Genomic DNA, 255,446 nt, shown 5'->3' with positions numbered 1-255,446 from the left:
AAGCGTGTGCACCACAACTATAAAAAGCCATTATCAATGGAGCACAGATATTATGAGTCACCATGGCAACAGCGCCAGACAAAAAGAGGTTTTCATATTTCTTCACATTTTAATTACTGTTATACAGTGATGGGTGTAATTAATTACCAAGTAATCTAAATACTGTAATTTAATTAAAGGGATTACTCTTAATTCTTCTGTAATTTAAAGTTAAACATACATTTTTAAAAGTTATATTTTTAATTTAACCTTCTCCCTCTGCACACTTTGGTCAATTCAATAATAATTCATGCAATTGCATATTGTTTATTTGAAAGCATTAAAAGTGCTGTTTCTTGTCTCTCCTTGTATTGTTCAAGTGTTTAAGGTTGACGTGGGATTTAGTAATTAGTAATAAGTAGACCAATAATTTCTAAAGATAGTCATTATAACATTAATCTAATTACACTGTTGAAGATGTCATTTGTAGTTAGTAATACAAGTAACTTGCCCAGCTGTTATAATATCAGAGGTGAAACTGGAAGAACAGTATGTTATTCAACCTAATTTTAATTTTCATGTAGGTGCAATCCAGCAGGCATTAAAAGAACATGGCAGCAGCTGAAAATTAAATATAAAAACATAATTCAGTCAAATAAGGCTTGAGCATAGTATGGGTGTAGGCTACCTGACTTTACAAACATGTGACATATTAAATAAAGCATCCAGTGTCTAGCAGTGCAGCAGCATTTTTGGCTGAGGGAATTCCTGGACGGACTTCAGAGCCAGTCCCAAAGATCCAAGGGCCTTCATAAAATGTAAGAGGTTTACATGTGTTATTTTTTATATAGGCTATTTATGATATTTCCAGTTATTTTACTTTGGGTTAGGATTTTTGTTGGTCCCAATAGATTCTGATGGTAATATCTGTCTTTTGGAGCCTCCTGTCCCAACAGAACCCCAGGCAGTTGTAAGTCGCCTACTCAATACACCAGAAATTATGACAAATAGTGTTATAAAGTGTACTCAACCAAATGCTCATCATGGGGATAAAGAGTTTCTGCTGCCACAGAGAGGCCTACAGAGGTAATGTTAACATTATGTGTCTACACATCAAACAATCTACACATTCACATTTTTTCACATTTTTATGTGGAGTAGCCTATAGAATCTAAGTTTAAATCTAAGTATAAACGGGTATTCTTATCTCTACCCCCTGCCCCCAGAGTGTGGAAGAACAGCAGGAGGACGGTCCATCAACTTCTGTTGCACAGATGAACAGTTCAGTGATTTCCAGTAAATGCCACAGTTTAATTCTGTAGAATTTGTTTAGAACTACATTATGTAACTCTAATCTACTACTGTGTTTTCAGTTGCCAGTTAAGGAGTTATATAGACTTCATCTTATTTAAAAAAAAAAAAAAATTTTATTTATTTATTTTATTTATTAATAAAAGATTAATTTTATTAATAAAAATGTACTGAAAGAATGAATGAGGTGTTTAAACACCACTTCCTCTTTAAAAAAGGGGAGGAGACCGAAAGAAACTCTGGGTTAACTGAAGAAAACATGCTCCCAACCAGGTTAGGTTCACAGAGTAAGTTACCATGGTAACTGACTCTGAGTATAAGTTACCTCTCTTTCTGAAACAGGCTTGACTTACTCTGCTTTCTCAGGTTTAACATACCTCCCATTCTGAAACAGAAAACTCAGAGTTTCCCTCATTTCAGGGTTAACATACTCAGAGTTTTCACTTAACCTCCTTTCTGAAACAGGCCCCAGCTTAGACGTCATCCTCCACCGGAGACGGAAGGGCGGGCGAACACAGCGACTTGTGAGTGAAACACCATCCAATCCGTCCGGAGTCGTTCAGTGTCACACACAGATAAGGGTTACAGAAAGTAGCACGAGCCGACAGCGTCTTCAAAGCTTCCACAATCTGCAAAGCCTGCTGCAACACTTCCATGCCTCGTACCACTGCGGTAAATAACTCCAATAATATCTGTCTGCAGAGCCGCAGAGCCACAGTTTTACCCAAGTGGCAACCTCCCCTTCTCTCTTTTGAAACCAACACGGAAGTGAGTTAAACTGCAATTCATTAACTGGCCGCTTGGGCTGGCTGCAGAAGTGAGTCAAATCTGTATCTCCCCCATGTTAAAATTACCAACTTTACAGCAGAAAAAAACATGTTTACAGCCTGGATCTCTATGTGGCTTTGGTCTATACAGCTAATTTTGCCCTTCATAACAACTGTGAGGGGGGTGCATTTTTTTATAACTCATCCGTTTAGTTGATTAATATTTAAATTTCTGCATTTAAGGGTGTGGCCACTTGAGTGACAGGTGGGTTGTCGCTGATGTCAATGTTAGCCGTTTGTCTGCTGTTACTAGCCTTTTGTATTATTGCATTATTGAACGGTAAATATAAAATAAAACACACACCCAAGTACTTTTTCAGCTGTTATTGCATTATTGCATTTTGTTAATGTCAGTTTTGCATTTGGAGATAAGTTTTAGGCTATATTTTTGGAGGGAAAAGCTTAGTGTTCATGTTCGCATGGGTAGTAGCACTGGCTTTAGCGGCTCTAACTTAACTTTTCCATATCATTCATCTGATGATGGACGTCTCATGATATTTATTTTAGCACAACTGGGCTGTATTAGGCTATTGATTCCTGTGATTTTGCTTATAAATTTTTATTCAGTTATTAGCCTACCTTCGTGATCACGCAAAGAGGTCTGCCGTGGCGGTCCGTTCAGAATTCGCTTAACTTAGAAGCTAGCTCACTTCTTCTGATGAAAGTGGCCACCCCCAGGACCACAACGTGAAACATGATCATGTTAAGACTAAGAATATTATTTTAAGATTAAGCCATACACATTATCAAAACTATAACAGATTAAAAACGAATTTACGCTTTTATGTTTGGGTTTATAGGTTAGTGCGTGAAGATTTTTCTCTATGGCTCTGGGTTAGTGCACTAAGCAATTAACTAACAAAACACTTGTAACTTCTGTTACAGCTATTAATTAAGCAATTAAGCATGGCTGATACAAATGAAGGTTTTCAAATAAAATATTTTTTATTAAACAATGACAGACAAAATTAAATTAAATAAAAGTTGCTATGAAGGTGGCAGCGATTCATTACCGAACTCTTACTGTCACAGCTGACGAAATCGCGCTAGCTAACTAGCTAGCAGGCAGTGCTTGAAAATTGGTTGAAACAACCAACATAAAATATAAATAATTACGCTGTGCATGTACAAATGAAGACCAGTATAAGCATCGCAAAGGGCCTCTGATACAATATAGACAGTTGACAATTCAAAAGAGGTCGATATTTCAGCAACTTAACTCTGGAACAACTCGACGCGCAGCAATGTAAGAGAATGGTGTCCAACGCCCAAATGACAGTGTTTGGAACTAATCCGATCTTCAAATCCCGGAAGTAGGCGGTTAAAAGCGCCGCCATTTTTTACAACGGAGGTCTATGGGAGTGTCGCAACTCTTTCTCTCTATGGCTCTGGTTTAACCCATTTGAGAGGCGGCCAAAATCAGAATTTAAAATGGACTGAATAAGCTCTCTACGAACTTTACGAGCTATGCCGCGCTGACGGACCATAGACTATAAAAAAGAGTGACTGACACTATGCACATAAATCACTGTCACACACACTCTCAGAGTAATATTAAGTTACTGCATAATACATTTTCAACTAGCAGAATAGTACAGAATCACGATACACAGTCTCACTTGTAGCCATGTCTTTTAACTATTATAATATTTTGAAGGGCAAAAACAGGAACTTTTAATTGGCTTTACATCATCAAGTGTCACTTCACAGCAGACTTGGTACTGTCAATAGCATTACCCAGAGCCGTTAACAGCCTGAGCTAACTCGATCACGTCGAGCTATTTGGGCGTTTTTTCTCAGCCTCTATGCCCATTTTCTGTTATCCGGGAGTGACGCAAGGCCAAGATGGCGACGGCCGGCTCCGCCCACTTTAGGCTTCAAAAATGCTCTTCAGAAACCTACGGGTGACGTCATGGACACTACGTCCATATTTTTTTACAGTCTATAGGTGTGTTCGACATCGGCTGCGGCTGGATGCACCCGATCGGCGAGAGTAGCCGCGTGCAGGCGGGGAGGAGCTGCAAACGGAGACGTGAAGTCGGACACTTTCTGGTTCCCGTAGTGACCGCTCACGTGGTGTTTGCATACTTTACCACAGCTGCAGTGAAATAAATGCAATATTTGCCAAATAATGCACAGATGTTTCAGAGACATTTTAATTCAATACTTTATGTAGCCTACTGCTTCATCCAGCGTCTGTTTGAACAAGAATAAAGTTCAACATAAGCTACTATCAATGAAGTGGAGTCTACGTTTTTTAAGCAGTTTTAATTTGATAAACATGACACAATATAACATGACAACAACATGAAAAGAGTGTTCACTGTTATAATAAACTGATTTGAGAGCTTTAGAGGAACTAAAGGTTTTCGAATAAACACGAAACACACGTGATCGTTGTCATGCAGTGAATCCGGCCAATGGTGGAACAGCTGTGTCGTCATCAGCCCTCCTGCAGCCCAGTGCAGCCGCTCTTGAGAAGCTGCGCTGGCTGAGTTCTCCGGCTACTCTCGAATCGCTCTCGCGGTACTTTGATGGCATACGTCACAGTCACGTGGCGTCGGCGCTGTATCAAGTCGGACAAAATTTCTAACCGGCATGCACTGCTTTAAGTCAGCCGCCGATCGGTCTGCGCAGAGCTGCATGAAGTCGAACAAGCCTATTGGTTTTACCCCAGCAGTTTTACCCCGCGCATGCGCAGTTTCATCACAACAGTTTTACCCGCAGAGTCCGTTTACCGTTACATTAACCCATACAAATTTGTATTATGCATTTCCTTAACATGTACTTGCTAATCAAACACTTTATATGAACAAACTACTAATCTATAAAACACAATCAGTCTTCCGACCTTTTACTATTGTGTTGATATGCGCGAGGGAGAGAGAGCGCAGCGTGTTGTTTGAAGGCGGTGAGAGAGTGCGCGCTCGCGCGGCCAGGGCACTCTCTCTCACTCACTCTCTCTCTCTCTCTCTCTCTCTCTCTCTCTCTCTCTCTCTCTCTCTCTCTCTCTCTCTCTCTCTCTCTCTCTCTCTCTGTTTGTTCTTATGCGCCCTGTCCACTGATCTAAATAATTCATTATATGAATATATATATATATGAATATTCAATATATATATATATATATATAACTATTCTAAATAGTTGTTACGACGACTTATTTGTTCCCTCGTTTTAATAAATCGTGGACACGTTGAACTAATTCCCTCCCTCATTTTGATTTAACGAATTAGGCTACAACGTGGCCAAAAACAGTTTGATACTATTAATTAGTGCATGCTAAAGACCTATTTTTGTGAATTGGTGAATATTCAGGTGAATTATTTCGTGGCCACGAATTAATAATAATTATTAAACTGTTTTTCTTACCTGTGAAGATAGCTCTTCAGTGAAGGCCGACTATTCTCGTACAGCTTTTTATTCCTTTTTTTTTTTTTTTTTTTTGTGTGAATTGGTTAATATTCAGGTGAATTGTTTCGTGGCCACGAATTAATAATACCTCAACAAATTAGTATAACCTGCTGAGGTATTATTAATTCGTGGCCACGAAACAATATTCACCGGAATATTCACCAATTCACAAAAATATAGGTCTTTTTACATATTAATATAAACCAAAACTGCGCATGCGCGGGGTGAAACTGTGGCTCTGCAGTCAGACCCTTCTCAATAGGCCGGTGACACACTGGCTGCCTGGCGTGAGCGTGGCGTTTCTGTTGCGTGTCAGCTGCGTGGCATTTTCCATAGGCTTGTTTGAGATGAGCAAAATCTGCGCAGAATCGATCACCGGTGATCAGCGCGAGATGCATGCCGGTTAGAAATGTGTCCGAGTGCGGTCCGCCTTGCTCTGATGTCATGCTGACGTATGTCAAAAATCTCTCGCGATCGCAAGGCGGATGTGTGGATTCTGCAGGCGAGCGCAGTTGCTCTCCACTGACTGCGCTGATCAAAAGCATGATGGGAAACGACTTGCTGACGACACAGCTTAATGCTCATTGGTTTAAACAACTGTGATGTATTGTTCTCTTTTAAAATGTTTGATTTTAAAACTCTAATATCATGTTTTATGTGTATATTTTATGTGTGAATATTCCCAAACTATCTGACAGTGCGATCTCTTTGGGTTATGCAATTTAATTTTTATAAAAAAATAAAAAAAATAAAAACACATATATCTGTATTAAAGAAAAAAATATTGTTAAACATGTATTTGGAATGGAATTAAATAACAAGTAGGCCTACTTTGGGTGTCTTGTTCATTTTATTTATTTTAATATAAAAGCAACAGAACTTAAATTACATCCAGTTTATTAGCAACACCGTGCACGAGCGTGAATATCGTGAATCCCGCAATATCCATCTTTGATCTCACAGGTGTCAGATCCATTGCGAGAAGAGAGAACTGTCCGTCTTGCCTGCGCTTTTTTCACTCCTCCCCTCACTGCAGCCGCCTACTCTCGCACACATTTCAGGCGAGGCTAGGCGCATCTCAAACAAGCCTAATGAGAGAAAAGGTATGACGTCACACGTGCGCCTTTTGGGTTTGTAGTCTCTGTAATTACGTATTTTCACAGTCTTATACCTCAACAGTTTTACATCAAACTGCGACTTTCTTGACTTTAAAATGTATCTTTTAAATTGACAAACATCATATGTGTAATTCAGGGCACAATTCAAATGAGATCAAAATATTTGTTGTCTCGCGCCATTGACTAGGCTACCATACAATATTTTTCCGAAGTAAGGTCCCATGGTGGTCAACCGGAAGGGGAGGGACTTAGGCTCTCTATAGCACGCTTGCCTAGATGTCTGTCGCATCTCTTTTTATACTCGCGGAACACCATATTTGGGAATTAACCCTATGATGGCTGATTACATCACCACATTTGTATCAAGTGATTCAAACTTCTCCTGTAAACAGGATATTTCACAATTTGGACATTTAAACTGATTCTCTAACATAACTCCCCTTACCTTACAATACTAAGTAATTTTTTATGCAATCTTTCCATTTGCCTGAGAATCCTCATCATTTGTCGGCTTTGATAAGTGAGCTCGTTCCATGGGTGTTGGGTCCTTCTTCTTCCTCTTCTCCGTTTTCTTAGCTTTATGAAGTTCTCTGGCGTGGTATTTCTGGAGTCGTGCAACTAAAAGATCGTCCATAGATATTTCAATTTTGTCAGTTACCTTTGAGACATTGTCAGTCCCCTTTGAAACATATAAATCATTTAGGAGAGGTTCCAATTTAGCACCTTACATTTTCAGAGAGCTGAAGCAGTCAGCTGCAAAGGTCCAATTATATATATATACTTAAATACTTAAACTGTAAATCTATCAATTATTTATACTTTGCTGATATATATTGTCATATTAGTAAGGTCACACATATCCCGGACAGTCACACCACATGATAATTTTGATGTTTAGATAAAAATTTGAAGTAGAGGTCTTTATACACCAACTACAGCTATGGTATGCTGTAATAATATCTTGTCAGAGGAACAACATGAAGATATATATTTTTAACAAATACCCATTTTTATTAGGTTATGACATCATGGACGGGTAGAATTGCATGTCATGTCTCCCACTCATATATAAAAAAAACTGCAAATAGTTTAAGTTGTATTATAAACAAAACACTCCTAGATCTACCCAGGAATAAACTACACAGTGAAATTAAATCTTCAGACCCTCACAGAGTTACAGTTACAGACCAGATGAGCCTCTGTTTATCATGTCACAGCATATGTTAAGTTAGTCTGCTAACACCTTTCCAGAGTCAATGTTTTGGTCGTACTAAATTTATTTCAAAACATAATCTTAAAAACGTTTATATTATATCTTATTAAAATTAATTAATTAAATCTTTAAAGTTTTATAAAAACCCTGGTAGAAATGATTTTGCTTAAATTTAACCTAAAATATAATTTTTATTATACAGCGTCTATTCAAAAATTTTAGATTGTTTAAAATTTTAAAGCAAAAACTGTGCTTAGTTGTATTAGATTTATACGAAAAGATTAAATCAGCATTTTTGTCCATCCACATTCACAACATTTTTTCAACGTTGCGTATTTTCACAACATTGCAGAAAAGGTTTTTTTACGTTATAAATGTGTATTTTCACAACGTTGCAGAAACTTCTTTCGTCTTTGACGTTGCCAATACGTTCTTACCATGTTTTTAGCACGTTCTTTCACCCGAAACTCAAAAAATGCACGAAAATAACATGTTAATCATTAAAACCTGATTTAGCCCCTAGTACCAAGTTTCAAGAGTCTGTCGACCTCTCCCGAGTCCCCAGTGTCTACCATCGGTTCAAGGCAGTGTTCAGCAAGACCCGAGTTACTTCCTTACCGCCTCACCGCACTTATGACTGTGCCATTGATCTACTTCCTGGTTTCTGCCCTCCTAGGGGTCGGATCTTCTCCTTATCCTCCCCCGAGCACTCAGCTATGGATACCTACATTAAGGAGTCCTTGGCAGCCGGCATCATCCGTGCCTCTACTTCCCCGGCTGGGACGGGCTTCTTTTTTGTAGAAAAGAAAGACGGGGGTCTTAGGCCTTGTATTGATTACCGTGGCCTCAACAAGATCACGGTTCGGAATCGATACCCCCTTCCTCTCATGGCCACTGCTTTTGAGCTGCTTCAAGGGGCTTCCATTTTTACTAAACTGGATCTCCGCAATGCTTACCATCTCGTGCGGATCCGGCAAGGAGACGAATGGAAGACGGCCTTCAACACCCCCACAGGTCACTATGAATATCTGGTGATGCCGTTCGGACTCACCAATGCCCCCGCAGTATTCCAAGCCCTGATTAATGATGTTCTCCGGGACATGCTTAATCTTTTTGTCTTCGTATACCTGGACGATATCCTCATCTTCTCAAGGTCACTGAAGGAGCATGAGGGCCATGTTAGCAGGGTTCTCCAGAGACTCCTTGACAATCATCTCTACATAAAACCTGAGAAGTATGAATTTCATGTTTCCCAGACTCAGTTTCTCGGGTTTATCGTCACTCCTGGCCACCTGGAGATGGACCCCAAGAAGGCCAAAGCGGTCCACAACTGGCCCACACCTGCCACAGTCAAGGAGGTTCAACGTTTCATTGGCTTTTCTAACTTCTATAGGAAGTTTATTAAGAATTTCAGCTCTGTGGTAGCCCCCTTGACGGCGCTTACCAAGGGAGGAGGGACCAAGATTCACTGGGGTCCGGAGGCAGCAGGGGCCTTTGAGGATCTCAAGCATCACTTCACTTCCGCTCCGATTCTGGTGATCCCTGACCCAGTAAGACCTTTCGTGGTGGAGGTGGACGCCTCAGAGGTGGGGGTGGGAGCCGTCCTGTCACAGAGGGGTGAGGATGGAAAATTACACCCTTGTGCCTTCATGTCTCGCCGTCTGTCTGAGGCCGAGCGCAACTACCACGTGGGGGATTGAGAGTTGCTTGCAGTAAAACTGGCCTTGGAAGAGTGGCGCCAGTGGCTTGAGGGGGCTCAGCATCCTTTACAGGTTCCCAAAGACCACAAGAACCTGGAATATCTCCAGCAGGCAAAGCGGTTGAACCCTCGGCAAGCGTGATAGTCCCTATCAAGCGTGATAGTTTTTAATCGATTCCAGTTTCTCCTGTCTTACAGACCTGGCACCAAGAATGTCAAGCTGGATGCCCTGTCCCGAGCCTACTCTCCCGAAATACAAGAGAAGCCCTTGGCACCGATTATTCCGAGGTCTAGGATCGTCACACCTCTTCAGTGGGAACTAGAAAAAGGGGTACGAGAGGCCCTTGTCCATGAGCCCGATCCAGGCAGTGGTCCCGCCAGACGCCTGTACATTCCTCTCTCTGTTGGGCCCGGGTCTTGCAGTGGGGTCATGAGTCGCCCTTGACATGCCATCCAGGAAGTGCTCGCACACTGGACTTCCTCCAGCTGCGGTTTTGTTGGCCGTCCATCAAGAAGGACGTTCATGTCTATGTTGAGGCCTGCCCTGTGTGCAATCAGGGAAAGTCTACACGTCAGCGACCCCAGGGACTGTTCCATCCCTTACCTGTTCCTCGCAGGCCATGGTCACAACACTAATAGAGAGATACAACCACGATCGGATGATAAGAGCAAATCATTTGTGACTCTAATGAGAGCAGTCTCGGTACTATGGTACAGTCTAAATCCGGACTGGAAATCCTTGCAGATATCATTTCTTTCAAGAAAGGAACACAGTTGTGAAGATACTGCTTTTTCTAATATCTTTGACAGAAAAGGTAGATTCGAGATCGGCCTGTAATTGACTAATTCTGTAGGATCAAGTTGCGTTTTTTTAACAAGCGGTTTAATCATAGCCAGCTTAAAGTTTTTTGGTACGTATCCTAGAGACAAAGACGAATTAACGATATTAAGAAGAGGATCTATGACCTCTGGAAGCATCTCTTTCAGTAGCTTAGTCGGTATAGGGTCTAACATACATGTTGTAAATTTAGATGATTTAACAAGTTTAGTAAATTCTTCCTCTCCTATAGCAACGAATGAATAAAATTTTTCCTCAGGGAGACTACAATGCACTGTCTGATGCGATACTGTAGTAGACGGTTGCATAGTTATAATTTTGTCCCTGATATTATCAATCTTATAAGTGAAGAAGTTCATAAAGTCATTACTGCTGTGCTGCTTGGAAACTTTGGTGCTTGAAGCTTTCTTTTTCGTTAGTTTAGCCACCTTTTCAAATAAATACCTAGGATTTTGTTTATTTTCTTCTAATAGCGTTGAAAAATAAGCAGATCTAGCAGCTTTTAAAGCCTCTCTGGCTGCTCTCTTAAGGGCCCGAGTGTGCTTGTTGTACCACGGCGTTGGACTATTTTCTTTAATCTTCTTTAAGCGCAACAGAGCAACTGTGTCTAAAGTGCTGGAAAAGAGAGAGTTAAAAGTTTCTGTTGCAATATCAAGTTCTTCTAAGCTATCCGGGATGCTGAGATGATGAAACTGATCAGGAAGATTATTAATAAAGCAATCTTTAGTGGCAGAAGTGATAGGTCTAACATATTTGAAACACATATTTGCAGCCTTGGCTAAATGAAATTTACACAAGACTAGATAATGATCTGAGATGTCATCGCTCTGCTGCAGAATTTCAACGGCATCAACATCTATTCCGTGTGATAATATTAGATCTAGAGTATGATTACGACGATGAGTAGGTCCTGACACGTGTTGTCTAACTTCAATTGAGTTTACAATGTCTTTAAATGCCAAACCCAATGCATCTTTTTCATTATCGATGTGTATATTAAAATCACCAACAATTAGTACTTTATCTGCAGTCAATATTAATTCTGATAGAAAGTCCGCAAATTCTTTGATAAAATCCTTATGGTGCCCTGGTGGCCTGTATACAGTAGCCAGCACAAATCTCAAACGTGATTTATCACTTATACTATATATTTTTACATTAAGCACTAACACTTCAAAATAATTATATTTATTAGTGGTTTTGAAAATATTACTATAAATTACAGCAACACCTCCCCCTTTGCGTTTCAGACGAGGCTCATGTTTATAACAGTAATCTTGCGGGGTGGACTCATTTAAAGTAATGTAATCGTTTGGTTTTAGCCAGGTTTCTGTCAAACACAGCACATCTAGGTTATTATCTGAAATAATATCATTAACAATGAGTGCTTTTGAAGTAAGCGATCGAATATTCAGCAACCCAAGCTTTAGCATTTGCTCATCTGTATTATAGCTGGTTTTTATTTGTTGAACATCAATTAAATTTTTACCTTAGATGGGTTTAAACGTTTTTTGGATTTCCAAATTCGGGGAACAGACTCAGTCTCTATCTGATGATAGCTAGGTGAAAGAGGCTCTATGTGATGGGATTTATCTGACCTTGGTGACGTGAGGCCGCTAGCAGACGGTCGGTTTAGCCAGTCTGTCTGCTTCCTGACCTGAGCCCCAGATTGTCATGTTTGAGCTCTAAGACTATGTGCCATATTACTAGAGAGAAGAGCAGCACCATCCCAGGAGGGATGAATACCATCTCTTTTCAACAGGTCAGGTTTGCCCCAAAAACTTTTCCAATTGTCTATTATTAAGCGGACACCACTTAGACAGCCAGCGATTCAGTGAACACAATCTACTAACTATCTCATCACTCCTGCGAACAGGAAGGGGGCCAGAGCAAATTACAGTGCTTGACATTGTACTTGCGAGTTCACACACCTCTTTAATATTAATTTTGGTGATCTCCGACTAGCGGAGTCGAACATCATTAGTGCCGACGTGAATAATGATCTTAGAGAATTTACGATTAGCATTAGCCAGCACTTTTAAATTTGCTTTGATGTCAGGCGCTCTGGCTCCCGGCAAACATGTGACTATGGTGGCTGGTGTCTCTATTTTCACGTTCCGTGTGATCGAATCACCAATAACTAGGGCACAATCAACAGAATTCTCAGTGGGTGTTTCACTGAGCGGGCCACATCGATTTGTTATGGTAATCGGAACAGAAGAGTGGTTTTTTGATCCGCGACTAGAGCGATCCCTCACTGTCACCCATTTGCCTTGCTGCACAGGCACTAATTCAGCTGGAACCGAATCATGTAAAGAGTTCACTATGCTAGGTGCATCCAAAATAGTATCTAAAGCTCTAGCACTCTTACTATCCTCAATTAAAGTTTGGATGCGTGTCTCTAGTTCTGAAATCTTCTCCGTCAGCCTGACTGACTCCTTGCATTTATCACATATAAATCCTATATTGCCAACAGAGAAGGCTATGCTAAACATGTGACATGAAGTGCAGGTGACAATAACAGGACAAGACATTACTCACCGTGTTTGTTGACTGATTCTTACTCACCTGAGCTTTTTATGAACTCAAAGGCGCGGGCGCGCGTGAGAAAAATAAATAAAAAATAGCTGAGCGCACGGGTGGCGCGTTTACAGGCTAGCGAATTACTAGCTTGTTGTGCTAGTAGTAACGGAAGCTAGCGATGTCAGGTTAATCTGAGATGTTGGGTAAGCTGTATTTAGTAGTAGTATAAACAACTAGAAATTGTAGTAAATGATGGTTCAAAACAAAGAAATACGAGGCTAAGACGGAGCTTACAGCACCGAATCAAACACACTCACAGCAGGCAGCGAGGCAGACAGGAGCAGAGCTCTCCTGTTATTGTTTGCCTCCTGTTGTCTCTCCTGTTGTCTCCTGTTATTGTTTGCATTATCTCTGTTAGTAATTCCTCTTCCTGAGAAGAACTTTTGTTGGATTTTTTTGACTTGCAAAGTACCTTTTTTAATTTATTTTTTAAATCTACTTTGCCTGGAGTATTGGCTTGAGTGTTTCATTTGGGTCCAACATTACCTCCTCTGTGGCAAAGTGGTAGAACACTCAACTCTCCACACCTGAGACCCGAGTTTGAGCCCAGCTTGTGACAGTTGACAACTTAGTGTTAACTAATAATTGTTGCAAACAGGTACTACCAACAAAATATTAGTGCATTCCTGGAACTGGGCGTTGTTACGCTATATTCTTATGCATCGCTTTCTGCCAGGACTTTTACGTGCTTTTCCCAAACCACTGAAGTGACGTCGACGTCCGGGTTAGCGGTAGCATAAGCCATCAGGCAAGTGTTATTTAAATAAACTCCTGATGTACTTACAAACTTTCCAATGCCTCGTTTTATGAGTACATAACCTATTTGTACTACTGTATAAGTTTGATACCATTCTGGGCATTAGTGGGGTAATTTACAAGATACATCATAGAATCCATTAGCACCTGCACTAAGCCATCCGGCTGATTTCTCTAAATAAGCTCTAACTTTAATAATGTTCAACCAAGGGAAAAAGGCTTCTGGGGGGTGTCTGTGTCACGGTTGGGTTATGCACTGTTTCCTCTGTGTCTCGTGTCACTGTTTGTTTTCATGTCTGTGAGTGTGCGTGAGTGGGCGTTGTCCCGCTCACGTGGTTGTTCAGTGCTCCAGCTGATATCAATCACACTCACTCCCCGCTCCAGCAATCAATTCTCGCTCTCCATAAATACTCACTCATCTCTCCATTCCAGTGTCCATCCGTTGTTTGCAGTCCCGCTGAGTGTGTCGTGCCGAGTCTTCCGGATCTTGTCTTGTCTGTGGATTTGTCTTCTCCGTTTCACTGCATCGAGCACCACGCACGGGATATCACCACTGGTTCACCTCATCTGAGCACCACTTCACCTGACCATCGAAGTCCCTGCGAGAGAGCCTGATCGCCGCTCCCCCTGAGAGATTGACATCTTTGACTTTTGAGTGATATTACCATTGAGTTTGCTGTTCTAAATAAACACTGTTTTCACCCGCAATTGCTTCCAGTATCTATCATGACAGAACGGATGGACCAATCCATGGGAGCAGCGGGTGATTCTTCGGCCTCGTTAGAGGATTTCATTCGAGTGTGCATCGGCCGGATGGATGCACAGGAACGCAGCCAGGGGGAGACTGGACGAGCGATTCAGGCTCTTGTCTCGCAGGTGTCCGAGCTCACCCAGCGATTCCATCAACTTCAACCTCCCACTGCGCCAGCACCCCCAGATCCACCGGCCGTTCCCCCCACACCAGCTGTGCCGCTCTCCCAATCGGAACCCAGACTTCCTACCCCCGAGTCATACTCTGGTGAGCCCAACTACTGCCGCCCGTTTCTAACACGTTGCAGCATGCATTTCTCCCTACAGCCTAAGACCTTCGAGAGGGAGGAATCGAAAGTGGCATTCGTGTTAACGCTACTAACGGGGAGAGCGGCGCTTTGGGGAACGGCGGTCTGGGAGAATCAAAACCAGTGCTGCTCCTCGTTCCAGGCGCTCTCGGCGAAGATGCGGAGGGTCTTTGATCGTGCCGTCGCGGGAAGAGAGGCTGCCAGGGTTCTGGCAGATCTGCGCCAGGGAGATCACTCCGTCTCGGACTATTCCATTGAGTTCAAGACCCTGGCGGCCGAATGTCGCTGGAACGAGGAGGCGCAGTGGGATCTATTCCTGCATGGGCTGGCCGAACGCGTCCAAAGAGAGATCTACGCCCTGGACCTACCCCCGTCTCTTAACGCACTCATGGATCTGGCCCTGAGGGTGGACGCTCGTTTGTCTCGGATCGGCCAACGTACGTCACCCAACAGAATCCGCAGCAGCGTGGAACACCAGCGGTCCAGCGGCATGGACGCGTTCGGTTCCCACGATCCCGAGCCCATGCAGATAGGGCGAGCTCGGCTTTCCCGGGAGGAGAAAGAAAGGCGGAGATCCCAGGGCCTTTGCTTATACTGTGGTGGTGCCGGACATTTCGCTCATAGCTGTCCAGTAAAAGGCCCAGCCCGATAGTAAGTATGAGGCTACTATCGGGTGGGATCTCCGCAGAAAAGACCTCATCCACTTCCACCATCCTCCCGGTAAGACTGAGATGGTCAACTCACGATCACCACTGCAAGGCACTTATAGACTCTGGAGCCGAAGGTAACTTTATGGATCACCGTTTTGCATTACAGTTTCAAATTCCTCTCCAAACTCTCCCTCAGAAAATCACCGTCAATGCATTAAACGGACAATCACTACCAGCCATCTCCCAAGTTACCGAGAGTCTCACACTCATCACATCTGGTAATCACGCAGAAACCATTTCATTTTACATCATGGACTCCCATCTCACCCCCATTGTTTTAGGACACCCCTGGCTAAGCTTACACAATCCCCGCATTGACTGGAAACTAAGAACTATTTCGGCTTGGAGCACTGAGTGTCATAATTCGTGTCTAGTGTCTGCTTGTTCTGTTGTTTCTGTCCCTGTGTTGCAGGAGGAAGCAGTGGATTTGTCAAACGTGCCCGTAGAGTACCGTGACCTGAGTGAAGTGTTCAGTAAGTCAAGGGCTGCTTCTCTTCCTCCGCATCGTCCCTATGACTGTGCAATAGATTTACTGCCAGGTAAGTCTCCGCCTAAAGGCAAGATTTATTCACTCTCGGTTCCTGAGAGAGAGGCTATGGAGAAATATATTTCTGATTCTCTAGCAACCGGGTTCATCCGACCTTCCTCTTCTCCTGCGGGGGCGGGGTTCTTTTTTGTGGGGAAGAAGGACGGTTCTCTGCGACCTTGCATTGATTACCGAGGGCTGAATAACATCACGGTGAAGAACACTTATCCTTTGCCGTTGATGTCTTCAGCCTTCGAGAGGTTGCAGGGAGCATCGCTCTTCACAAAATTGGACTTACGTAACGCTTATCATTTGGTCCGCATCAGGAAGGGGGATGAATGGAAGACTGCTTTTAACACCTCTAGGGGGCACTTTGAATATTTGGTTATGCCGTTTGGCCTGTCCAATAGTCCCGCAGTCTTCCAGGCACTCGTCAATGATGTGTTGCGAGACATGATCGATCAATTCATATATGTTTACCTGGATGACATATTGATTTTTTCTTCGTCTCTCCAGGAGCATGTGCAACATGTCCGACGAGTGCTTCAAAGATTGCTAGAGAATGGGCTTTTTGTCAAGGCGGAGAAATGCGTTTTCCATGCACAGTCGGTTCCTTTTCTGGGACACATCGTGTCGGCTGAAGGTATGCGTATGGATCCTGACAAAGTTAAGGCTGTGGTAGAGTGGCCAATCCCAGATTCCCGCAAGGCCCTGCAGCGGTTTTTGGGATTCGCCAACTTCTATCGGCGATTTATTCGCAACTTCGGCCAACTAGCCGCACCTCTGACCGCCTTGACCTCACCCAAAACTACGTTCAGGTGGTCAGACGCAGCTGAGGCTGCGTTTGCCAAACTCAAGAGCTGCTTTGTTTCAGCTCCCATCTTAATTGCCCCTGATTCGTCACGTCAGTTTGTGGTGGAGGTCAATGCGTCAGAGGTGGGGGTAGGCGCAGTTCTTTCACAACGCTCTCCTTCAGACGACAAGATGCATCCCTGCGCGTTTTTGTCACATCGTCTATCTCCTGCCGAACGAAATTATGACATTGGTAACCGAGAGTTGTTGGCAGTCAAGTTAGCGTTGGAGGAATGGCGTCACTGGTTGGAGGGATCAGGGGTACCCTTTATCGTCTGGACAGACCACAAGAATCTGGAGTATATTAGAACCGCCAAAAGATTGAACTCCAGGCAGGCTCGGTGGGCACTTTTTTTCGGTCGTTTCGATTTTACTCTTTCATATCGTCCAGGGTCCAAAAACATCAAACCCGATTCTTTGTCGCGTATTTTTGATCGTCCCGAACACGAACCTACTCCCGAGCGCATTTTTCCAGAGACCCTAATTATCTCTTCGCTCACATGGGAGGTCGAATCGAGGGTCAAGAAGGCCTTGGAAGGGGTAACGCCTCCGATCCGGTGCCCACCTAACCGCTTATTTGTGCCGGAGGGATTACGATCAGACGTTATCCAGTGGGGTCATTGCTCTAATCTAGCCTGTCATCCAGGGGTGAGTCGTACTATTTATTTAGTTAAACAGCGATTCTGGTGGCCACTTATGGATCGTGATGTTCACAATTTTGTCTTGGCTTGCTCAAGTTGTGCCACTGGTAAGTCGTCCAATCGACCCCCAGATGGGTTACTTCAACCGCTGTCGGTGCCTTCGAGACCCTGGTCCCACATCGCTCTAGATTTTATAACCGCCCTCCCACCCTCCCAGGGTAACACGGTAGTTTTGACCGTGGTGGACCGGTTCTCGAAGGCGGCCCACTTTATTCCCTTGCCCAAATTGCCTTCAGCCAAGGAGACAGCGGTGGCAGTCGTAAACCACGTCTTTCGGTTACATGGCCTCCCGACAGACGTGGTTTCCGACAGGGGACCCCAATTTGTGTCCAAATTCTGGCGAGAGTTTTGTAGATTGCTGGGGGCAACGGTCAGTCTGTCCTCTGGGTTCCATCCCCAGAGCAATGGTCAAACTGAGAGAGCCAACCAAGATTTGGAAAGAACACTACGATGTTTGGTCTCCAGGAATCCTTCCTCCTGGAGTCAACAACTTTCTATGGTGGAGTACGCCCACAATACGTTGCCAGTGTCATCCACGGGCCTGTCTCCGTTCCAGTGTAGTGTAGGGTACCAACCACCTGTTTTTCCTAGTACGGAATCCGAAGTCGCGGTCTCCTCCGCCCACGCCTTCATCCAGAGGTGTCACCGTACTTGGACGAGAGCCCGGGAGACACTCCTCCAAGTGCGGGAGCGCACCAAGGCCAAAGCCGATCGCCACCGGTCTAGGCCTCCCGTATACGTCGTCGGTTCCAAAGTGTGGCTTTCTACCAAGAACATTCCTCTCCGCTCCGTATCGAATAAATTAGCTCCTAAATTCATTGGCCCGTTTTCTGTCACCAAGATCGTTAGTCCGGTGGCAGTCCGCCTCAACCTTCCTCCGGCGTACAGGAGAATTCATCCGGTTTTCCACGTTTCAAAGATAAAGCCCGTGTTTTTTGCACGTATTAATCCGCCAGTCCCGGTTCCCCCACCGCCGCGACTCGTAGACGGGGAACCATCTTATTCGGTTCGTCGCATCCTGGATTCTAGGCGGAGGGGACGCGGATTTCAGTACTTGGTGGATTGGGAAGGTTACGGTCCGGAGGAGAGAAGTTGGGTTCCTGCTCGTGACATCCTGGATCACTCCCTTATCGATGATTACAATCGACAGGTAAGGAGGCCTGGGAATGCCGTGAGGCATTCCTAGGAGAGGGGGTACTGTCACGGTTGGGTTATGCACTGTTTCCTCTGTGTCTCGTGTCACTGTTTGTTTTCATGTCTGTGAGTGTGCGTGAGTGGGCGTTGTCCCGCTCGCGTGGTTGTTCAGTGCTCCAGCTGATATCAATCACACTCACTCCCCACTCCAGCTGCTATCAATTCTCGCTCTCCATAAATACTCACTCATCTCTCCATTCCAGTGTCCATCCGTTGTTTGCAGTCCCGCTGAGTGTGTCGTGCCGAGTCTTCCGGATCTTGTCTTGTCTGTGGATTTGTCTTCTCCGTTTCACTGCATCGAGCACCACGCACGGGATATCACCACTGGTTCACCTCATCTGAGCACCACTTCACCTGACCATCGAAGTCCCTGCGAGAGAGCCTGATCGCCGCTCCCCCTGAGAGATTGACATCTTTGACTTTTGAGTGATATTACCATTGAGTTTGCTGTTCTAAATAAACACTGTTTTCACCCGCAATTGCTTCCAGTATCTATCATGACAGTCTGGCTTGAGGTCATGGTGCAAAGGACCCATAGGTTGATTTTACTCCGAACCATCCCTTTAAATATACTTTTTTTACATAATTTTTAATATTCAGTCTTATGAAACTTACATTGTTTGAAAATATTGATTAGAATATTGATATAAACAGATATGTTTCTAATTCTGCGTATCTGAATTTTTGTGTAGGCTAGTCCACTGGTGGTATAGGAATTTACTATTTTCCCCACCATTGACTGAATTTTCCAGCTATCCATGTTTTCACTGTTATACGGTAGGGGGCGCTATGACATCTTCTAGTACAGAATCTCTGGATCAAAACACAGGAGAAGAAGAAGCCAAAACAAGTGATAGAAGATTGCTCCCTCAAATGTAAAATAACGTGATCATCAAACATTAAACAGCGTGTAAATAAAAACTGCTTAATATTACCAAATGAAATGAAGCATAACCCATGAAAGGAAAACGACTGTGAAGCTTTGGGGTTGTTGGACTCGATCTACTCCATCTTTGTTTTGATCATCGTTCTGAATCTGATCAAGGTGTAGTCTTTGACAAAAATACGATTTTCTCAACTTTTTTGTTTCACGAGTTCACACTTACATACAATTAGAGGGGGTAAAGTTTAAAGCGTATTTGGCGTGCTGTCCGGGGGGAGGGCTCCGAGCTCGGAGTTCTGCCCGAACCCAGAGTACTCCCCCCGTATGTAAGTGGTTTGGACTAGAAGTGTGGAGGAGGGGTGGTGGACGGATGCTGCTAAATTGTCAAGGGATTGAGGTGAGATTGCTGAAACTATATATACCTCTTATCATTGATTGCTGAGTGCTCTCCACTCGTGTTAATTATCCGAAAGTGCTCCTCCCGAACTTTGTTAATAAAACATCATTTATTATACTTATAGTTTACTATTCATGTTATTTTTGCACTTGCGGTATACTACTATATGTTCAAATGTAGATATTATTACTATATGTTCAAATGTAGATATTATTTTTTATACTTGAAATACCTTTAACTGTACTTCTGCATCCTTTTTTAATCAACACTTGAATGTCGGTAAATTTCATAAAGAAAGGCTTCATTTAAAATGTTGCCTTTCTTTATGAAATTTACCGACATTCAAGTGTTGATTAAAAAGGATGCATGAAGCTAATAAAATGTTTTTCAAATTAAAGTACAGTTAAAGGTATTTCAAGTATAAAAAATATCTACATTTGAACATTTAGTAGTATACCGCAAGTGCAAAAATAACATATGAATAGTAAACTATAAGTATAATATTATGTTCACTTAAAGAAAACTTACAAGTATACTTGCAATAAAACTACTAAACTAGTAGTTTACTGAGAGTACACTTCAGTGTGTACTTTCATAAACTAAAAAATGTACTACTTGTATTAAAATAAGTAGTTTACTACTCTTACACTTATAGTACACTTAAACGTATACTTTTATATACTAAAAGTGGGCCAATTTAGTCCCAAGCAGTATTAAAATAGTACACTTACAAGTTTACTACAAGTACACATTGATATTAGTATACTTACTACATAAAGTATACTTAAAAATATACTTGAACATTACTTAAGTATACTTCATAAAATTAACTTGAAGTACAGTAGGCTACACTTCTTTTTCGTAAGGGTAAGTAGGTGTAGTCTGAAATCACTATCTAGCATTATGCCTGTTTTACGGTATTCATGATAGCGAATTATATATATAGTTATATAAAACATCCCAAAAAGTTGAGGTTTGGTCTGGTTTCTCCTTCCACCTCCTCATCACCCTCCTTGGCTCCCACCTGTTTGTCATTCCCTATCACTCACACCTGCACCTCATCACCCTCATCACCCTCATCACTGCCACTATAAATGCACTCACCTCACCCCAGCTCATTGTCTGATCTTGTTCATACGAAGTGGACTTCTCACAACCTGTCTCCAGTGTCTTCCATTTCTCTGTGTCTCCCATTTCTCTGTGTCTCCCTCAAGATCATCCTTTGGACTCTCACTTAGGCTACCTGCTCACTGCCCCATTGCTGTCAATAAACCTCACTGTTTACCCTCCATCTTCCTTTCCAGTGTCTACTTCCGTAACTGTTTGTTGCAATGTTTTTAAGAAATAGGGATTACATACTCCAAAAAGTTCCTGTCACAATGAAACCATTAAAGAAGGCCAACGGTTCAGGTCAATGGGTGAAAACACTACATAAGTTAGTTTCCAACTTTTACCCCAAAATCAAATACACTTTTTCAAAGGATAATCATGCTTTGAAATTTGCATAAAAAGTTAAAATCAAACGTATCTTCATACCAGTTGTCTTTTTGTTTTAAAAATGTACTTTTCTTATTTCTACAAAGGTTCACTCTACTTTCAGGTATTCCCTAACGCTGTGTGGACAAAATGTGGCCAAAAGGTTAGTAATACCAACATTTTTTGCCCTGAGCAAAACCGCTTATACATTATATTAAAAGATTTTTTATTTATTTTTTATGTAAAAATGCAGAACGTTTTCTGTGAGGGTTGTGTTTAGGTGTACAGGATAGAATATACAGTTACAGTACAAAAATCATTAAAGCTATGGAAAACCCCCCATAAAACATAGAAAACGTGTGTGTGTGGTGATTTTCTTAAAGATACAACTTAAACTAAACAAGAGCATTGTTGAGCCCTCATTTGAGGTGACATGAGAGTTGCATCTCTGCTGCGTCAAACACACAGACGCCTTCACATTTGGAATCTTTAAAAAAAAAATCTAGTTGTATTTAAAAAAACAAAAGAAAAACAGATTTCTTTAAAAAGAATCAATGTGACAAACTTTACTTCACAAAAATGCGGATTGAATCTTTCCGTATGACTGAGATCTAAGTTTTTGCTTTAAAATTTTCAACAATCTAAAGTTTTTGAATAGATGCTGTTTAATAAAAATTATACTTTAGGTTAACTTTAAGCAAAATCATTGGGCATCAGATGGATACAGTAATTTTCTAGGAAGATAAATAGAAGATACTATTTTATTAAAATTTAATTTAAGGATTTAAATTAAACAATCTTTTCACTTTAAGAGATCATATTTAAACTGACTATTATGCTTAATAAATTTAGTATGAACAAAACATTTGCTCTGGAAAGGCGTTTACATAATACATTACATAATAATAATTAATAATAATAATAATAATTTGTTACATTTATATAGTGTAACATTACATTTATATTTATATTTACATTTTATATTTATACCTTTTCTGGGTACTCAAAGCGCTTTACATGGAAGGGGGAATCTCCTCAACCACCACCAATGTGCAGCATCCACGTGGATGATGCGACGGCAGCCATACTGCGCCAGAACGCCCACCACACACCAGCTTATTGGTAGAGAGGAGACAGAGTGATGAAGCCAATCAGTATATGGGGATGATTAGGAGGCCATGATGGATAGAGGCCAATGGGTAAATTTGGGGCATCAGACAATAGCTTGAGGCATCAGAGGTTCTAAATGTTTTCATTGTTGCTCTCTCTCTCTCTGAAGATATGTGGTGATTTTTTTACAGATGCCTCGGCTTAAGATCTTTGAACCGCACTCTGAAGAGACGGCTGTTCAGGATGTTACCTTTGAAATAAATCCTCTTGCAGATCTGCCATGGGGATTGTTTTTTATCCGTTTTTTATCCGTGGATCTGAAGGATGCATACTTTCATATCCAGATAGCTCCCCATCACAGACCATTCTTGAGATTCATGTTCGAGGGGTTGGCTTATCAATATACAGTCCTACCATTCGGACTGTATCTGGCTCAACACGTCTTAACGAAATTAGCCCATTCGAACTGTGCGCACAGGTCTCTGCTCCTCAGCCATCTAGAAAGCTTGGGGTTCAAATTAACTTGAGCAGTCGTGTTCCTGGTGGCAGTACTCGACTCATCCGAAATGCAGGCTTGGATTTAGCCGGATCGCTCCCTGAAAATTCAACAGCTAGCAACAGCATTTAGATTGGGGAGCAACCTCCCCTTGAAAACATTTCAGAAGCTACTGGGCCTTATTGCAGCAGCCACCTTAGTAGTTCCCTTGGGCCTGTTACACATGCTGCCTCTGCAACACAGCTTGAAGGCTTGTGTTCCACCTCGAGCGTGGCGCGAAGGCCGTATTATTCTCAGGGTGAGCCATGGCTGTACGAGACCCCTGGACCCCTGGAAATCGCCCCATCTGTATCAGAGGTGCGTGGAACTTGGCTCAGTTTCCAGAAGGAAGTTAGTCATGACAGATGCCTCCAAGACGGGTTGGGGCACACTGTGTGATGGCAGGCCAGCCTTTGGCTCTGGGACAAGCCCAATTTTGAGCTGGCACATCAAATGCCTGGAAATGATGGCAGTGCTGCGACCTTCAGGGAATTTCAGCAGGAGCTCGGGGGGCACCATGTCCTGGTCCGGTCTGACAACATGACAGGGTGGTCTCAGGTCCCGTCTACTAAACAGACTGGCACGCTGCCTCTGCAGCACCTTAGCCAATCCCTCTGAGGAGGGTCCTCCTTTCCCAAGCGAAAGGATCAATCTGGCATCCCCAACCCGAGTTGTGGAGCCTCCACCTATGGCCTCCGGTTACTAGCGTAACCTCGGTTCCCTGAGAAAACAGAAATGAGCATTGCGTATCCTGCCGTGATACTGCACATATGCGCGACTTAAATAGGCATTCAGCCCCACCCTTTCTGGCGGGCTAAAAAGCCATATGTCTGTGCAAGTGCACAGACGTGAGCCAATCAGGCTTCAGCATTCAAAGAAAACAGAGTTTCCCCATATGCGTCAGAGACTGACTCATTTGTCCCTGTTTAGTTATTCATTAATGACAGAAAAGTATTCTACAGTGTTACCAAAATTCTATATCTGCCACACTGAAATTAAAAGCATGCCTGTGGCGAGCAGGACGAGGCAGAGGCCCGTGAGAGAATGCCGCGAGATTGATAATGAGCGACACCTACGCGACGCACTGGTCTCGTATCTCTCACGGAGAAGCGGAAGCATAAAAGGAGGAGCAATGACAGTGAAGCTCGAAAGAGGAACAGGCCTGGACTTATGTTGTGTTTTGTTTTATTATACGTGACAGCAGTCGTCCGTGAGGGGCTGCTGTCTTTACTTTCGTTTTGTTGTTTGGTTATTGTACATCATTAAAGTTGCTGAACATTCGCCGGTTCCCGCCTCCTTCTTCCCATAACAAAAAAAAACCGTCATTACTCATTACAATGCCAATGTTGTTTCTCCATTTTAATCTTATGTTTACTTCACAGCAGCAGCTTGTGTGTATTTGGTTGCTTGGTAACAGACCTGACAGTTGGTTGACAGATCTTAATAACTACTATTAATTTTGTAATTAATTTTTACTATTACAATTATATAAGTGATATAGAATTGTTAAGGAAACTGGAAGTGAAAATGCCTTCAGGTGTGCAGGTTTTCTTTTACAGTTAAAATGGGCCAAAAAAGCACAGGAACCTTTAGTCTCCAGTGCTACCATTTTCCAGAACTTCAACCTACCTGGAGTCTCCAGGGTAGGGTTGCACCAGCCGTTCATAAGTTCTTTCTTAAATTGTAAGTTAAGTCCACACTAGAGACTTAGTAACTCCTAGCTAGTTTGTAACTAACTCTGTACTTTATTCCGTTGCACCATTTGTTCGTAAGGCAGAACGTAGCTAGTAGGTCGTAAGCTCTCCGTAAAGTAATGCGTAGTCGCATAATATGACGTTTAGCCTCGATGATCCAATAGCAGCCTTCAAATACGTGAGCAGATGTTGTGTTGAAATGGTGTGAATTTCAGTTTATCCTTCATTCTTTTGCCTCACGTTACTAATGGTAAAAATACGTTTCCATTAAATACGATACTTGATCATTGTAATGTATTTGAGTTGTTACAATACCTGAGGGCCACTAGAGGGCACCCCCGTACTGTTGGTTGTTGTTGTTGCAGTGTGCCGAATAAACCAGTTGAAACAGTGCAGTCAGATCTCCGGTTTCCCTCGTGTGTATTCTGAAACACAAATAGAATAATATATGTTATTATAGCATATTGATGCATCCATAACATAAATTGGCGACGAGAATAAAGTTCCCACTACAAATATCGAGTCATCGGCCGAGCAAAAAGGATGGCTACTACGATCATCGGACAGATCGAGGCATTCGACGAGGCAAGAGAACAATGGCCTACGTATGTTGAACGTTTTGAACACTTTGTGGAGGCAAATGACATTAGTGAAGAGAAAAGAGTGTCAGTTTTCCTCAGTGTAATGGGAGCATCGACGTATGGACTGTTGCGTAGTCTAATTGCACCAGTTAAGCCCGGGACGATGGAATATGAGGAGATTGTGAACACACTTCAAGCACATTTTACCCCCAGGCCCATTGTGATTGCAGAGAGGTTCAAATTTCACAAACGAAATCAAGCAGAAGGGGAAAGTGTCGCACAATATGTGGCGGTGTTAAAGAAACTGGCGGAGCACTGTGAGTTTGGCGACAATTTAAATGACGCACTGCGAGACCGATTCGTGTGTGGGCTGAGTAGCGAGTCAATACAAAGGAAGCTATTGACTGAATCGGAGCTCACGTATAAAAAGGCTGTGGATATAGCGATGTCAATGGAGGCTGTATCTAGAGAATCACAGCACTTGAGCAACTCATTGAAGGTAAATGCCATGTCTCTGTCGTCAGAATCGTCAAAGGAAAAATGTTATAGATGTGGGAAGGCCAACCATATCCAAAATGAGTGCTTTTACAAAGATCAAGTGTGTCACAAGTGTGGGAAGAAAGGCCACATTGCACGAATGTGTAAAGGTAATAAGACAGAGGAGAAAACATTTAAAACTACAGTAAAGGGGAAAAGTGCAAAATGGAAGGGACAGACAAAGAAAAGACCAATTCACAGAGTGGATGCTAATATGGAAAAGAGTGAGGAAGAGCCAAATTCGGACACGGATACCGAACTGACTTTACACAAAGTAACAGCAACATCGCACAATTCTCCACAGGTGAACAAAATGAAAAGTGAAACTGATTTAGTGTCATCTGTAATAAAAGTGCAACCAAAAATTGAAGGATTGCCAGTCGATATGGAAGTGGATACTGGAGCGGCGGTCTCTATTATCTCAAGTGAACTGTACAGAGATAAACTGAGTCATGTTCGATTACGCCAGACAAACGTTGTTCTCAAGACGTATACAGGCGAGGTCATCCCACCAGAAGGCGTCATCAAAGTGCGTGTCAAGCTAAACAGACAAGACGTACGTTTACCTTTGTATGTTGTTTCAGGAAACGCAGCTCCTCTGTTGGGATGAGAATGGCTTCGCAGAATTCGTCTAGATTAGCGTGAGGTAAAAACTGTAAGAGCAGTGCATCAAGTTAATGAAGGAATGAGTCTCCTAAAAAGGTATGCCAAAGTATTCAAAGAAGATTTAGGGACATTCAATGAGTATACAGCGACCTTGAGTCTGAAACCGGGAACCCAACCAAGATTCTTCCAAGCTCGGGTGGTACCGTACGCCATCAGACCCAAGGTGGAAGAAGAAATTGATCGCTTACTGAAGGAAGGAATCATTTCACCTGTGCGATTCAGTGAATGGGCAACCCCGATCGCACCTGTAATAAAAAAAGGCGGCAATGTTAGGATCTGTGGTGATTTCAAGATAATCGTGAATCCAGCTCTGTGTGCAGAACATTATCCATTACCCCGGATTGAAGATCTGTTCGCGTCACTGGCTGGAGGACAAAGATTTAGCAAACTAGACCTTTCACATGCCTACCTACAGATTCCTGTGCATGAAGATTCACGTAAATATCTGACCATCACGACCCACAAGGGGATGTTTGGGTATAACAGATTACCCTTCGGTATCACTTCAGCTCCATCGATATTTCAACGAGTCATGGAACAAGTGCTTCAAGGAGTACCGGGTGTACATTGTTTTTTGGATGATATCCTGATCACAGGAAGAGATAATGCTCATCACTTAGCTAACCTGGAAGCTGTGTTAAGTCGGCTGGAGAAATGCGGACTTCGTGTGAAAAGAGAGAAGAGTGAGTTTTTCAAAACTTCATTGGAGTATTTGGGGCATGTGATAGATGCATCAGGACTTCACAAGTCTCCAGACAAACTGCGCGCCATTGCCGAAGCACCAGCTCCTGTTAATGTTAACCAACTACGATCTTTTTTGGGACTGGTTAATTATTATGCAAGATTTGTGCCAAATATGGCCACAGTTCTTCACCCCCTGAATGCAATGCTACACAAGGAAGTAAAATGGATGTGGTCGCCAGAGTGTGAGAAAGCGTTCCAAGATGCTAAAACTCAGCTGTTAACACCCAGTGTACTCACACATTATGATCCAAGACTCCCAGTTCGTTTGGCCTGTGATGCTTCACCATACGGGGTGGGAGCCGTACTTTCCCACATGATGCCGGATGGGCGGGAAAGGCCCATAGCCTTCGCGTCCCGAACTCTGAGTAAACCTGAGCAAAACTATGCACAACTAGAACGTGAAGCGCTAGGAATCATTTTTGGAGTAAGGAAGTTTCATACTTACCTATATGGACATCATTTCACATTATTAACAGACCATCGTCCGCTTACTACCATACTTCATCCGAGCAAAGCAACTCCATCCATGGCTGCTGCAAGACTTCAGAGGTGGGCTCTTCTGCTAGCTGCACACAACTACACAATTCAATATAGAAGTGCTAATGACCATGGGAATGCTGATGGGTTATCGAGATTGCCACTGCCGGTACAACACAGAGACAAGAAAGATGCAGTGGACACTTACCTCATAAATAAAATGGATGCACTTCCAGTGTGTAGCAGCGACATCAGTAAAGGAACCAGAGCAGATCCGATCCTCTGTCGGGTGAAAGAGATGGTATCCACTGGATCATTTCCATCTACAAAAGATTCAGAAAATGCACTGAGGCCATACCTCACAAGAAAGGAGGAACTCTCACTGATGCAGGACTGCCTGATGTGGGGACAGCGAGTTATCGTTCCATCAAATCTGAGACAACGAGTGTTGGAGGATTTACACACAGGACATCCAGGTGTAGTAAAAATGAAAGCTCTAGCACATAGCTACATCTGGTGGCCAAATATTGACTTGCAGATTGAAGAGAAATCAAAGACATGCATGTCCTGTCAACAAAATCAAAAATCTCCGTGTCTCTCACCTCTACATCCCTGGGCATGGCCAGAAGCTCCTTGGCAGCGAATTCACATCGACTTTGCTGGTCCATTCGAAGGACGAATGTTTCTGGTAGTTGTTGACGCACACTCAAAATGGCCAGAGGTCCATGTGATGGATTCGACAACTTCCTCCAAGACAATCCAAGTGCTGCGTGGTCTATTCAGTCGCTACGGTATACCTGAAACACTAGTTAGCGACAATGGCCCACAATTTACTTCAGAGGAGTTTGGATGTTTTCTGAAATCAAATGGTGTTAAACACGTATGCTCTGCACCATTCCACCCAGCCACCAACGGGCTAGCTGAGCGTTTCGTGCAGACTTTTAAACACTCACTTAAAGCATCTAAAGAACCAGTATCATTACAGCAGAGATTAGACTCTTTCTTGTTACAGTACAGGAATACACCACATAGCACAACAAAAGAAGCACCTGCTATGTTATTCTTGCATCGCAGATTGAGGACACGGCTGGATCTACTGAAACCAAGAGTGAAAATGACTGTGGAGCAAGCACAAAAAGTACAATGTTCTCACCGTGCCCTCCATGCCAAACACAGAGACTTCAATGTGGGTGACTCAGTGCTGGTCAGAGATTATCGACGGGGAGAGGAGAAGTGGAAAACCGGTACTGTTTCTTCTCAGTCAGGACCAGTGTCGTACACAGTTCAGGTGGACAGTTCACAAAGCTGGAAAAGACATGCAGATCAAATGTTAGACTGTCATTCAGAAATCACAAAAAGCACGGAACAATTGTCAGCCGAAAATAGTACATCACCAACACTGGATGTTAAGATGTTAATATTTGGGTCGGTTCCAAAGAACTCTTTTGATTATTCATTTATTCTAAGAAAAGTGTATCTTTCATGGTCACTGAAAAATAATTATTCCTTAGCATGTACAGCACTTAAAGCATGTAACAAGATCAAGATCGTAAAAGGGACTTTGTATGCAAGCAGAGACACTTAGAAATCAAATCCATATTGTGCACAAGTTTTATTAACTAACTCACAAACATAACTAACACTAAACAAACATACATACATTCATACTTGCATACATAGCCTACATGCATAGGTAAAGGGGGTGAGTGATGTGGAACCGGAAGCAGGAAATAGAACCATGGAAAATATCTATTTAACATTGAAAAGAACCATAAGCTTATCATTTTCAGAGCACCTCATTAAATTGATACTTGCATGGTCAATTCTTGAAGTGGTTGAAGATTGAATTCGTTGATGGGTCCGTGAGTGTCAAATGTCACTGTATAAGTTGCAATCGTTTCTTCTCCGCTGGATGGAGAAGATATGCTGGACTTTCGTGGTTAGTTCGACACTTTTCTCATGACTGAAGTGCAGATTGTGGCCTGCCAGCCCTGGGCCGGAGAGGACACGCAGAGCAAATGGTGGGAGTTGTGAAGATGTTGAACTCCTGAGGTTGTCCTTGATGCTGTTGTGGTGGAGAGAGAGTCCTCTCTCTCCGGATGAGCACATGGCTGTTGTGAGTCGAGAAGGCCAAGAGTTGATCGTTTTCCGTTCAGTGATGCTAAGGTTACAATTTTCTGGATTGAAGGCACAGCCTTCTTAGTACGAAAGCATGGCAGGCAGTACTCCGGCCTGCTGGGCCCAGGGCCCAGGGCCCTAAATGTCTTTACTGTCACTTTTGATTAATTTAAAGGGATGGTTTGGAGTAAAATCAACCTAGGGCCCGGATGGCTTAGTGCAGGCACTATATGGATAGTATAGTGGATAGTGGATAGCAGGCACTATATGGATAGTATAGTGATCAGAGCCGGACAGTAACGGAGTACATTTACTTGAGTACAGTACTTAAGTACAATTTTGAGGGATCTGTACTTTACTCGAGTATCATTTTTGGGGAGTACTCATGACTTTACTCAAGTACATTTGAGAGGCAAATATTGTACTCTTTACTCCACTACATTTCTATCCATAACTGTGAGTACCCGTTACTTCTTCTAAAAAATAAAAAATAAAAAATAAAAAAAGGAAAAAAGAAACATCTCGGAAACCCTCTCAAATGTGATTGGATTGTGCAGGCGCCACTGATTGGGACAGCCTATCAGCAATCACCTTCAGCTTTCCGCCAAAGTCAACTCCATGGTCAGATTTAGATAAGAGACGAAACCATGGACAAAACAATGGATGAAGACGCAGCAGGTCCATCCCGGGAGCAATATTTTTTTTCCCAGGATGGTAGAGGAAGACTCATGAATATTCATTAGGGAAGTCATCCCTGATTGGTCTTAACCCCAGTGACGGGTAGGTTTAGGGGCGGGGTTATGGAGGTCATAAGACCCCCAGTGATGGGTAGGTTTAGGGGTGGGGTTAGGGGTAGGTCATCAGACCAATCAGGGATGACTTCCCTAATGAATATTCATGAGTCTTCCCCTACCATCCTGGGAAAAAAAAATATTGCATCCCGGGAATGTGCCAAGCCGTGGCCCCACCTCGCCAGACTATTTCAATTTTCTGAACAAGTTAATGATAGTTTTCGCTTCAAGTGTTTGCTGTGTTTACCAATGTAAGCACTGTGGTAGTAGTAATGCAATATTTAGAAAATGTACTCTTGTACTCTTGATACTCAAGTACTTTTAAAAACAAGTACTTTAGTACTTTTACTTAAGTAGACATCTGACTGTAGTACTTTTACTTGTACTTGAGTAAAATTTAACAAGGGGTATCTGTACTTTTACTCAAGAATTGTAGCTGTGTACTCTGTCCGCCTCTGATAGTGATGTACTTACATCGCTTTCTGTCAGGACTTTTACGTGCCTTTCCCAAACCACTGAAGTGGCGTCGGCGTCCGGGTTAGCAGTAGCATGAGCCGTCAGGCAAGTGTTATTTAAATATACTCCTGATGTACTTACAAACTTTCCAATGCCTTGTTTTATGAGTACAGAACCTATTTGAACTACTGTAGAAGTTTGGTACCATTCTGGGCATTATTAGTGGGGTAAATTACGAGACAGATCCTTGGATCCATTAGCGCCTGCACTAAGCCATCCGGCTGATTTCTCTAAATAAGCTCTAACTTTAATAATGTTCAACAAAGGGAAAAAAGGCCTCTGGGGGGTGTTTGGCTCGAGGTCATGGTGCAAAAAAACAGGTTGATTTTACTCCGAACCATCCCTTTAATGCATCCTTGCTGAATAAAAGTAGGCTAGGCTATTACTTTAATTTCTTTCCAAAAAAAAAAAAAAAAAATCTTACTGACTCCAAACGTTTCAACTTTAATGTTACAAAAGCTTTCTATTTCAGATAAATGCTGTTATTATGAATGATGATTTGTGTGTAATGTGACTTTTTTTTTTTTTTTTGTATGACATTAAAATTATTTTTAAAATTAAATTTTAAATAATGGGTTAAGCAAAATTGTGTTTATGTCTGAGAACCTTTTATACACATAACTGCAGACACTGAAATGACATACACTGTATGATACAGTACAAATACTTTGAATGTCCCTTATTTTCCTAAAGAACCACGATCGTCCCTTATTTTCCTTTTCTGTTGGCAACCCTACTCTCAACCTATCTGTCTATTAAGCCTTTAAAAAAACAGTCTTCATGTATTTCACAACACTTTAGCTTGTGATTCTTATTAAGTGTAGGTCATATTTGCAGGACTCTTTACCTTAGAAAACTTGATACCTGAGACTCCAGGTAGACTGCAGTTCTAGAAAATGATGGAGACTAAAGGGTTCCTGACTTCCTCACCTTAATTCCTCTCTCTCTCTCTCTTTTTTTTTGCATGTCTTTTCTTCTTTGCCTGTTTTTGTATGACCCTGCTGAACCAATAATCGTTTTGCTGTCCATAATGGCCATACGTTAATTTAGCAATTTCTAGTATAGCATCCTTCTCATGAGCATGTAATCATTTTTGACTTTTCAGTGTGTGAAATTAGTTTTTTGGCCCATTTTACCTGTAAAAGAAAACCTGCTTATGCACACCTGAATATAAAGCATTTTTCACATCCAGCCTTCCTTAATTATATACCACTTATAAATGATTAAATACAAAATAATTAGCAGTTATTAAGAGTTATGTTGTTTGGAATTGGAAAAAAAATGTGCTTGAAAAAAAATTATTATCAGAATATCAACTTGCATAATAATGATGCACTGACATGTCTTTCTGACATGCAAAATTGTAATACAACCGACCAACTCTTAAGTAGAACTTTTCCAGGTGCATTTGAGAGCAGCACAAGGACAAACATTCCCAATACTAGAGTAATAACAATAATATGGAGGATTTCCAGTCAAATGTTCATATCTAGTGTAAACCTAAAACATTCATTGAGTGCATGAACATGCAACAGCTATACACAAAAAATGAAATCTGCATAATGTTAAAATCCACCAATGTAAAAAAAAAAAAAAAAAAATGCTTTTACACAAGATAAAAAACTGATTTGAAATTAGATTGATTTGAAATCAAAGCATAAAGAGACATGCACACATGCCAGAAAAGGAGTTAACAGAGTAAAATCAGGGTAAAGGGCTTAAATCCATAAGCAGATCACCCCCTTATGCCACTCCCTTCTGCTCCGCTGCTTTGCGCATGCGTAGAAGTATGAGAAAATAAATAATTAATACGAGAAAGTTTCTCATTCTCATTATTACAAGAAAGTTATATTATAATAATGAGAAACTTTCTCGTAATTATGACTTAGAATGTCATAATAATGAAGTCATTATTATGAGAAACTTTCTCAATATAACGAGATACTAAGTCATAATAATGAGAACATTTCTCATTATGACTTAAAGAATTATATTTTTTTACTCAACTGTGGCGGAAACAGGCTTCCATAGTGTATGATTGTGCATGTCAACAACTAATTTTATGGAACTTCTTGTCTTTTTTGTAGCTTAAACATTCCTATCATCACCTAGTTTTACTATAATGAAAAAAGAGAAGTTAGGAAACTCAGCTAATGTGTGAGGAGTGTCATGAGCAAGTACATACATCTGGATTTGAAACTATACTTTTATATACATATATACATTATGAATGCATTAAAACTGAATACAAAAGATGACAATTTAAAATTTGAGATTGATTGCATTAAATACAAAAAAAAACAAAACAATGCTTGTTTATTCATGTTTTCTAATCTAATTATGTAATTATAATTTGTTGACAATTTTTTTTTTCATAAAGTGTCATCCAGTTCCTGTTTATTGTCAAGACAACCGTTTTGTCCTCTGTAAACATTTCTACTCTTTTTCCATTTCTAGAGTTCCATGTAGGCTGAATAAAATTTGTTACTGCCAAAGCTACAGTTTGTTCAACAGATCAAGTTTCAGTTACAGCAGAAAAGTAAAAAGACCACTGAATTTCACTGAAAAATAAAAATGTTTGTGTTACGAAATTCCGCACAAGAGCCATGGTAGTTCAGAAGTCAAAGTTAAATGAAGAACGGTAGTTTCTCTCCCATCTCTTTTCTCTCTCTTCTTTCCTCTCAAGTTGTTTGGCACTGAGGGTTGTTTCTCTCTCCTGTCTCAGTCTTTTTTCTTTATGTTTGTGTTGCACTGCCTGAGGATCTTTGGCCTTGAAGTGAGTGACTTTAGGCTGTGGGGTCACACCATATCCCAGTCCCGCCTGATCTCTCTTTAGTATTGTGCTTACTGGATTTTTGCGGCCAGAGTGGACAGGTCCAAGACCAGAGGAGGGGTCCCACCCCAAGCGAAGCATCATTTTATAGCTAGTGCTGGAAGAGGGCAGACAGTATTGAGGGGTAGCTGGGGGGCGGAGCTCACTGAACTGATGCATTGTGGACCTGTTGTGTGCTTCAGTGTTGTCTGTGTAATCAACAGCACACACATTGCACCACTGAGAATGAACACTGTGGAAACAGACACACACACATAAGTATAAATAGGTATATAAAAAAAACTTAGACTTATTAAATGTCACAGCATTTTAGTGAAAACTTTTAATAAACATAATGGAACATCATGTCAAATACCTGTGTTATACATGGGAAATACAAAAGAAAAGAAAAAAGCACAGCATTGAGCATGTTTACTGTACAATCACATTGATATGCTGATAGCTCCTAAAAATCTTTTTTTTTTTTTTTTTTAATTAAACCATTGTCCTGGTTTACATGCAAACCAATAAACGCCAATGCAAGTAAACTGTGTTTACAAGACTTATTCCCTGGAAGTGACTGAGTGTTCCAATTGTTATGTACGGTTTTATGTTAAATAAATAAGCAGTATTTTGTATTATTACAACGAGGAGAATATATATTTTTTATTATTATTAATTATTTCACTCTAATGTTAAAACTTTGTAAGTCAATTACTTTATAAATTAATAAAATTTAAAATATCGTCAATGTTGGGCAGAAAACCATATTTCAGCTTTTTTTTTTTTTTCATATATGTATTACTATTGGTCACCCTTTACATCTATCTATGGGGTTTGCACATTTTTAACAAATGAAAAGTATTAAAAAGAGCTTGTGACTAAACCTTGTAACTCCATTGGCTTTTCAAACTTACGGTACACCCCTCCTCTATCATCAAAGAAGTGCTGCATGCAGTTTGCGCCGTCTTTGATTCTTTCCAGTGCATATATATTCCAGTGCTATATATATATATATATATATATATATATATACATATATAAGGCTAATGTTTTATGTATTTGAGGAGCAAAGAAGAGTGTCATAGTCTAGCATTTGCAGTAGAGTCATAGCCAATACTGTTTTAAATAGCCTGTGCATTGCACTTCATCTTTTATAACATGAGATTTTGGCCAAATGACTCTGCGCACACATAGCAACAGTAAACTTTATAACCTGCAACTTGAAAACACAATGCGATGCACTTATTGCCTCAGATGCGGCCGTTCTAATGACGGACAAAAACATGACATTCGCTGGTCAAAAACTTTGTAACTTAATTTGAGCTTGATTTTGGTCAAATGCAAGTATATAATCATATAAAAAGCCACAATATCAGCTTTGACAACACAGTGTTTAATTATTTAAAGAATAGTGTTTTTCAATTTCCTGAAAAGTAGTAGTTTTGGTCATACAAGGTTTCTGACCGACATCTGGGCAAAGTTTACCAATAGTTCACAATATGACCACATGCATTGTCGGCTTATACACTATTTAAATTTTGACAAACAAAGAACATTGTTTTGGTTGTGCTTCGGCTGTTCTTGATTGTGCGGATGAATATGGTTATCCTACTGCTCTTAAAACATTCACTACTAGGCTTAAGAGATAAAAACCAGCTTAGATGGAAAGGATCTCAAGCTGACTAGCTGAAGACTTTACAGTGGCTATATACTCATTAATAGATAAAAGCCAAGCCAATGTTGATTCTCTTATTACGAGCTCAGTTGCATTCTCTTTTTGCCAGCAGACTCTCCTCTGTTCGTTTTCTTTTTTTTAAAACGGGTGATTCCCCAGAGGTTCGAGATTTAGCGTGCTCCATCAAACTAGCAAACTTGTCGCTCATTGTGACAAGTAACCTATGCCATTCCCACACCATACACGCATGTCAAAGTAGCCAGAGCAGCTTTTTACTATTTACAGATATGAAGAGACACATACGGGCGAGTGATGCATGTACGCAAATACCCACTAGGTCTAAAATATAAACACTTATAATAGGCTTACCATAGTGAATCAGGGTAAGACAAAAACATTTTATGGAAGAAGGAATGATGATGTATTGACTCATTTTAATTTTGTTAATTAAAAAAAAAAAAAGTGTACCTTTACGCAAAATCAGGTTAAGAACATGCATGTAAATGATAATGTTAACTGCTATATTTAAGTGTGAATTTCTGTTGTGTTTGGACATCTGGACACTAAGTTATAACTGTAAACCATCTAACCTGTCTGCATTGTTTGTAGTAGGTGTGTTTGTAGTCTCTGGCACGCTAAACTGCTCCAGGTCTCTCACTACATCCTGATGACCTGCCTGCAGGGCCAGATCCCGAGCATCTCTGCCCTGAGAGAGAAAGAAAAAAGGAAGGAGATAAAACTAGAAGGAATGAGACAAAACAAGACATAAACAGAGATAATGTTTAGGAAATGATTTGCAAAATATTACATCAATAGTGTTTCAGGATTTTGTGTTTGAAGTAGCAGGACTACTTCCATTAGGGATCATAATAGGTTAACTTAATTAGTTTAGCTTACAGACATATAACTATTTTTAAAGTAATTTTATGAATAACAATGTATTGTGTAAATGTTTCACTGCCCTTGTGTTAAATGTTCACATTTTCTCTTTTTGACGTATTCAGTGTCAATATCGTTAAATAAAACTAAAACTATTTAAAATATTTAAACTGAAATAAAGATGAAATAAAATAAAATATAAATACTAGATGAAAAACAAACTAAAATAAGCACTAAAATTACTAATTGTAAATAAATAATAATAATAATAATAATGACAAAAGCTCATACAATTACTAAAAAGTGAACTAAAATTAAATCTTAAAATATAAAAACAACAGGTAATTGAAAATAATAATAAAAATTACATTAGTATATAAATGATAGTAAAGGTTATGTCATCTGCTGCTTTAAATGCTCAAGCTCTTTAATGATTCTGATTAGCTGTCAATGCTTTTACAGTTCATTAGATAAAAAAAAGTTCTGAAAAGTTCTTTTGTCATAGAATTTGAACAGTTACCGCAATTATACTTAGTTATCTGTATTAATTGTCCTTGAATGGGCCTTAAAAGTACTGGTAGTGTTATAAAAGTCTGTGATACGCTAATTTGATTAGTTTTTTCCTTTAATGAAGTCACATTTTAGTTTTTTTTAAACATCTAAACCATCCATTTAACTACAGCTAATTAAACACCTCCCAAAGAGAACATCTTATTATTAATAATAATATTAGTATTACTATACTTATTAGTAATAATGCACACAAGTCTAGTTCCAGGGGTGTTATTGTGTGACTGATATTTCAAGTGCATAATAATTACAATCAGATCAAATAATCATCAAAGTACTTTAGTAGTTAGAGTGGCCAACAGTACAATCTGATCTATTTATCATCACTCCACTATCAATCAACTGACCATATTGACAAATTGTTAACAAATAAGTAGAAGCCGATGGGAAAAAAGTAAATCATCTTTATCTCCACCACTTTTATTTTTCAAAAAGTTAGAGGCAGAGAGATTTTTTCATAATTGAATGTTATGCACCTGTTTGTCCACTACTCCCACCCAAGCAGCGCCGTGTTGAAGAAGCAACCGAACAGCCTCTGTTTTTCCTGCCTTACTTGCACACATCACACCCGTCCAGTAAAAATCATCACGGAAGTTGACATCACAGCCACACCGCAAGAGGTCTTTCAAGGCCCGAATGTTGCCCTCCTGGGCATATCGGAGAAGTTTGTGTCCATCACGCTCTGAGGTCCTGACCGGTTGGACATAAGAAGCTTCTTGTCTTTGTGCTTCTGTTCTTCTTCGACTGGGTCCTCATGTCAAAAGATAATGGGTTATCATGATAAAACTATAGAATAATGTGTCTACAACTATTGTAAATTAAAGGGGATGTCTAATGCTATTTCATGCATACTGACTTATTTACAAATCAATCAAATCAAATCAAGTATATTTGTATAGCGCTTTTCACAATACAGATTGTATCAAAGCAGCTTCACAGTATTAAGTTAAAATAAAATAATACAACAAGGTTTGTTTCTAGTGGAATTTATTGATTGATCAAATAAAATTAAATATCCCCAAAATATCCCCAACTGAGCAAGCCAAAGGCAAGAGTGGCAAGGAACCGAAAAAAACTCCATCAAGTGACCTAATGGTGTCCTAAAACTCCATCAGGTGACCTAATGGAGAAAAAAAAAAAAAAAACTTGGGAGAACCCAGGCTCAGTCGGGGCCAGTTCTCCTCTGGCATTTATGAACTAGAGGCCGGATTGTAGTTTGAACTGTAAGATTAAAAATATTATATGAATGCCTGGCTGAAGAGATGCGTCTTTAATCTAGTTTTAAACTGGGAGAGCGAGTCCGAGCAACGAACAGTATCAGGAAGACTATTCCAGAGTTTCGGAGCCAAATGTGAAAATGCTCTCCCTCCTTTCGTTGATCTGGATATCCTAGGTATGACCAAGAGCCTCGAATTTATTGATCTTAAAGAGCACGATGGATTATAGGGCGATAGAAGATCCGTTAAATAGACTGGAGCTAAGCCGTTTAGGGCTTTATAAGTCAGTAGCAATATCTTGTAATTAATACGGAACTTTATAGGTAACCAATGCAGTGATGATAAAATCGGTGTTATATGATCATATTTTCTTGATCTAGTAAGAACTCTAGCGGCTGCATTTTGGACTAACTGTAGCTTGTTTATTGAGGATGCAGGACAACCGGCTAATAAAGCATTACAGTAATCTAGTCTCGAGGTCATGAATGCATGAACTAACTTTTCTGCATCAGAAACTGATAGCATATTACGTAGCTTAGCAATGTTTCTAAGGTGGAAAAAGGCTGTTTTTGTAACATATGAAATATGATTTTCAAAAGACCCCCAGGGGTCTTTTACTGTAGAGGATAAAGTAACAGGACATCCTACGATGTCAAAGTTGTATTGTGAGAGGTTCTGTGGGCGTTTTTTTGAACCGATAAGTATTACCTCTGTCTTGTCTGGATTTAATAAAAGAAAATTACGCGTCATCCAATCTTTTATATCTTTAACACACTCTGTCAATTTGGATAATTTAGCGTTTTCATCCGGCCGTGATGAAATATATATTTGAGTGTCATTACACTGTTAAAGAGTTGGATTCTCCTGCTAAACATGGCCAAAATTTTAAAATACGAGTTGAACATTATTCTGTGCCAAAATACACTCCATCAGGGTTCGTATAAGTTTCGGAAAGTTTTTTTCCCAAGTATAGGCCTGTATGAAGGGCGGAATTCCTGGAAAAGCGCAGACTACTCCTGGAAATTCATGGAAATGAAGACTACTCATACTGTATAGGATTTTGAAGGGCACAATTACTGTATAGCCTAGACTTTATGCGCCAGAGAAACAAGGCCACAGCCATCTTTCAAATTTTGTGTTTGAACTTCCAGTTTTGCGGTAGCTCTTTATATTACTATGGCATTGCTCTGGACCGCCAGAGACGATCAGTACATGGAGGAAGATGAATACAGCCAAGTCACGAGGATAAAATAACTTAAACGTTATCTGGCAACACAGGGGAGACAATCAAAGGCATAGGAGCCACATTAAGCATATAAAACCTTGTGAATGTGCAAGATGATTCCTATGTGGCTATCACACATATCTCTGAGAGGGGCACGCCACGTAATGCTGCCCAAGAAGTAGCCACAGCCTTGTCCTCCTTTCTAAACGCCTCCAGTTGAATAGGCTGATTTGTGAACTGAGATAACAATACCTTGGGCAGGAAAGCTGGGTTTGGCCAAAGTGTAACTTGATTGCTCTCTGGCCCCCACCTGAGACACTGCGGACTCTCCAACTGTCCTGCAATCCCTTGCAAATCCCACTGGGAACACACTAAGCTTAAGCCGCATAGCTCATTTAAGAAAAGCCACCACTAGCCTATTTGCACTGATTGACACCTGCCCCGTAGGATCTCGATGGACAGACAGGGCTGCCACAAACACCTTAAGAGTGGCTGGGGAGCATCAAATAAGTACTGCAGAAAGTCCAAGACTACACTGATAGGGCAATCAATTGAAAACCATAACAGGCAATGTGTCGTTGCCTTGCTGGCAAGAGGTCCACAGCTGCTGTTCCATAAATTATCCAGATTGACCGGACAACCTCCTTGTGCAGACACTACTCCCCTGGTTTCGGCCTTGAACGTGAAAGTAAGTCTGCCACACTGTTGCAGCAACCGGAATGTGTGCTGCTCTGACTGACAGGAAGTGTTTGTTTGCCCACAATGGAAGCACTCTTGTCAACTGGAGACAGGGTAGGGACCTCATGCCTCCCTGGTGGTTGTTTAAAAATACCACTGTGGTATTGTCCGTCCTTACCAGAATGTGTCTCCCTGAGAGTTCCTGCCTGAAATGTCTCAGAGTAAAGAGTACTGCCACAGCTCCAGGAGTTTGATGTGAGGTGCCCCCAACTGCCCTGTATACCTCGGTGTTGCCAAAGTCCTTCCCAGGCATCTACAATCTCTAACATGCAGAAAGGAAGACGGTCGAGGCTCTTGAGGTCCAGGGGATGGGCATGAAGTTCCCATCTTTCTTAAGGACAAGAAAATATTTTGAGTGGAATCCCCATAGACAGTAAAAAAAATGGACACAGCAACCCCATTGGATTCAACGGAGAAAAGTGAAGTCAATTAGAAGCACTCACTTCCTGATGGCCGAGCGTACTGCGCAGACTCAAACTGAGCTTGATGACGTAGATGTGACGTGAGCAACCTGTCTGTTTTCTAGTTGCTGTGCCAAGAGAAATCTGAATCATTCCCTTCCGAAACTTGCAGAGACGGAGAGCGTGAGTAGAGCTGTCCATGAGCTAGGAGCAGGAGAAACTTTTGCTAAGTATTCTGATTCATTATTTTGTAATTTTTCCTCCACGTTCCCCCGATTGCCCGCAAGCTTCTCCTCCTGTCCATATGGTAATTTATCTACTGTGCGACAGAGAGTCGCGTGGTTATGACGCAATCGTTAGCCTATTTTTACAAAAATGGCTTCTACGGGGCCATAACGTAAGATACAAGGTAATTTTATACATTTTTGTGTTTCTTTAGAAATAAATAATGGACAAATGGGAGTCTTTAAACGCCTCAGATGTAAAGTTATTCGCTGTCAAAGTGACGCCAAAATTAATGGGAGTCAATGGAATGCTAACAGCAGGTGGGGGTCTGCTAATCAATGGCGGCGCCCGGGGAAGCTTCAGTGTTTAATGAAACATTGGCCCCCTGGGAATCCCCCAGGGTGGATGTGGAGGTCTACTGGCTCTATCGGATCCTTCAAAATGCATTGGACCTCCATCGGGCAAGGGCACTGACAAGGGACCTGGACCACTGTAGAATGGACCTGGGTGCTCACTAGGGGTCTGTGACGGAACTAAAGACAATAGCCCAGTCCAGTCCAGTCAGTGCAGGATGGTTCACACTGCGCCCAATATGCTGAGATCGGGATTCTGCTGCTAGAGCTAACTGATGAAGGTTGTTACGGCATGCCGGTGAAAGCTTGGACTGAGCAAAGCACACTTGCCACCTGGCCTGCGTAATAAGCCCAAGAGACTTTCCACTGGAGAAGGCAATCGATCCAAAGGCCTGCTGAGAAGCGTCACCAGCAACAGATGAGCCATTGAATTCCCCATACGACTCAACCCTGAGACAGTGTTATAAATATGCACTAATAAGTCATCAGTACACCTGCACGGTTTGGGGGAGCGGATTTCCTGTTTCAGAGCTTCATCTGGAGATACCAATGGAAGATTAAAGATTTCAAGGAAGAAATACATGGCTCTAAAGGAGGCATACTATCAAGCCCTTTCTCCTAGGCTTCGGCCATTGCTGCTAGAGTGTGCGCTACTCAATCCGGCCTGGATGACGGAGCTGAGCGAAAAGCAGAGAAGACCACTTAAGTAAAGTCAGGACAGCAAGGTATCTGGAAGTCCTCCGGCCATGCAACTGGAAAACGCAAGAGGTTTGAAGGACCCAACATAGGAAGAGGTGGGTCCAAGTTCAGCCTAGCAACGGCCATCTTGATTGTGTCCTGCAGCGAGAACACTACTGAAGAATCAGCACCTTGAAGACCTGAGCCCTCATCACTATGAGAGTGTTGAGACTGAGAATGTAAAGATGAAGCCTCCTCTAAAGGTGCAAAACACTCCTGCTCATGAGCAATTAATGAATCTGATGCTGCTAAAGACAAGGTGTCCAACTCCTCCCTGGAACATTCAGCTGCTGGTTTGAACCTGGGCAATGAGGAGGTAGATACGGATCCCCCCCATTTCCTCATTTACGTTCAGAGTGGCAGAAGAAAATTACATTGCCAATAGAGCTTGAATGCCCTGCACAGCATTATAGTTCAGCCACCTGGTGGGATAGTGTCGTAGATGTGGTCTGTTTCTTCCTTGGAGGCCCTTAAGTTTTGCTAGCTGAACGCTTACTACCAGTCTGAACCTTGGCTCTGGCTGGTGCTGATTAATTTTGAACTTCAGGCCAGTCTGTTGCCTAACCTCAAAAGGCATCAAATTACATTCTGGGAAAGGATCAACAAAGGCCTCCCTGAGATGATTGATGCCTAGACAGACAGGACATTGTATATGGGCATCCATAAGATCCATAGGGCCTGAACATGTGGTACATGAGGCAGCTATATTACCTACACGTTGAGAAAATAAACCCTGGTAAACCAATGGGTTAATTAACAGAGCTGAATATGGTACTGCAATGATAGGTGCAATAATTGGTTGTCATGGTAACCACACACAATGACTGACACCCTGGTTTACCAGTGAGTGCATCTACGGCCAATGAATATGGTACTGCAATGATAGGTGCAATAATTGGTTGTCACGGTAACCACACACAATGACTGACGCCCTGGTTTACCAGTGAGTGCATCTACGGCCAATGAGTTCTAATACAAACACTCACCTCAATTTCTCTGACAGGAACACACGTTAAGTGAAGACCCTGGATAACTAATGGGTCCAAAACAATTTAAAATCCAATATAAATCCAATAACGAAACCAACGACGAATCCAGTGTTGTTTTGCTTTCTCGAGACACAGCTATAACAGGGAACAAATGCCAACCAAAGAGCTGTGTACACTCGCAAGATCTCTTTGCGAGAATGACAAAGAGACAGACCGTGACATAGTCAGAACTGAAATAGCTTCCATTAAGTCAAAGTCACGTGTAACTGAATTAATACGAGATTCTTGATGTGATGCATGAGACGCGACTCCTTCCACCATGTACTGACCGTCTCTGGTGGTCTGGAACAGTGAAATAGAAGAGTAATTAGCAGGTAAAGTGTGTTTACTTATTATAGAGTTTACAAAAGTTATCATGAGCATTATAACGTTTGAAGCAGATGTCTTAAAAAAATGTCAGTTGACTAGTTAGATTTTAAAACAAACGGTTAATTTATAAGATCTGTAAGATCTTACCTTTATGCTGTGCAAATACAAAACGGAAGACAGAAAACAAAGAGCGCAGTGCTGAAAAGGGGCAGGGCTACATAAGGTCTATAGATTATAGTTTTATGAAAAAGGCAGTTTAGTAGAAGTCACACTGTGCCAATAATTATATAAATATATTTGTGACAAATATCAATGCAACTTAAAAAAAATGTGCAATCTATTTATGGAATCATACTTTAAGACATAATTTAAACATATATGCTTGTAGTCAAAGCTCAAATGGAAAATTTCAGTTTGAATGTTCTAACAGTTATGAAGTAACGAGCAATTACAGCAAAACCATGGTTTAGGCCTATGCAAAGACATTCAGAATAAATTATAGAAACTAGGTCTGTCAAAGTTTAGTTTTTCATGACCATTTCCCGCTTTTTTGGTGCTGTGTCTTTAAAGCGTAACTGGTTGCCGTGGGTGCTAACATATTTAGGGAAAAATATATGGTTAGCTAACTCTTATCAGTTTTTATAAGTAATAAATGTGTAAATATTGGTGGTCATGGTAATGTATTTATCAGCTTTTTTTGCAAAAAAGTGTTACAGAATATTTTCACACCACTATTATTTTTACTTTCAATCATCAGTTGTATCAATGTAGCAATGTGCCAGCTGATAACTAGATTTTTCATTTGACCGCTTTAAATACTTTTAAATCATGCAAAAAAGGATTCCAACTTCAGCTGAGTTATGTGACCAGGAGAACTGGGAAGGAAATAAAATCAAAATGAAACAATATTTTTTTAGATGCTGTGATCATAATTCTCAATTTACGTATTATCTCCATCTCTACCTGCTCTTCTTCTCACTCTCCTTATGGTTGCTGCTTCTCCCTCTTTTGGCCTTTCTCCATCTCTCTCTTGTAGCACGGTTTGGTAGAAGTCTCTGGCCTCCTCCCCAGAAAGTGTTTGCTTGTCTTCTCTCTTTCTTTCTATCCAGAGATTTTCCTCCTCTTTAGCTCTGGTAAAGTAGACTGGTTTGCTCATCTTTCACACAGTATCTGCTAAAGAGGAAATATCTGATGGGGCTGCTGCTCATGTCTTTGAGACTAAACCCAAGAGAAATAATAAAAGCTTTAAAATATTCAATGCCTTCTCATTTCTTAGGTCAGTTAAACGTCTTGCTTTATATGGGCAGCTAAACATTATCTCTGAAATAAATTCATTAACAGCAATGATTAAATCAAAGAAACTTGATCAAGACTAGATCAAATCAGTAATGGACACAGAGTTCTTATTTTCTAAATAAATGGATTTACATCCTTAGATATTGATAGTGTTATTATAGTCACTGTGCCATTTAGCATTCCACAAATCAGAGAGATGTACAATAGTTACACAGCCACAATCTGGATAATTAACTTACATAAAATAAATCAAAGGAAAGAAATAACAATACACTTTTAATTGCGCGTGAATTTGGGACTATAATTCCCACTCTGTGTAAGCACATCCAGAAAAATTAAACAAAATATAAAATAAAAAACCTACACGTACGGTAAACAAACACTGTGCTCCTCTTCTTGTTGTGATGTTTATTGGCGACCAAAGTGCACGATTGCCACCAACTGGTCTGGAGTATTAAGTGTTTAAACTGATGGGAGAATGGAAACAACCATAGCAAAATGATTCACTGTTTTGAAGCTCTCTGAACGCCAAACACGCTGGTGACGCCTGCTGGTCAGAATGGTGTAAATGCATCGAAAACTCAGTGAAAAACATTTTACAAACCAATTGCAAATGTTTTATTGAAAGTGTAATCTATTAAATGCAATTAACAAATAATCTAATACCATTAAATATGAAATGTCGGTATAAATGTGTTCTTTTTATTAAATTGTTGTTACTAAATTGTTCTTGTTTTTTTATGGAGAGCTTGGCTAATCAGGCCAATAAGAGACAACAATTTTTCCTTTGTATTATACAAATATGTCAACAAAAATGTCCACAAAATCGATCAGAGATCAATTTTGTAAAATTGTAAAAATGTAAAAACCATACACTGGTTTGGTTAATCATTGAACCATTGACATTTCTAAACAGTTATGAAGTCATGAAGCCTCGTTTACTGAAATCACGTGACTCTTGCATTTTGATACAGCTCTTTTTTTACAGTCTATGGCTCCGAATCACTGGTTCGAAACAAAATATTCACAAAGGTTCCGAAGCTTCACTAAGCAGTGTTTCGAAAACGCCCATCACTATTTAAATTGTGAATAATAGCCTAGTTATTTTGAGATATGCATAATATGCATGGCATGCAATGATAACATGCTAACAGCCTCTGGGTGTATAAGTCGTTTTAACATTTAATCCTTAAAACCTACTAGCCTACTTATTTTTTAGATACTAGTATCTATTCCATTAAGTACTAGTACTTATTCATTAGATTCTAGTGCCTATTAAATTGGTACTAGTACATATTTATTATATACCACCAGTACTGATTCATTAGTTACTAGTAGGCTACTTATTATTAGATACTAGTACCTATTAAATAGATACTAGCCTACTTATTCATTAGATACTAGTTCTTATTTCAGTAGTGACTAGTAACTATTCATTTGTTACTATAGTAACAAACCATACACTGGTTTGTAACAAATACTTTAGTTTGTTACTATAGTAACAAATTATTATTATTTTGCCATTGGCTTCTATGGGGATCTGTCATTCAAATATCAACTATTATGGCAAGCCGTTTGAATCCTTAAAACATTTAATCCTTAAAACCTACTAGTATCTATTTTCATGCTACTAGTACTTATTTTTTAGATACTAGTATCTATGCCATTGAGTACTAGTATTTATTCATTAGCTACTAGTGCTTATTCATTAGATTCTAGTGCCTATTAAATTGGTACTAGTACTTATTCATTAGATACTAAGTACTTATTCATTAGTTACTAGTATTTATTATTAGATACTACTTATTAATTAGATACTAGTAACTATTAAATAGATACTAGTACTTATTCATTAGATACTAGTACTTATTTCAATAGTGACTAGTAACTATTCTTTTGTTAACAAATTATTTTTTTTGCCATTGACTTCTATGGGCATCTGTCATTCAGATATCAACTATTCAGTTCTGACTAGTATGTATTCCAGTTGTGACTAGTACATATACAGTATATTTGATACTAGTTGTTATTCATTAGGTACTAGTGCTTATTTTTTAGATACCAGTAACTATTACTAGATTCAATAAATACTACTAAGTCATTAGATATTTTAGGTACTAGTGCCCAAGGCCGCATTAATGCACGGGCTTACCAGGGCTGAGGCCTAGGGGCCTCCCAAGTTCAGGGGCCTCTCATGTTCAGGTTCATGATGAGCTGAAAAGGTCATATTGTTATGTAACTTGTCAGGTTTTCTGTCAATCACTCTAATCGCACGTTACATGTCTGCTGATTGAGTGACCCACGTGGAACCATAAGTCCCGTTCACACAGCCAGCGGTTTTGTCGCTGTATGTCGCTAGTCTCTATACTGTGAAGTCGCTTGTGGGCGTTGGTAGTGCTGTCGCTCTAATGTTATTGGTAGACTGCTCATCTGGCCACATCTATACAAAACACCATCACAAGTGATACAACTATATTATTTTAATTTGACTAGGAATTAGGCTCAAAAGAAACAGTATGCTGTTGGGAGAGTGTTTTTATATTACCACACATCAGTGTTCAGTGGATTAAATTTACTAGATTAACGATAAATTAACAAATTAAATGCGATTGCATTCTTACTAGTAACAACTGAATTAGAGAGCTCTCCATTTGGAATTGTTACTAGTAATAACTGAATTGTAGAGCTCTCTATTTAAATTGTTACTAGTAAGAATTGAATTAAAGAGCTCTGCAATTGCATTCTTAGTAACAATTCAATTGTAGAGCTCTCTAATTGTAATTCTTACTAGTAACAATTCAATTGTAGAGCTCCGTAATTAAAAATTAATGGAAGTCAATGGAGACATATGACTAGTAAAAATTAATTTGTAGAGCTCTCTAATTGGAATTGTTACTAGTAAGAACTGAATTGTAGAGCTCTCAAATTTAATTCTTACTAGTAAAAATGAATTACGACGAGTAACGCTGGGTACAATTTAAGATAAAACGGCTTGCCATATATCAGGTAGCTAAGAAATAAGTACTAGTACCTAATGAATAACTACTAGTATCTAATAAATACATACTAGTCACAATTGGAATACAGTCAGAACTAAATAGTTGATATCTGAATGACAGATCCCCATAGAAGTCAATGGCAAAATTTAAAATGTGTCACTAGTAACACAAGAATAGTTACTAGTCACTATTGAAATAAGCATAGTATATAATGAATACGTACTAGTATCTAATAATAAGGACTAGTAACTAATGAATAAGTAGTATCTAATAAATAAGTACTAGTATCTAATAAATAAGTACTAGTACCAATTTAATAGGCACTAGAATCTAATTAATAAGTACTAGTGTCTATTTAATAGGTATAGGCCTACTAGGATCTAATGAATGAATACCAGTCTCTAAAAAACATAATAACTATCTAATGAATAACTACTAGTATCTTTTAAAAAGGTACTAGTATCTAAAGAATAGGCACTAGTACCTAGAGAATAAGCACTAGTACTTAATGAAAATAGATACTAGTAGGTTTTAAGGATTAAATGGTGTGTCCACACTCCACATGTTCATTTTTGTCAATGCCCTGTTTGAATAATGAACGGTTTAAACCACGATGCCGTATGCGTTATTAATAAGAAATGTTTCTTCCAACACATTAGACAGGAGAATGATTCCTGAAGGGTGCTGGTGGGTAGTAATTATCTGAATTATGTAATCAAATTCCTAAAATGAAATAGGTTACAAGTCTAGGTTACTTGTAATTTGATTTTAAAATACTCGTTATAGACTTAAGCCTACAGTTTTTTTTTGTTTTTTTTATTGATTACATGGTCACTATATATTCACAAAATGGCTGTAGATGATTCATAATTTAAAGAATCTTCCTAATTCTCTTATTTTTATCTTTTAAAAATTCCTTTCAAAAAAAAGAAAGAAAAAAAAGAAGCTATATTGCTTAAGCCTATACATTCAGAAAGTCTTCGAGTTTTGTGGAATTACACACACAAGAACGGCTTGAGAGGCCACTCAGCATAAACAAGTAAAATATTTTTTTTTTTTTTTTTTTTTTTAGTGTTTTATTTTTATTTAAAAACAATTCTTTAAATTTAAAATTTTTAAGATTTAATTATTAGCTTTTCATTAATTTACGAACCCCCTAGTTACACAACCCCCAGTTTGAGAAAGCCTGACATATGTTTAATGCACTTCACGTTAACAAAGAGTGGAATACATTTTCTTTCTCTTTGCATTTTTATATCAATATGCTACAAGATTATTCTATACAAATCAATGTGATAAATGAGTTAGGTCAAAAGTCATCAGATTATTTTACCTAAAATGTGTAATGTAATAGATCCCGTTACTAATCATGATTTTCATCATGTAATTTGTATTCAGTAATGGATTAATTTTTAAGTAATCTACTCAGCACTGCTGAAGTACACAACACTGGTGTAATGGCTGCTGAATATTCAGCTTTACATTGGCATTTTACAATGGTCATTTTAAATGGTAGTATTTCACAATATTACTGCTATTACACTATTCTGAATCAAAAAAATGTAGTCTTAGTGAGCATAAGAGACTTCTTTCAATCAAATAACATTTAAAAAAAATTCCAAGTCCTAAAATTTTGAAAGGTAATGTGCAACATTAGCAGATAAGTGATTTTATCACTAGTTTCATGTTATAACATAATTTTAGGTCTTGTAGCCAGTTTCAAATCAGTACTGTATTTTGACATGTCTACATATAAATTGACTGGAAAATCTATGGGGGGGGGAGGGGGGGGGGGGTGTAAAACTATCACAAAGAAACAGGAATATGAGCATTATGAATTTTATTGAAATAATTAGTGTCAAAATGTATTCAATGCTGGAACTCTGGAACTGCTGGTTGACAAAAATAATGTTTTTGCTTTGAAAAAGTGTCCCATGAACAAGCAGACACAAAGACTGATCGCATGACAAAAGTAAAAAAAAAAGAAGAAAAAAAAAAGTTCACCCATCATATTATAACTGAGACTAAGTATTGATTGCTGAAAAGTTTACCACTTCAAAAATGATAGATATTTTAATTAAATGTCTCAGCTGGCTTCTCTTTGTCCAAATAAATACAAGGACTAAATATGAAAATGGATGTTCTGAACTTCATCAAACAGGGGTACAAAACTTTAGGCTGCTATGAAGATGGGAGACAAAAGTCTCACAGGCATCAGCCTGACTGAGAGGTGATGATGCTCTCTCTCTCCTCCATTCCTTGGCAGCTAAAACATCCAAAGATGTCAAAACTAGCCAGAAACATTAGAATTTCTTGACATGCATTTGGCATAAACCATGAATAAGCATTGAGAAAAAAAGAAGAAAAAAAAAAGTCTGTATGCAGCTAACCAAAAATCTACCAGATCCTTGTGAATCTGTAAACGTATGATTTCTTTATGCAATAAGACAAATTTGAAGATAAACATGCAATCAAATGAAAACAATTAGAAGTGACCCCAATCGTTTCATAAAATATTGTATTTTGGCCCAACAGTTAGATTAAGCACTTCCGTTGAATAGCACAAATTCTTTTAATACCTTATTCTAAATACTTCATATTTTATGCATTACATTGCAAAAACTGGGAGATCACTGTGAACACTAACAAGTGAACACTTGTGAACAAAAACAGAAAAACAACTTAAGCTAAAAAAGATAAAGCAAAATTAATCCCTCAACCCAAACTGTATTTCATGGCCATCTGAAACTGCTGATTTCCCCTCACTTCTTTTTTTCACTGCAGCATTTATGCTGCATACAAACGCACATAAATTCACAAACAAATGAAACAAAGCCTGTAATAGAGGAGAGAACAGCATTTCTCAGTTGTCACTCTTCTACATGATATCATTTCTGAGGCTGAATATTTCTGTGTACTCGGAAGATGAGCAAGACAGTGAGGACAGACTCCCATGGAAGTGCAGGAGATCCCAGCCTGCTCAGCATCAGGGTCCTGCGGAGCTCTCCTGATTCTTCTAGCTTTTCACGATCCCTCCGTCGCCCTCACTCACAAAGCGCTTACGCCCCCTGTTGGCCACAGGAATACATTTGTCATAATGCTAGTGTTCACAGGAAGAGAATTACCATCAAATATCAGACAGTAACAAACTAAAAATCCTTATTCTCTAAAGAACATCGATAAACAGGGAAGATGCAAGTCTCTGACCTGGTTGGACAGAAATCCCTCAGCTGCTTAGTGATGACTGACTCCTGGTAACAAAGGTCCACAAAGGTTTCCATAATGGAGTGTGCATGAGGCACATCCAGGTTAATCTCTGGCAGCTCGTCATATACACGCTGGAAGCCCTGTGTATAACACGCAAACCCATTAATTCTCTCACAAACAACTAGATGGAAAATGTTGCCAACCATGTTGGAGCAATTCCATATTTAACCTGGTCAGATCCAAATTATTGAATTATGTGGAATTCAATTATTGACTTGAAAGTCATTGTTATGAGCAGATAAAGCTAAAATATTACAACTGTAACAAGTTTAATGCCAGATTATTACAAATATGGAAAATGAATAAATAAAGACTACTTTGTGACTACTATGTGGGTTTATGTCCCTTGCTCACAAGCACAACAATAATGGCTCTCAGACTTTCCTCTGCATGGTTTGAACCTGCAACCTTCAAATGACCAGGTCAAGTTGGATATCAATACAACAAGCTTCGCTGAGAAACTTCTGCTGACGTTACAAAAGCAAACCATTTTGAATACAACCATGATCCAAAGATTAACAGACCCAAATTTAGTGATGACTGGAAAAAACTTTGAATAAATCACCATCCACTATCGTAGTGAATCGTGGGAAATTTTGGGCACCTCACTATCCGATTATGATTCCAATTCTAGGAATCACAATTCAATTCTAAAACGGTACTTTTTTTCTCCGATCGATAAATTCATTTTTTAAATGCATTTTATTTAAAAAAAAAACATACACATACTCAAATCAAAACAATTGTATGTTAAGTTCATTATTACATATAGCTTTAAAACACAAAGTAAATACAAAGTAATTTGTAACAATTTCAAATGGCATAAATGATGCCTTGTTAGAGAATTTGGAATACCAGCAGGTGAAACCGCATATATCCTGTGCAATGAAGTCCACGATTGCCGTTTAATTTGGTTTGGACCATGAAACCTTATGCAAGTTTATATACTCGTTCAGCGGTTTTGTGCGTGTGTAACTGGCAGCAAGCAGAACACAGCTGTCTCTAGCACATACAAGTGCCATCGCACATATGTGGAAAAAACTAATTTTCAGAATAGATCTAGAATCACCGAAGACGTGTTTCCCTGTGATGTCAATGGTTTTACGCCATTATAAACAGTACCATCTGTTGGTTAATAATTAAAATAACAATAATAGTAAGCAATAATTAGGATCTGAAATTACTAGAAGAATAATGGTAGAATGTTTAGACAGTTTTAGCTAATTGGTAACAGTATATCACCCAGCTGCATAATAGCTTTAAAAAAAAAAAAAAGAAAGTCAAGTTTGTACAAACCCTGTTCATCTGGTCCAGAGTGATTAGGCCGGTTTGCCACAACACCTTCAGGAGTTTGACCATCATCTGTATGGCTGTGTCACCTGTAGACTCTAGTACCATAATCACAGCCTATATCAACCAGACAGAAAAACAGGTGAGAGAAATCAGAATGAAGAGGAATGAGAGGAATCATACAAAATGCATGTTATTTTTTATTTAGTACTGTCCTGAATAAGATATTTTACAGAAGGAAACACAATGCATTTAGAGCCGGGAAATTAAAAAATTTGAACAGGATGAAGATGTCCAAATTTTCTTATTTTGTTTAAATATAAAAATATATATATTTTAGCACTGCCCTTCGAAAGCAGCAGAAGATACTTATATTTTTCACGGACGACAAATGAATTAGTATTTCAATTAATTGTAAATTTGTAACATTTTATTACAATCTACCTTGATCTTCAAATGCAAAAGTTTTCATCCCTGGCCTTTAATGCATCATGTTTCCTTCTGGAGCATCAGTGAATGTTTGAACCTTTTTTAACAGTTGTGTTTGAGTCCCTCAATTGTGCTCAATGTGAAAAGATCTCAAAATCATACAGTCACTGCTGGAAAGTGTTCAAATATGCAAAAGATACTGAAACTGAAGAATTTGCAGGACCTGAGGGATTTTTCTGAAGAACATTGGGCAGTTTAACTCCTCAGGACAAATGTAAAAAAAGTTGTGGATCATCCAGGTAACAACACACAGTATTAAGAATCAAGGGCACGTAAACTTTTGAAAAGGGTTATTTTTATAAATTCAGCTATTTTTTTTGTCTTGTGGACTTTATGTAAACATCTTTTATGTAAAATAACTTATTTAGGACAGTACTATAAACTGTATATAGTCATTTTTATATATTGTCATATATGACAATGATGACAAAGATGACAATTTATGTGCATTCAATATATTGACTATTTTAGTATGTGAAATGTTCATCCATACCTCATAGACCAGTTCATGATGAAAGTGTGGCACTTCTAGATCTCGCAGACAGTGCTCAGCCTCAGAGAGCACACCTGACACCAGGTACTCCTTTAGCAGCAGGTTCATCTGTAAAACAAACAGCAACAGAATATATAAACGGCAAATAAGGTGTAGGATGTTGAACAAAATTTGAGTTTCTTCATTTACATGTTTTGTGCCCAAGAAGTTTGAAGATAATTCAATTCTTCACCTAGCCTTCAAGAGATAGTGTTTTTACCCAAACTTTTTTGTTTTCTTTGTCTCACTATATTCCATGGGTTATGCTGATTCCAACAATATTCTATTTATAATTTTCTGTAATTTTGCTTGTCTGTCATTTTAAAGTTTTGTTGTCAACTCCTACTACAAATCTTGTCCAATTTTGTCCAAAATCGGCTCAGATGATCTTTGGACTGAGCCACACAAAAAGGACCAAATAGATGTTTGATTATTGCTACTGTTACAGTAAAACAACATTCCAAAATTTGTATTTGTTGTCTTATGCTATGTAGTTTACTATGCTAACCATTAGTTATTCTTTCTAATGTGGCTCTTCAGCTATCAAACTAACAGTAAACTTTGTTAATGGTTAATACTCTAGTTTAGCATATTAATCAGTTAGCATTGCTAATGCTTTTGCATGTACATTCTCACCTTGGAAGCTCTCCTTTGCACAGAGACAAATGTGTCCTCAATGTGGCAAACAAGCACAATAAGCAGCAAGCTCCCGAACTGAAGGTTCTGACTCTAGCATGTTACAATGTTCAAATTTATTGTGATATGCTAAGTACATTGTATTCTGTTCTTCTTTTACATGTATTCTTTTGGCTCAGCACTGCATAATTTTTGGCTAAATATTTTTTTGCGCCTGTTCATTCTCATCTTAAATGTCACCTGATACTGGCATTTTGATATCACTTTTTGTTTTTGTTCATTCAAGTGAGATAAGACGCAAAAGACAACTCAAATCAGTACTGGCAGGCTATCTAAGAAGTGTCTTTCTGTGCGCAAATTTCATAGACAGCACGCCAATACTGAATTTAGTTCTCTTTTGCGTCATTAAAAAAGCCTTTATCACAGTCCGCGTGTCGTCACATTCTGCTCCACTTAGTAGCGTAAAGGAATTTCCCCCTGCATTATTGTCAATGGACGGACGGCAGTTTTGAGAAGAAAATTATACTCATTTAGTTTCACTTAACAAAAAAAGTCAATGTTCAAAACTGTTTATTTAGACTTGCATGATACCCCACCATGCATGTCATCTTTCATTCTAATGTGTAACATGATCTGAGAGACGTGACTGTCAGCGCTGCCGATATTAACGAGCAGCGCACAGCTCAAGTTACTGCCAGAGGAATGATTTCATTTTATTTTTAATGTTATTTAGTTTATTTTTGCATTATATTACCACCCATTATTGTCTACAGTATCACTGCACTCAAACACGGATGATACGTTTACGATGATCAAAACAGTTATTTTGGAATAAATGTCTATGGGCTGGAAAATTCAATTTGAAGAAAGCATCATAAAGTAAGTGCATGAAAAAATGTGAACATTATGGTTTAATACAATAAGTTTTCCCCAACCTTTAATTGAATCCCCATAAAACAGACTTCAGTCTTAATTAATATTTTAAGATTTGCCTAATTCTAATGATCTTTAATGTGATACAGTATGTTGTTTGTATTCTATTCTTGTAGTTATGCAATAAAATAAGGTGATCGGATTCTGAAGTATTGCGCTCACACATACAGTATGGCTTGCGTGCTCCCCTTTAAATCACAAAATATGCGTTGGAATATGATGACACATTTTTTCTTTGTTTCACAATACTCAATTAATGATTGTAAACTAAGGCTGGTGTCTTTAGAAGAGGTATTTGTGCTGAATTTTACAAAAACAAAATCAAACCAATCCCATGCTATGGGCACAGCCATTGATACAGGCTGGAGTGGAAGTTTTTTTACGCTCCTATTTGAAGCTTCTGCTTTTCGAACGCGGAAGTGTGATAAAGCCCTATTGCGCTTGAATTGTTTAAAAGTACTTGAATTAATGATTGGATGATCATTGGATAAGCCTACATTAGTACCATCATCGGTAATGCTGGAGGGATTTGAAATCCGGCCTCACTTTACCTCTTTGATGAGATGTTTGACAGGCCTCTGTCCGCCACCAACTCCCCACACATTATCAAGCCGCATGATTTCCCTCTTCATGGAGAGCAGAACTGATGCTCTGTCCAGTGCAGCTCTAACAGTAATAAAAGGCATGAACACACAAACATGGGAACAGCATATCAGTGTGTCAGAAGCAGATAATACAGAACATAGAACAAAAAGAATGATTTCACACATTAGATAAAACTGCATATTCAATCTAAATTACCTTCATTGCCCACAAGCCACAATGACTGGTAAAAGCACAATTTACCACTTTAGTTCTAATAGTAGCCATTTTAACTTTTTAATTCAAATACACGCCATTCATAAATCCCTTTTAGGAATGTGAAAACTGCTTGAGTGACTAGTCGACAAGTAGCCCTAGTCGATTAGGCTGCTTGTGGGTTCAGTCTTATTGGGATGTGCTTCTTTCCATCTGTGCTACAAGATAATAAAATGCTACTTCTACAAACATGCTTCACTGTTACAAAGCAAAAGCATGTTTCATCAAGGGCCAATCAGAGGCAGTCACCACCGTTACGTAGTGACAAGGCAAATCTTTCTGCCACTGTTATCACATTTGGCTGGTGGCAGATGGTAAATTCCCACCCCAAATCCCACACTGACCCAAAATCCCATTATCATCGTGACTGCCTGAATTTAACTAAAAATGGTCGTCAAAACCTTGAAACCTTAAAGCACCTGCATTCAACACTTTTCACGTTAATTACAATTTGGTCTGTGATGCAATGAAGGTTCTGCATAAAATGTAGGTTTATGTACTGAGTAACAGAATACTTATTTATAATCTGGACACAAGACTGCCTGGTGAATATCCAAGCAAATTACCCAAATAACCAAGACTGTCACATCAAGCTCACCTGGCATGGTCACAATCCACCTTGCCTTTGTAACAGTCAAGGAAACTCATGGGTAAAGCGTGGTCAGCAATGGCTCGTGCAATAAATTGACCAAGCATCTGAAGAAAAGAAAGGAACCAGGTATTATAGAGAATGTGCTCATACAGGTTTGGAATGACATGAGGATGAATAAATAAACAAATGAGTGAGTGAAATAAAAAGTGAACTTGATTGAATAATAATATTTTTTAATCTTTTAATAATATTATCCTTTTTATGGAATTTTTCATTGTCATATGACATTTTTCCCTTACCTGTGGGGCCTCCGGTGTGTCCAGGATGAGGTCTGGCAGTTCTTTAAGTATTTTGTCAAACGCACGTGACATGTCCCTTTCAGAGAGCACCTTTCCAGATAAGTCTGAGAGAAGACGTGATGTAAGCTCTCTTTGGCTGGCCTTGCCTTCCAGAGACAGAGAAACAGCCAGAGAGGAGAACTCATATCTGTGATGGCCCAAGTTCAGCTCTTTGAGAAGCATCTACCAGACAAAGAAGGAAGCAGAAATAAAAGTTTAGATCAACAACTTACAAAGACTGTGGAAAATTGCTGGGAGGTGAATTAACCCTCTGGGGTCTAAGGTGTTTTTGGGGTCCTTGAGATGTTTTGACATGCCCTGACATTTGTGCTTTTTTCAGTTGCTTATAAACATATTAATGGCAAAGCTGTCATTACACTCTATTCAGCACAAACAGGGCTACCATAATATGTGAGCAACATGTTTGTACATGTTTGTATTTTTGAGAGAATAATGTTTATGCATGGTTATTGAAAAAAATAAAAATGAAAGTTTCTGAAATAAGGCCACAAAACACATACTAAATATGTGTCCACAAGACTTTTGACTAATGGATGTTGTCACCTAGAGTTTTTGCTTCAAAATGATCTGAAAATCATCCTGCCTAATCATTCACATAAAACAATACATTGATTTAAATTTTGTAAGACACTTTTTGTTTGGAAAGGCAATATGCGTGGGAGCGTGAATGATCATGAAAAATGCTCTGATTCACATCTGAGAAGACAATGACCCGCATAATGAGCCTTTCAGTCAGGTATGTCACTGAGAGGGTACCACAAGAAAGAATGCGAGGACAAAAAAAAATAAATAATAATAATAATAATAAATAAAATTAAAAAAAATAAATAAAAATAATAATAATAATAATAATAATAATAATAATAATAATAATATTATATATATATATATATACAAAAAATCCAAATATAAATGAAAGTCAAAAGCACATTTTCAGTATATAGTCATACCTGGAAACAAATCCTGTTCAAATAGGCTACATGGGCCATTCTACAGAATTGGTTCAAAGTTAGAGTTGGAAACATCTTGAAAATGTTTTGTCTTTTCCACAAATTTTGTATGCATGCAAATTGTATAATATCCAAGGTAAACATTTCTAGTAATTGTGCAGTTAATTTCCATACAGTATTTTCAGAAAGTCTTGGAATATGTATCCTCTCCCCAAATTTGTCACTAATAAAACACAATAATAAATAATTTAATGAGAAGGCTTATATTGACCTATTAAGGTTTTGTTTACATCTACCTTGTAAATATATTGTTTTGCTATTTTATTAAAAAGTTTTCACATGTAAATCATAACAATATTTCAAGTGTAATCTTTCTTTTTAAAAAGTATACATTTTATCATACGTATTTCAAAGTTAAGGATTCATTAGTTTGAATATAGCCTACATTGGAACAAACACTATAATAGCATTTTAGTTGATGACTTTATTTTTGACAAAACATACTATATATTTAACATATGAGCAGAAATTGGCGAACAAAAGCTTATTTGATGTGGCAGTAGTCTATTTTACAGTAAAAACTTTAAATCTATCCAAAACTAGTCAACAAAATGTTGTCTTTCATATTTCGTCTGTAAAATATCGTTTTTATGATATTTTAGAGCATATAAATGGTAATTTGCAGTTTAATACGTTGCTTATACAAAGACATTTTATTTCAACATATTTCAGTCGATTTTTACTCATCTCAGTATAGCAATACAGTTTGGTAAAAGCTAAACTAGTAGATGTGTTTATGTAAAAATAACATGTTTACTAATGTAAGGGCGAGTGTGAATGAACTGCACAGATGCCCGCTGCACTGATGCCCGCTCCTCGAAATGAAACTAAACCAGCACTTCTGAGGTAAATTTTTCCAGGATTATATTACTATAATGCTATTATTATTCCTCACAGCATCGCAAGACGACGTAAAGTACATGATTCTTATTTAAACGATGTGTTTTATCCAGCTGATGTGGGCGTTGATAGGTTTGCATTGATTGCCTCAGATCATTTGCGTTTGAATAGTGCGCGCGCTCTGTGGACGTGTTCACATCAGCAGATAATGAGTTGTAATGATCTGTAATGAGAACGACTGACATCTCTCCCTTTTCATACAGTTTACATAAACAGAGAATATTTGTTTTCGTTTTGAATTAGATCTTTAAAAGTAGACACTTAAATGATTATAAAGACATATAGCTCATGCCTGGGTGAATAGTATTCGCTGAGTTTTAAGTTTAGAGACGTGCTCCAGATAAAAAGTTCACGAAGAGGCAGAAAGCACACCCTGTTTATTTTCTTTACTTTACAAAAGCACAATGTTTTTTCAATTGTAAGTGGACAAAAAAAAAGTAGACATTTTACAGTTTATTTTTTCATATTTCTTAAGTCTGTATGACCATAAATTTGTATTTTAAGTCTATTTTGCTGCTATGTGAAAAGAAATCGAGCAAAATGCGCCAGCGCGTTTGCCGACCCCAGAGGTTTAAAGGAAAGGTTGACCCAAAAATGAAAATTATCCCATAATTTACGCTCTTGTGAATGTGTGTACAGCCGTTGCCGGTTTTATAAAAACCCATCGCTGTTTGGCTGAAAGAAGAATGTCATATACACCTAGGATGGCTTGAGGGGGAGTAAATTATGGGATAATTTTTGGGTGAACTATTCATTTAACTGGTTTAAATTCTGAGGAGCAATTAGAATACTGTATATCAGACCAGTATGATGCTCTAATGTAGTGGTTCTTAACTTTTTTGACTTCAATATTTAAAGGCCCGACAGTCCTAGTTCTGTAAATTAAATTTCAGGATTCCAGACATCCTAAGAGATTAATGTTCTTCAAGGATGCAGCCCAGGTATGTGTGTTGGAGCAGGTTTGGAACTAAACTCTACAGGACTGTGTGGACCTGACTGTGTTTTGCACCCCTGAATTAACAGATAAACAAATTAATTCAGTGTCTAAGCTCAAAAACATATCAAAGTTCAACCAGGAGAGGAGCTTGCACACATTATCGTAGAAAATGTCTTATACAAAAAAAATATTTAGATTCCAAATACAAAGACAATTTTTTTTTTTTTACATCATCAGTGTGAACAGGGGGTGAATTATAAATAAGTCATATTTTGATTTAGATTTTTTTCATCTTTTTTTAAGGCTTGGTTTAATTTCCCCTAGTGGGCCCCAGCTTCCTGGATGAGAAGCATTGCTCTAATGGTATTCAATGAATGGGAATGGAATGTTTAGCTACTAACACTACTGAAACAAAGTTTCTGTTATTTGGCATCTGGCTTTGTGTTAAGCTATAGCTCACCTCCACCTCTTTGGTGTCTCCATGCTCAAAGTACTCCTGCACAATGGGGTTGATGGTCTTCTCGAGTTCTCTCTCGTCCAGCTCCGGTACTACTGTAGCATATACCGTGTCTCCCTGATAAACAAACAAGAGTCTGACACTAGAAAAAACACCTTTAACAAAGGGATAACAAATCAATTAAACAAATACTAAATCATTAAAAAAAAAAAAAAAAAAAAATCATCTTTTATTTTCCCTAGTAGATCTCTCCAGTAAACTGTCATTGCTGCAGCCCATCTGTGTTTGTTAAACACTTGGGTGATACAGTGCACTGATTAGCATAACAGCAGTATTCAAACAGCATGAATATCAGCAGGGCTGCCAGAACCACTTTTAGCTCACATCCCACTCAACTGAACAAGAGAAACACTGACTCTGATTCTTAAAGGACTAGTTCAACAAAAATTTAAATGCTGTCATTATTTACTTGCCCTCATGCCATTCAAAACATCAAACCTCATTGGTGGTCATGTCATGACGCAGGAATGATATTATTGACATCACCATATTTGATTTGGGCTCTATATACATGAGCTGTGTCTGAAATCGCATACTGTATAGCAAGTGCTACATTTGGTTTGAAATGTACTTCATGACCATTAAAGGGGTCCTACTACGCCCTTTTACAAAGTCTTGATTTTGTTTTTGAGGTGTACTAGAATATGTTTTCATGCTTGATTGTTCAAAAAAACAGTATTTTTCACATATTTTACATTATTACAGCACCTCTTTCCCCAGTCTGGCCTGAACACACTGATGTTTCAATGAAGCCCCTCCTTTAAAGGGGTCATATAATGGTACATGCACTTTTACAAGTTGATTGTACTGAAATGTGTGTTGGCAGTGCCTGTACACAACCATCATAAAATGATAGAAATCCATCAAGTGTTTTTTTTTAAATCTTCTTATATGTTTCCCCTCATCTCAAATCAAGCTGTTCGAATTTTTGACGTCACAAAATCGACGCCCCTCCCACGATTGTTGATTGACAGTTAGCGTTTCAACACAGCCCCGCCCTCGCTCGTGAGCTGTCAATCATAGCCCGCACGGACCGGCGCGTCATTGTTGTGATAGCTGGAGCACTGCAGAATGGCGTCTAAGCGATTGTGGTGTTCTGTTCTTGGGTGCAATAAGGAACACAGCAGTCATGTTGATGTTCCTAAAACCGTATAGCTGAAGATGCAGTGGCTGAGTTTGTTTTCGAATGGAATATTCCCCACGATCAACGTCAATGCTTTCATGTGCGTGAATCATTTTACCAGACTCGAGACTGCTTTACAAACGAGGTCAGTATAAAGCTGTTTTTGCTAAGAAGCTGCTCCTGTATTGTCTGTACCAACTATTCGTGTTCCTGCTGAACCTACAGAAGAACTGAAGTGAGTGTAACGTTTTTTTAACCTTTAGGCCTATATTAATCTTTGCAAATCGCTTGCTGGCACGCTTCACGATGAATGCAGCTATTTTTACACTAAAGGTACATTACGGCATGTTTTCTATGTATGACGTTCTCAATATAATTCATAATCCCACGTTTATAATGAACAACGTGTTATGGTTGTTGTGTTACAAACGGTGTACACACAGAACAGAGCGAAGCTCATTATCATTTAAAGACACATGCACTGAAACGGCGTGCTGAAAGCAGAGCTGTTTTTGACCAGGTAAAATTAGTATTTTCTTACAATTCTAATGAGAATTTTTAATTAAAGTATATTACAAACTTTTAATTTAGACCCTAAAGAATCATATTAGCTTGTACAAAAATGGCATTATATGACCCCTTTAAATACGAAATGTGTTGTAATTGGTTGGCTGGCCCAATGTTGTGATTGGCACCGCTAAGCGCATGTTCAGGAAATGCCACGCCCCTTACCATGAGCTGCTCGACTCAGATGTAAATATTAAGGAGTAGATCTAAAAAAGATATACACTTTTCGGCAACACAGCTTCTTCAGGACAGTCCTGAAGAAGGCTGTGTTGCCGAAACGCGTAGATCTACTTTCAACTGGTTTTAATGATTTAGCCCAGTTCATTAAAGGCCATTTACTTTACCATGTGATTGCCTTGGAGTATTTCATCTACATCGTCTACATCATGATACTTGTCAGAAAACTATGGCAATACAAAGAGTAATCGATCACAAAACCATGGTTAATTTTCCTAAGGGGCGGTGAACATCCTTACAAAAGCGAGAGCTTACAAATGCTACAGTAAACAATATATAAACACTCATTTTGGCTAGCAGGCGAGCGGAGCTAAAGAGCTTTGCCCTTTGTTTACATTGTAGCAACAACATAAAACTTATAATTGGAACTGTTGGTAGAAAACGCAACTAGAAATAATAAGACATACTTGCAAGTTGTTATCCAAAAACAACAGATTGTCCCGACAAAGTGAGAACTGCTCCATTTCAGGAGAAGCTTTTGTGCGTAGCCTGCATTGTACTCTCTTAGTTTCTGGAAGCTGTTCTCCATTAAATGTGCAGCACACAGATAAACGTTGGGGTTATAATGTTCAGGAACAGTGTTTAAAATTAATTTTAACAACTCTAAGTTCGTCAGCTTTAGGAAGGTCAAACAAATGAGTTTTGGAAACGGGTGGAAAAAACAGTGTCTCTTTGACATAGCGACAACACTGTCTTCTCTAATGCAGCTCAACCAGGCACCTTTTTTGCACATTCTATGGGAGGAGATTATTTAAATGAGTAACATTATGATTTCACAAGATCCGGAAAAAACGCGTTGTAGTCAAAACGAGCCATTCATTGTAATTCTTGGAAAGTGGATTCTGTTAAATAAAATATCTCCCTTTGGAAGTTAACTCTGAGCTTTGTAACCTTGCAGATCTTTTGTATGCTCAAACAGCAACATTACACACTAACTTAAGTTGAAAAAGCATAATAGGACCCATTCAAAAAAAGTAAAAAAAAGTATAGATAGTAAAGTGTCCAGTGGATACACACTTCAGAACCTTGTCGGAAGTAGTAGATAATCCAAGTACTTTTCGCCTACTGTTATATGGTATTATAAATTTGGACAAACTACTTGCATTTGGCAGACATTTGCTGACAAATAAACAGGGATATCTGGGTGCAGGTGCATGTGTTGACTGGCATGAAAGTGTACTAGTATTCTTCATGTATAGGCTGCAAAGGTAAATAGTAGGTGTACTCTTACCTGTGCAGATTCATCATAGTTGGGGTCCTTTGCGTCAGGTTCCTCCACCTCATATACCATACCTGCTGCTCCCCACACACCTTTACCACCTGCTCCACCTATTCATAGGGGCAATAAGAATAAAACAGCTATAAGATAGCCAAAAACGCAAAAGGTAGGGAGGAAGGAATTTGAAATATAAAACATTTATCCAATAGAAACTAGAACATAAGAGGCGACTTTTATATACTTATAAACTTTTGTATCCATTAAATAAATATATCATGATGATAAATACTGTAACAGTGATGTAAGATTCTGGTCATACCACACAAATAACCAAAGTTACTAAATGGTGGTTTGTAGTTTATATTAACATCTAAATTTGGTATCCATCTATCTTTAATTAACTGATATATTGGAAAAACAAATAATTAGAGAACAATTCATATTTCACAATCTCACCTTTTTTGGGCAGTCCTCGACCTTTACCAGTCCGTGACTTTCGATCATTTACAGCATTTTTACCCTTGGGGCTGTGTGGATCGGTAGAAAGCTCTCCAGAAACCGATTCAGAAAGTGATTCCCGAGTGGAATCCCGGGAGGATGATTTACGCAGGCGCCGTTTAGCCTTAGCTTTCAGTCTGGCCTCATGCAGGGCCTTTTCCTGAGGGGTCCAGTTCCCATTCACCTCCAACTCATTCAGATCCTCACTGCCATACATCCCATCCACCCCATCCTGCTCTTTCTCAAGTGAGAACACACCTGTACCAGACACAGACAGAATCAACACTAATAAGATACTCCTAGCTTGTGCACTAATCTAGCTTATACTTCAAAACTTGGCATTGTGTACTATGAATATTGTTGGTTTTCAATTTTTATAAACTACTTTAAATGTAAATATACAATTAAGGCTCCTGAAAAATACAAGCCCAAAAGAAAATTCACAATTTGTCATTTAAATGCATCAAAAAATATGTTTTAAACATCAATCAGGCATACCACTTTATGGCCTGGTTTTTACAGTCAGGGCTTAAGATATATGTCAGTGCAAGTTGCTTTCAGTTAAAACAGCTCAAACGTGCATCTTAGTCTGGGACTAGGCTTAAGCCTTGTATGTGAAACCGGGGATAAGAGAACTAAACAATAAAAAAAATTAAAAAAAATATTGACATTTTCAAGTGACATACATGTACCACCCCAAGCATTTTAATCATCAATCAGCTTTAATTTCTTTAGCTTTAATTTTATCATGCAGAAATGTTTATCTTTTCTGCACACCTGGTCATGTCTCATATTCACCTCCGATAAACCTTAAAACAAAGTTCTAGTTATCAGCCCTAAAAGCATGCAAGCATCTTAATTCAAGAGGTTTCATTTGCTGAATTTCAGGCTCTGGAACTGTCAGCCAAAATTCTTGCACAATCTTGGCGTTTAAAATAATGTGGGGGGAAAAACTATACACATTATTGTCATTTACTGAGCAGCAGATTTTAAACAATGCACTGCTTCTTGTGTCACCAATATGGAAGGAGAAGGTACCTGACATTCAAGGAATAATTCACTCAAAAATAAATTGCAATTTTTTTACACCAAAAAGGGATATGAAGAATCTTCAACTGGTCATACTTTTAAGGTTCGCTGTACCTATACCGGTACTATAGCAAAAACTATTGTAAATGCTATTGAACTTTGTTTTGTCCCGTTCATTGTTTTGGTTATTACAATCAATCATGACTTTAGGTGCATATAAACTTACTGACATGTTTACACTGAGATAAGGTGGCATGCAACAAAAAGAGCATGTGTTATGAAGGTGCAATTTAATAACATGATATTATATCCCAATACTTGTAGTGAAAACATGCATGAAATGCAGTACTTCTCATAATGTAAAAAATGATTCCAGAACACAATGTAAAAAGTGAGTCCACTTTCAAGTCAATGTCTCAAAGCTAATCTCAGAGCTGCAATAAATATGAGCTGAGGTTCATCCAAAAACAGATGTCTTGACAAACCATATGCTACTCTGTTTTAAAGGGATAGACTCAAAATAAAAATGCATACAGGTTTGAAACAACATTAGAGTGTAAAAGTGTTTTTTCTGCTTTCACTGGACTACACAAAAGGACAAGCAAATGAAGAGATAAAGAGGGCAGCAGCAGCACAAGGAGGCAGAAAAGCTGACTTTGCTTTTTCTGATGCCTCTCTGGTGCTCTTGCCAAGCCTGACTACATATGGCAGTGTACGGTCTACATGGGGGGGGGGTTATGGGGAGGAGTAGGAGTGGCCTTCATGGTAATAAATACTCCCGTCCTAAAATACTAGCTCTGATCAGACGAGAAACCACACTGTAGTTACTACAGTGTTTAAACCTGTTAAAAGTGCCAGGAACAGCAACACAAAATGGGCACAGCAGGGCCAAATCAAAAGTGTTACTTCAAAATGTTGTAGCTATGTTCTGTAAAAGTTTTTGACTAGGCCACCAGAGGTCTAAACTACATCCAAAAAAAAAAAAAAAAACCCCACAAATTGCTCAATATTAACAATGTTGATTCATTTTGGTATTAAGTATTAAGCAATCAGGAGAACAGGAGGTGTGGTGGGTGTGTTTAACCAGCAGTTTAACTGTCATTAAGGAAAATGTGACATGATAAAAGGAAAACGTCTTATCTATTTTGACAACTATGGCTTATTCACCCTTTGACATCTTCTTGGGGTGTACATTAGTCCCACTTTACAACAACAAATACAGTTAGTAGGGCAAATTTGCCTTTCTAGTCTGTGCATTACATATTATGCAGTATGATTGTTAAACAATTATAGGGATCCAAAAATTGGCTGGTATTCATAGAATGGGGTCAAAAATATCTCATTTGTTTGTTGCAAGCTGAACAAAGACACACATTCAACATAATGTTTTTTTTTATATAATACATGTCTTTCCAATAGAGATGCTCTGATGTATCAGACATTTTTTAATCAAATTAAAATTTCATCAGTTAGAAAAAAGTTATAGGTATACTAAAAAAATATATTACTAATTTATCATTGGTTTATGTGCATTTATTGTCTAAGCTATAATCAGCTTGTTTTCCTCCAGAACTGCACATGGTGACACGTGATATACTTTCATAAATGTTTGAGAGGTAAACATTTAACGTTTTACTGTCTGCTGAAAATATGCAAGGAAAAAACAGCTAAATAATAACAGTGTCATAGGGACAAAATATATGTATATTACAAATGTATATTGTGTCATATTAGAATATTTATTATATATTTATACTATAGATAAACTATATATATTTCTGTATTGTAATGTAGGCCTACGCCTGATTTTAAATTAATAGAACCAATCCAGTAATGAAAATGACTGAAGGTGAACACAGCATTAAAAATGTTCTCTTGTATCTCTATGTATTTGTGTAATTGACTTGTGTTTAACTCAATAAAAGACAATTTAAAAGGCATAAAAAGTGATATGACAAGTAGGGATGCACCATAGCACTTTTTCCAGAACGAGTCCGATACCTATACTTTTATTTTAGTACTTGCCAATGCTGAGTACCGACTACCGATACTTGTATTTTCATTGTATTTTTAATAATACATTGAAATTTTTGAAAATATTGGGCAGAGAAACCAAAAGAATATGAATCAAATTAGTTGGCTTAGCAAATAGATATGTCCTTTGGTTATTTTCATGTCTAATTATGCCTGTTAAAATTTGTTGTAAGAGCTAATGTTACATTCACTGTTCATATTATTGTTCTATAATATTTTATATATGTGCGTGCGTGTGTGTGTGTGTGCGTGTGTGTGTGTGTTGGGTCACTGATCTGGACGCTGTTTTTATGAAAATCGCGAAAACAAATCATGAAATATTTATATTCAAACTCATGTGGCAAGAAAAAAAAAACATCCGGGTATCTCAGCAAGGGGGCGTATGTTTTAATATTGTAGCAAATTTCCCCATAACAAAGAAGCTTAATGATTGTATCGCATAGGCTACAAGATCAAACATAAATAGATATAATTAGAAAGGAAACGTATTTAATGACACAATCGGTCATTCCATATTGGTTTGTTCATAAGCCAAATTTGCAGCAATAAACATGACAATGCTAGCTCGTTTTGCGGTTAACTGTTTTGGTACCAAGTTGTAGAGTTTATATTATAAACAATAGTTAATTTGTGTAAAATATGGGGAAATAATGTTGCTTGTATTTGACCACTTTATTTGTATCAGAGAAATTATTAAAAAATAAAATGCTTATCCGCAAAAAGTTTTGCATGAAATAGTTATCTTGCTTATATGCGTTCACAATAACAACCAGTGAAATCATGGTATTAATGCAATAATGCACCGATTATTTTTCTAGAAGTTTGCACCACACATGCGATATACAAGCCTTTCTGCCAGAGCACATGGTGGAACATGAGTGCAACTAAAGCCCATGTCGTCTGCAAAAACGACACCGTAAAAGACCAACTACCATATGCATTGACTAGCCAAATGCAGGCTGAATACATAAATGAGCAGTTGTTAAGGCAATCAGAGGTTTAAATGTTCGTACCATCGTTTTGGGTGGCAGTGGTCCAGGCTTCAATCTCAGTCGCCATTATACGCTTGTTTACCGTCCTCCTAAGCCTGCAGATCACGGAAACAAGTAGTAACCACATCAATATCAAACGTGCAAAATCCCGTGATGACATAAATAACAATAACAAAAAGATATATAGTGTCTGACCATAGCGAATGATCTGACCGGTGTAATTTACGTTTCAGTCGTAACGTTAAATGCATTAAGCTTAACCTCACCTTAAACTGAAGGCTCGCTTATCACTTAAAATCTAGCAGTAAGGTAGCTGGTAGAGTAAACAGTCCTTGAGGAAAATTAGAAGATTCGGCAAAAATATCTTGTTTAATAATAATAAATTCAAGTCAAAAATGTCTACAAAAATATATATATTTGCATTAGAAGTGCACGTTGCAGAGAGGAAGCAATAACATGGACAGTGTTTTCAACTTCAGACAGCTCAGAGCACGTCACATGAGTAGCGTGAGCCTCATGCATATTAATTACGCAACGTGTGTTTCGTCTAGTAGGACTGTTCTAAAGTGGACGAATGAACGTGACTTGTGACTCATGAATATTAAATACGTTACGTGACTGGTCCGAATGGTCCAACGCTCCAGGAAGCCTACTAAGCAACGTCAGCATCACTAAATTTATATTCATGAGAGAAGTAATTTCGCCGTAGTGTTGGATTTGTAATGGGGAGTGAATGGAGGGGCTGGAATTAAACCGTTTTGTCCAATCTCATAGCAATGGCAAACTAGGCGGAGTTTGACGAGTTTGTTTCTTTGGTAAACACAATTCAATGTTTGGAGTTGTGCAGATTTTGATACAGTGTTGTAGCCATAGACTGTAAAAATAAAATAAAAGTGGTAGCCTATACTAAATTACTTACTTAAATCACTTAAAACGTAAAATATTAGGCGATATTGTAATTTAGTTAATCTGTACATTTTAGCCGTAGGCTACTATAAATTGCAGGATTTTATATATCTATGTCGCTTTCTGGACATCAAACATAACTGTGATTGCTATTTCAATCTTTATAGTTTTTCTTTGCACGCATCCACACATTCTGTCTGATGTGATAAGTCACCTCTCTCTCTCTCTCTCTCTCTCTCTCTCTCTCTCTCTCTCTCTCTCTCTCTCTCTCTCTCTCTGTAAGTAGCGATCTATGTGTTTTTCAAGTAAATACTGTTGAATACAAGAATGTATTGAAAAGGAAAACTAAAGATTTAAAGCTGTATTATAATGTGTTTGTAGACTTCCGCCTTCAACGAAATACAAGAGCCTTTAAATTTCCCAGTACGCCACTAGATGTCGCTATCACCACAATAGTGATGTTTCCACTACAACTTTCCCACCTTATTCCAGATGGAAAATTAACATCATGATATACACTGGTGTATGAATTGCTCTTTAATTGTGTTTTTAAAATATTGTGTTAACTGTATTGTTTAAAATTTTGTATTTTGTAACTGTTTTGTATTTTTTTTCTTCACACTTGTATTTTTAATTCATCATCAAAATCAGTTTGACCTTAGATCTCATGTTTGTTTGGTTAATCCTTTTTTTTTCTTTTTTTTACCACATGCACCTATGCACCCCATTATTAGGCTATAAATTATTTATTATAAATTAAAATGTATTATTATTTTACATGAATTAATTTAGGTTATGCGTTTAATAGTGTGTGGAATGCTAATAAAAAAATCATGGTATCAGTGATGTGTTGCATATCAGAAACAGTTTTCTATTCACTTGCACTATTGATATAAATATGTCTGACTATTAATTCAGTAGTTCAGCAAATGAGATGTCTCTCTATTTAAATGACTTAGCAATTGGCCCAATTTGAAGCAGACCTCTTCATTATGTAATTAACCTATTTATTTATTTATTTACTTATTTGAAAATGAAGATTTCTGAAGCATGATAATGAAGCATTATCAAAAGTTTTGGTGTGATTTTCCGCTGCATTCAACTAGAAGTATAAACTTCATAGAATTTAAAAAAATATGGTTGTCTATAAGTTTATGTGCAAATTTATGTGCTGTCTTCTTTTTATTTTTTTGAGTCCATTAAGTTGACTCCACCCCCTATTTGGTGATGTGCACAGCTGCACTTGTGGGCTGTGGAAACACATTCCCAGGCACGCAAAGCCTGTGGGGCTCTAGCTCTCTTTTCATTCTCACTTACAACAAGTCTTCCTATGCTTGGAATTTTGTTAAATTTTTTTTACATTTATTTATTTTTTGCTCTAATTTGTCAGCATTGAGTAAATTAATATTTACAAGCAGTATAGGACCATATTAGACTATGCCATCAGTCCCTTAATTGGCCCAGACGGGTTACACTGTATGGTTATATAATATAATATAATATAATATAATATATATATATATATATATATATATATAATACAAGAGTGTAATTCAACTTTTGAAAAAAAAAAATTTTCTTTTGAAGTTTCACTTTTAAATGGCTTCTCATTTTGCAAATAACAGTTTGAGACCTATTTGTCTAGAGCTTACTGATTACTGGACACCTTGCTCTCATCTATGCCTACAGAGAGCAAAAATAACCCCCTAACATTTCTTTGCATGGTTACAATACAATAACATACTGCAACCCTTTTGATTGACCTGGTTTCTGCAGAAATTAGTCATAAAAATGTCACAGCGACAGACAAAACAGTCTGCTTACATACCATACCACCACACAAACAGTGTGTTTTCATGTTTTATTGAACCCACTGGGTGAACAGTGCACGATGGAAAAAATGATGTGATGTAAAAAAGGCTAATGACTTCTCCAAAAGCTAAATGGAATCAGGACTCATCGTTCAATCAATGAGATTACATATTGAAGGTTTTGGGCAGAGCCTGCACTGTACAACACATATTTTTAGTTTGCTATTTGCGGGAAGCATAGCCTTATGTTAACCATGTGTCAAAAACAAAAGAGTTCTTAGAACACATTCAGGGTTACAGTATCTTTAAAAGCCTCGATGTTCATCAGTCCACAGTAAAACTAATAGTCTATAAATACAGAAAGTTCAGGACTGTTGCTTCTCTCTTTATGAGTGGGCGTCCTGCAAAGATGACTGCAAGAGCACAGTGCAGAATTTATGTGAAGACTTGCTAATATCTATGTTGGTTTACAAAAACCCTAAACTCAGATGTGCTCCTACAGTAGTCACATTCAAATCCAGACTCAAAACACATCTGTTTAGCTGTGCATTTGCTGAATGAGCACTGTGCCACTGTTCGTCCGACTGATTACACTGTATTTTATCTCTGCATTCTCCTTTTGATTCTAAACTACTGTATTCTTCCTTTTGATTCTAAACTGAACTCAAATGGCACTGATGTTTTGTGAAGTGGATTGTAGTGGAGACCCCAATGGTCCTGATGACCAAATTTGTGAGCAAGTGCTCACCTTTCTGTGGTGGAGTTTGAGAGGGATTGACTCATGACGGTCAAGGGAACACTGTGGTGACTAGTACAGATTACTGATCTGGATTGGTACAGATTACTAATCTGGTGGGCTCAGATAATCCACGGTATGAAAATCCACAGAAGAATACTGACCGTCATGGGGAAATCTCAGAGTCAAAATAAGATACACCAGTGTTTTGCCAGATGAGAAGTTTATTTACTATTTTAATTCATTTTACTCTAATTAATTGTATAACTGTATCATTTATCTCTTTTAATTCCTTTTATAACTGTTTTAATTTCCCCTGCTTTTATTTTGTGTCTATTTTCTATGCAAAGCTCTATGAATTGCTATAGTGTGATTATTATAATTCGTTTCTATGTAAAGCTTTTGAATAACTGTTTGAATTTTCCTTGCTTTTATTTTGTGATTATTTTTATTCCTCTCTATGTAAACTAACTAACTAACTAACTAACTAACTAACTAACAAATAAATAAATAAACCTCATCCCAACTGTAAAATATGGTTGGAAGGCCATATAACTGTAATTATTATTATTATTATTATTATTAAGCAGATTAATAATAATAATAATAATAATAATAATAATTAATAATAACATAAGCAGATTGTTGGTCCCTTTTCATCCGCCGACGAGACCAATGACAACGGCGAGCGATTCCGGCTTTTTTGTAGCCTTAATGGCCTCTTCATCAGCAACACCGGCTTCCAACACAAGGCCATTCACAAAAAGACCTGGAGAGCACCTGGGGGTCACTTCTCTAATGAAATCGACTACATCTGCATCAACAGGCGTTGGAGATCGGCGTTGCAAGACGTGCACGTGTACCGAGCAGCAGATGTTGAATCTGATCATTTCCTGCTGCGAGGGACCCTCCAGTTGAAGCTCAAGCCGAAGAAACGTCCGCAGCCCATACGCCCATTTGCAGTGGAGAAGTTCAAGGATCCCCAAGTCGTAGCCGGATTCATCCTACACATTCAAAATCGGTTCCAGCCGTTGCAGGATCTGGACAATATCGAAGAACAATGGGGCAGCTTCAAGCAGGTGGTCACAGAAGCTGCGCAGGCAATTGTTGGCCGAAGGCGTGGGAGGCATAAGGAGCAGTGGATTCAGGACTGGACATGGGCCATCATCGATGAGCGAAAGGAGGCGAAGAAGCGACACGAGCAGGCCCGTACGGAAGATCAGCTGAACATTGAAGCACGGCGATACGCTGAATTGGACCGAGAGGTCAAGAGGAGCTGCAGAGCCGATAAGAAGAAATGGCTGGAGAACAAAGGCATCGAAGCTCAGGAAGCCGCCAATAGGAATGATAGGAAGACCCTGTAGCCTATCGCATCGTGCGTGAGCTGACTGGAGCACGAAGTAGCTCTAGCATCCCGATCAAAGATAAACACGGGAAACTACTTCTAAGCAAAGAAGAGCAGGACGCCCATTGGATTGAGCAGACTGAGTATCATCATTGCCGAACGGAGACTACGATTGGCTGGCCATGTTCGGCGAATGGACCGGCACCGGATTACGAGGCGCACCATGCAGGGCTGCCAACTCTCACGCATTGAGCGTGAGACTCACGCAATTGACACTTTTCACACGCTCTCACGCCACACATCCATTTTCTCACGCACAGAAAAATTGTGGAGCACAGAGGTACTTTTAATATTAAACTAATTCTCAGCTCTTAGATTCCGTCAATTTTATTACGAAATTCAGACAAAAATACCTTTGGCGCTTGTAAATGTGACGTGACAGATCGCTGAGCGCCTCAGTTCAAGTGCACGTGAACCGATCACCTGTTACTTTTTTATTTAAAGATGCAGTACAACTTACCGAAAGTATACATAATATCGACCAATTAGTGTTTTTCAACCACGGAAAGAGGTCAATATAACAGCAGGAGAACAATTATGTCACATAACGTTACATTTACCTCAGGAAAGCCATTTAACGACCATAGCATGTTAATTAAATAGAAAAAATAGCTAGAGAGGAGATTTTGCTGAGCACTATATTACATATTTATTATATTTTTACTTATGTCATTAAGTAATTGTTATTATAACAAAAACTGCATTATATTTAATTTAATATTATTTTTAACCTTTAATAATACCAGCAGATTGGGCCCTCTATGTTTACAGCATTAGGTGAGATTATTTTTTTAAATAAAATTTAAAATAAACATGTATCCAAAATAGTCAATATTGAATCAAAATCGGAATCAAATCACAAGACCATGTACTGCACCATGTACTGGGAACCGCTAGATGCCAAGCTTGGACGTGGACGACCCAAGACCAACTGGAGGTCCACGTTCAAAGACGACTTGAAGCGACTCGGCATCAGCTGGATGGAAGCCGAGGACCGAGCGTCTGATCGTGCGCAGTGGAGAGCTCTTGTTGCCCTATATGCTAGACAGCATGGGCGTGGCCAAGTCATGACCTCAACCTGACTGAGATGCTATGACCTCAACTATCTGAAAGTCAATTTTGAAGTGAGAAAAGTATTTCTTGTTTTGAAGGGATATTTCACCCATAAATGAAAATTCTATAATAATTTGTTGTTACAAACCTCTTTCTACTGTGGAATACAAAAGATATTTAAAAAAAAAAGAAGAAGTATTTTTTTGTCAACACAATAAAATTTGAGATCTGCCAGCAAGCCAGAGATCTGTGTTTTGCTTGACAGAATATTAAAATAAAATAAAATAAAATAAAATGACTAATTGGTCAGTAGATTTATATCAGTATGTGGTAGGCATTCAAAATAATGTCAGGCCACTCAAAGGTAAAAATTAAGTAAAGCTTTATTACAAACAGAGAGCTACCAAAGTGAGCGCTAAAACACATTTTATGAGTCTTTATTCAGTAAAATCATACATATACACACTTATCAATGAAACAAAGACTTTCAAAATTGATTGGATAAACAAATGAACAGATCACCGTAAGGCCTCCTACTTTCTTTTACCATGTATACTTTCAGTTCATCTTCATCCACCTTGGTCTTTCTTATCATCCCATGTTGTGATGCACGTAAATAATTTTTCATTGGAAACGTTTTATGACTCGCTAGGCTCTTACAAAGCATACTGACCTTGAAGTATTTTTAGTTCTTTTTCACAGCATTTGGCTACAGAGTGCAGATTAGACTTGAAACATGCAAGAGGGACAGAAAGAAACATACAATAATTTTCTCAAAATATTGACACACACACACACACACACGTATATATGTAAAAACAAACAATATAAAATCAAAAAGCTAAAACTTAAACATAAAGAACATATACTGTAAATGACACACCCTTCCTCAGTTCACACATCCTTCCTTCAGGAACAACCTGTTCTCAGAACCGAGTGCTCATTCAAAAACAAAAACAAATCTTTAAATTAAAAAGTAACCGCTGTACCTCATGCAAAACTAGATGTACCGCATGGCGGTACAAAATATGACCGCCGCTCAGGCCTGCACTGGCTTTCCACAAAAATAAATGACGTGGAGCAATTTGGCTGTATTGCGTGTTTATGTATATACCTAAAAAAAGTAGTAGTATGTGCATGTCTGTCTGTGTGTGTGTGTATGTGTGTGTGTTTGTGTATGTGCGTGTCTGTGTGTGTGTGTGTCTGTGCGTGTATGTATGCGTGCGTACATGTGTGTGCGCGTGTGTGTTTGTGTGTGTGTGTCTGTGCATGTGGATTTGTATGTGTGTGTATGGGTGTGTGTCTGTGCGTGTGGATGTCAGTGTGTGTGCATGCTTGCGTTTGTTTGTATTCCTGCATGTGTGTGTGTGACAGTATCATCCTAAACCAGCAACCCTTCGCTCAACACCACCATCTACAGGCCGATGAGTGTACAGTCACTAAATGTGCACATAAATGAATTTATTTTATACCCCCCCATGGATGAAATTCTACGAAACTTAGCATTTCCCCAGAGGATGTCAAGTTAATCATACACATGAAATATGGTGCAGTTCTGAACATCTCAACTGAAGATAGGGGTGATTAAAGCAGAATAATATTGCATTTTCATTTTTTATGGGAAGGGGCGCAAATCACAAATGAGTGATTATGGGCTAGGTTGATGTGGGCCCTTAAGACCAACATACCATAAAAATTTCTTCATCCTCGGTGCCACGGTTCAGGTAGTTATTTAGGAAAAACTGAATTTTTTGGGTTTCGGGGGGCCCAGCGCGGGGGGGGAGTGGCCCCCGGGGACCAAACGAAATTTTTCCGTAAAAGTCTAGTGGGGCTACATGCCCACCAAATTTCATGTTCCCCGGTGTTTCGGTGTCCCTGGTATCGTTGACGAAAAATTGACGGGGGGCCCAGCGCGGGGGGGGGGGGGTGGCCCCCGGGGACCAAACGAAATTTTTCCGTAAAAGTCTAGTGGGGCTACATGCCCACCAAATTTCATGTTCCCCGGTGTTTTGGTGACCCTGGTATCGTTGACGAAAAATTCAGTAGATGACGGAAAAAAAAAAAAAAAAACTTTGACAATCCCTATATGACCGCTTTCGCTAGCTATGCTAGCGGCGGTCATAATTAACAACATTAATCATGTATAAGAAGTGGTAGTGATTGAATACACATTTGAAAATAATAATTCCCTTACTGGCTGATTTGATTGCATTTTATTTTGGCATTTCACTGAAATGAAGAATGCTCGGATAACAGATGACAAATGCAGGGCCGGATTAACCATATGGGCGTTTGGACACCATACAGGGCTGTATAAAGGTTTTCAAGCATGGACGAGCTGACCAGTGTGTCCAGGGGAACTGCAATACCTGGAGTGAGACAAATAATTCTCTTATTTTATATTTTCCTGTCACCTCCTATTCAGCTCCTCCACAAATCAATGCTCATGTTTTCAACTTCACCTCTGTGTGTTGTCTTATTTTCCCTCTCTCTCCTTTGCTGAGTTCAGAATCTAAAGCAGAATGTAGGTCAGCAGTCGGTGCCGAGTTACCAATTAGAAACAGCTGTGTTTTTTTGTCCACAGAGTGAGCGGAGGTCAGCGATTTCTGCTTTCGTTCTCATTCTTCTTCTTGTTGCTCTCTGGCTTCTTTCCCCTCTCTCATTTACCAGTCTAAAAAAATAATGTGTTTAACTGTCTCTTTTCACTGGTTTATGATGATGATGATAACACCTCAGCTCAATATTTATACTCTTTCTTCCCTAAAGGAATTATTGTTAAAAGGAATAGGCCAGTTCAGCCAAAACGAATAATCTGTCATTATGTTCAACCTCACGTCATTTCAAAACTGTATGATTTTTTCCCCTTTTTTCCCCTTAACACACACACACACACACACACACACACACACACACACACACACACACACACACAAATAATAAAAAAAAAAAAAATGGAATGAGGCATCTCTTTATTCACTAAACCCCATATAGCTTATCTTGGCAGAAATGACTGACTTATTATTTTGAGTCTGATATTTGTAATGAAGCATTTGATATGGTTCACAAAACCATAACCATGATTCTTTCATAAACAACATGAGTGTGTGAGTAAATAATGACAACATTTTCAGTTTTGGGTGAACTGCTTATTTAAAACAAAACAAAATAATTCAGTTTACTCATATCCTCCTGTTAACAAATTTTAAAAGCCTTGAGTCTTGAGCCTAAAATACATGTGTTTTATGAAAACTGTCTTTGCAAATTCTGCTAAATGTCAACAAGAACACCACGTTGTGATATTGTGTTTCATATCATTATTGATATATATATATATATATATATATATATATATATATATATATATATATATATATATATATATAATGTTATAGCCTGTTTTGAACCTCAGGAAAGTAGCCACTTTGAAAGAAATAGTACACGAATGACCATTTCAGAGTCGACCGCGCCCTTGGCGTCATATCAGTGAGTATCATCCAGCTTTGATGGTTTCATTTAATAAAAAATATAAGCTAATTTAGGCTACATTTTATTTTTACACGTGAATCAGCGAGCTGTACTAATACTTTAATGTGATAGTGCCTCAGTAAACGATCAGAAACTTGATTTCCAAAAACATTTCCTTTCGCTGAGTTCCTTCCAGAGACAACTTTGTCACTGCCAGCATAGTTCAGTAAACGAGGTTATTAGAAAACACGCCCAGTGTTTCATTTAGCCAACCAGCTGCTAGTATAGGGTGCGTCAGTCCAATGAGCGATTTAGGGGTTGAGTCACACGTACTGTTGCTAGGGCATGGCTTCAACCTTGTTACTATCACTGACTAACCAATCAAATGACATTTCTCAATGTGTCAACATCTTTCCCGTGAACTTCACTCTTTGAAGTATTTGATTGGATACAAATGTTTTTAAGTTCCGCCTTTAACACTTTTCTGTTATCTGATTGGGCGAAGAAGCCATCAATCGAGCTCCAGATTTTAGTTTACGTGCAGTCTGCATTAATTTTTGTCGAGAGTCTCTACGACTCGGAATTGAACTGTTCATATCGAGCGTCATCACTTTTTTTTGTTTATTTGTTTTGTTTTTGTTTCTTGCATTTGTTTTAAATTTGTTGTTATACAGTGTTAATGCGTTTTGTTTTTATTTCTGTAAACACACCAGGATGGAACTTAATTCTCTTCTACTTCTTCTTGAGGCAGCAGAGTATTTGGAAAGAAGAGACAGAGGTAACTTATATATGGATGTCTGTGGGGTCAACTAAAACAATCTTAGTATTTGCAATTTTTCGTTTTTGCGGTCTAATGCCACTTATAAACCTGCCAGCTGATCAAGTGTAGTTTAATTCAAGCCCAAAAGGACGATAGCATCTTGTTACTGTGAGTTACTAAAGTCAATAAATAGTCAGTAATCGGGATATAACCATGTCAAAATGTTGATCCGTTTTCATTTTCCGTCCAATGTAACCCGGGGGATGAGGTGCTTTACAGTAAGTTAAGAGAAACACAATTCGTCATTTTAAACGGCTTGACGTGAAAACATATAAAGTGTCTAACTTTCTAACCGTCGAAATTGTTGTTCACTGAATCACACAAATCTGTATTTAATGCTGGTTTTGTTTACTTTCTCACTAGAAGCTGAACACGGTTATGCGTCTGTTTTGCCGTACGACAGCGACTTGTCCAGAAAGAAAACGAAATCTTCTCCCATTTCAAGAAAAAACCACAACAATAGGTAAATGCAATACAATGACATTGCTATATTAATGGATGGATACATTCAAACTATGTTTATTCTATGTGTAATCGCCATTTTTGTTGATGGGCTTGGCTGTGTATAAACATTGCCACGCGTACAGCGTCAACTTTCTGCTGCTGCTGCTGCTTTCCCTTTTCCACTGCTGTCATCTCCCTTCTACTCAATCATTTTCATTTAAAAGCATATATTTAATTAACAAAACCTATTTGTTTAAACACTACTGCCAAAGTCAGTACATTTTTAAGGATTTTTAATATATACGGGAAGTAGCTTAAAACACTAAAGTTTGCATGCTTAAAATTATTTGTCAACCATTTTTTGACCATGCATTCTTGCACACTGAAAACAAACAGTGACTTCAGAAGTAATGTTTTTCTCAGAAGTTGCAATTTTATTGACTTTATTAAATATGAGCATTAATGTGTCATAGACAGTGGGCTTGTAGTAGTGTAGATAAGGTGTGGTTAAACTCTCACTGTTGGGTGTGGTGTGAATAGACTCAAGTCAGCTGCTGGAGAGTTGACCCCTGGATCTGTTTTGCTGCATTAGTCCCCTTTCCTTGCAATGTCAAAGCAAAACAGCAGGAGACTAGTGTGCTGCCCTTCCCCCACATATGCATAGAGAGCACTGAAAAGGGGAAATCTATGGGATATCCAGGAAATTTGTGAATATTTTTTTATTTTTACTTTTTACCAAAATGTACTTTTCTAATTGATTTACAGATTACAAAAACATCTGATGTGTGGACTTTCAGTAGTATATTGTTAAATATTTTTTTCTCCCAACACCATAGCTTATAGCATATTTTGCTATGCAGCCTCATACCTGCCATTTGCATTAATTTCATTATGCATACTCAGGGATACTTCCACATTAAGGGAGAGGTAAAATCATTATTTTTGCAGTCCCACATGATGATGCTAGTCATGCAGAAAGTGCACACTGCAGCTTCGACATACAATAAACAACTGATGCTGTGACCCATATATTTTGTTTCTATCTTGCATTGAGTATAATCTCTCTGTTTTGTTTGTTTGTTTGGAGAACATGTAATTGCCCTATCGTACACCCCAGCATTCATACCCTGGACTAAAATAGCAATGCGTTGTAGCGTGCTGAATTTCCTCTGCGTCATTGAGTGCATGCTGTTGGGTGATATTGGCCTAATAGACACAGTAAGGGAATGCAAAATGATTGTGTTTTGTCTATAATAAAGAATTCAGAGCATAACAGCATGTGGAGTGGGAAGGGGCCAGTGTGCATCAAAAGCATATCATTAATTTATTCATAGATTAATTTAAACTCAAAATGCGTTGCATTACCTTCTTTGGGTGCAATGATAATTTATTGAATATTTATACAACAAGGGCATTTTTGTTCATTTTCTTAATAGACAACATCTTGACCAAGTGCACATGTGTGCTAACAGACAAATGTAGCTCTTTAATGCTCCTTTTGGAGCACATCATTTCATAAAGAACATCACCATTATTTCACACTGCTTTATTTTGCCACAGTAGATTGTAACAGCATCACCTTTATTATAAAAACATCCTATGGCAGTTGTTCAGAGCTACAGAGTTCTCCACTTCTGCCCCTTTTTTATATGCTTTGTTAAAGAGGTTTACATGCTCATCTATGTTTCTATTTATTCCCTGTTCAGGTCATCACACAATGAGCTGGAAAAACACAGGTAAGATCATATCTGATATCCTACAATTCATATGAACTGTTGTTTAAGAAATGCCTTTAAGAGGGCTTTAAGAGTTTTTATAAAAGAGTGTGGGTTATAATTGTGGATAACATAATGGTTTACATATATCTTAGAAGCCAGTGTCTTGTAGTGATGAGCAGGGTTTGAAATGAACATTCGCTAATCTGCCAAATGTTGTTGATAATCATCCATGATCACCTTAAAATCCAATTTGGTAGGTTATGGTTCATAAATGATGTTTGTTTCACTACACAGGAGCCAAAGGGGCCCTTTACTGTTTTGGCATATTGAGATGCTGCTGCTTAACCTGCTGCATTCAGTGTGAAATATTTGCCATCAATATACTGACTCAAAGGGCATGGGAATATCACATGATATATTGGGGCATGATTTTCACTATCAATATCGGACGCCTTGGGAATGAGAACGGGTTGGCTTTTTTGAATGTATGTTATTGGAATAGAGGCTTTAATACTTTTGTGATGAAACAACTGATCACTTTATGAATTGACAGCCTGTCTACTAATCTTCAGGGTGTCTGCCATTAAACATTCATTTTGGAGTGATCTGTACTTGAGTTTAAAACAAAATAAACATGATTTCCTGCATTGCCCTTCAAGGGCACAAAAACACTGTTTGAAATCTCACCCCACAGGTATAAGATTCAGATTTCGATTTTATAATAAATATATTTAAATCTAAGCTGTCACTTTGAAAGGCAATTTTCTTAGTTAATTCTAGTAAGTATTTTTGTTTTAGCTAGTAGAAATTCTGAATGGTTGGTAAAGTTGCCAAATTGGCTTGTGAGTGAAAAAGTTGATTTCAAACCCTGAAGATGAGGTGATAGTAAGAGAGAGATAGTGTTTGCTAAATAAGAGTTAAAATAAACTAATTACAATGTGACAGACAATTTTGTGCTGTTCGTGTTTGTTCCAGAGATCGGGTGTGTTTGTGTGAGAATTGTGTCCCTTGTGCTGATATCTTGGAGTTTGCCAGTCACATGCTTAAGTTTGAGGAATTGATTACTGCTGCTCTGTGAGAAATATGTTCAGTCATGTCCTTCCTCAGAATAGAGCTTCTGAACCATTGACAGCAGCACTAGTACCGGGGGAAAAAACAGGAAAATGTGGACAGGTTTATGACATTTTTAAAGGGACATATAGAAATACAAAAGAGAAAAACATTCCAATGTCATGCAACTTCCTGTATCTCTGTGTAAGGGGATCCAATTTTGAGTTAATGCTCTAAAACAAGGGGACCCCTGGTCTGCAGCGGTACTGCAGGGGGTCCGCCAATTAAAGGGTTAGTTCACCCAAAAATGAAAATTCTGTCAGTAATTACTCACCCTCATGTTGTTCCAACTGCGTAAGACCTTCGTTCATCTTCGGAACACAAATTAAGATATTTTTGATGAAATCTGAGTGCTGGATCACTTCTCCATAGGCTGCTAGGTGGCCGAAACTTGCTGGCCCAGAAAAGTTATTAAAGAGATCGTTAATATAGTCCAGGTGACTACAGTGGCTCAATCTTAAGTATATCAAGCGACGAGAATACTTTTTGTGCGCAAAAACAAACAAAAATAACGACTTTATTCCACTATTCATTTCCTTCTCTCTGGGCCTCTAGTTGGTTCACGTAGTGTTTTTGCGCAGCACGTCTGTTACACGTCACCACGTAGGCTCACTATTGGCCGACGCTGGTCATGTGTGTGATGCGTGATGACGTGTAACACAGACGCGCTGCGCAAAAACACTACGAGGCCCAGAGAGAAGGAAATGAATAGTGGAATAAAGTCGTTATTTTTGTTTGTTTTTGCGCACAAAAAGTATTCTCGTCGCTTGATATACTTAAGATTGAGCCACTGTAGTCACTTGGACTATATTAACGATCTCTTTAATAACTTTTCTGGGCCAGCAAGTTTCGGCCACCTAGCAGCCTATGGAGAAGTGATCAGCTCTCAGATTTCATCAAAAATATCTTAATTTGTGTTCCGAAGATGAACGAAGGTCTTATGCGGTTGGAACAACATGAGGGTGAGTAATTACTGACAGAATTTTCATTTTTGGGTGAACTAACCCTTTAATGTTTGATCACAAAAATATTTTTTTGTTAAACAAATTAAAACATGGGTAAAATATAAATATAATTTAAATATACACACTCTGAAACAAAAGCAACAGGACCCTCAATACTGTAACAATATAATATTATTGGCGAAACACTCATTTTGAGAACGTGAAATGTTCCGATTTACAGTGTGTTTTTGCAGCCAGGAGAAATGTAGCCAATCACACGTTCTCTCTTGAACGCAATGTCCAATCAGTGGTGTTGAAGTTAAAATCCACTCACCGCTCAAAAAACACCAGAGTAAGTAATGTAAGTAACACAATGTAAGTAAGAGATTCATTATGCAGTGTAGACAACTTAATTGATTTTAGTGGAACGTTGTGAGATCGCAAACTGAGTGACAGTTTTTTAATGATTGTAAAGTGAGCACTATTTCACACTTTTGAAGCTACATCTATAATCCATTGAAAAAAGGTATTGTTTTTCATGCTGCAAAGAGGACCGGTGGCCAAATACACGCTGTAAAGTTTTGGAAGTGAGTGACATCTACCTATAAATGCAGGATTCACTCTCGAAATTGCAATTGCCATAGTGATACTAGCGCGTGATAAAAATATGGCATGTCAAAATAGATACGTGCAAAATCCAGTTATGTCATTTTTAAATTCCATTCCATTATTTGTAAAAGTAATGACTTGTAAAAAGTCTTAAATGTCTCACTGTACATTGCTATTCTTTTTATGGTGGAGCCGTTGCTACACATTACATCTGCACTCCTCACTAATCCTGACTAATTTCAGATGCTCAGTGCTTTTGATTCTTAATTGTCCATCACACAGTCGAATTAAAATGTGATATTTAAGTAAACTTTAAGCTAAAGTTCAGGTAAATGCATATTTGTTCATCTGATTAATAAAATAAAAATGTATGACTCTGCAAATCCATTAAAATAATTGACAATAACTGTAAACAACTAATGAATTGTGATTTTTATCGCAACATGTTGTTTATTATGATGCATAAATCTCAATTTTTCGTTCACAACGTACACTTCCAAACTGTGAGACGCGGCCGAACGCATTGCCAGTTTAAAATGGTTTTATGACCTCACACACCTAAAGCGCGTGCACTGAAACCAGCTGTCACAGCACTAAACTGAATCATCTTTATCGCCTTATTGCGTTTAAAATGTCAAAAACACACAACGTTCACATAAACAGTTTATCTTAATGAATGTAAACATCTGAAAAAAAAATAAAAATCGTGTGAAAAAAAACCTTTACCAAAATTTTCAAATTTCATACTAAGTATACTACAAAACTATTAAAGGTCCCGTTCTTCGTGATCCCATGTTTCAAACTTTAGTTAGTGTGTAATGTTGTTGTTAGAGTATAAATAATATCTGTAAAATTATAAAGCTCAAAGTTCAATGCCAAGCGAGATATTTTATTTAACAGAAGTCGCCTACATCGAACGGCCCGTTTGGACTACATCCCTCTACTTCCTTCTTTAATGACGTCAGTAGAACAGTTTTTTGACCAACCTCCGCTCACAGGAATGCTCCCTCAACTCTACCGAAATTCGTTTATGTACTTGCGCACTTCTTATAACTTACTGTGTTTACTCAGCTCTTACGGTGATTTTCTGAAGTAAAACTGATGCTTCATCTTTTGTGTGATGTACAATAAACTTTATTAAACTCATCAGTAGTGGTCGACCGATATTGTTTTTTTGATGGCCGATGCCGATGCCGATATCTTAGAGAGCAGGGTGGCCGATGGCCGATATAAAGCCGATATTTTATATATATTTATTTTAATCAATATTTAATAAATTATAAATAAATTATTAAACAAATTTTTCAAATAAACATGCTTTTATACTTTAGATGGCAACTTCTTAAATTTGCAATCCTATTACAGTATTTTTCAAATTATAAAGATATGAATATGTGAATAAAAAGAAGGTAAACACTGTAACAGGGCACTCAGTAATCTGGTAATTTCGTGCTGGTAATCATATTTTTTCAAATAAAGACAAGGTAACGCTAATTTTACATACAGCACAGTGAAAACGATATGAATATGACAGTTGGCAACTGGATATATCACAGATATGAATATGACACAGTTGGCAACTGGTTATATCAGCATATTTTAAAATGAAGGATTTAAAGTTTTTCGATCGTGTCTCCTGTGAAGCTGATCTTCTGTTCGCATTCACTCACTTCGCACGACCGACCGTCACTCGCTGACAGTAATGCACACTTCATAAGATATCACAGCTGGATTCAATTAATTCTGCAAGGTTTGTGAAATTAAATGGTTATTAGATATTCAGAGATTTGTTTAAATGACGTAGATGCGCATTTGCTGAATGTTGACGGCAAATGAGAAAGTATTTAGCCTGATTGTTTGCCTTTTCTGTTACAAATAATATAAAAGCAAACGCTTTACTTTACTTACTTCGCATAAGTCACCATTTACTTTCTTTGTTTACCAGTTCTGTCTAACAAAGTATTAGATATGACTGACAGAGATCGTAATTAATGAAGACAGAGAATGTGAGTGAGCGCTGTTTGATCTGAGGAGCTGCGTTGCCGTTCTCTTCTGGCTGGTGTTCTCAGCGCCGCCCGTCAAAATAAAAGTCCGGAGCGCCGTCAAAATAAAAGTCCCGCTTCCAACACATCGGCCAATCAGAAAAACTTATCGGCCGATGCCGATATTTCAAAAATGCCAAATATCAGCCGATATATCGGCCTTGGCGATATATCGGTCGACCACTACTCATCAGTATATGTTTGATCATCATTCGGACCTGGTCCGAAACAGCAGACTTGTAGGCTATTAATAAATAATGGAGACAAACAAGCAGATGACAAATACGTTATAATAACTGTAATTAAATTACTAAACTATACCTGTTCCATCTCTATACAGCACTCTGACTCTGTAGGCATTATTGTCCGACTCGAAATGAACACCGTTACTGAGATTTTCTGATATTATCATCATTCCGTGAGATGAAATTGTCCTGAGAGACTGAGCGCGAGCTCATGAAGCTCCGCCCCCTGGGTCGTCCAGCAGCAGCAGCTTATTTGCATTTAAAGGGCACACACTAAAACAGCGCGTTTTTCTGAGCCCCAAAAAATGACAATTTAAACATGCTGTAAAAAATTATCTGTTGGGTATTTTGAGCTGAAACTTCACATACACACTCTGGGGACATCAGAGACTTATTTTACATCTTGGGGCAAAAGGGGCATAATACAGGACCTTTAACATGTTTACTGACATTACACTACACAATAATAATAATAATCCTATGACAGTAATAGCCGTATATTGTAAAACAAATGCACTGAAAAATAAATGAAACTTTCATAATTAGTTGAATTAGTTAAATTGCCTTAATTTCTATACTTGAAAGAGATAAACACGTAAGCTTTTATTTTGACAGAAACTGCAGTCAAGCTTTTATTTTGGCGGAAAACAAGTTTACAAAACTTGTCTCATTACAAATCTAGTGAAATACTGTATGTGAAAATAATGCGTAACTGGTGCAAGTTCCCAAATGCACGCTAAACTCAGCACATGCACAGATGGAATTCACCGCATTCATTCACTGTGAACTGAGCTGTGCACAGCTGATCAAGTGCTGGTCGCATGAGCCAAATGTGCACTTCTCTTTAGGACTAGTTCACACTACAGGATTTAAGCCCGATTTGCAAGTTAACGAGCTTGCTGACAGGTCGGGCTGTAATCGCGTGCAAATCTGCGGGTGATCCGCACTCGCCAATCTTTATGTGTTAAATACTAAACGACGCCAGACAAATATCTAGCATGCTAATTATCTGGAGCTGTCGGCCGACTCGATAGCCTGTGGTGTCACGTGTCGCAACGAGCATCAGCCAATCGGCAGCAGCAGCAAAAAGAAAAGTTTGGACTTTTATTTAACTGTGGCAGGAGCATGAATGTCTGTATTATGTTTCCAACAAGATGTAGTCTACCACAACCGAGCTGGCAGCTGCTTTTTCATTATAAACATGTTTTACTCACCTCCAACTCTCTCTGTAACACAGACATTGGTGGCGCTATAGGAGGGGCTAAGCAGATGTTTCAGCACCCCCAAGAAAGACCAAAGCAGCCCGATAGCACCCCCAAAAATAATTTCTGGAAGCAATTATATTCAGGCTGTATTCTATAAAAAAAAGCCCTGAACCGCATGGTGAAGAAAAAAAAGAAAGAAAACTTATCTTGTTATTTCGAGATATTAAGTCGTTATTTCAACATAATATCTCGTTATTTCGACATTACTTGTTATTTCAACATAATAAGGGGACATTCTAATCTGCATTAAGCCACATTAAGCGTTCTTATAATGGTTTTCTATGGGAGGAAAATGCTTAATGTGTAATTAAACGCGTTGCGTTCATATTCTGGGCTCATCTGATTTATTTGTACATACTATAGCCTACTTTAATATGATTTTAGTATCATAATGATTAATAAATGCACGCACAATTATCTGTGAACTTGATAAATGTTGCAGATATGTTTTACTATGCACAAACAAATGCCTTTCAACTTATGTGCATAATTCAGAATTAAATGAATGTGCAGCAATTTGTACAAATAGAGAGTATGTAGGCTTACTATACATGTTGTAGCCATTAAATAAGTGCATTTAGTTTCATATTTGTTAAAATATTATAATATTATTTTTTTCCATCTATGTTGATTATGAAAAGTGAACAGCACGAGTAAGATAGGGAGACATGGAGTGGGTCAGACATGATTTTGACCACTTCATTAAGTTTTGTTTTGTAGAAAACCTTTCTTTAAAATGAATTTCATTTTGTATAAATTGTATCTTAATTTTAATACATTTTTCATCAACCAATTGCCTGGATTTAATAAATACGAAGCAAATATAGCAGACAATATAATCATGACATGGAGGTGCCGGCGCGGTCACTTGCATTACACGTGAACTGGATCGCATCTCATCCTAAATTAACCGAAACTCAGCGTATGCCTCACAGACATGAGACATATATCTATAGAAAGCTTTAAATGTCTTTAAACAAAACAATTCAAAACGAAAAGAAATAGGCTACTCTCTGATTATGTAATCCATTATGTGCATTTCTCTCTATAGGCGCGTTCACTACAGAGATGGCGATCGTCAACTTCATCTTTGCAGCCGACACTGACACAGAAAACACTAGTTTATTAATAAAAATCAATGCACGCGTGTCACCAGATTTACAAATGCACATCTTATTTGTTGCACGCACACATATTATGTCGAAATAATGAGATATTATGTTGAAATAACATTATTAATAATAATAAATATTTAAGAATATTTGATTGAATGCTGAATGGTGTGCTTGTTCAATTTACAGGGTGTCCGCGGGGTTGTAAAAAGTATTAAAAGGTAGTAAATGAAATTAGCCAAAATTAAGGGCATTCAAAAGTATTAAAAAGTAATAAACGTCATCTGACGAGGTATTAAATTTCCGAACCCCCATCCAACTAGGCCTATGAGTTTCAATTTGTGTTAAGTGCAGGCCTTTCTTCTAAAATTCCAAAAATTCGTGTGGAATTTATTTATATGTTGCGAGTAGGACCTGAGCGATATCATGTGACTTGGTGTTCGTTCGCGCGCTGAAACAAACTGGGTACCCGGCTGGTTTGCTGCTAAACCTGTTTGCGAGTTCGCTTCTATTTCAGTCATTTAAGAGACATCAGGGTTTTTCCTGCATTGAAATGGTTTTTGGCGGCCGCCAAAGCCTTATTTGATCGGTGAGTAGCCTAATGTAGATGACTGCCGCGCTTGTGACAGGGTGCATGTTAACTGAAAGAACGAGCAGAGAGAGAGAGAGGCCCGGTGGCGCGCGCGCACTCTCTCCACTCTTGCTCTCTCTCATCCTTGCTATATTAATCAAAATCTATTGACACGATGGTAAAAGGTCGGAAGACCGAAGTTTCACGTGTCGCATTCGGAGATTTATTTCTTGAATTACCGCTGGGTGTGAATTGTGCTAAAATACACTGCCTTGTCTTCTCTGAAAAGCGTTCCGCACATTTAGCTGACATAAACCACACTTTCAATAAACAAAAAAAAACCTATCCAGTGATGAAATGTTTTCTGTGTTGACACAAATCTTGTGCGATGTCCTAAACTGCCGTGATAATCACACAACGCATACACGTCCGCTAATGACACATCGCATAATTCGCGAACTAATGACTCCTTTGAACCGATTCACTTTAATGAATGGTTAAAACAACTGATCTGTCCGACACGGAACTCACGAGACGTCTGAATCGGTGTGTAACAAATCGGTAACACTTTACAATATGGTTCCATTTATTAAACTCTAGTCAGCTATATTAATTAACATTAACTATTAATAAACTGCACTTCTACAGCATTAATTAATCTTTCTCAATGTTAATTTCACCATTTACTAGTAGCCTACATTATTGAAATCAAAAGTTGTATTTGTTAACATTAGTTAATGCACTGTGAAGTAACATGAACAAACAATTCATGTATTCATGTATGTAAACTACGTAGTATTTTCAGGCTATTTATATTATAATGTGTAGAAACATTACCAAAAAAAAAATAATTTAGTTTAGACTGGAGTGAGGTGAAACCAGAAAAAAAGTGCAAAGCAAGTTATTGTTATCTAGCAGCTAATTTTTTTTTATCTGGCAGCTAATTTTATTCAATTGTACAGTATATGGTAGAAAATTAGACTATTAGTTAAAATAAACTTTTTAATGCTACTTTTTTAATTCTACTTTTTGATATTGATATGATTATAGACCAAAATAATTATCAGGTCTAGCAAGAAGGATTTTATCTTACAAAGCTATGAAATCAAGTGGTAAAATCACAGCTTAAAAAACAAAACAAAAAAACTTTACTTTTCACTTTACACCGCTACAGTTGCAGCTTGAAGTCGTGCTGGTATTAAAAAATATTGTGAATGTATTAAAAAAGGTATTAAAAGGTATTCAATTCAGCTTAAGAATTTCTGTATATACCCTGATTTAATACAATTAAAAATTTAATTGTGATAATTAAAATGATTGAATATTAAATATTGAGTGGCCAAGTTTTGCTCATTTATTAATAGTATTTATATATATTATATAATTGTGCAGCTCCCCCTGTCAGTGATCTAGCACCCCCTCAGCACCTTTTTTTTTAAATTCTCTAACGCCGCCCCTGAGCACAGACAATCCCTGCTTATGACAATCATGTGCTTATCCATTCTTTCACCCATATTTTTTTTTTTTTTCGGGGTTCTGAACAGATCATTGCGCAAACAGCTTGCACCGCCAATTTTGTTCCGGCGTCCATTTTCAAATAGACAACTCCTGTTTCGCATCATTTCCCATTCCACTTCTCGCGTGTGTTTTCGTGACAAAACGTGGTTTGGGGACTGGATAGAGTCGTTGGGTGACAGAGTTGTTGTCAGCTCGTGTAGTGTGGAACCCCCTGTTGCAGATCATTTACGTATAGTGTCACGTAGTGTGAACACCATAACGACTTCAAGACTCCAGAGCAAGTCATGTAGTCTAAACAGCACAGCGATCTGCCGACAGTGAAGTTGTGTAGTGTGAACTAGGCATTATGCAGTGCAGTCAGACAATCTTTTGAGATTTGATAAGGACATATATGGATTTTAGTTTGTTTGACAGCAATGGCGCAAAACATGACATTAAGGACCTTTTATGTTATTATGAGAAGTTTAAATATAGCCTATTCTCGAGCTGCCGGTGGCAGGTCTATTGTTTTGCATTTATACTCCAAAATGTAATGCACAGTTAATTTGACATACAGTATCAGATTGTTTTGTTCCGTCCATTGCTATGGTTATTACTGTCAATCGGACATTTAAATAGGGTTGTTAATCCATAAACTTTTCAATGTGTAATTAGCAGCATGAAAAATATATCATATACAGAAAGCGAGCAAAGATCGCTGCCATTAGAATCACTGAAGCTGTCAATGAATCTCTTATTGACAACTTGTTTATACTTTGGTTATAAAGGATTCTCGAGCGTGCAGAACTCGTGCTGAATAAAAAATCTGCCATTCTGAGCAGTGTTGAGTGGATTCTGACTAATTTAAACACACCTGATTGGCCATTGCGTTCACGTGATCAAAAGACCTTTGACACTCTTCACAGAGTGCTTACACAAACACTCAAAATAGCGTTATAAAGGGGTCATATGATGCTATTTTAAAAGTTCATTATTATGTTGGCTTTGTCAGATCTACTATTTAAGCTTATTATTATTATTATTATTATTATTCTTAGCAAAAATTAAAACAGTATATCCTTCTAGGGCTTTCAAGGTACAACCACCAAACTCGTATCAGACCTCAGACCTGTTCTGACTCGGGTTGTTATATCTTTTCTAGCTGATCCGACTGATGATTTTCGTTCATCAGTTCATCAGACTTTCAATGAGTTGGTCAAAACTTTTGTACAATAAGACTTACAGAATATTTAAGCTGTCTATCACTAGCCAAGCTTAAAGGGATAGTTCAAACATTTTAATTTTGTCACCATTTACTCACCCTTGAGCCGTGAGATATCTGTCTACCTTATTAGCATTTTAGAGTGAAAAACTATTTAATATTTTCTAGCCTCTGGAACAAGCTGTAGTGTGCACACACTATGGTGATTCATGCAAAACTCTTACAAAACTATAATCAGGCTTTGACCAGGATTCAGTGCTGCACTGATAATTAGTTGATACTTCCCATTTCAGATGGGAAATGCATTTAGTGCTTGTTATTAAAGGGGACCTATTATGCCCCTTTTCACAAGATGTAAAATAAGTCTCTGATGTCCCCAGAGTGTGTATGTGAAGTTTTAGCTCAAAATACCCAACAGAATTTTATTTACAGCACGTTTAAATCATCATTTTTTGGGTCTGTGAAAAACGCACTGTTTTAGTGCTTCTCCTTTAATGCTAATGAGCTGCTGGTTCACGACACGGGGCGGAGCCTAAGCAGCCGCGATCAGAGCCAGAACAGGGAAGATGATAATAATAAAACAGACAGTCACAGTAATGGTGTTCATTTCGACCATAAAAATGCCTACAGAATCAGAGAATATATGCTGTATGGAGTTGGAACAGGTATAGTTTAGTTTAATTACGATTATAACCTATTTGGCAATGCTTGTATACACTATTAATGCAAGCCTGCTGTAGGACTCCGTCTGACGATCTGAATTGTCTAAATGATGACACAAAATATACTGATGAGTTTAATAAAGTTTACTGTATGTCACACAAAAGATGACGCATAAGTTTTTCTTCAGAAAATCACTGTTAGAGCTGAGTAAACAGTATAAGAAGTGCATAAGTAACTTACATAAATTTCTGTAGAGTTAAGGGAGCATTTTCTTTGAAAACAAAATGAATCCACCTCGTCTTCAGTGGCTGGCAGATTTCAAGAGTAAATAGAGAGAGCTATGTGAATGAATACATCCAGCTACAACACCTTCAACGCTTGGGAGATGCTTCAACGCTTCTCCTGAGTGCATTGCTATAGCAATGGCTGATGTGTACAACTCGCAGTGAACTCGATCAGGGCGGGTCTAAGTTATAACGGCAGTGTCAGTCAACACTCGTGGGCGGGGCCTGTGGCTTTAGTGATGTCACTAAAGCCACATTCTGAAAACAGGTCGTTTGGAGAGACTGCTTATGATTTATGGGGATTAAAAAAAAAGGAGTGAGTGGATTTTTATCACTGTAGGGTGGTGTACACACACTGCCAACACACATTTATGTCCAAACACCATACAAAAGTGAATTTTGCATAATAGGTCCCCTTTAAAGCTAGAGATGCACCGGTCAACCGGCCCTAAATCGGAACCAGCCGGTTTTTCTCCAAACACACAATCAGTTTTTCATTTTATTTTGGCCAATCTCTATTCCGAGAAAATGCTGTATTGCTGCTGTTCCATAAGAGCCACCTACTGTCGGAGAGTGAATTTGCATTTTCATTCAGCTAACACCCATTGATGAAAGGGGTAATGTGATCAGGGTAATTTCATAGGTGAATAACCCCAAATATATTATAGTATTAACTAACTCGCTTTTTTTCTTATTAGTGCAAAAGAGACTGTTGATTTTGATCTTACATATAAGTGTTGTACATCATTCGATCCTGTTAAGTGTCTATTTTTTGTGTATACTCACAATAAAAACAAAGTGTTGTGCTTTTTGCCAAATAAAGAAAAATAAACATTCATGTACTTTACGTCGTCTTGCTACGCTGAGAGGAATAATATTATCATAATAATAATCCTTGGAAATTTACCTCAGAAGTGCTGGTTTCACTTCGAGGAGCAACGGATCCAGCTGAGGATTGTGTATTCTTAAGTGCTTTGTTCTAATTGCGGTGTAGACTAGTGTCTGTAAACCGCAAAAAGACTGTTTAAAGGGTTAATTCACCCAAAAATGAAAATTCTGTCAGTAATTACTCACCCTCATGTTGTTCCAACCGCGTAAGACCTTCGTTCATCTTCAGAACACAAATTAAGATATTTTTGATGAAATCCGAGTGCTGGATCACTTCTCCATAGGCTGCTAGGTGACCGAAACTTGCTGGCCTAGAAAAGTTATTAAAGAGATCGTTAATATAGTCCAAGTGACTACAGTGGCTCAATCTTAAGTATATCAAGCGACGAGAATACTTTTTGTGCGCAAAAACAAACAAAAATAACGACTTTATTCCACTATTCATTTCCTTCTCTCTGGGCCTCTAGTTGGTTCACGTAGTGTTTTTGCGCTGCGCGTCTGTGTTGCACGTCACCACGTAGGCTCACAATTGGCCGACGCTGGTCATGTGTGTGATGCGTGTTGACGTGCAACACAGACGCGCAGCGCAAAAAACACTACGAGGCCCAGAGAGAAGGAAATGAATAGTGTAATAAAGTCGTTATTTTTGTTTGTTTTTGCGCACAAAAAGTATTCTCGTCGCTTGATATACTTAAGATTAAGCCACTGTAGTCACCTGGACTATATTAACGATCTCTTTAATAACTTTTCTAGGCCAGCAAGTTTCGGTCACCTAGCAGCCTATGGAGAAGTGATCCAGCACTCAGATTTCATCAAAAATATCTTAATTTATGTTCCAAAGATGAACGAAGGTCTTACGCAGTTGGAACAACATGAGGGTGAGTAATTACTGACAGAATTTTCATTTTTGGGTGAACTAACCCTTTAAATATGAATCGCGTGTCTGTGTGTGAATGAACTGCACAGATGCGCGCTGTTGTTTACTACAGCTGTAGTAAACAACAGCGCACATCTGTGCCGTTCATTCACACTCGCACTTACATTAGTAAACATGTTATTTTTACATGAACACATCTACTAGTTTAGCTTTTACCAAACTATATTGCTATACTGAGATGAGTAAAAATCGACTGAAATGTGTTGAAATAAAATGTCTTTTTATAAGCAACGTATTAAACTGCAAATTAACATTTATATGCTAATATATCATAAAACGATATGTTACAGACGAAATATGAATGTTTAGACAAGATTTCGTTGATTAGTTTTGGATAGATTATAAAGATTTTACTGTAAAAAAGACTACTGCCACATCAAATAAGCTTTTGTTCACCAATTTCTGCTCATATGTTATAGAATGGGATGTTACTATAAAGTAGGTATATTGAATTATCAACTAAGATGTTATTATAATGTTTGTTCCAATATTCAAACTAATGAATCCTTAACTTTGAAATACGTATGATAAAATGTATACTTTTTACAAAGAAAGATTACACTTGAAATATTGTAATTGTTGTTGTAATTGTAACCTTTTTAATAAAATAGCAAAAAATATATTTACAAGGTAAATCTAAACAAAACTAAATCTAAATCAGTCAATATAAGCCTTCTCATTGAATAATTTTTATTGTGTTTTATTAGTGACAAGTTTGGGGAGAGGATACATATTCCAAAATTTTCTGAAAATACAGTATGAGAATTAACTGCACAATTACTAGAAATGTTTACCTTGGATATTACACAATATGCATGCATACAAAATTTGTGGAAAAAGACACAAACTTCTAACTTTGAACAAATTCTGCAGAATTAATATATATATATATATATATATATATATATATATATATATATATATATATATATATATATATATATATAAAACATATATATATATATAAAATTCTTACTTTGGGAAACTCCAGTGATGCTATGGTGCTGATGTCATGAGTGAAGACACATGTACTCATGACACAACACACATTCTTGCCCTGTCTGTTACAGAGAGCAGAGACAGAAGACACCCTCCACAATCTTATTTCATGGTTGCTCTTTCCTGTTTTTCTGCCTCCTCCAGTTGCTTCACTCTTCTGACTCATCAGGAGCTTGAGGTATAAGAGGAGGTACAAAGGCATGGTCTAAAATGTTCAGCATTTGAACACAAGTCATTAGTTTAACAACAAATTGTCAGTGGAAGTTAGTATTGTCAGAAATGGTGATATGTCAATATTTAGGCTATTGATACTGAAATATCTGAAATGATTCCAATACTCCTTTTCTGCAATATTGATACACTGATACCAGTTGTGCGGTCTCTCTATCTCTACTCTCTGACAGCGAATTGACAGTTTGACACACCCCCAACTCCTCTCACTCGTCTCATTTGTTCCGGTTGAAGTATTGGTGTTTAGGGCTGTCACTTTTGTGAAAAATTAGATTTTTGAGACATAAGTGTTCATTGAATCGATTGTAAAATCGATTTTCCATGTCTAAAGACGTTTCCATTTTAAACGGCAAATATAGGCAAATCTACGGACAACTAACAGGCATTAGGACGAACGTAAACAGGACGCTTGAGACGCGCACATTCAGCAATATTTCTGATGATTTATTGGCGTGAAGTTTCGTGCACAATGACAAACAGGAGTGCAACATTCTCGAAAAACAATAAGCAGAGTGGACTGCCATAACATCAATGAAAAACATTACTGCAGGCTTCAACATGGCTGTGTTTACGATTAGAAATGTCAAACAAATTTTGCCTACGTAGGCGATTGTAGACCGCAGCCCGAATCTGTATCTGTATGCATGAGACTGTCTGCAAACCGGCAGAATTCACTTTTTTGTAGTAAAAAGAGACACATTATGCAGAAGTATAATTTGCTGTCATGTGTGTTTGTCAGAGCCTGCAGTTGCTGTGTGACGCGCGTTCGCTGTGGGCGTATCGTGACGAGCTGGACGCGCTCCGAGAGAAGGCCGTTAAAATCGATTCCCTATTTTCGTTTTCAAAACTTGTGTTGGTTGGTCCGATCGATTGTGCAATCGATTTTCGAATGTAAAGTGACAGCCCTATTGGTGTTACAGGTCCTGAATTTTGGCTCGGGGTTTTGGTTATTGTGCATAATTTTACTCATTCCCGCATGTTTCATGCTCACAACAAAATCATGCGCAACACTGATCTAAAGAAGTGGTGCCCCCACATAAAGCCTCTCAATCATCTCGCAAGTAACAAATTTAGTTCGTTTCCCTGGCTTATTGTGCTTAAACAGTCAAATGCACACAAAATTACGTCAAAATGCTTGGTTTGGTGAATATTCAGATAAACTGGTTTGGAATGGAACAGTTTTGGAATGTAAATAGTTGAGAAAGAAAACACATGTTGTATAACAGTATATTGGATCTGTGCATAAGCTCTTAAAGTGACAGCAGCCTAATAAACCTGCTGCTGTCATGTTAATCAGAGAATAAAAGACAAAGAGAAGGTCGCTCTTTGCTCTTTACTGAATAACTTTTGTAACTTTAATTGTAAGCATTAATCAGTATTTCATTTTTACAACGAAGACTATCCAGTGTTATTTTATTTTACTTTATTTAATTTCTTTAGTATTTCTTACCCGAATACTACTGTTAAACCCACCTGAAAAAAATAAAAACATATTTATTTCATGTTTTTTTATTCTATTGCATTTTATTTGTGATATTGTTTGCAATTAGCTTTTTTTGTTTATTACTAACTGTCTAACTGTCTTTTTTGTAAAGTTTCAAATAAAGCCTCCCTGTGCTGTGTGTAAGCTATTGCAACAAAATTACCCAAATTATCAAAAAATTATGAGATAATAATAAAACTGTCTATAGCAGTATGGCAATTTTCCCCATGGTGTCGGATATAGATATTTTAAGGTATCGTATCGAAGTTAGAAATTCCAGTAATCGTGACAACACTAGTGGAAGTCTCTTTTAATTAGCCTATACAGTGAAATGATACCCTACCAAAAGAGGAATTCAAATTTAAGTTGGGGTGTGCGATATCACAATATTAGATCATGAACTAAGTGTAAAATTACACCGTGGCATAAATCCAACGCCATGTTCCTCACCAAATGAATGAGAAGGGGTTTTAGTCTAAATAAAGGGCTAGTAGGATTGTAAAATGAGTTAATGTGATTGATAATTTACTTTAACCCTCTGGGGTCTGGGCTGTTTTTGGGGCCCTTGAGATGTTCTGACATGCCCTGACATTTGTGCTTTTTTCAGTTGCTTATAAACATATTAATGGCAAAGGTGTAAATTCACTCTATATAGCACAAACAGGGCTACCATAATATGTGAGCCACGTGTACATGTTTTCATTTTTGAGAGAATAATGTTTATGCATGGTTATTGAAAAAACTAAAAACTAAAGTTTCTGAAATAAGGCCACAAAACACATAGTAAATATGTGTCAATAAGACTTTTGACTAATGGATGTCGTCGCCTAGAGTTTTTTCTTCAAAATGATCTGAAAATCATCCTGCCTAATCATTCACATAAAACGATACATTGATTTAAGTTTTGTGAAACACTTTTAGTTTGGAAAGCCAATATGCGGATGGGGCGTAAACGATCATGCATATTTAGTAGTTCACACCTGATGTGCTGAAGGGCCGCTGTGCCTTGGTGAAACGGTGTTTGTACATGAAGAGCTCTTTTCCAAAACGCCATAAACCTAAAAAGCTGCCTCAAAGATCCACCAAAAGTAATGATTATGAATATGTAAAATATTGCAATAAGACATTTTAATTGTTTATTAACTTCTGGCAAAGATGAAGTTGACGATAGGCTATTGACTCGCGATCTTCGCAGTAGGCTAGTGAACGCACCGGAGAAATGCACATTTATTAGGCTACATAGTTTTTTGTTTTGGATGGTTTTGTTTAGAACCAGCTTTCTGTAAATATATTTCACATTTTTTAGACATGTGAGGCGAGTAGGCTACGGTCTGGTTAATGATGATCTCCAGTTCAAGCACCTTATGTTGTGATTGCTAGCCTATATTTACTTTTTATGTATTAAATCCAGGAAATTTGTTAATGAAAAAATTATTAAAATTAAGATACAATTAATACAAAACGAAATTCGTTTTAAAGAAAGGATTTGTACTTTCTGTTTTGAGGTCTCTGTGAAAGTTTGAAAGTCTTTTAGTGCTGCTTTCAGAGCGCTTGCGTCCATAATGGAGAACTGTCACGTAATATTGTTTTTTCCTCATAAATGCGAACACGAAAAATAAAAGACAAAAGACTTTTAAGTAAAACTTACTCCGAAATTGTGTCCTCGGCGGGATCAATTCGCTCTTCAAAATGCTGCCGTTCGTCGTCTGAGTTACAATCTTCCTCTGAGGAAAAGGTGCATTCTTCCTCGCTGTCCAGAATCATCTGAAGGGCGTCTTTACCGGAGAAGCGTGCCATACTCAAAACGCGATGAACTATCAGTAAGTCTGATGAAGAAACTGTGTTTTTATGGCATTGATCGGGGGGCGTATGCGATGCATACTAGATCACCTTAACTATTTACCATGTGAATAGCGCCGGGGGCGGGGCGGCCGCAGCTTATTATAGAGATAATGAGGCAGAAGGAAAAACGGTACCTCTCCTTGCTTTCAAACGGATTACATGAGTTGAAAACATTTGTTTTTTATATAAATTACTTCATTTAAAAGAAGAGATTTCAAGCTTCATAAAGACATATCTCACGTGTCTGTGTGAGAAGTATTCGCTGAGTTACAGTTCATTTTCAGACGCGTTTCAGAATGGACTTAACTGACAGAGAGAAGGCAGAACTCGCTTCGTGTTTATTTTTCTTTATTTGGCGAAAAGCACCACACTTTGTTTTTATTGTGAGTATACACAAAAATAATACACATTTAACAGAATCGATTGATGTACGAAACTCCTATGAAAAATCAAAGTCAACAGAGTATTTATGAGTTTCTTTTACACTGATAAAAAAAAAGCGAGCTGGTATCGCCGGCGATACCGCCGACCTCAGGGGGTTAATTACTTTTAAATTGATTTAATAATCAACTATAATGACTAATAGCCTACAACGTGTCACCAATGCTGCCTCAGATGTGTGCTAGTCAGAATGTGTAACTCCTATTGTGGACGCGCACTTCCTGGAGCAACATGCTGAAACACGGCAACTAAACCCAATGAATTCACAACAATTTATTAAAACAGTGTTCTCATTATAATGTTATGTAAGATGACAGTCCCAATCATAGTTATTATTAGATGTGCATTGCTGTTTGAGCTACGCACTGAATGAACACTGGTAAAGCTTTGCTACCGGGTTATTTAACTCAACGAAACACATCCCATATGAGATTAATCATATATATATACAATATAAACATAATATTACAAATTATATCTGCACAAAATGACACAAAAAGTATTCCCGTTGAACCGCAATTAAGGTTGAACCACTGTAGTCACATGGACTATATTAACTGTCTTTCCTACCTTTTTGGGCCTTCAAAGTGTTAATTAAACAGCCGTCAATGGAGTCCCCCTGAGCCATAGGATTTTATCAAAAATATCTTAATTTGTGTTTCGAAGATGAACAAAGGTCTTGTGGTTTTGGAACAAATTGAGGGTGAGTAATTAAGGACAGAATTTTTATTTTTGGGTGAACTATCCCTTTAACCAAATGCATCCTATATGAGATAAATCAGGGGTGCCCAATCCTGCTCCTGCTGATTGGCTGACAAACTTATAGTCATGAAGGTCTAACTCTAGCCTTTTAACGCAAAATGGTCCCAATTCCAAACATAACTCTGGCGCGCTCGCTTGAGCAGCACGCAAGTTTTATTGATTAAATTATTATCGACAATTAATTGGTTGTCAAATAATCATTAGCATCTCTAATTAAAATGTCTTTACGATCTGCCTCCTTGAGAGATCATAGAATCTCAGTCGGAGTTTTGATGCCCCCGTCCCAACATACTGTACAGTGTGATGTACATTAACATCATGTTTAGCATCGTAGTGGTAGGGTTGGGCATATACTGCTAGACATGGTTACGATCACGTGACTTTTGTAGTTCTTCGTCGTCACAAAAGTATTAAAGCTTTGCCCGTTTAAACTTTAAAAAGATTTTACTTGCACACTGTTTGGACATGTGCTTTTCTGGGGACACACACCGGAAGTTCTATTTCACGTCTTATTGCGCTTAAACTGTCAAATAAACAAAAGGTTTACATAAACACAGTCGGATATGTCTGTAAACAGCTGAGATAAAATCAGATGACTGTCAGTATATTGGATCCGTTCATGAGGTGACAGAAGCTAGTCTCGCATAGCTGACGGCAAGACGGTCTGGACTCCATCGCAGCTTTAAAGGGGCATTCACCCGTGGGGAACTAAGGATGGGCATTTTTCAAAAATATTGCATTCGAATATTTGGGCTCATAAATGATGTTTAACGAAAAAGACGTTTGTCACCATTTCTGAACAAGCTTACGATTAGGCAATATACACAACAAGCTTACAATATATGTTAAAGTTTTATTTTAGTCGAAAACATTAAACAATGCATAAACAAAAAAAACAAAAAAAAAAAAATATATATATATATATATATATATATATATATATATATATATATATATATATATATATATATATTGATCTAAGCTACTGACAATGCGCAAATTAAAGAACACACACAGCCGGATCATTTTGATAATGACCAACGCAATCTATCAAGAGCAGCTGGTTTAAGACATGCTTTTTTTGGACGTTAAATGGCGCAAATACCAGTAAATTGACTAGTGCAAACCTTAGTAAACCACCTTACATGATAAGAATAATAATTAATAATTAAATTCTCTCATAAATTTCGCAGATGGGAAACTTCTACAAATGCATATATTACTGATTGTCTTAAGTAAATCATGACAAAAGAGGGTTTGCGCTGGTGCAAGCTGTTAGTAAATCTGATCCTTAGTGTAATTGAAAAAAAAAAAAAAAAAATAGCATAAGATAATACGCCATGCAATACTCCCTGCATTTATTTTAAAAAAAACCTTGTTACAACAATGGTGGTTTAATGTTTTTTTTTTTTTTTTTTTGAGAACCACAGCATTGTCACTAAAAATGTCAAAGTCAAAACAAAAATTACAAATAAATCTAAATAAACTAATCAATCTTTTAAAATAAATAGTTGGATGGTGGATGGTGGCCCTTCACTAGTCAGTAGTCTACATTTAAAGAGTAATCTCTGTTGGAATGGTCAGCGAAGATCTGTGTTGACACAGTAATCCAGTTCACTGAAGATATGCCTGAACCTGCAACTTTACTGTAGGCATTTGAAATGGAATTCATGCTGTGTCTGTACTTCATGTGTCACCCAGCATTCCTGTGTCATTTTTTCGTACAGTACTTGGAATTGCATTATATTTGTCTATTTTCAGTCATGTAAAAGAGACCAGGAGACAGTTGGGATTGCGTTCAACGGAAGTTATTCTTTATTGAGAACTCCGCTGTACGTTGCTGTAGTACTTCCAACATGATCTAACTTTAATACAGTATGCATTGTAGTTATATACATTCCAAGGGGGAGGGATTACATAGAGGTGGAGACTCTGAACAAAGCATGCAAATTAAGTATACAGGTTAAGGTAACACCCTAGACTGTGAGGGTCTGGCCAATCCTAATTCAATCAGCATAAGGCTCCAAGAGCCATTTGGGTCCGAAAGCCATTTGCAGAACAAAAGGTGAGATTCTCAGTGAATCATTCATGTGCTAATCCCATCAGTCTGACAATAAGGAGAGAACAGAAATTGCAACTTTGCTGAGATCTTAACCTTAAAAGATTCTTTACCATGATGTTATGTACAGAAGCTTATTTGAAATAGATTCTGTAATTGCATGCTGACACAGAAACAAAACATGCAATTTAGGGTCCGTGAATTCTCTGCGTTGTGTATTTTTCATTTTCTTTTGTGATAGTTCGTTCAGCAGTGGGTCTGGTTGTCTTCTTGAGGTTGGGGCTTCATACGCAGATGAGACGGTCGTTGCATATGGATCTCGGAAAAGCCATCAAGTTTTATCTGCACACTGTAAGACAGAAAACAAGAGACGACAGAGCAAACACTAGGGTTGTAGCAGTATTTGTTTAAATACGGGTTGTATCGTTTTCAGAGTCTGCTTTTGTTGTTTCATTCTTTCCCTATTTCTTAATTTATTTGACACCTATGGACCAGTGAGGTGCAGGGCTCTACACTTACTTTTTGAACAAGGAGCACTGGTGCGCCTAAATAAAAAAATTTAGGAGCACAGACAAATATTTGGGGGCACAGTCATTTTTGTTGTATAAGTTTATCATTATAGTTTTATTATTAGAATTATTCAACAATTACATTTACAATGCTCATTGTAAGGTTAAGAACATCAGACCAAAACTTTCAAACAAAAGATTTTCATTTAATTCTACTTTATCGTCATGTAGATTTCATTTATCATTGTATGTAGATGATACATACATGTATGTTTGTATGTATGTTTCACATTTCATTGTCGTTTCACAACAACTATGTATGTTTCACATTTTATCTGAAATGAAGATCATGTCTGAGTCACTTGGCCAAGCTTTGTAGCCTGGTCGCCTTGACCTCTTTCCAGCAGACAGCCAATTTTCAGCACATTTTGTAGGATCAAACAGTTCCAGGGAGGGCCCCTCTGTGCTGATCCGAATTAGTAGGGCCCTATAAAATCCGTTTTATTTTTTCCCAAATTCCGTTTAATTTATTCCCAAATTCCGTTTTTTCCGTTTTAATTTTTGCAAATTCCGTTTTTTCCGTTTAAATTTTTGGGAATTCAGGTTTTTTTTTACCCTTTACTGTAATTTTAGTCGTAAAAAGAGTGTTTTAATGTTAATGATTAAAATGTACACAAATAAAATAGGAATGACCCTAAATTTATTGAGGTAACAAACAAAATTCTCATTTTAAGAGATGTTAAATGTGGTTTGGTTTGTTTACATTAGTGAATGAATGTATTAGGCTAACTAACATGAACCACGAGCAATACATTTGTTACTGTATTTATTAATCTTTGTTAATCTTAGTCAACCCTAACCCTGTATTTTTAATGTTACTTCACACAGTGCATTAAGCTAACTAATGTTAACAAATACAACTTTTCATTTAAATAATGTAGGCTACTAAATGGTGAAATTAACATTAATAAAGATTAATAAATGCTGTAGAAGTGCAGTTTATTAATAGTTAATGTTAACTGATCTAACTAGAGTTTAATAAATGGAACCTTATTGTAAAGTGTTACCGATTTTGTTATACACCGAACCGATTCAGTGTTGGACAGATCAGTTGTTTTAACCATTCATTATAGTGAATCAGTTTAAAGGAGTCATTAGTTCGCGAATCGGACGTATCATTAGCAGACGTTGTGTGATTATCCCGGCAGTTTTAGGACATCGCACAAGATTTGTCAACACAGAAAACATTTCATCATTGGATAGGATTTGTTTAGTTTATTGAAAGTGTTTTTTTATGTCAGCTGAATGGGTATGATGTATTTGCAGCTGTTTCTATAGAAAAATGCTGTGTCACTCGCACGAGTGCGCCCAAATATTTTTTCACGTTCGCACGCCGAAATATTTACTCGCATGTGCGAGTGAAATGGGCGCACTGTAGAGCCCTGAGGTGGGGATAAGTGGGGGATGAGGAAATCTTCACCATATGGCTGACCCCCGAGGCCTGTTGCACTTCGGTTCTTCCATGGGCTCCGCACTGGTCTATGTGTCCTATTCTGTCCCTGTTGTGTGCACACTGTAGAATGTGTGAGAAAATTGGCACATTTCCATTCTCCAGTGAAACATCAGTCCTAATAAACATCATTAACAGAGGATGGTGTCTGATTGTAATGTTCTGCAGTATAACATTTAAGGCTGTGAGTATACTGAATGTCCCCCAAACAAAGGCTGTGACAGTCAATAAGTCTTTCATCTTTGTTGTAAGTTACTGTGGAGATTAAGCAATCACAGCCCAAATGGTTAACACCTCAAAAAGCTTACCCACGAGTCCAATGACGAGGGGAGGGGTTGCTTCAAAGTAGCAAACAAATGTAGTAAAAGCTGCATAACATTGTTAACTTGTCTTAAGTTATTTTTGTTTTTTCTACATTCTTTTCCAAAATGTCCGTGCTTGCCACAGTAAGAACAACTGGCTTCTCTAGGACATTTGCGTTTCTTTTTCTTCTCTGAGTTGACCATAACAGAAACTGCTGCAATTCTTACTCTCTCTTTGACATCAGAGTCTCTTTCCCAAGTAACTAAACTGTCCAAGTTGTCTTGCAGGGTTCTTGTACACCATGTGATGTTTAAGTAAGGCAACGCCTTTCTGTGTTCTGGCAAAAGACAATGAAACCATGTGCGAACCAAAGGGCCATTATCACCTAACACCTTCTCTGGCGTGTCAGCAATTCCGCTGTAAGCGGCAGCGGTCTGGCAAAATCTTTCTGTGTACTCACAAACAGTTTCACCCTTCTTCTGTACACAATTGGTCATTTTCGACCAATCGATTTTGGGTCCTAAGATATTCTTTAGGATTTTCAAAACTCCATCTCTCAAATCACCTTTACTGACATGTTGCAGTTCGGAATTGCTTACAGCACTTTCAAAATCATTGAATTCCGACTCAGTCAAGATCTGTGATATTAGCTGGGTGATTTCAGATAGAGACATTTCATAGAGCCGCATCTTTTTGGACAACTCTCTTCTAAACTCAGAAAAATTTCTTTGAACTGATGGCAAACTTTCAGCAAGTCTCTCTATGTCTTTAGGACCTAAAGGTGTTTTGACTGCTTGTACCTGAAGTATGGGGGTTGCAAATGGAACTGTATCAACACCTTTTCCCTGAGGCTTTTGTCTAGCTCCACACACTTCAACTGCATTTACATCTGCATTGACATTGTCCTCTATTCTATCAAAAGACTGTAAATCAGGATAGCTTTCATCTGACTGTTGGTCTTCTAAATCACATTTGGTTGAGGCTTTGTTATGGCCCACCTTTGTCTTGAGACAGGACATGTGAGTCTGCAACTGTTTGTTCTGATCGTTTAACTTAGCAATACACTGAGCTTGTTCTTGTGCAATGGATAAGCTAAATTCTCTGTGACAACAGATAATGCCTTTCACATTTTTCTTCCTGATACATGCACCCAACACTTTCTTGCAATCTTCAATTGACCATACTTTGTCTGCATCAATGTCAAATTTCCTTGTTAAATTCAATCTGACTTGCTCAGTCACTATTGTGTCCATGTGCTCTGATAACAAAGACTTAAACTCATTGTCTGTCCATAACGGTGTAGCTCGTCCAGCTTTTTCAGTTGTGGGAAATAGTCTTGCATTCCTTCTAACCATTTTGTGAGTTCCTTTGTTACTTCACAATCACAAAACACTAAAACTTCTCTCTACTGTCTTACAAACAGAGGGTACAATCTTGTTAACACAGCTTAACTATTGTTAACTTTCCAAATTACCACACTTAACTTCCCTGCCGACAAGAACAGAGGATCAACAGACATAACTAGCACGTAAAGCTAATTCTTCTCTGCCTACAGCAAAGGATACCAACTATTAGCACTTGATGCTAACTTTCTCTAGCTTACAGATAGGTCTTCTCTAGCAAGAGCATACACACAATATTAACATGTAACTGTTAATCTTCCCTGCCAACAACAGAGGATAAATTTCATCTCTAAAAGAAAAACTTTTTTAGAGGCTCATCTTTAGTTAACCCCCTGGAGTCGGCGGTATCGCCGGCGATACCAGCTCGCTTTTTTTTTATCAGTGTAAAAGAAACTCATAAATATTCTGTTGACTTTGATTTTTCATAGGAGTTTCGTACATCAATCGATTCTGTTAAATGTGTATTATTTTTGTGTATACTCACAATAAAAACAAAGTGGTGCTTTTCGCCAAATAAAGAAAAATAAACACGAAGCGAGTTCTGCCTTCTCTCTGTCAGTTAAGTCCATTCTGAAACGCGTCTGAAAATGAACTGTAACTCAGCGAATACTTCTCACACAGACACGTGAGATATGTCTTTATGAAGCTTGAAATCTCTTCTTTTAAATGAAGTAATTTATATAAAAAACAAATGTTTTCAACTCATGTAATCCGTTTGAAAGCAAGGAGAGGTACCGTTTTTCCTTCTGCCTCATTATCTTTATAATAAGCTGCGGCCGCCCCGCCCCCGGCGCTATTCACATGGTAAATAGTTTAGGTGATCTAGTATGCATCGCATACGCCCCCCGATCAATGCCATAAAAACACAGTTTCTTCATCAGACTTACTGATAGTTCATCGCGTTTTGAGTATGGCACGCTTCTCCGGTAAAGACGCCCTTCAGATGATTCTGGACAGCGAGGAAGAATGCACCTTTTCCTCAGAGGAAGATTGTAACTGAGACGACGAACGGCAGCATTTTGAAGAGCGAATTCCGCCGAGGACACAATTTCGGAGTAAGTTTTACTTAAAAGTCTTTTGTCTTTTATTTTTCGTGTTCGCATTTATGAGGAAAAAACAATATTACGTGACAGTTCTCCATTATGGACGCGAGCACTCTGAAAGCAACACTAAAAGACTTTCAAACTTTCACAGAGACCTCAAAACAGAAAGTACAAATCCTTTCTTTAAAACGAATTTCGTTTTGTATTAATTGTATCTTAATTTTAATAATTTTTTCATTAACAAATTTCCTGGATTTAATACGTAAAAAGTAAATATAGGCTAGAAATCACAACATAAGGTGCTTGAACTGGAGATCATCATTAACCAGACCGTAGCCTACTCGCCTCACATGTCTAAAAAATGTGAAATATATTTACAGAAAGCTGGATCTAAACAAAACCATCCAAAACAAAAAACTATGTAGCCTAATAAATGTGCATTTCTCCGGTGCGTTCACTAGCCTACTGCGAAGATCGCGAGTCAATAGCCTATCGTCAACTTCATCTTTGCCAGAAGTTAAGAAACAATTAAAATGTCTTATTGCAATATTTTACATATTCACAATCATTACTTTTGGTGGATCTTTGAGGCAGCTTTTTAGGTTTATGTCGTTTTGGAAAAGAGCTCTTCACGTACAAACACCGTTTCACCAAGGCACAGCGGCCCTTCAGCACATCAGGTGTGAACTACTAAATATGCATGATCGTTTACGCCCCATCCGCATATTGGCTTTCCAAACTAGAAGTGTTTCACAAAACTTAAATCAATGTATCGTTTTATGTGAATGATTAGGCAGGATGATTTTCACATCATTTTGAAGAAAAAACACTAGGCGACGAAAAGTTTTGTTTTGTCAAAAGTCTTATTGACACATATTTACTATGTGTTTTGTGGCCTTATTTCAGAAACTTTAGTTTTTAGTTTTTTCAATAACCATGCATAAACATTATTCTCTCAAAAATGAAAACATGTACATACACGTGGCTCACATATTATGGTAGCCCTGTTTGTGCTATATAGAGTGAATTTACACCTTTGCCATTAATGTTTATAAGCAACTGAAAAAAGCACAAATGTCAGGGCATGTCAGAACATCTCAAGGGCCCCAAAAACAGCCCAGACCCCAGAGGGTTAACCAAACTCTACAGCTGTTTGTTAACTACTTCTCTGAACGGCGCAGAGGAAAAACACATTTGTACTGGTCTGCATTGGTTCTTTGAATGGAGTGAAACTCACCGAATCGTTGGTTGTACAGGAAAAAATTTCGTCTGGAACTCAGTCAGCTTTGTTGAGATCTTTGAGCTTGAAGTTTCAAGATTCAGTCTGGAACTCAGTCGGGCATTGAGATCTTTTTGGAGCTTGAAGTTTTCAATCTGGAGGAAGCTGGAAAGATTCAGTCTGGCAATCTTTGTCAGATCTTTTGTTGAGCTTGAAGTTTCAAGATTCAGTTCTTTGAGCTTGAAGTTCTTTGAGTTTCCTTTTTCTACATCTGGGTCACAAGGCACCATCTGTTGTAAAGTTTTCTTTCATCGAAGCAGAGACCAGGAGACAGTTGGGATCACGTTCAACGGAAGTTATTCTTTATTGAGAACTCCGCTGTACGTTGCTGTAGTACTTCCAACATGATCTAACTCTAATACAGTATGCATTGTAGTTATATACATTCCAAGGGGGAGGGATTACATAGAGGTGGAGACTCTGAACAAAGCATGCAAATTAAGTATACAGGTTAAGGTAACACCCTAGACTGTGAGGGTCTGGCCAATCCTAATTCAATCAGCATAAGGCTCCAAGAGCCATTTGGGTCCGAAAGCCATTTGCAGAACAAAAGGTGAGATTCTCAGTGAATCATTTGTGTGCTAATTCCATCAGTCTGACAATAAGGAGAGAACAGAAATTGCAACTTTGCTGAGATCTTAACCTTAAAAGATTCTTTACCATGATGTTATGTACAGAAGCATATTTGAAATAGATTCTTAAATTTGTAACCCTTCACATTCAACAATGACCTGAATGACCACAAATTTTCACGCACATGTAATCGTGCATGGCTGGGAGGCAGTTAGAAAAACAAGGCTGATCTTTGAACACTGAAATACAGCTCACATATGCTACAGTTTACAGTGTCAAAGACAGGAAAGGTGGAGGGTTGTTTGTGGTGAATGCTGAGGGAACATTGTAAAAGCCACAATTGTAAGTTCTAAAGACTGATACACCAAAAGCAAAGCATTTATGCCCAGTTTTAGCAATACTAATAAAAATAGTCTATTTTACAAATTTACTGTTGGATTGCACACAATGACATTTAAGTTGTGACAAAATATTCAAGAATTGTAAATAATATTACAAAAATAATAACAAAAAAAGATACTTTATTGTAATATAAATTATTACAAATATATAATACTATTTATTCCTTATCCTACCTAACATCACATTTTTCATTGCTACAGTCAAATTACACTTTCTTCACTGGGGGTTTAAACCTCCATGTTCTGTAAAGCTGCTTTGGAACATTATGCATTGTGAATGGTGCTATATGAATAAAACTGACTTAACGTGTGCTGTTTGACCCAGAAATCAGATCACTGCACTACACTCAGTGAGATCAGGTTTTCAGGAGTTGAAACCTTTTTGGAAATTTCAGTTAGGTACATTTATTTGCATGCAGGGTCTCACCATTATGCAGTGAAATTATACATGTGCACTGTTGCTGTGAAAAACGAACAGTGCAGGAATAGAAAGAGAAGCTCAAGATACAGTGTCCTGTTAGTTTAGCTCATGGTAATCATTCACAGAGTCATTATAATGTGACTCCTGGCCTATTTCAAATAGCCTCTGTGTTAGCATTTACATTTAGTCATTTAGCAGACGCTTTTATCCAAAGCGACTTACAAATTAGGACTAAATTAAGCGAGTCATCAAGAAGAGGCAAAAGCAACAAAAGAAGTGCTCAAAATACAAAGTTCAGGCATTCAGAGTAGCATAAGCCCGATAAGTGAGGTTTTAAAGGGAAAGTTTTTTTTATTTTGTTTTTTTATGAGGTTAAGTGCTCACGGAAGAGATGAGCTTTCAGCTGTCTTTTGAATGTTGTCAGGGATTCTGCATTCCGGATGAGGGTGGGGAGATCATTCCACCAGCATGGAACTGTGAATGAGAATGTTCTGGAAAGTGATTTTGTGGCTCTCTGTGTTGGAACCACGAGACGTCGCTCTTTGACCGATCGTAGGCTTCTGGTAGGGATGTAGACTCGTAGGAGTGAGTGAAAGTAGGAGGGAGCTGAGCCTGAGATAGATCTGTAAGCAAGCGTCAATGCCTTGAACTTGATGCGAGCAGCGAGAGGTAGCCAGTGCAGAGAGGTGAACAGAGGAGTGACGTGGGCCCTTTTGGGCTCGTTGAAGACAAGACGAGCTGCAGCATTCTAGATCATCTGTAGAGGTTTAGTTGCACATGATGGAAGTCCAGCCAGAAGAGCATTGCAGTAGTCAAGCCTAGTAATGACCAGGGCCTGGACGAGAAGTTGAGATCCGTGCAGCTACTGTGGGATCATCTGGTTGAAATGAGAGGAAGAGCTGTGTGTCATCAGCATAGCAGTGGTAGGAGAAACCATGTGCCTGTATGATGTGTCCCAGTGATGTAGTGTAGATGGAGAAGAGCAAGGGTCCAAGAACTGAACCCTGGGGAACCCCTGTGGTCAGTTGATGTGCTCTGGATACCTCGCCTCTCCATGCGACCCTGAAGGACCTACCTGTGAGAACCAGTGGAGAGGAGTACCTGTGATGCCCAGTGATGAGAGGCTGGACATAAGGATCTGATGATTCACAGTGTCGAAGGCAGCAGACAGATCCAGGAGAATGAGGACTGAAGATTTGGAAGCAGCTTTGCGATCCGTATGGCTTCTGTGACCGACAGTAATGCAGTCTCAGTAGAAGGCCCTTTCTTGAAGCCAGATTGGTTGACATCCAGCTGGTTGTTTAGAGACAAGAAGGATGTTACTTGGTTGAAAACAGCTCTTTCAAGTGTTTTCGCAATGAATGGTAGGAGAGAGATAGGTCTGTAATTCTCTACAAATGATGTGTTAAGTGTTGGTTTTTTAAGCAGTGGAGTAACCCGAGCCTGCTTGAATGCTGTAGGGAAAGTGCCAGTATGGAGGGATGAGTTGATGATGTGTGTGAGTGCTGGTAGAAGTGTGGGAGAGATGGCTTGTAGAAGGTGTGAGGGGATGGGGTCTAGAGGGCAGGTGGTAGGATGACTGGAGAGGAGAAGTGTAGATACTTCTTCCTCGGTTAGTGGAGAGTAGACATGTGCCGGTATTCGGTAATGCGATAAATCGCGGTAATGAATATGCACGATATTGTTATCGCGGGCACTTCAAAATACCGTGAAAAATAATAGATCCGAATTTAGATTTTTAGAACGCGCATTATAGCTTATTTTCCATCAACCGCTTAAACAAACACTGCGTATATGCTGCGCGAAACATGTGCGCACTCTGATGTAAACAATCGCCACATGTATAAGCATGCGGCCGGTGCGCACTTCTAGTCTAATGTAAACAGTCCTCACATGGAGAAGCAGCATGGTGGAAGGAGGAACGCCGCCGCCGATCTATCCGGATCCATCCCGCTTCTAAAAGCAGAGCTGCCAACTCGACGCATTCAGCGCGAGACTCTTCACACGCTCACGCCACACATCCGTTTTCTCACGCGGAGAAAAATCGCGGAGCAAAGAGGACACGAAGACCGTCAAACAAGACAGAGCAGGTTACTTTTGATATGAAACAGGAAAACAATTGTGTCACAGAACGTTACATTTAAACCATTTAATGACCAGCAGCATGTTAGATGACTAAAACAAATAGATAAAGAGGAGTATTTTGCTGAATATGTGCACTGCACTTTTTTACTATATTTTTACTTGTGTCATTACATAATTGTTATTATAATGAAAACCACATTATATTTGATTTAATTAGTTATTTGTAACCTTTAATAATACCAGCTGATAGGGCTCTATATGGTTACATAGCATTATGTGAGTTTTTTTTTTCATGAAAAAAAAACAAAAAAACATGTGGGCTATCTACTGTAGCCTTCCTAATATTTATCCAAAATTAGTCAATATTGAATCAAGATTTAAATCAAATCCCAAGTATTGAATTGAAATCATTAAATTTGTGTTAAGCAATACAAACAATAGCCTACCAGTCATTGTACCACGTAATCATTGTAACATGTTGTCACTAAACTTAATAAAATTCAGTTTAGTTACCAAATGTTTTGACAATCACAATTACACCTTGTGATGCAAGTTTTATTTATTTTTTTACATCCCCCCCAATCCATCTGTTTCTCATGTGCAATTAAAATATTGTGATAATACCGTATACCGTGATAAAAGATCACTCAATTAATCGCAGCATGAAAATGTGATACCGGCACATGCCTAGTGGAGAGAAGGAGGAGAGAGGGTGATTGGCTGTGGAAGGGGTCGGTCTGGGCTCCTGTGTGTGTGGAGCTGAGAACTGACTGCTGATAGATGTTGTTTTGTTGGTGAAGAAGTTTGCAAAATCGTCAGCAGTTAAAGAGGAGGTGGGTGGTGGTGGAGGTGGACAGAGGAGAGAGTTGAATGTCTTGAAGAGTGATCGTGTGTTGGAGGAGCTGTTGATCTTGTTGTGGAAGTATGAAGATTTTGCAGCATGAACATCAATAGAAAAGGAAGAGAGGAGAGATTTATACATACTCAGGTCAGATGTGTCTTTTGATTTGCGCCATTTCCTCTCCGCTGCCCTGAGTTCGGTCCGGTGTTCACGGAGAACCTCAGATAACCAGGGGTTGGAGGGAGTAGCGCGTGCTGGCCTGGAGGAGAGAGGGCAGATATTGTCTAGAGAAGAGGTTAGAGTGGAGCATAAGGTATCCGTTGCGGTATTCACATCCAGAGATGAGAATTGTGAGGGTGGGGGAAGAGAAGATGACACGGCAGAGGAAAGATGGGAGGGAGAAAGTGAGCGCAAGTCACGTTAGCAGGCACACTATATTTTTTAGTTTACTCCCCAGGCTTTCTTTAAGTGCTGTTGAGAGATTGTTCTAATCAATACACCAGTATAATTGCAAAAGAGTCTGGACCCAGTTTTAGCAGCTGCTTGAGTGATACCAGTTGCTTGAATAAAACTCATTGAGAACAAGAAGTCTAAATGCAAATTGACTTGGGCCAGAGGCAAACAGCATGTTCATCAATTTAGCATATCATTTCAAAGCTCTTTTCATAATTTTTTTCCATCACAGTATTCTAAGACATGTGACCATTAGACAGGGTTCCCGCGGGGTCTTAAAAAGTCTTAAAAAGTCTAAAATTCGGAACTTTAAATTTAAGGCCTTAAAACGTCTTAAAAACGGCCCGATTTTCATCCGCGGTCTTAAATTTAATTTAGTCAGGTCTTAAAAAGGTTTTACCCTCGTTTATTTCCAGAAACGCTGGCCGCAGAAAGTTATTACAAAGTAGCAAAAAAGTATCGAGTCGTAGCCTACAAAGCGGAGCTCTAGTGCAGGGGTCTCCAACACGTCGCTCGCGGCCTGATTGGAGGTCGCTCGCCAAGAGGCCGTTCACATAATCGCGTCTTTTGCGCGCTCAAGTTCGTTCAAATGTAGGCGCGTTTGTAAATGTTTGTAAGTGCTGTTTTCCAGCCGCTGTCTGAAAGCTCAGTCAACAGGAAGGATGGGGGTGCACCCAAACACTACGGGTGTTTTTCTCTTCTCCGTAAATAAATCTTGTGGCAGAGCTACAGCAAGCGTTTTTCGATGGTGGAAATCCATTAGCTACTAAAACTTCTTTGTCGTTGTGGAGACCGCAGGGCATGGTTGCAGCAACGACAGACGCCACGGGAAGATCGGACCGAATTTTACTATTAATAATAAAAGATAAGCTAAAGTGCATTGTAAATGTCAGTAATTTATCTTTTTTGACTCATTCTTTTTATAAAAAAATATTTAAAGTCTGAAATATGTGAGGTTTATCTTTTTATAAAACCTTTTTTGTCAAACCTTTATTTTAACTTGTACATGTCAGTATATAACATGCAAGACACTTTAAAAATGTTCATTTTTAATGGTATTATTTTAATGTTTATGTAAACAAAAGTGCATATTGAAGATGCACCGATTGATCGGCTGGTGACCGGAATTGACCGATTTTCACGTGATCGGCCGTGACCGGCGACCGGCCGGTCAGTCTGACAAATGCCGATTTTATGCCGGTCAAATGCACTCGGGCGCCGCATGATTAACATCGCGCAACATCAGCATCACACGTGCACACGGTACACACATGTAGAAAACCTCGTGAATTACGTCCGTTCAGGCCGCAAGCACGTATTTTTTTTCGGCGTGCATGTTAATCAATGAGTGCATTCACAACGGGAGCAGGAGCAGCGCATGAGCGTCAAGCAGGAGCGTCGCGAGCAGTGAAGCGCGTGTTTCGGCGCCAAGTCTATTTGCTGCACTGCTCACGCTCAATTAAAGGGAAAGCACACTTTTGATGGACAAAATAGCCTAAATAGGGTTTCACCAAAAAAGTGCCCAAAATGCACAGACTTTGCGTGTTTTAACAAGAACTAGAGTAGGCTATGTCAGAAAAGAAAACGAAGACTAATATTTATAGAAAATGTACCCATTTAAACTTGTTTTATTATTCAGTTTGTAGGCTACAAGTGATTGCAATAGGCCTGTGTGTGTGTGCTTTGAGAAATATCTTTATACTGCAAGGCTATATTATTTTATTTTTTATTTATATATTATTTTATTGCCATTCCCTGTTTTCATACAGACGTTTAGTTTGTTAAATACATATATAAAAAAATATTGGATATTGAATGTGAAAAGGAAATGGTTATTCCATAACACTGCACTTTAGATGTGTGTGAACTATGCAAATTGTAAAATGTTCTATTACAGAAAAGATATAAAATAAATATTTGTGTGTGCTGTAAAGTGGTTAGAAAAAATGAAATCGGAATCGGCTAAAATTGGTATCGGCAGGTCAAACTTAATGAAAAATCGGAAATCGGAATCGGCCCAGAAAATTGTAATCGGTGCATCTCTATTTATTTGTTATTTGCTGGTTTTCGACATAAAACTTGGTGAATTGATTTCATTGTGTAGTATTAATACTTTTTGAACAGGATTCTGTGATAACCGTGATCATTTTTGTCACTATAATCATGAAATTAAATGTTCATGCCATTTCATCTCTAGTTATGATCAACCATGATGATCAACTAAAATCAACTAATAATGTGTTTTTTACAGTATAATATGCAAAGTACAATTTTCTATAAAAAATGTATATCTGATTCTGTTCTTTTCTCTGACACGCGTTGTTGGGTGTGGAAGGTTACTAATGTGATTTATCTGTAAATTAAATTAATGCTTTTTCAATTACTGAATTCATGGAAATAAAATGAATTCTTTGATTTGAATATTTTTTTGGCAATGCATCGTGTAGGTCTTAAATTTCAATCTTTATGGTCTTAAAAGGTCTTAAAAAGGTCTTAAATTTGACTTACTGAAACCTGCAAGAACCCTGATTAGAAGTCGGGCAAATAGTATTGCTTTAATGATAAATAAATATTATTTTGTAACATTTTACGTTTTAGCTATCATATACACTCACTTATTAAGGACTTGATTGCTTTTTATTCCACAAACATTGCAAGGCTTCAGATCTTTGTTATAAGCCCACTTTAATGATAATGGAGAGGAGTGGCGAGGTTAGGTGTGCATTTGTCAAGTACACTGTACAGTCATTAATCAAGTTTCTCAGGTTGGGTTAGGTAAAGTCACAGAAATACATTATCCACTTCCTTTTCACATCACTCACATTTGTAAGCTAATGCTTTTTTGCAGATGAAGACCTACTTTTTGTGCATTTAAGCATTGGCTGTAAAATTGTGTGTGGACAACACCACTAAGACTTCTCACTGTTTGTCCACTTATCTTGATATGGCATGGATTTACTTATTATATTTTATATTACTTATTATATATATATTATATTAAAAATATTAGTTTCACTTTTCTGGTTTGATGAATGACCTTTATACTGAACATTTTGTCCCCCTTAATTCTGACAGGTTTTCTGTCAACATACAGTAAATCCACACATAGGTTAAACAATGCATCGCAGTTGTATTACATGACATGTCTTAGTATCTGTGAGCCCTGTGGAGTCTTTTTGTAGAGTCTTGGTTAATTTATATTTAAATTAATTATAGAAACCGGCCACTTGCATAAAGCTGCCATTTCAGTCTAGTTCCTCTGTCATCCCTGCATTCAAACCTGCAACCTTTATAATAGCAGCCCAAAGCAGCATCCTGAATCAGTCTAAATTTATCTCAGGCTAATAATCCTATAACCTGTTCTTTATTTGTTGCAGACGTGCCAAACTGCGATTGTACCTGGAGCAGTTGAAACAGCTTGTGCCTTTGGGTCCTGATAGCACCCGTCACACCACACTGAGCCTGCTCAAACGCGCCAAAATGCACATCAAGGTACAAACATATAAGCATCTTTCTGACTATATGTTTGTTTACACAGCAGTAAAGAGGTTAGAGCAGCTTAAAGCAGTTACAGTCAGAGGGGAAGTTAATCAGGAACTGGCTACAGGAAGTTTATGTCAGTCTCCATGTTGTAACTCAGATAATCCACAGTTCCTAACGCGGTAGAGATGGTAATATACCTCAGCTTAACATTATTCTTATAATCATTTTTTTATTTATTTTTATCATTTAAATATTCATGCATGTGATGCATCTGACAGTTCTCATGTGAATCATTGCATCATTATGTGAGGTAATTTCTGAATTAAGATTCATATTGATATTTTTGGGTGGTATAAAAAAAGTAAAAAATGTCAGGGTGATACAACTGTTCTGATATCATCAAGAAAGAAAAAAGCCTCATTAAAAGAATGACATTCTGTGTTGCCAAATCCCCCAATCAGAACATTTCTCTTGAATGGATATTTTTCATACCTGGTGTTTTACCTGGTGGCAATCCGCCCAATCTGGCAACACTGTCTGCAGCAGCAGCAGCCTCCCTCGGGTCCTAGTGCCCGCCCAGTAGGAAGTTTGATTTATTTAGGGGGGAGCTGTAGATCTACTTGTTAGATTAATAAAATGGAACGTAAAATACACAAATAAGATTTAGTCACTTCTGTTTCTCAATAAAGCAAGAAGTAATTGATGTCATACAATCGCTAGTCTGATTTGATTTAATGGTCAGAAGCTATAGCCTACATGATAAATAAATGACACTTGTAAATTTATTAATCTGTAATATATTTTTTTCAAACAGATGATGAAAATAACTTGAATCCAAGGAGCTCTAAAAGAATTGTAGAATTTTTATCTGAGGCTAAAGGCAGCATCCTTCAACTGAAGTCACGCCACCCGCACTTCATGCGTTGATGACTCCATTGCTGTAGACCATCTACAAATGTTAAATCCACAAATGAAATATTTAGGTTACAACTGTATCTGTCTGAAAAAGATTTGTTTTATTGTTTTGTTATTTTCAAAGCTTTCAATGTACTCTTATTATAAAAAAGAAATTTATTAATATTTATTTAGCACTATCAAGTAACCTTTTGATAAGGAGATCTCAGAACTCTAAAACCTGAATAAAAAAAGATAAAACATATTTTTTTTTTAACTAAGGCTATTTTCAGACTGCAGGCAAAAGTGGCCTAAATCTGATTTTTTTTGTTCATAAGTCATTAGCTGAAATATGATGTTTTATTTTATTTTTTCATAACAGTGTAAACAGCTCAAACATGGAATTTGATCTTTTCGATTCTGATTTGGGCCACTTCCATATAGCCTTTTAATTCTAAATCAGACACAGGTCTGATGTTTTGCACTGCGACCTCAGTTCAAACAGTCATATCGGAATTCATTCAACTTTTAAGTCACTCTGGAGTCTAGATCAACATTCATCACAATTCAGCACTGATGGGAGTCAATCCAAAGATTTTACGTACCGTTAATTCTTTGGTCAGTCCGTGAATGTGGTATACTGCAGTGAAGTTAGTCAGTGGAGGGATGGTGAGCCGTTATACTAATGTATTACAGTGACAGCTCTATACAAGCAAAACTTTAGGAAAAACTGTATGAGAAAAACATCTCATCCTCGTCTGTGCACAGATTCGCTAGCTTCCACAGCACATCACTGTACAAATGAATTTGTAAATGTCTATTTCAGCAAACTCTGTTTTCTTCTGTATAATTCTGTGCTGCGTGCCATCTTATCTTTTGTTATTGTTCTTTTGCGCATGTGTGTGAGTTTGGGATCGTGAGCTGTTCAGACTCGAATCTGATATTGGCCACTTTTAAAAATAACGTGAACAGCCAAACAAAAAAGAAAAAAATTGGATTTGAGCAATAAATCAGAATTGAGCACTAAGGCTTGCTTTGTGAACGTAGCCTGAAAATAATTCATTTATAATTCCTAAACAGGAGAGAGGTGTTATGTCCATACAAAGAAAATATATTTTTGTTCGTATTGGCTATCGCTAAAAATTGGTTAAAAAATATCGGCATATTGGATATTAGCAAAAATCCAATATCGAGCATCCCTATCAGTGTGACAATACAATTTGTTTTTTGTTGTTTTAATAGAAAAACTTTGACATAATTTGAATTGAAATGAATTGTTTTAGCTTGCGAGAAATGTTTTACTTTTTCCAGTTTTCATAATGTAGAGAGTGTGTTAATTTATATAAAAACATTTTAAATCAGCAAACTAGGTGAGTAATTGAGTAAAATAAACAATGTGTGTGAGTTGACATTGTCTTGATTTGTGCTTGAAATCATGATCAGGAAACAAGATTGTAATTTTGAGCAAAATAATTGTAATTATCATTTAACCATGACTAAAATATGAGAAGTTTTCAATGACTAAAACTAGACTAAAATTCCCAGACTTTTAGTCAACCAAAACAGAATAGGATGACAATCCTTTTTTTTTGACAAAACAAAAAACATAAGGCTAAGACTGATGTATCATGCATATACGTGTAGGGAAAAAATATATATTTGTGAATGAATAACTATTTTTAAACTTGAAATAATTATTAGGTTGTGTACAAGCACATGTTTTCTATGTGTACTAAAGCAGTTATTACTTATTGCTTGATGGTTAAACCACATGACCAACATCTGTAGAGTCATTCAATTGAACATTTCTTGAAAATTGAACTTTACGAAGAACTAGATTTTTGTCTTTTATTTATTATGGACACTCTTTTATGTTACTAACTCATTTAAATTTGCCTAATGAAAAAGGGCATTTAGCGTCAGTGGAATGAAATGTGTTCGTCAAACTGTCACTGTGAAACAGAGACTAGACTAAGGCAACCCGGTACTATGTCTCTGTTGCCCCTTTTGTTTCTTTCCTGTTTGTCACACAGTATTTCAGCTCACCCTGTCTGGTTTCCTGTCATGCACCATAGTCATGCACCAATCTGTTCATGTGATTGTTTCCCTTTTTAGCTCACGCAAATTGTGGATTTCTTGCACTGTGCATGCTCAAGCCAACTAGTAGATACATGTCATGCAGTGTGGTGTTTCTGTGCTCTGTGGTTTGATCAGTGGAAACATATGCTCTGCAGAAGCTGGAGGAACAGGACAGGAAGGCTCTAAACATGAAGGAGCAACTGCAAAGAGAACATCGCTACCTCAAACGGCGTCTGGAGCAGCTCTCTGTACAGGGCTTAGAGCGCATTCGCACTGACAGCATGGGCTCTACCATCTCCACTGACTCTGAGCAAGGTACAGCACAGCTGAAATATCCCGATGTATGCTGAAATACATCCAATAAAACCTTTAAAAACGAAATTAAGTTCTACACTTACAGCAATTACACACTGTTACATATGCTACACATATTGTGTATATCGTATGTACTATACAGGCTGTATGACCATAGTTGATTCCAGATCATGTGACCTACATTAATCTCTGTATATACAGTGAGGTCCAGATGTCTGAGACTTTTTGTAAAAATGTTAGTTTTCTGTAAAAATTATACGATTAGCATTACAATTTAAGTGCAAGTTTAATTGATAAATGAACAAATTTCAGAAAGCCTTTGAATGTTTTAATGTTCTTGCGCTTCTATATATACATCAGAGTTTCCGCTAGAAAAAAATGGTGCCGGTCAAAGTGACCGGCAGAGGTTTCGTTTTCCGGACATTTTGATGATATGCCGGTCAAATATCGCCTCTTAATTAGTCAAGTTGAGGAAAACTGGAGGAAGGCTATGTAACTTAAAAAATGACATAATCAGGCCGAATGCAACATGTTTATTAGCCTAACTTTCAAATAAAAAAACGGAAAAAAAACATGAACGTCCGATTGGCGTCAATCAACGGCAATTGTTTTTACTATGGTTTCACATTCATAGTTTAACAAACCAATCCCCCTTCCCCACATAGAATACCTGAAGCCTATTGTTTTTACTCAAGCGAACTTCCCAGTGTCTCTCCACAACCTGCAATGCGCATAAGCCGCGTAACCTTGTTAGGCGACTTCGCTGCTTCGTCTTGATCCAATTCTGCAGCGAGAACCCCCTCTCTGCAGGAACACTCGAGACCCATGGAGCGGGTCAGACATGATTTTGACCACTTAATTAAGTTTGGTTTTGTAGAAAGACTTTTTTGAAGTGAATTTCGTTTTGTATAAATTGTATCTTAATTTTAATAATTTTTTTATCAACCAATTGCCTGTATTTAATAAATAAGCAGCAAATATAGCAGACGATTGGCCTAATCATGCAGGCGCCCACGCGGTCACTTGCATTGCTCGTGAACGGGAGCGCATCTCATCCTAATTTAACGAAACTCAGCGTAGGCCTCACAGACATGAAATATATCTTAAGAAAGCTTGAAATGTCTTTTTAACAATTTAAAACGAAAAGAAATAGGCTACTCTCTGATTATGTAATCCATGATGTGCATTTCTCTCTATAGGCGCATTCATAAGGAGATGGCGATCGTCAACTTCATCTTTACAGCTGTTGTTGCTGTTAATAAACTAAAAATAATAGGCCTATAATTGTATTAAACAATAAATTAAATGAAATTGTAATTGTATTAAAAAAGCAACAACAAAAAAATCCTGTTTAAGTTTTTTTTTTTTTTTTTTTTTTTTTTTTGCATTAAATTCAGGTAGGCTACTGAGTCACTGTCCTCAGTGCCCAGAAAAGCGCTGAAACGGAGATGAAGGGGAACCCGTTTTTATTTTCTTTTTTTCTTTTTTGGCTTATTTTAACTGGCCCATCCAGTTTTCTGGAGGCCCACCTACAATCAAAATCCTGGCGCCGTTAGTGCTTCGCAGCGGTCTGATATCAAGAAATAACAGACCGCATTCCACATTGGAATTCAACCAAGCCATGTAATAATGTTTAATAACTTTCAAACGGTAGAGCCTGTTCCTTTATAACATAGCCAAAGGTCGGTGTATTTTTGCTTTATACATTTTAGGCTTATTCTCAAATTCAGATTGTGTTAGGGGGGCGGGATTATAAGGCAATTTTAATCTGACAATTTGACCGGAGAGATTTAATTTTGTCGGACATTTCATTTTTTTTCCGGCCAATGTCCGGTAATTACATACAGTGAGGAAAATAAGTATTTGAACACCCTGCTATTTTGCAAGTTCTCCCACCTAGAAATCATGGAGGGGTCTGAAATTGTCATTGTAGGTGCATGTCCACTGTGAGAGACATAATCTAAAAAAAAAAATCCAGAAATCACAATGTATGATTTTTTAACTATTTATTTGTATGATACAGCTGCAAGTAAGTATTTGAACACCTGAGAAAATCAATGTTAATATTTGGTACAGTAGCCTTTGTTTGCAATTACAGAGGTCAAACGTTTCCTGTAGTTTTTCACCAGGTTTGCACACACTGCAGGATGGATTTTGGCCCACTCCTCCACACAGATCATCTCTAGATCAGTCAGGTTTCTGGGCTGTCGCTGAGAAACACGGAGTTTGAGCTCCCTCCAAAGATTCTCTATTGGGTTTAGGTCTGGAGACTGGCTAGGCCACGCCAGAACCTTGATATGCTTCTTACAGAGCCACTCCTTGGTTATCCTGGCTGTGTGCTTCGGGTCATTGTGATGTTGGAAGACCCAGCCTCGACCCATCTTCAATACTCTAACTGAGGGAAGGAGGTTGTTCCCCAAAATCTCGCAATACATGGCCCCGGTCATCCTCTCCTTAATACAGTGCAGTCGCCCTGTCCCATGTGCAGAAAAACACCCCCAAAGCATGATGCTACCACCCCCATGCTTCACAGTAGGGATGGTGTTCTTGGGATGGTACTCATCATTCTTCTTCCTCCAAACACGTTTAGTTGAATTTTGACCAAAAAGTTCTATTTTGGTCTCATCTGACCACATGACTTTCTCCCATGACTCCTCTGGATCATCCAAATGGTCATTGGCAAACTTAAGACGGGCCTTGACATGTGCTGGTTTAAGCAGGGGAACCTTCCGTGCCATGCATGATTTCAAACCATGACGTCTTAGTGTATTACCAACAGTAACCTTGGAAACGGTGGTCCCAGCTCTTTTCAGGTCATTGACCAGCTCCTCCCGTGTAGTTCTGGGCTGATTTCTCACCTTTCTTAGGATCATTGAGACCCCACGAGGTGAGATCTTGCATGGAGCCCCAGTCCGAGGGAGATTGACAGTCATGTTTAGCTTCTTCCATTTTCTAATGATTGCTCCAACAGTGGACCTTTTTTCACCAAGCTGCTTGGCAATTTCCCCGTAGCCCTTTCCAGCCTTGTGGAGGTGTACAATTTTGTCTCTAGTGTCTTTGGACAGCTCTTTGGTCTTGGCCATGTTAGTAGTTGGATTCTTACTGATTGTATGGGGTGGACAGGTGTCTTTATGCAGCTAACGACCTCAAACAGGTGCATCTAATTTAGGATAATAAATGGAGTGGAGGTGGACATTTTAAAGGCAGACTAACAGGTCTTTGAGGGTCAGAATTCTAGCTGATAGACAGGTGTTACAAATACTTATTTGCAGCTGTATCATACAAATAAATAGTTAAAAAATCATATATTGTGATTTCTGGATTTTTTTTTTTAGATTATGTCTCTCACAGTCGACATGCACCTACGATGACAATTTCAGACCCCTCCATGATTTCCAAGTGGGAGAACTTGCAAAATAGCAGGGTGTTCAAATACTTATTTTCCTCACTGTACATATATATATGTATATATATATATATCACACAGACACACACCATACTGTTCCTTCATACTATTCCGTGTTTTTAAATTTCCAAAATCCTACAACTTTCTCTTTCAGTTTAAATGAGATGGAAGTGGACTTACATTTTGTGTAAAATATGTAAATGCATTTTGTAGTTCACACAATTAAGCAAATGAGCAGAAATCAGATTTGGACTGCATTCAGCTGTAGTTTGTGTGCTTGTAAGTGCTGTTGATTACCACAGATAGTAATTTCAACTCTTTACACTTTAATATGTATAAACAAACATGAAGAGGGTTTACAGTAAATACATGTATTGTGGAACACCAGTAGGTAAGCGGGCAGCATTGCAAATAATAATAACAATAATGTTAAGCACACTATTTCACAAGTATATAACCCTTTTACACAAGTCAGCATTATTGTCTGTGGCAAGCTTCCGAATTTTATATTTGCCATCCAAAGACATTAGGTTTAATATAACACAGAATATTCCTTTATTCTTGGGATCTTTGATTCATGTGTAAAAATCACTGTTGATGAGATTTCATTTCTATGTTTTCACAGATGTGGACATTGACATAGAGGGAATGGAGTTTACGCCAGGTGAGAATGATAGTGTGGACAGTGTTAGCGATGGTGAGGACCACTACAGCCTGCAGAGCAGCTCCAGCGATGGAGGCCACCATTCACATTCCCACAGATTACAGGCTCACATCTGCTAGGCCGTATCAGACCGCTACAGTGTGTCACCTCCAACATACCCATCAGCCAGTCCCAGCTGGCAGGAAACACCTGGCTGACTTCCACTCATCAGAAAACTCTCTTCCCTCTCAACCCTTGCAACACTTTATATCAGGATACCACCCCACCCCACCCCCACGCCCCCCCACCCCCCCACGCGCCACGAATACACACAAACAAGCAATATGTGGTTTTAGTAAGAACATGTGGTGTGGTAATGCAGTTTTAACTTGTCTGTTCTGCTGCGGTGTGAAACTGGCTCTGTTCCAAAACGTAGTAACTGCCTTGCTGTCTATCATCTACGTAGGCAGTTCTGTCATCTAAGGCAGTATAGACTCCTTAATAGATTAATGGAAAGGGAGCAAAAGGCTAAAACTCCAGGGCATTTCTAGGAATCAATGGATTCTCTTTCAGATTAAAAATTTGAAGTTAAATTGACCTTGAAGTTTATTAATTGGTTACTTTTTTGTAAGAGAAGATAGAATATTAATTTCTAATGGTTGACTACTAATGGAGCATAGAAATGGTGCTCTCCAAATGATTCACTAAAACGGTCTGTTGTTGATAGTTTTAGTAGTAAATTAACATAGTAAAATTTAATAGTAAATTATGTGGCATTAAACTTGGAAAGCTATAGCTTTCTAATGCAGTAAATTTATTCTGGACCAAGCCTGAAAGACTTGAGAAGATGAGTAGTTGTTTGTTTTTTTGTGTGTGTGTGTGTGTGTGGCCAGCAATCAAACTGACAAGTCAAAACTGCATGACTGTACATGTGAAGGTGTAGAGATGGAAAGATGTAGAGGGAAAAACACTTGTCGAGGTGTTGGTACTATCAGAATATAATTATATTGATGCTTTTAGTCCCATGTTTTTCCCTGTAACTTAATTGCAATAATTTTTGAAGCCTTTATTCTTCAGCAGTTTATATGCAGTGCAGTGTGCAATATTCAGTATATAAAAGAAAGTTCTTTGTGCTAGGAATTCCAACTCTTCAGACAGTCCCAGTCTTTAAAGCAGGTTAGACCAAAATAAATGGAAAAAAAAGAAAGAAATTACTTTTGAAAAAAGAAGCCAAAAACATACTGGTGATTTGAAGTGTAGTTTATATTTTCTGTAGTAGATTTTGTATTATATTTTCCTAAATAGTCTTTGATTAAAAGACAAATAGAGGTGTATATATATATATAAATGGCAGAACATGAGGCCAGGATAATGTTTGGGAGAACTCTGGCATTTGTTCCTTATCTCCAACCGTCATACTGTGCCTTGACTGGTCGTATCCCTTTTCCTCCCATCATCTCGACACATCCCTCCAGCCCTTCTCGGATCCACTACCTGCCAGCCACCCCGCAGCTTCCATCCTCAAAATAGACTCTTCTTTGGCCTTTGGCACAAGGTGACGAGAAACATTGGTTAGTCACCTCTGACCTCCATCTTTTAATTCCCCGAAAATGTGCTTTCCATTCTGCCATGCAACATCATCCACATCAGCGACACTGGTCATATCCTCTTTTGGCAGCTCGTCTCACCCCATTGAAAAGCGTTATCTAATCAACTCTGCCCTTGAGGCTCTTTTCATTTCATTTTTTTTTTTTTAAGTTTGACAATAGCTGTCTTTTATTGTCCTTATGCCTAAGATGTGTTTTGTATTTCAAACAATGAAGTGGAAAACCTTGGGAGAAGAGCATTGGAATCAATCATTAATGGCAGCTCAAGTCCTCCCCACCCTCTCCCAATGGTAGTTCCTGTTTTAGTGTTAAAGTGTGCTTAAGGTGATGGTAGTATTTGATCCTTTGCCCATAAAAGCAAAGATACAGCAATATGATAATTTTGTTTGTAAAGGGGTGGAGACTGGGTGTATTTGGTAAGCAGCACTGTTTCAATACTATGGTGCATATTGTGACCAACTCATTGAGTTTTTTTTCTTTTTTTTTCAATTGTTATTATTTTATCTCTCCATTCTCTGCAAACACTTAAAGGAGGGAGCATGTTTTTATTTTATTTCATTTTACTCTTTTATTTTATATCTTTTTGTAAAGCATTTTTTTTTTTCATTGAAGAGTTTACATTTATGTCATGGATATATGCCTGACTGTTGTAGCAAAACTATGCTTTTTCAATGTGTTCCAGTATGTTGATCAAGTGAATTGTAAAAAAGAAAAAGCAAACTCTTGCACAGAATCTCCAACAACATGATTTGATCGAGAGTTCAAAGAATTGTGCATGAGATTTTTTTTTTCAAATCTTTAAGAGATTGTAGCTTTCATTGGCATTATCTAAGAATCACGTCACATGGCAAATTATGTGAAATCAAGCTAAAGTCAGCTTCCAGTGTGGTGAAAGAAATACTTGTGACAGAGACAGGGCTATTCAGCGGCTGCAGGGTTTTTGAAAGCTTTACAACACTAAAAAAAAAAAAAGAGTGTATGTCAGCAGACAGGTACACATATAATTATGTGAAAAGAGCCAGGTGTCCAAGGATCTTAGATGTGTGTTGTATAACTCCGCAAAAAAAAAAAAAGAAAAAAAAAAGATGGCATGTTGTGATGATACTTTGCGTTTGTTGGGCCTTGCAGATTGAGCTTTCTGCTGAGCATGTTTGATTGAGCTTACTTAAAGTCTGTGCGGCAGGAAAGCTAGATGGCATAGAGACTGGGAGTCAAGGCTACTTAAAGAACAGACCAGAATGACCAAGAAGAAAATATATAGCTATATATAATTCCTTTTACCTTTGTTATACACATAAAAGCACTAGAAGAAAGAAAGAACTTCCATGAAAAAGATTCCTGCCATATAGATTCTATTAGATATAGACTTATTTTTCTAACCCCTCCCAATTTTGGGAGGCATCAGGTGTAATATCAGATTTATATCTTTATATGACTGTAGGTTTGTGACCCATATTTTCTGCCCACTTTTTCTCTCTGCTTTTATTTGTGTTCATGAAGCAGTTTGTTGACCGGTCAGCATGAGTGGCATAGCCCGCAGAACGCTTGCGTTTTAGCATGAGGAAAACTTGCGGAGAGACTGCGAAGGGAGGGTTCTGTGCTAGGGACCTGTGAACAGATTTCCTTTTAGAAAACAAGTAATATGCATTCAGATGTTGTATAATATTGTAAAGGTGTTTTTTTTTCTCTCTCTCTCTCTCTCTTTGTGTTGTGTGTGTGTGTGTGTGTGTGTGTGTCTGTGAGTACGTACACATATTTACCTGGTGCTGGCTATGTTTGAGCCCACACTCTTAAGGTATTATGTATTCTTGTATTGTAATATAAATAATTAAAATGTTTTATACATAGTGGGTCTACGGTCATTATTTGCAATTTGCAACATCCATTGTGAAAATATAGGTTTGGAGTGTAGATCATACATTTTAGCCCTCATGTTCTGTGTGGACAATCATGTATCAACAAAACCAAATATATCCTTATGCAGTGTAGTTTCTGAAAGGCAGCAGATAGGGAAAAAATATAGACAAATTGGGCACTGGTAAAATGTTTCTAAAATTTTAACTAAATATTTGTAATTTATATGTCAGCATTGCAAATATGCTTTTTGCACCCACATAATGTAGTTCTACCAGTAGAGAGCCTAACACGACCATGCTACCCAACAAAACATTGATTGACCTCTTGTCCCGGTTTTTTTTTTTTTTTTTTGGAAAAGAAGCAGCAACATACAAAACTCGTAGGGGAAAGAATATAAATGCGTATATACACATGATATGTTGTCAATACACTAAAAAAAAAAATATAACTAAGCAGAAAACAACCAAAGAGGGGGAGCTACTTAAAAATACACAAGTCAAAGGCAAAAAGGCTAGAGAAAATAAAATTAACATTTGGAGCGGCAGTACAAGCGACAGGGGAGATTAATCACAACAGTAGTTTCCTAGATATATCACTACACATTTTTTCTTGCAATTTTAGTAGATTTGATCTTTTTCAGTGAGGTAAAAAACTATTTAAAATAATTTATAAAACAAACAAAGGAAGGACATCTGACCTCTTGTCTTGTCGCAGGCAGTGAAAAGGCAGTTATTTGGGTAACGCACGACCTCGTGTGGTTATTGCTTTATTTTGCTTATCATCGTCACAGTGGTTATTTGACTCCAGATCAATAGGTGTCGCAGTGTAAAAGCCCGATGTTTATGCCGAGTGTTCTTGAGTTCGCTTTGCACTCTGGGAGGTTTGTCCTCTTTAGATGTCATTGTACATTCTACTTTATTTGTAAAGTAATAGAAAATCAGTATGACTGGATCCACAGCGGATGAAAAGCTCCGCTTTGAGCAGTTAACAAAGCTTCGGCGGCAATGGCTCAAAGATCAGGAACTCAGTCCTCGAGAGCCTGTCACTGCACCCAAAACACCCGGCCGCATCGAGCGATTCTGGGGTGGATTTCTGGAGCCCAAGACACTCTGGAGACTTTACGTGAGTTTATGCCTTATATGATCTATTTATCCAGAGAGTGAAAATGTATGTTGTGTATAAGTAACATGCATTGAAGTTTAACTGAGCATTATAACGGCAGGATGTTATTAACATGCAATTTTGTCTTATCTTCTTTTTATGCGGACGAACCAGACATTTAAAGCCTATAATGCCAGTGTTTTTGCTATCACGCGGATTCTGATCCCGGCCTGGGTCGTGCATTACTATATGAAGTACCATGTCGCTGTAAGTGCATGTTTATTATGGTCACACTGATTTCTTTGAACATAATTAATTAATTATTGTGTGTGTGTGTGTGTGTGTGTGTGTGTGTGTGTGTGTGTGTGTGTGTGTGTTCGTAAGGATGTACATTATTCGATGAGAAGTAGGAGTAAAAAAGGAGTTAAACACTTATGTTACGTTTTGGCTCGATACACTCACAAAGTCAAAATAGATTTGAAGTACTTGTTTTTATTTATTTATTATTTTTAACACTTTACAATAAGGTCTCATTTGTTAACAGTATATGTACTTCTAAGACATGATATGATAAACAGTTAACAAAAAGTATGGTTTATTAAAATGTTAAATTTGGTATTTCATCAGGCATAGGCTTGAATAGGCTTCAACTTACCCATGTACAGGGCAACGATGACACCAGAATAGTAATATTCATGATATGATAAAAATACAAAATTATGCTAGACACATATTTTTTTTGTATTCATATTTATTTATTTGTTTTCTTTACTCTTAGAATGTAGAAAACATTATTGTGTGCTGCAGATCATTTCATCATTTTAATTTACTGTAAAGGTCTTTGCTAAAATTGTCTAGGTGACCCTTTCTAGCTATCAAAACTGATAACTGGGTGTGACATTGACCAACCATATTTGTATATATTGGAACACTTTTTCCATGGCAATTTTAAACAATTACTAACAACATTAATTTAATCTATGCATGTTTATATTTTATTTGACACCTAATTAATTTCTATTAAAATTCACATAGTTCACCCAAATATGAAAATTCTGTCATCATTTAATTACTCACCCTCAAGTTCTTCCAAACCTGTATGAATTTCTCTCTTTTGCTGAACACAAAAGAATATATTTTGAAGAATTTTAGTAACCAAACAGTTGATGGACCCCATTGACATCTATTTCACAGTATGGGAAAAAATACTATGGAAGTCAATGGGGTCCCATCAACTTTTTGGTTTCCAATATTCTTCAAAATATCTTCTTTTGTGTTGAGCAGAAGAAAGAAAATCATGCAGGTTGATGTATGATTTTAACTGCTGTTTTGTTTTCATTGTATTTATTCAACTCGGTTTTTGCCATGAAGTTGCTGACGTGGCATTAAAAAGCTATACTACTTCTACACTAAAACCAGATAATATACTGGAAGCTCCATCCATAATCAAACACACCTGAAAATTACTTAAAAATTACAGGCAGGTGTCCGTTTGATTAAGGATGGAGCTAAACTCTGCAGGACATAATTGCCCATCCCATCCCTAAACTTAATACTTCAACAAATCAAACAGGTATAAAACATAACATACTGAAAGAAGTATCTAGAACATTCACTTAAAAATAGAACATGCTAGCTAACGTTATCGATCAAATCAATGATTTCAGATGTATCTATTTACTGTAACCTACCTCATCAGTGAAGTATCAGAAAATTAGTTTGACAATCTGGGTTTATCATATTTGATACTAAATTAAATCTGTCTAAACTTTAATTTTGGGAAAACTATACACTATACATATTGTTGCTATCCACGATACATATTTTTTAGGGCTGTGAAACGATTAATCGCGATTAATCACATCCAAAATAAAAGTTTGTGTTCACATAATATATGTGTGTGTACTGTGCATAATTATTTTGTGTATATATAAATACACACACATGCATGTATATATTTAAGTTTTTTTTTTTTTTATACATAAAATATTTACATATAATACAAATTATATATACAGTATATTTAAGCAAATGTTTCTTAAATATATACATGCATGTGTGTGTATTTATATATACAAAATAATTATGCACAGTACACACACATATATTATGTGAACAAAAACTTTTATTTTGGATGCGATTAATCATTTCACAGCCCTAATATTTTTGTATTGTGATATATATCCTGACATGTTATATTGTTGTACCCTTAATAAATATGAATGCAATATTTCTTTCAATTCAGTGTAATGGTTATATCTATTAAAAGGCTAATTACATTCTATTTTGGTGAACCAAAACTATGGGACTGAAATATTTCCATAGACAAAATGACAGATAAAATAACACTAAATATCTTTGTGTTTTGGTTGATCATTATCATGTTAAAATTTAAAACTCAAATAGAATGATATCTCTTGTTTCCACAGAAAAAGCCATATGGAATTGTTGAGCTAAAACCCAGACTGTTTCCTGTAAGTATATTTGGTCCAAGCAGTATTATCACAGTAGTAATCATTTATATTTACATTTTACATTTATTCAGTTAGCAGCCTCTTTTATCCAAAGCGATTTATAATTTAATGCATAGACAAAGGAATATAGTAAAGTAATCAGTAAGATGTTTTGTAAATTAACATTGAAGTAATCATTCATATTGATGTTTCTAAATGTCCTCACATCTTTCTTTGTGCATGTTTGTTTTTCAGGGAGACACCATTTTGGAAACAGGAGAAGTTGTCCCAGATCTTCCTGAAGCAGAGAGTCATGGTCATCATTAAAGATGCCCGTTTATATTCAGTATAAACATCCTGTCTGCACTGGTTGTAAAATTAACATGTTTGAGTGTATACTATGTCAATAAAATTTATTATACAGATTCTGTGTGCTTTTCCTGTGCTTTCAAGTGACAGTAACACACCCCTTTGGGTAGATTACTACTGAATATAAATATTCTGGTACTGAGTAAAAATTAATTTTGATCATTAAAATTAAGGCTATTTAATCTGATTCTATTTTGACAAAAAACAACGAACAGTCAAGAGCAACATTATTTAACAACACAAGGAGTCTTAGACATTTGTTATTGCATGATATTTTTTTAGGGAGAAAATGTCAAATAAAACAGATTTTCCTAAATAGTAGTGAAAAATTAAAGTTTTTTTTTTTCAATTAGAATATAATACACTCTGTCGTTGCTATTTAGTTAACAATTATCTAGTGTTTTTGTGAGTGTTTTAGTATTTTGAAATTATGAAATTAAAAACATTAACGCGTCAAATTTAGCTTACTTTGGACGTCTTTCTTGCACTTGGGTGATATGCTTTTATTTTGAAGTGAGAAACAGGAAGTTCTGAAAGTGACTGCATTTCACTTCCGAGATGTTCTTGTTTTTTACGTCATTATCAACATTGCTTATGTAGATCTAGACCGACTGAGAGAAGTTGGGTCATTTTTGGTTCTTAGTAAGCGATTTTTATATTTACAGTAAATGTGTAGCAATAAAATCCGTCAGATATTATGTATTTCAGACTTTTTGAATATCGTGTAGTGATCTTTGAACTGGCACTGCTTTGTTAGGCATTAAGTAAGTTAACGTACATTATTTTCAGGTTACATGTTTTTGTGGATTCTGTAATGTATTATTACAATTATTAAACGGTACAAGTCATAATGCTACTTTTTTGTTTCGGATACTTAAGCGAGATGCTTCCAGTGGAATCCAGATGATCTAAGTAACTTGCTCCGAAAGTTTCAACAAATACAAGGAAGAGTAAGTAAAACATCATTTTTAAGGGGGATATATTAGTTCTACATTATTCGCTTCTACATAGATTTATTATAGAAATGTATTTATTGCGATTAACACAAAAGCTAGTATGACACTGCATAGTTTTGTTTATATGCTGCACGGTAAGTTAGGCTATTTTGAAAAGCAGCAAAGTTCCAATATTTTGTTGTATCTATCAAAAAGTAGGTTATTATTACTAAGAAGAAGCAATTGTAATGTGAGTAAACACGATCACAGAAATACTAATATATTAGTAGGCTATTTATTGGTATGTAGTCATATTTACTCATAGAATATTTCGTAATAGTGTGACGTACAAACGTTTTCTAATATTAAGCAGTGAAGCTGTTTTGTTTTTAAAAAATCTGAGGAATAATAGAACAGTATGGTATACTACCTAAAAAGGTTTTATTTTAGGGAATTTCAGGACAGTATCACTTTGACATTTTTGGCTTTGTACTCCTTAAAATATCTAAATAAGTTCCAATTCATTATTTTTCTTTTAATTTATAATGTTATTTAAACTTTCTAAACATTCACATTTAGACAAATGTAGCGAATGCTGAGAACAGTACAAGTAGCCTAATAATTCAAATGTTTCTTCCATCAGATAATGGCATCACCACAAATGAAGGAGCGCCCATCAGGTTTTGTGTTAAACACAATATCAAAAGCAGCATCTCCAGAATCAAAATGCCCAATCTGCCTGGATCACTTTAAAAACATATCATATCTTGATGTGTGCCTACATAAGTTTTGCTTCTGCTGCATTCATGAGTGGTCAAAGAACAAAGCAGAATGCCCCTTATGCAAGCAGCCATTTAATTCAATCTATCACACCATTAAATCTGAAGATAACTACAAGAGATTTGACCTGCGACCAACTGAGAATGGCTCATTTGGCAACATGGCAGGGCAAAGATTCAGGTATCGCACCACACTTACCGGTGACCGCAGACCAGCAACGAGGATAACGTCTCCTCCACCTGACCATGGTGTCATATTTGAGGGCCTGAGAGGATCTCTTCCACAGCGGCACAGCAGAGATCTCCATAGCATGATAAGGAGGCTGGCAGTAAGGCAAAGAAGAGAGAGTGAGGGCAGGTCTGTACAAAGTCTTCATGAACAAGAAGTGATTAAATTCAGACGAGCCTTGTACAGAAGAGGTGTGCGAGTCCAAAGCGTGCAGGATGGTGGCCGTACCAGGGAGACCTCCGCAGAGTTCTTTAAAAGAAATCCTGCTTGCCTCCACAGGCTTGTACCTTGGTTGAGACGAGAGCTGACTGTTCTGTACGGTACCCATGGTTCCCTTGTCAATATAGTGCAGCACATCATCATGACTCTGATCACTCGACAAAACTTGGACGACCAGACTGTTCTACATGAGCTTCGGCCCTTCTTGCTGTCCCACACTGAGCACTTCCTGCATGAGTTTCTCAGCTTTGCTCAATCCCCGTTCAACATGGAGGCATATGACCAGCGTGCCGTTTATGACTTGCCTCGGCCCTCCGGACAGAGTAGCAGTTCAGAAACATCTGTGATTGCCATCTCTGAAGATGAAAGTGATTCTTTAGTGTCAGGAGCCCAGGATTATGCCACTCCTAGGGTGACTTTAAGCCAAACAGCATGGGATGATGAGACCCCGGGGCCATCCTACACTTCAGAGCTATCTCAGGTATTACCTTTCCATGTGAGGGACTCAGATTCTGATAGTAGTGTTGGGGAAGCAGTAGTGTCTGTTGCTGCAGTGCCACATCAGGACCGTCCAGGAAATACTGCCACTATTGCAGTGGAAGAAGAGGACTCCTCTGGCAGTGATGAAGACTGTGTTATTATCAGCTATGTTAAGCCAGTGGCAGAAAGGACACCAGAACTGGTCCAGCTTTCTTCTGACTCTGAACATTCTGAGCAGAATGAAGAGCCGCAAAACCCTCAAGCACCCCAACACATTCGTTTTACTTCAGAGTCGGATTTGTCACCCATTGTAACTCAGAGACCCTCAAGGAGGCCAACAAGGTCCTCTCGCTCACCTGATGACACCTCTACACATCTTAGAAAAGAAGATAAATATGGTAAAAGGAATCATGAAAGGGAGTTGTCAGGATCTAGAGAAGGATCCTCACACAGCAACAGGACACACTCTTCCTCTTGTAGCAGGAAGCACCCATTGTCTAAAGAGAGCAAGCATAACCGGAACCAAGGAAAGGACACAAGTCGCCACACCTCTAGTTATTGGCATTCATATAGCCATTATAGTCAGCAAGGCAGTGACAGGAGTTGTTATACAGAGACATGCTCATCCTACACCAGCTACTACAGAAGTGTTTATAATCGCCCTCATTCTCTATCACACAGCAGAAGGCGAAGCATGGATCGTGAGGACAGAAGTAGCTCAAGGAGCACTTCTAGAATCAAGTCCGGCTCCTCCAGCGGTCAGGAAAGAAGACACTCAAGGAGCAATTCCAAAATCAACTCTTCGAATCGTCGGCACAGAAGTCATTATGAGAGCCATTCTAGAATCAACTCCTCCAACCGTAAGGACAGAAGTCGCTCAAGGAGCAGTTCTAGAATCAAGTCCAGTTCCTCCAACTGTCAGGACAGAAATCACTCTAGAAGCAGTTCTAGATACAACTTCTCCAATCGTGAGGGCAAAAGTCGCTCAAGGAGCAATTCTCGAATCAACTCCTCCAACCGTCAGGAAAGAAGTCGCTCAAGGAGCAATTCTAGAATCAACTCCAAATCCTCACATCAGACATCACTACATGGTGAATATGGCAGGAAAAGGAAGTACAAAACAAAGCATTATGAGGAACCCTCAAGGAAGAGTCCTAGTAATTTTTTCACAGATTCTGCTGAAGATGGTGCAAAAAAGAAAAACAAGAAGCATCACAAAAGGTGCAAGAGGAAAAGTAAGAGTCCAAGCGTAGATGACAAATCTGAGGGTCACAGTAGGAAACATCACAAGAAGAAGAAAAAGAAACACAAGAAGAAGAGCAAGAGACATAATAGTGAGAGGATGGTGGTAAAGCACAGCCCTGTTCTCATTACAATTAATAGTGACAGTGACAATGCTGACTCCAGTGAACCCTCAACCAGTAATATCTGTGCAGCTAGCTCCACTTTTAAAACAGCAAACAGTTCTACAAAAACTGAAACTCAGCCGCTCAAGTCCAGTTTCCTAGACATGGAGCAACAGTCAACTGCTGGAACTGAATATAGTTCAGTGGGTGATGCAGGGAATCACCTCAAGACTGATTAACGCAAATGCCTTCATGATTTTATATGTTCAATTTAACTGTAATTGAACTCCTCAATTTGTGACGAATAAAGATTTGCAAATGACTTCTTGAAATGCCCACATGTATTTTCAGTGTTGCAAAATCCATTTTTGTTTGCTGAGACATTTAATTTTGTATTGTGTACACATCACATTATTTTTTTATTACATTACATTATTTAATTTACGAGATATGATGATATTTTAGTGGACTAAATCATGCACCATATTCTCTAAGACATTTTATAGATTATAGTGTAACAAAAAACAAAACAAATATTAAGTGTTAGTGCTTAAATTACATCCCATAACACAGTCTAATAGTAGCGTTGTCTTCATCGTTAAAATGTAGTTGTTTTATGGTTATCTTATCTTGGATCCACTCTTGCGGGGTTCGAGATTATTTCATTAACGTTACTTGGGTTTAGTTGAATCACTGTAGGCGGCGCTACTGCGCTTGTTTCGCTTGCGCAGCGCCATAAAACAAGCAAGAACAAGTAGGAAGCTGATGTTATAGTTTGTTGCACGTGGAAGCATAGAAGAAAATGGCAGCGGACAGTCACATAAAGGTAAATTGAATATTATCATGAAATATGACACGTGAGTTATGTAAGAAAATAGTTTAGGGGAGTGGTACTGCGGTGTTTTCACGTCAACATTCGAAAGAACCAAATGTTGCATTACTTGGCTTCTGAAATGAACATTAACTTATAATAATATCTCTGTGTTATAATCGTTAGAATAGAGCACTTCTCTTTCCTTCCAATGCCCGTTTCGCTCTTTAGATCATGATGAAAACCATGACAACATGCTTTACTGTTAAACAGTTTTGTTTACTGGTTCATGACAGAGAGACCAACGAGAGTTTTCCTTTTGTTTTTTGGCATTGACATAAATTTTGTATTTCGAGAAGTTTGCTACTTCAGTATTTGTTGATTTTTTTTCCCCACATGTTTCCATGGTATACTGTAGAACAAAGGTAAGGATTTAATAAGTTTCAAATTGGCAAAAACATTTAATATATGCAAAGAATCAATATTTACAGTGTTGACCCTTTTTCTTCATAACCTCTGCCATTTTCTCAGAAAGGCCCGGTTCTTGCCAGCTATAGAAGGGTGGGCTGGCAGATATGCTGAGTGGGCAAATGTGGGGAAATTTGTTTGGAAAATGTATTTATTCATTAGATATTACTTGGGTGCACATGTTATTGTTTGTTGTTTGTGGGTCAGTAAATCAAGCCAGTGACTAAACTGTCAGTTTCACATTATTTCTCTTAATAGCGTGAAAATAATCTGTTGTTTAAATTGTGATTAAATTATATACAGAAAGCAATTAAAGAAGAACACTCCCTTTATAATCACTGGAGCTTTCATTCATACAGCACAAGTTTATCAGTGTTCTGGACTCTCACCAAAACTCCCATTATAATCAGTGATGCTGTCTACACTGCACAATGAATCTCTTATTTACATAGTGTTTGCACTGTTAGTTATGATGAAAGCATTCGTGAGAGTGCAGAAATTGAGTTGTGTTGACGAGATCACTGCATTTAATGCACTCAAGAGACATGTCTGTCATCGGCTACATTGCTCATAGTCATCGCTGCAAACTTTCATGCCACGGGAGTAGATCTAAATATTATGCTATAATCAACACTTTTCACGATTTGTTTATCTTGACAGCTGTAATAGTAAAAACGTTGTAAAGTTTTCGAGAGAGTTCCACATGTAATACTTATTTCATATTCAAAGATAGCAGTGGGCATTTACATTTAAAGTCTCACAGTGGACACGCCCCTTCCAATAGGGCATTCAAATCAGAAGGCTAAAATCATGGTAGATCAGGCCTTTTATTTCTAAATTATGATATTTTTTTGACAATGTAAAAAATCATACTAACATTTTAAGTTCACCTCAGTAAACATTATAAAAAAAATCATTCCATGACCCCTTTAATTGAAACAAACAACTGCAGACACCATCCCACCTTTAGATATGTATATACTACAGCATCTCATGTTCTTATAGATAGGAATAATTGGTGGATCTGGTCTTGATGATCCAGATATCCTGGAGGACAGAACAGAACGATATGTAGTCACACCATTTGGAAAGGTGAGTGTCTCTGCATCGTGTCTGCTGTGCTTTTTAACATGCGTGTTTATAAGAGAGCATATTTGGAATGAATATATCCATTTGCTTGAATTGAACTGAGAAGTTGATAAAATCACAAATTGTTAGGATTTTGCTTTTAAATCATGTGGTAACCATAGTATATCACAGATGGGCAGAGCCAGAAGGTTTATTTATTGACATTCATTTCCTCCTCTCTTTTGACAGCCATCTGATGCGCTAATTTTGGGCAAAATAAAGAATGTTGAATGTGTCCTTCTTGCAAGGTGATTACACTGGCATGTATATACAATACATTTGCTTTGACTTTTACTTGAAATGCCTGCTGGTTTTATATTTATGAAGGACAAAAGTCTAATATAGAACTCTCCCCCCTACAAGGCATGGGAGACAACACACCATCATGCCCACCAATGTAAATTACCAGGCCAATATTTGGGCATTGAAAGAAGAGGGCTGCACTCACCTGCTAGTCACCACAGCATGCGGTTCTCTCAGAGAGGACATCCAGCCTGGGGACATTGTTTTGATTGACCAGTTTATTGATAGGTAAGTATTCATTTGTCTATAATAATTTGACATTACACTTTTAATTTCACCCTCACTTAAAATAATATTTTAAAGACAATAGAGGTGGAGGACATACAAAGCTACTAAACAATACTGAATGAAGCAAACACTGAGACATCCTTTGACCTTTGTTGAAGGTACTAGAGTCGACTCCTATACTAGAGCTGTTCAAAGTCAAGGAATCGACTCCTCATCCAGACACAATATTAAAACTGATATCGCTAAACAAATTTAATATAAATTCTTATCTTTTTTTTTCTTGTTCTTGTCTTCCGTTGGAATAATGAATAAGAATGCTTCTTGTTTGCTGATTGGCTGCTGTTTGTAATAAGCTACTTAAAGGTGCTGTATGTATTTTTTTTTGACTTCGCTAAAGCATGAAAATACCATATGTTTGCAGATATTTAGGAAACCTAAGTTCACATAGCCTAACGTTTCTCTGAAAAACAATGCTAATGCCAGTTATTTTACTTTGAAATGTTTGTTCTGAGTTCGAATGTCTGTTTTTGTTTTGGTCTGTGTGATTCCGCCCACTGCCAATTTATCCAATAGTATTTCGACACCCCAGGTTGCCAGTAGGTGGAAAACACAGCGTTTTGCAGCCATGGAAGCCAGCAAACGAACTGGGTCAGAGATCGCAGATTCTACCCGACCTAAAAAGCTAATCTAATTGATCATCAACTTGCATTGTAAGTCTCCTCGCCTTCTATTGTCAATTGCGCTCGCTCCTGTTGCGTGTCCTCAATCTGGCAACCCGTGTGAGTGTCGAGTCTGAGGAGAAGGGGGCGGGGGAAACAACTCTCTCCAATATTTAGAATTTGGACTGCAGTACCCATTTCCACCACTAGCTATTCATATTACATACTGCAACTTTAATTTGAATGTCAAAAGGTTGAATTACAAATTTCTATTCACTTTTGTTCTGTAGTGGAATTACAGTTAGAGCACATAAAGAGACCAATATGCTTAATGAAGACAAAGGAGTCAAGTTGACAGAGTTTTGAAGTCAAAGTTCTCAACACTTCCAAAGGCTGTAGTAGGAGTAAGATGATCCAGCCTAGAACTAACTTTGGACACAGAAACACTAGTACTTATTAGGGGCTTTCGCACCGGGTAGTTCTAGGAACTAGCCACCAGGATGGTTCACCGAGAACAAATGGTTCCCCTAGGAACGTTTTCCTGGTTGCATTCGCACCGCCAGTAGGAACTCTGAAGTGACGTAAGCCACGCTTGTTGTTGCGACTTTTATTTTAACGGTGTGGCGGACCTTAATTTTGACGGCTCTGAGAACGCTAAAGCCTGAGCTCACAGTGCTATCTCCGTGTTCATTAGTTTACGATCTGTCTAACAGTCCTGTCTAATACGTTAATAATACATAGAAGGTAGACGGTATATGAAAAGGTATTAGCGTATGGCGTGTGGTCCAGTTGTTGCTAGATGAGCAGAAATACATAATCATGTTTGGCTTGGTCCCCTCAAAGTTGCGTTGGATTTTCTCCTCAGCGTAAAGGTTAAGAGGCCCATCTATCACCGTTTTAATTTCTGGAGTAAATATATAGGCTGTAATCTGTGTGTTTACACAGCCTTTTTAAAAATGGCGGGTGCTGGTGTTTCACGTGCGTTCGGCCAGTCAGCGTACACTAACGCCATGGATAGTTCCTATAGTGATGGTTTAGACCCTACTCTGAAGTAGGAACTAAATTAGTTCCTCCAAAAGGTCCTAGTTCCTGTGGTGCAAACATGCCAAAATCTGGGTACTTCCGGCAATAGTTCTAGGAACTATGAAAAGGTTCCTCCGGTGCGAAAGCACCTATACCCTGGTGAAAAAAAAATATGTTAAGTATACTTGAAGCCAGACTAATTATTAGTATACTTCAAGTGTGTTAATGATTAGTTAACTTAAAGTGTGCTATTTTGAAACAACTAATTTTGTACTAAGTATATTTTAGTAGTAATGAAGTTGTAGTAAAGCATAACTTTAAATGTATTTAGTGTACTTTTGTGTACTAAATTGGAACAACTTTAAGTATATTTAGTATATTTTAAGTATATGCCTGTGTAGGGACTAGTTACATACTTGATTAGTGTATTAAAGTGTACTTTATTTGTGTTACAAGTACATTACAAATTAATTACAAGTGTCTTCGAAACATACAAGAAATATACCGTAAATTTATTAAAAATATATACTAAGTATACTTGCAGCCACACTAATTATAAGTATACTTCAAGTGTGTTAAGGATTAGTTAACTTTAAGTGTGCTGTTTTGAAACAACTAATTTTGTACTAAGTATATTTTAGTTGTATTTAAATTGTAGTAAAGCATAACTTTAAGTCTATTTAGTGTACTTTTGTGTGCTAAATTGGAACAACTTCAAGTATACTTAGTATACTTTAAGTTTATGCCTGTGTAGGGACTATTTACATACTTGATAAGTGATAATAAAGTGTACTTTATCTGTGTTACAAGTACATTACAAAATCATTACGAGCAATATACAAGTCTATTATTTTTGAGTAAAAATGATATTCTCCGTAATACCTTTGGCTTAATCCAAATACTACAAATAGCACACTTTGTCTTCAATAACAAATGCACATTAATAAACAAATATTACTTAGCTATACTTTGTACAATATACTTTAAAGCTATGTTGGAGAGCTAGCAAGATTTGAAAGCGGCACCTCTTGGAGAGCTAGCAAGATTTGAAAGCGGCACCTCTTCTAAGCTCCACCCCCTCCCGTCAGTACTCCGTCCAAAGCTACGCCCCCACAAACATGAACGCGCATCCACAGTCGGAGTCAGCTGCAGGTCACAGGAAAGCAGAGTATTTTTGTCATGTTGGAATAAATATTTTGAAACGATAAATGCCTTTCCTTTACCATTTCAGCATAAACAAGCTATTACTTTTCTTACCTCCTTACATGCTAAATGAATAATGACAATGAATGTGGTATAACACTTTTTGTTTTATTTTTTTTTAAAAACGAACAAGAGAGACCTAAGAGAAATACTTTTTTACACAAGTATCTGTACTTTCGCTGCTTTTGATTGTCATAAACAATCTGTATTTACATATAATAAATAAGAAATAAATATATATAAGAAAAGGAGTGTCCAGGGATGGCTGACAGGTCAGGCTTTGCATGAGGCGTCGTCTGCTGTGGTGATCTACTCCTTTGGCAGTGATTTACCTTTAGGAAGAATATCACAATTACACATCTGACAATAATTACTGCATCTCAAAGACACACAAAGAATGACAACAAAACTTTGTTTCCATTTCACACAGTAACAAACATTTCTTCTCGTAGCTAACAAAACACATATGCCACATCACCACAGTTGTCCCGTTTATAAGCAATATTAACGTCATTTTATCACAATTATAATGCAGACACTTGCGACTATGGCTGTGCAATATGTTCAAAATGGCATGTCCTAAAAGTCAGATAAGCAGACCTGTAACGCAACTGGCTTACACCGACAGAGAAGCTAATGTTAGCATTGCTAGTTAGCACTAGCTACAAAAGTAGCTACGTGGCCTAACGTAACATATATCATGGAAATAACAAATCCCCCCGAAGCAAAACAAATAATTACCTGTTCAGCAGAAAGAACGCAACCTCGGCATCGCTTTTCATCACTTTTGCTCCCTCAGTTGTCTCCACCATTCAAATGCTGCAATGTTGACGCAAGTTTGTTCTCTGGCTTTATCCAGTGCCTGTTTCGTTGCAGCCTTTTCTGCCTCCGATTTTCTTTTTTTTAGGCTTTTTATCAGGGCGAGCAGTTACCAGCAAAGCTGGCATTGGTAGATTTTGCTGCATTTTATCTTCCATTGTGCCGCAAACTCCTGCTTTTCGGTGTAGTGAGCTGAATGTTTCCGGAACGGTGACATGTGATGAGTGCACGCAGGGCAGCGCACGCAGTGGGGCTCGGGCACGAGACATGAAGGCATCTGATTGGTTCTTTACATTCGCACCGAATGGCAGTGATTGGTCAGAGTTTTTACTGTCCTGCAGCTGCTACAGAGGTCTGATTTTTTTCATTCCTTTTTCTGAACACATAATGTATTGACTACTCTCAGGATGGAAGGACCATTTCACCCAGTATAAAAAAAAGTGTTTCTGAACAGGATTACCTACCCTAGTGAGTGAACTTCCATTTTTGGCCATGCAATATAGCCAGTGTTTACTTGGCTGCATGTTAAACGGCCACTTGTGACATCACAATCCAGTAGCTGCCACTTTCTGTACAGTAGAAAACACATTTTCTTGTGTGTTCCAATGGTGTGATTGTTGATGTAAAATTTGTAATGGATTTGTGTTTATTGTACATTGTGCCTATCTTTAACATTGTATAAACTTAAATTAAAAATACTTAAATCACAATTACAAAAGTAGCCATTTGTACACTGCATACTCAAATCTATTTTAAGTAGATCAACATAAGTATGTTTTCTTTAAATACACAAAAACTTAAAAGGACTTGTAGTGTACTTTTTAGAAATATGTTAAAAGTGTGCTTGTTTTTAGCATATTTCTTAAAAGTGTAATTAATCATATATTTATTACCAATGTACTTATAGTGCACTTGTTAGAAATATATCGAAAGTATGCTTGTTTTTAGCATATTTCTTAAAAATGTAATTAAGCATATATTTATTACCAATGTACTTATAGTGCACTAGTTAGAAATATATTAAAAGTATGCTTGTTTTAAGCATATTTCTTAAAAGTGTAATTAAGCATATATTTATTACCAATGTACTTATAGTGCACTTGTTAGAAATATATTGAAAGTATGCTTGATTTTAGCATATTTCTTAAAAATGTAATTAAGCATATATTTATTACCAATGTACTTATAGTGCACTTGTTAGAAATATGTTAAAAGTATGCTTGCTTTTAAATATATTTTTAGAAAATATACTAAAGTACTATTATTTTAAAGTGTGTTAAAAGTTGTATTATAAAAATAGATAAAAAGCATGATGCTAATATACTTTTAATATATTTAAAGATAGTATATTTTTTTAAATATATTTGCAATGTACTATTGAAAAAGGGAATATATTTCAAATATAATAAAGTATACTTTTTTTTCACCAGGGTAGTCATATGGACAGTCACGTTATTTCTACAGGTTCTGTACAGGTTAACAGTACAGATAATTTTAGCAACATCCGAATATTGTATTCTTCTGTATAATTCTGTATTCTATTGTTCTTTACGCAAATGAAGTCATTTAAAGTCATTATCTTTGATGCACTCTGTCCCATATACATAAGAAAGTTTGGTAAGGGTCACTGGTGTGTCATAGGAGTCAAAGACACTTCTCATCTGGAACATTTTGAACTCTTCTGGAGACTATTCCTTTGACATGGTCACATGCGTCTCATAATAATAATAAACAGCCCCTGCAAACACAATTGGATAAAACACAGGCTAGCTATATCTTTTTCCTTCAAGGCTGAGTTTTGTCAGAACATGAACACTTCGGTCCACACATGTGCACAGAGCACTGATACAAACTTTTGTACATGATTCACTCTCATAGTTAAAATATAGTGGCCAATGGTGCAATAAATCCTAAAAAGAATTACACATGCTAAGTATGCATAGCTTATTTGTTAATGGATTCATGTAGTGTGTTATTGACCTTCATGACCTTAGAAACAGTTGTCTCATACAACTAGATGAGAAGAGCAGAATAAAATGAATTAGTTCAAACTGACAATTCTTGATTTTGTTGTATGAGCAAATTATTTAATTACAAAACAAGTACATATCTATTCTCTGCCAAGCCAGGCTAAATAAGTAAACACTTATACTGCATTCCTGTCAAGTCAAGTCAGTCAACTCATCTTCATTTATATAGCGCTTTTAACAATGTAGATTGTTCCAAAGCGGCTTTACAGAGATACAAAGATCGTTTAAAGTAACAGAGATTGTTTTGGCTTTATAGCAGTTCTTGAATAAAGTTATTTTCCAGCTAAAGTTAATTTGATTGATTCACTTCGGTCGCAACGATCATTAGTTATTAACTTAGGGGCCGCTAACACTACACCGTTTTAACAGGAAACTCTACACAGACTTTAAACGCGAAAACTGTGAGAACGCTGATGGCGTGCATATGCGTATTACGAGTTCAGTCTATTGGTATGTGCGTTTGAATATATGTGCGCAGGTTTGTAATTCCCTACAAACCAAGCCTTAAAAAACTACTTGTCTGGCCTTAACATTTTGATACAGAATTGTATTACTTCGGGGTTGTCACGTTTCTGTTCATGTTTGGACTGTGTTGTCATTGTCTTCAATTCACCTGTCTCACCTGTGCCTTGTTAATCACCTCATTTAGTTATCTCGTTTGTTTTGCCCCAGCTGTGTCTCATTCCCCTGATCTGTTTCCTTGTGTATTTAAGCCCTGTGTGTTCCTTCAGTCTTTGTCGGTCGTAGTATTGTCATGGATAGTGTTGAGTGTTCGTGTAATCTGTGTTTGGGAATAAACCAGATGTATTGAAATCCTGTCTCCTCGTCTTTGGCCTGCAATACCCTGACAGGGGTAGATACGCGAACCGAATTTTCCCGACAACGCTTTATCTGTAGAGTGGTAAAGGGATCCTCCATAAGGAGAAACTAGTTGGCACTTTAGCACCCCGCTATGACATCTGGTCCAGGCGCAGGTCCTTCATCAGATCTGGATACAGCCTGGATCCGGCAGGCTGCGGGAAAACCTCGGGATAAACAAAAACACTAAAATTAGCGTAGATGCCATTCTTCTTATGATGTAACGAGTACATCAGGATTTATGGGAAGTGTTCCCGGTTCCGGCTGACCTAATCTATGCAGCCTAACATTGAATTATAGAAGTCTATAATGTGTTATGTGTATGCTAGGTCAAAGAGATGTGTTTTTAGTCTAGCTTTGAACTGACAGAGTGTGTCTGCTTCCCGGACAATGGTAGGAAGACTGTTCCAAAGTTTTGGTGCTAAATAGGAGAAGGATCTACCGCCAGCAGTTGATTTTGATATTCTAGGTATTATCAACTGGCCGGAATTTTGAGATCGCAATAGACGTGTAGGACTATAATGCGTTAAGAGCTCGCTCGCTCAAGTACTGCGAAGCTAAACCATTTAGTGCTTTGTAAGTAATCAGCAATATTTTAAAATGTATACGATGTTTAATAGGGAGCCAATGCAGTTTTGACAGAACAGGGCTAATATGGTCATACTTCCTGGTTCTGGTAAGAACTCGAGCTGCTGCGTTTTGGACCAGCTGTAGTTTGTTTATTAAGCGTGCAGGACAACCACCCAGTAGAGCATTACAATAATCTAGCCTTGAAGTCATGAACGCATGAACTAATTGTTCCGCATTTGTCAGTGAGAGCATATGGCGTAATTTAGATATATTTTTAAGATGGAAAAATGCTATGGAGCGAATTATGTGCCATAATTAAACAAACAAATCCATCATTTTGCAAACAAACTCAATCTACTTTGCAAAGGAAAACTCGACTCACAAACAAACTCGATCTGCTTTGCAAAGGAAAACTCGACTCTCAAACAAACAGAAAGCAATGTGCAAGTACAAAGGTCAGTTTGAGTGAAAATGCAGTGGAGCAACAAATATGTATTGTGTTTTACAAATATAAATAAATGAGCCAAGATAATATTCACAAATAAATACAAACCATCCTAAAAATTGCATGTAACCTTTGAACAAATACCAAATCTAGTGCATACAAATGCATATCTGTCTGTTATGATTGTGTAACACTTGGCTTTTTATGAGATCTCTTGGCGCGATTTTCTCACGAATGCAGTTAAGCAACTTCCTCTTCTAAAACAGTAGATGGCGCTAAACTAGGGGATTAATTTAGTGCTAGTCTCCCGGGAGAAGCACTGATTTGAAACTTGTCTTTGCCTACAGCTGAGGAAAATGACCGGTGAACGGGTGTGTTTCTGTCTTATTTGATCTATAATTAACCTTTTTGAGGTTTTCTTTTGCAAAATGTTTATTACATATCTAGCCTTACAACGGTAAAGTTAAATAGCTTAAATATATAAAGTTAAGAAACTTCACTTAGCCCTCAGCCAAAACGATTGGCCAGGGAACAAATTATAGATTCACGAGACCAAATATCGCCCATTAGATATACAAAAGACGAATTATATCTCACGTTTAACCACTACAGAGACGTCAGAGTCAGCGGCAAACGTCAGAACGACTAGCCGAGGAAAGGCTGTTCCAGGCGGGGTACATGAGCGCCGAGCGCCCGGTGATCGCCTGGATCTCACAACCTGGATCAAATTTTCATAAATCTTTATAAAAAAACACAGATTTGAGCTTTAAACAACTACATTTTCGCCTGAAAAACTCTTAAAACTACATTTCGTGACAAAAACAGTAGTATTATATTTCAACTGTATATTAAAGGGTAACTAAACCCTAAAACAACTTTTTTTAGTTAATGATCTGTAAGACTGACGCTTTATTAATGCTGTTCATTGATTCAAGTAATTTTTTTGACATTTGGGTTTAAAGTGTTTTAATTCTACAATATATGGTGTAAAAACGTCTGAGTGCTGCCCTCTTCAGGTTGAACAGTGGCTACTGCAGTTGAATTTTCCTATTGGAAGCTGTGGTGCCCTCTGACGTCAGAGGAGATGCGTCTCAGATGCACACCCCCTCTCCACTGGGCTCTGCCCACTTTTCCGAGAAGGGTCTGGCTGCAGACCTGCACTTGCACTCCCAGATTTGCACGCTCAGACACCAGCGCTTCCTCTGCAAGTGACGTCACTTGCAATCGACGCATAGTGTAGTTTGTGTCGGATTGAGAACAGCTCCCAATGGCGTTCAAAAATCGTTTCTGTAAGTATATACATATAAATAAATATATATCGTCGCTGTCGGGCGGAAACCTCGTATGTCCAAAGTTTGTCAATTTCATATTTTTTCACAAATCGATGCTATTGGTCAGTCCCCACGTGGTTATGTTATTTTCACAAATTATTAACCAATCTAAAGTGTTGAAAATAGCTAGAGAGAAAATCTCTTAACTCCATTGGACACTTCAACTGTCTGAGAATCCTCCTAACTCCACCTCTTCTTCACTCCGCGGCATTTTGTCTCCTCAGGATTAAAAATCGCAGCGATTAAGAAATCCTCGTCGAGCAACACGTAAAGCAAGCCTTAACTCTGATTTTGTCTGTGTTAAACTATGATATCAGTTATTGATGTATTTTAAATGTCTACTTATTACACGTGTGCATTGAATTTTTAAAAGGTATCTAATATAATACTTGAATTGAATTAAATGTTTTGGATACCAGCATTAAATTATTGTTTTTATTATTATTTTACTGACTCGAAGTTGGCACTGTGCATGTAAAATACCCCAAGTAGCAAGGTTTTAATTTATGGGAGAAAAAAGGTCTGCCTAAGTTACTGGCGCCAAGTAAGCCTATCTTTGGATAATTATGTATGTTTTTTAGACAATAACGAGTGAAAATAGTTAGGTTAGATACATTTGAGTAGGCATGTTTTGTTAAAAATCGATAGCTGTAATGCTTCGGTGCAGAAGGAAGCCTGTGATCCACGAAGGTAAGTTTGCGTGCAGATTAGGCTAATTTCCGCCTATTAGACAGCCTAGTATTTTGGTATTGCATCACTCATATCTCTTAAACGTTTAAAATGGAGTTTAGGAAGATGTATGTAACCACAATCATTAGATTTGAATAGCTTTTAAAGCCTTATCTCTTGTCAAAAGGCTCAACGCGACCGCAGACTCTGATGAACACTGCCGGCAGCAGCGACGTCTGTGTCCGTACCACTCTTATCAATGACAGCGTAACCTCGTATCTCCCTGCTCCCAAGTCATAAATCTAGTATCTCCAATTAAACATGATTTTGGGGAAATGTTGGTACACAACAGTTATGATAGCAATATAAGGTAATACCAACTTTAACGATACAATGTTTAATAACAAAAAAAATGCGTTTTTTTTGTTTGTTTTTTTTGAAAAAAAAATATATAACATAATATTTACTGCTGGAAACATATTTCCGGTTAATTTGTGTCGATTGCAAGTGACGTCACAGGCAGAGGAAGCGCTGGTGTCTGAGCGTGCAGGTCTGAGAGTGCAAGTGCAGGTCTGAGAGTGCAAGTGCAAGTCTGCAGCCAGACTCTATTGACTTTTCCAGCATTTTTCAAGTATTGCCAGTGGGTGGAGTCAGGCTCTGACCAGGGGTTCCCCTTGTAGCACGCGCAAGTGACGATCCTCTGTCAACCAATCAACGTTCTGCAGTGAGTCTAGCTCCACCCTTTAGTACCGTACCACTTTGCTAGGAACCCCAACGGAAGGGTACCTAAAAAGTGGTATGGTATGGTTCGGCATTTTGTTACCATTCACAACTTTTGACAGTGGAAACTGAAATGATTCCGTACCGTACCGTACTGTACCGTACCGTATCGCTCAGTGGAAACGAGCCATAATATGGTTGAAAAATAAGCAGATCTAGCAGCTTTTAAGGCCTCTCTGTATGTAATCGAACTCTCTTTCCATGAAATGCGAAATACCTCTAGTTTTGTTTTCTTCCAGGTGCGCTCCATTTTTCTGGCTGCTCTCTTAAGTGCCTGAGTGTGCTCGTTGTACCACGGCATTGGACTATTTTCTTTAATCTTCTTTAAGTGCAATGGAGCAACTGTGTCTAAAGTGCTGAAAAAGAGAGAGTTAAAAGTTTCTGTTGCAATATCGAGTTCGTCTAAGCTATCTGGGATGCTGAGATGATGAAACTGATCAGGAAGATTATTAATAAAGCAATCTTTAGTGGCAGAAGTGATAGGTCTCACATATTTGTAACACGGAGTCTGCTTTGCAGCCTTGGCTAAATGTAATTTACATGAGACTAGATAATGATCTGAGATGTCATCGCTCTGCTGCAGAATTTCAATGGCATCAACATTTATTCCGTGTGATAATATTAGATCTAGAGTATGATTACGACAATGAGTAGGTCCTGACACGTGTTGTCTAACTCCAATTGAGTTCAGAATGTCTTTAAATGCCAATCCCAATGCATCTTTTTCATTATCTATATGTATATTAAAATCACCAACAATTAGTACTTTATCTGCAGCCAATACTTAACTCTGATAGAAAGTCAGCAAATTATTTGATAAAGTCTGTATGGTGCCCTGGTGGCCTGTATACAGTAGCCAACACAAATCTCAAACGTGATTTGTCATTTACACTATATATTTTTACATTAAGCACCAACACTTCAAAAGAAGTATATTTAAAATTAGATTTCTTAGTGATTTTGAAAATATTACTATAAGTTACAGCAACACCTCCCCCTTTGCGTTTCAGACGAGGTTCATGTTTATAACAGTAATCTTGTGGGGTGGACTCATTTAAAGTAATGTAATCGTTTGGTTTTAGCCAGGTTTTTGTCAAACACAGCACATCTAGATTATAGTCAGTAATCATATCATTAACAATAAGTGCTTTTGAAGTAAGGGATTGAATATTCAGCAACCCAAGCTTTATCATTTGCTCATCTGTATTATAGCTGTTTTTTTATTTGTTGAACATCAATTACATTTTTAACCTTAGATGGGTTGAAACGTTTTTTGGATTTCCAAATGCGGGGAACAGACACAGTCTCTATGTGATGATAGCTAGGTGAAAGAGGCTCTATGTGATGGGATTTATCTGACCTTGGTGACGTGAGACAGCTTAGCAGATGGTCGGTTTAGCCAGTCTGTCTGCTTCCTGACCCTTCCTGAAGCAGTCTGTCTGCTTCAGACCCTCAGTCACCTATCAGAAACCAAATACAGACATTGCCTGTAACACAAATACCAGAATAGATACACTGGTAACTGTCATCCCCTCTCTCTCTCTGTCTGTCTGTCTGTCTGTGTCTGTCTGTGTGTCTTTCTTTCTTTCTTTCTTTCTTTCTTTCTTTCTTTCTTTCTTTCTTTCTTTCTTTCTTTCTTAAATTAATCTTTAGGTATCCTTCGAAAGCATACACCTTTTCATCCTGTGGGCAGTGTCAGGTTTCATATTACAAAATTTACTGCGCTATTTTACAATCAAAACTAACATAACCTTAAAGTCTTAACCTAATCTTAACAAAACAAATCATCTGAAACTCAAGGTTTAATATTTGGTGACTGCATTGTGAAAGAACAAAGAAGTGATAATTTGACAGATGTATTCATTTGTGACAGGAGAACACATCAAACAAAATCTCTCCTAAAAATCTCTTGGGAACTTCAATTTTTGATATCAACTTCATATTTGGAACACAACTTGGTTAGACATATGGCTTTGATTTTATAGCCTTTTTAGATTAAAAATTATTTGGTAAATATATATTTAATATAAAATAAAATAAATGTTGTAGTACAGTACATTTGCTTTACAATTAATAATTTTGTGACGTCACACATGCTTAGGCCCCGCCCACGACTGCTGACAGACTCTGCTCTATTAGCATAGACCCCGCCCTGAGTGAGCTGTACACAGTCCGCCATGTTTATCTTCTCACCAGAGCATTTAGCATTCAAGTAAGAAATTTATTTGTATTAAAGCTACTAAAATATTCAATCAAGAGCAGTGAGTGATTTTCTGTTTTTCTTTTGTTGTTTGATTCATATTAACAGCATATATAGCAGTAGGTACTGTATATTATGCTGCTTTCACTTTAATATACAAATCTAATATACACATGCGATTTATTTACTTGCTGTTTACGTTAACAGACATAACCGACTGTGTTTATGTGAACTTTTTGTACTTTTGACATAACCTTCTGTTTATTTGGCAGTTTAAGCGCAGTACCATAGACATAATAAATACATAGACGCCCTATTGGCCGCTGGATCGTATGTCAACAGCGCCGCCATATTGCGGAGGGCAACTTTCCCATAACTCATAACAGGAATTGAGAAAAATGCCTGCTTCATGTGCTGCTTGGGGCTGTACAAATTGGCGCACAATTGAAAACAGGACTCGGGGAATTACCTTTCACATGTAAGACTGAACAATTGTTTCTGGTTGTATTTGGTCATTACATAATTAGTAATAGTAACGTTAGTTGGCCACCGGAGTCAGTCAGACTAAAATAGCTTGCGATAAATAAATGATTGTGTGACAGTGACAGGATCCATTTTTAGATATGCGCCCGATGCGTAGTAAGCCATACTCAGGGTATTATTATTTTTTTTTAACAAATAATTTATTATAACGTAGGACAATAGTATTTAATAGTGCATTGAATGTTGCCACAGGCTTGTATAAAATTATACAATGATCCAGTGGGAAAATTAAACCATTCATTTTTACATCTTATGTTTTCAATACATTTTTAGTTAAAGTTTTGATTTTTTAGTTTTTTGTCATTTTAATTATTTTTGTCTTTATTTTTGTTTTACACACACACACACACACACACACACACACACACACACATATTATTTCACACACATTAGTGCTGTCAAATCAATTAATAGCGAATTATTGTTATTATAATATTATACCACTTGCGATTATCAATCTATTATAACTTACTTAACTTATTTTTTGTCTATATTCTGTAATTGATATTTCATATTGTATTGCTATTATTATAGTATTATACATAAACTATATGCTATTATCAATTTATTATTATTATTATTATTATTATTATATTATTGTACTTATGATATTGTATAATTATACTATTCATTACTATTTTATTTCTTTTTTATTTGCTGTATACTGTTTGTTTATTTTATTGACTTTACACTAAACTATTTACCATTACTTCTCACTTTATCTTATATTTGCATTGCACTGTAGTTGTACCATATCATATATATTACCATAAAGGATCCATCAGTTATCTTCGTTATTGTATATTAGGTGTATCTATCTGTAAATATCTATCATTTTAGTTCTATAAAAATACAGAAAGCAGCCTGCCGGTGTGATTTGTAGGCCTATTTGCCAATTTGTTTCATTTTCTCAATAGCGGTCAATTCTAAGCACAAGAAAAGCTAAAATCGGGTTAAAGACAGAAAATGCTTTTTCCACAAAAAGAAAACTTTATTTCATTTATTGTGAAAATAAAATTATATCTCAGTATGGGGGTCTTCACAGTTCTTATCCAAGAATAAAAAGCCAAATGCATGACAAGCCTGAGCTTTGACAATTCCTTATTAAAAAAATATTTAAGTCTAACTATCGAGATAGTTAAATAACTAGAGAGAACTTTGTACACCACGTACAAGCCACTGAAATGGGTTGATAAATGTAAACGTTATTTTTGTTTTTATCCAGAAAAACGACAGCTCACCGGTTTACTTGCATTTGTTTACAGCAGAGTCTTGCCCTCAGCAATATGGCGGACGCGTTGACGTATCGCAGCAATGTTCCAAAGCAGCAAATGGGGTGTCTATGTATTTATTATGTCCATGCGCAATACCACGTGAGAGAGAACTTAGTTTAATACTCATGGGACCCCTTGACTGACATCCAGCTTTCTGTGCGCATGCTTTAGATGTGGGTGCTCAGAAAACCTTTAAAACGAATGCAGATAATAAACTTTCATAATGATGAAGAACAGGTCACGTGAGCGTGACCGCGATAGAGATGATAATCAAAACCAAACAGATGGGGTTTTTTTTTGTAACTGTCTTTATTGTTCCTCACAACACACCTTGTCAGTTTGATGCATATTCTTTTTCATTTCCTTTTCTTAATTACATGCCAAAATGTCCCACACCACCTTGAAATCAAGGACAACAAAACGTGTTCAGACATTCTATGACGGGCAGCCCACCAGGCCCCCAGGTGTGTGTCACGTCCCTATGGCTGAACCTTTCTGCAGCAAGACTAGAGAGGTTAGTGACATTTCCCAGCTCTCTGTCCTTATTGTTCATCTTCTCTTATTCTCTTCACCTTATGCTTACCTCCTCTTGTAGGTTCTCCTGGAGGTTGCCCAGGCACTTGGTGTGAAGTGTCATACTCGAGGGACAATGGTGACCATAGAGGGTCCTCGTTTCTCTTCTCGGGCAGAGAGCCTAATGTTCAGACAGTGGGGTGCTGATGTCATTAACATGTCCACAGTACCGGAGGTGGTTCTTGCCAAGGAGGCCGGGCTGTGCTACGCTAGTATTGCAATGGCAACTGATTATGACTGCTGGAAAGAGCACGAAGAGGCGGTGAGCAGATAGAAGCCTCTGTCTGTGTCTGTGTGTATTTGTGTGTGTCTGTGTGTATTTGTGTGTGTGTGTGTGTGTGTGTACCTGCTTAACCATATTCATATTTTTCTGGACATCCAGGAGCTCAATTCCATTGGTGGTGTTGGACTGTTTATTTTATATTGTTTGTAAAACAATATATAAATAAAGTAAATTATTTTTTTACTTGTAAAAATGCTGTAAGTTTTCTGTCATCAGACCTCAGTTTGAAAACCCCAGGGTTATAGCATTTATAATAATTAGCTGTAAATTAAAAACCATAAAAGTCTTTAGAATGACCCCATTTAGATAAGTAAACTTCATTTGAGTCAGTTGAGTTCAAGCCATTATTCCCAATGAGCTGTGCACACGCGCAGCTGCACGTTTCTGATGTTACTCCCACACAGACCAAACAGATTCTGTGCAGGAGGCAGACTTATAAATGTGTGTGGGGGGAAAAAGTGTAAAATTTCTTTAATCAGATCTATGTGAACACTGTAAAAAAAAATTACATCCCCAAGTCAAAAATTTCAAGTGACCGATAACATCTAAATTTTTCAATTAGTCTGATGTATTATTTCTCATTGAGCCAATGTTAACAGACTATTGCAACAATAATTTCACTTGGGCCAATTGAAAAATTTAGATGTTATCGGTCACTTGAAATTTTTGATTTGGGAGGGTTAGAATTTTTTTACAGTGAATGGATTTCAGTTGATTTCAGTCTGGAACAGAAACTTAACTGAGTAATTCTGTTCCAAAATACACATTCAAAAGATTAAAAATTTCAAGTGCAAAGTTTTACCAAACACTGCCTTATTAATAAACTACACAATGTCATGTTTGAGTAATTTAGTAATTTATTTTGGGTCAAAGGAAGATTGATAAATATCTACAACCTTGGACCCACACAAACCCTGGTATTTCATTGGTTCTTATGTTTGTGGCAAATACTCACTCTAGAAACGTTGAGTTAAAAAAAATAAATAAAAAATAATCCGTTTTTCCAATACTGGTCTGCTGCTTCTCTACAATTTAATTAGAGTGCCATAAATAGAAGCATTTGTCTCTTGCTTACACATGCCACATAAAAGCCCTTCATATTAAAAAAAGTTTTTATGGTTAATTTTCATTGTAACTAGACCATGTGAGTTTTAACAGCGACAGTGTGTATATAATCTTTTGATGCCATGTCAGAGAAAGGCCATAATAAAGGGCAAATGTGCTGCTATTGTGTTCATTCAAAGTTGTTTGTATCCTATTGGTTTAGAAGGATTGTTATAGGATATTCCTTTTTAAGTCAATAAACTCTCCACAGATTATAGTTTCCGATAGCCGGACAACCGGTTAGGCTTGTAGTTTGAAGCAATGTTTACTTCCCCTTGCAGTTCAGAGTCCTCCTTCCGAGTTCCTGCTGCTGACCTCTAGTTTTCACGCCCCACTTCACCACATCCTTCCGTCCCTGTCCTGTATTCTCATTCTCTCTCTGACTCATGCACAGACAATCATTTTGCTGCCAGATCAACACATTTTGCTGCCAGCCAATTAGTCAGTTCCTCTAAAGGAAAACATTGGTGATGAAAAACAATCTACAGTTCAGTTTTCTTTCTTGATCACATTGATTTTTCTTGTTGCTGTCTTAATTCAGTATAGGTTAACTATAGATCCTGTCATAGTCCCCTGTAGAATTTGAATGCACAATGTAGCTGTAGACGACTATGACTTACAAAGTCAGGCATTAGAGACAATAGACCATTTGTTGCTTGAGCATAAAACTTGTGAAAGGTTATACATGACTCATGGCAACCTTATCTGCATTATCTGAGTGGCCACGGGCAAACGTGAGACTCATAGAGACTTAAGAGTGTGATATCTGTTATGTGGATTTAAAAAAAAAAATGTATTTGTTTGTTTGTAGAGATAACATACAGTTTTAAGAATAAATGTGATAATTTTAAGGTCCGGATGCATTGCACCTTCATATCTTATCAGTTAATGATTCTCTGTGGCTTGCTGGTCCATTAATAGACTTTTTTTTTAATGTACCATTATTTTTGTTTTTCCTATATATTTTTGCAAACCTGCATGTACCAAACTTAGCTCCTTTTATTATTTTATTATCCAAACTTTTTTATTTTATTTTTTTTATTCTAGGTGTGTGTGGACAATGTTCTAAAAACCATGAAGGAGAACGCAAACAAAGCTAGCAGCATCCTGCTCACAGCAATCCCACAGATCAGCCAGATGGACTGGGAGAGCACAATAAATGCACAAAAAGTGAGTTTAAAGCTCTTGAAATTAAGTAAAGCACTATTTTATTTGATCTTATTTTAATATATGTAATTATATAATAGATCTTTTTTTCTGACGTGTATGAAACTTTCCATGTCATAATTTCTTCCTTTCTGTTGCTGTCCAGTTGATGTCACAGTCTTCAGTAATGTTGCCCAAACATTAAAGTACTCTGCCATCAAGGAGCCATGAAGATGTGGTGTCCACAAATACAATCATGTATCTGTTAACAAGTGTGACATTCTTACCGATATATTAACCTAAATAAAATAAAAAAAGAAAAGGGGTTTGTTTGTCAGCCACACTGACATGAATGTGCATTTACCACTCTTTAAAATACAGTATTATGTTGTTGTTGTTGTTTTTTTGTTTTTTAAACAATTAGACATAATGCATGGAAGCACTGGTAGAGGGAATGGACAGGATCTTTTGATTTTTGAATAGTTTTTTCAGTGCCTTTTAAATGTAGTAAATATAGTAGTAGTGTATTTGGTTGTTTATATAGCTAAATACATTTCTCTCATAACCACAAATAAATGTATGCATTTTTTCCCCTATTATGTTATTATTCATTTTGCCACATTTCAATGAGCAGTGCTGAAACTTCTCCATTTTGAGTCAGCAGTGCATTTGTTTTTCCAGAGTTTTGTAAAGAACGGATGTGTATTTGTAACACAAATTGTTAAACTGGTTGCTTGTCAGAAAGAAAAAAAAACTTTTTCTGCAGTGTTTTTCCCTCAAGCAATCTTAACAGAAATATGTTCATTGTTTTTAAAATAATATTTCTGCTTTCAAAATGGAGGCCTTCCTAATCTGACTTTGACTACAGTAGTTTCTGAACATATTCTGTTTTTCTGTTCTTTCCATGAGATTAGATCAGCTTGCCAATACCTTGCAGAAATAATTTTACAAATAGAGATGGAGATAAACTCCCAAGTTAATAGGTAATTCTACAAATAACCAGACATTTTTGGTACTTTATAAGTTAATTATCTTTATTTATTATTTAGTTTTCTACATTACAAAGTACAAAGTGCCAGTATCTGTATTCCACACAGGTTATTTGCAGCCAGGAGATAAAATTATGTAGGCAAATCAATAATGTCTGCAATCAAAATTATATCAATAATAACAAACATTCCTTTCCGCACAAGCTAAATGTTTCTTTGGACTCTACAAACCCCAATAAAACAGTGCATCTTGTGTTCTATGAAGCTTAAATTCTTTGTTTTGTTCTTTATAAAGCATACAAAGAGTGCTACTAGGGTATAAAGTCAGTAGACTATCTCAGTGCTCTTTGGATGTGGTAGGCTATAGTTCAACTTGCAAAAAAAAAAAAAAAAAAAACCTTTTGGTCCAAGCCACTCGAGAATGTAGAAAACCCATAAAAACCTTTTATTCATGGCTATAACCTTTTAAAAACATTCACATATGTAAAGGCTAAAAGGCTTTTTATATATTTTTTTTCTACATTCTCAAGTGCATTGGTCTCGTTTTTAAAAAAAGAATTTAAGCTTGCATGGTTGAGTAGGCCTATTTATAGTTTAAGCTTATTCATAAAATATAATAAATCAAACGAAAATATCTTTACAAAAAAAGAGAACTGACGAAACGGCTCACCAAAATGTAAATCTCGCGCTATTATTGCATTGTGAACATAGGCTGCTCAAAACGGACGACTTGATTTCATTATATTTCATCGATTTGATTCCATGTAGCCACATCATTCATCACCATGCCTAAGTTAAAAACAAATATTTTGTATAGTCTGGTAAATAATTTGTATCATTACGCCGTGTCTACAGTTTTTAGTAGGCTAACATTATCGTTAGGCTAATGCTTCAGACTGAAGGTTGGGTTTCTTTCATTAGTTTATACCAAACATAATGCGGAGATGCTATGCCTATTCAAAAATGAAGAACAAAAAATTCTCAAAGAAAACATAAAATATAGCCTATACTTAAAATGTTTAGCCTAAACTGCAAGTAGCCTATCCACAGACAGTAGCCTAATAAATCACAATTAACTAACTGCGCTCATTCCTTTACTTTTTTAAATACAGTATAGGCCTGTCATTTGTGAAAAATAGGCTATGTATGTAACGTTAAAAAACAAACAAAAAAAAACTTTAGCGTTTAAAAACGACTAAGAAATTCAACCACGTCAACATGGTCAGCCTGCCGTGCCACATCCACAGGTCGTAAATTGCAGTGATCTGTTGCATTGGGATCAGCGTTAAAAAGGATTAAAAGCTGCACAGTGTCTATGAATCCGGCTCTGGCAGCATCGTGCAGAGGAGTGCTTCCTGTCCCGGGATCAGGCAGATTAGGATCCGCTCCATATTTCAGCAGCAGGTGAGCCAATGGTGTGTTACCCATCATCATCACCTGTGAAAAACGTGAAATGTTTTCGCTTTCAGAAAAAAAAAACTACTGTCTGGCATAAATAGGCTAACTGTTCCATTTAAAAGTAAACACGTCGGCTGCAATTTCTACTCTTGTATTATTTTAATCATTAGGAACAGATTTTTTCGTGCAGTAAGAACATTGTAGGCTAATTGTAGGTTATTCAAATGTTTGCAGCAATAATGAAATCATTCACGGGCAGTAGGCTATATTTAATGCAACGACTCATAACATTATCTCATGTTTTTATTAGCCTTTAGTAGGCTATTGTTTATCAGTTAAGTGCGTATGAGTATGCACACTTGTGATATTAAACATCTTTCGTTAAAAGATTAAAAGCTTTATAGGCTACCAATAAGCCTGACACTTCAAGCAATACGGTTTTACAAATTCTGCATTTTTGCTGTCTGTTCATTTTAAGTTTAAGAAACTATAAGCCGACATTGTTTTACTTTGTAGGCACTTTATTTGACCCCTCCAGCTTTTTTTTATTTTTATCCTGTACAGAATGAATTGCAACATGGAATGAGCTGTAACACCAATCAGTTGAACCGACTAGAAATTAGCAACGAAATTATATCTTATACGTGACCAAATTGTTTAGAAAAAATTCGTTGAAATTGTTTGCAATTTGTGAGGGGGTGGTGAATTGTGATGGGGGGCTATTTATTTTGAAGAAGCTAATAAAACTGGACATTAAATCCATGGTAGAATGTAAACGTTTTTATTTTTATTTTATTTTTACATAATTTACACAGTTTAGGCATAGGATTTTTTTTTTTTTAACTCAAGTAGGATACGTAAATTTAAGAATACTAAAATGTGACATCGAGACACTTTTTTGTTCTTTGAAGCACATGATTTTATATCGTCGTTTTATCCAGTTGCTAAAAATCTACCTTAACTATCTTACATTCAAGACAAGTAAAACAGCAGTGTTTTTTTTGTTTTTTTTTTACTTTTTTTTCTTCTTCGAGTTTAAAAAAAAAGCCATTTACTGGTGCTATGTTAAAATAAAGTGAAATAGGCTGTTAGGCTAGTGCTACCTACCTCTACAATACACTATTAAGATATTATTAAGATATTCTTTAGACTATACAAAAAAATACATCAATGACATTATTAAAAGTCTTTAGAATGACAATAGGCCATAGGCTATTATAAATAGTCTAAGGCAAAAATGTTCCAGTTAGTCTATGTAATGATAAATAGGCATTTTTAATACATAATTACATAAGAAAAATTAATTTAATTAATTAATTAAAATTAAATCCTGTAGCCTATTAAACCAACAGCGAGAAAGAATTAAGTGAAATCCTAAAGTGATATTCATTTATTTGTCAATAATTCAATAATTTGACCTTTCGTACATTTAAATGCCTTTCTGTTGTATGTAGCCTAATAACTAATAGGCTATTGTGTATGTAAGCAGTCCGTCTGATGTAGGCTTGCTGAAAAGGCTGAAAACGTTTCCTACCTGTATAGGCGTTCTTCCGAATTTATTAACGTTGTTGACATTCACTCTGTTAGAAAGTAAAAACTGAACACGGCAAGTGTTTCCAGTGGCAGCTGCTTTGGTTAGTTCATCCTCGGCATGCATCCTCTTCATCATCAGTCCAATGAAGAATTTCACTCTGACAGGTAAAAGCAATGAGGACGATATGCGAAAATAATCACTGCATTTCAATCTTCCCTGTCACAGACATAAAATGTTCCCCTGCGCTGCGTAAATGAGTTAAATCAGCTCCTTCATAAGCTGTTGTGCCTAATAATTATTACACGTAGGGAGAATTTGTTCGGACTTGCCTCTTATCAACGTCACGGCAAACCGAAACCGTGCTGCAGTACTGTATGTACTGCGCAGGCGCACTCAAACAGCTGATCCAGGAAGACTTGGAGCTACAATGACACGATAAAGCAGTAAGAGAGTCTGTTAATGTTTTTTAAAAAACTGGTATTAAATCAATTAAAACAGAACAATCGCGAGAAAGAGTTTTCTTTTTCGGTGTCCACAATCGTAATTATAAAAACACATTCACGTAGGCCTATAGTCGAATTTTGGAAGTCAAAGCGGGAGGTTAGCCTACCCAAGAAAAAAATAAATAATTCAAAGTAGCCTTGTTGCTATAAAGATACGCAGTGTTATAACTAATAGGCTAATTATGACTCCCTCAGCATCCCACATTACTTTAGATTTAGCAGTGTATTGGTCACCGTATTGTTTACACTGCTATTTACATATAGCCTGTTTAATTATAGTCATTATTTTGTCAGTATGGAACGCCTATACACACCACATTAATAAAGCATAGGCTACATTTACGTTAAACTTTTCTCCTTTTTTTCTCAAGTATTTGATTAGCTGCACACATACAGTGTGTAGAAAGGAAGGGGAATTCCAGGGATGTAGGCTGCCTGCAATTATTCTTCTGACACTGACAGTATCGTTCTAGGCTACTTTCCGTTTTATAGTGATATATTCTACAACAGAATCTTAAAAAACAGAATCTTAAAAAATGTTCTACAACAGAATCTTAAAAAATGTAGACTGTAGCAATTTATTTTCTTTTACAATATTGTGCTTTATTCATCTGATATGTTTGGATGTGTGTCAGTGAGAGTAGTAAAATTAGTAGCAAATGAATTACATAAACTGTCCTTTCTTTCCAACGGTCTAGGGAAGTAATAATGTAGTTCACAACTAAAATAAAAGCTTTACATTCAGAACTGCAACAGTTTTAACTTGGATGGAAGATGGAAGAAGAGGCCCCTTTAAGAACAATGTGTATTTACTTTTAAACTGTAACATTTAGTATATGCAGGATGATGATGCATCAGTCAATGTTTTATTAATGGAAATAAATAGAAACATTTGCATATTTAGTTTGTCAGCATAAAAAGTAAAGTTATTCAAAGAGGGGACAAGAAGCCATAGCTAAAATTTTACAGGATGTGAAAATGACTTGATATTATTCTTATTTTAACATCATTCTTATGCTTCTCTGCCAATTTTTTACTCCGCAGATCTAAAATCCCCCATTAACAAAAAGACACAAAAAAACTTTGATATTCAAAATGATACAATGTCACATACTAGTATTTCCCAAAGACACAAAATTAGATCAGTTAACCTCTAAACTGTTTTTACGGACTAGGCCTAATCATATAAATGTTCATAATTAGATGAACATTTGTAATTAAGAAGAGCATCGCCATTCATTGTATTGAGATAAAATTTCGTTTTTTTTATTTATTTATTTTTATTTTATAAAACCAACCAAAAAAGATTTAATATTCAGAATGTTTTGTTCATGATTAAAGTGTTTCTGACATTTTAGTTAAGGTGAGACAAGTATTTTTCATAGTTCATAAAACAAATTATGAAAGTTTTGTGTCAATATAATGATATTTCCCGCATTTGGTGGTATGTGTAGAGTCTGTTACAATCAGACACACAATTATTCGTTATATTTAATGAATGATCCAGCAAACCCCCTTGCCCAACAAACTATGTGTACTACCCCCAAACTGCAATAACACCCAGGCAGAACAATAGCTAACACTCTGGTCACAATAGCAAAAAAAACAAAAAAACATTGGGATTGTGTATTTTTCAATTTTCCTATTGAAACACACATTGCCCATAAAAAAGGACTCTTTCATTAATTAATAGGCAAACATTCTATTAATGAACATGCATATTTCCAGGACATTATGTGTATGATTATTACTGTCTTGTATAGTGTCTTTTGTATTGTATACTGTTTTATGCATGCTTTATGATTGAACCACTAGTTAATGTAACCTCTTTTATACCATGCTATCAAAATAATCCTCATTTAATGCCCTACACATTGGTGTGCATCACCTCCTCATATCATGCATTGCATTCTTGTTATATTAATTCAGAGTCTGAAGGGACACAAACTGCCAGCCCACTCTAATATGCAAAATATCATGCTCAAAGACAAAGTCATAAACTGTCCCTTGAAAGTTTAAGTTACCACTGGCTCACTGACCCCATGGAAGAGTGACCTCCACAGAAGTTAAAGGCCACTTTTTCAGTGACCTCCCTCTTCTTATTCTCTCTTCTGTGTGTCTTCTGGTTGCTGTTCATGTGGGACCTCACCAGGCCTCAAACCATCAAGCCAAGACTCTCCCAACAGTAACAGAGTCAGACTAACATCAACGAAGTCTCGACACCCTTCACTCAACCCGGAAGAATTGAACTGCTGAACCATCAAGACTTTCTCCTGAAAGTGCATATCCGGACACTCGTTCAATGGCTAAGGCATTGCAAGTATCATACAATTAACTAACTAAGCAGAGGTTTAGTATAAGTGGTAGACCCCTTGTTAACAAGGTGCTTTAAACTAAGAAACTGATTCAGATGGTTAAATAATTATTTTCCATAGCTTCATTCTGGTTCCAGTTTCATTCACTTTCACTGTCCATTTTACCCATCCCATGTATGTGTGATTATGTGTTATGTGTTTTTTGTAGATTGTTTATGTGTTTGTGATTTAGTTAAATTAACTTTTGTGCACATCTCACACGAGTTTTGATTTTGTTTCCTGCTTGTAAATCAACATCACTTTAACAATGCGATCACAGCTACATGCTAACAAAGAGTTATTTTTCAATGACCATGCAAAAATCCTTTCTGAGAGTTGATAGACAATCATTAGTATTTGCTGGACTAACAGATTAATTGATTGTAATATTAAAGGTTGTATCAGTGATTTCAGGCCCCCCCCAAAAAAAGATCACATTCATCTAATCTTTCCTAACGATCCGCTAGCTGCCCGCCCCATAAGCATGCCGTCAAAAAAACGCGTCTCTGTAGGCAGCCTAGGCTCTGAGATCTGCACACAAAAACAGTTGGTTTCACCAACCAATCAAAACCAAAACAAATAGTGTTTCAACCAATCACCGACAGGGGGAGGGTGTTGTGAGGTTTGCAGATCTCAGAGCCTAGGCTGCCTACAGAGACGCGTTTTTTTGACGGCATGCTTATGGGGCGGGCAGCTAGCGGATCGATAGGAAAGATTAGATGAATGTGATCATTATGTTTGGGCCTGAAATCACTGATACAACCTTTAATTCAGCTACATCAAATTAATTATATTAACCTATCCAAATATTTATAATTTATCATAACAAGTTATAATTAATTATTAATATTTCCCTTTTGAGCTAATTTGCATATTAGCACATGTCTGAAAATTACTTTTATCCTCAAAGTTCTCATACACTAAAATGAAATGTGATAGAAATATCACTCTCTTCTGAACTGCTGTGTGATTTTCTTCTTGGTAAACATATAGTATAAATGTTTTATAAATTATTAAAGGTTCACTCAGTAATTTTGTCCTCATTAATTTCACACAGAAATGTATTGTTACATTACAACAGTTTAGGTTATTGAACACTTGTGGCTTGTGGAATAGATGGTACCTGTAAAGGAGAATATTGTTTTTGTTGTTGTTATTTATTTTATTTATTTAGTTGGTTACACTTTATTTTAAGGCATCCCTACAGGGTAATTATACATTTAGGTACTGAGTAATATTAATTAACAACATGTATACTGTTAGGGTTACAAGGTTTGATTTAAGGTTAGTTTTATGTAGTTATGAATAATTTACTATTACTAAGGTAAGTACATGTAACAAGGACACAGCAAAATAAAGTGTTACCCTTTTTTTTCTTTTTTTTTCTTTTGTGTGATTCTGAATCTGCACTGCTTGGTGTCAGTGTCCAAGTTCAAGAACACTGGCCCATTGAACAGGAGGTCCAAGAGGTTTGCTGGTATGTCTCCAATAATACTTGCTGATGGATGCAATAACAACTCTACTAACTAACAAAATCTAGCAGCAAAAAGCATATTTCTACATTCAAAAATATTGTAGAATTTATAATTATAATTTCATTATATTAAAGTAGGTGGTTTATAGTGCCTGATTCTTAATTTGTAGGACTCTTAAATGTTTTAAATGAATTAGTATTGCCCCTTTCTGCTGATTTTCACGTCACTGCTCAGCTTTCTGAATGGCTTGAGGGTGTGCACATTCTTGGTTGTGACATAGAGCTTTCTTGGCTGGTGTTTGTGCCAATGATCAGGCACAGTCAGGCCTCTTTCGACACTGACCATTCTTTGAAATGGCCATGTACTGCCTTATTCTAACACATGCAGATACATACAAACCCACAAATAAACATGATGTTGCTTTAGAACAATGGGGTATTTGTGAGCATTTGAGAAGCAGCACTAGGCCATATCCAGCGAGAGTTACTGAGAATTTTGAGAAAGATGGAAAGTGATTCAGTCACATGCACACTGCCTAACGGTCTGTGAACAAAGCGTTCAGACACAGCCCTCCTTCTTACCCATCTACTGTAGAATACAATACAGGGAATAGTCATGAAGCTAAAACATTTCTGACATACATCAGCATCATGACAGAATTAGTTTGTATTGATATATGATTTGAACATATATCATATATAACATTTGAACATATATATGATTTTGTACGTACATTTTTATTTTAGATTTTATTTATTTTTATTTATTTATTTTACTTATGGCATCAATTTTCTCTATAAGCATGTGCGTGACTGCATTTAATTTTTAATTTTGTGAGACCGCACAAGCCCCTTCCCTTTGACATCCCTGGTCTACAAACTCAAGCAAATTCAGTGCAAATTCAATCCACATCATACAATTGTAATTGCAGTCTAAATGCATTAGTTGTACTTTTGAGCTGCATTAAACAATGAATCAAACAATTTACAATACAACTCTTTTATTAAATTAAGTATAAGAAATCAGTTTTTTTTTTTTTTTTTTTTACCTATTAATGTGACAAAACAAGCACATCCACTGTAGTCACTTGGACTATTTTAACGATGTCTTTAATAACTTTTCTGGGCCGGCAAGCTTCAATCCCATAGAAGCCTATGGAGGAGTGAGCCAGCTCTCAGATTTCATCAAAAATATCTTAATTTGTGTTCCAAAGATGAACGAAAGCCTTACGGGGTTGGAACAACATGAGGGTGAGTACTGACAGAATTTTCATTTTTGGGTGAACTATCCCTTTAACAAATGAAATGATGTGTCACAGTGGCTGCAAAACAACTGTTTGACCTTGAATTGTTTAAAATCTGTCTCAATGTGTTTTTCAATTAGAAGGAAGGAAATTAATGGTTTTATAATTAAGATCAATCAAAAGACAATAGAGACAGTTATTGATTTTAAATATTTAGGTGTTATTTTAGATTCTCAATTGAAATTCGATGTGCATGTAAAGAGGCTGTGTAGAACAATCAGAACAAACCTTAATTGTTTTTATTTGATTAGGCCGTATATATCCCTAAAAGCAGCCAAGTTATGCATGCAATGGTCTTCTCACATTTATCTTATTGTGTAACTGTCTGAAGTCAGGTTTCTCAAATGACTATGAAACCAGTTAGATGTTTATATAAACAAACACTAAAAATTTTGGACAAGAAACCAATTAGATGGCATCATTGTTATATTTTACAAAAATATAGTTTGCTTAGTTTTAAAAAATGTATAAATCTGTCTCTCATTAAAATGGTTTTTAAATGTGTAAATAATCTTGCTCCAGATATCATATGCCAATTAATATCAAAACAGAGTAGTAAGGGGGTCACTACAAGAGGTGCAACTAATCAGAATTGCACAGTACTGAAAAGAAAAACTAAATTTGCAAAATGATCCACATTTTCAGTTCAGGGTATACTGCTTTGGAACAGCCTACAAGTTGAACTGAAAATGCAAACAGAGTTGAACATTTCGTCCCCTTGGAATTATAAGGTTCTATCTGCGTTCTGAGCAGATTTGAGATATTGAGCTTTAAAGGTTTTGCATTCCATTCGACTGTGTAGAAAGAACCTTTTTATTTTCTAAATAAAAAGTTCCAAAATGTACACAACTTAAAAAACAACATCACATAATGTAAAGAAGTGGTCACAGAATAAGAATATGTGAATAACTAAATTTTGACAAAAATGTCAGATAGAACCTTATAATTCCAAGGGGACGATTTGTCAAAGTTTTTTTCTTCTTCTTTTTTCCCCCATTGTTTTATTGTTGTAAAAAAAAAAGCCTAACCAGGGACTGGGGATGCAAATGAGCTTTTGGCTAGAAGCCTGTATGTGGAGCATTGGCTGCTGGAAATTTTAGCAATGTTTCTGCATTGTCCCTGCTAAATAAACTAATATATAAATCAATTCCTAGAAATATATTTTTTTTCAGTTTCCTAAGTTGCAGTTCGAGGGTGGATCTGCTGAATGACTTCAGACAGCATTTGAGCACAAAGATTCTGCATGATCTGGTTACAGACAGGCTTCTGAGGCAGAATATTGTTCTAATGATCTACAACAAATTAGAGATAGCTTTGGTAATAACTAAGCAAATATTTAAATCACTAAAAAAAACACTCATTAGAAATAAAGTCAAAAGTTGAAAAGTTGTTCAAAAACATACATTTACACACAAACTGACCTTCAATCACAACAAAATATATATTTTTAGTTCAACTGTTAAAGAATTGAAATCACAGAATTGTGTGATATCATAGGTAGCGAACGAAACGTATATGCTGCCTTAAAAAAAAATCGATCAGATGAAGGTGGCTGAGGATGTGCCTGGCTGCTTTCCTATTTCTGCATGCTGCCTGTAATCCAGTCTGGGATGCAAAAACAAAGCAGGAGAAGGCTATTCTGAAAGGGCATGCAGACCTCCTGCTCTTCTAAACACAGTGAATGCTAATTTAAGAGCTACTTAAAGAGTCAATAACTACTCTAAGGCTGACTCTGAGGGTTCAAATGGAGCCTCGACCTTCCAGGACCACAGAAAAGTCCCAAGAAGGAACTTGCTGGCTGGCACTGCGAAAAATGGAGACACCAAGGGATGGCTTCTCACAGGAGCTCTAACAGAAGGTACCTAGATCCTAGAACCAGACTCGGGCTGGCCAAATCAGAGCCACTAATGATAGATGGGCTCAGTCTTGGCGAACCCTCACTAGAACTTCCAGGAGCAAAGTTATTAGAGGAAAGGCGTACAGATGAAGCCACATCTGTAACCTGTCGTCTAGCCCCGACGGAGCTGTAGGTGTGAGGGCAAATCAGAGGAGACAATTAGGTAGACTCCTCAGACCAATTCCGCTTGGCTATACCTCTGCCATATGGACTCCATCACCTGTGGGTGGAGTCACCATTCCCTGGGCCTCAGCCCCTGCCTCAACAGGATGCCTGCTCCCAGATTTGCATGCTCTGGAACATTTGAGAAACCATTTTTAAGGCTCTATGAGTCATAAGGGGAGGGTTATGACTTTATGGGTTATGAGGGTTAGGATTTTTTCTCAAATGTTTTTAATGCCTTAGCCTAGCCTGATGCTGCCCATAACGACAGGATTGACTCCACACATGCAGGAGATAAACATGCCTGCATCATGGTCGAATTCCATGCTTAACCTAGAAAAGTGGTACCCTGACTTGAAGATCCCCTTACGAAAAAGAAGTTTATTCAAGTGTTCTATTAGTATACTTCTTTTAAACTAAACATAAGAAAGTATACTTTCAGTCTACATTTTATATACTTCTCAAAAATATACTTTATCGACTTTATTAAAATCCAAGTATATTTGGCCTGTAGTTGTACTCAATCTTTTGATCGAGATATATTTAAAAGTATAATTAAGTATTCAAAGTATACTAGGCTTGTAGTTGTGTTAACTCTTTTGATCGAGTAGCCAATTAAATATACTTTTTTTTACATAGTTTTTCATACACAGTCTTATGAAACTTACATTGTTTGAAAATATTGATTAGAATATTGATATAAAACAGATATGTTTCTAATTCTAATACCGACATTCAAGTGTTGATTAAAAAAGGATGCATGAAGCTAATAAAATGTTTTTCAAATTAACCCTTTCATGCATGAATTATGATAACCTCAGTCAGGATTTTTTTCCTATGTGTTTTTATTGCTCTTAGGGCATGAAAAACAAGAATTGAGTGGACAGTATGCGGTTATGGTTTAAACTTAAGATATACAATAGAGACTTAAAGACCTAGAACATTTTTGGGGCGCCTGACTCACCTGTACTTTTCTTTGTTTTTCTAACCCATTCTAGCAGCAAGCATCAAGTGCCATATGTCATTTTAAACAGGAGAGCCTAAAGTTTCCATCTAGCTCATTTAAAGTCACAGTTTTACATTTCTTTTGTCAGAGAATTTATGAAATTAACAGGATTTTAAGAAAAACGGCAGCAAAAAATGTGGTGTTTTCAGTGTGAACTCAAACAGAACTTCCTGAACTTCATTTTTTTCCTTTAGAAAGTTAGACTTGGTTGTTTTAGACTTCCAGATGAAATTTTGTCTACATGTAACAATCCCTCAGCAAGTTATAGCCATTTATTATAATATTATTCTAGGCGTTTTTGAGTAAAAACAGGTGTATTACATTTACTGTAATCACATGACTTTTTTCGATGTCAATGAAAATTACATTCTAATAATAAAAATACATTTATTTATAGTAAAAAAAAGTCACTGCAGATTAAGTTTTTAAGTTTTAAGTTTCAAAAACAATATTCACATTATAATTATGAATTGTAGCTGAAATATAGCAATTGATGCATGACGTCCACTACAGTGGACATGTGATTAATCAGAGTTTTATCTCAATCTAAAATCAAAACTTGGAAAATTTTACTGTGATATGACTCATTAGATATTGCTTGATGCTGCAATATTTTTTTTACCTACAAGAGTCTCTTAGGATAGAAGGAATGGGTGGATATTCCGGAGCAACTTGGCATGTCTGACTGACCCTTGGCCATCTTGGTTTGGAGGGGGAAAAAATCGAAACACAAAGGCTTGCCACTTGGTTGCAATTTATAGGATGATGCACCAGGGTCCAGTGAAGAGGCTGATGTGCAACTTTCCAATAAAAACCCGTGCAAATTCAAGAAAATGCTTTTTTAATAGCTGTCCACTGTAGTGACCACTATGCGTGAAAGGGTTAAAGTACAGTTAAAGGTATTTTTCAAGTATAAAAAAATAATATCTACATTTTTGAACATAGTAGTATACTGCAAGTGCAAAAATAATATATAAATAGTAAACTATAAGTATAATATTATGTATATATAAATGGGGAAGTATACTTCTTTTTTGTAAGGGATAGCACATTTTTCTTGAGGTGCAGCCTCCTATGCACCTTATACTGTATGGGTAAGAACGACACCTTAAAGCCAAGCCACCAACTCCTCTGACTGGGCTAGGATCAGCCAGTCAATGTAATTCAGTACATGGATACCCTGGAGTTGCAAAGGAGCCAGAGCTTTGTGAAGGTGATAAGGCTAGGTCAAGAGGAAGAACCCAATACTAGTATGTTTCGTTCTCGTAAGCAAACCTGTATGAACTTCTTGTTGTAAAGTGGGACGGGGAAGTATTGATTTGTTTGGTGCCCTGAAACAGCTCGCTGGCATGGAACAACCGAACATAAACCGATTTGGGGACTGGTTGGGATGGGATGCCCATGACTAGAGAGGCCTACTACCCAAACAACATTACATGTCCTGATGCCCTCTGAAGAGGGAGACAGGTGCCATTTTGATTGCTAAACTTTTTAAATATTAATGTTCCTACAGAAGCAGCAAAACATGTTATCAAGCAAGTACTGCGCGATAAACTTGAAGAAATGGGGATTCAGAACAATCGCTTGACTATGAATCTGAAGGCTGTTGTACTTAGAGCGTATGAACTGGTACCGGAGGCGTACAGACAAAGGTTCCGTTCTCATCCCAGAGCTGCCAAACAGAGTTACAGTATGTTGAGTTTGCCAAAGAGAAGCGCACACTTTTTGAGAAGTGGTGTCTTTCTAATCGGGTCACTACTTTTGAACAACTACAAGAGCTAATTTTGCTTGAGTTCAAAAGTAGTGACCCGAAAACGTGGTAATTCACCTAAACGAACAGAAAGTGACTTCTATCGTTGACGCAGCTGTTTTAGCTGATGAATTCGTGTTAACGCACCGAAATGTATTCTTTACTCCACGGCGTAATGTCCTCCATTAGCGTTAATACGGACAAAGAGATGAGACCTGTCTGGTCACACACAAAATCAGTCACGCAACCGAGTTCGCCTCGTAGAAAGAATGACAAGCGAGCTTGTTTTTTTTTGCCTGGATCCAAGTCACCTGATTTCTGAATGTCAGGCTTGGAAACAGAAAACTGCTGCTTCACAGCCTAAAAGTGCGCACACCGTCGGTAACATTAATTGTAGTATGGAGACTGTTACGAGTGCGTATCAGCCATTTTTACTGGATGGCACAGTGTCTCATTCGCCTGACGCAGTAGGTAGGTCGGTGAAGATTTTGAGAGACACTGGGTCAGTCCAGTCACTGATTTGTGAAAAATCATTACAGTCTTTAACCATTTACTCTGGTACTAAAAATCGCTCATGAGCATGTACTTTCAGGACACTTAGGAGTTACCAAGACGTTCAAACGAGTGTCACGCTACTCTTTCTGGCCAGGGCTAAAATCAGCTGTGTCTATGTTCCGCCGCTCGTCTGCTGCCAGTCAAATAGCTGGTAAACCGAACCAAAAACTTCCAGCTGCTCCCTTGCGACCTATTCCTGTTATGCGAGAACCTTTTGAACGCCTATTATTAGACTGCGTAGGTCCTCTGGGTCAAAAGTCAAAATCTGGGCACGAGTACATTCTGTCTATAATGTGTACTTCTACATGTTTCCCCGAAGCGATCCCCTTGCGCTCTACGAAAGCCCACATCATTGTTCGTGAGCTGATCAAGTTTTGCACTGTCTTTGGGTTGCCAAAGGTCATACAAACTGATCAGGGTACAAATTTCACCTTGAAACTGTTTACACAGACTCTAACTCAGTTTGGAATTAGGCATGAACTATCAAGTGCATACCACCATCAATCGCAAGGTGCTGTGGAAAGGTTCCACCAAAACGTTAGATGATGAAAAGATGATGCTGCAGACTTACTGTCTTTCTAGTGGTAAAGATTGGGCAGAAAGTTTACCATTCTTGATGTTTGCGATTCAAGAAGCAGAGCAGGAATCACTTGTGGCGCTTTTCCACTGCATGGTACGGCACGGTTCGGCTCGGTACGGTTCGACTCGGCGCGGAACGGTTCGGCTCGCTTCGCTTTTCCACTGCGTGGTACGACTCGACTCGGTACGGCACGGTTCGGTTCGCTTTAGCTCGGTTGCTTTTCCATTGCAGTTAGTACCGCTTCAAACTGGGTGGGACTGATCGTTATAGTTGCCGCCTCTACTGCCATGACGTCATCGTAAACGCGCCACATTTCAAACGCACAACACAGGGGATGGTGCTCTTGATTCTCGGCATGTGGATGTTTTTAAATTAAATTAAACGTTCTTATAATGGTTTACTATATGGAAGGAAAATTCTTAACGTGTAATTAAACGTTGCGTTCATATTCTGGGCTCATCTGATTTTTTGTACATAGCATAGCCTACTTTGTTATGATTTTAGTATCATAATGATTAATAAATGCACGCACAATTATCCGTGAACTTGATTTGAACAAATGCCTTTCAACTTGTGTGTGCAAAATTCAGAATTAAATGAATGTGCAGCAATCTTTACAAATAGAGAGTCTAGGCCTAATGTACTGTTTTAAACTAGCCTACTGCCATTAAAAAAGCGCATTTAGTTAATGTTATGTTATTTTTTTCCATCTGCCTATGTTGATTATGAAAAGTGAACAGCACGAGTAGAGAGACATGGAGCGAGTCGGACATAATTTTGACCACTTCATTAAGTTTTGTTTTGTAGAAAGCCTTTCTTTAAAGTGAATTTCGTTTTGTATAAATTGTATCTTAATTTTAATATTTTTTTTCATCAAACAATTACCTGGATTGAATAAATAAGAGCAAAATAGACAATTTAATCATTGAGGCGCCCGAGCGGTCACTTGCATTGTACGTTAACTGGAGCGCATCTCATCCTCAAATACACAAAGCTTGAAATGTCTTTAAACGAAATAATTCAAAACAAAAAGAAATAGGCTACTCTCCTATGTAATCCATTATGTGCATTTCTCTCTATAGGCGCGTTTACTACGAATATGGCGATCGTCAACTTCATCTTTGCCATGCACAGACACTGACAGAAAACACTATTTTATAAATAAAAATCAGTGCACGCGTTTTAATAAAATTAAAACTTTAATTGTGATCATTAAAATAATTGAATATTAAATATTTTGTGGCCAAGTTTTGCTCATTTATTAATAGTATATATAGGCTATATATAGGCGTAATTTTATTAAATTGAACAAGCGCAAAATTCAGCATTCAATCAAATATTCAAAAAGACTTAATAATAATGTTATTTCAACATAATATCTCGTTATTTCGACATAATGTGCGTGCAACAAGCAAGATGTGCATTTGTAAATCCGGGGATGCGTGCATTGATTTTTATTTATAAAATAGTGTTTTCTGTCAGTGTCTGGCAAAGATGAAGTTGACGATCGCCATATTCGTAGTAAACGCGCCTATAGAGAGAAATAACATTATTATTAAGTCTTTTTGAATATTTGATTGCTGAATTTTGCGCTTGTTCAATTTAATAAAATTAAAACTTTAATTGTGATCATTAAAATAATTGAATATTAAATATTTTGTGGCCAAGTTTTGCTCATTTATTAATAATATATATATTATATATATATATATATATATATATATATATATATATATATACACACACACACACACACACATATGTGTGTGTGTGCCCTCAGCACATGCGTTAAAAATTATCCGGCGCCGCCCCTGACTGCAAGAAACAGTTTGCAAGAAACTTTTTAACTGCAAGAAACTACAGCGTTGGCTGTTGTCTACTGGCTATTTAAATCTAGCGGGTTTGTCTCGTGCATGGTCTCGTGTCGCAAATACAATGACACTGGTAGTGACGATTCTGTCTGACCAATCAGTGATCTTCAGTGTTTTCACATCACATTTTAGTATCGGTACGGTACGCTTGGAACCTCAACAGAGGTGGTACCATTTAAAGTGAGCCGTACCGAACCGAGCCGTACCGTACCATGCAGTGGAAATGCGCCAAAGCGTGCCGTACCGAACCGAGCCGTACCGTACCATGCAGTGGAAAAGCGCCATTGGATTCAGTCCTGCCGATCTTGCCTTTGGTCAAACGGTGTGGGGCCCTCTTAAAGTGTTACGCAAGCAGTTGTTGGCTAAAGATGCAATGCCTGTCACAGTCCTTGAATATGTAAGCTCATTTAGAGAACGGTTACACAGAGCTTGTAAACTGGCTTGAGAACACTTGACCACAACCCAATCTAAAATGAAAGACCGCTACGACAAAGTAAAATAAAATTTCAGAAAAATTTGTCAGCACTCCTGAGAGGTGGCGTAAAACCAGGATATGCCACATTAACATGTTAAAGAGATTTGTTCATGACTCTAAGCCAAATTCCCCATGGTAACCTTGTGACTATGCCCTTACTGGTTGCTCTAGCAGTACAAGCTGCTGAACAACATGGTTTTTCTACCCCCTCTTTCTACCACAAGGACCATTTGGAGTTCCCAAAGACACAGATAGTGATCAAGGCCTGTAGGCCAAGTTGTGTGTACTTTGGGGGTATATGAATTGTCACACCTTTAGTACGGCGGGGGAAGTTGGAATTACCTGATTGGTCAGTTTGAATGTCTCACATTTCTTTAGTCACATGGTCTGGGAAAGGATAAAATAAGATTGTAACTGTTGCTCTGTCTCTTTTTATGCTCTGGCTCTCTGATTCTCTGGGTCCCTTTCTTGGGGCTCTCTTTCTTTACCTCCTGTTTTCTCTCTCTCTCTCTCTCTCTCTCTCTCTCTCTCTCTCTCTCTCTCTCTCTCTCTCTCTATCTGTCTATCTCTCAGGTAACATTTTACCTTGCTGGGTAAGATTATTGGTATAAGTTATCATCATCTCATACTCTATTTTGTAACTATTTTAAGTGTAACCATAACCATAACCATATTTTGTCATTAAACCGTTTCAATTACAAATAATGTGCTAACTAGTTTTGATTTGGTATTGACTTTGAAGTGCTACATATTGCAATACAATATTGTCACTCTCTATAGCAACGCTCCCCCATATTAAGCTATTATTCAATGGTGGGACATAATTGGCAAACAAAGAAATCAAAACATGGTGAAATAATTGAGGCTTTAAACTTCATAAGTTTTACACGGCTACGTGAGTTAACAACGTGTCTATCTTCAAGTATAGATGCCAAATGTAAAGAAGTGCAATCTAAAAATGCAGAGGCACAAAAGTCTGAGGCAAAGATTCAAGATCTTCAAACACAGCTAGATAAATTACTAGCTGAGCAGTTAGCCCTGACTGAAAAGTGTAAAAATCACAAGGAAATCATTGCAGATCTCAAGGCTAAGCTAAATGCTTAAACGTCCATGTCTCCCAAAATGCTTAACAGCGATGGGACTAAAAAGCATGTTCACTTCTTAGAGGAGGTGACTTGCTCTAATGAACCTGAAACATTTAGTTCAGAAAATGCATGTTCAACTGTCCAAGAAAGTGTGCCTATTTCAGTTTTTAAGGTGATGCAACACCGTAAAAGCGCAGAGTCATGTACCAGAACGCATGGTGTACTAGCATTAGAGAGTCGTAAAAATCCTCAAACTCCAGGAGAACATATCAAACATCCCTATGGTAAAGAAAGCAGGTTTTGCAGTTCCTGTCAGAAAATAGGCCATACAGAGGAAAAATGCTGGTCACTGGGTAGGGGTAGACCTCCACCTTATATTCAGAAAAATACAAAACCACTTTCTAAGGGCAAAAATCAGCGATCTGCACATACAGGTAAAACTCTTAGTGAGTTAACTACATTGTTCATGCAAGGCCTTCAGCTATTAACTTCACTTGCTAGTTGGTTAGCAGCCCAATAGCAACAAGTTTAATATGCAAATTGCAATGATCCTGTTTGTATTTTCAAATTTGTAATTGTGCTTAATACATTGTGCTCATAGAACACACTATATAGTTGTTTGTGCTACTACAATGTGCACATACATGTAGGCTGATTAAGTTTATTCTTTAAAACACATGCTTGCTTTTACTGTAAGTGTTGTATGAAACACTTAGGTTAAAAGGTTGTAGATGATATGAATTCTAGGCCATGTATCTTGTGTAAACTGGAATAATTGTTTTACTGGAATTGCATAGCAATTTCAAGTTGCACGTGACTATGTTGAATTTGTTTGTCTCCTTAGTGGAAAACTCTGCTATTTTTCCATATAGCTGCAGTAAAACCACGTAAAGGAGCATAGAATTGCCATGTGGCTACAATGTTAATCACAATTTGCATTAACCATGAAAATTATTTCCTCACAACAGGATTTAGTAACTCTGTACTTCGCACTTTTATCATGCTCCTTAACTGAAACATTGGTGTGGGAAGATTTTGAGCCAAATCACACCTCATACTCACTGGCTCCCTGTTACAACAATTTGCATCACAATTGTAAAGCCTCCTCACCTTTGGTTGGGGGCATGATGAGTTTACACATAGCCACAGCTAAATGCAGCCACATAATTTGATCTTCACACAAAGTCAAATCTGCAGCTGATTCTGCCTTACAAAATGAATGCATACAATGTTATTTAAGTCTTTACATCTAGACTGAATTTTAACTGTGAATTGCATCCAGTAATTGTTTGTTTTGTTTTTTCTTTGGATTTACTTAATCACTTACGTTTTAATTTGTCTCATCAAGTTAGATTTTAAAATGTATGTCAGTATTTCTCATTTTTACATAAATACAAAAAATTGTGTTATCATTAATGATTTTGAAACATTTCTGAAACTTATTTGTTTTGTTTTTATTTGTATTTTGTCCATTTGACTTGCAACAATGTTTTTGGACATTAATTCAATTGAATCTCTGTGTTTGGTTACACTGAATATGTTGCTGATAATACTTTTCATGAAATGGGGTTTTAAACCAGCATTTGTTGTTTTGTTGTAATGCAATTTATTTAAATGTTTACAGAAACAGTGTAAGAGCTTGTAAGATCTTCTTTTATTCTCCATTGACCATCTTTTTAAGTACATAAATTTAAGGGCTTTTTTGCCAGAGACAAATTTTAATCTGACCATATCAAACCTCTGACCAATGACAAATGCCATGTGTCTGCTTTTGCTGTTTGTTGTTATGCTCTTTTAAAATCACAGGATCCCTGCTACCCAAGTTCATATCCTGTGTCCTGGCTCAGAAAGAGGAACCAGCGTTTGCTCCCATATTCAGTGCCTTTTCTTGTAGAGGTGTGAAGTGTTTGATGGATGATTTGCATATCTATGAAAGGTGCAACACATTTGATGGAGCCTCCTCATGCAGGGCTGAAAGGAGAACAATGACTGTGAAGACTGATCAATTGCTATTGCAACAAGCCTGGATGAAAAGTCTGAAGATGCAACTACACACAACAGAAAGCATGTCTTTATGGATTGTGCCACCTTCGGTGCCAAGGGCGGAATTGTAAGATTGAAAAAAATCCAAGATATTTGAAATGAACAAATCTCTCTCTCTCTCTCTCTCTCTCTCTCTCTCTCTTTCTATCTCTCAGGTAACATTTTACATATATGCTGGGTAAGATTATTGGTATAAATTATCATCATCTCATACATCTATTATGTAACTATTTTAAGTGTAACCATAACCATATTTTGTCATTAAACCATTTCAATTACAAATAATGTGCTAACTAGTTTTGATTTGGTATTGACTTTGAAGTGCTACATATTGCAATACAATATTGTCACTCTCTATAGCAACGCTCTCCCACATATTGAGCTATTGTAACTGTGCTTATTTCCGTCGTTGGTATAAGTGGCAGTGGGTTGAATAGACAAGAAATGTACAGTTTTCTACCATCTTGCTGACAACTTTTCTTTAGTCATTCGGCAGTCTTGCAGCTTGAACCTCTGCAGGAATTCCACCCTTACATGATGAAAGATCTGCCTTCCTTTCTTTCTCATTTAGAACCTGAGGAGGCCAATCAAATTATGCAATTAATGCATCGGTATTCACCTCTGTTTTCTGATGTGCCAGGGAGAACCACGGTTCTTGAACATGCCATCAATGTCGGTTCAGCTAAACTGATCAAACAGCACTCCTACAGAGTTAACCCAACTAAGCGTCACATAATGAAAACCGAAGTCGAGTACATGTTACAGCATGGTCTGGCTCAGCATAGTCAGAGCCTGTGGAGCTCACCATGTTTACTAGTTCCAAAGGTAGATGACACATACCGGTTTTGTACTGACTTTCGCAAGGTAAACGCAGTCACGAAACCTGACTCTGATGCATATTGTGGCTGATGCATATTGTGTTGGGTGACGTAACAAATTGTGATGGATGGATACCTTGACGACATTGTAGTCTATACTGAATCATGGAAAGACCATATTAAAACCTTGGAAATGGTCTTTGAAAGGTTAAAATGTGCTTCACTAACCTTAAACCTGTCTAAATATGAGACAGGGAAGGCAATGATTGGGTGAAAACTGTTGAAGCTAAAGTGGAAGCTATTCTTAAGTTCCCTAAACCTAACAACAAGCTTGAGCTTCGGTGATTTCTGGGAATGTCAGGGTACTACAGATGTTTTTGCAGAAAGTTTTCCTCTGCAGTTACTCCTCTCACATACCTCTTAAGCACAACAAGAGTATTTAGGTGGATCAATGACTGTGATTGAGCATTTGAAGCTGCTAAAGACCTGTTGGGTAATGCCCCTGTGTTAGCTGCCCCTAACTTCAAACTGCAGGTGGATGCAAGCCACTTTGGTGCGGGAGCTGTCCTTATTCAAGAAGATGCTCAAGGCATTGAACACCCTGTGTCTTATTTCTCCCGCAAGTTCTCAAAGGGTCAGCTATCCCATAGCAGAATTGAAAAGGAAGCTTTGGCTTTATTGTGGGCTTTACAACATTTTGAGGTTTACATTGGGAGGGAGTAGTGCTCTACCTGTAATTGTGTATACTGACCATAATCAACTTTTCTGTTTAACATGTCTTCCTCTAACCACCATTTACTGCGCTGGGCTTTCAAGCTTCAAGATTTCAAACTTCATATCCAGCACATCAAGTTTTAAAGAGGAATGGCTACCATGTGCCCGTATTTGGCAACTCGCCTTTAGGGAGGCCTAGTGAGGCCTACTACTTGGCAGCCAGTAAAGCTAGCTGTGCAGTTGCCCATCCTTGGGACTTCGCCTTCAGATAGGCCTGATTAGGCCTACTACCTGCCTTCAGGGAGGCCTGGAGAGGCCTACTACCTGATAGCTAGCTAAAAACTGGTTATTGCTATGAACCCTGATTCCGGGTGTCAGTCCCAGGGTGGTCTGCTAAGGCCTGCCAGTCTTGGGGCTCAGTCTCGGAGCGGCCTGTTAAAGCTGGTCACCTGAAAGTTTTCATTAGGTAAGAAACTGACTGACATGGCCAGTAAGGTTGGGGACCAAGGTTGGGGGCTCGCCTCCAGAGAGGCCCACTGAAGCCAATTGTCTGATTGGCCAGTGAATTAACAGTCGAGCACCCCATGATGTGGCTCAGGGTCAGGGAGGCCTTGCTAAGGTCAACGCCTGACCATCAACTAGGGCTGCTCGATTATGGAAAAAATCATAATCACGATTATTTTGGTCAGTATTGAAATCACGATTATGTAACACGATTATTTCACATGACTTTGGGAACGTGTTGCATTTATTAAAAAGACACGGTAACACTTTACAATAATGTTAATTAGTTAACATTAGTTAATGTATTAACTAACATGAACTAAAAATGAGAAATACATTTGTTACAGTATTTATTAATCTTTTTTAATGCTAGTTAATAAAAATACAGCTGTTCATTGTTTGTTCATGTTAGTTTACAGTGCATTAACTAATGTTAACAAATACAACCTTTCATTTTAATAACGTATTAGTAAATGGTGAAATTAATATTAACTAAGATTAGTAAATGCTGTAGAAGTATTGTTCATTATTAGTTAATCTTAACAAAGGTAGTTAACTAATGCTAATTAATGAACCTTATTGTAAAGTGTTACCGAAGACACCTTTCAACAATTCTTAAAAAATCGAAATTTGAACATTGATTGTACTTTTTGAAATATTAAAATAAATACTATATAACAGATAATACTTCAATGAGTATTTTAATAATTCCCGCAGGTCTACCACTTATAATGTGGGAAATTCCCCCGCAAACATTGATTCACTTTAGCATGTAGATTGTATGAGTAGCCTAAATGAATCCACACAGATTATAAAATCAAATCAATAATTTTAAAACTTTCTCCAAGACGCAATTTCACAAACCGCGTGAGTGTTCAGCGGTGCTGCGTCTTCTCTCTCTCCATCTCTCAAAATGCGTTGGACAAGGCAAGCGTCGAAACTACACATTCGCGTGTAGGAGTCGGGACATGACGGAATTGTCACTTGTACAATCGGGCCAGCATTGCATCGTAACTAAAGTTTATCATTTTCACTTCTTTTTAAGTTTTATCAGTTTAAACATTCAAGCTGAGAGAGTTTATGGCATCGGGAGGGGCGGAGGGGCGGATGTGCGCGTGCGCACGTCATTCAGAACACAAGACAAAATAAGAGCGTTCTTTCAAAACGGAACATGGCAAAATAATTGTTTTTACTCGATTATACTATTTTGGTGATCATTGGGAGCAAAAATCGAAATCGAAATGCAATTAATTGCACAGCCCTACCATCAACACCACTGTTTGTATACCCCGTCACTCAAGACTCACTTAGAAGATTTGAGAGGCCTACTAGGCCTGAAGCAAGTCAGTGCTGTCAGCCAAATTCATACTGCCGGGGACTCGCCATCAGGGAGGTTGGGCCTACTAGCTGATAGCCAGTCTATTCTGCTACAAACATATACCCAACATATACGTTGGGAATCATACTACACCAGCACAAACATTGAGGCCACCCACAGGAGACCTAATAAGGCTAGCTACCTGGTCGCAGCTATAATGCATGTCCCACAACGTTAGGACTCCCTTTCGAGGAGGCCTGTTTAAGGCCTACTACCCATCAGTGAGTCTACTGCCCGAACTACTAAGGCCACCCACCTGAGGTAAGCTGGCCCTCTTGGGGGCTGCCCAGTCAAGGAGGCCTGCTGAGGCTTACTACCTAATAGTGCATCCTTCATTTGGCAGATAAGCTGTTTACACAGCGCCTACAGCATCCTGGTACCTAATCACATTGCCCATGGCAGTGTACTCAGCAAAAAACGCAGCACCCTTTATCCCTCTGGGGTCGGCAAACGTGCCGGCGCGTTTTACTCAATTTTTTTCACATAGCAGCAAAATAGACTTAAAATACTCTGTCATTTATGGTCATACAGACTTAAGAAATATGAAAAAAATAAACTGTACAATGTCTACTTTTATATGTGTCCACTTACAATCTAAACTAAACATTGTGCTTTTGTAAAATAAAGAAAATAAACAGGGTGTGCTTTCTGCCTCTCCGTCTCCGTGAACTTTTTTTCTGGAGCATGTCTCTAAACTTAAACAAAACTCAGCGAATACTATTCACCCAGGCATGAGCTTTATATCTTTATAATCATTTAAGTGTGTGTACTATTAAATTATCAAAAAAATTCAAAACGAAAACAAATATTTTCTGTTTATGTAATCTGCGCTGTTGTTTACTACAGCTGTAGTAAACAACAGCGCTCATCGTTCATTCACACTTGCACTTACCAAACTATATTGCTATACTGAGATGAGTAAAAATCTACTTAAATATGTTGAGATAAAATGTGTTTGTATAAGCAACATATTAAACTGCAAATTAACATGTATATGCCCTAATACAGTGAGGAAAATAAGTATTTGAACACCCTGCTATTTTGCAAGTTCTCCCACTTAGAAATCATGGAGGGGTCTGAAATTGTCATCGTAGGTGCATGTCCACTGTGAGAGACATAATCTAAAAAACAAAAAATCCAGAAATCACAATGTATGATTTTTTAACTATTTATTTGTATGATACAGCTGCAAATAAGTATTTGAACACCTGAGAAAATCAATGTTAATATTTGATACAGTAGCCTTTGTTTGCAATTACAGAGGTCAAACGTTTCCTGTAGTTTTTCACCAGGTTTGCACACACTGCAGGAGGGATTTTGTCCCACTCCTCCACACAGATCTTCTCTAGATCAGTCAGGTTTCTGGGCTGTCGCTGAGAAACACGGAGTTTGAGCTCCCTCCAAAGATTCTCTATTGGGTTTAGGTCTGGAGACTGGCTAGGCCACGCCAGAACCTTGATATGCTTCTTACAGAGCCACTCCTTGGTTATCCTGGCTGTGTGCTTCGGGTCATTGTCATGTTGGAAGACCCAGCCTCGACCCATCTTCAATGCTCTAACTGAGGGAAGGAGGTTGTTCCCCAAAATCTCGCAATACATAGCCCCGGTCATCCTCTCCTTAATACAGTGCAGTCGCCCTGTCCCATGTGCAGAAAAACACCCCCAAAGCATGATGCTACCACCCCCATGCTTCACAGTAGGGATGGTGTTCTTGGGATGGTACTCATCATTCTTCTTCCTCCAAACACGTTTAGTGGAATTATGACCAAAAAGTTCTCTTTTGGTCTCATTTGACCACATGACTTTCTCCCATGACTCCTCTGGATCATCCAAATGGTCATTGGCAAACTTAAGACGGGCCTTGACATGTGCTGGTTTAAGCAGGGGAACCTTCCGTGCCATGCATGATTTCAAACCATGACGTCTTAGTGTATTACCAACAGTAACCTTGGAAACGGTGGTCCCAGCTCTTTTCAGGTCATTGACCAGCTCCTCCCGTGTAGTTCTGGGCTGATTTCTCACCTTTCTTAGGATCATTGAGACCCCACGAGGTGAGATCTTGCATGGAGCCCCAGTCCGAGGGAGATTGACAGTCATGTTTAGCTTCTTCCATTTTCTAATGATTGCTCCAACAGTGGACCTTTTTTCACCAAGCTGCTTGGCAATTTCCCCGTAGCACTTTCCAGCCTTGTGGAGGTGTACAATTTTGTCTCTAGTGTCTTTGGACAGCTCTTTGGTCTTGGCCATGTTAGTAGTTGGATTCTTACTGATTGTATGGGGTGGACAGGTGTCTTTATGCAGCTAACGACCTCAAACAGGTGCATCTAATTTAGGATAATAAATGGAGTGGAGGTGGACATTTTAAAGAAAGACTAACAGGTCTTTGAGGGTCAGAATTCTAGCTGATAGACAGGTGTTCAAATACTTATTTGCAGCTGTATCATACAAATAAATAGTTAAAAAATCATATATTGTGATTTCTGGATTTTTTTTTTAGATTATGTCTCTCACAGTGGACATGCACCTACGATGACAATTTCAGACCCCTCCATGATTTCCAAGTGGGAGAACTTGCAAAATAGCAGGGTGTTCAAATACTTATTTTCCTCACTGTATATCATAAAAATGATATGTTACAGACGAAATATGAAAGACAACATTTCATTGACTATAGTTTTGGATAGATTATAAAGTTTTTACTGTAAAATAGACTACTGCCACATCAAATAAGCTTTTGTTCGCCAATTTCTGCTCATATGTTAAATATATATTATGTTTTGTCAAAAATAAAGTCATCAACTAAGATGCTATTATAGTGTTTGTTCCAATGTAGGCTATATTCAAACTAATGAATCCTTAACTTTGAAATACATATGATAAAATGTATACTTTTTAAAAAGAAAGATTACACTTGGAATATTTTTAAAATTGTAATTGTTGTTGATTTACATGTTGTTGATTTACATGATTTAACTTTTTAATAAAATAGCAAAAATAGCTTCTCATTAAATTATTTATTATTGTTTTTTATTAGTGACACATTTGGGGAGAGGATATATTATTCCAAAACTTTCTGAAAATAAAGTATGATAATTAACTGCACAATTACTAGAAACTTTGTTTATTATACAAATATTATAAACCTTGGATATTATACAATTTGCATGCATACAAACTTTGTGGAAAAAGACCAAAAAAAAAAGAAGATGTTTCCAACTCTAACTTTGAACCAATTCTGTAGAATGGCCCATATAGCCTATTTGAACAGGATTTGTTTCCAGGTATGACTATGTACTAAAAATGTGCTTTGGATTTTCATTTATATTTGGATTATATTGTTAACTATATTCTAAATAAATTAAAAGCAATATATACAGTGGGGAGAACAAGTATTTGATACACTGACGATTTTGCAGGTTTTCCCACTTACAAAGCATGTAGAAGTCTGTAATTTTTATCATAGGTACTCTTCAACTGTGAGTGACGGAATCTAAAACAAAAATCAAGAAAATCACATTGTATGATTTTTAAGTAATTAATTTACATTTTATTGCATGACATAAGTATTTGATACATCAGAAAAGCAGAACTTAATATTTGGTACAGAAACCTTTGTTTGCAATTACAGAGATCATACGTTTCCTGTAGTTCTTGACCAGGTTTGCACACACTGCAGCAGGGATTTTGGCCCACTCCTCCATACAGACCAGATCCTTCAGGTTTCGGGGCTGTCTCTTGGCAATACAGACTTTCAGCTCCCTCCAAAGATTTTCTATTGGGTTCAGGTCTGGAGACTGGCTAGGCCACTAGCCACTAGATGCTAGATGCTTCTTACGGAGCCACTCCTTAGTTGCCCTGGCTGTGTGTTTCGGGTCGTTGTCATGCTGGAAGACCCAGCCACGACCCATCTTCAATGCTCTTACTGAGGGAAGGAGGTTGTTGGCCAAGATCTCGTGATACATGGCCCCATCCATCCTCCCCTCAATACGGTGCAGTCGTCCTGTCCCCTTTGCAGAAAAGCATCCCCAAAGAATGATGTTTCCACCTCCATGCTTCATGGTTGGGATGGTGTTCTTGGGGTTGTACTCATCCTTCTTCTTCCTCCAAACACGTCGAGTGGAGTTTAGACCAAAAAGCTCTATTTTTGTCTCATCAGACCACATGACCTTCTCCAATTCCTCCTCTGGATCATCCAGATGATCATTGGCAAACTTCAGACGAGCCTGGACATGCGCTGGCTTGAGCAGGGGGACCTTGCGTGCGCTGCAGGATTTTAATCCATGACGGTGTAGTGTGTTACTAATTGTTTTCTTTGAGACTGTGGTCCCAACTCTCTTCAGGTCATTGACCAGGTCCTGCCGTGTAGTTCTGGGCTGATCCCTCACCTTCCTCATGATCATTAATGCCCCACGAGGTGAGATCTTGCATGGTGCCCCAGACCGAGGGAGACTGACCGTCATCTTGAACTTCTTCCATTTTCTAATAATTGCGCCAACAGTTGTTGCCTTCTCACCAAGCTGCTTGCCTATTGTCCTGTAGCCCATCCCGGCCTTGTGCAGGTCTACAATTTTATCCCTGATGTCCTTACACAGCCATCTGGTCTTGGCCATTGTGGAGAGGTTGGAGTCTGTTTGATTGAGTGTGTGGACAGGTGTCTTTTATACAGGTAACAAGTTCAAACAGGAGAACAGGAGGGCTTCTTAAAGAAAAAACTAACAGGTCTGTGAGAGCCGGAATTCTTACTGGTTGTTAGGTGATCAAATACTTATGTCATGCAATAAAATGCAAATTAATTATTTAAAAATCATACAATGTGATTTTCTGGATTTTTGTTTAAGATTGCGTCTCTCAAAGATGAAGAGTACCTATGATAAAAATTACAGACCTCTACATGCTTTGTAAGTAGGAAAACCTGCAAAATCGGCAGTGTATCAAATACTTGTTCTCCCCACTGTATACAGTGAGGAAAATAAGTATTTGAACACCCTGCTATTTTGCAAGTTCTCCCACTTGGAAATCATGGAGGGGTCTGAAATTATCATCGTAGGTGCATGTCCACTGTGAGAGACATAATCTAAAAAAAAAAATCCAGAAATCCAAATATATGATTTTTTAACTATTTATTTGTATGATACAGCTGCAAATAAGTATTTGAACACCTGTATATCAGCTAGAATTCTGACCCTCAAAGACCTGTTAGTCTGCCTTTAAAATGTCCACCTCCACTCCATTTATTATCCTAAATTAGATGCACCTGTTTGAGGTCGTTAGCTGCATAAAGACACCTGTCCACCCCATACAATCAGTAAGAATCCAACTACTAACATGGCCAAGACCAAAGAGCTGTCCAAAGACACTAGAGACAAAATTGTACACCTCCACAAGGCTGGAAAGGGCTACGGGGAAATTGCCAAGCAGCTTGGTGAAAAAAGGTCCACTGTTGGAGCAATCATTAGAAAATGGAAGAAGCTAAACATGACTGTCAAACTCCCTCGGACTGGGGCTCGATGCAAGATCTCACCTCGTGGGGTCTCAGTGATCCTAAGAAAGGTGAGAAATCAGCCCAGAACTACACGGGAGGAGCTGGTCAATGACCTGAAAAGAGCTGGGACCACCGTTTCCAAGGTTACTGTTGGTAATACACTAAGACGTCATGGTTTGAAATCATGCATGGCACGGAAGGTTCCCCTGCTTAAACCAGCACATGCCAAGGCCCGTCTTAAGTTTGCCAATGACCATTTGGATGATCCAGAGGAGTCATGGGAGAAAGTCATGTGGTCAGATGAGACCAAAATAGAACTTTTTGGTCATAATTCCACTAAACGTGTTTGGAGGAAGAAGAATGATGAGTACCATCCCAAGAACACCATCCCTACTGTGAAGCATGGGGGTGGTAGCATCATGCTTTGGGGGTGTTTTTCTGCACATGGGACAGGGCGACTGCACTGTATTAAGGAGAGGATGTATTGCGAGATTTTGGGGAACAACCTCCTTCCCTCAGTTAGAGCATTGAAGATGGGTCGAGGCTGGGTCTTCCAACATGACAATGACCCGAAGCACACAGCCATGATAACCAAGGAGTGGCTCTGTAAGAAGCATATCAAGGTTCTGGCGTGGCCTAGCCAGTCTCCAGACCTAAACCCAATAGAGAATCTTTGAAGGGAGCTCAAACTCCGTGTTTCTCAGCGACAGCCCAGAAACCTGACTGATCTACAGAAGATCTGTGTGGAGGAGTGGGCCAAAATCCCTGCTGCAGTGTGTGCAAACCTGGTGAAAAACTACAGGAAGCGTTTGACCTCTGTAATTGCAAACAAAGGCTACTGTACCAAATATTAACATTGATTTTCTCAGGTGTTCAAATACTTATTTGCAGCTGTATCATACAAATAAATAGTTAAAAAATCATACATTGTGATTTCTGGATTTTTTTTTTTAGATTATGTCTCTCACAGTGGACATGCACCTACGATGACAATTTCAGACCCCTCCGTGATTTCCAAGTGGGAGAACTTGCAAAATAGAAGGGTGTTCAAATACTTATTTTCCTCACTGTATATATATAGCCTTTCCAAACAAAAAGTGTCTTGCAAAATTTAAATCAATGTATTGTTTTATGTGAATGATTAGGCAGGATTATTTTCAGATCATTTTGAAGCAAAAACCTAGGCGACAACATCCATTAGTCAAAAGTCTTGTGGACACATATTTAGTATGTGTTTTGTGGCCTTATTTCAGGAACTTTCATTTTTATTTTTTTGAATAACCATGCATAAACATTATTCTCTCAAAAATACAAACATGTACAAACATGTTGATCACATATTATGGTAGCCCTGTTTGTGTTAAATAGAGTGTAATGACACCTTTGCCATTAATATGTTTATAAGCAACTGTAAAAAGCACAAATGTCAGGGTATGTCAAAACATCTCAAGGACCCCAAAAATACCTTAGACCCCAGAGGGTTAAAGGTATAGCGGAGGATTTTCCCGAATTTTAGAAAAGAACCGCCCTCTCCACTTTTTGAAAAAATACACATGCGCAACACTCTACCTGCTCCCGAGAGGGAGCGCCTATTAAACGTGTGCACGACACGAGAGAGCATGCACTAGTTCTCCTCGTGCACGCTCTGTTTACAATTTGCAAGATCACTAATCATAGCTTACATTAACTTTTACTAGCAGTGATTTTAAATGGATTTCTCCAAATAGCATGCCAAACTTTACCTGTCGAGTAGAAACTTCGCGACTGAGGAGGCATCAGTGGGAAGCCCAACCTGTGCTTTTAGCGCACGCCAGCGTGTGAAATATTCTCCCAAAAACACTCTGGTCTTGTTTCTTTCTTCAGAGGCCTTTCTCTTCTTGTCATACAATTCGTAGACACTTTTTCTCTTACGACCCTCAGACATTTTGAAAAAACCCGGCGAGAACGGCAAGCTTCAATGAATGGCTGAAACCGTAGCTCACCCATAGACAGCTCACCACACATAATACACCTGAAAGTGCGCATGTGCAGAAAGGACGAGCATGTACGATGGCCTTACGTAAACATATCACCAGAATGATTGACAATTAGGAGGACCAATAGTCTTGATGATCCACCCGGAAAAAGAAAATCCTCCGCTATACCTTTAAATCCTAATGCACTCGTTACAGTACATCATAAGAATAATGGCGTTTACGCTAATATTAGTCTCTCTGTTTATCCTGAGGTTTACCACAGTCCGTCGGATCTAGGCCGTATCCAGATCTGATGAAGGACCAGTGACCTGGACACGACGACAACGCAGTCCTGAAGTGTCAACTAGTCTCTCCCCTGTGAATGCCTCCTTCTCCTTCCCTTTACCTCTGTACAGATAAAACGTTGTCAAAATAGTTTTGGTTCACATGGCTACATGGAAGCGATAAATAATTCTGTATTATACATTTTTAAGGCCAGACAAGTAATTTGTTGAGGTCAATTTGTAAAGAAAGACTACACACCTGCACACATACATATATTCAAACGTGCATACCTGAAAAGGCTAAACACGTAATACGCATGTGCACGCCATCAGCGTTTTCACAGGTTTGCGTTTTTAAGCAAGGGGAGTACAACATACACCACTCTGCCTCAACGTAGGCCCCAGGGGCCTACTATCTGTACACATGGGCGTCAGCTCATGGCAATGCTCTGGCTTCACAGAAGCATACTTCGAAAACCACAAAGAAGTGAAGGTTAGAACTTTACGCTCAACCCAAGCCATAATGGTGCGAGGTAGGATAATACAGAACTGGAAGTGAAGTAATCAGACCTACCCTGTGTCACAGTGGAATACCTAACCCTGAGATTTAACAGGGTGCGGGCCCGTCAGCGGCTCTAGAGGTGACAGAATTTTATCTGCGCCCAGCCTAGGGAGTGGGGCTTGCTTGTAAGACAACCACCTACAACCCGACGCTCGAGCAGTAGCTCAGCGAGGTGAGTGGAGTCCATTCTGGCGGCCCAAATCCATATGCTAGTTCTGCACTGCGGGGTCGGGCAGACAAAACCCAGTCTCTTCATGAGGTGAAAGACGGCCTAACCCTGCTCAAGAAAGACCCATTGTACCGGGGAGGCCTTATTGAGACCTAACCCAGGGTCTTTATAAATCATGCCTCTGCACCAAGCTGCATTACTCTTCTCACCCCAGAACGCAGAAAGGGGACGGGCCTTGGCCTGATGACTCCCATGGGAGGAGGCTGTCATATAGGGATGCTAAAAACCTACATTCACAAAGTGAAGGGCCAGAGGCAGAAATGTTTTAGCAGAACGCCTCCACTATCCCTAACATAGCCCAGGCCAGCTACAGAGGCGGCCCTGGTGAGGGCCAGCCTGTAAGCATAGATCTACCTGAGGGCTCGAAGGAGCCACAGCCGTACAAGAAATTATTATTTATTTATTTTCATACGAGGGGCTGCAGAACCGCTCAGCCTACTGAAAACCCATACAGAGCTCAAGCGGGCGATGTACTAAGGACCAAAAAATGTCAGACGGTCCTGTGGGCCGGACAATAAGATTTATCTGAAGCTCCAGCGTCAGTCCAAAACAAAAAAAAACTTTTTTTTTGAGAGAGAGAGACCAACTACTCTACCCTGAGGTGGCTAATAGCCAGAGGGCTAACACAGATGTGTGTAGAAAAAAAGCGGTAGCATAAACATTCCCATTCTTCTTTCTAGAATAACGTTCTGCCACTTTACTCTCCGCTGATAACATATTTAATAACATATTTAATAAGATTGAGCAGCGGCCTCAAATGCTCTCACCATGACAGGATGCCTAAGCTATAAACATAGTTTTACAACTAGAATGAGCGGTGGCACACCTCACTTTATCTTACATATGACAACAAGGGAAGCCATCACATACTCACAAAAGAAGCCCATACAACTGGTGCTTCTCTCTATCATTCTAGCCACCATTACTCTTAAAGAAGACCAACCAAAGTGAAGACTCACCAAACAGTTCTTTGTGAACATGGGGTCTACCGCCTTTCACACACCTGAAAGAGGCGCTCTCACTAACCAAGCAAAGGCGGGCCATCAGAACATTGTTCTAATCATGGGCCCAACCTCAGGCCTGATGTAAGAAGCGCCTGGGAGTCGGAGAAGAGGGGAGAGGGCTGCGATATAATCACGCCCTCAGGGAAGGTGATCCATCACCGACGCTGTGTGCGTTTGTGCTGGATCACCTCCCTCAGATCACTCTTCTTGCGGGAATCTCGCCTTCTCTGTGACCTACTCCTCCACGGAGGGGGTGCACGAGAGGCGACACTGATTCTCTAGCCCTGTCTACGGTCCTCGGACAGTGAGGGACCAGGCCCTCCCGCTTGCCTGGGCATGGATTCGGATCTCAGCGGTATGCAGGTCCTAAATGCAGCTGAGCGCGCCTTCGCCTATCTGAACTCTACAACCACTACCTCCACTGAGGTGCCAAAAAGTTCAGAGGGTGAAACCGGCGAATCAAGGAGAAAGCCCTTCTCTTTCTCACCGATGTCGGCCAGGATCAACCACAGATGTCTCTCTGTGGCCACCATCGCCGCCATCGATCGGTCGATCGCTGCAGCAGTTTGTTTAGTGGCCCGGAGAGCAAGATCAGTGGTGCGGCGCAGCTCAGCAACCGCCTCAGGGGACATCCCTGCCCCCTGGTCGAGATCCCCCAGCACCGGCCTGACCCGCTGCCGTGTATGCTCTGCCTTGTATACTCATCTCAAACGGGATGTTGCTTTAAGTGGTTTGGATGGCAGGGTTGGAGCTCTCAGTACCTATGCCTGCCCAGACTCAAGATAGTTCGCAAACGTCTCATCGATGGGCGGCATCGACAAAACTAGCCCGTTGATGTTGGTGGATATGGGCCGAATATGGGTTCTTCCATGCCCTCTCGATCTCCGTATGGAGATCAGGAAGGAATGGAAGGCTCACCTGAGCTGGTGGCTTATGGCCAGGGAGAAACCGATCGTCAAGCCTTCCGCGAGCGTCCTGCCCCTAGCGCGCTGCCAAGGCAACCGCAGCCTGCCCGCAGCGCAATCCATCACATCCACCAGCTCTGCATACATGGGGCAGAGTGGCTGAGAGGGTTCAGAATCTATCTGAATATCACCACCCTCATCAGTCATCTCCTGAAGAGCACTCGCTGGGCTAGGCGGAGGAGATAAATCCTCCACCTACAGCTCACCCTCGCCAGCCGCTGAACAGTCTGAGAGGGTTATCCCCCTCTCAAGGCGATTGACGAGCTCCATCTTGGAACCCCATGATGCGCATCGCCGCTCTGCCTCAGCATGAGCGGAACCCGAACCACGAGGTCCAAATGCTGAACCCTCTTCGCTTGAGAAAAGGGCCAGACGAGAGCGGAGCGTTCTCAAGGGAAAAACGCTCACAGTTTGCACAGGCAGCTCCCTTGAGAACTGCCTATGCGTGCTCTTCTCCCAAACAAAAAAACGCACACCTTGTGTGTGTCACCCGGCGCCAGATATCTTAGGCACGGTTATGCACACTTCTGGAAGCTTTGCTTTTTCTCAGTGCATTTCATTCTTGCCGTAATTCTCAAGCGCTTTACAGACAGAACAGTCCCTGAAGACGAAAAGGTGATTATCATGGCTGCGTTCGAAACCGCATACTCACTGAGTAGGTACTTAATTTCAATAAGTACTTAATTTCAATAAGTACTTACTTAACGAGCGCTAAAAGAGTAGGTACTATATAGCCTGATCTCGTTAAGTATGAATGCGAACCGGACATCTGCCATGTTGACGTTATCATATGACTTACGACGTTATCACAAGCGCAACAACTTAAAGATATGAGCGACATGTTTAATTCATCTATCTGTAAATATCTTGATATTGATGAAATGATCATTGATGATATTTTATTTTGTGAATACATTTAGGGTTGATTTAAGTTCTTATATTTTAATGTGACCCACAGTTTTATCCTTAACGATATTATTTTTATTACGAAAACCCAAAATCATCATCTCTTGAATATGTTGTTAATTTCTTTATTTTATATTCACAATTTCCACCCACAAGCAAAAGTGGCTTAAATCTCCTTTATGTTTTCCTCTTTTTCTTGTTGAATTTACCTCTCCTTTCATCCAGGCTTATAAATAACAAATAACAAAACATATATATATTTTTTTTTTTATGTATTATGATGAATTATTTAAAGATATTTAACTCTGTCATTGTTATTTTTTCCTGTGTATAAAATCTCATATTATAATGTATGCAAACCCATGATATTTATGTTTTCTGTTGTTCATTGTTAAATATACAACCATGGTATCTTTCCCTTATCTTGTATGTAACTAAGTTACAGCAATAAAAAAAAAAATTATATGAGCGACAGGTGCACTAACACCTCATAACATCAGTAACTCGACAGCCCTACCTGGTTTTCCTCAGCGTTTGTAATGTCTGCACAAAGGAGACAGGCAGCTGCTTGAAGATCTCGCCTTTGGAGTTTTGATCAAATCAAAACTGTTGATTTTATACTCAAAAAGTGTAAGTATCACTCCTTAAAAATTTAGCCTATATTATCCCAGAATAAATTGTATTGCTAGCCCACCCCAAAACTTAAACACAATAATAATGATAAATGCTGACCAATACTTAATTATATTATTTATTTTTTTTACTGAAAATTATGTAATTTAATAAAACAAGCAAAATGTAGTTTGTTTTGTCTTATTACATAGCTATGCATGAATACACTAGATAAATGCAGTGAACACATTTTAATTTTCTTAAAGCAATTAATTAATGCATAAATTAATTAAATAATTATATTTTATTTACTGACAACAATAAGAAACATGAATAAATTAGTAAAAGAATTAATAAAAGTAACCATTAATAAACAAATGCATACAAGTCAAGCTACAAACAAAGCTTTATTCAAACTACAATCATATATTTACAGGTGATGAACCCCACATCCTACTGCCATCTCAACACAGCGGTTCCTATTCTGTGGCTTTATTCTGATGAATCAGCTGACCACCAGAGGTGAGCCGTGCCTTTGTGCCGGAGGTTGTTGCGTGTTGTGCTTCACTGTCTGAATAAGGGCAGGTGGAGTGATGGAGGGTATCATAAGGGCAGGTGGAGTGATGGAGGGTCTTATCCATGGCACCATTTCCAGGATTCATCTCTGGGCTCTTCATCCTCAGACATGTCTGCAGACATTTCAGATCCTACAAAAATGCACAAACATTATACAAAAGCAGTCATTTTAACAGCACAATGTCATCTGATTTCAGTATTAGAAGTAACAAAAATGATCTTACTTTATATTTTAGTAAGATCCCTAAAATACCCTGTTTTCCCCCCACAAATGCAGCCATCACCTTTCCTTGCAGGTCCTGCTCCACCACAAAAGATCAGCAGCAAATGCACAGAAATCAAGAATCAGAAAAGTGTTGTAATAGCTTTGTTTGAAATTACAATAATTAAAATAAACTACAACTTAATATTTAAATAGATTTTGTTATTCATTTCTGTAGTATACTCACTCAAAGCCTTCATCAACCACTCTCCACCAAATAAACACACGTGTTCATCTGTCCCTGTAACATCCAGACTAGATTCACGTTACCTCTGTGATTATGTTCTCAATACTACATTTACATATTGAGGCTGTTGCTGATGTGTTATCTCACTTTTTATCCAACATAAATGTTCCTCAATTTATCAAAAGTACAAATGGACAAATAAAATATATAACTTATGTTAAGTTACTTTATAGATTTGTTTATTTACCTTCCTTACAGATCATTTATCTAATGTAAGCAGTGTTGATAATAGTGAATTCTACTACATAATAGCACACATTCATCACTCAGATGTCTATTTCATGTTGTGATGTGCTCATCTGCAATACTTATAGAAGATTTTCATGTCAGATGTAAATAGAAATTTAAAATAAGCATATTTAAGATGTATGTTTTATGTAAATCCACTTTAGATACATAAACGTGTGCTTACTGGAGCTCCTATACTAAAAGAATAAACATTAGACACAGACTAAAGAAACTGACACACCTAAAGAAACAGAGTTCTGAGTAGAGCACACGTAAAAGCCAAAACAGTTAAACAATTACATAACACACAAACATTAGCCTCGAGAAAGAGCATCTGCAACAATATTATTACTCCCATTCTTATGCTTAATCTCCAGATTGTATTTCTGGGCCATCAATGCCCAACGCATTAAGCGCTGATTATGATTATACATGCATGACAAGAAAAAAACAATGGATTGTGGTCAGTAACCACAACAGGTACGGACGCAGATCCCAGATACACATCACAATGCAGTAGAGTGACATGGCATGACAGTGTCTCCTTCTCGATGGTTGAATAGTTCAATTGATGCAGATTGAACTTGGTGGATAAGTACAACACAGGATGAGAAAGCCTGTCACTACCATCTTGCAAGAGGACAGCTTCCACTCCTGTCGCGCTCGCATCCCCCTCTAACTTGAATGGCTGTGACATATCAGAGGACGACAAAACTGGAGAACGTCTCGGTTACGTATGGTAACCCTCGTTCCCTGAGTCCAGGGAACGGAGACGCCTCGTTGGGGGAGTTCCCCTGACGAATTGGGATCACGCCAGGGATCCAACCGCCTTCGAGAGAGTTAACAACGAGCCAATGAAAGAGAAACTGAATTGGCATGCAAAATTTGCATTCCGCGTCCCGCCTACCAGCGCGGGTATAAAGGCGGAAGTAAACATTGCATCATTGCTTTTCGCTGAGGAGCCGAACAGAGTCCAGTCCTCCGCGAAGGTACAGCAGTATGGCGACGGGACGAGGCGTCTCCGTTCCCTGGACTCAGGGAACGAGGGTTACCATACGTAACCGAGACGTTCCCTTTCGTCAGCAGGGAACTCCAACGCCTCGTCGGGGGAGTTCCCCTGACGAATTGGGAGCCCTACCAAAACGCCATGATGCTGGCCCCTTCCAGCGCCCAGCTAAGCTACCCTGCAGCAGTTTCCAGAAAATTTTGCGGGAGCTAGCTAGGGAAATCACACTGCTGTTCCGCAAGGCCCAATCAGTGGATATTGGATAACACTGGGAAAGCGTGCCCATCCCCAAGGAAAATAATAAGGGGGGGAACGCTGCGGAAGCTGAGGCAGCCTAGAGGAAGGCGCTCAATACACACATGTACTAACCACGTAGGGTAGTGAAACATATGGCAATCCTTGAAGGTAGTCCCAGTCCGGAGGAGTGAGGAGCGTACTCAACAGGGACGACAGAAAGAGTCTGTCAAGGGGAAGACACGGCTGAACTGCACGTGGCAATCACAGGTCGCCACAGGGACCACTGGAAAAGACACCCAGTCTACTAGCAACTCCTATTGAAGGTAGCAGACCTAGTGCCGGGCGGTCCGCAACGCCTGGCACCGGAGGGGTGATGGAGGAACTCACGAGGTTAACCGTTTGCTCGGTAACCAACGGAGCAGAAGACGCACGTATCCGCTCACGGAATGGCGTCGCAAGCCGACACACCTATTCCCTGGAATTACTGGCCGTAGCGAGTACTCGGGAGGAAACAGGATCCACACGTAAACTATAAAACCTAGCGAACGTGTTCGGTGTCGCCCAGCCCGCAGCTCTACAAATGTCTGTTAGCGAGGCGCCTTGTGCCAGAGCCCAGGAAGCGGCAACACTCCTAGTGGAGTGAGCACGCAACCTGGGTGGGCAGGGCTCACGCTGGGACTCATAAGCCCTAGTGATAGCATCCACTAGCCAGTGGGCTAACCTCTGCTTGGAGACAGCCTTCCCCTTCTGCTGGCCTCCGTAACAAACAAAGAGCTGATCTGAGGTCCTGAAGCTTTGCGTTCTGTCTATATAAACCCGGAGGGCCCGGACGGGACAGAGAAAAGCTAGGGCTGGGTCTGCCTCCTCCTGGGGTAGCGCTTGCAGGTTCACTACCTGGTCCGCGAAGGGAGTGGTAGGATCCTTGGGCACATATCCGAGCCGGGGTCTCAATATAACATGAGAAAGGCCAGGCCCGAACTCTAGGCACGATTCGTCGACCGAAAATGCCTGCAGGTCCCCTACCCTCTTGAAGGAAGCCAATGCTAACAGGAGCGCTGTCTTAATGGACAGGATATTAAGCTCAACTGTCGGCAAAGGCTCAAAAGGAGGACTTTGGAGCGCTCTAAGCACTAAAGTTAAGTCCCAAGAGGGTACAGGGTGCAATTCGCGAGGTGGATTTAGCCTCCTAGCACCCTTGAGGAACCTGATGACCAGGTCGTGCTTCCCCACGGACTTACCTTCAACTACATCGTGATGTGCGGCTATTGCAGCAACATACACTTTGAGGGTGGAGGGAGACAGCCTTCGCTCCAACCCCTGTTGTAGGAAGGAGAGCACGACTCTGATCGGGCAAGTTCGTGGGTTCTCCCCATGGGAAGAACACCAGTCGACGAACAGGTTCCACTTCAAAGCGTAGAGGCGCCTCGTAGAGGGGGCTTTAGCTGAAGAGATGGTATCTACCACTGCCTGTGGCAGGCCATCTAGAACCTCCGCGTCCCGTCCAGGGACCAGACATGGACATGAAAGTACGCGTCCTTCAGGTCGATCGCTGCAAACCAATCCTGGGGACGGATGCATTCGAAAATGCGTTTCTGCGTGAGCATCTTGAACGGGAGCTTGTGCAGGGCCCGATTCAATACTCGCAGGTCCAGGATTGGCCGTAACCCACCGCCTTTCTTGGGTACAATGAAGTAAGGGCTGTAAAACCCTGACCTCATATCGGCTGGAGGGACCGATCGCGATCGCGTCCTTCGCCAGCAGGGCGTCGATCTCTTTCCGCAAGACCGGAGCATCCATTGGACGCACACGGGTGAAGTGAATGCCCCTGAACTTGGGAGGCCGGCGTGCAAACTGAATTGCATAGCCGAGCCGGATGGTGCGGATGAGAAACCGCCGCAACGAGCCCACCCGCACTGCCGGCGTACCCGCAGAGGGGCAGCGAGGCGGAAGACAGGGACACGGCTCCGGTGGCATTGTAGCGGCCGAGAGCGGGGTCTGGGTGTGTACTTGGACAACACCTACCTGCTTCCACCGGGGGACAGACGGCAGAGAAGACCCTAGAGTGTTCTGCTGCGGGCTGTTACCTGGCGAGAGGAGGGGAAGAGACGAGGAGCGAGGCCCAGGGGCGGCTGCTGGTCCCCATGTCTTCCCGCCCAGCGGCAGACAGGAGTGGCGAGACCGAGGTGGCGCCACTGCTATCTGAGAGCTGGGAAGAGGGAACTGAAAGTGGCGAGACCTGAGAGTGGCGCTCACTGACGTCCCACTCTCGAGCGGGAGAGACTGCTTGTTCGACAGTCCCACCCGTGAATAACCCAGAGGAGGAAGAAATTGCTCTTTTATTGAAGTTTTGGGTACCGGCCGGTCGGAGGCGGAACAGAAAAAACAAAACTGAACACAGGATTCTCCACCCGGCCCACCCCCGGGGGAAGGAGAGGAGCAGAGGCCCCCTCCCGTAGAGCAACACTTCCGTCCTCCAGGTTGCTCGTCTCAGGACCGCTTCTTTCCCTTCGACTTCTTCTTAGGAGTCGGAGGTGGCTGAGCGGGCGGGGGCGCCCTCTTACGACCAGCACCCCGCCCCCTGGGATTGGACTGCTGCCCAGAAGGAGTGGAGGCGGCCGCAGGAGGACGTCCTCGGCGACGAGCAGCCCGAGGCTCTCCGGCCGCAGAAGACGGACCAGCAGCATCCCGTCTTCTGGGCAGGACATGCCGAAGTGCCTCAGACTGCTTCTGGGCAGTGGAGAACTCTTGGGCAAAGTCCCCCACTGCTTCGCCGAAGAGGCCCCCTCGGGATATAGGGGCATTCAGGAATCTAGCCTTCTCTGAATCCCGCATATCCGCGAGGGTGAGCCAAAGGTGGCGCTCCTGGACCACCAACGTGGACATCGCCCGTCCCAGAGAACGTGCGGTGACTTTCGTCGCCCGGAGGGCGAAGTCTGTCACCACACGCAGCTCCTGCAGCACCCCTGGGTCGGGACCACCCTGCTGCATGTCATGAAGTGCTTTGGCTTGATGCACTTGAAGCAACGCCATGGCATGCAGGGCGGAAGCGGCTTCTCCACACGCCGTGTAAGCCTTCCCGGTCAGACGGGAAGAGAACTTACAGGCGCGGGAGGGGAGTGAAGGGGCACCCCGCCAAGTGGAAGCGGTCTTAGGACACAATTGCATTGCGACCGATCGCTCCACTGGGGGGATTCCCTCGTATCCCTTCACCGCTCCACCGTCCAGAGTGGTGAGGACGAGGAGTGGCGAGACCGCTGAACAGGGCTGTAACACTGGCGGCGAAAAGAGATCTTCTTCCAAAGAGAACTCGTGTTAAACTCAAAAAGAAAAGAAAGTCTTCTCAGGCGAAGGAAACAGCAGCTTAGCTCCGTGAATACTGTTCGGCTCCGAGGCGATAAGCACTTTACTTCCGCCTTTAGACCCGCGCTGGTAGGCGGGACGCGGAATGCAAATTTTGCATGCCAATTCAGTTTCTCTTTCATTGGCTCGTTGTTAACTCTCTCGAAGGCGGTTGGATCCCTGGCGTGATCCCAATTCGTCAGGGGAACTCCCCCAACGAGGCGTTGGAGTTCCCTGCTGACGAAAGGGAACTACAAAGAAGAGACTTGGCACAAGTAAAAGCATGTTGACATTCATCAGACAAATAAAAAGTTAATTTGGGACTGCATAAAGCTGTCAAAGGTACAACAAAACCGGAGAAGTTTTTGCAAAAGCACATATAGTACCCTGCCATTCCCAAAAATTGTTGTACTTTTCCCTGGCCTACTTGCTTGCCTAAATAAGTAACAGTTGCTTTTACAAACTCACACTTTTTTAATTAACGTGAGAGAAACAGTTGAGAGTCGACTAAAACAGTGCATAATGTTTTCTTATGCTCAACCCAGGTGGACAAATAAATCACCATATCATCCAGATACACGTTACAGTCTTCCACGTCTCTCAAGACTAACTCCATTAGACGCTGGAAGGTTGCAGGCGCGTTGCCCAACCAGAAAGCCATCCATGTATATTGGGAAGCGAGTTGAGTCAACGGGACTTGCCAGTATCCTTTCAAAAGGTCTAATTTTGTAATATACTGCACAGTTCAAATATTGTCAATACAATCTTTAACTCTCAGCAGTGGAAAAGAGTCAGGCACAGTCACCGCATTCACTCTTCGAAAGACGGAACCGAATCTAACTGATCTGTCATGTTTCGTAACTAAAACACAAGGAGAACTCCTAGAGGTTTGACTTGGCTTTGTGAAATTATTCTGTAACAAGTATTCCACTTCTGTTTTCATTACCTCTCTCTTTTCTCCAGAACAGCGATAAGCATGCTGTTTACTTGGTAAAGCAGCACCCACATCAATGTCTAGCTGAAGATTTAAGTACAAGAAGACTTCATTAAACAGAGCAGAGTAACTTTTAAACAATTCAATAATATCCTGCTTTTGATCAGCCTCCAGATAAGACAACTTGCAGCCATAACGACCTCTGTCATCTCTGCTGCTTGTTTAGATGAGGTAGGGTTATTCTGTTTCACACATGTTCTCGTCTCTGGGTTGAGGAACTTGAGGAACTGTTCTGACACTATCTGGTCACCGTTCTCCTCCTTATAGTTCGACACTTAGGTTTCATCCACTTATCATACAAGTCTTTCAGTCTTGCAGCTCTCTTGGAGTCTCATCTTCTAGGGCACTGAACGATATGAAGCATTGTCTATAAGTTTCTGCATTGATTTCAAACTTGTCAAGGATAGCCTGTTTGATGTAGTCATAATTTAGTGAGTTGTCAGGCTCCATGGCCACATAAGCTGCCCTTGCCTTACCATATAAGAGAGGTAACAGATGCAACACCCAGTCTTGTCTTGCAGTCTACTTAAACTACAAAAAAAACAAAAAAAAACAAAACAAAACAACAACAACAAAAAATACAATATTGATGCAACTTATACTTGCTGTGAGCTGTGAGCAGCAAAACCTGGAACTAAACAATGCCTAGTGGCACATTCCACAAGAATAAACTGAATGTCTCCCCTCAGACAAACATATTAAGAAAGCCTGCATTGCATAAAGGTTACAACCTCCCTCTCCTCCCAAACATACAGTACTCATACAATGGCTTAATAGAAAAGTTTCAAAAGTTTTAATAGAAAAGAACACTAGAGGGACAAACTATTGTCATGGGGGAAACCTTTTCCTGTTATACTCATCAAGGAATTCCACAGCATAACATTGTCACCTAAATACTATAAATACATGTTCAAATACTATTTTTTTCTACTCAAATAATCATCATAATACAAACAAGCACAACATACCAACACAAAATAAAACATTTAAAACATCATAGCACTCGTAGCACACAGATCTAAAATGAGACACTTACATAAGTTGAAAAATTAATGTTGGTATTGTCCCTAAACACACAACATGCAACAAGTAATAATAACCTTCAGTACAAACTAAAAATCAGTACAAACTCAAAATAAATACAGAATAGTCCTGGGCTGGTAGGCTACTCTAGCGTCATCATCCAGATTCGTCATCACAGAAATAAAAGCAATACAGCAATACAATAAATGTCATACAGTAAAATTGTGGCTGCAGTGTGGCACGTGACAAGCATGATGCATTGCCATGGAAATAATAAGGTGATGCATTCTTAAATAATGGTCGCCTTAAAAAACTCATGCTGGGGGCTTGAAAAACACAATAAGCCCCAAGAAGCCGTGGTTTACAGTGAATTTAAAACAGCTAAGGGGTGTAGAGCAGAGTGCCTAAACCCCCCTAAGCTGCCCTAAATTAACCGTAAACCATGGCTTCACTGGGCTTATTGCTTAGCAAAACGGCTATTCCATAAAATATATATATTTTTTTGTATTTATTTTATTCATAAAAATAAAAACAGCAACAAAAAATATAATGATATTGATAACAAATTCATTCTTCCGGCAAGCAATGTAGTTCTTCAGAACCAATTCAACAAAGTGGTTGCCCAGCAACAGAGACGCAGCAGCAAAGACGCAGTGGAAAGCAAAAGCATGCTTAAAGATTGGGGTGATCATTGACTCGTTACGTCAACACATTGAATATGAACTGTGGATGACTGGATCTCCCCTTACAGTAGAGGAAGTTGAGGAGGAAGCCCACTCCACAAACGCCATGCCTATTCCAGCTACAGCCGCCCATAATCCTCCAGTGGCCTGACCCACATTCCTCCCCGGAGCCCGAGCCCAACGGACAGTCTGACCAGGTGCATGAGCCGGCTACATTGTCCGTTCCTTTGGAGTTGTTTGTGTTCGAGGGTGATAAAGTGAAATCCAGTCAGACGGAGAAGTGATGAATCACAATGATTTTATTTATGAGTAAAGAATAAAATTAATCATAAAGATAATGAAACCATGAATTGTTAAGTAAAGTTGTAAGTAATAATCAGCTTTTAATAATAATAACAAAGTAACATTAAGCAAGTATTTAACCAAATATCTCTGAGCAAAATAATACATTTTTACTTTATTATATAATAAAACTTCCAGGAGAGAAGCAGGGCACTGTGAGCGAGATGCAAGAGCAAAAAGTGAGCCAGAGATGTAGGAACATTTATACATAATGTTTAAGGTCAGAAATATCTTTTCTAAGAATCAGCATTTGTTTCTTGGTATTAATTATGCAAACAAAGCCTAGCATTGTGGTTTTACCAAATAAGTATTTTCATCATGCCTGGACCTTATGCAAATACAGCTGTACCCTTAATTCCAAGATAATTCTCAAGATAATCATCTTATGTGAAACTTGATATTAGACACATACCACACATATTAGACAGGATTAGACACATATCAGACACACTAAGCAGAAGATGGAAATAAAACAGCATGTCTCAGCTTTTGGGGAAGTAATAATATTAAAACAAAATATAAACATATGTACATTTTCAGAGTAGAGATTAATCAAATGTCTGGTCTGAATAGAACACATGAATATGAGTATATGATAAGGAAAGATATGATAGACCAAAATCATGAATGGATTAATACAAGAATAATATGATTGAACAAATGAATCATAGCAATAACCATCAAAGAATAATCACAATCATAATCAATATATATATATATTTTTTTTTTTTCCTGATACACCAGTGGGCATGGAGGTAAGCCCCACCCACACTGTGTCTCTGCTGGTTCCGCTCATCTCAAAGTTTCTTGTGCCCCCACTGGTTTCCACCTAGCCTCCCTCTCCAGCCAGTTCCTCAGCCCTGCCTCCATCGGTTCCCTTCAGCCCCTCGGTTCCTTGTGTTCCAGTTAGTCACTAATTAAGTGAATTTCCTGCAGGCATCCATTTTTGTAGGTCTTGTGTTCTCCTTTTGACTGACCACACTGTGACACTTTGCTGGATGAAAAGTTTTTAACGCTGTACAGGTGTGCTTTAATTGTGTGGTGCCAGAGGCAAGGATATTGCTCCTGCATCTTCTGTCATCGTAGTTTGGGCACCAGTAAGTTTGCAGAGACAATTTACATTTATACCCCGTCACTGACATGATTTTTCTTGCCTCTAGGCCAGTATCAGAAAGTTTTTGTACAGTCATGATATGTAAGCAATGGTTGGTGTAGATTGTGTCAGTGCCGTCTGCTTTACAAATCTAGAGACTGCAGCCTCCTTGTTACAATGCCCGCCTCCCACACCAGAAACCTGGGTTCGAGGCCCGCACAGAGCAAGCAAATAAGACCTGAGGGGCTACGTAAGCCTATGTTTAAATTTTAGACCTGACAGGGTGGTTTTTCATATCTGTAAAGAAAAGTTGCTCCAGCTACTTTGATGTGTGTATTGGTGTCGGAATGGCATAGGTTAGTTGTCACAACGAGCGAGAAATGTTGAAGGAGCAGCTAATGCTGCCTTTACATGCTAGCAGAATTAACGTAAATATGAGTTTCCTAGGTAAAAATTGGACATGAATGCCATCTCGAGTCATATTTACCACTGGGAAGCTAAGGGATCATTTTGATACCCAAGTTCCCGAGATGGGCGTGCCATAAAATGTAAACATGGAGGAGGGGAGAATGATTGCTGCAGTGAGTGGTATACTTGATTAGTTCTTTTCACAACAGCTACATTGTCTTGTCTTGTCTTGTCGTTAAAGTAGTGCATATTTACATATATGAATAATCATTTGAAGAGTACAACGAAAATAGCCTGTATTTGACAACATTTCAGAATTGTCAGCATACTATCTAGATCCCATTGTAAATGAATGGGATGCTAACTATAATTTTGGCTTTAATAAGATTATCTCAAAAAATAGGCAAGAATAAACCTGGTGTCCTGGTTGTCTTTCCGACAACAAAGCACTTGAATGCGATGAACTGGTAATCACGAATTAAGAAATGGGAAGTAGGAAGTTTCCGATAGCACATGAAGGCAGCATTATCTCGAACCTCTGGGGAATCACCCGTTAAAAAAAAAAAGAAAAGCAGAACAGAGGAGTCTACTTGCAAAAAGAGAACGAGAAAGCGCGTAATAAAATGAGAAAAAAACATTGGCTTGGCTTTTCGGAAATGGCGAGAACTGAGGGATTTGAAATGTAGTAAACGTGAAGCGGAGATGGCATTTTTATTACATAGCAGGTTAGTAAGGTATTTTATTGAACGGATAAATTGCCATGTGTAGTTCTCTAACAAAGTATACTGTAAAGCATTGTCTACTGTGAAGAGTCATTACATTATGGTTGTTGATAGTTTAAGGGTGATCTAAGTAGTAGGGGCATAAAGTCAGCAGTGTCATTGGTGTACAGATTTAATTACATTTTCTAAGTACAATGTAAAAACAACATATAGGCTGTGTAAACAATCATTTTAATTTTAATTTAATTTTTATTTTTATTTATATAGTGCCTTTCCCAAGCTCAAGGACGCTTCACAATGACAGTAAAGAACAAACAATCAGTCATACATAAATGGACAATAGACATTTGCCCAGTCCAAGAAATGAGTGATTGCAGTTGCATATCACATTACATTTGGAATACAAACAGAAACAAAAACAGAAACAAAAAACAAAACTATTTACAGACAGCATAGAAGGTGGGCAGTTGAAGTAAAGGTCAGATGCAAAAGACTAATGGTACCTAAGGAAACATAATGACTATAAATATGATACAGTGCAATAAGTGCACTGTGTCAAATGATTAATTTAAATGTTAGTACATAGTAGTTAAAGACACTTAGAGTAAAGTAGTGTACATTGCCCATGCTGGGATCCACAACTGCCAAATGGGCTGTGATGGCCTGAAGATGTTGAACACTGTTCTTTAAATCTATGGCGCTAGAAAAAATGGCGCTGACCACTGGTCAAAAAGTTGATCTGCCCACCTGGAAAAAGTGGCCCACACATCATGCCCAAAGAATCTGTAAGCCCTAGATCAGATTTAAACCCAGTGAATCATAAAAGGCAGTCTGTGTCTTTTTTGTCTTATGCAAATATTTGATATTCTTTGTAATTTTCTTTTATTTGGTCCATTCCTCGCAGTGTTAATTTTGGCAGCCATTTTTGATTTAGTCTTAGTTTTCATCTTGAGACGAAAATACTTATTGGTCTTAGTCACATTTTAGTCATTTTTTCTTTCATAGTTTTAGTCTAGTTTTAGTTGACGAAAAGTCATTGCATTTTTTGTCAACTTTTAGTCAAACTGCAATTACCGACATTAATTTTGGTAGCTATTTATATGTAGTCTTTAGACAAAAAATGTCCTAAATTTTTTATCTCTAGGCCAATTCAGTTAAGCTTATGAGAAATATAAATTAAGGTAACAGGCTGTATTGACATTGCACTCTTTAGCAGTAGCACTTGTGCAATTCTACATACCTCTTTTCCTTAGTTCAGTGGTTTTTAGAGTGCCGTACCCCCTCTCTTCCACTTAGACTGCAGTCACACTTTTTCCATTAAGGGACAATATTTTTTACATATTTTTTTTAAATTAAACAATGTTCAATAAATATGCAATGGTGGTAAAAACGAAGTGATACTTTTAAAATATTAAATTAAAGCCAGTAGTAAGTCACTGTCTTTATGAGTGAGTCATGGAGTCATTCATACATTAATTCAGTAAGAAAGCAAGCTGCTATTTTTATGAACGGGTCACTGAATCTCACGATTCATTCTAAGCCACAGAATCGTTCACGAATCACCGCTGTGTGCTGAAGTTCTGCTGTGGCTTTCGTTGCAAAATAGAGCAATACGCCTACTGAAAATACTGTTTTAAATGTAGTACATAATGTTACCCTTCTGTTTGTTAAACTGTTGTATAAAATCAATGTCACATTTAAAATCGTGTGGATATTCAGGAAACATTGCATTCTTGCTCGTATAATATGATCAACATTAAAAACACTGCTGGATATCAGCCTGCAGTTTGATCGCAGATTTAGTAGCACAGATAGCACAAACGGCTCGTGGCAGAACACAGACCGACTGAACAACACTTTAAGTTAAGTAGAAAATCTCAAATGAAGATCGCTAAACTCCAGCTTACTGTGTTTTCAGATCATCCGCGCTTCTTCAGCAGTGTAGAGAGCGCGCGCGCATGGTTGCCAGATACTATTGAAAAGGCCGGGTAGAAAACGTGTTCTTTTAACAGAAAAGCTCTGACCGGGGGTTTAATTATTAAAATCTGGCAACCGTAAGCATGAACGCTTGTAAAAAACAGTCAATGTGTTGTCGTCTCCTTTATTTGACACAAACAAGTGGTTTTGGTTAAGTTTAAAAAAAAATTAAACACATTTCAGTCTCGTCTTTTTTCGTCAACGATATTGCATGTGTTGATATAGTCACAGTTATCGTTTAGTGACGTGGGTGTCGTCTCTCATCGTCTTGTCTTAGTCAGGGGAAAAAAGGTCGTCAACGAACATTTTTCGTCATAGTTTTCGTTAACGAAATTAACACTGATTCCTCGTCATACTCTTACCAGATTGTCCAGTCAAACACTGCACCTTGCACACATAGACAGTATAAGAAGTGGACAGAGCCATCTCATTGGATCTCAATTGAGACAAGTGAAGCCCATTTTTAGCGATTTCTTAGCACTTCCTTTCCTGACGCGCAGACTCAAACCGAGCAAAGCGTTACACGGACCACGTGAGCAACCCGTCTGTCTTCTAGTAGCTGTGCCAAGAGAAATCTGAATCATTCCCTTCCGAATCTTGCAGAGACGGAGAGCGTGAGTAGGAGCTGTCCATGAGCTTGGAGCAGGAGCAACTTTTGCTAGGTATTCTGATTAATTATATTGTCATTTTGCCTCCACGTTCCCCCGATTTCCCGCGAGCTTCTCCTCCCGTCCATACGGTAATCTCTCTACTGTGCGGCAGAGAGTCGCGTGGTTATGACGCAATCGTTAGCCTACTTTTACAAAAACTGCTTCTACGGGGCCATAACATAAGCTACAAGGTAATGGAGCATTTTATACATTGTCGTGTTTCTTTAGAAATAAATAATGAACAAATGGAGTCTTCAAAAGCCTCAGATGTAAAGTTATTCGTTGTCAAAGTGACGCCAAAATGAATGGGAGTCAATGGGATGCTAACTGCAGGTGAAGTTCTGCTACAAGATGGTGGCACACGGCCGGCTTCAACTTCCGGTCGACTTCCTTCCCGCTTGCACATAGTGAGCTGATTTTTTAAATATAAAATGTACGGTGGCCGAGAGAGCTCAACGCGCTGCAACTGAAGAAAACACATGCAAATAGAAAAAACACCCGCAAATTAAGAAAACATCTTCATCAGTTTCACAACACGTGTGCTCCAAATACTCACAACACAACCAAATACAGAAACGCGCTGCAAAAGTTCACAACACAACCAAATACAGAAACGCGCTGCAAATAGGACAGAACACAACGGAAATGTTTCCGGGGAACCCAATAAGTGACGGACGGACGGCTGGGACGTGCTTATTGCTCGTGAGCTTTACCTATGCCCTACTCTCTTAAAAGGGCAGACGGCAGAGCCCTTGAATTGGGCACTTTGGAGGGAGCGGGGCACTTGTGTGCCATTATGTTGATGAAGGGAGCAACGAAAGACAACGTAATTTCCTCATTATTTTCACCTGGGATGTTCCCATGACAATGCAGTGCGTGTCCATCAGCTGAATAGCTGTTCTTACCAGAAATATAGTATTATTGCTGTTAACATAACTGTTGCAAATAAATATACATTTTATACAACAAAGTTTTTAAAATATGCGTTATATCTGTGTGTGAGTGTCTCAACTTTAAAACTTGCCATCTCATATTTGGACCCTAGCTGCATTCTAACATTTCTTATTAAACTTATTTTAACATAACATGACAAAATGTGTACAATGTAACTGATGTATAGATTAATGTCTTTCCCTCATGTTCTTTTTCTCTATCTTTTTTTATTTATTTATTTATTTTAGTCTTCAGCTCATTGTTCTTTTTAGTATTCTTATGACATTGAACATATTGTAAATACGTACATTTTGTATATTGTATACAAAGTTGTATGTCATAAACGTGTCATCTCTGTATGTTTTGCACAAAAAAAACAAAACAAAAAAAAATAGACAGCTGTAAGCACGTCCTAGCCGGGTCCGTCACTTATTGGGTTCCCCGGAAACATTTCCGTTGTGTTCTGTCCTATTTGCAGCGCGTTTCTGTATTTGTTTGTGTTGTGAACTTTTGCAGCGCGTTTCTGTATTTGTTTGTGTTGTGAACTTTTGCAGCGCGTTTCTGTATTTGGTTGTGTTGTGAGTATTTGGAGCACACATGTGTTGTGAAACTGATGAAGATGTTTTCTTAATTTGCGGGTGTTTTTTCTATTTGCATGTGTTTTCTTCAGTTGCAGCGCGTTGAGCTCTCTCGGCCACTGTAAAAATGTCTGTCAAATAAGCAAATCTCTAGCATGACGTCGTCATACTCAGATTCAGAATATGAGTCTGATACTGCTCGATTGGACTGTGATTAAGGGGCGTGTTTTAACCGAACTAGGAAAGAAAATGCCTCTGCACTCAATTGGATAGACCTACAACCAATCAGAGCAACGGAGTAGTGACGTATGTTCTTCATTCATCTTTCCGATCGACAAATGCCTTGATCGCGGTTCTCTGTTCCTCTAGTCTAGATGGAAATAGGGGTCCACGCGCACCCCCCGGCTTTTTTTATGCCACCTGATTTTTTTAAATCCTTTAAGTGTCTATTTTCAGAATCTGCCAGGTACCAAGCTGAAATAATGTCCCAAAGGCTTCATTTTTAACCTTTGCTGCACCCGACCGGAACCCGAAAAATCAAAAAATGATATAGAAAGTGGCATAACATTTGAAGTAAACAACATACAGAGACAAATGAACACATTTTCCCATACAATTCTGACCCCAGGAATTTAATGGAATGGTTATTTTTGACATTTGACAACATATTGACCCTATTTCTGGACAAAAATAGCAAAAAATGGCCAAAGATGTGTAGAAGATCAACTATATTTTCGTTTTCTCAAGCGCATAGGGTGATTTTTTTCCCCCACAACCATTATTTCTTTATCATTCAAGTGTCTATTTTATGATTAAATTGGGTACCAAGCTGAAATAATGTCCAAAATGCTTTATTTTTAACCCTTTGCACCAAACCCGAAAAATCTAAATATGATATAAAGTGGCAGAACTTTTGATGTAAACAACTCACAAATGGACACATTTTTCTATACAATTCTGACCCAGGGAAATTGTTATTTGTTATATTTTACAACATCTTGACCATCTATGGTCAAAAACAGCAAAAAAAAACCTCATTTGACATTGATTTTATTATACTAATAGCAGCCTGAAATGGGGTTTATTTTAACCTTTTACTGCACCTATCCTGAACTTGAAGAAATTGAAAATAGCTTGAAAATAGCTTTACTTTTGAAGTAAACAAAACAAAGCAAATTAACTTTGTTATTTGTTATATTTTACAACATCTTGGCCATCTATGTTCAAAAACAGCAAAAAAAAAAAGCTCATTTGACAATGTTTTTATTATACTAATAGCAGCCTGAAATGGGGTTTATTTTAACCTTTTACTGCACCTATCCTGAACTTGAAGAAATTGAAAATAGCTTAACTTTTGAAGAAAACAAAACAAAGCAAATTAACTTAACCCTGTACCTGCAGATTGCCATCTCCCACTGCTCTCTCTTTTGGAACAATTTCAGTAAGTATTTGAAACTATAATTAAGATATACCTTTGTAGTCTTATAGATATACCTTTGTAACTTAAAGTAATTTTTCAACAGTTTTTACTATAATCACAGGCTTTCGGAAAGCGAGAAGCTATCATATCTACACAGTATCTGAGATATGAGACTCTGAAGCAGCCAGTTCACCATACCGCATGATGGATATTTGTGAACAGATTCCATTAACATTAGAGGACTTGCCTTTGGATACAATTGGCTATCACCAATACTGCTATAAAAGCTTTACAGGGAAAATAGATCGTTTACAAGTGTCAAAGGCTTCTACATCTGGTGAATCATCATCATTGAAAAAGGACTCTCTGAATCTGAAGGAGCTCCAAGAAGGTGTTCCTTCTTGTTTCCCAATCAGTACATTTTCTGTGACAAAGCAAAATCCAAGTTCAAGGGCAAGACTGAGCTTACAAAGTTTCAGAGTTGGAAACACAAGGAACCAGCCTGGAAAGTTATTGAACCTAGGGCACAGGAATTAAAGAAAGAGGCTCTATCGCAAGGTGCAGGACAAGGACCTTTTTGCAATGGAAGCTAAGTATCATCCATCATGCAGAAACAACTTCAACACAGAGTACCAAACCCATGAGCGTGGAAGGGAGGGGGCAGAAAAGGCAGCAGACAACATTGACAGCCTGCAGACCCAGAAGATAGCAGCACATAACAAGTCGTATTGTGTGGTAAAGGATTACATTCTTTGGAATGTGATTGAATGCAAAGAGGTTGTCCAGCTAAGACCCATGTGCAACTTGTAAATTAAGACATTGGAAAATCAACGTTCCCTTTTGAGAACGGTCACTTCGCATTGCTTAGCTAATATGCAGTGGGAAACTCCTTTCCTCGAGAATATTGAAGCTAATAATTTAAAACGCAGTGCAGCTGCACAGCGAACACAGCAGAGCGTCTAGCTCGCCCATTGGCTGTGCTGCACAACCTATGGCCAAGCACCTCTGACGCGCGACCCAATCAGATGACTTGGCGCCCAACACGTCAGAGCGCGCCTAAATGGGCGTGGCCTTAGTCTATAAAGGAAGCCCATTCTGGCCAAATAGCAGATTTCTCTCTTCACGTTTCTGACCTCCTCTGAAGCTTTCACCGTCGAAACAAGCCAGAACAGCTAGAGCAAGCCTTGCATACAGCAGACAGCACCTTCAACTCACCTCAAAGCCGCTTCTCTTCTGTCGCTGCTCTCCTGAGGCCATCCGGCGAGAAAAACTCTATATCCTTTTACTGCTACTGTTGTGTTCGCTGCTGCGACACTCAGTTCTAAAAGAGTCAAATTTAGCGAACGTTGTTTCAAATGCCTCGCCCCTCGTGCACCTCGTGCGGAACATGCATACACGAGGAAGATGGACACTCGGAGTGTGCCACGTGCTGGGACCCACCCACGCTGAAGCTGCACTCTCTGCTGCGGGCTGCTCTCACTGCGAGAGCCTGCCCATCTCAACGGCTAGCTCTCTTTCGAGACGGCGACACCCCTCCTCCTGCACTTCCCTTTCTGGCACTACTTCAGGCGCGGCAGAAGAAGTGCCGCAGCCAACGACAGCCCGAGCACATGGAATTAAGCGAGCCCACGCCGGCTACGTCCCCTCGTGCCTCACTTTCTCCATTTCAGTCTACTTCGCCGGTCCTGTTCAGGCAGACTAACGCCCCTCTCCCTTCAAGCGGCAGGTCTCGTCTCCTTCGGCGGATCGCACGAAGAACACGACGACAGCCTCTCCATTGCTACGTCTGAGGAAGAGTAGACGGGCTCGGTTGACCCCGCCCTCTCACAGTCTGGTGCTAGCGCTGCTGCTACCGGAACTAATTCGGACGCTGAGGTGCTGTGTATCCTCAATGTGGCCGTTTCAAACCTCGGTCTTGAATGGGCCTTGTCTGAGGAGCCACCTAGAAGCCGGCTGGATGGATGGTTTCTGCCTGGGCACCAGCAGGCCCCATCACAAGCCAGCGCCTTTTTTCCCTGGCGTCTGCAACCAACTCACAAAAGCTGCGCCGTACTCAGCACGCATGAGCGCTTCTAGTTCCACCATGCTCTCCTCTGTTGACGGCGCAGCGGAAAAGGGTTATGAGAAGCTGCCTCCGCTCGAAGAAGCAGTTGCCACCCATCTATGCCCGCCCTTTGCTGTTGGCTGGAGATCCAGAGCGGTTCACCCTTCTAAGCCCTGCCGGAACACTTCAGCTCTCGCTTGACGCGCCTTTTCTGTTTCCGGTCAGGCTGCATCGGCTCTACACACCATGGCGGTGTTACAGGTATTTCAGGCCAAGCTTCTCCAGGCAATGGACGAGTCTGGCCCTAACCCTGAGGCGTTCCGTGACCTGCGCAGCGCCACAGACCTAGCACTGCGCACTACAAAGGCTACCGCCCAAGCGATCGGCAGAGGTATGGCTAACCTCGTCGTGCTCGAGCGCCATCTGTGGCTGAACCTAACGGACATCAAGGAGGCGGATAAAATGGCTTTCCTCGATTCCCCTATCTCCAACACCGGTCTCTTTGGCCCAGCTGTGAAAGGCTTTTCTGAGAGATTCACCTAGGCACAGAAATCTTCTTAAGCTATGAAGCACTTCCTGCCTAAGCGCTCCAGCTCTGCTTCAAGCCACCACAAGAGCACGCCGCCTCCTCAGCCAGCAAAACCAGCGCCTCGGGTCTCTCTTGCAACAGGAGGGAAGAGAGAGGTTCTGAGTCTCACTCTAGCCGGACCGCCCTCGAAAAGAGCTCATTTAAATCTCGCAGCTTCCTGTTCAGTTCAGGCGGCTGGAGATTTTTATATTGTAGTCAATGGACCCGTTGCACGACACTCGCCTATACAAACAAACACTGTTTTCACAGTGACCCAAATAAAGCACAAAAAGAGTATGTTTCACACAAACAACACATGGGTAATCAGTCCCCCTTCACTAGGCGGCCCCACCTGTTGTCACTCTATCTCTGTGTCGGGCCTGTCCCAGCCCAGAAGAGAAACTGTGCACAAAACATAACACAAGGGTATTAGGTCCCCCTATGCTAGGCGGCCCAGCCCCAATGTATATTCAAACCCTATCCACAAGGGCCCAGGTCTGCCATCCCTGGAGTGTCGAAATGGGTTTTGTACATTATAAAGCGAGGTTACTCGCTCCAATTCGCTTGCAGACCCCCACGGTTTCAGGTGGTCGCCGAGACCTCGGTGAGAAGTGGCGTGGCTCACGTGCTTCTCACCTAAGTGCAAAATCTGCTAGAAAAAGGGGCGATAGAATTAGGGGCCGATCACACCTGACGCGTTTTTTGCAGTGAGAGGCACCTATTTTCAATTGGTTTCCTATGGCAGCGAGCGTTCTGCGCGCTGTTTATGCGCCTGCTGCGCCTCACGTTTTACCGCCCGCTGCGCCTCGCGTTTTTGAAGTTGAAAAAAAAGCAACTCCGAGCAGAAAAGGCGCCCGACGTCATTGCGTTTTTTTCCACTGTCCAATCGAATGAAGTGAGAGGCGGGCCTTCCGTTTAAGTGATTAAAGCTACAGTTGCTTGGACGCCAGGAGAGTGCGATGATAGAGGATAAACTTGTGGTGCTCTCGCGGGTTACCAGGAGCTTAATGACTTCACGAACCGTAACTTCCACAATGTTAACAGAAAGTAAATAAAGGTAATAAAAGGCTGATTTGACGTTTACTTGACTGACAGGACAGCTGTTTCATTGGTTGCCTAGCAACATAAAAAACGCAGCGCACTGCTCGTTCTGTGTAATGTAAAGTGCTGTGCATCTCTCGTTTTCGAACCTGAAAAACGCGTCAGGTGTGATCGGCCCCTTAGTCCCCCCTACGCTGAGCCGGTCAGGCTTTTACAGCCGTTACTTCCTTGTACCAAGAAATTACGGTGGCACTCGCCCCATTCTAGATCTGAGACATCTGAACAAAGCTCTCATGAGATGGCCGTTCAGAATGATAACTACCAAACAAATCCTCACACAGGTTCGCCTGGGGGATTGTTTTTTCATGGTGGATCTGAAAGACGCTTACTTTCACATTCAGATAACGCCCCATCACAGGCCATTCTTGAGATTCGCCTTCGAGGGGCAGGCTTATCAATACACGGTCATACCGTTCGGTCTGTCTCTAGCAGCCCGTACTTTCACAAAGTGTATGGACGCAGCGCTTTCTCCCCTGAGGCAATGGAGTGCGCGTGCTGAACTATCTCGACGATTGGCTCATTATGTCTCAGTCGAAGACCAAATTATTGACACACAGATCCATGCTCCTCAGCTATTTGGAATGCCTGGGGCTCAGGGTCAATTATTCCAAGAGCAAACTGTTACCCAGCCATAACGTAATCTTTCTGGGCACAGTTATCGAATCTACAATGTTGAGAGCTCGACTCACACCAGAGTGCGCTCTCTCAATTCTACAGCTGTTAGCCTCCTTCAGGGTAGGTGTGTGCACGCCCCTCAGGAAGTTTCAGAGGCTTCTCTGTCTCATGGCCGCTGCATCGTCAGTACTCCAGCTAGGGTCCGATCTTATCAGTTTACCTATTACTGTCCATTAGCACAATTGTCTTGGGACTTATGTTTGGAGCGAGCCTGGCTCTTATACTCCAGCCCCTTATTCATGAAACCTGACTCACGTCTGGTTACTGTCACTATGTTGGGGTTTGTTATGGCTTGTTTCTGTGAGCCTCAGGGTGCCTCCCTAGGCTCCAGTTGTATGCAGCCAGTTGCTAATAGTGCGGCGTTTTACATTGTGTTCCCACTGCGTATTAGCTACGTAATACGAAGTGACCATTCTCAAAAGGGAACGTACTCGGTTACTAACGTAACCTCGGTTCCCTGAGAGTAAGGGAACAAGTATTGCGTAGCCTGCCGCACTATTGCAATCTGTCGGGATTTGTCGCTTCAGTCGATTTAAACCTGCTATTTGGCCAGAATGGGCTTCATTTATAGACTAAGGCCACACCCATTTAGGCGCGCTCTGACGTGTTGGGCGCCAAGTCATCTGATTGGGTCGCGCGTCAGAGGCGCTTGCCAATTTCTTCAAGTTCAGGATAGGTGCAGTAAAAGGTTAAAATAAACCCCATTTCAGGCTGCTATTAGTATAATAAAAACATTGTCAAATGAGCTTTTTTTTGTTGCTGTTTTTAACTTTAGATGGTCAAGATGTTGTAAAATATAACAAATAACAATTTCCCTGGGTCAGAATTGTATAGAAAAATGTGTCCATTTGTCTCTGTGAGTTGTTTACATCAAAAGTTCTGCCACTTTATATCATATCTAGATTTTTCGTGTTTGGTGCAAAGGGTTAAAAATAAAGCATTTTGGACATTATTTCAGCTTGGTAGCCAATTTAATCTTAAAATAGACACTTCAATGATAAAGAAATAACAGGTTGTGAAAAAAAAATCACCCTCTATGATCCTCTACACATCTTGTCAAAAATCTCTCTTTTTTTTAAAAAAACAGCTCTGATTCGAGCATAGTTGCTCCACAATGGATCAAGTCCAGACCGAACTTCCCGACCTCAAATGTTGTGGGCGGGGCTAAGTTCGGCTGGCATCCAGGCTAGCAAATCTCTCTATCCCCTGTTTAAAATGCTAACTGGTTATTGCAATCAGTATGGGTGCAGTGGTACTAAGCTGGCCACTAGATGGCAGACCATCAATAAAGATGACATAGGTAGAGTGACCTTACTCTGCACCTGTCTAATTATGCATTAGCTTGTAATATTGACACTTTCCAGCTCTAGTGTCAGGTGAATGGTCTCAGCTTTCTTCCATTTCTCCTCTCTGGCCAGCTTCAATCAATTAGGATGTGGTGAGCTTTCATCTGCATAAATCAAGTTTGGGGTCAGATTTAAGATTTTTTATTTTTTTTAAATAATTGATCAAAACAAATATAATTACACATACAAAATAAACGTTTTCTATTTTAATATAATGTAAAATATAATTTATTCCTGTGACGGCAAAGATGAATTTTCAGCATCATTACTTCAGTGTCACACGTTCCTTCAGAAATTATTCTAATTTGCTGATTTGTTGTTCCTTTATTATTTTACATTTATTATTATTATTATTATTATTATTAATGTTGAAAACTGTTTTTGCTGCTTAACATTTTTGTGGAAACAATACTTTTCAAACATTTGTGGTAAGATTAAAAAAGAGAGAGAAATTAATACTTTTATTCATCAAGGATGCATTAAATTGATCAAAAGACATTTATAATGTTACAAAAGATTTCTATTTAATAAATGCTTTAATTTTTTTTAATAAATGTATTAAATGCAAATAAATGCTGTTCATTGAACTTTCTATTCATCAAAGAATCCTGAAAAAAGTATAACCATTTCCACAAAAATGTTAAGCAGCACAGCATTGATGATGATAATAATAAAATGTTTGCACCAAATCAGCATGTTTGAATGATTTCTGAAGAATCATGTGACACTGTGAGACATTTTGCCAACATGTTAAAATATATTAAAACAGAAAACAGGTTGTAATAATTGTTTTACGATTTATAATAATATTTCACTGTATTACTGTTTTTTACTGTAATTTTTGATTAAATAAAGAAGGCCTTGGTGAGCATAAGAGACTTCTTTCAAAAACATTAAACAATTGTAATGTTTCAAAACTTTACTGTAAATATATCGCCTCGCAATGCTACTGTCACAATCTCCAGTCACCAGCTCAGTCTCCAGCACTAGTCACCTTCATTTATATAGTGCTTTTAACAATATAAACTGTTTCAAAGCAGCTTTACAGTGATAAAAGGAAATTAAAGTAACAGAGATTGTTTTGGCTTTACAGCAGCTCTAGAATAAAGTTATTGTCCAGCTAAAGTTAGTTTTGATTGATTCACTTCCGTTGCAAAGATCATTAGTTATTAACTTAGGGGCCGTTTTCTAACAGAAAACCCTTAACGCCCTCCAGCCCGCTCATTCGCACAACAGTGCCGGGTGGCTCGAGAACGCAAACCTTGAAATAGGTTCCAAGGTACAAGCCTTGATTTTTTTTTTTAATATCTCTGCGCAAGCTTTAAAAACGCAAACCTGTGAAAACGCTGATGGCGTGCACATGCGTATTACGTGTTTAGTCTATTCAGGTATCCGCGTTTGAATATACATTATATGTGCACAGGCGTGTAGTCTTTCTTTACAAATTGACCTCAACAAATTACTTGTCTGGCCTTAAAAAAATTATAATACAGAATTATTTATTGCTTCCGCGTAGCCGTGTGAACCAAAATTATTTTGAAAATGTTTTATCTGTACAGAGATAAAGGGAAGGAAAGGAGGCTTTCACAGGGGAGAGACTAGTTGACACTTCAGGACTGCGTTGTCGTCGTGTCCAGGTCGCTGGTCCTTCATCAGATCTGGATACGGCCTGGATCCGGTGGACTGCAGTGAACCTCGGGATAAACAGAGAGACTAATATTAGCGTAGACACCATTCTTCTTATGATGTACTGTAACGAGTACATTAGGATTTAAGGGGAGTGTTCCTGGTTCCGGCTGACCTAATCAATGCAGCCTAACATTGAATTATAGAAGTCTATAATGTACACACCTAGCACACACCTCAGCCTTAGATCTTGTCTGGCATCGTATCAAGTGTTTTTGCACTGGGCACAGTACCCTAAGTGTTCTTCAGAAAAGCATTAAAAAATGTACCTGACTTCACTTACTGTACCTCTAGTGGCCCTGCTGGGCTTCTGGACAGACAGTAAGGTGGTAATTAAGAAATGGGTTCACTCAAATGTCTTCAGTCTCTTGAGGGTTTAGCAGAATTTACAGACTAACATACAATGAAACAATGAAAGTGAACGGATAGTGGAACTTAGTTTACATGACATAAGGGGCAGGTAAATCTGAAATTCATGATAACAACAAAGAATAACATGCTCCAACAAAGAAAAGACAACACTCTGATAGTCACAACAGTTTCTGCAAGTGGATAGACACCACTGATGAAATATTTGGAAAATGTGTGTAAACTTTGTGGTAAGAATCACTATATTCTTACTACAATAAGGGCTTTCGCACTGGAGGAACATTTTATTTCCTAGAACTATTGGAAGTTCACATCTTTTGGCGCGTTCGCACCGCATCGATCTGCTCATCTAGCGACACTGGACATCAACCACACGGCATACGCTAATACCTTTTCATATACTGTCTACCTTCTATGTATAACGATTCTAATAACGTATTAGACAGGAACATGGGCGTCGGAACCATTGTATATGGGTGGGACAAGACCCACCCACTTTTTAAGACCAATGATATTGGACCCACTTACTTTTACCGTCTCTGATTCAGCGCATTTGTCTTTTCATAGCGCTGTCAGTCAAATCCAATTATTAGGGAATTCCCTAATAAATTAAACTCTGCTGAATCGCTACATTATATTTTTTAACGAGCCGCAACTGACGAAAGTAACCGCCCGTTGTACCTTTCCAGTCAAATATTGCGTTGCAAACATCAATAACAGCTTTAAATTGTCATTGCTGGCAGATGACCATGGTATTAGCGGGATAATCCACGGATAGCTGTGCATTTAATGCACGACTTGGAGGCAAAGAACCGCCCGACGTGAAGTGGAGTTTAGTTTACTTCCCAGGTGAAAAAGACGTACTGTTAAATGTATTAAAAATGCATTAAAGTATATTTGTATTGTACTAAAAACACAGGCCTACTCAAGTACATTTTTTATATATTTAATTACGTCTTTTTCACCTGGGTTGTTTTAATTAAAAGGCACCAGAATAGCCTACATGAAATGGTATTTACTCCAGTAACATTTTTCTGGGGGAGGACCCACCCACTTTTTTTTTTTCTTCCGACGCCCATGGACAGGAATGTTACACAGATCGTAAACTAATGAACACGGAAAATATGAGCACTGTAAGCTCAGGCTCTGGTGTTCTCCGCGCTGTCAAAATAAAAGTCACAGCAACAAGCGCGGCTTACATCACTTCAGAGAGGAGAAGCAGTGAGAAGCAGTGGAACTTGTACTCTCTTAAAAATAAAGGTTCCAAAAGGTTATATAGAAGAACCATTTTGGGTTCCCAAAATAACTTTTCATTGAACAGTTTTTACAAGAACCATATTTAAAGAACATTTGATTAATCTACAGAACATTTTGTCCACTATACAGAACCTTTTGTGCAATGGAAAGTTTCTATGGATGTTAAAGGTTCTTATTAGAGGCGTAGATGCTAATATTTTAAGAGTGTAAGGCTGCTATTGTTTTAGTCACAGACAATATCTGACGGCTATCAAAATACCAATGCCAGTGTTTTGGAAATCTGGGGCCATATTCACAAAACATCTTAACCCTTTCGCACGTACGATCACACTGGTGTGATCAGTCTAAGCTGGTCCCTGGAGCGTATGATCACACCGGTCACCCGGTGTGATTAGAACGGTCAGTGCATCACGTGATCAACTGCTAAATTCAAATGTGCTTTCAAATTCAACTTTTCAGTGTTTTCAACCACATAATGTTTATTTTAGGTTTCAGACATATAAATTCACATAAGTACTAAAAAAAACAATACATTTAGAGTTTGTAAAATACACACTGATGTCTATGGAAGAGGCAATAATAATCCTTTCCATTATAATTAGACACGTTTTATTCATATCAGATACACATTGTGTAAGTAACTTTAAAGTTTACTCTATTCTTCTCCCAGTTCACCAGCCACTTACTTTTATGTATTTCGGGAGAAGTGGTTGAATTCACGTGTTGTAAATCCAACAGATCTGATTCTCTGAACTGCGTCTGCGGCACAAACTAAGATGGTGGCACCCATCGCACATACAGCTCAACTAACGTGATCATTATAAAGGTGTTTAAACAACAAAACACTTCCACTTGCATATATTTGACAATCGGAATATCATATGAAATATATATTTCATGCCATAGCTAAAAAATTTGTGAATATTTTTAATAAAAAAGGAAAAAATTACATAAAAGCAGATCATCATTCATTCAGCGCTGTTGCTGCTGCGGTGTGTCACGTGACAAGCAATGACGTGTCACCATGGAAACCATAAAGTGACACATTCTAAATAAGGGTCGCCTTGAAAAACTCAAGCTGGGGGGTCAGCCAGAATATTTTAAACTTACGTGTGAAAGGGTTAATGGCACTATGCAGTTTCCGTTTTTCTCAAACAGCAACCCCTAGAGTCGCTGTGGAGTACTTGTATGTAATGTTACTGTCGTAAATACCACTCACGCAGAGCTGTCGTTTTCTTTTCCTTGACTCTTCCGACCACGCTTTCTTCGTTGACTCTGCCATGATTCACGTCTAAAATGCGTGCTAGTGTCTTTCATAGAGGCTGCTTCATATGTTGTTGATGTATGTGACATCGTGCCGTAAAGCAAGTTGTGATTCTCACGAGATTTGTCTGGGCGCCACCTCTCAAACCTGCATTGCTGGTTTTGCCAGCGTCGCCCCCCCTTGCTTTGCTATCGGGATGATTCGCCCTATTACGAGTTTGTTTACCATCGAAATGATTTCGAAGCTGTTATATTAAGGTACAAATCTTGCATAGTGTGCCTTTAAGGCTAAAAGTATCTCCTAACTTGCCGATTTAGGAGAAACTCTTAAAAATAATTAGCGTGTCAATCCTAATTTTAGGACTCCTACATTTTTGCTCTAAGAATATTTCACAAAGGATTTTGGCGTTAAAACCAGCTCCTAAATCTGTGAAAAGTAGGGAGTAGAGAGTAGGGAGACTCCTAAGTCACTAAGACCAAATCACAAAGAATCCTAAAATGGCTGTTGCCCGCAATCCGCCTCGGAATGTAAACATTTTAGAAACATTTGATGATAATAAGCTTTATTCGTGAGGGTATTATGACAGTTGTAGAGCCAAAAAAAAAAGTAAAACAATAATAGAAACAACCCAATAACACCGGAGATCAAGGTTTTGACAATTCTAAGCTACCTGGCCACAGGGAAAATGCAGCTATGTCGCGAAGACAAACTACGTATATCTCAGCCATCCGTCAGTAGAATATTGTATCAAACAATAAAGGCTCTCTCTCAACCCCACATAATCCGACAATTAATACGGCTTGATATTTGCCAACTACAAAGAAACAAAGCCCCCTTCGTGGCCATAGCTGGACTAGTGTAGTTAGTGCTATAGATGGGACATGTCCAAGTCATTGCACCATCACAAGATGAACACGTATTTGTAAACAGAAAAAAATGTCATAGCATTAACACACAGGTGGTTTTTGATGCCAGCTACAATATTCTGGACATTGTCGCCAAGTGGCCAGGCACAATACATGGCTCCTGGATCCTACAGGAGAGTGGCCTGAGGCTGCTGTTTGAGGGGCATCATGTCCCAGCTGAATGTCACTCGGTGGGGGACAGTGGCTATCCCTGCAGGACATGGCTCCTTAATGCCTTACATCCACCCACAACCGGGACCTCAATTAATTTACAACAGGTAAGCTCACAAAATGCTTGCATTCTTTTTGAAATTATAGTTATATTGGTCACACAAACACCTTAATTAAATAAAAAGTATTGAAAAAAAGTTACACTTAAACTGTATTGAACCTTTCGATATGTATTCACAGTCTCATTCAAGACGTTATGCGTTTTAGGGTACGTATACACAATGATGTACTAAAAAGTTTTTCCTTTGTGTCTCTCGCGTACAGACAACAACGATCCCCATTCACACATCAGTGAAAACGACAAAAACGCTGTGTTATGCTTGCTAGGCCAATAGTTGTCGACATTGTCAACTTGAAAATAATGTCCTATCACCTGTGGCAGTTGTTTGATGCTTGCAATCTCTGCCCTTGCCTGAGACTGCAAACAATACCAGCTCTTTTCACAGTCATCTTTGATTCTGGACAGAACCCACATGGAAATAACCTATATAAACATATATGTTTTAATATAGGTTTTTAATATATGTGACATATATAAAATTGGCCGTTTTCCTATATTATATGTACATATATGCACCTATATGTTCACCTATATATGCACCTATATGTTCACCTATATGTTTACCTATAGGCCCTATATTAGTAAAATTATTAAAATCCATAGCTACTAGGCCTACACTGTAAAAAAAAAAATCCCGTATACAAACGGTAAATCTCTGGCAGCAAAGTTTCCAGACGGATTCCGTTAAATTACAGCAAATAACCATTTCAGAAAATTACACGCAAAAACCGTGAAAATACAGAATTGACTTTACAGTCAAAATGAATTAAATTACAGTACATTACTGTTGATAATGGCTTATTAAACCGTGGAAAAAACGGATAAATGATGTCAAATTACATTAAAAAAAACATTTAACTTTCAAGTTAAACTGTAAATTTAGGGTTTTATAAAGTTATTTTATAATAATGCTGTCTATCTACAGTAATTATCTTTTTTATATATAGTTTCTGTGTATAATAACTATGAAGTTATGTATAAAAATGCATTAAGTACATAAATTCAAATACAAAGTTTGTATATTTACAATTTCATATAATTTTTCATTTAATTTTTGCATTTCCAATTTCACAACTTTGACCAATCTCTAATTAAGTACTTAATAATAGCAAATGTACAGTCAATTTCTGTTAAATTAACTAAACGTATTTACCTGCACATTTACAGTATTACTCATTAAACAAACACTGAACATCAAGATATGTGAATGATAGGAAATACAATCTTAGTATATCATTTAGAACATGTAAAAATATCTACATTAAAAGGCAATTGCTGTATACCTTTAAAAACTCTAATATAACTTATTTTACACATTTACAATTACATTTTATCCAAAGTGACTTAAAAATTAAGAGAACAATAGAAGCAACAAGTGCAGTGACAAGTCCCAGTTAGTGTAGCACAGTACACAAGTTTAAAACAAAGATTTAGTATTATTGGGTCAAGTGTTTATGAAAAGATGGATCTTTAGCAGTTTCTTGAAAATGTGTCTAGTTGGGCAGGTCATCCCACCAGCAGGGAACAGTCCAGGTAAAGGTCAGTGAAAGTGATTTTGTGTCTCTTTGGGATGATGGCACCACAAGGCGCCGTTCACTTGCAGAACACAAGCTTCTGGAGACACATAGATCTGAAGCAGCGAGTTTAGGTCTTGCTGCAGCATCTGGATCAGTTGCAAAGGTTTGACTGATGCTGGAAGGCCTGCCAGGAGAGCATTACAATAGTCCAGTCTGGATAGAACAAGAGCTAAGACAAGGAGTTGTGTGGCTCCGATAGGAAGGGCCGGATCTTTCTGGTGATGTATAAGGCAAATCAGCAGGATCGCATGGTTTGGCTGAAAGTGAAACCATAAGCAGTTCTGTCTTGGCAAGGTTGAGTTGAAGGTGAAGGTCATTCATCCAGCAAGAATTTTCCATCAGGTAGGCTGAGATGCGAGCAGCAATCGTCAGATCCTCTGGCTGGAATGAAAGGTAGAGACATGTGTCATTAAGTGATAGGAAAACCCATGTTTCTAAATGACAGAGCCTAGTTACAATACAAAAAAAATAATAAAAAAAAATAGATGGGTGGAATCTAACACAATCGTGGTCTTACTGTAGCAAAACCAAACCTTGTGCAGCTCCAGTGGCCTCACAAGGATCAAATGAATATTCACATGGGAAAATATAGTATAAAACAAATTAAATTTTCTGCCACTTTTAGTGCAATCATATGGAATCAGAAGACTCTGCCATTACAATATTTTAAATTAATTCTTCCCATACCTTGTTTGCCATGATCATTCTGCTTTCCACTTGACCTGAAATCACAAATATATATATATATATATACATATATATATCAGAGTTTCCGCTAGAAAAAAATGGTGCCGGTCAAACTGACCGGCAGAGGTTTCGTTTTCCGGACATTTTGATGATATGCCGGTCAAATATCGCCTCTTAATTAGTCAAGTTGAGGAAAACTGGAGGAAGGCTATGTAACTTAAAAAATGACATAATCAGGCCGAATGCAACATGTTTATTAGCCTAACTTTCAAATAAAAAAACGGAAAAAAAACATGAACGTCCGATTGGCGTCAATCAACGCCAATTGTTTTTACTATGGTTTCACATTCATAGTTTAACAAACCAATCCCCCTTCCCCACATAGAATATCTGAAGCCTATTGTTTTTACTCAAGCAAACTTCCCAGTGTCTCTCCACAACCTGCAATGCGCATAAGCCGCGTAACCTTGTTAGGCGACTTAGCTGCTTCGTCTTGATCCGATTCTGCAGCGAGAACCCCCTCTCTGCAGGAACACTCGAGACCCATTTTCTACTTTTGTACGTTTCTTCATTCGGATCTATTTGCGATCCATTTCATTCTAAACAAACAACGCAGTTTATATGGTTCGTCCTTGTTTCATTATTCATTAAGATAATAATTAATAAATGCGCGCATAATTATCAGTGAACTTGATAAATGTTGCAGATATGTTTTGCTATGCATGCACAAACAAATGCCTTTCAACTTATGTGTGCAAAATTCTGAATAAAAAGAATGTGCAGCAATTTGTACAAATAGAGAGTCTAGGTCTACTATACGTGTTGTAGCCATTAAATAAGCTCATTTAGTTTAATATTTGTTAAAATATTATAATGTTATTTTTTAATTTATGTTATGAAAAGTGAACCGCACGAGTAGGATAGGATGCGCAATATCGAGAGACATGGAGCGGGTCAGACATGATTTTGACCACTTAATTAAGTTTGGTTTTGTAGAAAGACTTTTTTGAAGTGAATTTCGTTTTGTATAAATTGTATCTTAATTTTAATAATTTTTTTATCAACCAATTGCCTGTATTTAATAAATAAGCAGCAAATATAGCAGACGATAGGCCTAATCATGCAGGCGCCCGCGCGGTCACTTATTGCTCGTGAACGGGAGCGCATCTCATCCTAATTTAACGAAACTCAGCGTAGGCCTCACAGACATGAAATATATCTTAAGAAAGCTTGAAATGTCTTTTTAACAATTTAAAACGAAAAGAAATAGGCTACTCTCTGATTATGTAATCCATGATGTGCATTTCTCTCTATAGGCGCGTTCATAAGGAGATGGCGATCGTCAACTTCATCTTTACAGCTGTTGTTGCTGTTAATAAACTAAAAATAATAGGCCTATAATTGTATTAAACAATAAATGAAATGAAATTGTAATTGTATTAAAATAGCAAAAAAAAAAAAATCCTGTTTAAGGTTGTTGTTTTGTTTTTTTACGCATTAAATTCAGGTAGGCTACTGAGTCACTGTCCTCAGTGCCCAGAAAAGCGCTGAAACGGAGATTTTATTTTTTGGCTTATTTTAACTGGCCCATCCAGTTTTCTGGAGGCCCACCTACAATCAAAATCCTGGCGCCACTAGTGCTTTGTAGCGGTCTGATATCAAGAAATAACAGACCGCATTCCACATTGGAATTCAACCAAGCCATGTAATAATGTTTAATAACTTTCAAACGGTAGAGCCTGTTCCTTTATAACATAGCCAAAGGTCGGTGTATTTTTGCTTTATACATTTTAGGCTTATTCTCAAATTCAGATTGTGTTAGGGGGGCGGGATTATAAGGCAATTTTAATCGGACAATTTGACCGGAGAGATTTAATTTTGTCGGACATTTCATTTTTTTTTCGGCCAATGTCCGGTAATTACCGGACAACGGAAACCCTGATATATATATATATATATATATATATATATATATATATATATATATATATATATATATATATATATATATTTTTTTTTTTTACAACAGTATTACATTTACACATGTCAGAATATGTTCCACTGGGACAATGCAAAACCTCAACTGACTTTATAAGCCTAATATATATATGCATTCATATATATGCATCATTCTATAGCTACGTGTTGGCAAGCATGCAGCCAGAATATGCAATTTATCATGTGGTGTTCATATTCTAGCCTCATGTGTTTTCCTGTATCATCAACAAGTACAGTATTTACTGAATTCGTTTTCTTAACGGTCTTGATAGCCATGTTAAAGGAACACTCCACCCATTTGCATTAAAGCTGCTATAAGCGATCTCACGCGTTTTTTAGGCCAAAACATTTTTTCACATACCGCAAACATCTCCTCACTATCTGCTAGCTGCCTGTCCCCTGAACACACTGTAAAAAAACACGGTCTCTGCAGACAGCCCACGCTCCACAAACTGCAGCAAAAACAAACTGAGCAACAAACAGAGCTACCTGCAGCACGAAACATAACAAACTGTTCCAGCCAATAACCGACAAGAATGATGTGGGGGTGGGGTTCGGGGGGTTAGTGCGTGGATGAGGAGGAGGGAGGGTCTAGCTAGCCTCCGTTTTGTTTGATAATAATTCAAACATCAACAAGAGGTTACGCCAACCGAGATCGCTTATAGCACCTTTAAAGGCCGTGTTGCAGGGTTAATTTTTCAACGAATTTGTGCAATTTACTTGTTGGTAATAAACATTTAAACTGTTATCCATTGTATTTTATGTTGTTGGGTATCACAAAACGGAATATAATACGAAAAAGTAGGTACTATCTTACAGCGGCTTGTAATTCTCCTTTCCACCACAATGCATTGCATTACGTCACGTTGGGGAGAGAATTTAATAAAGCCCGCCTTGAGAGCATTGAGAGTGACTAGAGAGACGAGTAACTTAGTAGACGAGACGAGGGTATTCAGATAGCGCAGATTATAGATAAATAGATAAATACATAGACATAGATAGACAGACAGACAGACAGATATAGATAGATAGATAGATAGGCTAGTATAGAGAGAGATAGGCAGACAGCCAGATAGCATAACGTTAGCATAGATAGCTAGCAGCTAGATAGATAAATATATAGAAATATATAGTAGGTAGATTGACAATGGTGAACTACTGTGTTTGTGCTGAGTGTAAAAACTCTGGATGCTGAGTGAGGCACGTCACATCTGGCACGTCACACCAAAACGCACTCACTTCCCTACACAGCACAAGCTTTCTAACGCAGTTTCCATGGGACGGCACCGCTCACACAAGCACCTGCCAAACACAGCGGCAGACACGCGGCGGCTACGTTTGCAACAACATTTTCACCGGAGGAAAAGATAAACGCTAAGAAACGCCCATATAGCTAGCATGATGCCTTCTATTTCTAGATGACAAAGACAAAGTTTACCAGTACTACGTCTACAACACTATGACAAAGGTTAGCGGTACTTATCTGAACTAACATCATGATCACTTCTACTAGATATAAAGAAAACGTTGATTTTTCACTCGGTGCTATTCAATGACAGTAAAAAAAAAAGAAAAAGAGTGCCGTTAGTGCACGGCTGCTCGTAGACTATTTTTTACAGTCTATGGTAGACTAGCTCCAGTGCTCATTTCTGCGTTGCTAAATGAACTCACCAGGACACTTCACCAACTCTCCACTCATTCTCCTCGGACCATGCATTTAATTATTAAGTATTTACGACATTGTGGTGGCGTTCAAGTGTGTTTAACTCATAAATACGATCTATACGAGATGACTTGAACGCACCATAATACTAGGCTGAGGCTACCTTTCCTCCACTTCTCCCCAACGTGACGTCATCACCGAATTGCATAAAAAAAAACGTTAATACCAAAAACGTAAAAAACTGGTCTTTAAGACCATTTTTATGACATTTTAAAAATGATATACATATCTTGAGTGATTTATGTACCCATTAATCGACAGTGGTGGTTAACCTGCAACATGGACTTTAAGCTTTGCAATGTTAGAAACCCAGTCATACTATTGAATGGTCGTGCAACATTTTCTCATTTTCCCCTGAGACGAGAGAAATCTGTATTTACCTCTTTACACTTCCTCCTACAATGACGCAAAAATCGTCATTTTGCGTCATTGTCGGAGGAAGTGTAAGAGGGGGGGATTTCTGTTAAGACTACAAGCACTAGTTCCCACCCTTTCAAACCCGCCCATAGGGGGTTGGACCTAATGCGCTAACAGACCTATCACAGATCAGTGCCAGTGCGTTTGATTTCACCGGCAGAAACCTGCATGTCCGGCCGTCGAGATCGTCCAAAATGTCCGGGATTCGGCTTTGCTTTCTACGGTCGCCATTCATTGTTTACATGCACACCTTTTGTTTCAATCTAACTGAATTCATTCCGATTGGTGAATCTGAATGTAGTGTTTACATGAACGCTAAACAAGTGATCGGTTGATGTGCGTTTTACCATTGCTAAGAAAATACCCGCTCCTCCGTGAGAGATACGAGACCAGTGCCTCACAGGTGTCGGTCATCAGCAGAGGTGTAAAGTCCAGGTTCAGAAAGTAAAAGTCCTCCTCAGTATTTTGTTCCAATCACCTGAATTAGCCTAATTACACCACCTAATTAGCAGTTTTTCAGCCAGTAGGTAGAACTAATTAGTGAAATCAGCTGTCTGAGGTCACGGGTGGAATAAACATATGGCAGGACTTTTACTTTCTGACCCCTGGACTATACACCTCTGGTCATCAGTAATCACGCCACCGGCCTCGCGTCGTTCTCCCGCGGCCCTAGTCTCGTCCTGCTCGCCACAGTAAACACAATGAATGGCGACTGTAGAACGCAAAAGCCGAATCCCGGACATTTTGTGCGATGCGATCTCAAAAACCCGGGCAGACTCATGGAGACTAGTTAGCTTTATTGTTTACAACTGCTCTCTAACCGGTAGGCGTGGCTTGGGAGTGGCCTCGTAGAGCAGCGAAGCAAATGCATTCTGGGAGTTGTTGTCTTTCATCCACATGAGCCAAAAATACATTTTCTGGCTTTTCTCAGTCTAGAAAGCTTCAAATTCAAAAATAATTTCGCATTTCTTCTACATAAATGACCCAATTTAAATACACATTCATCTTTCCAGAGGTGGAGTATCCCTTTAACCCTTATGAAAATTAACTATGGTTAAACCAACAAAAAAAAAACCTTGGTAACGTTAGGCCTATTTGTAGTATAACTGTGGTTATTAAAAATGGTAATAAAAATCCGCCAAAAACGTGGTTACTATTTTTTAAGAGAAGAGTTTTCAGCTTCCACACAGTGTTTAAAAATGTCCCGCATTTAAGAGATTGATTTACTGACAGATACTATCGCGTATTAACAAAGATTGTATACACAATTAAACGGACTTTATGTATAAAGTCTACGAAAGCTTGTTTTAGGTCTTTTGAGGTGTGGGTTCAACTGATCTTTCTTAAAACAGATGGAAAATGTAAAGACGCATGCTACATTTTCAGTGTTTTTTTTGCCTCCAGCTCGCGCCAGTTAACTGAACATCATTTAAAAAGCTAACGTTAGCTTGAAAACTGTAACATAAACTTAACACAAATGTAATATAAAATATCGTTCACATGCAGACTCTTAAGTTAAAGGTGAACTAAGTAACTTTTTTACCTTAACTGAACAGCTTCGGAGTCACTGGAATGGTTATATTACTTATTTCGGGTTGAATGGTGGTCGTTTCGCACCCCCCTGGTGCCCGTGAGCGGAAAATCCGCACTTGCAACTTTGAGCCGGCGGGCCGCCGGCCGCCGCGTCAGGAAGTATCGCGTGATATCAGGTCTCGCGATGTAACGAATTGCTTTACGGCCAAAAGAAATCTGCTAAAATGCTGTCATTATTGCCCTCTCTCACGCTGTTCGAACCCGAATGAAGAAGACGTTTTAAAGAATGTCCCATCTGCTTTGATGTCGTTGATCTACTAGCCTCTGGTGTCTGAGAATCGCCAATGAGTTTTTACAACAGTGTTGTCAAATATCTATTCCGAAGCTGTAGGGGGAGCTCTAGAAAGAAACCTGCGAGCAAAAAGCGAGAATACAGCGAAGAAATCCCGAAATTACTGAGCCCTGCTTTAACTTACCTCAGCCGGTGATCGGTTGGCATGATGTCCGCTGTGACGAACCAGGCTCAATGAAAAGGGTGTTATTTCCGAAGAATCCAAACCAATCCAAACGGACTGACTGACAACAGGGCTTCTGCTCACGGCTGCTCTCGACGAATATGATTGCTTTGGACCCCTGTTAATCTCACAATCCACTTCACGAGAGTAGACTGAATTCAAATCTCCCGCTTCGCTTGCCGTTGATACAGATCCAAAGTCGACTGATCCATAGATATCATATATAAAGGCATTTATATATGATATCTATGGACTGATCAGCTAACTGTTGTGGGCGGGACTAAACAGCAGAAACGTAATGGCGGCGAATTTGAATCTGCGTCATCGCGTGCGCGCGCACGCACACACACACACACACACAAAGCCCTGAATGTGCAGCAACGGAGATTTGGAAAAATATTAATAAAATATACATGAAATTATGGGAGAATAAGACAATGAAATAATGATCAAAATGAGCATCTATTTGCAAGACAAGATTAAAAGACTATAGCCTATGCAATAAAAAAATAATTCAATACAGGTCTACTGTAGCCTATACTGTATGTACAAATACTATTATTTAACCTTAAAAAAACTCACTTTAACCCCCACATGCTTAATAATCTGTAAGGACAACATATTGAATAGATGCAGATTTCTGCAGTTATACCTTCTTTTCTTTGTTTTCTAATTTCACAGAAAAAAAATTGTAAAATATTACTTTGTAAAAATACAGACAAGTTCCTTTTAAAAAACGTAAAATTGATGTAAAACGCCTCGGTTACGACTGTAACCTCGGTTCCCTGAAGAGGGAACGAGCGTTGCGTCGAGATTGACGCTATGGGAACGCATTGCGTGATTGCATCATGAAGCACTTGTAAAATCAGTCCAATGGCGTATAGGCGGGTGACGTCATGGCAGGAAGCTATAAAGCGCACCCAGACCAAACATTGTCAACTTCTGATAGGTCGAAGCAAGTCGATCACAGGCGCGCAGGAAGTATGGCAAGGTGACGCAACGCTCGTTCCCTCTTCAGGGAACCGAGGTTACAGTCGTAACCGAGGCGTTCCCTTTCAAGGGAACTCGCGTTGCGTCGAGATTGACGCTATGGGAACGTCTATACCAACGCCACCATAGTGACCAGTGCGTCTTGTGTGAAATCAGGCGAGCACAACAAAGACAGAATATCCTGGGACCCAGGAGTGAAGCCCAAAAGTAGGTTTTAAACCCGATGAGTGTGTGCGGAAAGGAACCGCCCGCCGCATCACACACCTCTTGTAGGGATACCCCTAATACAAGGCTACAAAGCCGCCATACTGCTCCTGCTCCAACGCACCACGGAGGAAACCGGTTTGTTTCCTGTGCAGGGAGCTCTAGAGAGATTGTGGCCTCTATGAGTTGGGCCCCCTCAGGGGCCAAACCCACACTCCCATAACTCTGTTCTCCAGAACTCCCGGAAGTAGAACAATCAGGGAAACCATGTACAGATGCTGAACTGCCACGTCTGCAAGTCCATATGAGCTCCACCGCCTTGGGGTGGAGTCTCCCTCCCCTGGGCCTCAGCCCCTGCCTCGACAGGATGTCTGCTCCCTGAATCTGGTGCCCAGGGATGTAGAGCCTGAGCCATCATCACCAGGTGATTAAGTGCCAGGTGAGATGGTGACCCGTCCACGGGCACCGAGCGACCATCCATGATCGCACCCCAGCCCATGAGGGAAGCATCCGTCGTAAGCGTTAAGCGACGACAATGAGCTCCCAGCACAGGATCCTGGGGACAAGAACCAAGGCTTCTTCCACATAACTAGGGCACGTAAGCATCGCCGCGTGACCCTGATCATGCGAAAGGGGTTGCCCCTCGGGGAAACTCTTTGGTCCTGAGCCACCACTGCAGGGGTCTCATGTACAACAGGCCAAAAGGTATCACGTTGGACACTGCTGCCATCAGACCCCACAGTCTCGGAAACTGTTTCACAGTGAGTGACTGGCCTAGCTTTATTCTTTTCACAGCTGACAGGATGTACTCTATGCGTGCAGGTGAGAGGTATGCCTGCATCAACATTAGGTCTCAACCACGCCTAGAAAAAGTGGTCCTCTGTAGTGGAGAAAGCACACTATTTTTGGCGTTTAGCCGTAACCGCAACTCCTTCCTGTGGGCGAGATCGACATCACGATGCCGAACTGCCAACTGATGACACTGATCGTGAAAGTTTGGGGTGATAGTGCTAGGCCGAACGAAGAACTCGATATTGGTATGCTTTGCCCCCAAAAGCAAACCTCAGGAACTTCCTGTGATATGGAAATGTGGAAGTATGCGTCCTTGAGATCTATCGTGACAAACCAGTCCTCGGATCTGATCTGTGGCATGATTTGTCTCAGTGTTAACATTTTGAACTTTAGCTGAATGACTGACTCGTTCAGAACACTTAGATCCAAAATGGGACACAATCCCCCATCCTTCTTTGGAACGATGAAATACCGACAGTAAAACCCGGTGTCCCTGCTGGAGGGAGGTACATGTTCTATGGCCCCTTTCTCCAACAGGGTTTTCACTTCTTGTTCCATTACCAGAACCTGCTTGGGGCCCAACACGGTGGATAGGACCCCCATAAACCTGGGCAGGCGAGACCCGATGATAACCCTTTTCTATGGTCTGCAGGACCCAACAAGAAATATTTGGCAGCATCTTCCACGCTGTCAAAAATTCTAGCAGAGGTACCAGCCTCTCGACACTGGCTTCTGGATTTAGTTGTTGTTGAACAGTCAGTCCGTCGTCCTGTAACGCGAACCGGCAGGGAACGACTGAACTGACTGCTCTGGGACCCTCCTCGGAGGGGGCAAGCATCCCAGGACCACTACGTTTCCGGGTGGACCCTGAGATATGTGCTCGCCGGAGACCGAAGGGCAGCGGGCACCGTATAATGAGGTGTTAACCGCTTTACTTCGGGGGAGACTGCCCTCGTTGGCCTGACCCCTCAGGCGTCAGGACCTTTTCCCCACAGCCTTCTTGGAAATAAAGATGGTCCTCAGATCTGTCTTACTCCTTAAAGGCTGCAGTTGAGAGTGCCATCCCGAACCCCAGTCCTTTAGTGGGGGCTCGGGAGCAGATGCTCTGCTACTGTTGAGATATGTTTGGCAGAAGTTCCCACGCTGCCAAAAAATCTACTAAGAGAACCAGCCTCTCAAGACTGGTGTAGGTGTTACTCGAGCGACCAATTCGGTGCCCTGTATGGCGAACCGGCAGGGAACGATCGAACTGAATGCTCTGGAACCCTCCTTGGAGGGGGCGGGCATCCCAGGACCACTACGTTTCCGGGTGGACCCTGAGATATGTGCCGCCGGAGACCGCTGCGCCCCGAAACACACAAGGTGGCGGGGTTAGCATAATTGTCCCCTGAGGGCACCGAAGGGCAGCGGGCACCGTATAATGAGGCGTTAACCGCTTACCTTCAGAGGAGATTGCCCTCATTGGCCTGACCCCTCGGGCGTCAGGACCTTTTCTCCACAGCCTTCTTGGAAATAATAACGGTCCTCAGATCCGCCTTACCCCTTGTAGGCTGCGGTTGAGAGTGCCAACCCAACCCCAGTCTTTTAGTGGGGGATCAGGAGCAAACACTCTGTTTCTGTTGAGATATGTTTGGCAGAAGTTCCCACGCTGCCAAAAATTCTAATAAGAGAACCAAGCTCTCCAGACTGTTCTAGGTGTTACTCAAGCGACCAATTCGGTGCCCTGTATGGCAAACCGGCAGGGAACGACCGAACTAACTGCTCTGAGACCCTCAACATAGGGGGCGAACATCCCAGTGCCGCTACGTTTCCGGGCAGACATGGAGATGTGGGCTCGTCAGAGACCGTTGCGCCCCGACGCACACGAGGTGGCGGGGTTGGCAGAACGGCCCCCCGAAGACATCAAAGGGAAATGGGATCCGTATAGTGAGGTGTTAACCACTTCCCCCCGGAAATTAAGAGAACCAGCCTCTCAAGACTGGTCTCTGGTATTACTCAAGCAACCAATTCGTTGCCCTGAACAGCCGAAATGATTGCTCTGAGACCCTCCTCGGAGGGGGCAAGAATCCCAGCGCCGCTATGTTTCCGGGCGGACAGTGAGATAAAGGCTCGTCTGAGACTAGAATTCACTGGAGACTGTTGCGCCCCAAAGCACACAAGATGATGGGGTTGGCAGAACGGCCCCTGAGAGCACCGAAGGGAGATGGGCACCGTATAATGAGGTGTTATAAATTTCCCCCCAGGAATTTCACCATTTATTTCCTCAGAATTAAATGCAGCCAAAGATCAACCAGACAATCAACACGGTCTGGATGAAAGGCTGAATAGCATATTAATACCGAAATCTAACTCCTCTGAGATCAGATAAGTACATATTTCATTTTCTCAAAAATTAAATGCAGCCAAATGTCAACCAGAAAAGTAGAAACGGTCTGGATGAAATGCTGAATACTACATTAATATAGACATCTAACTCCTCAGAGATCAGATAAGTACATATTTAATTTTCTCAAAAATTAAATGCAGCCAAATATCAACCAGACAAGTAGAAACGGTCTGGATGAAATGCTGAATACTACATTAATATAGACATCTAACTCCTCAGAGATCAGATAAGTACATATTTAATTTTCTCAAAAATTAAATGCAGCCAAATGTCAACCAGACAAGTAGAAACGGTCTAGGTGAAAGGCTGAATTTAGTGTATTAATACAGAACTTGGTCTGGATGAAAAATAGAATATATTATTTTCATACATCTTCTTTCAAAGCCAGACAAATATTTAATTTCTCCAAATTAAATTCATATTATATTCTCAAACAAAAAGAACCACAATAATAGTCTACAAACACATAATTAGTTTGCAAACAATCATAAGAGAAAGAGAGAAAAGGAAATTCCCGTCTGCTCAGTTCCCTGTGTGTATATAAATATATCGGACCTTATCTACACGTTGCCTCGGCAAACGCGCGATATGAGCCACTAGATTCTTATTGCAGAGATGCAGACTCATAATCTACGCGCTGCCTTGGCAAACGCGCGATCTGAGCCATTAGATTCTTATTGCAGCCCCGTAATCTACGCGCTGCCTCAGCACACGCGAGATCCGAGATCGAGTCACAGAATCTTTATTGCAGACCCGTAGCCTAATCTACGCGCTGCCTCGGCAAACGCGAGATCCAAGCCAAAGAATCTTTCTCGACTTTCTTCCCTCGAGAAGAAAGCCAACAGGATCTACTCCCAAACAAACAACACATAAATCGCGTGTATCCCCACTCGTAATGAAGCGAGAGCGGGGAGGAACACACGATCCAAAATGCTGTTTGCTCGCCATTATATTCCTGTCTAGATATATAATATGCTTGAGGACAAACAACAATAAATAGACAGAGACAGATTTCACAGAGAGCGCTTGCTGAAGACACAGAAGCTGACAATGTTTGGTCTGGGTGCGCTTTATAGCTTCCTGCCATGACGTCACCCGCCTATACGCCATTGGACTGATTTTACAAGTGCTTCATGATGCAATCACGCAATGCGTTCCCATAGCGTCAATCTCGACGCAACGCGAGTTCCCTTGAAAGGGAACCAAAATACAAGCAATTACCAGTAAATTTAATAGTGAACCTTTAAATTACAGCAAATATCTGCAAAATAACAGGCATTGTATAATGACAAAACGGTAAAATTCTGTAAAAAATACAGACCATTACCTGTAAAATTACACTTTTTTTTTTACAGTGTAGGCAACATAAATAAAACCCCAAAATGTAGAAATTTACATTATTTATTTACTTAAGAACAATCAAATAGTACAAGAACAAAAATAAGACAAAAAACTGAACAGAAAAAAAAAATATATATATATCTTTTTGATCTTCTCAGCTCCGTGAGCTTCGAATTGATATGCCTATCTGAGCTAGGCATCATGTATGACAGTTGCCAAAGTGAGATATGAGCTACAAAATGACCATCCTGCCATGAGCTATATAGGAGACATATCTTGTATGTACATATAGGGCTTATATGTGGATATAAAGAAGCAATACAGGAGACCTATATGGCCTGTGTATGCACATATATGCACCTCAATTTTGCCGATATGTGGCATACATACGCATATATGCAGCATAATGTATATTATCATATATGTGCATATATGCTGTATATATGCAGCATATATGTGCATATAAACTGCATATAGGTTTCATATATGCGCATATATCCTCATATAGGTTCTTTCCATGTGGGAAGTGGGAAAGCTACATTTATTTGCACATATATTTTGGTTTCGGAATTTATCTCAACTCCAAATTTCCCTTTAATTATGTCCTTCCTTTCATGCACAGTATAAGTTGGGCAAGAAGTAACAGCTGTTCATGCGTCCAGTTTGGTTTTCTTTTTTCTCGTTTGCATGTCTTATTATGAGCCATGATTATTCTAGTCTGTTAATTAAAAGGCTGTTTACGAGATGCACACATGTATAAGAGGCTGACAAATACCCAAACATACAGTATACTTGTTTAATTAGTGACACCAAGCCCATAAAAATATTTTCAAATATTTACTTGAATATAGCAACATGATACCTCATTCTACATTTTTTTCTATATTAAATCACTGACTGATACATAAGCACATGGAATGAGGAATAGAAAAATCGGCTACTACCACCCGAGTGTCACATTCACCGTCTGTCTTCGTCTTCACTACACTCCTCAGAATCCTCCTTGGCGTACACCTTAACTCACTTCCACAATTACCCACCTGTTCATCATCATCATCATCATCCGTGTCACCTGTGCTTACCTCTTGTCTTGTTGTTTGTTCTGAGTATATAAGCCCAGTGTTTTCAGTCTGTTGGTTGTCTGTCGTTGTTGCTACATGCGTGGTTGTTCTGTTCTTGTTACCTGAGAAACCTGTCCATGTAATATCTTGTTTGTTTAAATAAACACTGCTGCAATTGAGATCCCGCTTCTGATCCTGCTTCAACCAGCCCGTGACACCGAGTAAATGTGTAAAAACGTAGGTTGCACTGAACAAACTGTAACAGCTGAAGCTATGCAGAGCCAGTGTTGTAGGTCATCCGCAAGAAGTATAAATCAGCCATAAGAAGGCTGATTGGCACACTTGTTTTTGCCTTTTTTCCCCACATCACATATTTTAATAATCACTTGAAAGCTTAAACACTCAAAAATTTATCCTGGAAAAACTGTTTTGAAAATGGACATTGCGTTACATTGCATTGCTTTCAAATTTAGAACAAAACTTGGATAGACTAGCAATTTTAGAGTCCACATTACTTTGTAAAATATATATTTTGTATGAAATAAATGTTTTGTTCAGTACATTTGCTTAACAGTAAATTTAAAATTATAACTTTTTTACATTTTAATTTTTTGAAGCTCCTGTCACTTCTGCAATAAATTATTTTAAAAGAAGAGACCAACCTTACGTCTGTATTCCAAAGCATTCATGAATTACAAACATTTTGTTCAGCTCTATACTCAAAAATGGGGGGGAGAGTTCTCAGGTTAAATTCTAATTCTAAATAAATACTAATAAATGTTGCGTTCACGCCATGATGTAATAACCATAATTACGAGATGACATCTATAACATTCTACTCTGAGCTGTTTACAAGTCCTAATTAAAAGTCCTGCAAGGATGTGAACGCTTTTTAATAAAACCTTTGATTTTAATAACCTATTAGTAAATGTTGAAATTAATATTAACTAAGATTAATAAATGCTGAAGAAGTATTGCTCATTCTTAGTTCATGTTAACTAAGGTAGTTAACTAAGTAAGGGATAATGTAGAGCGAGGCGGTTGTTATAACGAATACAACCCCGACAGGCTGATCAGGACCCCGAGGCAAAGCAGATTATTACATGGCTACCTACCAAATAAATCAATAATTTGACCCAAAATATTGATTTAAAAAGGAGTTTATTGATTTAAAAACGATTGTATTGCTTCCGCTAAAGAAAATAGTCCATTCCGTCTCTACGGTTAGAATCCTGCGTCCATAGCAACGCTCTGTTTTTCATGGTAACGGTGTGTTATCCTTAGCAGCAGTCTGTTATCAAGAAATAACAGACCGCATTCTACATTAGAATTCAACCAAGCCATGTAATAATGTTAACTAATGAACCTTATTGTAAAGTGTTACGGATAAAATTATAGATGTAAAGAGACATGTATCTATGCATTCATGCTTGTGCATTTATCTCTGTGTATTTTAGGTTTCATATGCAGCATATTGCTCAAGCATGACCGTTTCTGTTGTTTTTGTTTGCATGAGTTATTTTTCCTCTGGTATGTGTGTATGTTTGCGGCAGTCATTTTTGCTGGTAGTAAGGTTAAAGCGAAAGCAATAAGAGGTGTGTGTGTGTGTGTGTGTGTGTGTGTGTGTGTGTGGGGGGGGGGGGGGTGGCTCTTGTGGAAGTGTCAGCTGCTGCGTTCATTGACAGTGTCAATGCACCCTGCGCCCGGGGAGCGCCGGCAGGCTCGCAAAGACAGACAGCATGAATTAATCCCAGGAGAATGTGCGTGACAGTTTGACAGTGCTGTGAATTGAAAAGGAGGAGGTGCTAGGAATTGGGAGGCAACAGCATTTGTCAAATCATAATTAAATGATGAATCACTGTGTGTTCTTCAGGACCCAAAACCCCTCGCTGAGATATATCATATAATAAAGAAAATAAAGCACACAGTACATCATAAAGAATTAGGGATTTTTATGTAGAACAGCATTCTTTTTTTTATTTTTCCTCATCTACTAGTTGGAAAACAGAAACATTATACAATAAAATATCACAAAAGATTTAACACCATTTATTTTATTTAATATAATTTTATATATGTTAAGTTTGTTGAATGTTCATTTCATGTAGCCATGGTGGAGACTTGGCAGGCGAAGCCAAAGAGCTGATTAAACCGGACGACACCGTAGGTCCGGGAGGTAAAGGCGGAACCGTAGTGACAGTGGAGTCAAGGTAGTGACAGTGGAGTCAAGGTGGAGCCAGGGTGCCGGGGGACTGAGGCGGAGCACGAGGAGCCTGACAGAGCCGAAGGGGTGGAGGGATGAAGCACAGCTGAAGGCACGGAAGTCTATGGTGCAGGCATAATGACGACTGACCAAGACAGAGCCAGAGGGATGAGGGAGCCTGGTGGAGCCGTGAGGACGACAGTTCCTGGTGGAGCAGAGGGAGGAAGGAGCCACAGTGGAGCCATCTGGTCGATGGGCTGAGGTGGAGTGACAGGCTTGAGGAGCTAGAGATCCCCTTGCCAAGGCGGAGTTGTAGACGGGAAGATCCGAGGCAGATCCACACAGCAGAGTGGAGTCAACAGAGGGGGAGCCGAGGGACTGAAAGGAGCCAGCGAAGGTGGGAGAGGGAGGCTGGGTGGGACCATCAGAGATACAGGAGACTTGGAGCTGGGCGGGACCAGTGGAGACGCAGGAGACTTGGAGCTGGGCAGGACCAGTGGAGACGCAGGAGACTTGGAGCTGGGCGGGACCAGAGGCAACAGGAGACATATCTTCCAATCCATCAATTAATGATGAAGAAACCTGGCACAGATCACCGTCAGCAGCGGGAGTATGGGCATGGCTCCACTCCAAGTTCTTGTACTCCAATAAAATGTCCACGTCTGACAGACATTGGTGCCAGCTCATACACCTGGCCAGACTTTCTGTGAGACACGGGCTCCGGTACGAAGATGGCCTCAGTAGTCTCTGGCTCTGCCCTCGTGGCAGGCTCGGCCTTACGGTCTGCGGTGACCTCAGGCTCTTGATCTGTGGTTGGTGTGGCTGAAGTCTGGCTGGGCTCTGAGTTTGGAGTGGGGCTGGCGTTGGCCTCATCTGCGAGCCTGATAGTGAACGGAGAGTTATAATTCGGCGACACCCATTGGACTGCTCACTGAGGCTAGTGTGGACAAACACACAGAGCGAGCAGTCTGGATAGCGGGTGAGGCATGGCAGATCTAAAAAGTCACTTGTGTGGTCCTCGAGGGAGTGCTCTCCTTGCTCCAGCAAAAGGAGGCGCACGGCAGGTAAATCCATAATTTATAGCATAATCAAATCTAGGTCTAGTGTTCTGTTACGAGTTAGCTGTAGCTGTAATCCAAGGGAGAATGCAAGAAGATGATTAAACTGACTTTTAATGAATGTCAGGGAAAACAAAGCACTACACACTAACGTTAACACTAGACAAGGGACTAAGGAAAGCTCAGGGCTTAAATACACAAGGAGGTTAATCAAGAGAACTAGAGACAGGCGCATAACATAATCAGTAACCATAGAAACAAACAAGGATCGGGAACACAGGTAAACAGGAACAGAACAGAACCTAACCAAAACAAAAATAAACTAACATACTTGTGATACATCAATGAGTGCAATACTATTAATAAGAAGGCCAGAAGTAGACTGCTGCAGGATAGTAACAGAAATAAAATGTATTTTTTATTCAGAAAAAGCATGCGCTATATGTTTTGAAAATTAAATATTTATAGGCAAATAACTTGTTAAATGTTAAAACTTAAGACTGAAAAAATGACTAATTGTAAATAATCTGTCTCCTTATAAAAAGGTATCTGTATGTTGGTGCACTGATCAATGTTACTGGAAACGCCTGAGCCTTATTAAGAAGAATGTAAAAGTAGCCTACCTGTGCAAGTAGTCCATAGAATATCCAAAAGGTTCTTTCAGCCAGTATAATCACTTTTGAAGTCCTTGATCAGTTCACAAAACTAAAACTATAACTTTATGTCACTAATGCAATCATTTTGACATACGTGTGAATTAAATTGTAAATACAAAATGACATGAATTTATGCATTTTAATGTATTTGAGAGACAAAAGCCTTCCAAAGAAATATATGGTTAAATGACTCACTGGCTACATTTACATGCAAACCTTTTTGATGAATCCGAACGTTGTACATTAATGATAAATAATGTGACAGGGGTTATATGTCATAAGCTTGTCAGATTGGAATTTTTTGGACATGCGCACACTACACAAATATACAGAGTTTCCTGCTGTTTGTGCTTACTATTCTCCTACATTGCTTCTTTTCTTTGTTTCTTTGCTTCATTGTTTTAAAAAGCAGACTTAATATTTATCTATTTTGAGTAGGCTACTGATTAGGAGACGATGAGCACATGAACCGTAGGCCTATGCCTTGCTGTATACATATACTTGCTCGCTGTATACACATACATATAAACACTGTATTTATATAACAATAAAAAACGCCCCTTTCCTGATGGTACGTTGTCCTGCTCCACTTCACAGACAATGAGTTGTAGGATAATTTTAGAATAACACTAGTCATTTATGACATCTTATTAAACAAGATCTGCAGCTTGTTCCATGCGTCATGCGTCATTACGCCATTGCTACATCATTGCACATGTGCGGTCCTTTCAGTGTCGGTTTTCAATCAGATCAAGTGTTTACACTGGCTACGTTTACATGCACAACTTTTGTTTCAATCGGACTGAATTCATTCCGAATGATGAATCCGAACGTAGTGTTTACAATGAATGCTAAACATGATTGGGTTGATGTGTGCATTTATATGTCACAAGCTTCAGTTCGGAATAGATTTTTTGAAAACTCATGAAAACTATTTTCTTACACTGGTTCTTTATTTGTTTTAAAGGGCCCCTATTATGCTACTTTAAAGTTTCCTAATGTTGTTGTGGAGTCTCCTACAACATGTTTACATGCATCAAAGGTAAAAAAAAAACCAGTTTATCTCATAATATACATTTGCACATCATCACATTTTCAATGATTCTCAAACGACTCGTGATTGGCCTACCGTGTACAGCGCGTCGAAAACAAAAACGCCCATTGCCATAACAACATCAGCTGTCCTGAGACTTCCTACACCGTAAACTAAAGACAGTAACGAACAATGACGTTGATTTTACCATATCAAGTCCGATGATGAAACACTGGAAGAACTAGTTATTCAACCTCGAGCAGGACTCAGTGTTTCTCAGTGATACACTACTCAGTTTGAGGTACATTATGAGATGTTGCAACTGTAAATCCTCACCATCAGCATTAACAAGTGCATGTCCATCAACAAACCGATTATTTTACTTATACTAATTTATTTACAGAGTATTTTCAGAGTAATATATTGCGGTGAATACGTGGAAACTGTATCAATAACAGTGCATGTATGCAATACATTAGCCGAGCTCTATAGCGTGAATGATCTGATGTAACATAAACGTTGGTAAAACAAATATTTCCTCAAAGTAGTGAGAATGACAGACAATCTGCATTAATAGACACAGTTATAGGTAATAGTGGTCCACAACTGATTAGCATAAATAAGTATTTCAGTAAGACAGTGATAATGTGAGTTAGCCAGTTAGCAGGAGACCTACACAATATAAAACTCAAAACTAAGTTTTTTGAACAACATCTTTCAAGAGTTAAAAACAGTTTGCGAATCCTACATTGAACTCCGAGGTACTATACGGTTATCCGGACCACATGTGATGACCTACCCCAACCCCGCCCCTAGACCTACCCCAACCCCGCCCCTAAACCTACCCGTCACTGGGGTTACAACCAACCAAGAGTGGTTGTGGTCAGGTGTGGTCCGGATAACCGTATAGTACCAACTCCGAGATTTGAGAAGCAGTCGTCAGTAAAATAAAGGGAACACAGCAAAAGTTTAGGATTATACTGCTGTGATATCGTGGTAAAGATGAATTTTAACCACTAATTCTTCATATGCGTCCTTGGGCAGTGAAAAAAAAAACTGGCTTTACCTTCACATTATAGAGCACAGCACCGTCTTCTCGACATGATATGCTATCCAGTATCCACAGGAATCAGCTGTTGATTTGAGGTTCAAGTTTTCCCTGGTGTCTGCGTGCAATAAGTGGGTGGGCAATATACTAATATTTCATCTTGACGTCACAACGAAACGGCTTATGACTCGTTTGAAAAACGATTCATTTAATTGACTCAGAGTCGACTCTTACTTTTGAAAGACAATGGGCCCTATTTTAACGATCTGAAACGCAAGTATCAAGCGCGAAACGCAAGTAACTTTGTGGGCGGGTCTTGGGCACTGTTGCTATTATACCGGCGGGATAAATGACTCTTGCGCCCGACGCAAATCTAAAATGGGTTGGTCTGAAGTAGCTTCATTATTCATAGGTGTGGTTTGGGCGTAACGTGAAATAAACCAATCAGAGCATCATCTCACATTCCCTTTAAGAGCAGGCACGCTTGTTCTATAGCGGATTCCTATTATAACGGCGGATTTGCCAGACGCGCGCCAGGAGCGGTTCACAGCCGAGGAGACCGACGTTCTCGTCAGGGCCGTTGGGGATGGAGAAACACACCCAAATTAACTTCGGTTAAACAGGTGTATGATAATTTGGGTAAATGTGTAAGCTAGATGTATGCTTTTATAATAAACTATCTATCTATCTATCTATCTATCTATCTATCTATCTATCATAATAATGTATGATTTGCAAAAATGAAAACTGCTGCGTCTGTGTGTAGATGAGAGAATCAAAGTGTATGCGCGTTGAGCACACGCTACATTGATTATGGCAATTAAAATAGCATATGAATAACATGCGCAACGCGCCACTGACTTTAAACTGGTTTTTTTCGGCCAGTGGCAGAATTGTTTTCTAAACCTGCAAAATAGCATGAGGGAACGTTTGCGCCGGAACACGCCTCCTCTTTGCGCTGAACCGCCCCGGGGAGCGCAAGTGTATTTCTTAGTTAACCGACGTGCGTCTGTGGAGGGAAAAGTCCGCTTTGCGCGGGTGCAAAATAGGAATGATACATGCGTCGGTGTACAAAGTCAATTGCGCTGGGTGCAAGATAGGGCCCAATAACTTTATATACGGTGCACTTTCAGATTTAAAACTTTTTACAGGATGTTTTCATTCACTTAGAGCTATGTTACACACTACATGAAAGGTCATTTTCAAAAATCCATAATAGGGGCCCTTTAAACAGCAAACTTAATATTTGCTAGACAATGAGCATATGAAGTGTTGTGCCTTGCTGTTTATATTTATCAAGCATTAGAAATGCCCCTCCCCGCGCCCAAAACCGTCTTTGAATGAGAATCCGAAACAAGGACTGGTGGGACGTTGTCCTGCTCCATTTCACAGACGCTGAGTGAAAGAATTGAAGGGAAACGTCATTACGCTATTTCAACGTCATTGCACATGCGCAGTCCTTTCAGTTTCGGTTTTCAATCCAATCAAGTGTTTACATGTTCTCTCGATTGGATTAGAAATGGAATAAACCACCCCTTTCAATCCGATCGAAATTTCATTCGGATCGAGCTCTATCGGATCTATTAAGGTGTTTACATTAAGGTTTTTCAGATTGATTGAGCCATCAATCCGATTACTAATGGATTATTTGGTTGCATCAAACATATAGCCACTGAGTGATAAATAAAAAAAATAATTAAATGAGTTGACTGAGGAGGAGACAAGCATACCACCATATAAATAGGAAAAGTTTATATTGCACAGTAATGTTTTTGACATTTCTCTGACTTCTTAAAAGTAAAATGATTTCTGTAAATCCAGTGGTCAAATGCTGTGTCGCCCCTCTATTTTTTGGTTGTTGTTTTTATTACTGCCAACAAATTATGAATAATTTATAACCATTAAATAATATAATATGTAATCAGGTAATCTTTAAAGAAGTAACAAGTATTTACAAGTACTTAATTGTAGGACTCTGATGACATAATCCATATGTAATCAGTTACTTCCAGCACTGCTTATACAGTATATATATTTATACTGTACCATTCAAAAGTGTGGGATCAGTAAGATTTTTTTCTTTGAAATAAATAAATACTTTTATTTAACAAAGATGCATTAACCTGATCAAAAATGAACATAGATCCTGACATAGAACATAGAATCAAACAATCCTGAAAAATGCATTATGGCTTGCTCAAAATATTAAGCAGCACAACATTTGACTAAAATTGCACAATATTGATAAATGGTAAATGGACTGCATTTATATAGCGCTTTCACAGACCTATGGCCACCAAAGCGCTTTACATAGCCTCACATTCACCCATTCACTCACTCATTCATTCATACACCGACGGCGGTGTCAGCCATGCAAGGCGCCATCCAGCTCGTCGGGAGCAGCTGGGGTTACACTTGGTCAGGTGGAACCGGGGATTGAACCACCAACCTTTCAGTTTGTAGGCAACCTACATGAACCACTGAGCCACTGCCGACCCGATAACTCGAAATACTTATTGAGCACCAAATCAGCATATTAAAATGATTTAGTAAGAATCATCTGACACTGAAGACTGAAGTAATGGCTGCTAACATTTCAGTTTTGCTATCACAGGAATAAATTATAGTTTAAAATATATTAGAATAGAAAACTTTTAAATTGTATAATAATAATAATAATAATAATAATAATAATATTTCACAATAGTACTGATTTTGCTATATTTGTTAACAAATAAATGCAGCCTCGGTGAGGATAAGAGACTATTTAAAAACATTTTAAAAATCTTACTGACTCCAAACATTCAAACAATGTTCTTGCTTCCCCCCATAAGAGCAGAGGTGGACAAAGTACACAACTTCCTTACTTGAGTGAAAGTACAGTTCCCTTTCGTAGTCACTCCGAGTTACGTCGGATGACGACGAATGGGGTTTCGCTTAGAAAGCCTATCATCTTCGAGTATATAAAACGAGCCAATGGCAATGAAATGCCATGGGTCTGTGGAATTTGCATAGCTTATCTCCGCCCCACGCAGGGGGTATATAAGGAAGTGCGCGAGCAACACATGCAGATATGTTTTCGCTTCGGAGCCAAGTTGATTCTTCACTCCACAGCCAAACTCTGAGTTATCTCTTCACTCTCTTCGAGACGAGCCTCTCTCCAAGTGTTGGTGTGACAGCGAGTTCCAGCGAGTGCACATTCCCTGCTTATCTGTGCAGTGATTTGCCAGAGTGTGTGTGTTCATCTCCCTGGTCGCTTCAACATTTGTGGAGAAATCTCCTTTCACAAAAGAGCATTGCACGCGGCACGTCTTTTTAAAGATGCCTCGCCCGTGTATTTCTGGTTGCGGTCTATATGTGTCTGACTCTGATGGGCACAATCGCTGTCTTGTGTGTCTGGGTGTTGAGCACGCTAAGGCAGCGTTTGTGGATGAGTCACGTTCCCATTGCGGGAACATGCCCATCGCACGGTTGCGGTGCCCAGCAGTCCGCTGCTTCCGGGTCGCGTCGTGGAGGAAGCCGCAGGAAGGCGCCACAGCCCTCTCCCGCCCCGCGCCCCGCTAAACGCCAGGCCAAGCGGCGCTCCTGAGACGGGCTGCTCAGAGATGGCACTGAGTTCTTTTCAGGAGACGGTAGCAGGGCCGCTCCTTCCCCCGGTGGAGGGCCGGGGGAGAATCCTTGGTTGTCCCATTCCCGCTGCTAGTCCCACGACGAGCAGCACCCTAATGTGGTTAACCCTCTGAGGTCTGAGCTGTTTTCTGGGCCCTGGAGGTGTTCTGACATGCTCTGACATTTCTGGTTATTTCTGTTACTTGTGACATTTTCATGGCTAAAGTCTAATTACACTGTATTCAGCACAACTCTGCTACAATAATATATCAGCAGCATGTATGTAAAAGTTTGTAGTTTTGAGATAATGACATTTATGCGTGGTTTTTGAAAATACAAAAAAAAATTCTCACTGAAATAAGGCCATGAAACCCATACTGATTATTTCTTCACAAGACTTTTGAAAATTGTATGACGTAGCCTAGAATATTTGCTGCAAAACTATGTGAAAATCACCCTGACTGCTCATTCAGATAAGACAATATATTGATTTAAAAATTTTACGACGTGTTTTGTGTGAAAAAGCCTAATGCGAGAGCTCATTAATATGTAAGCATTTCTCACCTGAGAAAGACAAAGAACCTCCCCTAACGACCCTATTAGGAGCTATCAGGCCCCTATCATTCTGAGCAACCTTGCACAATACTGTAAATGAGGAGATTTAAAAAATAATGGCTTTTAAATTGTTTGGATTTATTTACAACACAACATAATCCAAAGATACACAACAAATGCCAAAAAAGCACTTCAAAGACAGAGACCTTTGTGCCATTCCTAAAAACATTGTACATACCTTTCATTTCCAAGATTTTCACTTTACCATGTTCACGTACTGAGACTCATGTGAATGTTGAAGTCCTCAGTAGCATCTGGGACCTGAAAAAAAAAAAAGTGAACATACTGATATCAAGAGAAAGGCCTGCACGATTTTGGAAATAAATATTAGATTTTTCTGGTTAAAATTGCTTTTTAAAATTCCTTTTTAAAATTCACAGAATACACACACACACACACGTTTCCAACGATATATAATATAAAGAACACCAGGTTTGTTGTGCCTTGTAGGCATAAGGTATATGCGCAGTGCGGATAAAATAATAATAACAATAAATAACCTATAGCAGCCTATAAATCTTCCAAAAGAAGCTAGAGAAAAATATATTGATTATCATGTTACTTCAAATGTTTCCATCCGTTATGATGATATGAAATGAGGAGATAATAAAAACATGAAGCCGTTTGGTGCGTTTTGCTTTCATCCAAAATATGATACATTCAAACGCGATCGCTTGCAAAATATGATACATTCAAACGCGATCGCTTGCAAAATATGATACATTCAAACGCGATCACTCTCAAATATAAAACATTATGGTTACCATAAACATATCTATGTTTGAGCAGATATCCACAAACACAGTAAACACGGGTCTAAATATTATAATATTCCCCATATATCTAGCAACAGTTCAGCTGCAACGTGACATTTATGCAACAATAACAAACTAGGCTATGTAAGAATTTCTTACCTTATCTTTCTTGTCTTCAAATCGCGTTCTTCTTCTTCTGAGGTAGCCTAAATCCAATGTAAGCTCAGGCACGTCTTTCAAACTCGACGAAAAGTGAAGTGAAGTGTTTTGTTGTTGAGGTAACGAGCGCGTTCGCGTTCCATGTGGAGATTTGCATGTGAATATCTTTTGCGCGAGTAGGCGTGGCCAAATTAACTGTAATGAGCAAGCGTTTGAGAAGCTGGACATCTTGTTGGTTTTATACAAATTACTTAAACAGAGAATATTTGTTTTCGTTTTGAATCCGATCATTTAAAAGTACACACTTAAATGTTTATAAAGGTATATGGCTCATAAATGTGTGACAAGTATTCGCTGAGTTTTGTTTCAGTTTATAGACGTGCTCAAGAAAAAAAAGTTCACCGCGACGGAGAGGCAGAAAGCACACCCTGTTTATTTTCTTTATTTTACAAAAGCACAATGTTTTGATTTGATTGTAAGTGGACACATACAAAAGGAGAAATATCACAGATTCTTTTTTTATATTTCTTTTTTCTGTATGACCATAAATGATGGAGTAATTTAAGTTTATAGTGCTACAATGTGGAGAAAATCCGGCAAAACGCGTCGGCGCGTTTGTCGACCTCAGAGGGTTAAAGAAAGAACTCACTCTCCCATCTCTGAGCACACAGAGTTCTCGGATGACAGTGCGCGCCGCTCACGAGCCTCGCCACTCTCGTCCCCCTCTGTCGCCAGACCCCTGCCAGAGCACGCCCCTGTGGGATGCTGGTCCTCCCCTGGCCTCCTCTGGCAGGACGCGGCTAATGACCGTGCCCCCGCACCGGGCCGCTATGCCACCCACGCCTGGGCCGGTCATTCTGCCTCGCTGCACCACCGAGGGTACGTCTGTGGTCCGCATGACCCCGCTGGTACAGTTCCTGGAAGCCTGGTTAGAGCTTCCCAGGCTGTCCCGCTGGGTCGCGAGGACCATCAGGCTCGGCTACGCGATTCAGTTCGCGCGGTCTCCTCCCCGCTTCAGGGGAGTCCGCTTCACTATGGTCGGTGGCAATGCCCCGGTTATGAGAGCGGAGGTCGCTACCTTACTGGCGAAGGGTGCGATCGAGACTGTCCCTCCAGCCGAAATGAGGTCCGGCTTTTACAGCCCTTACTTCATTGTACCGAAGAAATCCGATGGGTTACGACCAATCCTCGACTTGCGCGTCTTGAACCGCTCCCTTCACAGGATTTTCGAAGTCTGTGAAAATCCCAAACGCCTTTTCGAGTGCATACGGCCGCAGGATTGGTTTGCAGCGATCGACCTGAAGGACGCCTACTTTCATGTCTCCATTCTTCCTCGACACAGACCGTTTCTACGGTTTGCTTTCGAGGGGCAGGCATACCAGTACGCGGTTCTCCCTTTCGGGCTAGCCCTGTCTCCTCGCGTCTTCACGAAGGTCGTCGAGGCAGCCCTTGTTCCCCTACGAGAACACGGGGTTCGCATCCTGAACTATCTCGACGACTGGCTTATCCTAGCTCACTCTCGAGACCAGGTTTGCGAACACAGGGACCTTGTGCTCCGGCACCTAGCTCGCCTGGGCCTTCGGGTCAACTGGGAGAAGAGCAAACTCTGCCCCGTGCAGAGGATCTCTTTTCTCGGTATGGAGATCGACTCGGTCGCCATGTGCGCGCAGCTTACGAGCGAGCGCGCACAGTCACTGCTGACTTGTCTTCGTCAATTCGAGGGCAAGAGTGCGGTTCCACTGAAACTTTTTCAGAGGCTCCTGGGGCATATGGCATCCGCAGCCGCAGTAATGCCGCTTGGATTGCTTCATATGAGACCGCTTCAGCTTTGGCTTCGCGATCGAGTCCCGAGGTGGGCATGGCAACACGGCACGCTCCGAGTCCCAGTGACTCCGACCTGCCGTCAGACCTTCTCCCCGTGGTCGAACCTCAATTTTCTACGGGCCGGAGTTCCCTTAGAACGAGTTTCCAGGCATGTTGTTGTATCGACAGATGCCTCCACCACGGGTTGGGGCGCCATGTGCAATGGACATGCTGCTGCGGGCTCCTGGACAGGACCCCAGCGCCTTTGGCATGTCAATTGCCTCGAGTTGCTGGCTGTACGCCTTGCCCTGCACCGCTTCTGTGCGTTGCTCAAGGGTCAACATGTACTAGTCCGTTCAGACAATACCGCCACAGTAGCGAACATCAACCAGTCAAGGTGGTCTACGCTCCTGCCGTATGTCGCAACTCGCCCGCCACCTCCTCATATGGAGTCAGAAGCATCTGAGGTCGCTTCGAGCCATTTACATCCCGGGAGACCTGAACCAGGCGGCCGACGAGCTGTCTCGGTTTCGGCCTCTCGCTGGAGAATGGAGACTCCATCCCCAGACGGTTCAGCTGATTTGGGATCAGTTCGGGGACGCACAGGTAGATCTGTTTGCCTCCCACGACTCGTCCCATTGCGACCTGTTTTATTCCCTGACCGAGGGCATGCTCGGCACGGATGCACTGGCGCACAGCTGGCCGCGGGGCCTACGCAAGTATGCGTTTCCCCCAGTGAGCCTTCTTGCGCAGACTTTGCGCAAGATCAGGGAGGACGAGGAGCAGGTGATTTTGGTTGCCCCGTATTGGCCCAACCGCACCTGGTTCCCAGAACTAGTACTCCTCGCGACAGCACCTCCCTGGCCAATTCCTCTGAGGAAGGACCTGCTTTCTCAGGGACGGGGCACCTTATGGCACCCTCGTCCCAATCTTTGGAACCTCCACGTGTGGCTCCTGGACGGGACGAGGTAGGTTTGAGTACCCTACCACCAGCGGTGGTGGCTACCATCACTTCCGCTAGAGCATCGTCCACGAGACATGCCTATGCGTTGAAGTGGAACCTCTTCGTCGACTGGTGTTCTTCTAAACATCTAGAACCCACGAAATGCCCCATCAGTGTCGTGCTTTCCTTCCTGCAAGAAGGGTTGGAGCGAAGGCTGTCTCCCTCCACCCTGAAAGTGTATGTTGCCGCCATTGCCGCACATCACGACGCAGTTGATGGTAAGTCCTTGGGGAAGCACGACCTGATCGTCAGGTTCCTGAGGGGAGCGAGGAGACTGAATCCTCCTCGTCCTCCCCTCGTACCCTCTTGGGACCTCTCAGTGGTTCTAACTGCCCTGCAGAGTGCTCCCTTTGAGCCTCTGCAATCAGTGGAGCTTAAGTTTCTGTCAATGAAGACAGCGCTCCTGGTTGCATTGGCCTCCATCAAGAGGGTAGGGGACCTGCAGGCATTTTCGGTTGACGAAGCGTGCCTGGAATTCGGACCGGCTAACTCTCACGTGATCCTGAGACCCCGGCCTGGATATGTGCCCAAGGTTCCCACCACACCCTTTCGAGACCAGGTGGTGAACCTGCAAGCGCTGCCCTTGGAGGAGGCAGACCCAGCCTTGGCACTGCTCTGTCCAGTACGCGCCCTCCGTGCTTACGTTGACAGAACGCAGTGTTTCAGGACCTCAGACCAGCTCTTTGTCTGTCATGGTGGGAAGCTGAAGGGAAAGGCTCTCTCCAAGCAAAGGTTGTCTCACTGGATAGTGGACGCCATTGCTTTGGCATACCAGCAGCAAGGTCGACCATGCCCCCTTGGTGTGACGGCCCACTCCACTCGGAGTGTGGCATCCTCTTGGGCTCTAGCGCATGGCGCCTCGCTAACAGACATCTGCAGAGCTGCAGGCTGGGCGACACCTAACACGTTCGCGAGATTTTACAATCTCCGAGTAGAGCCAGTTTCTTCTCATGTACTCGCTTCAACTAGCCGGTAAGAGATTCTGCTCAGGTGTCTTCACTTGCTCGCCATTCCTCTCCACGGACGGGATACGTGCGATATTCTCCTCAGGTGAGCCTAATAAGCCCTGAGTCTCCTCCAGCACTGACGACGTCAACGCCAGAGTTATGCCACCGGCAGCTTTCGCGCTTGGCTAGGTGCCTCCATGTGCATGGTTCCCCCTCTGGGCGACCCCCACATGTGTATTCCACTGTAAGCCTCTCTGAGCATGTGTCTTTCCCTCGGCAAACCACCTTGCCACCCCTGGGGTTGAAATATTCCACCTGCGGCTGGACACCCCAGTGATTCTCCATATGCAGCCCTTCGGGTCATATGTGTATTCTAAGTCCCCCCCCTTCGGTTGGGCATGATTGCATATTTCCACTGAGATATGCTTCCCAGTGTACCTTGGTATTCCTGTGTTAAGTAGGAGTCCTTCGTCCGTGCCAGTCTCACGACAGGGAGCTCAGACTTACGCAGGGCACTGGAAGACAGTCGAGAGGTGGCGTGATTACACTGGGAACCCCATTCATCGTCATCCGACGTAACGTCTCCGTTCCCTACTCAGGGAACGAGGGTTACATACGTAACCGAGACGATATTACTGGTCAAATATTACTCTGTTACAAGTAAAAGTTGTAAAGACCGATTTTAACTTAAGTAAAAGTACAGAAGTACTCGTTTCTAAAAGTACTTAAGTATCAAAAGTAAAAAGTAAATGTCAATGCATTGTTTTATTATTGCTGTATGTAATACTTACAGTACCTTATGCCTCTGAATCTATGACTGCTTACCTACCCTCATATCAATATCAAATTTATTTCTAGAACACAGTTACAGTAGTGGGATTGAATGTGAGATTGAATAGGTGCACTCAATAACGTCCACAATGGTTTCGGACACCCAAATGGCTGTTCCCTCAAATAGTGCCTTGCATGTTTAAAGTCTCTATGAAAAGTTTTTTGGCTTTTAGTAATAATATGTTAGCCTTACTGTTATCTATAAGCTAGTGTGCTCCAAAACAATGACAACATTTGCATGTAGAAGACCAAACCCAACGCTGAAAATGAAAATCAGATTGACGTTAATCTTCAACGTTGGACAGACGCTGTATTGTGGTTGAAAATGAAAATCGGGTTGACATCAGAAACCGTTGGATTCTGACATCAACCCGACTTTCATTTCCAACCAAAATCCAACGTCTGTCCGACTTAGGTTGTTGGCGTCAACGTCGGGTTCTGGCGTCAAACCAACATCCGGTTCTGACGTTAATCCGTCGGGTTCCAAAATGCAACTCCTGCAACCAAAATCATCCCGACTGACGTTAACTACTCAAGGACCTTTACAGAAATGTAGTGAAGTAAAAAGTACAATATTTGTCTTTCAAATGTAGTGAAGTTAAAGTAAAAAGTTTCCATAAAAAAAAATATTCTCAAGTAATGTACAGATACTCAAAAAATGTACTCAAGTACAGTACTCAAGTACAGTACTCAAGTAAATGTACTTTGTTACTGTCCACCTCTGCCTAAGAGTTTACAGTCCTTTGCTAAATGCTTTGGTATCAGAGAGGTGTTTCATCAAATGTGACCCTGGACCACAAAACCAGTCACATGGGTAATTTTTTTGAAATTGAGATTTATACATAATATGAAAGCTGAATAAATAAGCTTTCCATTGATGTATGGTTTGTTAGGATAGGACAATATTTGGCAGAGATACAACTATTATATGAAAATCTGGAAAATAAGGGTGCAAAAACCGACCATCAAAAAAATCGCCTTTAAAGTTGTCAATTAATGCTCGCGATTGTGCTGCATTCACTCACAAAAATAAAACAAAAATAAATGTTTTATATATTTACGGTAGGAAATTTACAAAATGTCTTCATGGAACATGATCTTTACTTAATAGCCTAATGATTTTTGGCATTAAAGAAAAAGCGATCATTTTGACCCATACAATGTATTGTTGGCTATTGACACAAATATACCTGTTTTGTGATCCAGGGTCACAAATTATAAAATATAATTTCATTAAACTCCTTATACATTTGGTCCCACCTACGAGGAATCAAATTATTCACAAAACTACCAGGCCTCCATATAGTCAACCATAGTTTTCTATAATTGAAGCTACATAATGCAAATAGAACATATATGAGAGAAAATGGTTGCGCGAGAGAGCTAAGGGAGGTAGATGGAGAGAGGTAAAGCCAGTGCAGACGTGTTGTCATTTTCTGTGCAAGGAAATGGGCGATGTGTGCGTGAATGTAGAGGGGTGGGGATAATGTTAAGTGTTCTCAGTGTGGAGTCAAGCCTCCTCCGCAGATTGCTGTCTTGTTCTCACCACTCGTCCCTTTGAAGTAATTACTCTTTCACCTGGACAAGCTAATCAGTGAAGGCGTGCCCTGCATCAGCACCCACAGGCTCAGTGCCTTCCAACAAACAACATATGCGATTTAACACACATATCAGTAATATCAGATATCAGTAAACAAATGTATTGTATACATACTGTATTGTATTTTTCCTCCAAGTGCTTAATTTATATTAATTTATATTAAGGTAAATCAATGATTCATTCAATGCTTTATCCATGATAATGTATAATAAAGGTATGACTATGTATGACTAATTAGGTATGACTAATAAAACATTTCTACCAGAAAGACAAGGCAAAATAATGTAACAAGCATAGCCTACATTTATTAACAGCCCAGCAAGCAAGTATTGTTATATAAAGTTCTTTAGCGTAGGGGGCCGTAGCTCGCAATCCGAGGGTACGGAATCTACATTTCCTGCCTGAAGATGAAGGCAGGGGCGCAGCCGACCTCTGGGAGGTATGGGAAGGGACCATCCTGGTGGTGGTGGGGAGGATGGAGGGGGAAGGTACCATCCTGGTGGTGGTGGTGAGGAGGATGGAGGTGAATGTAGGCATCAGCATTAGGGGTGTCAAAATTAATAGTTTCTACGATGCATCGCGATGCAGACGAGGACAATTCGGTATCGGTTCAGTAATAGACCATAAGCGATTATAATGTACTGATGCTTTTCTGACGTCATTTGTCGCGTACGTGCTTTGTCGCGGTAGCATACAATGGCAGAGGGAGGTGAGACGCGAGTGCGAGAAAATTAAAAATGCTCCAACTTTAAAAGTCTACATCTGGGCACATTTCGGCTTTTATGAACAACCTGGTAAGCACGACCTGCAGAAGACGCGCGCTGTGTTCACTCATGTCACGCACAAATAGAATATGCAGGAGGTAATACCACTAACTTGATAAACCACATTAGCCGTTTTCACCCCGAGCTGTTAACGCCTGGCAGAGTCTGACTGCTTTAGAGTAAGCGGATGAGCTCCAACGTCACCCGAATCCGCAGCCAAAAATAAATCATCCACCCGCCCCAATAATTTTCTCTGATTTAAGTATCCATACCCGATGGTCAAATTACAATTATTCTATGTTGTTACGCGTGATTATAAATGGATGATCGTCACCTTCAACAGCAGATTCGGCGACGGTTGATGCGTGCATCTTTAATGGGAACATAATACACTGATTAATGAGCGCTGCTTTTAAATGAACGTTTCTTTAAAACAAAATTTATTTGACAGATTTTCCTTTTCTTAATGGCATAAACAAGCTTTACTCCCTTGAAACTTAAACTGGAATGTCACTGTTTCTGTCACTGCGACTTCCTGAACAGGCGAGCACACGCACACACACACGCGCGCACACATCACGTTTGAAGTAAAATTTAAAATTGAGGATGTGTGATATCGAATTGAACTGAATCGATGACATGATAATCGTAACCAGTGTCGGTTCACACCCTTAGTCAGCATCTGCGAACTCAGACATGTGTAAGTACCGATCTTTTATACTACTTTTTTTAGTATTAGAACATGATTGGATAGATGAGAAGGTAATAAGTATGGGAGGCCGAATGGGACAAAACACATTGAAACACTTGCGAAACACATTGAAACACATTGAAACACTTGCGAAACACATTGAAACACTTGCAAAACGCATTGAAACACTTGCAAAACACATTGAAACACTTGCAAAACACATTGAAACACTTGCGCAGACATGTGAAACACTTGCACATACAAACATATATTTGCTCATATATATGAAACTATGGTGTTGCATTGCTGCCACATACATATTATTTTTTCCACTCAATTTAATTATGTCGTAATAACGAGATATGTCGTTTTAATGACATCTTTTCTCGTAATAACGAGATGTTATGTTAAAACAATGTATTTTCTTAATTAATATATATTTTTCAAATTAATTGATCCTTATTAGGCCTAGAAAATATATATGCGCAAATATATGTTTGTACGTGTGTCTGCGCAAGTGTTTCAGGTGTCTGCGCAAGTGTTTCAATGTGTTTTGCAAGTTTCAATGTGTTTCGCCAGTGTTTCAATGCGTTTCGCAAGTGTTTCAATGTGTTTTGCAAGTGTTTCAATGTGTTTCGCCAGTGTTTCAATGCGTTTCGCAAGTGTTTCAATGTGTTTTGCAAGTGTTTCAATGCGTTTCGCCAGTGTTTCAATGCGTTTCGCCAGTGTTTCAATGTGTTTTACAAGTGTTTCAATGCGTTTCGCCAGTGTTTCAATGTGTTTCGCAAGTGTTTCAATGTGTTTTGCAAGTGTTTCAATGCGTTTCGCAAGTGTTTCAATGTGTTTCGCAAGTGTTTCAATGCGTTTCGCCAGTGTTTTAATGCGTTTCGCAAGTGTTTCAATGTGTTTCGCAAGTGTTTCAATGAGTTTCGTCCCATACGGTCTCCCATAAATAAGTGACATAACAATTGAGTCTTCCCGGCAGAACTTACGCTAAAGCTTTCATTTCTTGCATCATAAAAATCACTGGTGCTTTTCTGTTGCTAACCTTCAATGCAGAGGACAAATGAATAGAAATAAACATGTTTTGTGTGTGGACACAGACACACACACACGCACGCACGCACGCACGCACACACACACAGCCCTGTCAGGGGGCTGTGTGGTTAATCTTTATGCACTCTGTGACCTCCTCACTGCCAACCCTGCTAAATATATTATTCCCGTGGGGCTTTCAGTGCTGCTTGGTGTCAGAAATCAATATGTATGAGCCGTGTAGATGGGAATTTCTAATAGATCTCCACGGCCCTGCGCTACTCTTCAATATCTGCCTCGGACTATTAGTGCCGGCTCAGTGGCAGTGAAATAACCGAGATAATCTGTTAAGGTTCCGCTCTTAAGGTGGAACAGCTTTAACAGGTTTTACTGGGGTTTTTTTTCATCAGAAATAACTAAAAAGCCATATTCTTCATAGGTATGGTAGGTCATTTTTAGGTCAGGTCAGTTATAAATGAAGTGATTTTTCAGGTGCTGTTTTTAAACACTGTTGTTTATGTATTGCTATACATAAAACAAATTTGTACAATTATGTTTAGTATTCATGAGTCTATCACATTTTAATGGAAAGGTATAAGTGCATTTTTTTCTATTCGTGAGTGGTTATACCTACAGTATAGGCCTACTTGCTGTTTTTGTGTATCAAGATGTGTATGTTTGTATGCATGTGTGTGTGTGTGTGTTCTCTTTGGTGTTGTCAGGAAGGGATATGGGTCATAGTGCTAATTGATCATTTCCTAATGTGATGATTTGCTGCAGCACTTAACTGCAGTGCATGGCTTCTTTACTGGAAAAAAAGACATTGAGCTTCAAGCGGCAGGAGACTGAATGGGGGAGGGGAAGATTTGAATGGAAGAAAGAGACGGAAGAGAGGGGAAGACTGACTCAGACAGCGTGAGGTCTCAGGGGAGAGAGAGACGCTGAAATTATTTCATGG

General features: G+C 39.1%; 8 protein-coding genes and 1 long non-coding RNA gene across 17 annotated transcripts; 3 read left to right on the top strand and 6 right to left on the bottom strand.

Annotated features, from left to right (window-relative positions):
- Positions 1-33,489: 33,489 nt before the first annotated feature.
- On the bottom strand, positions 33,490-45,238 carry gpank1 (G patch domain and ankyrin repeats 1). Of its 7 annotated transcripts, none has more exons than XM_084107070.1 (5): positions 45,162-45,238; positions 44,459-44,713; positions 37,717-37,991; positions 36,382-36,497; positions 33,490-34,366 (listed from the first exon to the last, which is right to left on the bottom strand). In XM_084107070.1, exons 2-5 carry the CDS (start codon positions 44,649-44,651, stop codon positions 33,916-33,918), a joined length of 1,035 nt encoding a protein of 344 aa, XP_083963196.1. In that variant the 5' UTR covers positions 44,652-44,713; positions 45,162-45,238; the 3' UTR covers positions 33,490-33,915. The 7 variants fall into 7 exon arrangements, with proteins under 7 accessions (XP_083963196.1, XP_083963199.1, XP_083963200.1 ...); XM_084107073.1 differs by having other exon boundaries at positions 44,459-44,665; positions 45,162-45,227; XM_084107074.1 differs by having other exon boundaries at positions 44,459-44,668; positions 45,162-45,219.
- Positions 45,239-49,613: 4,375 nt separating this feature from the next.
- On the bottom strand, positions 49,614-68,313 carry pdcd4a (programmed cell death 4a). Its single transcript, XM_084104659.1, has 12 exons — positions 68,076-68,313; positions 67,831-67,904; positions 63,713-64,012; positions 63,269-63,366; positions 60,054-60,167; positions 56,687-56,908; positions 56,394-56,491; positions 55,489-55,603; positions 53,330-53,437; positions 52,354-52,464; positions 50,998-51,137; positions 49,614-50,858 (listed from the first exon to the last, which is right to left on the bottom strand). The coding sequence occupies exons 2-12, from the start codon at positions 67,874-67,876 to the stop codon at positions 50,807-50,809; spliced, it is 1,404 nt and encodes a 467-aa protein (XP_083960785.1). The 5' UTR covers positions 67,877-67,904; positions 68,076-68,313; the 3' UTR covers positions 49,614-50,806.
- A 9,394-nt stretch (positions 68,314-77,707) lies between these two features.
- On the top strand, positions 77,708-126,468 carry mxd4 (MAX dimerization protein 4). Of its 2 annotated transcripts, XM_084099699.1 has the most exons (7): positions 77,708-77,963; positions 78,369-78,468; positions 80,156-80,185; positions 115,572-115,686; positions 118,806-118,965; positions 122,997-123,035; positions 124,490-126,468. In XM_084099699.1, exons 1-7 carry the CDS (start codon positions 77,900-77,902, stop codon positions 124,588-124,590), a joined length of 609 nt encoding a protein of 202 aa, XP_083955825.1. In that variant the 5' UTR covers positions 77,708-77,899; the 3' UTR covers positions 124,591-126,468. The 2 variants fall into 2 exon arrangements, with proteins under 2 accessions (XP_083955825.1, XP_083955824.1); XM_084099698.1 differs by having other exon boundaries at positions 122,997-126,468.
- LOC311073771 (uncharacterized protein) lies at positions 100,315-112,166 on the bottom strand. Of its 2 annotated transcripts, XM_084099717.1 has the most exons (4): positions 111,885-112,166; positions 109,917-110,108; positions 107,379-109,692; positions 100,315-101,722 (listed from the first exon to the last, which is right to left on the bottom strand). In XM_084099717.1, the coding sequence occupies exons 3-4, from the start codon at positions 107,648-107,650 to the stop codon at positions 101,620-101,622; spliced, it is 375 nt and encodes a 124-aa protein (XP_083955843.1). In that variant the 5' UTR covers positions 107,651-109,692; positions 109,917-110,108; positions 111,885-112,166; the 3' UTR covers positions 100,315-101,619. The 2 variants fall into 2 exon arrangements, with proteins under 2 accessions (XP_083955843.1, XP_083955842.1); XM_084099716.1 differs by having other exon boundaries at positions 107,379-110,108.
- Positions 101,716-107,359, bottom strand: LOC311073746 (uncharacterized protein). The gene is made up of 2 exons (XM_084099686.1): positions 103,867-107,359; positions 101,716-103,822 (listed from the first exon to the last, which is right to left on the bottom strand). Exons 1-2 carry the CDS (start codon positions 105,048-105,050, stop codon positions 103,804-103,806), a joined length of 1,203 nt encoding a protein of 400 aa, XP_083955812.1. The 5' UTR covers positions 105,051-107,359; the 3' UTR covers positions 101,716-103,803.
- An 852-nt stretch (positions 126,469-127,320) lies between the features above and the next one.
- On the top strand, positions 127,321-130,457 carry ndufb6 (NADH:ubiquinone oxidoreductase subunit B). The gene is made up of 4 exons (XM_084107301.1): positions 127,321-127,600; positions 127,754-127,846; positions 130,009-130,053; positions 130,288-130,457. Exons 1-4 carry the CDS (start codon positions 127,421-127,423, stop codon positions 130,357-130,359), a joined length of 390 nt encoding a protein of 129 aa, XP_083963427.1. The 5' UTR covers positions 127,321-127,420; the 3' UTR covers positions 130,360-130,457.
- Positions 130,458-130,945: 488 nt separating this feature from the next.
- Positions 130,946-155,433, top strand: LOC311078010 (uncharacterized protein). The gene is made up of 10 exons (XM_084106656.1): positions 130,946-131,165; positions 131,281-131,351; positions 131,980-134,625; positions 136,674-136,760; positions 136,986-137,044; positions 137,160-137,327; positions 152,143-152,245; positions 152,327-152,566; positions 154,739-154,861; positions 155,004-155,433. Exons 3-10 carry the CDS (start codon positions 131,983-131,985, stop codon positions 155,040-155,042), a joined length of 3,462 nt encoding a protein of 1,153 aa, XP_083962782.1. The 5' UTR covers positions 130,946-131,165; positions 131,281-131,351; positions 131,980-131,982; the 3' UTR covers positions 155,043-155,433.
- A 1,438-nt stretch (positions 155,434-156,871) lies between these two features.
- Positions 156,872-159,046, bottom strand: cdkn2a/b (cyclin-dependent kinase inhibitor 2A/B (p15, inhibits CDK4)). Its single transcript, XM_084105734.1, has 2 exons — positions 158,759-159,046; positions 156,872-157,263 (listed from the first exon to the last, which is right to left on the bottom strand). The coding sequence occupies exons 1-2, from the start codon at positions 158,891-158,893 to the stop codon at positions 157,012-157,014; spliced, it is 387 nt and encodes a 128-aa protein (XP_083961860.1). The 5' UTR covers positions 158,894-159,046; the 3' UTR covers positions 156,872-157,011.
- Positions 159,047-220,554: 61,508 nt separating this feature from the next.
- Positions 220,555-227,903, bottom strand: LOC311078248. The gene is made up of 3 exons (XR_014605094.1): positions 227,866-227,903; positions 221,719-221,753; positions 220,555-221,412 (listed from the first exon to the last, which is right to left on the bottom strand). It is a non-coding gene; the product is annotated as an uncharacterized lncRNA (long non-coding RNA).
- Positions 227,904-255,446: the final 27,543 nt, after the last annotated feature.

Source organism: Abramis brama (genome assembly GCF_963993115.1).
Source record: "Abramis brama genome assembly, chromosome: 2".
In the NCBI taxonomy this organism is placed as follows: domain Eukaryota; kingdom Metazoa; phylum Chordata; class Actinopteri; order Cypriniformes; family Leuciscidae; genus Abramis; species Abramis brama.
The sequence above is the reverse complement of the archived record's forward strand: the minus strand, read 5'-3'. Positions and strand labels throughout refer to the sequence as shown.

Bases quoted from the DNA above. Each gene is read 5' to 3' on its own strand.
- gpank1 (XM_084107070.1), bottom strand. From the start codon at position 44,651: ATGAGCAAACCAGTCTACTTTACCAGAGCTAAAGAGGAGGAAAATCTC. The intron at 37,992-44,458 runs GTAGAGATGGAG...TTTTGACATGAG, and splicing joins GAGAGTGAGAAGAAGAGCAG to GACCCAGTCGAAGAAGAACA. The intron at 34,367-36,381 runs GTTAGATGGTTT...CTGTTTCCACAG, and splicing joins ACTACAAACAATGCAGACAG to TGTTCATTCTCAGTGGTGCA.
- pdcd4a (XM_084104659.1), bottom strand. From the start codon at position 67,876: ATGGCGACTGAGATTGAAGCCTGGACCACTGCCACCCAAAACGATG. The intron at 63,367-63,712 runs GTGAGATTGTGA...CCCTATGAATAG, and splicing joins TCGAGGACTGCCCAAAAAAG to GTGGAGCAGGTGGTAAAGGT. The intron at 55,604-56,393 runs GTGAGCTTGATG...TATTACTGTTAG, and splicing joins GTGGATTGTGACCATGCCAG to AGCTGCACTGGACAGAGCAT.
- mxd4 (XM_084099698.1), top strand. From the start codon at position 77,900: ATGGAACTTAATTCTCTTCTACTTCTTCTTGAGGCAGCAGAGTATTTG. The intron at 77,964-78,368 runs GTAACTTATATA...CTTTCTCACTAG, and splicing joins TTTGGAAAGAAGAGACAGAG to AAGCTGAACACGGTTATGCG. The intron at 115,687-118,805 runs GTACAAACATAT...TATGCTCTGCAG, and splicing joins GCGCCAAAATGCACATCAAG to AAGCTGGAGGAACAGGACAG.
- LOC311073746 (XM_084099686.1), bottom strand. From the start codon at position 105,050: ATGGTTAGAAGGAATGCAAGACTATTTCCCACAACTGAAAAAGCTGGA.
- LOC311073771 (XM_084099716.1), bottom strand. From the start codon at position 107,650: ATGGTGCCTTGTGACCCAGATGTAGAAAAAGGAAACTCAAAGAACTTC. The intron at 101,723-107,378 runs GTGAGTTTCACT...TCTGTCTTACAG, and splicing joins CCTGTACAACCAACGATTCG to TGTGCAGATAAAACTTGATG.
- ndufb6 (XM_084107301.1), top strand. From the start codon at position 127,421: ATGACTGGATCCACAGCGGATGAAAAGCTCCGCTTTGAGCAGTTAACA. The intron at 127,601-127,753 runs GTGAGTTTATGC...CGGACGAACCAG, and splicing joins AGACACTCTGGAGACTTTAC to ACATTTAAAGCCTATAATGC. The intron at 130,054-130,287 runs GTAAGTATATTT...TTTGTTTTTCAG, and splicing joins TAAAACCCAGACTGTTTCCT to GGAGACACCATTTTGGAAAC.
- LOC311078010 (XM_084106656.1), top strand. From the start codon at position 131,983: ATGGCATCACCACAAATGAAGGAGCGCCCATCAGGTTTTGTGTTAAAC. The intron at 152,567-154,738 runs GTGAGCAGATAG...TTTTTATTCTAG, and splicing joins GGAAAGAGCACGAAGAGGCG to GTGTGTGTGGACAATGTTCT. The intron at 154,862-155,003 runs GTGAGTTTAAAG...GTTGCTGTCCAG, and splicing joins GCACAATAAATGCACAAAAA to TTGATGTCACAGTCTTCAGT.
- cdkn2a/b (XM_084105734.1), bottom strand. From the start codon at position 158,893: ATGATGAAGAGGATGCATGCCGAGGATGAACTAACCAAAGCAGCTGCC. The intron at 157,264-158,758 runs GTAGGAAACGTT...CGTTTTTCACAG, and splicing joins TCGGAAGAACGCCTATACAG to GTGATGATGATGGGTAACAC.